This window comes from Medicago sativa, chromosome 7, assembly GCF_051527215.1.
Source record: "Medicago sativa cultivar Bolivia chromosome 7, Bolivia_mono, whole genome shotgun sequence".
NCBI classification, from domain to species: domain Eukaryota; kingdom Viridiplantae; phylum Streptophyta; class Magnoliopsida; order Fabales; family Fabaceae; genus Medicago; species Medicago sativa.
This window is the reverse complement of record NC_140755.1, coordinates 11,229,635-11,501,120: the sequence shown is the minus strand read 5'-3', so window position 1 is coordinate 11,501,120 and position 271,486 is coordinate 11,229,635. Positions and strand designations below refer to the sequence as shown.

Below are 271,486 nucleotides of genomic sequence, written 5' to 3'. Positions count from 1 at the left end.
GAGAATGAATTTGAATGATGTGACTAAATAGTTTTTCTTTAAATTTATTACATTTGTGTGTGTGTGACCAAATAAATTTGATTTGGGTTTGTGACCATGTAAGAATTGCTCGGGTAATTAAAGAAGGACTTCCTTCTTGCTCCCAATTCACAATATGTTATTGGCTAAAGTGCAACTTTGGCCCCTATCTTTCAAAAAGTTGCGATTTTGGCCCCTTAAGTTTGAAAACTACAATTTTGGTCCCCTATGTTTTAGCCCCTTTGCATATTTGGTCCTTTTGGTCAATTTTGACCGGTCAACGCCCATGTGGCATGCCACGTGGGTAATTATTAAATTAAAAATAAATAAAAAATCATTTTTTAATTAAATAAATGAAAAATCTAATTATAAACATTTAAAAAATCAGGAAAATTGAAAAATTAATAAAAAAATTAAAAAAATTCTGAAAATATTTAAAAATTCTGGAAAAATGGAAAATTAATAAAAAAATTGAAAAAAATTCTGGAAAATTGAAAATTAATAAAAATGAAAAAATAAGGAAAAAATTTAAAAATTCTAGAAAAATAAAAAAAATCTGAAAAAATACGAAAAAAATTTAAAAATTCTCGAAAAATTAATAAAAATAAAAAATGATTAAAAAATAAAATAATCTAATAAAATGAAAAATAATGAAAAATTCCGAAAAAAATAAAAAAGATTAAAAAATTCTGGAAAAATGAAAAATTAATAAAAAATATTAAAAAATTTCAAAATTTTCTAAAAAATTAAAAAGATTAATCATGTGTATTTATAAACCGAGCTTAGGTTTTTTCAGTGTATTTATTTCCAAAAAATTTTCAGTGTATTTTTATGTATTTATAAACCGAGAATAAGGGAAAAAATATGTGTATTTATAAACCGAGCTTAGGTTTTTTGTGTATTTATTTCCAAAAAAATTTCAGTGTATTTTTGTGTATTTATAAACCGAGAATAAGGGAAAAAATATGTGTATTTATAAACCGAGCTTAGGTTTTTTGTGTATTTTTCGAAATTTCGAAATTTTCATTAGTATTTTTTCCGGGAACTTTTGTGTATTTATTTTCAGAATTCTAGTATTTTTTTAATATTTTCAGAATTTTTTTCAATTTTTTTATTAATTTTTTAATTTTCCTGATTTTTTAAATGATTTTAATTAGATTTTTCATTTATTTAATTAAAAAATGATTTTTATTTATTTTTAATTTAATAATTACCCACGTGGCATGCCACATGGGCGTTAACCGGTCAAAATTGGTCAAAAGGACCAAATATGCAAAGGGGCTAAATCTTAGGGGACCAAAATTGTAGTTTTCATACTTAGGGGGCCAAAATCGCAACTTTTTGAAAGATAGGGGGCCAAAGTTGCACTTTAGCCTATGTTATTATGTCAATACTTAAATTTTATTTATTTTTTTTTATAAAATTTTGATTGTCTAAAAAATTATCATATAAATAGATAACTCTTATGAATGATGAGTAAATAGGCAATTATTTCCCTGAAATTGTAAGTTTCGTCAATTATTCCCCTGAAATTAACAAAACTTCAATTACCCCACTGAAATTGCACAACGTTAATCAATTTACCCTCCCCGTCAAATTCTTCTGTTAGTCAACACAACGTTTTGCAAATACCCCCAGAAGTTTTGCACTTATGTGCAAAATACCCCCCGAACTTGAAAACTTATATATTTTTTTCTTATCTTTGACTTAAAAGATACTAAAGGCAAACCATTTATGTATTTTTTATATGGATTAAAAATATATTTCACTCTAAATATTCAACCTAATTTTACGATAGTTAATAAGTGGGAAAATATGCAAAATGTTCCTTGAACTTGAAAATTTATATTTTTTTCTTTCTTATACTTGACTCAAAAGATATTAAAGACAAACAATTAACAGTTATTCCATAAAGTCACTTATAACGTAATAATATTAACAAAATTTTCAATGTAACAGTATTTCAAATTTCAATAGTTGAAATTAGATTAAAAAGTCTTCTAGGTACAACTTAGAAAGCAAAACACTGTAAAGATATTTAATATCATTGGGGCCTTTTTTCTAGATTAATGTAATACGAAAGCATAATTGCACTACTTTATATTAGAAAAAAAAGTTTGCACTCTGTATGAGAAAATATTTGGCTAGATTTTAAAACGGGACAGAAGCTTACTAGTAGAAACTAAGTGGGTGAGAGGCGTTCTAAACTGAGTTCAAGCAACTCTATGCAATGGTTGCTGGCAAGATTTTGAGTCCTCTAAAGCCATTTCTCTGCATAGGAAACAAATAATATCAATTTTTTCTGGTATCTTTAAAAAAAAAAAAAATTAATTTTACAAACTACAAAGTGACTTTGATTTCATTTGAGAGTGAGTACCGTTTAAAAATAAAACATAACTCCCTTCAAAAAAACAAAACATATATATTTATGAATATTTTCTAAATAACATTATTAACTATCGTAAAATTAGATTGAATGTTTAGAGTGAAATATATTTTTAATCCATATAAAAAATATATAAATTGTTTGCCTTTAATATCTTTTAAGTCAAGGATAAGAAAAAAATATTAATTTTCAAGTTCGGAGGCATTTTGCACATAAGTTTTGACGGAGAATTTGACGGAGAGGGTAAATTGATTAAGGTTTTGCAATTTCAGCGGGGTAATTGAAGTTTTGTTAATTTAAAGGGGATAATTGACGAAACTTACAATTTCAGGGAGTAATTGTCTATTTACTTTAATAATACAAAGGAACACAAGAGAGCTAGCAACAAAAGACGTGTCAATAGCACAAAAGAACATATCCCCTAGCCATTTCCACAGCAGATATTCAGGTGTTTTAAAATTCAACAAGCAAAGGACACAAATAGAAACTACTGTGCAACCCTTCTTAGATTCTCATATGTAGAATTTGTGTTGTCCAGGAGCCTCCAAAAAATAATTGAGAGGGTGGATGGCTGTTGCGCCTTTAATTACTATTGTTATTATAACTATTTTTCTATCTTAGCGAGACGGCGAGACCCACGAGGCAGTGAAGACATGTCATTTTTGTGAGACTTGTTATGGTTAGTATGTCAGGGTAATCAATGAGTGGAGTGGGTGACTTCCTTAAAGCGCACAAGGGATAACCTTCTGCGTCGTGGTGTTATTGATGACACTGCTCAGCTGTGTCTCGGAGGGTGTGGTTCGGTGGAAATATCTGATCATTTATTTTTATACCGTAATAGTTTTGGGTTCGTTTGGCATTTCATTTATAGGTGGTTGGACATTTCTACCGTCATTCCTTTTGCTGTTGCGGATCATTTTAATCAATTCAGCTTTGGTGGCGGTTACTTTAAGGCGCAGTGTTCAATTTTACAGGCTATTTGGTTTGCAACCGTATGGAAAATTTGAAAAGAAAAAAATAATAGGTTATTTAATGGTAAAGAATGGCAGAGGTGGTAGACAAAATTAAGTCTATAGCTTTCATGTGGTTGAAGGTGAAATATGCTTATCTTCCCTTCAATTACCAGGGTTAGTGGCTTAGTCCGTTTACTATCCTTGGCATCCACTCTTAGTTATTTCTTCTCTTGTTTGGTTTTTCGCTCTGTTTAGAGCGTGTAAATATTTGTTTGAACGTTGTTTTTGTCTCTGTTGTGTCTTCTCTGGTACACCTTGTATCAGGAAGGACTTTTTGATTTGGTAATAATATTGGAATTTGCTCACCTATAAATAAAGAGGTCATTCCTCACTTGAAATAATGCTTCGACAAGGAGAAACAAGTGAAATCTTGATTTAGGAAGGTACCAGCAATCAGAGGCATCCCGAATGTGAGGAATCGACCCACATTGATCCTAATTCATGTATTTTCTTGCATTTTCTTTTGTTTCTATTTAGAAATCATGAGTAGCTAATTTCTTAGGTTAGGTCATGTATATGATTCTATTTGTAACTAACAGAACCATGTAATATGTTGAGTTTCCACCGAATACAATTGAATCTATTTTTTTATTGGATTACGATTTATTCTTTATACTTTTTATGCGTTTTCAGATGTCCATTGACTATTAACCCTAGATTATGGAGTTGACCCAATTTTAATCTCCAATTCGTAATAGCTTTAGACATATTATATTATCGTCTTTATGACAACAACTTGACGCTCATTCAAACCTTCAAAGGTTACAAACTCACCTAAAACATTAGGGGCTTGTAACTAGTGAAAACTGCTAATCACCATGACGTTGACCTAACTATTTTGTTCAACCGTCGTGAAATCAAATATACACTTATGAAAGAGAGGGAAATCCAACATGACCTATCGTTGTTTTATTTGTTTTCTCTCATTTAAGTAAATTAGCCTTTGCCAAGTGAAACCCCCCAAGTTACGTTAACCTAATCACACTCGTAGTAGTTAAGTTGAAAGTTCACAATCCTTGTGGTGACGAACTTCTAAATATTATTACTTGAACTAGACGTCTACCCGTGCTACCGCACGGGTCAGATAAAGTTAAAAATGTATTTTGAATCAATGTAAAATTGGCAATGTGGTGATTGTTTGATTTTGCTAACATATTGTTGAATTAGCGTGGTTAATTCGATGATTAAATGTTAGCACAAACGGGTAATATTTGGTTGACAACGCCACGGTCTTTATAACGTAACTTACTGTGGAAGAATCGTAAATAAATATAATATCCTCGATAACCTCGAACGGCAATTAATAATCGTAAATATGTGCATGTGACAATAAAGCATAAGAACTCAGAAGCACAATTTAATTCCATATAGTTGCAATACCATTATAAATCAGTTTGGAAGAAATAGAATTGATATGAAAGCAAGGTGAATTAGCATTCAAGATAATTGACATCAGTTATTGTTGTCATTTTTTACTCGCGAAATAACAAAGGCTGAATCATCAAATAATGCAGCAATAGTGCTATCCACCAAGGAAGTTCATCAGTATAGATAAAAGCAACTCAAAGCTTGCCACCAAAAAGACAAAATCCTGGACAATTGTGAAGACGCAACGGCCGACGACATACGTAAAAAACATGGAAAAGATAGCAAAAACTTGAACAGGGGGGATAGTGTTGCAATTGGAATGGCAATTCGAATGACATGGAAAAACCAGCATTACGTTATCACCAAAAAGTACCTTCCAAAAGTATGAAAAATATGAAAGCAAGTTTTACCTGCAATACAGACAAATGATTTATATGTGATTAGTGTTTATGGTGTGTACAGGAAGATAACTAAATAATCATTTAGATGCTTTATTATAATATTGTAGTATTTACCTTTCACGCAACAGCAACTTGTGTGACATTAAAATGCATTCTATTGCCTTAAACGTTATTTGTACGATCTCATATTTGTCAGCCAAGAAATAGCAGGCTCTATATCGTCATTCATAGTAATAATGTCCTGGACAAACACACAAATAACTTAATATATCAGCTGCAACCACTGCGAGATAAAATAATGAACAATGTTAATTTCTATTAATTATTAGTTCAGCAGCTACCTGTTTATGCGTACAATTATCGTAAGACACCAATAGCGTTGATGCATCCTTACAAATTGCGGAAGACTTCTTTATAAACCACATTTGATGTAGTGCTCATGCAATTGCCATCTTCATCCAACAATAATATCTTCAATCCTTTTCTTGATGTAACTCTCGACACCGCAACATATAGTTGACCGTGGGAAAAAACCGGTTGAGGAAGATATATTCCAACTTGTTTCAACGATTGACCTTGACTTTTGTTGATCGTCATTGCAAATGACACCGATATAGGGAACTGTCGACGCTGAAACTTGAATGGAATTCTTGTATCCGATGGACTCAACGACAATCTCGGTATATAAACTATATCTCCAATGTTGCTGCCTGTTATTACTTTGCCTTCAAGCACATATCTGCTCATCTTCGTTATTATTAATCTAGTACCGTTGCAAAGACCAGCCGTAGCATCTAAATTGCGTAGAAGCATGACAGGAACGCCAACCTTCAACTTTATCTTGTGGTTAGGGATACCTGATGCGTTAATTGTGTTCAAAAACTCAGATGTGTGTATGTCATCCGGCCTGGTAGCTGATGAATTTTTACCAAGGGGACTATCGCAACTTAGATAGGTTTTTTCTTCTCCAGGTATAAGAGACATTACATACTCATTGATTTCTTCAACCGTGATATTTTTCGGAGTTAGTATAGCTCTATCTTGGAAAAACGAATGATCATACATGTTATCTAGCAACGATGGATAAATGTGATCAACAATGGCAGCAATATGATCTCCTGAGCTATGTATAAGTAGGTCGTCCGGAATTTCTATCTGAATATTTTCGTCGTTCTCTTCTCCAATAGTACCGTCTCCGATGCCCAAGACCCACTCACTACACTCTTTCCTCTCTTGAATATCAGAACTTGAAGAACCATGTAAAAGGCGCATGTTGGTTGACAATGTTAACACCTCACAAAAACGCCACAAATATGAAGAATTGATTGATGAGTTACACACCTCTTGTCTATTGGCTTTCGGTATCACTGGAAGAACTTGTCTGAAATCACCGCCGAGCACGAACTCTTTACCACCGAACGGGATATCCTTCCTTCCATCATTTTGAACACGAAGAATATCCCTCAAACTTCAGTCAAGTGCCTCAAAACAGTGTTTATGCATCATTGGCGCTTCATCCCAAATAATTAGGCTTGCCTTACATATCAACTCAGCCAACGGGCTTTTAGGATGTATGCCGCAAGTTGAAATTTCATCAACGATTATAGGAATACCAACCCTATTAGAATTGTAAGATTAATTTCATCTTACAATTAATATGCCTTACATATTAATTGTAAGATTAATTTTAGATATTGACATGCATCAGAATTTGGAAAAAATAAAAAAGCTTCCATAAAACATGGTCATCAATTCATTCCCCACGCCAATTTCTTTTGAAGAATAATATCTGATTTTGTTTCCTATTATTTGGCCTACGAAAACTGATTTACCACAGCAAGCATATCAATTGATCTCATTTCCTATTTTTTTTCAAGGGTAGACTAACGAAATTTTTTTTTAATATAATTAATAATAATTAACTTTTTCTTTGATTTATAAAGGTTTATTTGCTAGGATCGCTCAACAGATCTACAACAGACATACAAACTCCACACTAACCATGTATATTTTGATGGTTTTAAGCTACTTCTCTCTAATTATTACTTAAAATTTTGATTAAATACAAACTACACTAACCATGTATCTTTTTTGATTTATAAAGGATCATTTGGTAGGATCACTCAGCTGGGATTCCATGTATAACATCATTTGAAAATTTTAGACCACTCACAAACCCATATTTTTTTTTGAGAAGTTGCCAATTACATATTATTATTAATTATATTACAGTACATAAAAGATATGCCATTCATGCCATTTAAACTTTGATATCCAAATTAAAGTGGTTGATTTGCCACTGAGGATGATAGTGAAAATGGATTATCTAACTACTTCATAAATCTTTACCTTGGTATGAAGAATACACAGATTGAAGTTTCAATTTTGGAAGCAAGGCATACATAATAGTATCTCGACGACATGGTTTGATTTAAGTACCTTAACATATAAGTTGTGTGTCATTTGCATCACTCATTAAAAACCAAAGTGCTAAAAAATTCCCTTAAAACAGAAACAGAAGCTAAATGACAATAACAAAGAACATATATAATTTAAACCAAATACTTTAAAAGATCCATGACAAACCAAATTCAACAAACAGAACGATAAAAGGCCATATATGGCAGCAGTACTTGAAATAGTCAAAGATCATGAGTCTGGCAAAAAGGGAAATGAGCATAAAAAAACTAAATAAACTAAATTGATCCAGAATCAAGACAAAATCTGGAATCAATTAAACAGAACTTAATCACTTAAACTCCCACGGTCCTCATCAAGCTGTTTTCTCAATCTTAACACTTTTGAGCTTATGTGGTTTGTTGATCGACGTTTCTCCAAGACCATCAATTCCCAACTCTGCAGATACATCTGCATCAGCAGATCTTTTTTCTCCAGACTTGCTACATGGGGTTTTCTCACTTTCTTTCTGGTCCAGCTCAGTCTTGCTTGAGTCACCTCCTTCAATCATCTTAACCTGTTTATTCAAAACATTAAGCGTTTCATTAATAAGCTAATCGGTACTGTCTAGTAATGAAGGACCATCATAGACGACGCAACATGGGTTAAGAGTGTATACATTTTCGGACAAAACAGCAGCCTGGGTTAATGCAACATCATCACCGCAATCTTCCTCCTCATCAAAGGCTATCTGCACTTCAACAATATAATGAGAAATACATATTTACTAATAAATCAATTAACAGGGATATGTCTTTTTAATATAAAGAAAGAATACCTTCAGATTATGACGCTTAACAAACTGGCTTATTAGATCAGAATCATCTGATGTCCTCTTCACACCATAATTACGCCAGCTGTGATGCAAATTTCCTTCTGTGACTCCCAAGCAACCGTCTTGACTGCAACACTAATAGCGAATAACCCTAAAATAGAATGTCTGGTTCATCGCATCAGTAGGTGCACCAAGCATAACATTGCAGCCTCTCTCAAGTCCACGTGCATCCACCATCCGCTTCCATCCACCACCTATCTTAAAGTGTTTATAAGGCTTGGTACCATAGACAACCGTGCCCATCCATTTGTTCCCACACTCATCCACCAAATTGATTGAAGTAGTACCCCTGCACAATGTTAGCTTGCAAAACCCGAAATGAGCAAGAACCTAAAAAAAAATATAAAAAATGTTAGTTTCCACCATATAACCAAAGAGGCTAATTAACATTAGATATAAAGGAAGGTTACTGCACTCACCATCCAGCCAGAATTAATCTCATTTCCAGACAACTTCTTCTGATACGAATACGCAAAACTCATATCAGAATGAACATAAGCAGTTGGAACAGCATCCATCATTTGGAAAGGAAGCCAAGAACGATCAATAACGAAGTTCACTGGTGGAGTAAACATGGGAACTCTTATCTTCCCCCTAACCCTATCCTCCAAGCTTATCTCAAACCTGCCCTTTCCAACAAATACCATTGTTACCCAAGCACCGAGGGAGAGTTTGTAGAAATCACGCAGTGCACGCCATCCCCTTGTAAGGTATATGCCACTGGTGTGCTTCTCGACATAAACCTCAAACTGATTATGTTCACTATCAACCAATGTCGCAATAAAATCTATCTGGTCACCAAAGTCATGCATGAACATATTTGGAAGATGAACAGCACCCTAAACATCAATGCAAAAATGAACGTGTAAGAAATACAAACAGTGGCATACATATTAAACTACATAAAAATATAATCATATTACATGCTCCACATCAAACTCAACGACGTAGGTTCGATATCTCCGACGGAGATCATTCACCAGCTTATCAACGTCAGTAACGGGGTTCGGAATCAATGGCTCTGCAAGAACATGAAAAATCAACGTCAGAAAACGATTTCCAAACAGAAACATAAGCACGGTTCATTTGAATTTGATAGCCTCACCAGTCAAAGAAAGGTATGATAGGAATGTTTCCATGTTAATGTTGGCCATGGTTTAGATGATACGAACAAATGCCAATTGAAGGTGTACGGTTCATTGATGTAGAGCATCCATATATATAGGAACAGAATCAAGGGAAGTTGTTAAGTTAAAAACTGCATGGAAAACACAATAAAATTAAATGCACCTAGTTTTTGGAATATTAACAGTAAACCAAGGTAATTTCCTCAAAAAAAAATTAGTTAACCGAGGTAATTTAATTAAAACAGTTAGGGAGGGAATGTGGATTTCAAAATTTTTCAATTGTGGAGCCAAAAAATCAAATTTAATGCCGAAAATTTTCAAATGTTGGAGCCAAAAAATTTAGGTTTAGGGTTGGCAATTAGGGTAAGCATGTTTGCAAACATTAGATATAAAGGATTGACTTAATCACCCTCACACAGTACAGAAATTGACTTAAGTAATTTTAGTAGCGAATTCCTAATTTAGATAGTTCTGTGTTACAAGTCTACATTATAGGTGATGGGCCATGCAACTCATAGGTGTAGGTATAAATAACAATTTTGTTATTATTTTTCATTTGTTTAATAGATAAGCTTTCATATTCAATCTTTGATTGAAGATGAGAGGTAGTTTTGCCCATCTAGGTTCTCGGATGAACAATATATATATCTTAATCAATTAAGAACATCCTTGTACTTAACCCACTTGGGTTGGCCTGGTGGTATTGGCTTGGGTCTTGGGAGTGTGCTCATCCGCAAGGTCTCAGGTTCAATTCTCTCCAGTGCCAATTTAGGTGGGCTATTTAGCTTCTTCAAAATTAGGTGGGCTATTTAGCTTCTTCAAAATATAATTAGGTGGGCTATTTTTCTTCAAAAAAAGAGAACGCTTCTTCAAAAAAAAGAACATACATCCTTGTACTTAGATCCATTAGCTTCTTCAAAAAAAAAGAACGCTTCTTCAAAAAAAGAACATCCTTGTACTTAGATCCATATTAGACTTAATCATTTCAAAGATCTTTACTATTATCTTTACTATTGAGTACTTTTTTTTTGTTTTACTATTGAGTACTTTTTTTCTTAGATCCATATTAGACTTAGTGCCCGTTTGGTTCAGCTTTGAATATAATTGATTCTGGGAGAATTGATTCTGATAGAATTGATTCTGACAGAATTGATTCTGAGAGAATTGATTTATGTTTGGATACAATTATGTAGAATTGATTAAACAAAATGATTTATGTTTGGATGCAATTATGTAGAATTGCTTTTGAATGTATAATTACTAAAATAGACATAGCTAAAGGAGAATTGATAAAGAATGAGAATTGATAAAGGGCAATAAAGTAAAATAACATGTTGTAATAATAAAATATACAAACCTATACACGTTGTTCAAGGAGAATTGATTCTAGAAAAGCTAGAAGCTAGGATTTGTAGCTTCATGGAGAATTGCTTTTGGAGGATAAAAGCAATTCTGAAAAGCTGAACCAAACACGTTGTTTTTGGCTAGAATTGCTTTTGGCACTGTAGAGAATTGATTTTGGGCTAGAATTGCTTCTCAGAAGCCAAACCAAACAGGCCCTTAATCATTTCAAAGATCTTTACTATTGAGTACTTTTTTTCTTCAAAAAAAAGAACATCCTTGTACTTAGATCCATATTAGACTTAATCATTTCAAAGATCTTTACTATTGAGTACTTTTTTTTTTGTTTTACTCGAGTACTTTTTTTCTTAGATCTTTACTATTGAGTACTTTTTTTTTGTTTTACTATTGAGTACTTTTTTTCTTAGATCCATATTAGACTTAATCATTTCAAAGATCTTTACTATTGAGTACTTTTTTTTTTGTTTTACTATTGAGTACTTTTTTTTTGTTTTATTTGTTGTTTTTGTTTTTATTTTCTAAAAACATCTAACTGTTTCTTCTTAAATTCGTTGAAGAAAAATATGAATCTTTAAATTCTTTTTTTGAACAAAATGAATCTTTAAATTCTCTAAGAGAAATAAATCAATAAAAAAAAAGATAATTAGAACACTAATATGTTCTCCAAGAGAATGTAATTGAATTCTCTTCGTGAAATCTTCAATTCGAAGATCAATATTAATTTGTTCTCCATGATCACTAACCATACTTTTTATTCAACTTTCAATAATGCTATGCATACAGACAAATAGTTCAAGAATGGATCACGAGAAATGTATTTCAGTTTACTTAAGATATTGGCCACATGATTTCCCACTAATCAAGGAGTTATGCCATCAAGCCATTTTCACTATAACACATCACATGCATCGTGATTGTTTCGCTATGTTTTCCGTTACGATGAATAGCATCACTGTTCAACTTTTTATTAAGTAAATGGGACACTGAAGTATATGTGACACCTTAAGTAGATTAGAATAAAAATAAACTTGCAGATATCTAATAGGTCTGGTACCAAAGAGTGAATGAAAGGTTCAATCCCCAACCACGAACTAGATCCAAGATCCATGACAACAAAAAACAAATCTTAAAAACAAAAATTCAACATTCGAAATCACAAAATCACCACCATGATCCTTGCAGTGACATCGAACAAAAGAGAATGAAGATAGAGGAGGATTAATCATGCTATCTGAAACAACAAACAATCTCGCCCTTGTGAACATCGATGTCACAAAAATTAGGATAGCGACGAAGGGGAAAATATTTGTCCATGATTATCGGAGAAAAAGAGGTTGACAGTGACCCTAAAACAATATCGAAAGAACATTTCAGAGAGAACCTCCTCATAGATTTAGAGTGCGACGAAAGCAACAACACCCATCTCATAAGTAACCAAACACCACGACGACGACATGAGGCACATATAGTCGTGGAGGAGTTAGCGACTGTCTCTTGGGGGTTGCAAGCATGAAGGCAAACCACACAACCACCGAGTCCGGATGTTTACATTGAACCTTCAAGATTCGAATTTGCGAAGGAGAAGGGTCGTTGTGTTGGTGGAGGAAAGGTGTATGGGTTAGAGGGTATTCAACTAATTTAACTAATTATACCTTATTTAACTTCCTAATCAACTTTTTTTTTTATACAAACATAATGATATTTATTCATTCAAATTGATAAAAGTTACATTGGTCGAGAAAAATAAAAATCTCAAAGTCGCTAAGACCGGAAAGGATGAATTTTTGAACATATTCACACCACCCATGTTTATAGCAAAAACAAAAAAAAGAATGCATAAAACTATGATAAAATAAAAGTGTCTGGAGCACCCATGTGTCTGGATATGTAGCGTTGAAGATGCCAAAGTCATTCTTGTATTTGTAATAAAAACTAAATGAAGAAAATCCATCAATCTGAACCGAACAAACACCACATTAGGATATGAAATCAAATTAAACAATACTGTTGCAGCTAGCTAGGTTATGAATTTATGGATAAAACACAAAAGAAAAACTAAAACTTTATCAAAACTACATATTTTGATAGAAAGAGAAAAAACCAATTGAAAGGGATAATTTTGGACTAAAAATTTCCCTAAATCACCCGACTCTTGAGAGGATGAAGGAGAAGAGAGATGTGGGTGGTGGCTACATATGATGTGGGTGATAAATATTTTATCTTAATATATAATACGAAGGTTCACAATGCATGCCTAATATGAAAATCCTAAACCTAATTTAGGTCTCACAATTACCTTTGTGTCCTCCTGCCTTTTTTGAGGGTTTTGAAAAATATTTATGAAAAAAATTCTCTCCAACGAGGGTTTTGAAAAATATTTATGAAAAAAATTCTCTCCAACAAAGATTCGAACCCATTTATTACCTTTGTGTCCTCCTGCCTTTTTTGAGGGTTTTGAAAAATATTTATGAAAAAAATTCTCTCCAACGAGGGTTTTGAAAAATATTTATGAAAAAAATTCTCTCCAACAAAGATTCAAACCCATGACAAATTGGTTACTTCAAAGCATTGCATTTTGACCACCAAGCCACTTACTGTTTTTGTGATATCATTTGGCTTCAACTACATGATATCCAACATTAAACTCCCTTTTCTAAAAACCAATTAATTCTTTTTCCTTTCTTTATAAACGGTTTTGAACCCTTTTTTCTCCTTCGCAATCTAAACCCAAAAGTTTGTGATTTTCAACCATTTTTTCCCTTCATACAGTAACTTTTTTCCAAAAATTTGTTCATACCAATGCCTCTTCTGCTGCTATCATCTATATTTAAGTTTTTTTTTTTTAGCTTTTATTTGTTACAACTATTGTTTTGTCTGTGATTCTTTATCTTTTATGGTATTAGATGATTTGCTGTGAAATTGAGAGTAACTGAATCATTGAGGAATTAAATAACTTCGAATTATGTTGTCCGTAGGAAAGAAACTAATAGAAGGTATGTATGTTCTCTCTAATCTGTTTCTCTAATCATGGTTGTGTGGTATCCGATGTTCATTCTTTAAATTTCCTGTAGCATCTGATTCAGTTAACTATCTATTTTGATTGTGTCTTCTTTGGTTTTTTCAATTTTCAAACTTCCTTGAGATGGACTAGACATGAGAATGTTGTGATTGTTAATCTTTTATTGTTTATTTGATAAAATTTTGTCTACATATTTTGCAGATGGGGAACAATTGTTTTATTGTGCTTATAAAAAAGTTGTTTCATTGTGATTATAGTAGAACGTGCAAAAACTACTATTACTTAATTCATATATTCCATTTACCCATGTCTGTTGGCATGTCCAGTTGTCATACCCCAATTTTTGACCTAAGGTCCCACTGACACGCATCACGTGACCCTGATCAGTCCCCGACATTTCGGTGAAAATTTCGGCAGAGAGGTATTTTAAGATACCTCATATTTTTGTTCCGAGTTGGGCCCACTTCTCTTTCTTTTTTAATTATTATTTCCATCTTTTAACTTGTTTTTTAATTAATTAATTATAACTTTAGTTTTTTTAATTAGTCATCATTTCTTTTTAATTAATCACTTTTTTTTAGATAAGTCCAAAAGGTCCAATTGGAAGTCTGCATAGTCATCCTTTTATTTCAATTTGTATTATTCCCATTTATTTTTTTTTATTTTTGTAATTTTCATATGATAAAATCCAAAAACACATGTCACGCCTCTTTTGAGGCAATCCCATAACAGTTTGTCATCAATCATCCGCGTTTCCTTTGTTCACATCCCAATCCAAGCCAGCTAATGTTGCTACTTATCACAATCTGCCCAGAATTTTTGTTCTTGACTAACAAACCCTAACATCCAAACTAAACACTATAAAAGGAACCTGTATCTGCACAAGAAAGGGGCGAAAAAAAATCCACACAGAAAAACGCACAACTCATTGGCATCCATACATCAAAATTCGTTAACCTATAGCAACACAGGAAGTCTGCAAACAAACAGATTGAAACACGCAGAACGAAAAGAACAAAAGAATATCCAGAAACAAAACAATCGACACAACCACACCAATCCCAATCAATTTCACTCTCATCAAAGCAATCCAACACTGTCACTATAAACCAAAAACGAATTCAAATACCCAAATCCCAATCGGCCAACATCAAACATTACCCAAATTCGTCCAAACGATCGACCCACACCAAAATCACACCAACACCTTCATCGAACCATAACCAGAGGTCCATACCACAAATCTTCGGACTGATTCACGAAGCCGCCGCAACCTTCAAAGGAAGAACTGAATCAGGGAACCTGCAAAGGAACGTTTGCGACCGCAAGGCATTTCACGGACCTAGTCACGAGTGCAAGAAGGAGGCCAGAGAGGAATCCAACTTTGTAACATCATCATCACCACAATCATCAATCAAGGCGGATCTAAGAAAAGGGGTATAATTCTTTTTTTCTTTCTCTTTCTCCATTTTTGTAGATATAGGTGTAGTTGTGAATTTTTTTGGAATTTAGGGTATAAAAAAAAAATCAAAAAAAGAAAAGAAGAAGAAAGGATTTAGGAAAGAAATCGTAAAAAAATGGGAAAAGAATGAAGGGAAGAACAACAAGAGAGAGAGAGAGAACACGTTAGGGAGAAAATAGATAGAGAAGAAAAAACGTGAAAATGAAAGGAATGGGGGGATTAGACATATATATATGGCCCTGGAATCAGGTGTGCAAGGGTGCATGGCTTACCATGCACCCACGCACTCTCATCCATTGCTTTTCAATCCAACGGTCCCTGTTGCCTTGTTTATTGATCAAATCGGGGCTGTTGATCACATCAACGGCCTGGGTTATTCCCCTGATCCCAACATGCGCCCCTGTACTGTTTATGGCCCGGTTTTCCTCTTTCAATTCTTGCACCGCCTAGTCCTTGCCTGCACCCCACTTTTCATCATTTTTTTTTCATGCATTTTAAATTCTCGTATTTTCTATTATTTCTTTAGCATGTTATTGTTTCTATATTTACTAGTTACAAACCCGTGCTTCGCACGGGGGTTCAGTAACGTATTTGACAAAATATTATATTGGAAGGATAGATTGTGAAATGACAGATAATTATAAACCATAATACAATATTTAGAGTACTCTTGCATTACGGATTACAAAATTAAATCTTTAAAATTGTTTGTAACAAATGAAAACATATTTTGTCAGCGGTAGAAACACTTTTCCAGTAATAATTGATATCTATCTATAAACCAATGAAAACCCTATTACCAAAGTTGCCTGATTTATATCATTTTGACTTTCAGCTTCAACATATATAAATCATTTCACATGATCTACAGCAAAGACAGTAATTGCAATTTAGTATCCAGTTCTTTCAGGCGAACAAACTTCTGCATCAGATAGATAGCTGAAAGCCTCTCTACCTAATTTATATCATTTTGTGTTTTAGCTTCAACGTATATAAATCTTTTCACATTATCTACAGCAAAGGCTAGGGATGTCAATGGATACCCATGGGTACGGATAATATGATACCCGTCCCCGCCCTGTTGGATAAGTATGATACCCGTGCCCGCCCCGTATCCTCGTGGGTACTCACTATACCGGTACCCGTGGGTATTGAGGTATCCATGGAGTTTTGAATTTATTTATTTTTTGGTACAAATAATAACTTTTTTTAATTACCAAAAAACTTCAACTGTTAAACATCCATACATAATCCACTCAAATTTCATTAATCATACATAATTCATAGAAAATTCATGATTCTTATATAATCTATATGTTTTATGATGTGAATGAAGTAGAAATGGTGAACTTAATAAGATGAATTAAAAAAATTTAAAATAAAAATAGGTTATTATTGAGGATTTTTAGGTGGGGGGTAAAATTTTCTTCAATAAGGTACCAACTTTAAGTAATAAGATATGATATATAAAGATATATTAGTAATTTACTTAATTTATTATCGGGTATTGGTACCCATAGGTATGGATACAATCCAATTCGTGTCTATGTCCATATAATAATGGGTAGTCAAATACCCGTTTATTATACCCGTGGATACCAGTTTAGCTACCCGCTCCATACCCGTGACGGATTTTACCCACGGGTACCCATGGGCATGGGTATTTTTGCCACCCCTAGCAAAGGCAGATATTAACTGCAATTTAGTACCACGTATATAAATCCTTTCACATGATCTACAACAAAGGTAGATAGTAACTGCAATTTAGTATCCATTCCTTTCAGGTGAACAAACTTCTGAATCAGACAGATAGTTGAATGTCTCTCTACTTGATTTATATCATTTTGCCTTTCAGTTTCAACGTATATAAATCATTTCACATGATCTACAGCAAAGGCAGATATTAACTGCAATTTAGTATCGAGTCCTTTCATGTGAATTATACGCACTTTTAAAAACTTGTTTTAAAGGAGAGATGTTCAAATTACGGAATATTACCATTCTTAGTAAATTTGAGAATGAAGTTCGCATAATCCAAATATTTGTGATGCATGGTTTAAGGCATGTGGTTCAGTAACGTATTTTGTAAAAAAATTGTTCCGAAGGAAAAATGAACAAATTAATGAATATTGCACAAAAATTAAAAAACTTTATCAAAATATTTATGAAAGCTTTATCAAGAGCAGGAAAACAACATAAATTACATAATAGTTAAAATTATAAAAGTGAGCGCTACTGTCATAGAGTTACCAAAAAGGGATTAACACCAATATTTACATGACACAAAATGAACGAAAGAAACACATTAAACTCTTTAGCGTCTTGTGTAGGAACTTGGTTATTAATATTTTGACCGTTAAAAAATAGAAAATCTCTTTGACATCAAAAAAGTAATATCAACTGAGCAATATTCAGTCTCTTCACATATGCTTAGTAATATTCAGTCTGAAAGATTACATTGAAAGGATAGATGGTAAAATGACGGATAATTGTGAATCATTATAATATGTCAAAATATAAACCTTAAAAACCATGAACCATCAACTTAGTTTTAAATAGTTAAAAATAAAAATTTGTAAAATAGTTAAAAGTTTTTAAAAATATAAAAATTGGAAAATAGTTAAAAAAAATTGGTGAGGTAGCACTCAACCAAGCAACACTAAAAAAATTACATGCATTAGCGTAACAAAAAAGCAGACAGACGGACATAAAATATTACTCTAAACGTTAATGTGTGTATATATTCGCGAGGTTGAAGAAAGGAGATAAAAATATTTGGGATCATTAAATGACATCGTGAATAAAAATATTTGTGAGATTGTGATGATTAAACGATATTGAAATTAAATATATAAGTGATAAAAAGATAATAAAATTCCTTTGAAAAAAAGGTAATAAAATTAAATGGAATCTCCTTAAAAAATTAATGGAACGGTTAAAAAAAAAAGTTAAATGGAAGAAAAAAACATATTGAAATATAATATTAAAAAATAAAGAAAAAGTTCCCGGCGTGAGTTGAAAAGAGGTGCTTGTGAAATAAATTGTCGAGAAGTAGTTTTTTAAAGTAACATTCAACAGCTTCTGGTCAAAGCTCATTCCATTCAATTTTATGCGTTCAAAAAAAGTACTTTTTTTAGTAAGTAATTAATTGATATTGTATTCGGCATAACTTCTCCTTAAAAATGTAGAGAAGTTTGAAAAAAGTCGGGTCAAACGATACCTTAATCTCCAACAACGGCAATGTAGAAGCAATTGAATTTGGGAGGAAAAATTGAAAAATAGTTAAAAATATAAAAATTGGAAAATAATTAAATGTTATTAAAAATATAAAAATAAGAAAATAATTAAAAAAATTGGTTAGGGGCAAAAATGGAAATTCATAGGCCAAACCTTAAAAAAAAAAAAAACTTGTCGAGAAGTAGTATTTTAAAGTAACATTCAACAGCTTCTGGTCAAAGCTCATTCCATTCAATTTTATGCGTTCAAAAAAAGTACTTTTTTTGGTAAGTACTTAATTGATATTGTATTCGGCCTAACTTCTCCTTAAAAATGTAGAGAAGTTTGAGAAAAGTCGGGTCAAACGATACCTTAATCTCCCACAACGGCAATGTAGAAGCAATTGAATTTGGGAGGAAAAATTGAAAAATAGTTAAAAATATAAAAATTGGAAAATAATTAAATGTTATTAAAAATATAAAAATAAGAAAATAATTAAAAAAATTGGTTAGGGGCAAAAATGGAAATTCATAGGCCAAACCTTTAAAAAAAAAACCACTTCCAATAATTGAATTACCAAAATGCCCCTCATAGGGGCAAATTGGTAATTTCAACGGGCATTAAGTAATAAGATATGATATATATAAAGATATATTAGTAATTTACTTAATTTATTATCGGGTATGGGTACCCATAGGTATGGATACAATCCAATTCGTGTCTATGTCCATATAATAATGGGTAGTCAAATACCCGTTTATTATACCCGTGGATACCAGTTTAGCTACCCGCTCCATACCCGTGACGGATTTTACCCACGGGTACCCATGGGCATGGGTATTTTTGCCACCCCTAGCAAAGGCAGATATTAACTGCAATTTAGTACCACGTATATAAATCCTTTCACATGATCTACAAGAATGGTAGATAGTAACTGCAATTTAGTATCCATTCCTTTCAGGTGAACAAACTTCTGAATCAGACAGATAGTTGAATGTCTCTCTACTTGATTTATATCATTTTGCCTTTCAGTTTCAACGTATATAAATCATTTCACATGATCTACAGCAAAGGCAGATATTAACTGCAATTTAGTATCGAGTCCTTTCATGTGAATTATACGCACTTTTAAAAACTTGTTTTAAAGGAGAGATGTTCAAATTACGGAATATTACCATTCTTAGTAAATTTGAGAATGAAGTTCGCATAATCCAAATATTTGTGATGCATGGTTTAAGGCATGGGGTTCAGTAACGTATTTTGTAAAAAAATTGTTCCGAAGGAAAAATGAACAAATTAATGAATATTGCACAAAAATTAAAAAACTTTATCAAAATATTTATGAAAGCTTTATCAAGAGCAGGAAAACAACATAAATTACATAATAGTTAAAATTATAAAAGTGAGCGCTACTGTCATAGAGTTACCAAAAAGGGATTAACACCAATATTTACATGACACAAAATGAACGAAAGAAACACATTAAACTCTTTAGCGTCTTGTGTAGGAACTTGGTTATTAATATTTTGACCGTTAAAAAATAGAAAATCTCTTTGACATCAAAAAAGTAATATCAACTGAGCAATATTCAGTCTCTTCACATATGCTTAGTAATATTCAGTCAGAAAGATTACATTGAAAGGATAGATGGTAAATTGACGGATAATTGTGAATCATTATAATATGTCAAAATATAAACCTTAAAAACCATGAACCATCAACTTAGTTTTAAATAGTTAAAAATAAAAATTTGTAAAATAGTTAAAAGTTTTTAAAAATATAAAAATTGGAAAATAGTTAAAAAAATTGGTGAGGTAGCACTCAACCAAGCAACACTAAAAAAATTACATGCATTAGCGTAACAAAAAAGCAGACAGACGGACATAAAATATTACTCTAAACGTTAATGTGTGTATATATTCGCGAGGTTGAAGAAAGGAGATAAAAATATTTGGGATCATTAAATGACATCGTGAATAAAAATATTTGTGAGATTGTGATGATTAAACGATATTGAAATTAAATATATAAGTGATAAAAAGATAATAAAATTCCTTTGAAAAAAAGGTAATAAAATTAAATGGAATCTCCTTAAAAAATTAATGGAACGGTTAAAAAAAAAAGTTAAATGGAAGAAAAAAACATATTGAAATATAATATTAAAAAATAAAGAAAAAGTTCCCGGCGTGAGTTGAAAAGAGGTGCTTGTGAAATAAATTGTCGAGAAGTAGTTTTTTAAAGTAACATTCAACAGCTTCTGGTCAAAGCTCATTCCATTCAATTTTATGCGTTCAAAAAAAGTACTTTTTTTAGTAAGTAATTAATTGATATTGTATTCGGCATAACTTCTCCTTAAAAATGTAGAGAAGTTTGAAAAAAGTCGGGTCAAACGATACCTTAATCTCCAACAACGGCAATGTAGAAGCAATTGAATTTGGGAGGAAAAATTGAAAAATAGTTAAAAATATAAAAATTGGAAAATAATTAAATGTTATTAAAAATATAAAAATAAGAAAATAATTAAAAAAATTGGTTAGGGGCAAAAATGGAAATTCATAGGCCAAACCTTAAAAAAAAAAAAACTTGTCGAGAAGTAGTATTTTAAAGTAACATTCAACAGCTTCTGGTCAAAGCTCATTCCATTCAATTTTATGCGTTCAAAAAAAGTACTTTTTTTAGTAAGTACTTAATTGATATTGTATTCGGCCTAACTTCTCCTTAAAAATGTAGAGAAGTTTGAAAAAAGTCGGGTCAAACGATACCTTAATCTCCCACAACGGCAATGTAGAAGCAATTGAATTTGGGAGGAAAAATTGAAAAAATAGTTAAAAATATAAAAATTGGAAAATAATTAAATGTTATTAAAAATATAAAAATAAGAAAATAATTAAAAAAATTGGTTAGGGGCAAAAATGGAAATTCATAGGCCAAACCTTTAAAAAAAAAAAACCACTTCCAATAATTGAATTACCAAAATGCCCCTCATAGGGGCAAATTGGTAATTTCAACGGGCATTTCCTTTCTTATATATATAAGTAGACTAGATTAGGATGCATATTTATCATTCATTGGTTCATTGAATATATATATTTTTTTTTACCATCATTTATTTTATTGCATAGCCTTTAGCTTGTACATTAGGCTTGAATGTAGATACTTCATGCATATTTTATTTTTAGCATTTCACATTTCAATTTAGTTTGTACATCTAGGTTTAATGTAAATGCATATTTATTTTATCGCAGACCCTAGAATGTATTAATAGGTTTTTTTTTTTGTAATAGCTTAGGTGCATGTGTGCGTGTGTGTGTGTATGCTTTACTTTCATGCTTCTAGTTTAGGTTAAAGGCTTTTTGTGGTGATCCAACGTCACCACGAAATCCCTACGCTTTTATTCCTTTATGCTCCGTTAGTTTAATTTTATTCCAATTATTCAAAAAAACAACAAAAACATGCAAATAATCAAAACCACAAAAATATTTTTCTTAAATAAACCTTGATCCTAAATCAAGTGACGTCTTTTTTATTTTCTTTCCTTAATCAAACGTCAATCAATTTAATCATATTTCAAGTCATTTTTCTTTAATATAAAAAATACAAACAAATTCATTTTGCCATTTGGCTTTTTCTTTTAAAACCTTTTTCAAAACTAATAAAAAACACACCACCAATCAAACGTCAATTTTTACCCCGAACTACGAGGTTTTGATCCCTCACGGGTACGTAGGCAGAGGACACTTGTCCTTCCAAATCAATAAAATATAGATAATTAGGTCTTCCTTTTTTTTAATCATTTCAAATTCTTTTTTCAAAAATAAGCAAGTTATAGCACATTATTTAAATAAAACCAAGAGGTTCCCGTAGAGTACTACGGACATAAAGGGTGCTAACACCTTCCCTTTATGTAACTAACCCCCGAACCCTAAATCTTTTCAAAATGGGGTGTTTGAACTTTTTTTCCCCTTTTTATAAAAAATTAAATGTTCGGTCGTGAAATAAATTAGTGAGTCAAAAGCTAATCAAATAGCCTTGATCTCCGAAAAATGACGCGACACCAGTAGAAAGAATGGAGTTTATCCTGTTAGGTTAGTTTGTTTATTTTTTCATTACTTCTAATACTACTGAATTGAACATTTATAATTTTGTTATCTAATGACATAAACCTTTTGATTGTTCTGAACTTTTTTTTTTTTTTAATTCTTACCTTTTGATGTTCTAAACTTTTTTTTTTTAATTTGTAGGTTCTAATGAAGGTGCACACAGTTATAGTTACTTGAATCTGAAGAGAAAAAGAGCACGAGTATTGAAAGGTCCACATTTAGTTACACTGGTATCACCACTTCGTATCCGTTAAGTATAACTAATTTCCTAAATCTCTGTGAAGCGATGACTGACAATATATTTTCTCTGCAACATACTCTATTATACTATTGGAAAAAAGCATCAGATTAAAACCTTACACTGCAACTCATTGTATCTACAAAATGCATGCGATCAGTTCAGCTTATGTTTTAAAGTATGGTGACTGTTAAACCATAGTAGTTACAGTACACATAATATTTTCTGCTAAACTTTGTCACTTAATGCTGAACAGGACGCTATTTGACATCTTAGTATAGTAAATTGCTGACTGATCTCTATTATGTTATCATTCCGAGCAACCTTCTATAAACAACGTACCTTATTATAATCTCATTGCTTATGAAATTATTACCATCGATCATAACTTCATATCTATTACGTATAACTAATATTCTAATTTTTCAAGAAGCAAGAACTGATGCAATTATTCACTGCAAGTTAATCTAAGAAACCATGTTATCTTATCCATCAGTGCATCTAATATCTTAAATTGCGGTGACTGTTAAACCAAGATTGCAGTTACAAGGCACAAAATGCATTCAAATAAACTTTGCCTTTTTTCTCCTGGAAAGGAAATTTTTCGACATCTACCCATAGTCAATTCATAACTGATCTCAAGTTAGTTATTATTCAAATCATAATTATATGTTTTCCTATGTAGCGGCGAGTATCCAAAATGATTAAGATATTCGTTTCGAACAACTATTCGAAAACTAATCTTTGTGGACAAACTACCATATATTTAATGTCAGTTTCAACAAATGAAACACCTGTATTTGTTAGTATATGGTAGAGATGGTTCTCATATTTTAGATTGCGGCGAATTTTTGAATCATTCAAATCATCCTAAATACAATGTTGTTTACAAGGAAATTTTTCGTAATCTACCAGCATGATTTGTTCCCTTTTTTTAAGTTGTATTATTATTTTTAACATTGTATTTGCACAAATAGATTATGAATTAACAATATAATTGAATATTTTGTTTGCTATCAATATGACCCGTGCAGCAGCACGGGTGCAAGGTCTAGTATTAATAACACTTTCTACTCAACTTTAATATTAGAAAGATAGTGCAATTTAGGGTTAAGAAAATAGCATGCAACATACAAAGGCCGATGAACGGTTGTCTCATTTTTATCAATGATCTTCTTTATAGGAAAATAAGTAAAATATACAATAAATTAAAGAGAAATGACATTTGTACAATCATTTTATGACAACTTTTGAACAACTTTCTCTCTCATACTTACATGATGTTGTTATCTTCTCTCTTACTTTTTCTCTATCCATTGTTTTTAACCAATAAGAAGAGAGAAAAACAAGGTTATCACCAAAGTTGTCATTAAATAGATGTAGAAATATCATTGCTCAAAATTAAAAGTGTAATAGTCATTTTAATCTCTAAATATGTACTCCCTCCGTTTCAAAATATAAGCAAAATTCACTTTTTAGGTTCATTCATTTAATAATGTATGTAGTTCAATATTGTTCAAAAATGAGACAACATTGATGAATTATTAAATGAGACAACATTGATGAATTATTATGGTTAACTTTCCAGTGCACTAGAGCTACCGCATATGCAGGGTTCGGGAAGGGGTCTCACCATTTGTTGGGGTTCGGGAAGGGGTCTCACCTTTAGGTTCATTCATTTAATAATGTATGTAGTTCAATGTTGTTCAAAAATGAGACAACATTGATGAATTATTAAACGAGACAACATTGATGAATTATTATGGTTAACTTTCCAGTGCACTAGAGCTCCCGCATATGCAGGGTTCGGGAAGGGGTCTCACCATTTGTTGTATTGTACGCAACATTACCCTGTTTTACACAATATGTGGTTTCCAGGACTTGAACCCGTGACCTTTCAGTCACATGCAACAACTTTACCAGTTGCGCCAAGATTACCCCTCGGAATAAAATCATGTGTAAGTTGAAGTTATTATTTTCCTAGAAATTTTTATTTCCTGGAGTTAATTTTTTTAACTTTGTAACAAATATATGAATCTATAATTACAATCTCCACATTTTTTGGAATAATTTTTTAAACCAGGAAACAAACACCCTCAAATATTACAATTTTTCTAGATACAATAAATAAATAAGAATGAACATTCATCTTATTTTAAGAGTAACTCTACATAGAGTTACTCGCTTGATAACTCATTATAAACATCAACTTTCACCAAATCCAACCGTTGAAGCAAATTTTTTTATTTAGTAGATCAATTCCATATGTTTTTACAAGAGTAAAATTTCCAATTTTTTAGATATATTAGTACTGATCAAAGAAGATATACATTGTTACATATGGTACAATTGTTACTGTTGGGATATATGAAGACCCAATAATATGATAATATGTAAATTATTCGAGAGTTCATGCTAAGACAATCTCCTATATTCCTCCACCATATTTTTCATGAAGGAAATGCTTGCATGGAGTGTTGGAAATGAGTCGAGTAGGATCAAACTTGTATGAGCTCGACTCTATTCAATAAAAATTTAATCGGTTCGAAACTCGACTTGAGTTCGACACAAACTCTTTTTTCAACTCGAATTTAACTTGTTCAAAGTTCACGAATAGTTCAATTCGACTCGTAAGATTCAGTTTGTTTGCTCAAATCACATCGACTTGAGTCAAATTCATTAACAACTCGGTTAAACTCGATAGCTCGAATCAAATAAATCAAAAAAGAGAAAAGGAGCAACTATGATTTAAATGAACGAAAAATAACTCATAAACCTCTCAATTGGTCTAAAAACCAATTATGAAAATATCTAATTAATAACACTTTTTTTTAGGGAACTAATGAATAACACTATATAATCCGATTACCGTAGTAAATAAGGAATGAGGCGCTGTTGTTTTATAATATAAGTTGCGTTGCTCAACAATACCCTTATGTAAACTTCCCTAAAAAAAATACCCTTATGTTTGAAGAAGTTAAATTAGCTCACCTAAATTGGCACCAGAGAGAATCGAACCTGAGACCTCAAGGAGAAGCACACTCCCAGATTTCAAGTCAATACCTCTAGACCAACCCAAATAAGTTCCCTTATGTAAACTTAATGTGGGACTTGTGAACTGCAAGCTTAATAGTTGCTAAGTTCTTGAATAACCTTATTTTGATGTCAACATTTTCAAGTGGCCGGGCATTACCATCATACATTATCATTTTATTTTCTTTTGACTCAAGTGGCTATTTCTTTCTCTATTGGATTTAATTCTTTCTCTAGTGTAATTGATTTAACAATAAATTATGTATATATATCGAGCTGACTCATGAATCAAACGAGTTAAACTATACTTAGCTCAAATTCAATTCATTTGTTTGACGAACTTAATTTTAAACTCAAGTTCGACTCGTTTAGTTCATTGTCGGCACTACTTGCATAAATATTCTAAAAAAGATCGAAACTAATTGATCAAATTCTTTAATTATGGTCAATCAATTGTTACTTAGTTTCTCTTCAACCTTATTAGTTGATGCTTTAAGAATGTTCTTTTATGGACTGAGTTGTTTTCCTTCCTTTTCTTTTTTTTCTTTCTAATGTAACAAAAAGAAAATACCACAAATTGAAATTTTAATAAAGTTTTCTCCACCTTAAAATAAGAACAATGTTACAAATCAGATATCTTTCGTTCTCGTGAGCTTAGCTCAGCTGGTTGGGACAATGCATAATAAAATATGCAAGGTCCGGAAAAGATCAGATGTCTTTCTCTCACTTACCGTTCTTTGATCTAATATCATTATTTTATTTGTCAGCTGACTTACTAACTAAAGACAAACATCAGTTGACTTTATCTTTGCTTATATCGTCACACATTATTTTATTTTGTTCTTGAAATAAATATTTGGCAGGCTATGCTACTTATAGTAATTAAAATTAGATTTCAATTGATATATTTTTTTGAAGGAATTTCAATTGATATTTTGGCATCTATTTTGAAAATTTATTCGTTTCATGCAGATTTTATCTACAAAAATATTGGTGGGGAGGCATAAATGACGTATGCATGAACTATTCTTATCGCAAACCACGCGTTTTTGTAGACTTTGGTAATGCCATTTAATTTTTTTTGGGTCTTTTATTTAATCTGATTGGTATCTTTTATTTAATTTGAAGTGTAAAACAAATTTTTTTTTTTGAACAAACTAAAATGATATATATTATAAACAATGTCAATTTACCGAGCATAAGACATGCTAAAGGTAAATCAACCAGCAATTACACAAAGAAATGGTGCCAATGGTAAGAAAGGACCACCAAAAGTTAAAGGGAATTACACCTGGACACCCATACAAGGAAGTGAATTTTTCCACCAATCATGATAACTATATCTAAAAGATGTCTGAGATGCTTTCAGTCATAAGAAAGAATTTAGTTTAACTATTTCTGCCAGAGGAAGAATCGGAAGCCACGTTTTGGAACACGCGGTTATTCCTTTCCTTCCAAACCCACACAGTAGCAAACCAAATTATTTTCAAGAAAGAGTGAGTGGCCTTAGGTAAACCAGCCATATTAGTAAATACAAAATTAGCAGTTGAACAAGCTGTAAATACAAAATGACATAAAAATAGATATTTAAAGTTTTAATTAAGATATTGAGGGTGAAATTTAGAGAGAAAATAAAGTTCAAATGCTATTTGCATTAATATCTCAAAATATGTTATAAATCCATAAAAATCTTATAAACTATCGATTTGACCATAGTTGAAAATCAAATGTCAATTGTATTTTCTAAAATAATTTTTTTTAAAGGCAAACAAAAAATATAAAAATTATCAAAGATTTAAAATGGAGATACAAATGTTAAAAATGTGTGTTTTAGTGTTTCCGAGTGATTCCTTGAAGTCAAGTAAAGCAATATATTCATCGAGTTTCATACGATATGAGTTAAAAGATGTATTAAAAAGTGCAAGTAAGTTAAGTTAACGTAGTATATTTACTTTCGAAACGGTAACAAGTGTATTCTAGATTGATTGGTTCACCTTTTATTATTGAACAAGTCACATTTTATGTTCAATCTTGCATTTGAGTGTATTGAGAGTGACACACAATACTTAATTAGGATTATATAATAACTAGGATTTCGTTGAAATAATTTAATTAGTATACCGTTATTAACGTTCTAATTATAGAATTGTTAGGTTTCACATCAAAAGGAGATAGTGACAGAAATTAACAAGAAATTGAATGTTTAGTGCCAAATCTGGCTATAAAAAGAGAACTTGAAATAAGTAAATACACAACCATCACAATTTGCATAGACTCACCCAACAAAGAAAGAAAAAAAAAACATGGGTTCCTATACCAATGAGAAAGAGAACCATGTAGTGGAAACTCTAACCCCACAAATAGATGATAGTGATACGCTCTTAGCCATGATTATAGCTTCCAATATGGTGTTTCCTGCAGTTTTTAAAGCTGCAATTGAACTCAACTTGTTTGATATCATTGCTAAGGAAATATCACATGAAAACAATGTTGGATTTGTGCCGGCTTTCGAAATTGCTTAAAAGTTACCAATAACTCAATACTCCGACTTACCAAATAGGCTTGACCGTATGCTGCGCTTGCTTGCTAGCCACGGTCTCCTGTCCGTTTCCACTCGGACCAATGATGATGGTACCAGAGAGAATCGAACCTGAGACCTCAAGGAGGAGCACACTCCCAGATTCGAAGTCAATACCACTAGACCAACCCAAATGAGTTCCCTTATGTAAACTTAATGTGGGACTTGTGAACTGCAAGCTTAATAGTTGCTAAGTTCTTGAATAACCTTATTTTGATGTCAACATTTTCAAGTGGCCGGGCATTACCATCATACATTATCATTTTATTTTCTTTTGACTCAAATGGCTATTTCTTTCTCTATTGGATTTAATTCTTTCTCTAGTGTAATTGATTTAACAATAAATTATGTATATATATCGAGCTGACTCATGAATCAAACGAGTTAAACTATACTTAGCTTAAATTCAATTCATTTGTTTGACGAACTTAATTTTAAACTCAAGTTCGACTCGTTTAGTTCATTGTCGGCACTACTTGCATAAATATTCTAAAAAAGATCGAAACTAATTGATCAAATTCTTTAATTATGGTCAATCAATTGTTACTTAGTTTCTCTTCAACCTTATTAGTTGATGCTTTAAGAATGTTCTTTTATGGACCGAGTTGTTTTCCTTCCTTTTCTTTTTTTTTTTCTTTCTAATGTAACAAAAAGAAAATACCACAAATTGAAATTTTAATAAAGTTTTCACCACCTTAAAATAAGAACAATGTTACAAATTAGATGTCTTTCGTCCTCGTGAGCTTAGCTCATCTGTTTGGGACAATGCATAAAATATGCAAGGTCCGGGGTTCAAACCCCGGCCACTACCAAAAAAGATCAGATGTCTTTCTCTCACCGTTCTTTGATCTAATATCATTATTTTAACAATAAACATCAGCTGACTTACTAACTAAAGACAAACATCAGTTGACTTTATCTTTGCTTATATCGTCACACATAATTTTATTTTGTTCTTGAAATAAATATTTGGCAGGCTATGCTACTTATAGTAATTAAAATTAGATTTCAATTGATATTTTTTTTTTGAAGGAATTTCAATTGATATTTTGGCATCTATTTTGAAAATTTATTCGTTTCATGCAGATTTTATCTACAAAAATATTGGCGGGGAGGCATAAATTACGTATGCAGGAACTCTTCTTATCGCAAACCACGCGTTTTTTGTAGACTTTAGTAATGCCATTTAACTTTTTGGGTCTTTTATTTAATCTGTTTGGTATCTTTTATTTAATTTGAAGTGTAAAACAAAATTAGCGGTTGAACAAGCTGTAAATACAAAATGACATAAAAATTGATATTTAAAGTTTTAATTAAGATATTGAGGGTGAAATTTAGAGAGAAAATAAAGTTCAAATGCTATTTGCATTAATATCTCAAAATATGTTATAAATCCATAAAAATCTTATAAACTATCGATTTGACCATAGTTGAAAATCAAATGTCAATTGTATTTTCTAAAATAATTTTTTTTAAAGGCAAACAAAAAATATAAAAATTATCAAAGATTTAAAATGGAGATACAAATGTTAAAAATGTGTGTTTTAGTGTTTCCGAGTGATTCCTTGAAGTCAAGTAAAGCAATATATTCATCGAGTTTCATACGATATGAGTTAAAAGATGTATTAAAAAGTGCAAGTAAGTTAAGTTAACGTAGTATATTTACTTTCGAAACGGTAACAAGTGTATTCTAGATTGATTGGTTCACCTTTTATTATTGAACAAGTCACATTTTATGTTCAATCTTGCATTTGAGTGTATTGAGAGTGACACACAATACTTAATTAGGATTATATAATAACTAGGATTTCGTTGAAATAATTTAATTAGTATACCGTTATTAACGTTCTAATTATAGAATTGTTAGGTTTCACATCAAAAGGAGATAGTGACAGAAATTAACAAGAAATTGAATGTTTAGTGCCAAATCTGGCTATAAAAAGAGAACTTGAAATAAGTAAATACACAACCATCACAATTTGCATAGACTCACCCAACAAAGAAAGAAAAAAAAAACATGGGTTCCTATACCAATGAGAAAGAGAACCATGTAGTGGAAACTCTAACCCCACAAATAGATGATAGTGATACGCTCTTAGCCATGATTATAGCTTCCAATATGGTGTTTCCTGCAGTTTTTAAAGCTGCAATTGAACTCAACTTGTTTGATATCATTGCTAAGGAAATATCACATGAAAACAATGTTGGATTTGTGTCGGCTTTCGAAATTGCTTCAAAGTTACCAATAACTCAATACCCCGACTTACCAAATAGGCTTGACCGTATGCTGCGCTTGCTTGCTAGCCACGGTCTCCTGTCCGTTTCCACTCGGACCAATGATGATGGTAGCATGGTGAGAGTTTATGCAATCACACCTCCTGGTAAATACTTTGTCCATCATGAAAACGAGGATAATTATATGGACGCATTCACATCATATTTGAATCACCCAGCTTTCTTAGGAGTGTGGTAAGAGTTTCTCCATAACTTAATATAGTTATTTACAAAAATAAGATTAAATAGTATGCTGGTTCAAACTCGCAGTTCTCCACTTATATCTACACGTGATTAACGTGAGTGTGTTATTTGACCGAAAATAAACGATCAAATAGCCCTAAATGTTTAACTTGGACACTTGCATCAAATAATAACTCCATATATGATGTGAAATTGAAGAATCTAAATAATGAATTCAAATGATAATATAGGCCAAACTTATAAAATTGTACTCGAATCAAACTCAGTTTATATTTCATCGTTTTACCTTTATTATGACCGATAATATGTAATTTATTCGATAGCTAAAAATGACCACTATAAGATTATTTGAAATTCGAAATACATAGTCACAAAAAATAATGTCACATAATTGTTTGTATTGTTATGAACAAAAATCATTTTTGTGATATAGGTCGAATTTGAAGGAAGCAATTATAGAACCAGAGATAAACGTATTCGAGAAAGTTCATGGAATACCTATCTATGAATACTTTGAGAAAGATCAACAAATAAACAACTTATTTAACAAAGCAATGACTCAAACATGTACAATTCACATGAAAATAATCCTTGAAATATACAAAGGATATGAGGGAATATCAACACTGGTTGATGTAGGAGGTGGAAATGGACAAAGTCTTAAAATGATTATATCCAAATATCCATCAATAAAAGCAATCAATTTTGATCTCCCACAAGTGATTGAACATGCACCACCCTCTCCAGGTTATTGTTTGATCATCTCAAATTTTATATTTAGTGACCACTTTTCCAAGATTATTTGTTTTGAATGTTATGAAATATTGAAATATTGTCAAATTTTATTTAGGGATCGAACATGTTGGAGGAAATATGTTTGAATGTGTTCTAGAAGGAGATGCTATAATGCTCAAGATTGGTATACATAAATAAATATAAAAAAAAAATGATCATCTTCTTTTGATGGTGTGTGTGTATATATGGGAGTCGCTAACTTCGACCAACCTGAAAACATAACAATCCTCCGCCATTTTGCTAACTTGAGGTCTAAGTTAGACCAACCTTTATATATAAATGCCATTAAAAAAATTCATAAATATAAACATTTATTTTATCTAATTAATTATAAAATATTGCTAACTTTGTACACATGACTTATATTGTTGTAGCTTGTGTTCCATAATTGGTCGGATGAAAAATGCTTAGAAACTTTAAGCAATTGTCACAAAGCTTTGCCTTCAAATGGTAAAGTCATTATTGTGGATTTCATATCTCCAGAAGATCTTGAATCAACAAATGCATCTAAGATGATTTCAACTGTTGATAACATGATGTTTATCACAGCTGGTGGTAAGGAAAGAACTTCTAAAGAATTTGAGAGTTTGGGTAAACAATCTGGATTTCCTAAATTCCAAGTTGTTTGTCGTGCTTTCTCCATCCTTTACAAATAACTAAGTCACAAATCGATTGTAATATGTCATATAAATGTGGCCATGTCCTTTAAATTTTCTAGATTTCAAGTTTCTTGTTGAACTTTATTATATTGTGATGGAGCTTTACTGATAAATAAATCGCTTTAATTCCGTTTAGCACTTCTTTTGTTGGGCATTATTTCAATATATCATGTTGATTAAAAAGAGTTAATTGCTTCAAGTGATTGTTATTGGAAATATGACATGCACTTTTCTTTTGAGATTTTTGTTACTTATATTCTCCTTGACCTTTAAGATTATCGAAGGGATGACTATAATCTTTAAGAACACTTTTAATCCAAAAGGAACATAGTAAAAGGGAATCAATGAGTTGGAAATTAAATGCATTGAGTAGAAAGAGGGAGAAGTGAGAAAAAGTTATCGAGAACTCGATAATACTCTTTAGTGTGATTTATGATTTGAGTTGAGTCATTTATTTATGGACATCATAACTGAATTTAGCTAAAATTCCAAGAGCAATTTGATCGGTTTAATGACTCTTTCAAATAAGGTCAAAAAGAATCTAATACTATGTAAAAGTGGAGAAAATAACCCGTTTGGATATGAATGAATGAAAGATAGTAAAATATGTTGGAGACTCGATCTTATCACGAATAACGTGAGTTAAAATTGTGGGAAAAGATTTGCACGAATTTAAAAAGTAATCAACATTTTATTTCATTACTGGGTATTAAAAAAATAAATACCATAATAAAAACTGTAACGTCCCAGATTTTTGATACAAGACATTACGTCTAATTCTTTCTTTTTAGAAAAATATACTTTTTTTTTAACAATAGTCAAGCATATTAAATTCCTAACTAGAACTTAACAAAAATAGTCAAAAATGATTTAATCACAAACCTAACACTTCAAGTCGAGTTAACTACGAAACTAATAAACTTCAAAAACTATTTTAAATTACAATTCAGAAAAACCCAAATTTGTTTCCCCGCGAACGCGCTTCAAACAAAACATCAAGCACACAACATATATTCTTTGGTACCTAAAATGTTGGTTATAAGGGTTAGTCTTCAACACCCATGAAATAAAATCAATAATAACTTAAGACATCAAATAAGAATATACAACCATTGTCAAGGAATCATGATAAACAATTTGTTTTTCATTTTGAATAGTATTCGCTCCAAAATATAATAAAAATAAACACAAACTCGATGTTTTTTTATTTTATTTTGACAAAGAGACAAGACTCAATGTTAATGCAGATGCATGAAATGCAAGTAGACCATGATCCGGATATCACCCCAATTAGCATAATAATTTTAATCGCCCCACTTGGTATTTGATAATAATCGTCCCATTTGACACTTAATATAATCCCCTGAATCACCTCATTTGGCACTTAATAATCCATTGATTCCCCCCATTTGGAATTTGATAATAATCGTCCCATTTGACACTTAATAATCCATCATATGCAATGACATGCATGTTATGCAATCTTATCAAATTTTTAGTCACTCTTGAACGAACAACACACAATCTATCAATTCCACATATCCACTAAAACTAATACACTTTCACACAACCCTTAAATCACATACATAACGAAAAATCACTTTAACTCAGAAACATTTCTCATTTCACAAATCAAATCAAATCAGCAATCACCAAGATTCACATATTTATCAAATCGCATATTTTAACAAAACTGCAAATTCGGATTATGAAATCCTAATACACCCTATATATAACTTGAAATCATAAAATTTTCCCATTTGTACAGTTTCTAAATTTGCCTTAAAACTTCTCACTCCCCACCCCAAAATCCGAAAAACACACATTGCGTGAGTCTTACTGGTTTTTTTCTCAAAACCATCACATTTCAAGTTTCATCAAACATCAAACTCAAGGTTAGGTCTCATTCCCTCAAATTGTAATTGTTTGGGTTCGATTTTCTTCTTCTTATGAATCACTAAAGTTATTGGGATTATAAAATTCGAACTAGGTTGTTGTTGTTTGGATTTTATAATTGAAAGTGTAACAGTACCAGTTTCTGCCCTAATTTTTTTGGTAGTTTCGTGGATTGTTGTTATTTGTGTGTATATCTGATGTTGTGTGTTACAGATAGGGGTGGGAATGAGCCGGGCCGAGTCAGGCTTTGCTTAAATAGGCTAGGCCTAGTTGAAAAAACTGAGGCCTAAGCCTTGGCCTTTTACTTGTCAAAGACTTTATTTTATGTTTGGCCTGGCCTTTTTAAAAGTCTGATCTGGCCTATTAGCCTGTTTAAAAGCCTAGTTTGTGTTACAAATTTCAAACAAAGTTTGTTCATCGATTTTTTTTCCTTTCAATTTGTGCAACTTTCTTAATATAGAGATAAACATTAATTAGATACAAATTAAACTAATAAAACACAATTGTAAAATTTATAGATGGATAGAAACTCAAGAATAATCATGTCTGATAACAACAAGGATTTCAAACTTAATCTAATAACCAGACTTGAGCTTAGGCATATCAGTAGCAAGCCTTAGGATTGTGTTGGGAAATACCAAGAGTTGTGTTGTATCTCAAATAGAAAATAAAAAAAAAACTGAAATAATAATAATTGTGGAATGAGAATTTGAAGGATCAATAATTCTTTTTTATATATATAAATATAAACAATAAATATGGTAAAATATAATATACTTATATACGGTCTAGCTTAATAGGCTTGATAGGCTTTTTTATAAGCCTAAGTCCGACCTATGTAAACTGATTGGCTTTTTAAAAAGCTCAAGCTTGACCCATTTATTAAACAGGTTAGGCCGAACCAGGCTTTTAGTAGGCCGAGCCATAGGCCCCTAACGGGCGGCCTGTCCTATTCCCACCCCTAGAACTTACAGATATGGATAGCATCAGAAATCAAATACAAGCGATGCATGCTTCTGTTAGACAAGAGCGGATGGAGAGGAATGAAGCAGATGGGAGAGTGGGTTGGCGTGGTGGCAGGGGTAGGAGACGTCGTGCTGATGGTGAGGAGCAGGTGGAACAACAAGTGGAGGGTGATGATGAGCAGGTGAAGGCAGAGACACTAGATGAATATCTTAATGGCCTACACGACTTGTCTGTGTTGACCATGTATGATGTTCACGTGGCCAAGAGAATGTCTGATGGAGTGGTAAGACTCTACACCTTTTCTTTATTATGTTGTGTTTTTAATATAAATTGAATTCCAATATTGTTAATTGATCTTAACTTTTGCATGTATTATTTTGATTTACGTGAAGCTGGTGTTAATTTTCTGTTTTTAATTTTTTTGATGTATTATTCTGATTTTTGGGAAGATGATGTTGAATTTTTGTTTTTCATTTTTGCAGTGGCGTGGTAATTTAAAGTGCATAAACAACGGAAAAAAGATAGTGACTTTAGAAGATAATGAAAACAATGGTTAGAGCAAGCACGATGGTTTAGAGATTCCCTAAGAGTCACCGGTCTTCAATGGGTACTTGATACCAACTATAGTATTTTTTATCACAGGCTTCTTTCTGCCTTTGTTAGGAGATGACACGAGAGACCTCTAACTAACATCTTTTGATGGGGGAGATGACAGTGACACTTGATGATGTGTCCTATCTGTTGCATCTCCCCGTCGAGGGCATACTCAAATTAATTTAAAAACATAGCCGTTCAAAAAAAAATATTACTAATAACATAGAGTCCTCTAAAAAAAAGTATGAAGTAAATTTGCAAGCAATTTAAGGACCAAATATTCAATTCAATCTAAATCAAACCATATAAAAATATAACCGAGATAAAAGTACCACTTATTTGATGGTAATCAAGAACTGATGAGATTAAATAATACTGTTTCCCTCATTAATAATGTGAATATGACGTACATGCACTATTTGCTATTCTCTATGATGAATTTTCTTATGACCATCATTTTCAATGTCTAGTTTTTTCAACGAAAAACATGATATAAATTTAATATGATGTAACTAATTTTTTTCCAGAAGGTGATGTAACTAATCCGACATGTGGACTTTTCCAATTTTGATTGTGGAACACAACATTTATTTAAACTACTAATAGATTACGTTTCGATCACCCTAAGACCATCGCTGTTCTGAGTTCCACATTGATTTAAAGAAACTTAAAATTAACTATAATATGGCACTTTTTTAAAGTAGAAATTGGAGTGCAAAGACATTACATGATAGAATTGACATCCCAACTACTTCCTCCGTCTCTAGATAATAGTCATTTAAGGTTTATGCACGGTTATTAAGGAAATGATTAATTGTGTTGATTTTGATGGTAAAATTAGTACTCCCTCCATTTCAAAATACATGTCCATTTTGAAGAAATTTTTTGTTTCAAAATACATGTCCATTTGATAGTTTAAGGATACATTTTGTCGATTTTACCCTTGTCTATCAATTAATTGGATTTTAGATTTTTTCCACAATAATTATTTTCCACTAATAAATGTTGACCAATTTTAAGTGGATTTACTCATGTACTCTCCCAAGAAATGGCTACTGACTCTCTATTCCATCATACTCCCAAGAAATGAACCAACCAACCAATTAAAAACTAAAAAAAAAAAATGGAAAAAAAGGAAAGTCTGTGAACCAAAGCATGCCATTTACTCCATTGAATTCCAATACTGAAACTTTTTAGTATTGGCAGTATGTATTTTGATAACCGAAGCAAAAAAAATAAATAATGCCATTTACTCCATTGAATTCCAATACTGAAACTTGTTAGTATTTTTTTTTGGTTACAAAACTTGTTAGTATTGCTAGTATGTATTTTGATAACGGAAGAAAAAAAAAATGCCATTTACTCCATTGAATTCCAATACTAAAACTTTTTTTAATGAATTTAGTATTGGAGGGGTAAAGATCCTCTCCATTATTGGAGTACTAGTATTGGTATTGCCATTTGATTGACTTTAATTAATTTTGGTATTGTGATTGGGAGTAATTATGAGATGAGGGTAAATAAATGTAAAATGGAGGAAATCAAAGACAAGGGTATAATAGGAATTTTTGTGTCAAACTAGCTTGTCCTTGGTTACTGCAATTTCTCCAAAATGGACATGTATTTTGAAACGGAGGGAGTATTATTTAATAAAACACCCTTATTAATTGTAGTTAGTGGAGTAGTTACGTTTAATGAAATTCAATAGATAAGGGTATAATAATGGAAAATAATAATAAATGCTGCATTGGTATTCTAAAAATAAAAAATGGTAAAGAGACAATTATTGTGAGACGGAGGGAGTATGTTGGAGTAGTAGTCAAAAACAACCACAAATCATTTGCAAAACCCTAATATTTTTATCATAATAAATGAAAATGATGAGACACCAAATTGGGGGGACTATATCAAAACAGAAGAAAATGATTATGCAACACCCTATATTCCTATCCTATTAAAAACATCTCTGAAAACTAAGAGCATCAATCCTATCAGCATAGTGATTACCTTCACGATAAATACTCCCTCCGTTTCAAAATGAGTGTCGTTTTAGGTGTTTACACACATATTAAGAAATGCAATGATTAAGAGAAAGAGAATGGTTATTTTACCAAATTATCCTTATTAACTATTGGTTAGTTTTAAAAGTAATACTTTGGAAGTAGTGTGCAGAGTATTAATTGGAGGGTACAATTGAAAAGAAAAAATTATTATTGCATTGGAAACTGAAAGCGACACTCATTTTGAAACAATTTTTTTTGGCTAAAGCGACACTCATTTTGAAACGGATGGAGTATGTGATATCATGAAACGCGTATTCTTAATCATATCCAAACAATTTAACCATCTGTTAGGTTAGCTAACTTGCAAGAATGATGCTAGGAGATTTAAAAAATCAAAGTCACCAATTAGTGTTACATTTAACCCAATTAATAAGAGATAGATGTTGTAAATACGTTTTTGATACAAGGCGCTTTATGAGCGTGAAATTGAACAAAATAGCTTCCAGAATTTGAAACTCTTGCATATTAGAGGAGGAGGTGGCATGAAAGGTACCTTATCAAAGAAACACTGAATAATAATGTTAGTCGCAGAACTCCACTGAACATGTTTACAATCAAACCTAATTTTGCTCCTGCAATGCTAATAACATTTATAATGTTGATTACAACAACTAGTATCACCAGCTTGCATTGGTTGGACCACCCTCTGTTACATATATTAAGGACAGTGAGAATGGAATTGGGATCAAAATGAAGCTAAATGACTTGACCAAGCCGAATCCATAGTTTCTTTGCGAAAGGAGATTCCGGAAAAATTTGATTACTAGAAACAATATCTAGTTACTTAGGAGACTAGTTTGTCAGGTTCGACTATCCTCGTTGTTGGACAACGTTTTTCATATTATGTTGTGCTAGGCTATGGAAGTTTTTCAATTTTTCCACTACAGCTCACAACTGTTGTTGTTTAGGAAAGGATAACGTTTTTCACCAGTTATTTTAAGCAACTTGAAATGGTGGTATAATTTTAAAGGGAAATGATGAATGGTGCGAAGCCTGTCCAACGAAATTCCATAAATGTGCTAAACTACTTGCCATTTTTTTTTTCTCTTGGTATTACACTACTTTTTCATTTTTGGTTTTCATGGCTTTACTTGGAAACTCAAGGATTTCATATCGAGGAAATATATACTTGTTCTTATAACATATATAAAAAAAAAAAAAAAAAAACAGTGGATACACCGTTTTGAGACTACTACAATAATGACATTTAGTAACAATATCATTGCAACATGTGAAAAATTGTTACATAACATGATACAATTTTTTTTTTTTTTCATTTTCGTTCACGTGTCACACTTTTGGGTGAAAGATATTTTTTTAATATATGAAGTGTTACCAATTCTTTTCTCCAATTTCTCACCATCGAGCTTCAACATCTTCATCGTGAACTCTCACTTCACCATTGATCTTCACCATCTTGTTTTGACTCTCTTCTTTGCTTTAATTCCTAAAATTCCCAAAAACCACTACTTACAGGATCTAACCATAATTGAGCTCAAAGTAGCCAAAAAATAAACAGCCTAATCCGAGAACAAATTGAAATAAAAAATTAACCTTGTATTTAAACCTAAAATAAAAAAAAGTACATTCCTAAAAAAAAAAGTACTAAACAATTAAGATTTACGACATAACATTCGCGAATAAGTTTTCAACAACAAATTTAAACCTAAAATAAAAAAAAGTACATTTCTAAAAAAAAAAAGTACTAAACAATTAAGATTTACGACATAACATTCGCGAATAAGTTTTCAACAACAAAATGCGTGAATATAGTAAAAATGAAAAACATATATATACTTTTTTGGATGGTGGCCAGAGTTTAAACCCGGACCTAGCATATATTATGCATTGTCCATATTAACTGATCTATGCTCACGAGAACGTATAATATAAGCTAAACGATATCATATAATAAGTGATTTTCATATATATAATATTTTTCTTTCGTGATTTTGTTATTTAGTACAAACGTTGTTTTATTCGTTGACTTTGTGTGACACTGTTTGTCTTTCCTATTTTATTTCGATCTTTGCTTGGTTTGAATTAACTTCAAATTTGATCAAATGCACATTCAATCAATAACTTCAATGTCATCAACGTTACAGATTCAAAAACATGTATATTCTGGACACTTGAATATAATCATAGTTCTAAATTTACATACTTTATCATTTTATATATTTATTTGAGTAAATATCATTTTATATTATTAACATGAATGTTTTTGAAAGAATGAATATCGATATTTTTTTATAAAAGATAAATAAAGATAGCTTATAATATCTAAGTAAAGGCCCGCTAAAAATAATTAAATTTAAGTAACGGTCAGAGTATCCCTAAAAAAAAGATACGGGTCAGAGTAAAACCCTACCAATTGAAACAGTGACACACAAATAGCAATCAAATCTGGCTATAAAAAACAAACAACCCTTGATGAAAGCAAACACACACAATCAAAGTATCACAAAATCAAAACAAACAAAATGTCCTATACCAATGAGAAAGAGAATCATGTGGTAGAATCTCACACCCCACAAATAGATGACAATGATACACTCTCAGCTATGGTACTTGGTGCAAATTTGGTGTTTCCTGCAGTTCTTAACGCTGCAATTGAACTCAATTTATTTGATATCATTGCTAAGGAAAGTAATGGTAGATTCTTGTCATCCTTTGAAATTGCTTCAAAGTTACCAACTCAGCACTCTGACTTGCCAAATAGGCTTGATCGTATGCTGCGCTTGCTTGCAAGCTACTCTCTTCTGTCTATTTCTACTCGGACCAATGATGCTGGTAAGATGGTGAGAATTTATGGTATCACACCATCTGGCAAATATTTTGTTAGTAATGAAAATGACCGTGGCTATTTGGGGTCAATGACTTCATATTTGTGTCACCCTGCTTTCTTAGGGGTGTGGTAAGTGTTTTTCCCTTATTAAAATGGTTATTATATTTTCTGTTTGACTTAATTAATATGTTTATTTCAAAATTGTTTGACTTAATTAATATGTTTATTTCAAAATATATATACATGGTGTCAATTGCATTATTCTAGGGTTAAAGTTTTAACCTCAATCTTCACTTATTCTTTTTTTTGGTGGTGGTCAGGATTTGAACCCCAGACCTTACATATATAATACATTGTCCTTACCCTTACCAATTGAGCTAAGCTCACGAGGACAATCTTCACTTATTCACTTTAAAGAGTAAATTTTTAATCAGTATCTTACTTAAACAAAAATAAATAAAATACACATGTTTAAACTTGGAAAGTTGATTCAATATTTAATAACACTTTATATACTATATAAAATTAACAAATATGATCGTTGTTCTTCTTCTTAAGATACTAACAATGCATACGCATTAATGGTGTGTTTGATTTGCCGAAAAAACAGAGAATTGTACTGTATAACTCTTTTGTACTATATTTGATTTAGAAACTGACCATGGGACTGGACAAAACAAGTAACAAATGACGGAAGTAAAAAAGGATTTTTCGTCCCTCACAAAATCATGAGACAATTTTTTATCCAAGAGTACAAACTATAAAAAAATATTTAAATAACCTTTTTATTTTCCAACATAAAAAAAGGTATTGCTTTAACCATAGTTGTAAAAATCGGACCGGCCACCGACCTGGTAGGGTGCTCGTATCAAAGATCAAACCATTGAGTTATTGGTCAAACCTCATGAAAGAATCGAATTATATCAGTTGACTCGATTGTGTCACTCGATCTCTATAAAAACTTCTCTCATTAAATTTGATGATTCGTTCTTTAAAAAAATACTTTCACTTATAAAAAGTCAAAAAAATTAACATAATTTCACAAATTCATTTTTTGAATTTAATTCATTGACTATGATATACTTACCTAATGAAATACAAAAGTTAATTTTAATCACAAAATTAATTTTCACAAAAGGAAATTACGCATTTTGAGTTTTGGCAAAGTAAAATATGCTATTAATCCCACAATATTTACTAAAAAGTGTATATTTTTGGTGTTAAAAATATTTATTAATTATAAAAAAATAAATTAAATTATAAATATTTTTAGCTTAATTTGCAATATATTATTAAGCTAAAATGAAAAAAAAATTCGAAACATTAAAAGTTGAAATGTGAATTACATTTGAAAATGTTTTTCTAAGTCAAGTGTTGACCCGACTCGTTTGAGAAAACCTCTGAGTCACCGGTTTATTTTGGTTCTCGTTGGTTTAACCTTGTTTGCAACTATTCAATAACATAATAGATTCAATAAATAGACTGAGCCGGTTCGTCCTCCTGCTCCCGGTTAGATCGATTTGATCGGGAGCTAATACGACGGATGTGGACTTTTTTTTTTTGGTGGTGGTCAGGGTTTGAACCCCGGACCTTGCATATTTTATGCATTGTCCATACCAACTGATCTAAGCTCACGAGGACATCTAATATGGACTTTTTAAAAATGGTATAAGGGTTGAACTTTACTTTTTATTTAGTAAAAACTTAATTTTATAATAATAAAAGTAAAAAAAAAAAATTTATTAAAATTTACCTAAAATAGAAAGATCTATTGTCGGATCATATCCAATTTAGAGAACCCCTTAATCGACATTCCATTGGTCAACTTTTTTTTTTTTTTTAAGCTGGTTAACAACCAGGTCATTTCCTTCAACAAAAAAAAACCAGGTCATTGGTCAACTTTGTTTTAACGAGTATATTTTGAATTTGATAATTGATATATATATATATATATATATATATATATATATATATATATATATATATATATATGAGTTTGCTAGGATACACCCACTTATTTTTTAAAAGGTGTGTTTTAGCAGGTTATAACTAAAAAGTAGTTAAATACACCTTAAGGTGTAGCTTGCTAAAACACTCCCACATAAAAACTAGTGGGTGTGTTCTAGCAAATCCCATATATATATATATATAGAAAGTGTTTATATAACCCTTTAACATTGATGTGAAATTTCTAAACAAGTGTTTATAACATCAAATTAAATATGATTGCTTATATAATTTTTTTCTTTATTGTTTCCTAATTCAATCCTAATTTTATAGATAAATATTTAATTTCATCAACAATAATATAATCAATTAATTGATCGATATTGTTTCAAACAAATACTAAATAATACACACATGAATCCTAATTTTGAATTGAGTGAATTTGGACTTACTAACTTAACAATAAACATCTATTTAAACACTTTTTTAACTAAGTTTGACAATATTGAATCTATATTATGACTTAAATGACTATGTGCTGTGCACAATGTTACTAACATAAATGACCAATTTTAAAGTGTAGGCTAAAGTAAATTTAATATTGATGTATTGGTTCTCCAATATATGTATTTATCATTACTTGCTAATACAGCTTGTTTCTACATACAAAAATTGTTTTTGTAATATAGGTTGAATTTCAAGGATGCAGTTATGGATCCACAGATTGACCTATTCAAGAAAGTTCATGGAATAACTATCTTTGAGTACTTTAAGAAAGATCCAAAAATAAACCACATATTTAACAAATCAATGACTGATACATGTACACTACACATGAAAAGAATCCTTGAAATATACAAAGGATATGAGGGAATATCAACACTAGTTGATGCAGGAGGTGGAAATGGACAAAGTCTCAAAGCCATTATATCCAAATATCCATCAATAAAGGCAATCAACTTTGACCTCCCACAAGTGATTGAACATGCACCACCCTATCAAGGTAATCGTTTGATAGCATCTTAAATTTTGTATTTAGTAACCACTTTCTCAAGAATTATTTAATATTGAAAAATTTTCAAAACAAAATTTAGGGATTGAACATTTTGGAGGAAATATGTTTGAATGTGTTCCACAAGGAGATGCTATAATGCTTAAGGTTGGTATATATACACATTTATATCTAATTAACTATAAATTATTAATTCTTTCTAATATCATATTGATTCTAATTTTGTACACATGGCTTATATTGTTGTAGCTTGTGTGCCATAATTGGCCGGATGAAAAATGCTTAGAAATTTTAAGCAGTTGTCACAAAGCTTTGCCTCCAAATGGTAAGGTCATTATTGTGGAGTTCTTATCACCAGAAGGTCTAGGATCAAAGAATGCATCTAAAATGGTTTCAATTGTGGACAACATCATGTTTATCACAGCTGGTGGTAAGGAAAGAACTCCAAAGGAATATGAGAGTTTAGGTAAACAATGTGGATTTTCTAAACTTCAAGTTGTTTGTCGTGCTTTCTCCATCCTCGGAGTGATGGAACTCTACAAATAACCAAGTCACATCTAGGATCAATAAGTCACACATCGTTTGTAATATATCATATAAATCTGGCCATGTACTTTAAATTTTCTAGATTTCAAGTTGCTTGTTGCACTATATTTTATATTGTCGTAGTTTTACAAATAAGTGAATCGCTTTAATTGATCGTTAATTGGGAATATGACATGCAGTTTTTTATTTTTATTTTTTCATATGAAGAGACGTGCAATTTTCTCTATGATTTTTGTTACCCACACATTATCTGCGAGTGATTTTGAAAAGAATGAAATTATCTTCAATTAATTGGAAGATCCAAGGCTAATACATGATGAATAACATAAGAAAAACTTTTAGAGCACAATGTTGGGCGCCATAAAAAGCAAACCAAGCGCTCGCTCTCTATGACTGGGCACCAAAGGCTGGGCGATAGGCGCCCTTGATAGCTTCGTTCCGGGCGCTAGGCTCTTGTATGGGCATCACATGCGATTTTGGGCTACCAGAATCCTCTGTTTTATGCGTTTTCATAGTGAGAAAACAAAGACAAGCATTAAAACCTAAAAAAAAATAAAAAAATCAATAGTGTATTAAAACCTAAAAAAAAAAAAAAACAAAGACAAGCATTAAACGATTAAGATTTATGGCATAACATTCATGATTAAGTTCCATTCAAGTATCTAACAACAATATTGTTGATTCTCATTTTCATTTTTCTCTCTCCCCTTCCTAACTCTCTATCTCTCTTCCTCTATTTTTTTGTTTGTTTTCGATAACAGTATTTGGATTTTGATGCCTAACAATTTATATCCTCTTTCGCTGACAGAATAAGGTTCCATTACCAATCTTTCTGAGTCGTAATTAGGTAACTTTCAATGTTCTCAATCTATAGTTTTTAATACCAATGTCATCAATTTGTTCGGTTTTGTCAATTTTCCATATATGCCTCTAAACTGTTCGATGAATTGTCTCTTTGAAGTTTCCTCATTTTCCATATATGCCTCTAAACTGTTCGATGAATTGTCTTCTTTGAAGTTTCCTCATTTTCAATTTTGTTTGTCAGTTTATCTATAATATTGAGTTCTCTCCTAAGGTCCCTTCCTAATTCTGTCCTTTAGTGGGAGTCAGGTTGTTTCGATTGATTGTCCTCAATCTAATCGATTTTGTTTCAGTGACTGTAAATTGGTTTTTCAATTGGCTTTGTTGTGCTTTGTGCAATTGAACCTTATTCCGTTGATACTAGTACAAGATTTGCTTGAGTATATTTATTGTCATGTCTGTTAAGAATAATCTTGTGTTTGAGGAAAATGATGCAACACCGGGACCTAAACTTCAGCCCATCCATAAGTCATGAAAATTATCAGTTGGAATTGTAGGGGTGTAGGCAGCCCGCATACAGTTCCTAGGTTGAAGTACATAGTACGAGTTTATAAACCAGATATCCTCTACTTATGTGAGACTATCACAACTTCTAATAAAACAGAGGAATTAAGATATGCTCTCGGGTTTGATTTTTGTTTTACTGTTAACCGACAAGGTCGTAGTGGAGGTCTTGTGTTATTTTGGAAATCTACAGTTAATTGTTCCATTACAAGTTACTCAAATAATCATATAGATGCTGAAGTGGTGGATATCATTAAAGGAAAATGGCGTTTAACTGGTTATTATGGTTTTCCAGAAAATAGTAGAAGGAAAGATGCTTGGCAATTTTTACGACAACTGTCAAATACCTCTAGCTTGCCTTGGTGCATTTTGGGTGATTTTAATGACATTCTTTCGCCAAATGAAAAGAAAGGAAGGAATGAGAGGGCTAACTGGTTAATAAGTGGTTTTCGTAGAGCCGTGCAAGATGCGGGCCTTGTAGATGTTCATATGGAAGGGTATGCTTATACTTGGTTCAAAAGCCTTGGTACGGTTAGAGCAGTTGAAGAAAGACTTGATCGTGCTTTGGCTACTGATGCTTGGAGCAATCTCTTCCCAAATGCAATTTTAGAAAACCTGCCTGCGCCATCTTCAGATCACTATCCCATTATGTTGCTTTGCGAACCAGGTATAAGAGGCAGAAGAATGCAATCACGATTCAAATTCGAGAATGCTTGGCTCCTTGATCCTGATTTCAGCAATTATGTTAAAGAAAAATGGAGTGGTTATGGTGCTCAACCAATTGGTGATAAGTTGGATATGTGTGCAATGGATCTCTTGAGCTGGAATAGAAATCATTTTCAACAATTCCGACGAGACATTGATGATTGTCGTAAGAAACTTGATGTCATGCGGGGTCAAGTGGATTGTGACAATATCAATTCTTTTAATTCTCTCAGGAATCGAATGAATCAACTTCTTGTGCAAGAAGATGCTTTTTGGCGTCAACGCGCTAAAACACATTGGCTACGAGACGGAGACCTCAATACTAAATTCTTTCATGCTGCAGCCTCCTCAAGGAGGAAAGTGAACCGTATTACTTCTCTCATTGATGTCAACAATAATCGCGTCTCTGATGAAGACAAACTTTGTGAGGTTGCACGTGATTACTTTGTTGATCTATTTCAAGCTCAAAACAGCGACATTCAACCGGTTATTGATGTCATTCATGAATCTATATCTTTGGAAGACAACACTTTGTTGACATCACCTTTTGTGATAGATGAATTCAAAGAGGCCATTTTTTCTATGAAGCCGGATAAATGTCCAGGACCAGATGGATTCAATCCTGGTTTTTTTCAGAAATTTTGGGGAAGTTGTGGAGAAGAAATTTTTTCTCAATGTTGTGAGTGGCTTTCGACAGGTACCTTTCCCTCTAACCTGAATATGACTAATATTGTTCTTATCCCAAAAGGAGACTCCCAAGTCTCAATGAAGGATTGGAGGCCTATTGCTTTGTGTAATGTGATTTATAAGATTGTTGCTAAAGTTTTAGCAAACAGGTTGAAATTAGTATTGGATAAATGCATCTCAGATAGTCAATCAGCCTTTGTGCCTGGGAGGTCTATCTTAGATAATGCCATGGCTGCTATTGAAATAATTCACTACATGAAATCAAAGGTTAAAGGTAAGAAAGGGGATGTTGCTTTAAAACTTGATATTAGCAAAGCTTATGACAGGATTGATTGGAGTTACCTTCGAGGGGTTATGACAAAAATGGGGTTTTCTGATCAATGGGTTAAATGGATTATGATGTGTGTTGAAACAGTGGATTACTCTGTGCTTGTTAATGGTAATGCCACAAGTCAAATCATCCCAGGAAGAGGTTTGAGACAAGGAGACCCATTATCCCCATATTTGTTTATTATTTGTGCTGAAGGTCTTTCTGCTCTTATTCGAAAAGCTGAAGCGAGGGGTGAAATCAATGGTGTCAAAATTTGTAATAATGCTCCAATTATATCTCACCTCTTATTTGCTGATGATTGTTTCCTCTTTTTTAGAGCCAATGTGGACCAAGCAAGTAAAATGCGAGCCATTTTATCTACCTATGAGAGAGCTTCTGGTCAGGCAGTGAACCTCCAAAAATCAGAGATTTTTTGTAGTAGAAATGTTCTAACTACAGATCATAATAATATTGCAAACATTTTGGGTGTACAGGCTGTTTTAGGTACTGGCAAATATTTGGGGCTCCCTTCAATGATAGGCAGGAGCAAAAAATCCACTTTCAGCTTTATTAAAGATAGAATCTGGAAGAAGATAAATTCATGGAGTAGTAAAAGTCTTTCAAAAGCCGGCCGTGAAGTTCTCATCAAATCCGTGCTTCAATCTATCCCTACCTACTTTATGAGTTTGTTCACTCTCCTTGTCTCTCTTTGTGATGAAATTGAAAGAATGATGAATTCCTTTTGGTGGGGCCATTCGGGAGGTCAAAGTAGAGGTATTAACTGGCTTTCTTGGGATAAATTGTCTATGCACAAGAATGATGGAGGTATGAGTTTCAAAAATCTACCTACCTTTAATCTAGCTATGTTAGGAAAACAGGGCTGGAGACTTATGACAAATCCTGATTCTTTGGTAGCTAGACTTTACAAGGCAAAATATTATCCCAGGTGCAATTTCTTTGAGTCGACTTTAGGACATAAGCCTAGCTTTGTATGGCGAAGCATATGTAACTCTAAATTTATTCTCAAAGCTGGAAGCAGATGGAGGATAGGCGATGGTGATGATATCTCAGTTTGGTATAACAAGTGGATTGCAAATGATATTACACTTATCCCACATGCTGATGGAGATTTCCCTCTAGCTGATCTAAGAGTCTCAGATTGCATGCTACATGACCGCAAGGAATGGAATTTACCTTTCCTGCAGTCAATTTTCGATCACCAGGTGGTTGAACATATAGTGAAGACACCGCTCTACCCATCAGTGACAGAAGATCGACTCATCTGGAAAAAAGAAAATCATGGCGAATACTCTGTTCGTAGTGCATACCGTTTTTGTGTGCAAGAATTACTTGATACATCCCATTTCAAGGTACAAGGCTCTTGGAATCTAATTTGGAAGCTCAAGATTCCTCCAAAGGTAAAAAATTTTATTTGGAGAATTTGTAGGAATTGCTTACCAACTCGTGTACGTCTAAATGATAAAGGAGTCACATGCCCTATGAATTGTACACTGTGTACGGTGAGCAATGAGGATACACTTCATTTATTTTTTCAATGTCCAAGCAGCTTAAATGTTTGGAGTATGCTTCCTTTCTTTTCATCTATTTCTATTTTGCTACAACAAGATCTGGATAGCAAGAATATTATCTTCAAAGCATTACAGGATTTATCTAAGGATGATGCAGATTTATTTTGTTGTGTGTTGTGGAGTATATGGAAACAAAGAAACAATAGAGTGTGGAATGAGGTAATTGATGCTCCAGTTTATGTTGTCGAGAGAGCAAAAGTTATGCTTCATGATTGGCAAGATGCACGTAGGATTTGTAATACATCTTGTTCACATCTACGACAAGAAGGAACTGTGAAATGGATCAAACCAGCTGAAGGAAGATTTAAGTGCAATATTGATGCTTCTTTCTCCCAACTTTCTAATAGAGTGGGAATAGGAGTTTGTATAAGGGATGATACAGGCACTTTTGTTTTGGCAAAAACTGAATGGTTTACTCCAGTCTGTGAGGTACACGTCGGCGAAGCTCTTGGACTATTATCAGCTTTAGAATGGGTTCATCACTTACAATTAGGACCTATCGATTTTGAGCTTGATGCTAAAAAAGTGGTGGATAGTTTTTCATCTGCACATCAGGATGTTACAGAATTTGGGATGATTATTCACAATTGTAAAACTATCTTTGAACAGTACTATGTCAACTCTAGTGTTGAGTTTGTGAGGAGACAAGCAAATGAGGCAGCCCATAGATTAGCTAAGGCGGCCACATCCTCAGCTAGTTTCCAAATTTTGGTAGAAATACCAGATTGTATTGAACACATTTTAAGTAATGAAATGATATAAGTTTCTTTCCTTAAAAAAAAAAAGTTTTCAACAACAAAAATGCATGTGTATAGTAAAAAGGAAAAACATATATCTAATAGAGTAATGATATTTGAACAACTATTTGAGATAACTTATGTGACAACTTTTTTCTCTCTTTTGATTGGTAAAAAATAATAGTGAGAAAACCAATAGACAATTATGTGTATATCTTAGGGGTGGCAAAAATACCCATGCCCATGGGTACCCGCGGGTAAAATCCATCACGGGCACGGGGCGGGTAGGTAAACGGGTATCCAAGGGTATAATTAACGGGTATTTGACTACCCATTATTATATGGACACTGACACGAATTTGATGGTACCCATACCCACGGGTACCCATATCCAATAATAAATTAAGTTAATTACTAAAATATCCTTATATATCTTATTATTAACCTATTTTTAATTTTTAATTTATATTATTAAGTTGACCGATTCAACTTTTCAAGTCATAAAACAATTCTTTCCCCAATAACCATGCCTTTATTTTTCTTCAATTCCCATTGAAACCATTATTTTTCTTCAATTCCCATTGCAGCCATCCTTCTTCTTCTTTAAAACATAAATCATCAGTCACTCACATCTCCCTCTTATCTTCTCGTTTGCTTCTTATATGCTAGCTAGGTCACTGAACCACTCCCTCTTATTTTTCTATGGATTATGTATGATTTATGAAATTTTAAATGGATTATGTATGGATGTTTAAAAGTAGTTGAAGTTTTTTGTTAATTAAAAAAAGTTATTATTTGTTCCCAAAACTAAATAAATTCAAAAATCCATGGGTACCAATGAATACCCATGGATACTTCAATATCCACGGGTACCCACATAATGGGTACCCATGAGGGTACGGGGCGGGCATGGGTATCATATTTATCCAACGGGACGGGCACGGGTATCATACTATCCATGTCCATGGGTACCTATTGACATCCCTAGTATATCTCTATATTTAAGAATATCATTATTGTCAATTGATTAGTCAAAAAATTGTCAAGTATGAAATAAGAACATAATGCAAGTATGAAAAAAATTTGTCAAAAAATTATCACAAAATAGTTGTACAAATATCATTTCTCTATATAATATAGGCTAAAAGAAAGTTTATCCTTTATCCTTTATTATAAAAGCTAGAGTTGCCAAGCTATCATGTTTGCCCTAATCACTAGCTTTTTTCCCTCCTAAGCATGTATCTGATCTCAACCGTTGATTTAAATTCATTGCTAATCTAATCTCAGCCGTTGATTCAAATTCTATGTTTCAAACTACTCATTCCCTCTCTCATACAGATACGTCATAATGTCCATTAAAAACGTAGTTAATGCTAATCAAATCACCATAACTCCCAACGATTACCATCTCCTACCATTGCCATCTCCCGCTAATCAAATCACCATAACCCCTAACGATTACCATTTTCTACCATTATCATCTCCCACCATTATCGTATCCTACCATCATTTTTATCTAAAGAAACTCTTAACGATTGCTAAAGCTAGAGTTGCCAAGCTATCATGTTTGCCCTAATCACTAGCTTTTTTCCCTCCTAAGCATGTATCTGATCTTAGCCGTTGATTTAAATTCATTGCTAATCTAATCTCAACCGTTGATTCAAAAGCTATGTTTCAAACTACTCATTTCCTCGCTCATACAGATATGTCATAATGTCCATTAAAAACGTAGTTAATGCTAATCAAATCACCATAACTCCCAACGATTACCATCTCCTACCATTGTTATCTCCCGCTAATCAAATCACCATAACCCCTAACGATTACCATCTTCTACCATTATCATTTCCCACCATTATCGTCTCCTACCATCATTTTTATCTACAGAAACTCTTAACGACTGCTAAAGGTGAAGTTTCCCCCAAATGTTACCACTAAAGTTATAGGAAGATATGCGTTTATCAAATTTTATCGTCTTTTAAATCTTAATGCTATCCGAAATAGAGTGATAGGAAGATATGCGTTTTAAGGTGAAATTTCCCCCAAATTTTACCATTAAAGTTAAATTTTCATTCTTCACAGTGCATGTACAAAATCAGGTTTGTTTCACTTGATGATTTAATCTTTTTCTATTTAAATAAGATGAATGGATTCCGTAAACTTATTCCATAAACTTTTTCTGCCTAACTTCTACGATGTCGGAGAACTGCAACCATTCTTCATTGCTGAATATTTCTACGAGCTACCGGAGAAATGACACTTGCTAGATTGTGATGGTAATACTCATAACGTCATGTTCAACAAATCAGTTTGTTGGCCGTTGTTGACAGATGGTTGGAGTGCATTGCGATTATTCTACGAGTTTAGTGGAAGTAAGATTATTGCTTTCCAGTACCTTGGTGGAAGTAGATTTCAAATCTTTGTTTTTGCTCATAACATTACACTAGCTGATTATCCACCATATCATTCCATGAGTGTGGCAGCATCATGTTATTGTACCTTTGAAGTTCCTATCGTTGGATATGGATCGACGAAATCACCGAAGGTTGTTTATTGTTTTTTTGTTGCTATTCAACTAGATATATGCTATAATAAACGATTTTTGTCTGTCATTAACAGTTTTTTTTTCTTTTTTCTTTTAGGAACTACGTGATACTTTTGGCAAATTCCTTAGAGTGAAACATCAAGATTACGTCATGTTATGCTGACCTTATGACAATATAATTCATGTGAGACTCAAATATACAGACGACCCCATACCAAATGTGATGTTCGGAAAAGGTTGGACGAGTTTTTGTGCTGCCAATGGTATTGAGGGCGGAGACGTGTTGATTTTCAAGTGCAAGTGCGTCATGGACAAAAAATATGTTATCGTATCCAAGCGTTGATAAACACATGACTGGAGTTTTTTATTAGTAATAGTTTAAGTTTTTCTTTGAAAGAAAGAATAATTTAGTTTTTATTTTCAAATATTATCAGCTTTGCATAGGTAAAAAAAGGCAAAAAAAGTATGTAATGCGGTTTATGTTATTGTCTTTCCAGTTTAGTTTGCTCTCTTTTTCGTGCCGTAGCAACTTTAATTTTATGTTTAGTGGCAAAAAATATATTGCATCACAAAAAAATTGATGAAATCGTAGTTGATTGCAATTGAAAACTTTTATGCAGTATGCACTAATTGCTCTGTCAATTACTACGTATTGAAAGCATTCATGACTGCAATGGTGATATTAACAAAAAACTTTCTTAGAAAAATACATTTAATTTGCACTAATTGCTTTTATGTCTGCAATAAATATGAATTACTACCAATAGAATACTATAGTCATTCACATTAAAAGCAGGCGAGTGAATATACCTAGCTATAATTCCTTTACAAAAAACTTTCTTAGAAAAATACATTTAATTTGCACTAATTGCTTTTATGACTGCAATAAATAGGTAGGAATTGCTATTATTTTTAATAGAAAAACTTTCTTCGAATAAGAATTGTTTTTAATTGCTTTTATGCAGTATGCACTAATTCCTCTGCCAATTACTACGTATTGAAAGCATTCATAACTGCAATGATGATATTAACAAAAAACTTTCTTAAAAAAATACATTTAATTTGCATTAATTGCTTTTATGGCTGCAATAAATAGGTAGTAATTGTTTTAATAAGAATTATTTTTAATAGAAAAACTTAGAAATGGTTGCAATCACTTAAAAATGTTGGAATTTATTTGCCGAGTCCTGTGTTCTAGCATGGTCAGTTGTACGTTGCAATTTCCATGGTCACTTCAAGATAGGGTTTGAAAATACTAATCGTTGATGGAGATGGAGAGAGCATTGATACGTCCTCAAATGTTGTTTATGGCGAAGTCTTTCGTAATGTATCTTGATGGTTAATGTTCAAAACTTTTTGTAATGTATGTTACCAGTTGATTTTTTGTCTGTATGATATAAAACTTCTATCGCCAATGTATGATTACATTATTTTCATTGATTCGATTAACTTCTATGTGGTACGACCCGTGCGGTAGCACGGGTCATTGGTCTAGTATTATATATTTAAGTAACGGGTCAGAGTAATTGAATTGTTAAAGAATTTATAAAACCCCACCAAATGAAATAGTGACACACAAGCACCAAACAAAACAAATCAAATCAAATCTGGCTATAAAAAACAACACTTGATGAAAGCAAGCACACACCATCAAAGGATCACGAAAACAAAAAAACATGTCCTATACCAATGATAAAGAGAATCATGTGTTGAAATCTCACACCCCACAAATAGATGACAATGATACACTCTCTGCTATGGTACTTGGTGCCAATATGGTGTTTCCTGCGGTTCTTAACGCTGCAATTGAACTCAATTTATTTGATATCATTGCTAAGGAAAGTTCACATAATGATGGATTCATGTCATCCTTTGAAATTGCTTCAAAGTTACCAACTCAACACTCTGATTTGCCGAATAGGCTCGATCGTATGTTTCGATTGCTTGCAAGCTACTCTCTTCTGTCTGTTTCTACTCGGACCAATGATGATGGTAGCATAGTGAGAGTTTATGGGATCACACCATCTGGTAAATATTTTGTCAAGTATGAAAATGGTGATTCTTATTTGGGCTCATTCACATCATTTTTGTCTCACCCTGCTTTGTCAATGGTGTGGTAAGTATTTCTAATTTCTATACCTTGATTGATGTAGTCAATTTACGATATATAGTAGTTAATAATAAGCCCATGTATGAAAGCATAATTCTTCAAAACAAAAAGAAAAAAAGATACAGCTCATGTAAGAAATCTTTAAAAAATAATTCTGACCTTGAACTATTATTTTTGTGAGAAATATTTTAAAAAATTGAATATTTGTAGGTATGTTATAGATATAATGAGAAATATTTACTTATTTAAATACTGGCGACATAAATCTCTTAGAAATCGTGAATATAAATTGTAGGCGACCCGATAGCAGAAACCTAATATTAGATGGTCCAACGGATTTTAGAAATCATGGTTGTTCTAACACAACCCCACGAAACCGACTTGTGAGGTGAGGATTACCTCCACTTATAAACTCATGTCCGAGCCATCTTTGATCCGATGCGAGACTCTTTAACAAAATCATTACAATGGAGTGTCAAATAATTTGTGACCTACTCCATGAAATTTTATAAGTTTGATATGCTTTATAAAAGTTTTGAATTCAACAGACAGGATGATTATTTTGTATATATCTCACCTAATGATATTAGTTATTGTAGCCGCTAAGTTTGAATATGGGTGATTTGATCCCATAATTTATTATACACAACATGACACCATGACCTTGTTTTTTAGCCTTGAATTCTTGACGACATGTTTTTCTTTTAAAGAAAAAAATATTACCTGCTAATAGCTTGTTGATATATGTAAAAAAATATTTTTATAATGTGTAGGTTGAATTTTAAAGAAGCAATTATTGATCCAGAAGGGGACCTGTTCAAAAAAGTTCATGGAATAACAATGTTTGAATACTTTAAGAAAGATCCACAGATAAATGAAATATTTAACAAATCAATGACGGATACATGCACAACTCACATGAAAAGAATCCTTGAAAAATACCAAGGATTTGAGGGAATATCAACTTTGGTTGATGTAGGGGGTGGAACTGGACAAAGTCTCAAAATGATTATCTCTAAATACCCATCAATAAAGGCAATTAATTTTGACCTTCCACAAGTAATTGAAAATACACCACCTTGTCCAGGTAATCCATTTCTCATGTGATAATTTTTGTATATACAATAACCAGTTTAATTTACAATATTATTAATTGAAAATTTCCAAATTTCATTTAGGCATTGAATATGTTGGAGGAAATATGTTTGAAAGTGTTCCACAAGGAGATGTCATAATGATCAAGGTATGTGTGTGTATGGGATTTGCTGATCTATACCCACTAGTTTTAGTTTTTACATATAAGTGTTTTAGCGAGTTATAACTAAATCGTGTGGATAAAAAAAACTAAGTTGTGGTTAAATACAGTGTGCGTTGTTAAAACATTCTAAAAAATAAATAGGTGTAATCTAACAGCTTCTAATGATATTTGTTAGAATACACCCTCTAATATTTTAAAAGGAATATGTTAAGAGATACCTAAAAATTTGTTATATGTATCATTAGATATATGTTGTTAAAATACTCATTTATTAAAACTAATATGGATGTATTAATTCTTAGGTTATAATTTATGATTTTTTTTAAACAAAAAGACCAAAAATTAAAAACTGAAGAATTTGTGATTACATCATTGATTATCTATATGATAGTTCTTAACATTATTTTTGTATCCTTGGATTATATTTTATTGCTCTAGGCTGTCAGCCATAATTGGTCAGATGAAAAGTGCATAAAAATGTTTAGCAATTGTTACAAAGCTTTGCCACCAAATGGAAAGCTCATTCTTATGGAGCCCTTGCAACCAGAAGATCTAGAACCAACAAATGTATCTAGATGGCTTTCAATTGCTGATAACATGATGTTTGTCACAGCTGGTGGAATGGAAAGAAGTGTGAAGGAATATGAGAGTTTGGGAAAACGATCTGGATTTTCTAAGATTCAAGTTGTTTGTCTTGCTTTCTCTATCATTGGAGTGATGGAACTTTACAAATAATTAAATCATATTTGTAGCAATTTCTATTTTAATATGGGGGATTGATATATACATGTTTGGAAACAATTATTGGAACATGTTTGCAAACTCAATTAATAAGTGTTTGTCAATTCCTCTTAATTTATCAATTTATGAAATTGATCTTTTTTTCTCAATGAGCTACTCTAGATCATCTTTGTTGTGAATAAGAGAATCAATCAATCAAATAAACATAATTGCAAAAATAAAAATCATTTTTTTAATTTTTTTTTAATTAGAGCGAGTACAAGGATACTCGAAACCTTTTATAAAGTATCACGAATTAAATACATTCAAAATAAACAAGTGGATTCATCCATCAATTTGAAAAGACTATTTTTGTTACCACCATCCTTACATATGAACCATTTCTAGATAAGGTGTTTAATTTGATCAACGACCACCAAAACACCAACATTAGTTACTTTTTTTTTTTTGTTAAAAAGAACTTCAATCATTCCACTCCAACCATAAGCACCAACATGTTGTCAACCACATGAGATGAGATACCTTTTTTTTTTTTTTTTTTTTTTTTTTTTTTTTTCCGTTCAGACCTTTATGCACATTGTTGAAAAGAAGGAAATTACTCGCCATGTCGGAGCTCCGCCCAACGAGCTCAACATCCATCGATTTGAAAATCAAATCCCACGCCTCGAAGTCTTTGAACAAGATGCAAATAAATGACTAGTGGATTCAATATAAGAAAAACACCACACAACATTGTTGATACCGTCTCTGGTTACTCCTCTTCTCCATAATTCTACTCTTTTTGAGAGTCTATCTTATAGGAAACACCATCTAAATGCATCGATTTTTTACGGTACAACTGTGATCCACAATTGCTTGACAGCTACCACAAAACCTTCATCAAAATCTGTAGTGAAACACATGGTAGACAACACAATATAGCAAGATTTAACGGAGAAAACTGCCCCAAAATCTAGCAGCCTACTGCACCTATCCTGCACAGGAGGCTGCACACTGAACATGGTTGTTCCTAAGATTTAGTGTCATGGGCCAATCAATAAATGTTTCTCCTTTTAATTATTCGAATGTTTTTCTCTTCTTTCTTTTTTTTCTTGCAAAAGAACCATTCGTAATCGGTGTTCACTAAAAATGTATTTTCAATAGAATTAATTAAAGCAAGTTAAAAAAATATATATAAGTATACAGACTACAGTGGTAACGGTTAAGTAAAATAATAATTTTGGTGCCTCTGATAAATAATGTCATGGGCGTCTGCCCCTCGTGTCCTTGCTCAGAGCCACCTCTAAATGATGATAGCAACCGCTACAACTCTATTACAAAATTTTATTCTGCAGAATCTAAATTTTGCTCAAGCTCCAACTCCAAGACCAGCCTAAAACATTATCCTCTCGCTATTAATTTCCGGAATCAAGCCTTTGTATATTGATTATCCAAATTCAAAATGGAGCACAAGTCTCACCACCATAAGGAATCAAGCCTTTCACAATTTATTGCATCTGGACAAAGAATGTTTTTTACTCCAAACCATATCAATGAACTAATAACTCCTTCCAAACGGCCTTGAGTCCGTAAGAATCGCCACAATCATTTACTTATAAATGTCAAATTGAACAACCGTAATTTTTTTTTACCCCAAACCCTTCATCCTCCTTAGCAAGGCAAACATTCTCCCGCCTCTCCAAAGAAACATTCTTTGAATTTGCATCAATTCATATACAATAATGTTATGTATCACGACAACTGTTGTCCCGATAATTTCACGAGCAAATATTCACTCAATATCTGCCAAAATTATGCCCCACCACCTCCCTTGATTTGTAGACAGGAAGAAATTTGATTGGAGAATGAATTTTCGCTAGCAATTTGGGACGTATCATATCGAGAGAAACAACATTGCTCTTAAAAAAAATAAGTTTTACCGAATAAATTTGGAAGATTCTTTCTTGGAGGCAACCTCTTATTTTTCTATCATGTACCACAGATAGCTTACTTGTCCTTATTCTAGGTATTTTCTGTGGGAGCCAATCCTAGGCATTATTGGTAGAGACTCTTTTAAGAAGAGATTGCCTTAGTACTTACTAACTAGGTTAGAGACCCGGCGTTACCCGGGTTAGACATATTAAGGCATTATTGGTAGAGACTCTTTTAAGAAGAGATTGCCTTAGTACTTACTAACTAGGTTAGAGACCCGGCGTTACCCGGGTTAGACATATTAAATAAGGTCGTTTGTACATACACATATATAAGCATATTTGATTTAGAATGATTCAAATTTACAAATAAAAATCATTAACAGACATACCATATTATTGTTTGAAATCTTTTAACCAAGAAAACACGGTTTAGGGTTTGCTATATATAGCCGAGTTTGCATGGAGATTAGGGTAGCCGAGTTTACATGGAAATTTGGGTAATATGTTTGTAAACATATTAAATAGTGTACAACAACTTGTCAAAAAAAAAAGTCTACAGAAACAATAGATATATACAAACGATGACACAACAGGATATGAATGAAAAACTCATCAGTGAGGAGAAATATTAGGGATTGCTGCATTTTAGAGGAAATTTGTTTGGTTAAATTGGTGCGCTGCATTTTAGATGGAATTTGTTAGGTTAAATTGCTGCTAACCTAATGCAGCATTTTAGCGGGAAATTATTAGGTTAAATTGGTGCAAACCTAATAAAATTAATAAATAAGGATAAGTGTACAAAATATTGTCAAAAAAAAAGCAATAGGATAGGAATGAAATTGGTGCGATGCATTTTTTTAGTATTAAATAAGTGTACAAAATAATGTAAAAAAAAAGGAATGAAATTGGTGCGATGAATTTTTTTAAGTATTAAATAAGAGTACAAAATATTGTCAAAAAAATAAAGGCATGAAATTGTGCGATGCATTTTTTTAGTATTAAATAAGTGTACAAAATATTGACCAAAAAAAAAAGGCAAGAGGATAGGAATGAAATTGGTGCGATGTATTTTTTAGATGGAATTTGTTAGGTTAAATTACTGCTAACCTAATATATCAAATTGGAGGAAAAATATTAGGTTAAGTTGCTGCAGACATAATAAAATTAATAAGGGTTTTTCTATCATGTGCAAATTTGCATATGTTAAGAAATTTAAAATGGTAAGTTTGTTTTGGAACTTGTGTATTCTATATTAAATAGACAACTTTTTAATAATAATTTGTGTTTTTCAATGAAAAGTTACTACATTTAGTTTTCTTAACATGTGCAATATTGCACATGTTAGACAAACCCAATTAATAAATAAGGATAAATAAGGATTCAGTGTTGAGTAGTTATCACGACTTCACATTTTTTATTTCAAAGCTCCGAAAAAGGGGGAAAATACTTCAGTGCCATAGCAATGGTGCCATTTGTGCCATAGAACCAATCCTGGTCGTTGATGTGTGTGGATGTGTGTGGGGATGTGTGTGTGATGTGTGTGTGTGTGGTGGAGATGCAATGATTTGGTGCCATTGGTGCCATTAATGGCACCAAAGTGGAGTCCGAAAAAGAGTAATATATGTATGAATAATGCTAAATCTCTCCACAAAAGTTATAGCGAAATTTTCCCGAATGACGTGTGCATAGCTTCTTTCCACTTATACCTTCCTAAAGGAAAATGCTTATTCTCCCGAAAATTAAACTCACCACAATATCACGATGTCACAAAAGGTAACTATATCAGCACTTATTCCTCCCCAATTGCCCATGTATTCTGAGAAGTCCTTGATTTAACGGTTGCTATTATTTCGGGAAACGCTCGTGATGTATTTTGTCGCTCGTGCTATACTCCCAAAAATTATAAATAAAACATGAAAAATCATAAAGGTCTTCTCTTTCCAAAGCCAATTAAGAAGAGTTTGTTTCTATGTCTTCTTTTTCAAACCCAATTAAGAATTTATTTCTTAAAGATTAAAATAAAAGTAATTTTGAAAAGGCGTATGATTCTATTGAATGGGGGTATCTTGATGAGGTTATGAGTAGCATGTCTTTTCCGACTTTATGGAGAAAATGGATCAAAGAGTGTGTATGTACCGCTACTGCTTCAGTGTTAGTGAATGGCAGTCCTACTGATGAGTTTCATCTTGAACGGGGTCTTCGTCAAGGTGACCCTCTTTCTCCTTTTTTGTTTTTATTAGCAATAGAAGGCTTGAATGTAGTGATGAAAGCCTTGGTTGAAACAGATACCTTCACAGAGTACAAGGTGGGTGGCGCAAATTCAGTGGTGGTGTCACACTTACAGTTTGTTGATCTCTTAATTGGAAACAAAAGTTGGGCTAATGTTCGTGCAATGAGGGCTGGCCTTGTTTTGTTTGAGGCTCTGTCAGGCCTGAAAGTAAATTTCCATAAAAGCTCGCTGGTTGGGGTCAATATCAATGCTTCTTGGTTGTCTAAAGCGGCTTCTGTGTTAGGTGGCAAAGTGGTTAAAGCGTCGTTTCTCTATTTGGGTCTTCCGATAGGAGGCGATCCACGCCGGTTCTTATTTTGGGAGCCTGTTGTTAATCGAATTAAAACTAGATTGTCTGGTTGGCATAGTCGGTTCCTTTCTTTTGGTGGCCGTTTGATCCTTCACAAATCTGTCCTGACTGCACTTCCTGTCTATGCACTTTCCTTTTTCAAAGCTCTGTCAGGTATAATCTCTTCCATTGAATCTTTGTTAAATAAATTTTTTTGGGGGGCAGTGAGGACAAAAGAAAAATATCTTGGATAGGTTGGAATAAAATATGTTTGAGGAAGGAGTACGGTGGGATGGGTGTTCGGAGGTTGAGGGATTTTGACACTACTTTGTTGGGAAAATGGTGTTGGAGGTTGTTAGTAGAGAGATGAGTTGTGGCGGAAGGTGTTTGTGGCTAGGTATGGAGTGGAGAACGGAGGTTTGGCGGATGGGGGCCAAAGTTGTTCTTCTTGGTGGCGGGAGATAGTGAGGATTAGAGATGGGATACGCGAGGGTGGGGAAGGGTGGTTTGCGTCGTGTGTTAGGAGACAGGTGGGGGACGGAGCTGATACTGATTTTTGGCGTGATTGTTGGTGTGGTAATGTCCCGTTGTGTGAGCGTTTTAGACGGCTATATGATTTAGCTGTCAACAAAGTGGTCACAGTTAGGAATATGTTTTTGATGAGTTTGGAGGTTGGAGGAGGGGACGTGGCAGTGGCGTCGCCGTTTGTGGGCTTGGGAGGAAGAGTTGGTAGAGGGGTGTAGGGATCTATTACTCACAGTTACATTGCAAGATTCTTCTTCTGACAGGTGGCTTTGGTTACTGGTGGGTACACGGTCCATGGTGTGTACGACTTGTTGACATCGCAGGAACAACCCCTTTTACATCAAAATTTGGAGTTAATCTGGCATAAACATGTACCTCTAAAAGTCTCTATCTTCGCTTGGCGACTGCTGAGGGACCGGTTACCTACTAAGGAAAATTTGGCAAGCCGTGGGATTAACTCTATGGAGGCACGATTTTGTATAGCTGGGTGTGGGCATGTTGAGGATTTGAATCATCTGTTTCTGTCTTATCCATATTTTGGTGCGCTGTGGCCTTTGGTGCGGGCATGGCTCTGTGTTGTAGGGGCCGAATCTCTGGTTATTTCAGACCATTTCTTGCATTTTATTCATTATGCTGGTGGTTTGAAATCACGACGCTCATTTTTTCACCTTCTATGGCTCCTGTATGTTTGGGTTTTGTGGAATAATAGGAATGACAGGTTATTCAGGAATAAACAGAGCTCTCTACCGCATATGTTAGATAAAGTAAAATCATATTCTTTGTGGTGGTTGAAAGCTTGTAATGTTGTCTTTAGTTTCGGTACTCATAATTGGTGGTCAAACCCGCTCTTATGTCTGGGTATTGGCTGATTGTTTTATAACTCTAACTAGATCGTGTTCTTTTCCGTGATTGTTATGGCACACCTTGTGCTGCAACAATTACGGTGATGGTGTTAATATAATTCATTTTTGCTTGTTCAAAAAAAAAGTAATTTTGTATAAATAAAAAATGGGTTTGATGCAAACATTGAACAATATTTTGCATATAAAATAAAAAGTTATTTAACAGAAACACTACATTAATGTTTATATTTTTAAAATAGTCATGAGTTTCCAATATTTTATCATATCTATTTTCTCATATATGAATATAAAATTTGTTTTTATTGATATAAACACGTAAAATCAGCAACGAGTGAGCTAAAAACATTGAACAATGTTTTGCATATAAAATAAAAAGTTATTTAATAGAAGCACTACATTAATTTTGATATTTTAAAAATAGTCATGAGTTTTCAAAATTTTATCACATCGAGTTTCTTATATATGTACATAAAATTTTGTTTTCGCATATATAAATAAAAAAAATCTACAATTGACACAATTCAACTATTTCACAAATTTTTGTATATATAAGATAAAAATAATTAATAAAAACATTACATTAATATTGATATTTTTTTTGTTTTGGGTTTTTGGATCAAGTAGCCTAGTGGCTAGAGCTCACATTTTAAATGTGAGAAGTGGGGTGTCCGGGGTTCGAACCCCGGCCCCTGCATAAAATATGCAATATCCCTACCAACTGAGATAAGCTCACGGGGATTAATATTGATAATATAAATTTAATATCTTTAGACATTCGACAATATTAATGATTTAATTCTATTTTATCAGGTGCAGCTGAATTTTTTAATTCTTTTTTCTCTTCCACTATGCCATGGGAAAAAGATAGTGTTAAATTTGAGCGTGGTGCATGGATTCGCCTGTATGGAATTCCGTTGCAAGCTTGGAATGATAATTTTTTTAGACTTTGTGTTTTTGATTTTGGCCGTGTCATGAGGGTGGATTTAAGCACGGTCGATAGAGATAGATTGGATTATGCTCGGATTTTAATAGCTACATCTTCTTTGGATATTATTCATTCCGCGACAGATGTGTTGATTGATGAGGAATTGGTGAATATTAAAATAGTGGAGGAATGGGGTTTTTCTATCGGTGAGGATGTTTGTTTATTTGAAGAAGAATCCGTTATTGACGCAAATGATAATGTGGAGAAAAATGTCAATTTAATAGAGAACAATGACGGGAGGGATGGTGATTTGGTGGAAAATTTGGTGAATGATATTTCAAAGGAATTCATGGAGAAGGAGCGGTCTTCATGTCAAAGTGATGAGCAAATTGTTGTTCCTAAAGCTACTATGGGTGTGCAGCAGCATTTTCAAGCCATGGACAAAGATGAGGATCTAAATGTTACACCACCATTATGTCATGTTTCACGTGATGTTGATGATAACAATTTGATGGCAGCTACTATTCCTTTTCAATGTGATGAGATAAACAAAACTGCTGAAGCCGGAAATGGAAATTCTATTATTAATGATGACGGTTCGGTGCCTAGTGGGAAGGTAAACTTTATTGGGCAGAGAGGAGATGATGGGGCTGTTGTTAAAAGAAAGCCAAGTATACGTACTACTTCTTGTCCGCCTAGTCGTGAGCGGCCTATGGTCGCGGGTCCGTGGAGTTTGGAGTGGTTAGGGGATGTTAATCATGGTGAAGCCATTTTTGCATCAAGGAAGAAGTCCAAGAAAAAACCATCTATCAGTCAAGGCCAGCAGAGTAAAAATAAAGATGGTCAGATAACTAAGAAGAAATTAGATGGTGTGTTACGACATCCAGGGGGTGTCTAAAAAAGGTTGCTAGGTTGCCTGTTATGGATAGAAAGGCAGCTCTTCATGAGTTGAAACATCAGGTTCGAAAGCATCGAATTGCAGATAATGATGTGAATAGTTTGGTGCAGGAAGATAGTAATGAGACCAACACTTCTGAGGCTTCAGTTACTAATGAATGGAAAAATTATGTAGTGTTGCATGGTAACGAACAGGTTGCGGTGGATGATGTTTGGGGTATCGGTAAGTCGATCGGTATTAAATTTAATGGTGATAAAGCTAATATGTTTAATGTTTTATCTCACCGAGGGAGGAGGAGTGTGTGCGGAGGAGGAGGGTCAGTTGGTGAGGGTGTTGTGAAGGACGATAAGGGCGTGGGGCGGGAGTAGGTGACGGTGGTGTGAGGGGTTGGGGTGTTGGATGTTGGTGGTTATCGATGAAGATCATATCGTGGAATATTAGGGGGTTGGGAGGTCATGAAAAAAGGAGGGAGGTCAGAAAATTGGTGGGAGAAAAAAATCCATTTATTTTATGCCTTCAAGAAACTAAAATGGAAAATGTTGATGCTTTCTTGTGTTCCTCGGTGTGGGGGAGCTCTTCTTATGGTTACTCTTATCGACCTTCGGTAGGAGCTTCTGGGGGGTTACTCATTTTGTGGAACTGTGAGGAGGTTGATATTATTTTTTCGTCGTCTTTTGATCATGTGTTGGTGGTGAGTGGTAGATTTTTGAAGTCGAATGAAAATTTTGTTCTCTTTAATGTGTATGCTCCTTGTGATGCGGGGAGCCAGCATGTGTTGTGGGGGAACTTATCTAACAGGTTGGCTCATTTTGCTGGTTGTAATATTTGTGTTTGTGGGGACTTTAATGTTGTGCGGAAGGAAGAGGAACGAAAAAACATATCCTTAGTGTCTCGATTGCAGGGTACTTCCTTTTTTAATAGTTTTATTGATGATAATGTCTTTGTTGATCTTCCCCTCATTCGGTGTCGGTTTACTTGGTATCGGGGAGATGGTCGGTCCATGAGTCGCATTGATAGATTTTTGTTATCTGAAAAGTGGTGTTTGACTTGGCCGAATAATCTTCAACTGGCTCAGTTACGTGGGCTATCAGATCATTGTGCTTTGGTTTTATCCGTTGATGAACAAAACTGGGGTCCGAAACGTTTCGTATGCTGAAGTGTTGGAAGGATGTTCCGGGTTACAAAAATTTTGTTAGCTCAAAATGGAGGTCGTTCCAAGTGGAGGGATGGGGAGGTTATGTGATGAAGGAAAAAATTAAGATGATTAAGGTGGCTCTTCGGGAGTGGCATCAGGAACATACTCATAATATTCCGGGCAAAATTTTAAAGATAAAAAATCGCATTTCTGCTTTAGATGAAAAAGGGGAGCTTTACTCTTTGACGGAGGAGGAAGTAAAGGATTTACATGGTCTTTCTTCCGAGTTGCATTCTTTATCTTGGATGCATTCTAGTATTTGTTGGCAACAGTCTCGGCTGAATTGGATTCGGGAAGGGGATGCTAATTCTAAATTCTTTCATGGTACCATGTCAAGTAGACGGCGTGCTAATAATATTTCTATCCTTGATGTGGATGGGGTCTCAGTGGAAGGTGTTTATAATGTTAGGACAGCGGTGTTTAATCATTTTCGAACCACTTCAAAGCCACTACCATTGTACGCCCCCGGCCTATGGATCTTTCTTTTCGTCAGTTATCTTATAGGGAGGGGGCAGATCTCATTCGTCCTTTCAGTGTGGAGGAAGTGAAAGCTGCGGTTTGGGATTGTGATGGTTACAAGTGCCCAGGTCCGGATGGTGTCAATTTTGGTTTTATCAAGGACTTCTGGGTTGATATGAAGGATGATCTCATGCGTTTTCTGTTAGATTTTCATCGTAATGGGAAGTTGTTGAAAGGGATTAATAGTACTTTTATCACTCTTATTCCGAAGAAAGATTGTCCGCAACGGTTAAATGATTATCGCCCTATTTCACTGGTGGGAAGCTTGTATAAGGTGCTCGCTAAACTGCTAGCTAACCGTTTGAAAGGTGTTATTGGTAGTGTTGTATCGGATTCTCAGTCTGCTTTTGTGAAAGGCAGACAAATTCTTGACGGTATTTTAGTTGCCAATGAGGTGGTTGATGAAGCCAAAAAATTAAATAGAGATCTCTTGCTTTTTAAGGTTAATTTTGAGAAGGCCTACGACTCGGTGGAATGGATTTATTTAGATGATGTTCTCTGTAAAATGTCTTTTCCAGTCCTGTAGAGAAAGTGGATGAAAGAATGTGTCACAACTGCAACGGCGGCGGTTCTTGTTAATGGTTCTCCTACAGAAGAGTTCTCTTTGGCTCGTGGGTTACGTCAAGGAGATCCCCTATCGCCTTTTTTATTCCTGGTGGCGGAGAGGGTTTTCATATGATGATGGAGTCTTTGGTGGATCATAATCTTTTTACTGGTTACAAGGTGGGGCGTGAGAGAGTCTTCACTGTCTCTCATCTTCAGTTTGCTGATGACACTTTAATTGTGGGGAATAAAAGTTGGGCGAATGTCAGAGCTATGCGGGTTGTTTTGTATTTATTTGAGGCTATGTCGGGTTTGAAAGTAAATTTTCAGAAGAGTGAGCTGGTTGGTGTTAATGTTAGTCGTTCTTGGTTACTTGAAGCGGCGACTGTTTTAAATTGTCGGGTGTCAGCCCTGTCTTTAATGTATCTTGGCCTTCCTGTGGGCGGTGACTCTCGTCGGTTGAATTTTTGGGAACCGGTTGTGAACCATATCAAATCTCGTCTGTCAAGTTGGAAGAGTAAGTACGTATCTTTTGGTGGTCGTGTGGTCCTCCTAAAGTCTGTCCTGACTTCGCTCCCTTTCTACGCTCTTTCCTTCTTCAAAGCTCCCTCAGGTATCATCTCCTTTATCAATTCTCTTTTTATTCGTTTTTTTTGGGGGGAAAGTGAGGATAATAGGAAAATTTCGTGGATTGATTGGGACACTATTTGTTTGCATAAGGAGGTTGGTGGTTTGGGGGTAAGGAGACTTAGGGAGTTTAATTTAGCTTTGTTGGGGAAGTGGTGTTGGCGGCAGGTGAGAGATAAAGAGGGGTTGTGGTTCCATCTTCTAGCCGCTAGATACGGTATAGAGGGAGGGCGCGTGCCAGGTGGTTGCGATGGATCAGTGTGGTGGAGGGAGATAATAAATATCCGTGACGGTTTAGGGTCGGTGTTGGACAATTGGTATGCTGACAATGTCCAGCTAAAAGTTGGAAATGGATTATGTAACACCCTACTTCTATTAAGCGGTAAAACGCGCGAATATACAAATATATTCTAGAAATAGATGCTACGTCTTCCAAATTAAACCATACATGCAAAAAGATCATGTTACATCACATAGCAGCGGAACACATATATAATCCAAATCTCATGATAATAAATACATGATCTCAAATTTCAACATAATAATGTCTCAACACAAAAACTACATAATCAAATAGAAATCCAACGTGCAAGAACTACCCTAGATCAGAGCCCTAATCTAGACACTTGCACATAAAAAGAGGAACTCCGCTCCTCGGCAACATCAACACAAGGTTTAAGCATCCTGCACTCCATCTTGTAAGTTCAGATTGTAACCTAAGAGGGGGGGTGAATTAGGTTTCTAGGAATATTGGTCAATTTTTAAGAGTTTCGCGTTGTTGATTATTTTTCCGGTAAATAATGATGAAGGTATGAATGCGGAAAAATAAAAGAGTAAGGGAAGAAGAAAAGACACAAAAGAATTTATAGTGGTTCCCCTCTAAACCTTAGGGTCAGTCCACTCCCTTCACACCCCGCGAAGGAATTCACTATGTTAGAATCTTTGTTACAAGCAATCTCACCCCAAGACCCCCTAACAATCTTTCTAACATAAACACAAGAAAGAAACTCTCTCTCTTGATTACAACACAAACACCAAACACTTTTGGTGGACTTTGAATCTTCCCGAATCAAAGAACCTTTTACAACAATCACAAGATAGCATCCCACTATCTTAAAGAATAATTCTCACCAACAATGGCAAGAAACTTTACAACAAAATGATTGAAGAATAACAATGTATGGCTGTATATCTTTATCAATATCACTCTAACAAATGGACTTGGTGCTCAGAAAACTTTTGAATAAATGTTAAAGTGTATGCAAAGTTTTCCAAACAATTTAAATGAAAGTTTGAAAGCAAGTGATATTGAAAATGTCAATTGAGATAATGAAAGTTGTTGTGTTGTCAATTACGTTGATTCTCAATTGAATTTATAGAGACTAAAATGATGTTTATGAAGCAATACTATTTTTGAAAAAGAGTTACCAATGAATAGACACATATTTAAAATTGCAACTATTCATAAAAAATAGTTTGAAATGCAATTTAAAAATAAACTAGCCGTTTCTCAATTTTACCATGCCATTATGAAATCACGTAATGCATAGAAATCAATTGTGCAATGTCATATAAAATTGAGATATTCAGCCACTCAAAATAAATATAGTCGTTGCACATAATTTCAAAAAATCAAATCAATGGTCATTTGATTTACAATAATTTAAACCATGCTCAAATATATTTTTATAAGATATTTAGGCATTGCTTCATATTCGACTTAGAAAAATATTCGAAATTATTTTCTGAGCATTCTAAGTTGTTCCATAAGTTCAGAATGATAAATCAAAAGACAAGTCATACTTACAAAGTATATAACAATGAAGCTTAAGTTCCATTATCTTTATTCTTCAACTTGAGCCTTCATGGTTTTTCTTCTTTTGTGATATGTGTTTGTTATCATCAAAACCCAACCAAGTCTAAGAAGGAAATCTTCTTCACACATCTACCCGTCCATACGGAAAGGTAGGTGGTAAACCACTGAGGGTTAGCATTACATCATCATAATCCATATGAAAACATAGCATTCAAGGAATCATACATATCACATATACAAACCATCCCTCCTAGAATACTAGCATCACATGATTATTATCCTCCATCACTTACATTTCAAGCTATCACATTATTAACATGGCATAGCAAGTATATCCAATTTCTAAACAAATCATCGACATAAGTTCATCAATTATCAATCAATGGAAGGATTACTCTCCTTATTCTCCACTTAGCATACTTAATTCAAAAGTACAATTCATCATTTCAAAGTCATAAGCAAGTAATCATCATCATCAAGGAAATCACCACATCATATGCATATACATATACAACTCTCACTTCATCATTATTATCAAATTAATTATCATCAAATAGATTCACCAAGTGTATAAGCACAAACAAATAAGACATGCAATTAGAGTATAATTCAATTATTCACAATCATCAACAAATTCCACCAATGTACATATACACCAATCCACACAATCACAACATTCACCAATCCACAAATTCACCAAGTCATATATTCAATTATGACACAACTCATCAATTATTCAAATGCATATAATGCTCTAGACTCTTCTAGATGCATGTGGTACCAAATCACCTCAAGGTCGTCACCTTCGATGCAACAAAAACATCGCAATCACCTCAATTAGATATAAAATCCACCACCATCAGTCATGAATGCATGAACATATGACTCGACTCAATGCATATGTTCACACAAACAATAATCACCTCAACGTCACCAATACTTGTACACATGCAATCAACAACAATTCACCACCACTTAACATATGTACAATCACCAACAACATCCATAATTCAAGCAACATACAATTGTCATATATATTCACCACCAACAATCAACATTTCACATGTTCAACAAATAACATAACATAAACATGTTCATCACCATTCAATTAGTATATATACATCGACAACAATTCACCACCACTTGACATATACATACATCATTAATCATCTCCACATAAATCAACATATAGTTGTCACATTTCCACATAATTCCTTACAATCCAAATAGAGGAACAAATAGAACATATGATCACAAACATCATATTCATCACTCAACAACCATTCATACATCATCTCATAATCATATTAATCTATTCATAAAGGGTTCATAAGCAATTGGCTCTCAAAAATCATTTTATACCAAGTTTGTCTCCAAAAATCACAACATTGAAAATAATTGAGCACCTAAGCCAAAACCAAGTAAACGAGCTCAATTGTCTATGCCATGTATCCTCACAAGTCACACATATGTGCAGTAGAGGTTACATAAGCATTTCATCGACCAAATACGATGAATTCATGAAAAACTCGAAGTTCGTCTCACTTAATCACTTTTCACAAAAATTCTCATTTTCCAAAACAAACAAGTTACGACTTGATTAAGACATTGCACCAACTTTACAAGCCTTGCCTAAGCCTATATGATTTGTAGACTAAGCTTGCAATCCTTTATGTTCACAAAAAGTCACTTTTCAACATTTCCCGAAAAGCCGAAACGACACAAATCCAAGTTTCAAACCATTTGAAAACTCAAACATTCAACAAAGCCAAATATGTTCCAGTTGAAAAGTAAGTGAAAACAGTACAAGAACACCTTCAAACGGTCGCTACAAACCCCTACACGACTGCCCCCGACCCCCCGAACACGGAACAACGGGCACGTTGCCCTGTGCAGGGTGCCTGGCGCCAGGAGTGTAGCGCCTAGCGCTAGCTCTCTAAGTGTGGGCGCCTAGCGCCCTAGCTCAGGCGCAGCGCTCCGCAACGTGCGTTTTCGCGCGTTTCGGCCGCGGGTTTATGCCGTTTTTGCCCCAAAATCGGATGTTTAAAACCCTTCAATGTCAAAAGTGATCCGAGGCATAACCCGAGGCTCCAACACATCAAACTCACACGTTTCGTGGCGTTTGAATAAGTTATACAAACCTTTGAAAATTCATTTTCTCAAAACAACAAGTTTTCTTCTCTAATCAAAACCAATTTTCACCACAACAAATCTCATCACCAATTCATAATTAATGATACCCAATGTATCAATTCAACAATAACATGATTCAAATCATCAACAACAACAATTGAACATGAATCCATTCATAATTCAACAACCACAACTTCACAATTCATCAATTTCATACCAAAAACACACTATGTTCATACATACCCATTTTGACATACAAATCCAACAACAACAACACAATTATCAATCAATTCATGTACATAATCATATCATTATAATTAAGCATGAAATTCTACAACAAAATCTCAATTAACAACTTAAGCAAGAATTAGGGATGAACTACAACTATTGATTATGTTTGAATTCTAATCCTCTTACCTTAATTCTCCACAATCTCTAGCTAGTACTTCACTTTAGCTCCAACCCTTGATTCTCTAGCCTCTTCTAGCTCCCTCTAGATCCTTCTCTTCAAAACTCTTTTTCTCCTCTTGTGCTTTCTCTCTCTATCTCTCTCTAATTGTGAAAATGAAATGAAATAATGGTAAAACCCCAATTTCACTACCAACTAGTGTTTATATAAACTCTACTCAATTGGGCTCAACTCACAATGTTTTAATGGGCCTAACCCATTTCTATTCTAACCCAAAATGTTACTACTCACTTAACGGTAAAATACAACACTAACGGTCACTTAACGGTAAACTAAATAATTACCCCACTCTCCAACACTTAGTAAAATAATAACTCTCACTAAGCAGTAAAACTAACCTACAACAAAAATTAGAAAATTACCCCTGCCCTCAAAATGGCCAAAATACCCCTGAGTCCAAAATGACTAAAATACCCTTCTAACACCGAATTCTACAATTCCTGACCAAAAATACACACAGAGACAAATAATCACATAAGAGCACATATAACACACAAAAATAAATAATAAAATAAATCTAGCGAAAAATCAGGCTGTTACAGATTAAATACTTGTTTTGTTTGGATAGGTGGGTGGGTGATGTGCCTCTTCGAGATCGTTATCGTCGTTTGTTTGATTTATATGATAATAAAGAGGTAACAGTGGCTCAAATGTTTGCTTTAGGGTGGGCCGAGGGAGGGGGGCGTGGAGATGGCGAAGACGGCTTTGGGTGTGGGAGGAGGAGTTAGTAAAGAAGTGTAGGACTTTACTACTAACTGTTTCGTTGCAGGTTGAAAATGATGATGTCTGGACTTGGATTCCGGATCCCTTGGCAGGTTACACAGTTAGAGGGGCTTACCGGGTTCTCACGGACGGCACACACCTCAACCGTGATTTGCCTTTGATTTCTGATGATCTTCTTTGGAGGAAGGACATCCCTCTTAAGGTCTTGATTTTTGCTTGGAGGCTTTTTCGAAATAGGTTGCCTACAAAGGTTAATTTATTTCGTCGGGGTATAATACAACATGAGGATCAATTGTGTGTCAGTGGGTGTGGTGAGCAGGAGACTAATGATCATTTATTCTTAAATTGAGGTGTTTTTGCGCAGCTTTGGCAATTGGTTCGGAATTGGTTACACGTTTATACAGCTTTGCCGTCAAACACAGAGGATCACTTCCTTCAGTTTGGCTCAGCTTCTGGTCATGCAAGATCGCGGTGCTCTTTGATGTTTATGATTTGGTTTGCAACTTCTTGGGTTATCTGGAAGGAAAGAAACAACAGAATATTCCAGGGCCAAGAGAACACAACTCTTAAGCTTTTGGAAAATATAAAACTTCTCTCCTTTTGGTGGCGTGAAGCAAATTGCGTTTATTTCCCTTATCAATTTCATGATTCGTGCCAAAACCCATTATTATGCTTGGGTGGTACTTAATTATTTTTATTATGTTATTTGAACTCTTGTTGTAACTTTGGTATGTCCTCTCTAGCACTCCTTGTGCTGGTGGGATGGTCTGTTGGTGTTAATATATTCCATTTTGATTTCTTCAAAAAAAATTAATGGTTTAATTATTTTCTTATAGAATTACGGCAATATTACGTAACCCGTGCGAAAGAATACACGGGTTTTTTACCGGTTACTAAAAAACTACTATAAATTTCTTCCTTAAAAAAAAAAAATATAAATTTCTAACGGAATTTCAAAATCACATTAAACTTAAAAAGTGCTAACAACACTCATATTAACATTCTATTTTCACCCTTCACTTTATTATTGTGTGAAATTCTTCCATGTAAGTCTCATCAAACTCTGAAACCCATTTTTAAATAGTGAAATCGATATGAATTTCATTTAATGAAAGAGAATATGATGATTGGCCAATAAATTATCTGAAATGATTCCGGGAATATTAAAGTCGAACTTTACTAGGGTTGAAAGCTTATATAAAAGTTTATTTTTCTATAAGTTTTTGTATTTTTTATTCTACGGGAAAATATAGAAAAAATATGTGTATTTCTCCCCTGAAAAAGTATATTTCTAGAACTACTAAAACAATCCCTCAAAAAAAAAAAAAAAAAGAACTACTAAATAAAATGTATAATTCTAGAAGTTCATTTAAAAAATGTTAATCAGAAGTGTGGATAACATTAAGCTTAATATATTAAACAGAGAATATGTATATTTCTAGAAGTTCATTTAACTATGTATGTTTCTTTAAACCAAAAATATCATGCAAATAGGTATGTTTCTTTAAACCAAAAATAGTATGCGGTTTGAATATTAAGATTAATATATTCAGCAGAGAATATGTATATTTCTAGAAGTTCATTTAACTATGTATGTTTCTTTAAACCAAAAATATCATGCAAATAGGTATGTTTCTTTAAACCAAAAATAGTATGCGGTTTGAACATTAAGATTAATATATTAAGAGGAATGCTATATCTCTAGAAAAATAACATCAAGAATTCTTCAAGAATAAAGAATAGCCAATCACAATGCACTATTTGCCACAATTCAAGGAGGTGTGGCTGAAAAATAGGAAGTGGACAAATAAATCATCCAATTAAAATTTGCCAACTATTTCTTGAAAAATTCTTGAAGCTATTTTTCTTGAGAAGTAGCATTTTCCATATATTAAACAGGGAATATGTATATTTCTAGAAGTTCATTTAACTATGTATGTTTCTTTAAACCAAAAATAGCATGCAAATAGGTACGATTCGATGTGATTTGACTATTTAAACAATATAAATATTGATACATTGGACTAAAAACAAAATTAATATACTAATACTAATATAATACAAAATCTGACCGTATACGTGAATTTCGTGTTTGTTCTTTATTATTAATAAGCAAAAGGTTCATTATAATTACAAAATGATGACATACTAATTTCTCAATTATAGATTTTTTTATTAGAAAGAAAGACCAAAATAATATATATTAATAATTATTCAAGAACGAAGGCGTGCCATAATATATATTCTTTAAAATACTAGCCATGTGAGTTGAAAACTATTAGTGAAGTTACATTTCGACGTGTGGCACGGTTTGAATAATTTTTTTTGAGAGTTGAATAATATAAATATTAGTATATTGTGGATGAAAATTATAGAGAAATAAAATTATAATATAGTAGTACAATACAAAATTTGACCGTAGTCGTGAATTTCGTGGATTGTTTTCTATTGTTTATTTTATGAATATGCCACCGATTCTATTTTGATCTCTGAATTGGAGATTTTTCTTAGAAGGATCTCAAAATTGGAGATAAAGTTATAGTTTAAAGATTAACTGAATATTTATTTATTCTAAGAAGAAAAAAATCAACTTCACATAAAATTAACCTTGTTAATAATTTATCTGTTCACTATGAGGGTTTGTTTCACACAATCAAAAATTAATCTTAAGAACAACGGTGGCTAATTTGTTTTCGCTTGGTCTCGACCAGGGGAAGCATGGAGGTGGAGACGTAGGTTGTGGGCGTGGGAGGAGTGTAGGGCTTTACTTCTTGATGTTTTTTTTGCATTCTAATGTTTCAGATAAGTGGGTGTGCTTCCAGACTCGTCAGATGGTTATTCAGTTCGTGGTGTATATGACTTATTAATAACACAAGATATTCATATTGCGGATTCATCAGTGGAGTTAATACGGCATAACCAGGTTCCCTTGAAAGTATCAGTTTTTGCTTGGAGGCTCATTTGTGATCGCTTACCAACGAAATCAAATTTAGCGGGCTCTTTAACATTTATAAGAAAGTTGAAAGTTATTTTTTTTTAAAAGAAAAAGTATATAATTTTTTTTAGAGGAATCTACTTTCTCACCTTTTTTTTAACATCAAAATTTATTAAAGACCAGAACTCTGCTCAAGATGAACCGAGATCGGTAAATCAAAGACTACAAAGACGTCGTATATAGGTGAAACACCAAAAAAAAAAACACCAATAAAGATACGAAAACAATCACCATCTTACTAATGTATGAACCTTCAACACCCAAAAGACCCACCACCACCAAAATCAACTTCACCACCTAAATTAAACTTCAATGCAAGCAACCAACGTATACAAAATTCATACACACCCATCGCCATTGGTCACACAAAAACTCCAAATCAAACAACATCTTCACCTCCCCATTGCTTGAGGGAAGAAACAAAAGGGGTTTATTCTAGAAAGAAGGCAAAGAAAAAAAATTTAGAGAGAGAGAGGCTTTTTTTTGTTACTTTCTCACCTTTTAACTTGAGAATAATTTTACAAGAATATTATTGAACGTTAATGGAAGTTATTTCATTTTGAAATAATGATTTCTCATTCTTGTATCAAGCATGAGTATACTCATTCCTACCCATGTATTTAAACTTCAAACAAACACTGCCATATAATCAAGTAATCATAAATATAAGTGTTAATCAAATAAACAGATATAATCAAATAATCATAAATTGTGGGCATGCTACATAAATATATCGAGTAATGAACAGATACACTCATTAACAAATCAAATAAACTCACTTTGCTTACCATATCAATATCATACGTACCTGTTAAACCACTCTATAAACAAAATTTATGAATAAGTTCTATTATCCTTAAATTTATCATAATCATTTATTTCAAACAGTTACTAATATATGTGTGGAAAACATCGAGGAGCTACACTTTTATTACATATCAAGAAACGGAAGCAGACGATGACACACATATTACATTGTATTTTCATACCAGCATGGTGACCATATATATATATATATATATATATATATATATATCACACTATAATACCAACGGTTAATTCTTTCGAGGTATTATGCCACCAATTGGATTCTCTACGTCGTAAAGGACATTGATAGTCGTCTAATCTTGATTTGATAAGCTAAACAAGGCGGTCTTTAATTTTTTTTATATATTTTAAAATTACCGAGCTTAAATCTAAGCCATACAATCTTGATCAAACTAACCCAACGGACCGACTGCGTGAGTGCAGTTAAGTTTATGACCGCAGGCTGCCGCGAAGAGAAGGCCATGAGTCAAGAGTGCGCCTCACACCATCCATAATGTAGTCATATGTTGTGCCTGGGGTAAAAGTTACACGTGCATAGTACTCTCCTTTGAAAAAGTAAGCTTCATTTGTTTTGTGAGAAGCAAAAGCTGCATCAATTCCATTCTCAAAGATCGTGCCGCGGAAACACATAAACCCGTCGGTAATGTTCTTGATACCTTGAACCAGACGGTTGGTTCCATAGTCTATACGAGCATACTTGTATCCTTTGAATAAGTAAACTTCTTTGCCCTTAGTTGACCTAAATGCAGTGTCTATTCCGTTTTCAAACACGGTTCCTTTGAAAAAAGGAAACATGTCAGCGATTTTCTTAGGGCCTGAGATTATTTTGTCGTTGCCCGAGTATGGTGCATAGTCTATGAGAGCACAAAAGTTTTCATAAAAGATGAATGCTTGGTTGTTATCGGTGTCAAAGGAACAATCTATTCCATAGCTTCCAAATATGGTATGAGAAAGTGATCTAAACCCATCGCGAACAAGACTCGGCCCATACAAAATCTTATCGTTGCAAGTTCCTGGAGCATAATCCAATAGGACATACTTATCATTCATGAAAAAGTAAGCTTCATTGTTCCTAGATGAACGAAATGCAGCATCTATGTAACCAGATTTTGTCATCTTAGGTTTAGTGAAGTTACTAGGGTCTAGACGAGGAAGAATTATTTTTTTTCAACAAGGAAGGATATTGTGTGAGCAAATAAAGGAAAAAGGAGGATATATATAGACACAAAATGTTGAGATAAAGTCAAGAACAAATTCATAATGTCTTCCTCCAACATTAGAAGTGCGATGTTGATAAGAATGTATGCCAATGTGACCTTTGCATATATATTCGTCCTTCCAAAATCGTATGCCAATGTGACCTTTGCATATATTCCTCCTTCCACAAACTTCAGGTCCTCTTCATCTTTTATTATTCCTTTATTTTTACAAAATTTTATGATTTATATTCGAGGAAAATTCCTTAGAAATTTGACATATATTGCTGGAAATCTTTTGTAGGTAAATATAAAAAAGTTGACATCTAGTAATTGAACACCATATCTCTTTCTTTTAATTTCTCTTATCTTTTTACTTTTCTTTCTTCTCTCTCTTTTTCTATCTTTCTTCCGTTTCTTTATTTTTGTTTGTTTATTTTCCTTTTCATTCTTTTCTATTTCTTTTTATTTTCTCTCTTTTTATCTTTTCATTGGTTTAAGGGGGATTGAGTAGCTCAGCTGGTTTGAGTTAAGGGATTAAAGGAGTTGGGATGCTAAAAGTGTAGGTTCGAGTCCTGGCAAGGATGAAAATGCACCAAATGAACAAAAAAAACAAGATAGAATGGATCAAGCCTACTCCACCAAAGAGATGAGACATACCGAAAAGGAAACTGATCCAAAAAACCCACTCAAATGCACCCAAACACCCCACACACAACACGACTATCGTCTCCAGGAAAGAACTCGTTCCACCACCCACTCATTCCTCCACATCTAGTGTCATACGAGAAAACACAAGATCATTATGCATTGTTCAAATTGTCCATGCAACAGTATGCCATAATAATAAGAGACCTCTCCTAATCTTATTTATCCAAGCTAAACCCAAAAAAACCCTAAAAAAGACAAACCCCACTCACAACCTAACCACCTAATAATCATATACCAGGCCATAAAGGCCAGCCTGTAAGTAATAAAGAGATGTTTAAGAAACTCGATAGAAACCCCACAAAGCACACAAACAGAGCCAATCGGCATGGTAAGAACTCCACGCCTACTAAAATTATATGTAGTAGGGATTCTATCCAGGAGAAGCAACCAAGAGAACATTTGAACTTTGGACGGAGCCCTACTCAATAGCAAATGGATAACTCTGCCACCTATCATATCACCTGAGTGAAAGTCTAATGCAACCTGAATTGAGTACACCCTATCTGAAGAGTTCTAACAATGATCTTGTGTGTGTGTGTGTGTGTGCGCGCCCCTTTCATTTATCCTCTTATTATTAATCCTTATTAGGTTAAGGTTTCTTAAGTTTCACCGATGAAATGTTTAGGTAAGAAAATCATTGATGTCAGTAGAAAAAAAAATATGTGTTACTCAATAGCAAAATCTAGCTGGGAAAAAGTGTTTTTAAATGATTTTTTAACCAACAGGACATGTCATGCCAATCCCCCTGTTTTTTTGGCAAGATAAGTGGTAACAAAATACTAGCAAGTGTACTAGTGTATCGATAAGTAGTAATATTTATAAAAGATTCGTCTCCACATGTATTATCTAATTTAAACTTCGCTACTATGATTATGATTAATATATTTATTACTTGATTTTTATACTTTGATTTGAACAAAACATCTAGGCCAATGTCTTGGTCACTAACTCTCTTATATAGTTATTGTTCCATAATCTCTTAGGTGAACCCATAACCTTTGAAGTTTCAAGATCGTCAGAGTACAAAACAATTATCACTAGTTTATGTCTCTACTCTAATCAATAATTGACCGGTTAAAATAGGTCGCATCAACAAAGATAGGGTTAATAATCATGGTGACCTAAATCGATTTATGGACATTCACAAACGCATAAAAAGCATTAAGAACAATATTAACTGAATAAAATAGGAAAGTAATCAAATGAAATTCATAGAATCATTTAAAGTTACATAATCAAATAATTACAGGGAAGTTCTTTTTTCATTACCTAACCTAGAGAGGATTAGTTACTCATAGTTTCTAAAAATATACAAATAGATGTGAATAAAAAAAAAATCAGAAAAGACCACCACTCGCTCAAATCATTCTGAAATCTTGTTGATGCTTTCGTCTTCTCATCACAAGGTAGTTTTCCAGTGTCCTAGGCTATTGGTATTTATAGGCGAGCTTTTCCTCAAAATTTTAGGGAAAGTTGGCTCGCAATGCGAACCCAAATCTCAATGTGAGATAGACAATAAGCTCCTATTTTGTATGTCAGTGAGAACTCGCGATGTGCGGCTCATACCCTGTGATGTGAGAGAGCCAATAACAAACACCTTTCTATATGGTCCTATCTCGCAATGCGAGGCTCTAATGGCAGATCATCTTATGTTATTTTTAATATACTTTTCAGTCATTTTATCGGTCATTTAAGTCATAATAGATGAGATTTAGAGAAGTTGCTCATGTTTTAAGGGGAATTTTGTAATGGTTTAAATTAAGTCACGTAATTATGTTTCTTCCATAAAACAGACAATTTCATAGATGTTTTGAGTCTTTTATTGAGAAATCATTTAATATGGCAAGCAAGGCACCATATGGAATCGCCAAGTTCTAAATAATGTTCCTTAAACTTCCCATCCTCTTGAATCGCCAAATTCAAAATAATGTTAATGTGTGGAAGGAGCTCAGTCAGTAGACATATTTCCTGCTAGGTTTATGTTGGAATTATAGGCTTTTCCCTAACCCGCATGGAAAATAAAACAAAAATCTGTATTTTTTAAAAAACAATACGCACAGGGTTCTTGAGACCATGCACGAGGCACATGGTAACTTGATAGAGAGCAATTACTCTATGTCTCATGCTCCCGGGGCTCGTGAGGTGCGTGTCTTTAGAATCTAGTGTAGAAATTGCTTTTTTTCAATCTTTGGGCGTTTTTCTTCTCTAACTCGTCCTTGGGATTAGGGCAGTAGAAGAAGGAGTTTGGTTGTGGTATAGGTGGCTGGCTGAAGGCGGTGGATGGGGTAGAGATAGAGGCGAGAAGCCTAATTTATGTTGCACTTATTATTAGAGCATGTGGGGGAAAAAACCAGGTGTGAAATGGTTAGTATATGACATAATTGTATTTTTGCTAGCAATTAAGTTTCATAATTAAATAATAGATTATTTGTTTTTATTGGAGATTGTTTTTACTCTAAATATTTAGAAGTGGAAAGTGAGTTATTATGGTAAATTTTGTTTAGAAAGTGAGCTATTGTAGTGAAATTTGTTTTGATTAAGAATAAGTTTGCTTTAATTGGCTGAATATTTTTTTAGTTTGTTTTATTTGGCCCTCATTAAAGAGATAAATAATAGGAGATGAAATAAAAGACACAAAAAGATATGAATTTGTTGAGGTATTAAATAATTAAAATGAGATAAGATTGTATTTTTGATAGTTATTAATTTTTTTAAAGAGGTAGTTATTAATTTTTTTAATTAGAGAATTGATTGATGTGTGTCCCAAAAAAAAAATAGAGAATAGATTGACATTAGTAAATATTTTAATAGATTTGTATAATATCATGCTTAGCATGGTCTATTACAATTTGGTTCAAATATTATACATTTTTTAAAGGGGAAATAACGTCACTATCAGACGGCTCTGGATACACATTTTAATTAATCAAAATTTTGAATGAACATAAAAAAAAAATATATTTTTTCTGTCAAAATATAAATAAATTTTAAGTATTTTCAATACATATTGCAAGTATCACGGCACTGTGTCGGTCAATGTTTTGATTGATGAGCTTTGAGTTTTATAACAAGGTTTGAAATTTTCAATTGATCGAATAAATTAATTTCGATTACTGTTGAACGATTACAAATCATATAAGGAAAAAAAATTATATAGATAGATATATGAAATGTGGAAGGAAAGGAAGCCTTTTCTGTTTATAACAAATGCTCCTGGTTATAATAAAGGCTTGTTGTAAGTTTAACTCAATTGGTATGCATGCACATTGTATTACATGTAAATGGGTTTTTGTAAAAAAAAAAAAATGTATATGGGTTGGACTTTCAATATTGAACTCTACTCTTTACTTAGGGTGTGTTTGATTCAAGTTTACAAGATATTTAGAAAAAAGATGTTTGATTAATATTATAATATTCTAAGGAACCTTGAAAGTGGGGATTATAATAGGCAATTACACATGAATATATTCCAATCTTCATGGGAACTTTATTCTCACTTCTTTTCTTTGGGATTTTTTTTTTCTATTCCCAAGAATATGTTATACCCGGGAATAAAGTTTAGTAAACTTATAACAAACGTTGGCATATACATATTTATATCATTTTATTCCAAGAAATCTACAAATATAACTTGAACGAAACACACCCTAATAAATTTCTAGCCACTAGATAATTTGTTGTTAAAAAAAAAGTCCCTAGATAACTTAAAAAAAAAATGTCGTTGATGCTCTTCGGATTAAAGATATAAGGCACCTTCCTCTTATTTTTTTGGATTAAAAAATGGTTAGAATATATCTCTTTGGTTAAAAACAGATTCTCAAATCTCAATTGATTAGTCTTGCTTTCAAGAGTTCTTGTCTTGTTCCTTAGAGGTTAAGAAACATGTGGCTAATTTGTGTTGAGTTAGTTAACAATTCATTATTTCGGCAAAAGTTATGGTGCATAAGAAAATCCTTATGCACCGTGCATAAATCATTCACAACCATCAGATCTAGTGTACATGTGTAATAATCCTAGGCTTCTCCTCCCAAACTACACCAAATCAAGGAATAAAGAAAGAGGTATAAGTGAAACATAAGTTAAAATACTTCTCTCTCTAAATTATTTTAGAGAGAGAAGCTCTGCAACAAAGGTTATCTTCTCCGATCAACATTAAAACGTCGGCGCGGTGGTGGCCGGCCCAACAGGGCGGCGCCACCGCGCCAGAAAATTCAACTTCATTTTTTTTTTTAAAACTGAAGACACTTTCCGACATCCTTTTTCGCGCTGGTTATGAATATGGCCTTGATACTTGGAGGACTGTGCACCCAGGACCTGAAAACCTTGACTTCCTGCAGACTACTATCAATACCCTTCAGCCAATCTTGAAGCTTCTGCTAAGCTTGAGCTTGAGAATCTTTGCAAGTTGATTGGAGTGCAGACAAAACATTGTTAACTCTTTCCTTAAGTCTGCTCCATCTCTTCTCATAGCTCTCTGTATGCACCAGATCCTTTCTTGATTGGATAAGCTAAACCAATTCATGTCCAATATTCTCACAAACATTCTGTAATAATGTAAAATCAAGAAATATGGTTGTAGGTGAGGATAGCTTTGTAGGTTTAGGTTTAGCTACTGGTACAATGGCTAGAATTGATGATGATTGGCCATTTGTAGTTTGAAAGTTGCTGGTTGAGGGTTGATCAGAGACAGTCTCGGTAACTTTAGTGGATAAAGAGTGATCAATCTCCATATCAGTTGCCTCTGATGTGGTTATGTTTTCAGGTAAGTTTGATGAAGATGGTTGATCAGGGTTAGGTTGTGGATTGATGTGATCATCTTTAGAGTCAGAATCCATAGATGTGGCTATAGAAACTGTTTTATCAATGCATGTTGGCTTAATGAAGGTTGGTTTGATGAAGATTTTATGTAAATGAGTGGTTTGCTCAGGTAAGATTTGAACAGAGTTAGTTGAAGAGGCCATTTGTAGGTTAGGTGCTTGTTGTTGGGGGCTTTCTAAAGTGACTTCTTCATTAGCAACTGCTTCAGAAGCAACTTCAGAGGCTCTTTGTGAGCTTGGGCTAACCTCTGGTTGAGATGTTGAGGCTTCAGCAGTAACCTCATCAGGCACAACCATGTTGAGTGGTTGAATAACCTGAGGTTGGAAAGGATGGTGAAGGGGTAGTCTCTCACAGACTTTGTTTCTTATCTCAGACATTTCACCTATCCTTTCATTAATAGTAGGATACATAGGTTCAAAAGGAATTGTCTGAGGGGGCTTTTTGTAAGTCTTGGTTGATGTTGATTGGCTTTTTAAGAGTTTTGGGTAACGTTGTCCTAAGGGTTGATCATCAGAATCAGTTGATGATGATGATGATGTGGATGAAGATGAGGTGGATTGGGAGGATGAAGGTGAATCTGATTCTACATTAACAACAGGAATAAAGTGTGAGAGATCAGGATTACCTTCTTCATAAGCTACTTCTTTTGGCTCAGCAACAGTATCCTCTTGAACATCTTCAGTAGCACTCACTACCATCAATAAGTTACCAGCTTCTGAGGTCACTTGCTGTTGAAGATCCTCAGTAGCTTGAATAGCTTCTTTAGCAACAACAGCCGCATCTTCTCTGACAATGCTAGATGCAGGAACCTCAATCTTCTTTGAAAGCTCCAAGGCCTTCTAAAGAACTCCAGCAGCAGCATCTTCAGCCTTCTTCTTGTTCATCTCCCTTATAACCACGTCTGTTGAGGCTTCAACACCTTCCACTTCCTTAACAACATAAGGAGACTCTTTAATCTTCCTTAAAGCAGGCTTCCATTTCTTCTTAGGTACTGTAGATTGATCACGAGCAATCACATTTGAAGAAGCAGCAACCTTCCCACTTCTAGTTTTCATGTTCAGGACCACATCAGTGTCCAGGTCCTTAACTTCTTCCTCAATTGATGGCATTGCAGAGCTACCAATCTTTAATTTGTCAGAAGCAACTTTCCCTTTCTTTGCCTTCTTTGTAGGTTGTTCAGCTTCTAGGTACTTTTCCTTAGTGGTTGCCTTCCTCTTGGACTTTCTGCCTTTTGCAAGTGGCAGAGCACCACCATACATTTCTTCAGGTACATCCTCCAACCTGATGACCTTGTTATATATCTCGTAGTAATCCTTGATGAAATGTATCTGCACATCAATAGGATCCTTCTTGCAGATGGGTGGAAAGTCTCTCATCAGATCAGACTTAGCTCTGGATTCGCTCAAGTCAGATTTGAGCTTGGTGACAGTGCTGATCAGCTTCATATGCTTGAGTGTATGAGCATTTATGAACTTCCCAGTCTTAGTGTCAAGCAGCTCGTCTGAGAAGGCTTCAACACTACTGAGTAAGTCCAAAATCCCTCCTTGATGAAGGATTTCTGATATGAGCCTTCCATAAGGCACCCATCATCTTTTCTCCGTTTGACTCTTCCTCAGCTTATCAATCATATACTTGAAAAGGTACTTAGGCACATTCACCTTTTCCTTCTTAATAAAGTGATGAAGGAAAACTTTCTGCCCTAGTGAAGGTTGATCACTACCTCCACCTTTTGGAAGCAGATTCTCATTATGAATATTCAGAAGCAGCTTCTTTTCTATGCTCAGGTCAGCATACTTTCCTGGCAACATGGAGTTGTACATAGTCATGTTTACTCTTTCGTTCCAGGGGATGTTCCTAGCATCTGGAATATCCACTCATGAGTATTTACAGAAGCATCTAATATGAGTACAGATGCTATCTGCCATTTAGCAATAAAAACTAAAATTCCACAGATGCTTGACCTAATTTCCATGCCAGTGTATGGTTCAAGTCCCATTTCATCTCTTGATTTCCCAGCCAGAGTAGGGTCAAGAAGGATCTTCTACTTCTCTTCAGCTTCAGAAGCAGATTTATCATAAATTGATGCTCTTACCCAGAAGTGCCTTACCAAAGCTTCGTATGTTGGTCCATTCAACATATTGAAGTACGGCATGAGTCCTTGTCCTTCGTAGTAACCTTTAATATCACACCCATGGTATTTTAAAGACTCAAAATCTACAGGATTCTCTGTTGGAATCCTTAAATCCCATTCTTCTAATTCCATGGTTCTTCCCTTAATTTCGTAGGCAGGAGCTTCTTGAGAAGTAGATTCAGAAGCACCTTGATGTTGCATGCTGGATGTTGATTCTGGAATGTTCTTACGCGAGCTTGATGATGCCATAGATGAAGATAATGATTTTAGGGTTCTAAGATTTGAAGATGCAGAGAGATTGCGCTTACTTCGCAAGAATGGTTGAAAGAAGAAAATGTTTGTTGTGAAGTGAGTAGTGTGTGAATTGACTAAGTGTTTTGAGTAAAAACGTTTGCAATTCAGAAAGCGACAAACAAACACAACATTAATGATAAGGGGGCGCGTGTTTAGTACATTCAAAGCTTATAATCATCATTGCCCTTTTAGGTTATACACCAATACAAATAAGCCACGTCAGAAGTTCTTAGAGTAACTGCCAAGTTAGTGGGCCAGATGTTACCAAAAAGTAACTTCCAACGTTTCCACTAACTCTGATATTCAGAAACACAAAATCCAGCTTCTGGACTTCAGATGCTGACGTCATCATCAGAAGCACATTTTCCTCAGAACCTCAATAAAGAGCTTCTGATGGACCACAACTTCTGAACAGACTGCAGAACCTAAAATCCTATCCAGGAGCAAGCAAGCTTTTAATCAGACACAAAGTGCATGTTGAAATTTTTCTTTATAAAATCAAATCTTTCAACAGTTAGAGGCTTAGTAAATATATCTGCCCATTGATTCTCAGTATCAATGAATTGTATATCTAAAATTCCTTTTTGAACATAATCTCTGATAAAATGGTGTTTGATTTCAATATGTTTAGCTCTTGAATGCAAAATTGGATTTTTAGACAAACAAATAGTAGCAATATTATCACAATAAATGGGAATACTGTTAGCAATAATCTGATAATCTTCCAACTGATGTTTCATCCAAAATAGTTGTGTACAACAACTTGCAGCTGAAATGTATTCTGCTTTTGCTTTAGACATAGCAATAGTTGCTTGTCTCTTGCTAGCCCAGGATATAAGATTATCACGAAGAAATTGACAATTGCCACTGGTTGACTTTCTTTCAATCCTATCACCAGCATAGTCAGCATCATAGAATCCAATCAACTTATAATCTGAGGATTTCCTAAAGAGGAGTCCAAGATTAGTTGTTCCTTTCAGATATCTGAAGATTCTCTTAACAGCTGTTAGATGAGATTCTCTAGGATCTGATTGGAATCTTGCAGACAAACATACACTGAATAAAATATCTGGCCTAGATGCAGTGAGGTATAACAGAGAACCAATCATACCTCTGTACAGCTTCTGGTCTACCTTTGTTCCAGTATCTTCTTTGCTTAAAGTGCAGGTTGGATGCATTGGAGTGTTCATCACTTTACAATCCTCAAGTTTGAACTTCTTCAGAAGCTACTTAGTATACTTTGTTTGATGAACATAGACTCCATCCTTGCTTTGATTAATTTGAATTCCAAGGAAGAACTTCAGCTCTCCCATCATGCTCATTTCAAATTCATCCTGCATTAACTTAGAAAATTCCTTGCAAAGAGATGCATTAGTAGAACTAAATATTATATCATCAACATATATCTGCACAACAAGAATGTCTTTCCCAAGGGACTTTCTGAAGAGTGTTGTGTCAACCTGACCTCTTTTAAAATCATTTTTGATTAGGAAATTACTTAGTCTATCATACCAAGCTCTTGGAGCTTGTTTCAAGCCATATAGTGATTTCTTAAGTTTGTAAACATGGTCAGGATACTTAAGATCCTCAAAACCAGGAGGTTGCTTGACAAACACTTCTTCTTCAATGACTCCATTTAGAAATGCACTCTTGACATCCATTCGATATAACATTATGCCATGATTAACTGCATAGGAAAGAAGTAACCTGATTGCTTCCAATCTTGCAACTGGAGCAAATGTTTCAGTATAATTAATGCATTCTTGTTGAATGTAACCCTGTGCAACAAGTCTTACTTTGTTTCTAGTTACTTCTCCTTGCTCATTCAACTTGTTTCCGAATACTCATTTTGTTCCAATAATGTTCTTCTGAGAAGGTTTGGGTACGAGATCCCACACATCATTTCTTTGAAATTGATTCAACTCTTCTTACATAGCTAAGATCCATCCATCATCTGAAAGTACTTCATCAACTGTTGTAGGTTCAATCATTGATATCAGTCCAATCATTGAATCTTTTTGTCTGAAGTATGATCTTGTTCTTCTAGGACTATCTTTGTTTACAATGATTAGATCCTCAGGATGTGAAGACTTGTGCTTGAAAGTGTTCCTGAATTGAATAGCTTGCTGAGAGCCATCTTGAGCTTCATCAGAAGCAACTTCATCATGTGCTTCTGAGGTGGGTTCAGCTTCTGGACTATCTTTAGATTCAGCTATCTGATCAGGTTCAGGAGTATCTTCAGGAACCTGTATCTTTGCAAAACTTTCATCTTGCTTTGGAGTTTTATCCCCAAGCTCTTTGTCATCAAATTTAACGTGCATGGATTCTTCAACACAGAGTGTGTAACGCCCATACTAAACTTATCTAGAATATTTAGAATGTGCGCTAAATTTAGTTCTGGATACATTAAAATTACAATAATAAAAATTGCGACTGAATAAATATATATATCACTACAGGATCGTACATTTGCTGTATGAATACATGTCTGGAACCATAATAAATAATCTGAACTAGTACGACACGAGCATGTGAAAATATGACATTCAGCCTCCTGTATTGTCTCCTTGCGACGTACAACCTGCTGATCTGAAACAAAATAAAAGGGATTGGGGTGAGACGGGATGTCTCAGTGAGTTCCACCTATCCTAAGCTGTAGGCAATCTCATGGAACCTAGGATCGCCATCTGTCTCTAAGCTCAACCCTTTTTGGGTTTATACAGTTTTGTCATGCTTAACTGAGCGATCGGGGGATAACTAGGATCGCTATCTGAAATACTGATTCAATCCTGATACTAATGCTGAAATCATACTAACTATTATAGTCATAATGTCTGTCATATTATGTTAGGAATGTTAGCGTTGAACAAACAATATTATCTGAGTTGATTTTACGGAATAAACCCAGGTGGAGTAACCCCGGAATTTATTCCACTCTGACCGGTAATAATTCCAACTGGCGGGAACCCAACTGACGGGGATACCGGACTCCTCTGATTATCGTGGGGTCATCCTCACGGATAGTGCCCGTTCCAACTGGCGGGAACCTTTTGTATCCTAACTGGCGAGGATAGCAAAAGCCACGGTTTAAACATATTTTAATATTATAACTGAAATGATTTCTGATAATTGAAATAATTCTCAACTCCACTACTAACGGGGAGCAAAAGAGAGGAATACATTAACTTAATTGATTTCTTATAATAATAACATCCTGAAACTGATAATAAAGACGTAGTGATTCCGTCTTTATTCTGAAATTAATTCTGATACTAACCTATTCAGGTTCTAGGCATGTCGTTGTCATATGCCATTCCTAAAAGGTCATAAGATTTCCCCCATATTCTGATAAACTAAATTCGACTAATTAAGCCGAACTTCCATAACTAGGATTCTTTACTTCCAATGATTGGAAATCCACCCATGAATTGTTTACATGACATGCTTGTTCTAAATACATCTCTTATGTCAATGTGCAATAATTATGTAATGGCACCTAAGTTGGAGGATTGCTAAATATTCTTTGTCACATAGTAAGAAAATATGCATTAATGTCAATTCGAACATGTTTATGTTACTATGCATGTTGGAGCATCTTAAAACATTCCTGGTTACATAATTGAATAAAATGAATGTTTCAAATTCTAGCCGAACAATGGCTATATTTATGCATGATAAACTTTCTTATAAAATTATTTAAGAAAATGTAACCATTTCTAGTAACCAAGGCAAATGTTAAACTCCAATATTTTTCTCAATCATTTACATAAGTAAATTCATCATTGGCCTTGTTTAAACAATTTCCTCCAACATCAACACTATCATAAACATATTCATAACATAAAAGAGAATTTAGAGTAAACTAGTAACCAAAACATGTGACAATTCAATTTTCCAAATTATATGTATATCAATCTTCTATTCAAATTCTATCCTCCAACATTAGGACTAAAGTAGTATTGCACAACAACATAAGAAATTTTAGAACAAAATAATGGGAATCTAGCATTGATACAATTATGCCAACACGTTCTAATAATTCTTAATCATATATTAGCATTCTAATGATATAATTTACTACCCAAAGGTGGGTTTACTAACTAAAGGAACTCACCTCGAATCACTCTTGGAAAAATTGCAAAGCATCTTATCAACAACTTGTAGCTTCTGCTATCTTCAAAACTCCATAATCAATTTTCCAAAATAGCTTATGCCTTGACTTATAGGTCTTGACTTTTCCGAAACAGTCCAACCCACTTGTGACATACTCCTAACTCATCAACCAGCATATAGAAAAATTACCATTTCAGTCCCTGCACCAGAAGTTTGCCGTTTGGCTATTTAAGCACTTCCAAAACAGCTTAATTACTATTCAAGCACTTTTATCATCACTAAAACAGCTTATGATTTTACCATTACTCATATACCAGTTAAACATATCTCTCATAAACTGGTCATTACAAAAAAAATACTTGAAACAACTCAAATTCCAATTTAAGCTATTTTCCAAACGGCTTAACTAGAAACTCATGACTTCTAGCATATCAATTTCAATTCAAACTTTCACACATAATTCCAACATGAATAAACAGTCCTATGAACCACTTATACAACAGTTGGAATTCACAACTTAGTCGTTTAAGGCATTTTGCTCAAAACAGCTTATATGACAACTTATTCCCTCTAAACAATTCAACTTATGTTCAAATTTTCCAGAATACAACCAAACATGATTACACTTCAGCAAAACTACTTGCATCAAAAGTCTAACTTGTTTCATCCAATAATCATTTATGATAATTTCCTTGAAAACAACTTATACCTCAATTTAGGCACTTTTAGTTCAACATAACATCCCAACAGCAACAACACTAAAACTGATACTACTAGCAGTCAAAAATACAGGGTCATCACTGAATCCAAAAGCAATAACAGGTTATTTGTGATTACCTTCTAATGCTCCAAGTAGAAATCCAAAATCATAAGCTAAAGCTTTCAAATTTCTTGTACTCAAGCTTCAGCTCTCTTTTCATGTCTTCTGTCCAAGGCTTGGTTCACCAACATAAGGTCTCAAAACTTGCTAACAAGGTCACAATATGATAAGGATCAAAGTTGTTTGCTTGTATGTTGATTTTAGCTTAAATTTGGAAAGAATGATGAGAATTAGGTGGGAGAAGAAAAAGGGCCGAGAGAGAGAGAGTTAGAAGAGGGGAGGAGATATTTTTTATGAGGGAGAAAAGAATGGGAAAAAAAATGAATATATTTTGTATGCTTGACCTTTTATAGTCCTTAAATGAGTAATGACCAAAATGCCCTTTTCTACACTCTTCCTCAACTAAAATATCCGATAAAATGCCGTGAAAGTTTTAAGCGAAATATTACATTCACCGTGATCCGTTGGAATAATTTGATTCGGTCCGGAAAGTCTTATGTGCAATTACCATTTTGCCTTTCCCTAAAAAAAACCCTAAGATAAATAACTGATACTGAATTTTTACATGCGGGGTATTACAGAGTGTCTCTGAATCATACACTATGTATGCCTTTGACCTTTCAGAGTAACCTAAGAAGATTCCTCTTTGGGCCTTGACATCAAATTTCTTTAGGTAGAGCTTGTTATTCAGAATGTAACATGTACATCTAAATTGATGAAAGTAAGAGATAATAGGTTTTCTTCCTTTAAGTAGTTCATATGCTGATTTCTCCAAGATTGGTCTGATATAGATCCTATTCTGGACATAACATGCTGTATTCATTGCTTCTGCCCAAAAATGTTTTGCTAAATTATTTTCATGAATCATGGTTCTGGCCATTTCTTGTAAAGTTATATTCTTTCTTTCTACAACCCCATTTTGTTGTGGAGTTCTATGAGAAGAGAATTCATGGACAATTCCATGTTTTTCACAAAAAGCTTCAAATGGCTCATTTTCAAACTCTCCACCATGATCACTTCTGATTTTCAAAATCTTTGATTCTTTTTTAGATTGAATTTGTGTGCAGAAGTTACTGAATACATCATATGCATGATCTTTACTTCTCAGGAATTTTACCCAAGTCCATCTGCTATAATCATCAACAATGACTAATCCATATTTACTTCCATATAAGGATGCAGTACTGACTGATCCAAATAAATCAATATGGAGTAGTTATAAGGGTCTGGAGGTTGAAACAATGTCTTTAGTTTTAAAAGATGATTTCACAATCTTTCCTTTCTGGCATGCACCACAGAGTGCATCTGAATGATAATCTATATCAGGAAGGCCTTTGACAAGTTTAACTTACTAAGCTTAGAGATTAATCTCTAGTTAGCATGTCCCAACCTTCTGTGCCACATCCATTTCTTATCATTCATTGACAGAAGGCAAATGACCTTCTGGTCAACCAGTTCAGAAAAGTTGATTTTATAGACATTTTCCACTCTCTTTCCCTTGAACACAATGGATTTGTCTTCCTTGTTGATTACAGTACAATTGGCTTTTTCAAATAACACATCATAACCATTGTCACAAAATTGAATGATGCTCAATACGTTATGTTCAAGCCCATCTACCAACCATACATTATTAATTGAGGTAGAGGAATTACCAATAGTTCATGTACCAATGATCTTTCCAGATTGGTTGCCTCCAAACTTCACATTTCCTCCTTCTTTCTTTGTTAAGTTGAGGAACATGGACTTCTCTCCTGTCATGTGTCTTGAGCAACCGCTGTCTAGGTACCATGATTTCTGCTTTGGCATTGCTCTTAGACATATCTGCATTTTTCACGAGTTTGGATTTAGGTACCCACTGTGCTATGGGTCCTGGAAGGTTAGTATTTGATGTTCTACTCTTCAGTTCTTATTCTTTAGGATGTGATTTAGGTTGCTTCTGATTAACCATCACCTTAGGTTTAACACCTTTTGGTTTTCGTACTTTAGAAGCAGATACTGTTTTGTCCTTCTGAACTCCAGACTTCAGGATCTTGAATTCTGGTTTCAACAGACTCTGAGGAACAGATTCTGATCTCTTCAGAATCCTGATCTTTGATGTCTTAGATCCAAAATTAGTCATAACCTTAGACTTAAGGTTCTTTGGCTTTGATGCAATCTCAGCTTTAGAGCCAGAAGCTTCAGGTTCTGACTGAACCACAACTTTACCTTTCACACCTTCAGGTACAAAAACTGTTTTCAATCCTTCCTTGATACATTCACAACAATCTTTGAGATTGGTTTCATTAGCTTTCACTTCTGAAAAACCAATTCATCTACCATTGTTCTTGTAAATGCTATAAATCATAGAAGCAACTCTGCTTCTGCTAATGCCAGACATGATAAAATCTTCAAGAGCAATCTCATGGTTGCTTAAAGGTTTTCCATTACACTTTTCTTGTAGCTTCTGACACAAGAACCTGAGCTTGTCTTCATAAGTTTTACAAATGAAGTCAAAACCTCTAAGTCCTTCTTCAGAAGCCTTCAGATCCAATAAAGTTGATTCTTGTTGTTTCATTAAATCAACATATTTTTCTTTTAAATCCTTCAACTCATTGGTTCTTACTTCAAAATGTGTAAGGAGTTCTTTAAGAGACTCAATCAACTCTTCTTTGGGAATTTTAGAATATACCTCATTTTCTTCTTATGTATCTGATTCTAATCCAGCTTCTGAAGTTACTGTAGCTACTAACCCAACAGCTATCTTTGCACCTTCATCAGCTTCCTCTTTATCAGATGCAGGTTCACTTTCTAAATCATCCCAGGTGGCCATCAAACTCTATTTAATCTGCTTCTTGAATTTGCTTGGTTTGAAAGTTGACTTCTTTGACTTGTCCTTTGACTTATCTTTCTGAAGATCAGGGCAATCAGCAATGAAATGTCCAGGCTTCTTGCAGTTGAAGCATCCCTTCTGATCTTCTTTCTTTGAGCTTCTGAAGTTACTCCTTCTGGTCAGAAACTTCCTATTCTTCTTAGCCAGATACTGCAGTCTGTTGGAGAGCATAGCCATCTCAGTAGCATCTTCTTCAGATTCAACTACTTTGAGAGCTTTTGATGACTTGCCTTTGGATGGAAGAGCTATTAATTTACTCTTCTTTGTAAACTCATGTTCATTAAGACTTAACTCATGAACTTTGAGAGAACTAACAAGATCTTCAACACTTAAAGTGTTTAAATCTTTAGCTTCCTCAATGGCAGTCACCTTTGGTCTCCATCTAGCAGGCAAACTTCTGAGTATCTTGCTCACATGATCAGAGGCAACATAGCTCTTCTTCAGTATTTGTAGTCCAGAGACTAGGGTTTGAAAGCTTGAGTACATCTCCTCAATAGTCTCATCATCCTTCATCTTGAACAACTCATACTGATGAACCAACATAAGGGCCTTTGCTTCTCTGACTTGCTTGTTGCCTTCATAGTTAGCACAAAGAGAAGCAAACATTGCTTTAGCAGTTGACTTGTCACTCATCTTCATGTACTCTGCTTAAGGAATAGCAGTGACAAGTGCTCCTCTGATAATATGATGCTTATTGTAGGTCTTCTTCTGAGCAGAAGTATGTTTCTTTCTTTCAACACCAGCTCTTTCTTCATCGACTAAGTCACCAACACCTTCTTCAAGTATGTCCCATAGTTCTTCATATAAACTCATGACATAGCTGTAGAAGTTGGTTTTCCACCAAGAAAATTCTTCAGGATCTCCATTGAACTTAGGAATCTTTCCTACACTGGATTTCTTGTTGTCACCATAATCATATAAAACAGTAGTATGATTATGACCAGATCCAGTGACAGAAGTATCACTAGACATGTTTTTCTTAGATCTTGGACTGTTACACTGTTAGATGTTATCAACAGAACCAAGGCTCTCATACCAATTGAAGGGGAGAAAAACACAAGAAGGGGGGTTGAATTGTGTTGGACGTTTCTTCGTTTTCTCTAAAACTCAGAACACTTAAGTTCAGAAACTGAAGGACAACCTCTCAAAAGGGTGATCAGGAGCGTATGCAGTGGAATAAAAACATAGAGAAAGGAAAGAAGAAGGACAAAAGCAATTATACATGTTCCTTCCACAAACCGGAACTAGTCTTGTCCCCCTTGCACTTCCAAGGAGAGTTCACTAAAATGTAATGTCAAATTACAACTGCTCACTGCTACAACTAGCAAGAGACTTCAAACTGCTCAAGCACACAAGCAAGAGACTTCTAATCAAACAAAATTACACAGAAAAATGTTTGAGGTTGAACACTTGATATACAATCAGAGGTGCTCACAATACAAAACAGATACATACTCTTAAGACTTTTGAAGTATTAAATCTTGAATCTTCAGCTTCTGGTAATTTTCAGCTTCTGATGAAGTCACTTCTGAACATGCTTCTGATGAACTTCAGCTTCTGATGATGTCATCACTTTAGGAGCGCTTTGTCTTCAGGAGCACTTCTTCAGGAGCACTTTTTCACTTCAGGAGCACTTCTCTTCAGATGCTTTAAGCTTCCTTTTTGTTGATTTCTAAGCTCACTTTTGTTCTTCAGAACCCATATATGATGTAAAAAATTTAACTATGGTCCTGTACACTTGAACAAATATTAGCTAGTCCAATTGACAATTTTTAATACCTTGTTATCATCAAAACTCTTAAGGTTTATTGTTAAACACATTTTGTTCCAACAACTATATGTCTATATTTTAACAATTTATACCAAAAACAATTATGAGCTCAATCTAACCCTAATTTCATTTACAATAGATTCTCATTCCAAATCATAATTTTTTTTTATATAATTTTAAAACTTATAATTTTTATGTCAAAATTATATTTTTTATTATAGATGCATAACCTGTGAACTCAGCCTGATCCAACCCGTTAACAACCAAATTGGTTCGATTCGAGTTTGATAGTGAAAATGGGGGTTGGTTTACAAACATGACCGTTGAAATTTGAATGGGTTTGGCCTAACGCAACCTATGTGCATCCCTACCAAGAAGGGATAAAATCTACTCATAGGTTTGCTAAGAGACGAGAAAGAAAGACAAAAGATTTGGATCAAGTAAAGTGTACTAAAGATGAAGAGGGTAAAGTTTTGCTTTAGCAAAGAGATATAAAGGAAAAATAGACGAATTATTTCCACAAATTATTTAATGAAGGTAATGAGATCTTACCAAACTCTGACGGGTTAGATATTAGAGAGGATGATCGAAGCTATAACTATTATCGTAAGATTCAAGAACACGAGGTAAAAGAATAATTGAAAAGAATGAGAAATGACAAGACGATTGGGCATGTGAACATGCTTACTGAAGAGTGGAAAAGTATTAGAGATAGAAGAATTTAGTGGCTCACCAAACTTGTTAACTAAATTATGAAATCAATGAAAATACCAGAAGAATGAAGAAAAAAACACTTTAATTTCGATCTATAAGAATATGGGGGATATACAAAAATTTGCATATTATAGGGGAATTAAACTTATGAGTTATATCATAATGTTATAGTAGAAAGCAATTGAACTAAGACAAAGTAAGGAGACTCGAGTTACTTAAAACCAGTTTGGTTTTATGCATGAGAGGTTGACCATGGAAGTGATCTACTTACTACGACATTTGATATAACGATATCAGATGAATAAAAACGAACTGATCTTAATTTTAATTAATTTTTATTAGGTGTATGATAGGGTGCCTGGATAGATTTTGTGGGAAGCACCAGAGAAGAAAGGAGTCAGTAATTCTTATTCGAGCTATCAAAGATATGTAAGAGGAAGCTTTGACTAGTGTGAAAACATATGATGTGGCGACCGACGATTTTCCCATAAGAATGGTATTGCACCAAGGGTCAACTCTAAGACCTTATTTTTTTACTTTGGTTTTGGATCTTCTTAAGAAATCTTATAAGAGTTAGTACTAAGATGTATACTTTTTGCAAATGATGTAGTCCTGTTTGAAGAGTAGTGGGATGAGTTTAATTTTAGGTTAGAGGCAAGCCTTAGAAGATTATACCTTAGTAGAATTGAGACAAACTATATGACATGTAATTTCAACAAAAGACAAAGTATTTCTTATTTAGAGGTGGAAGTTTGAGATCATATCATACCAAAGTTACCTAGTTAAAATATTTCAGGTCCATAGTACAAAATGATAAAGAAATAGAAGTAGATATAAATCATCAAATTCATGATGAATGGTTGAAATGGATAAGAGCATTATGTGTTTTATGTGATACGAAAGTACCACTCAAGTTGAAGGGAAAATTTTATCGGATAGCTGTAAGACGGGTGATGTTGTAGGAACATAGTGTTCGGTAGTGAGAAACCAACTTGAAAATAAAATAATTGTAGAGGAAATTATGATGTTGTGTTGGATGTGTGGTAATTTCAGATATGATAGGATTAAAAATGACAATCATACTTATATCTAATCTTTGTTAACAATGCTAAATACCTTGCAAACCCTAAACCTAAGCATTTTGGGCGCCAATCAAGCAGGACCGTTTGATCAAATCAGCAAGCTAAGCATTAATCTCATCCTTTGATCTAATCTGATTGCATTTTACGTTAAATTCCCCATGCCTTTTACGTTCAACGCTTTTGGTTGTTGCTTTCCCCATTCCATGATTGCATTTAATGTTGTTATTGATTCCAAAGCCTTTGATATGATACCAATGTATAGGTATCATTTCCATGATACATGATGAATGAATCTGAACGTGTATATATACCATACCATGGAATCACATGAATCACATCTCATTCTTTTTCAAATTCAATCGAATCCCATGGCAAATAATGGAATCCAGGCGCTGCTTGCCTACCATGATTTGATAGGTATAAGTCTTCCATCCTTTGATATTGTTGTTTCCAGTTTTGTACAAATCACTTATGTTGCTTTTTTGTTGTTTTTTTTAACAGCACCTCTGATAGATGTCATACTTCTTGACTATAAACAAAACCGTTTGAGTCTTTCAAAATCTTCCTTCTTACTTTTCCAAAATCATCCTTCTTGACATTTTTATCTAATCTCTCTAAGGTGAGAGAGAGAGTAAGACGAGAGAGAGAGAGAGACTCAGAAGATGTCATCGCATGGGATAGATCCACGTCAGCCATCATCGGCGAAGCCGTACGTACCACCAGTGATAGCTCCACAAGATCTTCCGATCGATTACGCCAGTTTCATCGCTGTCTTATTCGGCGTTATGTTCAGGTATAAGCTGGGTTCGTGGTTGGCTCTCATATTTTGTGCTCAATCCATTGTTAATATGAGGAATGTTGAAAATGATCTTAAACAAGTTATGATGGCTATGATGTTTTCTTTAATGGGATTGATGACAAACTACTTTGGGCCTCTAAGACGGCAAGAAAAGTTGAGATCTCAAGTTCTTGAGATGAAAAATTACCTTTTTTTGAGCCTTTTCAGGATTAGATCAACAAGCGCAAGATGGAATTTAGAGTAACTCAGTGTCTGTGATTTCTAATTCGTTGTATTAAATATGCTTCTAAAACTGCATATCTGTCAATTTGGACAATTTGTTTGATGTTATAAACTTTGAAATTTAGAGTAACTCGGTGTCTGTGATTTATAACATTTTGTTTGATGTTATAAACTTTGAAAGTATGTTATAAACTTTTCACAATGGTGTTTTGGATGATTTCAATTCTGTTTTGTCTGTTTTTATTTTGAGTTTGCGGACCGGCAAGTTTTTGTTTAAGAGATATGCCAGATTTTGTATTGATTGATATGTATGCACTTGATTATCTAAGTACCTCTCCCTTTATTTTCAATGAAATTTCTTTTTTGTGTCCCATTATTGTGTACAAGTATCCTTTATGATATATAATTCATCTGCGATAGTGTTTAAGGAGGTAGTGTTTGGGCTTCTTTGGGTTGGTTGTGGCTGCTGCTACTGTCGGCAGCTGCTGATGTTACCTGCTGGTGCTGTGTTTCGGCTGCTGGTGCCGTGCCTGTTTGAGGAGTAGCTGAGTTTTGGATGCTGTTTTGGGCTAGCAGCTGTAGTTGTTATGCTGGCTTCATGTTTTTCTCTTTTCTGTTTGCTGTCATGCCTTTATCAAAACCAGCTAACATAACTATTACTTTTTTATTACTACTATATTCGAAAATGTAGTTTATTGGTTTATTACGCTTCAAATGTATCAGCACCACTTCAAATGTAGTTTATAAGGAGATATTCGAAAATGTGTGACCCAATATTTGTACGCCCTTAAATACTTTTTATGTTTATTTATTTTATTTTTTATGTAATGAATAATATCAGAACTTTTTTAGCTTCTCCATTTTTAATGTCCCGGGCGGTAGCACGGGGAAAAGATCTAGTAATATATATATATATATATATATATATATATATATATATATATAGGGTTATGATAGAAGACACCTTTTATGAAGGTGTCTTTTATCAAGTTACTCTATGAGCATTTGCGAAAAGACACCAACTTACTTTTATGAAGGTGTCTTTTAGCAAAGTTATAACTAAAAAGTGAAAATCACACCTTAAGGTGTGACTTGTTAAAAGACACCACCAAAGGGTGGCTTGTAACAAAACCCATATATATATTTTAATAAATGTTTTACCAAATCAGAAGAATTGTTAAGTTACCCGACCAAAATTTAAGAATCAATAGTAAACAAGACAGTGACATACAGAATTAAACAAATCTTCTCTCTAGAGCATGGTAGTGCCAAATTTGTCTATAAAAAACACAACAATTAACTTGAGGGAATCAAACACTCACAAACACCATCAAAGAATCACAAAAAGTGTAAGCCAAAAAAACAAACATGAGTTCCTATTCCAATGACAAAGTGAACCATGTTGTGGAAACTCACATCCCACAAATAGATGACAATGAGACACTCTCTGCCATGGTACTAGGTGCCAATTTGGTTTTCCCTGCAGTTCTTAATGCTGCAATTCAACTCAACTTGTTTGAAATCATTGGTGATGGATTCATGTCAGCCATTGAAATTGCTTCAAAGTTACCAACTCAACACTCTGATTTGCCAAATCGGCTTGACCGTATGTTACGCTTGCTAGCAAGCTACTCTCTTCTGTCTATTTCTACTCGGACCAATGATGATGGCAGCATTGTGAGAGTTTTTGCAATCACACCTTCTGGTAAATACTTTTGCTATGATGAAAATAGTGATCATGGTTATCTTGGCTCGTTCACGTCATTTATGTGTCACCCTGCTTTGATAGGGTTGTGGTAAGTGATTCTACCTTAGCCTTACCTTGCTTAATTAACAATTTCATTTACAATCCAATGATTTTAGAATTTTGTAAAAGTTACATGAATGATTTATAAGATTTAAACTTGCAATTCATGGTCAAATTTCTAAAAAAATTATGAGTAAAACGATATTAAACAATGTAACGTTGATATAATATTACATCGGTATAATAATTTGATATCTCTCATATACCCACACATACATACACACAAAAATAATACATACAATTTCTTCAATTTTGTATAGGTAAGTCTTACTGGCTAATTGATTATTAGGAATAGTGGATGCTTGCTTGAGCACTCATTATTTAAATATATCTCTTCTAGAAAACATCAAATCAATATTGAGACCAAGCAAATTGTTATCAAACTATATCCTCCATCCGTTTTAAAATACATGTCGCATTTTTACAATGTTCATTATTCACATGACTTACTTTAACTTTACTTTTTAACTAACATATAAATACAAATGTTAATTAGCATGTAAGATGTTGTTTGATTTGTTTCGATAAATATTTTTAAAATATTAAATTTTTCTAATTTTTTTAAATAATTAAAATCTTAACGGTCAAAGTTGTGCATTGACATGTGTGAAGTGGTTGATTGAGATATGTATTTTGAAACGGATAAAATATATTATTGTAAATTTGAATATAACGCTTTCAGCGTTGTTTGACTACTTTTAATTATTTAATACATTCTATAACGTCTAATTAAACGGACAATATCATTAATGTTAGATACTTAAACTTAGCATCTTCATCTGGATTTAAACTTGAGACTTCACGTTTGTTTGTTAGAATCTACGATGGAGTTACAAAATATCAATTTCGCTAGTGTTAGTCAAGTATAATTTTTTTTAAGAAGTCAAATTAACACACCGAAATTGAAGTTAAAAAAAATCAAACCACATGAGTTTTTTTTGTTGATATTAAAGATAAATTCATTAATGAAAGTCTGGCAATAAATCACAAGCCAAGACTGCTGAAATACAAAGCGGAGTTTCTTCGATCCATATACAATCTAAATTCTTAAGAGCATATTTAGCTAAATAACGAGCAGCTTGGTTGGCTTCACGCCTAACATGCAAAAAATTTAAACTACGAAAACTACCCTTCAAACTAATACATTCTCAAATAATAGAGCCAACATAGTTTGGAGATTGTTTCTTTCAAAAAAAAAAATAGTTTGGAGATTGTTAGTGAGCGTTCAACGCTAAAACCACATTAGAAGCATCTGATTCTGCTATAAGATTCAGAAAAGACATGTTTTTCGCAAATTCTAAACCCTCCCGCATAGCTAAAGCTTCTGCAACCTCTGAATTTGGTAATGAAAAGACTTGTCAGGAACTAGCACCAATGACAACACCTTCGTTATCTCTCACAACAACCCCAATACCCCACTTATCACCTTCTATCTGACATGCTGCATCAACATTAAGCTTATACAAACCACTAAAAGGAGGTGTCCAATGAACATCAGATATTGCCAAAATTGGACCTTCTCTTAGTGTCTCCATCAACACCATACTTGCACTCTTAAAATTCACAATAGATTTTTGTATCTTCTGAACAGTGGTAGCTACATCAACATCAGTCCCCTCAAAACATTTCTTATTTCTAGCACACCATATCTCTTAACACAAGGCCAAAACATGGTCTATAATATCCTCGTCGGCATCAATAATATTTTCCTCCAACCACTTATGAAAAGGTACGTACCTAGAATCATGCGAATCAAATACCACATCTAAAGAGGAAGCAAACCATATATGCTTTGACCATTGACACTTCATAAAGAGGTGTGAAATTGTTTCATTATGTTGCCCACAAAGAACACACAATGAATCACTGTTTATTCCTTTTTTAAAAAGTTCATTTTGTACTGGTAGTTTTTCATGTAGAATCCTCCAAGAAAAATCAAACCAGAGGAGTTAATTACTCAATTAGTCGATACAGTTAAGTTCTATAATTAGGACTAGTGTATACACATTTAAACTATCTTTTATTGATCAATATATACTTTCTACCTCTCTTATCAGTATGATAGTTGACCCTCTTGTCCATGATTTTTCATCGTATAATGATTAAATTTGTTTAGCATAATTTACATATAATTATGCATTCTAGAATATCACTCTTAAATTTTAGACCAAAATTAACTTTCTATCACGGCAAATAAAAAATAAAAAATCAACTAATAGGATTTCCATTAATAGTTAAATTATTACTTGAGGTGTAAACTAATTAAATTCAATTTTATAATTTGTTTATAGGTTAAATTTCAAGGAAGCAGTAGTTGACCCAGAGATTGACCTATTCAAGAGAGTTAATGGAATAACTAAGTATGAGTACATGGGGAAAGATCCACAAGTAAACCAAATATTCAACAAATCAATGACTAATGGAACCAAAATTCACATGAAAAAAATCCTTGAAATATACAAAGGATACGAGGGAGTATCAACTTTGGTTGATGTTGGAGGTGGAAATGGACAAACTCTCAAAATGATTATTGAAAAATATCCATCAATTAAGGGAATCAATTTTGACCTTCCTCAAGTGATTGCAAATGCATCACCCATTCCAGGTACTCTATTTCTTGAAATTACTTGGTTTTATGTGAAGCAATTAATTAATTTGATATCATCTAAAAGGCTAATTTATGTGAGTAAAAAAAATAGTTTAAATTTATAAAATTGAGAAAATCCAATATTGATTTTTTTTTCGTGTTTAGATTAACAAAAAGAGTTTATTTTAGTATTTCTCTGACGCTGAAGATAAAGTACATAATGTGTGTGAGTGGTAACAATTCGAGAAAGTAACTTTACTATTTGGTATTGTAGGTAAAAGGTAGACAACCAGTTTTACAATTCTTGTTTAAGTAACTTTACTATTTGGTATTGTAGGTAAAAGGTAGACAACCAGTTTTACAATTCTTGTTTGATTGCTCAAAATTCAATGTGATGATTCCCAAATATTTTAGGGCTCCCTTCATGACTAATATATTGTACCAATTTTTCTCTAAGATATCAAAGAATCATCCTTATTATATGACCAAGAAACTAACTAAAATGAGTAAATATTTCGTAAGAACTAAAATTAAATTTTACAAATTTTTTAATATGAATCTAAAAAAGTGTGTCCAAATTTTATAATATGAATCTAAAAAGGAAAAGAGATGTGATATATATTTTACTAAAATTAGTGAGGGTTTACCATTGAAGCTTCTTTTGTGGTCAATACATATTAGAACAACATTCAAACTGATAACCCTAGTTCAACGATTATTTTAACACTCCCAAGATTATTATTAATTGAAAATTGACAAATTTCATTTAGGGATTGAGCATGTTGGAGGAAGCATGTTTGAAAGTATTCCACTAGGAGATGCCATAATGCTTAAGGTTGGTATCTACTCCCTCTGTTCCAAATTATATGTCATTCTAGTATAATTTGTCAATAAATATCATCGATTCTCATTAAAATAGTGCTTACTGGAGTATTTTGTATCCCTATTTCCTTGTTCTATAGGCTGTATGTCATAATTGGTCGGATGAAAAATGCATAGAAATTTTTAGCAATTGTCACAAAGCTTTGCCTCAAAATGGAAAGGTCATTCTTGTGGAACTTGCACTATCAGAATGTCCAGAAGCAACAAATGCATCTCGAATCATTTCAATTGTGGATAATATCATGTTCATTAATGCTGGTGGAAAAGAAAGAACTGCTAAAGAATATGAAATTTTGGCTCAACAATCTGGATTTTCAAGACTTGAAGTTGTTTGTTGTGCTTTCTCCGTTATTGGAGTGATGGAAATTTATAAATAAATAGGTTATATCATCAGTTTCCTTGTTTTTTCTGGATGAATAAGTCATGATATCTATATAGTGATATGACATTTTAATATTGATGTTTTGATCCTTTTCAATAAAATGTTGATGTTTGTTATTTAACTTTCATGTTTCTTGAATCACTGTTGTACACCACTTTTTTAAATATGATGTCTTGATATTTAAATATGATATTTCTAGAAGAATATGTCATATCTATATTTGCTAAAAAAAAAAAAAAGTCATATCTATATAATGGTCAGTAGGTTTTTTTTTTTTGAAGAAAGTAGGTTTTTTTTTTGTTAAAAATAAATGGGAGTAGATTGCTAAGTTATTTCTTAATATTTTTAGGTAAGTGTAAATTAACATCACACATATACCATGCAATGCGCGAGTTTGCAATTACCCTTGTAACATAAATACATAACCATTTATCAAAAAAATAGAAGAAAAAGATTAATTGTTAAGCTATCCAACTGAAATCAAAGAATTAATATTTAAACAAACAGTGACATAATGAATTAAACAAATTTTCTCTTTTGCCAAATTTGCCTATAAAAAATATAAAAACTTGATTGAAGTAAACACACACACCATCAAAGGATCAAAAAACTATAAGCCAAAGAAACAAACATGAGTTCCTATTCCAATGAGAAAGAAAACCATTTGATTGAATCTCACACCCCACTAATAGATGATAGTGATACCCTCTCAGATATGGTGCTAGGTGCCAATTTGGTGTTTCTTGCAGTTCTTAATGCTGCAATTCAACTCAACTTGTTTGAAATGATTGGTGATAGAGTCATGTCATCTTTTGAAATCGCTTCAAAGTTACCAACTCAACACTCTGATTTGCCAAATCGGCGAACGTATGTTGCGTTTGCTTGCAAGCTACTGTTGGAACATTGCTGTGAAGTTGGAAAGAAATTGGAAGGTTGGAAGATTAAACACTAAGTAATTAAACTTTGATCTAGTGTTGTGTGAATTAAAAAAATAGAATGTGGGGGTCCCAGATAAATTAGAACACACACATTAGTAGTGTTTAAATTGCGGTATTTAATTTTAAATACCCGATAATGATGAAAATAATAGTAATTATTATTTTTAATTCATGGATATCACTCCCCATAATTTTAGTTTATGTTGGTTGTGATAAGATTGAGAATCCAACTGAATTTCCTATTTTTCCTTCGTTAGTGGATTTGTTTCTTTTTGAACTTATCCGATTAGTTTATTACTTGAGCTGATATGTGAGTTGCTTAATTTTTAAGTTTACTTAATTCTTAAGTTTCTCCAAATTAGTTACAAACTCTCCCTATAAAAGGAGAGCTCACCTAGTTCAAAAATCACACCAAAGAGTTTCATTGAGTTGTCGGGAACTCTTTCTCTCTTCTCCCTTTCTTGACTTGTGTTGACGAGTCTTTCTTCTCTTCATCGCCTTTTTCTGTCCCTTCGGATTTAAGAGTGTTCTTAAGACCATAGTCCCTTTTCGGTTTAATGTCCCTTCGGAATTAAGAATGGTCTTAAAAACATAGTCCCTTCGATAATATAAGTCCCTTCGAAATAAAGAGTACTATTAAGATCATAGTCCCTTTTTGGAATAATAATGTCCCGTCGGAATTAAGGATGAATGATCTTAACGGTATATAAAATATTTCAATATTTTTCTATTTGAGGAGAAATGGTGGTATCACCATATTTGAGTGGTCGTAGTGCCATATTGATGTTTTGGAGAAATTAAAGTTAGAATGGTGGTAACACCATATTTGAGTGGTCTCAGCACCATAACAGAGTGGTAACAATACCATATTAAAGTGGTTTCAGTATTAAAAGTGGTCTTAGTACCATATTTGAGGGTGTAATTCTCGAACGGTTTTCTACAGTGCAGTAGTTAACCGCACAGTTGTAGTTGGGCTTGTTTTATCCTGGAGGCGGCGTGGTTGATAGTCTACCTTGCACAATTTTGGGTAGTGCCACGAAACGTCTTAAAGAGAGCGATCTGGTCGTGACTCAACCTAGTAATAACTTCGGTAGATAATAGAATTTGGAAATTCAAATACAACAATTTGGAAATCCAAAAACAACAGCTACTCTCTTATGTCTATTTCTACACGGACCAATGACGATGGTAGAATAGTGAGTGTTTATGGGATCACACCTTCCGGTAACTATTTATGTTATGATGAAAATAGTGATCATGGTTATCTTAGCTCGTTCACATCATTTGTGTCACCCTGCTTGATAGGGTTGTCGTAAGTGATTCACTCGGGTTCCTCTTATGCTCGAAAGAGCTTTTATGCTTGTTGCTGAGTTCTGGGAGCTGGCACTTGGATTTTCATTCTGTGTTGGCGGTCAATCTATTCGCCAATTTTAAACCTTAATGTTATTTGCAAATGCTCCCTTATTACTCTTTTTTGTAACTTTGTTTCGCGGCAGTACGCGGATTCGTTAGGTTGCGCCTTATGATGAGTGATTTTTTGTTATGATAGGTTAGGGTTGGTCCTATTGGTTATCAGGATGTATTCTGATTTATACCTGGGTCAGGTCTAATGTCATCTAGTCTCTGTACTTCTTTATTTTAATTAATCTAATTTTCATTTTGCTTAAAAAAATATTCATTTTTAATTAACGGATATAAACAATGTTTTTATATGGAACTATTGTAATTGTAACATATTTTAACCTCTACATTTTCATGAATATCAATTTATGATAAACTACAAATTTATCATTGGTTTTCTTAAAAAAAAATAAAAATTATTAGTTATGTTTTAATTCTTTTTTTTTTTTTTAAAGAAGTTGTGTTTTAATTCTCATATCGTTTTTACCTTAGTACTCGTAAACTTTCTTTTTACAAACTTAGACATATATGTTCTAGATTTTAAATATTTAAATGACATTTTTTTTAGAGGAAAAGATATTATTAGGGTTTTGTTTGCCCTTAAATTAATTCCTTTATTTGTTACTTTTTTTTGGTGGAAGTGGATTAAAGAATGTATTGGGATGGTTACAACATCGGTGTTGGTTAATGGATCACCGACAAATGAGTTCCCTTTGGGGAGGGGATTGAGACAAGGAGATTCTCTCTCGCCTTTCTTGTTTCTTTTGGCTGTTTGAGGGCTTTAATGTTTTGATGGAAGCTTTATCTATTAATAATATTTTTAATGGTTATAAGTTGGGCAGTCATGTTACGACGGTGGTATCACATCTACAATTTGCTGATGACACCTTAATATTATGTGAAAAATCATGGGCTAATATTAGAGCAATGCGAGCCATTTTATTGCTTTTTGAAGAGTTGTCTGGCTTAAAGGTGAATTGTTCAAAGAGTTCACTGGTTGGTGTGAATGTGCTTGGGTCGTGGTTGTCAGAAGTTGCTCTGGTTCTAAATTGTAAGGTTGGTGTTATGCCTTTTATGTACCTGTTACCTATTGGTGGGGATGCTCGCCGATTGGCTTTTTGGGAGCCTCTCATTAATCGAATTAACTCTAGACTGTCGGGTTGGAGATCGAGAAACTTTTTTTTGGGTGGTCATCTAGTTTTGCTGAAGTATTTCCTGTCGTCTCTGCCTCATTATGCTCTTTTTTTTGTGTGTGTGTGTGCGTGTGGGTGGGGGGGGGGGGGGGGTGCAGACCATAGGAAAATCATTTGGGTTGATTGGCATTCTATTTGTCGGAGTCAGGAGGTTGGAGGGTTGGGGGTAAGGAGAATTAAAGAATTTAATTTAGCTTTATTGCGAAAGTGGTGTTGGCGGTTGTTGGAGGATAGGCATAGTTTGTGGTCTAGGGTGTTGTCGGCGAGGTACGAAGTGGTTGGTGGCCGTTTGGGTGATGGGGGGACGTGATGTCTCTGCTTGGTGGAGGGACATCTCTCCTCTGCGTTCAGCTGGGTGGTTTCATAGTCATGTTAGTCGCCCTTTGGGTGACGGTAAAAATACGCTTTTTTGGATGGACATTTGGGTAGGCGAAGTGTCGTTACAGGACAGATTTAACAGGTTGTATGAACTGTCTATGTTGAAGGGGGGGTCAGTGTTTGACATGAGTACTTTAGGGTGGGGGTTAGGAGGGGAGGCGTGGGTTTGAAGGCGTAGGTTGTTTGCATGGGATGAAAAGGAGTTAAGGGATCTTAGGCTTTTACTCCAAGATGTAACTTTGCAGGTGTTCAGGGAAAATAGATGGAATTGGAGTTTGGAACCCATTATTATTTATTCTGTCTGTAGTGCATATAATTTCTTGAACGTACAGGTTTCTGTTGATCATGCGATGCCCGTGTCTTCTCTTTGGCATAAAGATGTTACTTTGAAGGTGGTGTTGTTCGCTTGACGCTTGTTTCGTGATCGCCTTCCTACCAAGAATAATTTACATCGTCGTAGAGTCATATATAATGATGCTCAAATTTGTGTTGGAGGGTGCGGTTTGAATGAAACATCAGCTCATTTAATTTTACATTGTAATTTTTACATTGTAATTTTTTTGGTTTGGTGTGGAACCACATTTTGCGGTGGATAGGTGTTGTCGCGGTATTGCCTCTCGAGGTAGCAGGTCGTTTTAATCAATTCAGTTTTTTAGGTGGTGCTGCTAAGTCGAGGCGTTCAATATTACTGGTTATCTGGTTTGCAACAGTGTGAAAAATATGGAAAGAAAGAAATAACAGAATTTTCAACGCAAAAGAATGCTTAGTTATGCAGGTAGTGGACAAGATTAAGTCGGTAACTTACATGTGGTTGAAGTTGAAATTTACCTCTCTTGCCTTTAGTTATCATGGTTGGTGGCTTAATATGTTCACTATTATAGGCATAGGCTAATTCTGGTGATCGTTGGTTTGGTTTTATGGGTTCAAGCAATAGCCTTGTAATTATTGTAATTATTGTTTATACCTTGTATTGACTTTGGTGTTTCTTCCTCGGCGCATCTTGCGCTAGGAAGGCCTTTCATTGTGGTAATATATCTCATTTTAGCTTCTTCGGAAAAAAAAAAGTTTCGAAAGTTTCAATTAGGTTTTTTTAGTTAGAAAGAATTCTCAAGTTAGTCCTTTAAGTTTCAGAAGTTTCAAATAGGTCTTTTTAGTTGATAAGCTATTTCACCGTTACCCCTGCTGTCAGTTAATAATTAATTGATGCTGATGTAGCCGTTAAGTTGTTGACTTGGATCAAAATGATGTCTTTTAAAAACTCAAGGGTGTCAAAACGTTACGTTTAATTATCACAAATGATCATTCTAGCACTATAAATGCCGTTTATAGTGCTAGAAAGACATTTGTTGTTGTAAATAGTTGTCTTTCTTGCACTATAAGTGATCGTTTGTGACCATGAAACATAGCGTTTTGACACCCTCGAGCTTTTAAAAGGCATCATTTTGGTCCAAGTCAACAACTTAACAGCTACATCAACATCAGTTAAACGGAGACTGACGGCAGGGGTAACAGTCAAATAGTTTATCAACTAAAAGTATCTATTTGAAACTTTTGAAACTTAAAGGACTAACATGAGAATTCTGTCAAACTAAAAGAACTTAATTGAAACTTTCGAAAAAGGACTAACATGATAATTCTGTCAAACGACCAAATAAAAGTGATATTTGACCAATTTTTTAATATTGGCTTAAACTTTAGTGCATTTAGTATTTTTCATATTTGTATAACACTCGCATCATTATAATTAATAGATTATAACCAGCAATGCGTGGGTTATCCGTTACTATCTTAATAAATGTTTTACCAAATCAGAAGAATTATTAAGCTACCCTACCAAAATTAAAGAATCAATAGTCAACAAGACAGTGACATACAGAATTAAACAAATCTTCTCTATGTAGCATCGTAGTGCCAAATTTGTCTATAAAAAACACAACAATTAACTTCATGGAAGCAAACACACACAAACACAATCAAAGAATCACAAAAAGTATAAGCCAAAAAAACAAACATGAGTTCCTATTCCAATGACAAAGTGAGCCATGTTGTTGAAACTCACACACCACAAATAGATGACAATGAGACACTCTCAGCTATGGTACTAGGTGCCAATTTGGTGTTTCCAGCAGTTCTTAATGCTGCAATTCAACTCAACTTGTTTGAAATCATTGGTGATGGATTCATGTCAGCCATTGAAATTGCTTCAAAGTTACCAACTCAACACTCTGATTTGCCGAATCGGCTAGACCGTATGTTACGCTTGCTTGCAAGCTACTCTCTTCTGTCTATTTCTACTCGGACCAACAATGATGGTAGCATTGTTAGAGTTTTTGGGATCACACCTTCTGGTAAATACTTTTGCTATGATGAAAATAGTGATCATGGTTATGTTGGTTCGTTCACATCATTTATGTGTCACCCTGCTTTGATAGGGTTGTGGTAAGTGATTTTACCTTGCCTAATTTTGTTTACCTTGTTTAATTATTTATTTCATTTACAATCCAATGATTTTAGATTTTTGTAAAAAGTTACATGAATGATTTATAAAAATATAAACTTACAATTCAATGGTCAAATTTATAAAATATATATCGAGTAAAATGATATAAAATAAGTAACATTGATATAATATTACATCGATATAATTTAATATTTTTTTTTGGTAGTGTCGATATAATTTAATATATATATAGATAAATATATATATATATATATATATATATATATATATATATATATATATATATATATATTAGTGGGAAATGTGTTGCAGGAATTTCTTTAGCAATCATTATTTAAATATATCTCTTCTAGAAAAACGTCAAGTCAATATTGAGACCAAGCAAAATGTTATCAAACTATATATGCTATTATTTAAAAAAAAAATTGTCAGTTACCCGACTCGTGCATGTATTATGCATTATCATTTATCAAGTGAGCTAAGCTCATGAGAACACTATTATTTTACACTTAAATATAACATTTTTAGTATTGTTTGACTACTTTTAATTACTTAATACAATTTATAACATCTAATTACTTTAAGTTAAACTAACACACCGAAATTGACAGCGGAAAAAATAAAACCAGAGGAGAGTTAATTACTCAATTAGTCGATACAATTATGTTCTATAATTAAAACTAGTGAGCTTAGTGAGCATAGCTCAGTTGATATGGACAATGCATAAAAATATGCAAGGTCTGGGGTTCAAAACCCAGCCAACAAAAAAAAAAAAAAAGACTGGTGTATACACATTTAAACTTTCTAGTTGAGTTTTTGCCTCGTGAATATAGCTATACTTTATACCTTTCTTATCCTTATTTATTAATTTTGTTACGTCTGCAGCAATTTAACCTAATTTTTTTCCGCTCATTTGCTTTATTAGGTTTGCAATTATTTAACCTAACAAATTTCATCTAAAAAAATGCATTGCACCAATTTCATTCTAAGAAAATATTTTCTACACATATTTGATGCTGCATGTTTGTTCTAGAAATATGAGCATATCAATGATCACGTTTGATGCCTTCTATTTTATACTTTTTTTTTGCTACCATAATTCTATTGTCACCTCTTAAAAAAATTGTATTTTTCCTGATAAAAATTAGTATTACAGCGTCACTCAAGTCATTTATTTTATTTTATAAAATCAATGTATTTGTGTAGTGGACATGTACAATGTATAAACTTCCCTCGAAAAAATGTAGAATGTATCCTTATTTATTAATTTTGTTACGTCTGCAGCAATTTAACCTAATTTTTTCCTGCTCATTTGCTTTATTAAATTTGCAATTATTTAACCTAACAAATTCCATCTAAAAAATGCATCGCACCAATTTCATTCCTATCCTCTTGCCTTTTTTTTTGAAGAAAATATTTTCTACACTTATTTGATGTTGCACGTTTGTTCTAGAAACTATGAGCATATCAATGATCACGTTTGATGCCTTTTATTTTATACTTTTTTTTCGGCCACCCTAATTTCCATGTAAACTTGGTCATATATACCTAAATTATTGATAGGATTACCGAATTTTCTTTTATAATATTTTCAGATTTCATACATTTTATGAAGTGTTTTATTTTGTCTACTATGGATTATCACGTGTTATTTTTTCATCGTCACCTATTATATATTGCATTTTATTATTCGTATGTCAATCCCTTTACAATAAACCCGAGCGGAGCACGGGTGAAAAATCTAGTTAGTATTACATTTGACACTCTCATCCATGATTCTTCATCGTATGCTTGAGGGCTCGTTTGTTACGGATTAAAATAAAAGTGATTTTGAAATAAAATAATTTAGAGATTATATTTTAGAGATTTTATGAAAATTCTGAATCAGTTTTGTGTTTGTTTGCGGTAATAAAAATTATTTTTTTAAAACAAATCATTTAGTTTGTTTGGATACAACTATATAAAAGAGATTTTTTGTTACAAAATTAGTTCAATCTTTTAAACCATATTTTCTCTCTCATTTGAAGTTGTTTTTAGATTCTGATTATTTTAAAAAGCTGTAACAAACGGATGCAAAACTCTTAAAAGTGATTATTTAAGAAAAATGATTTTTTCCTTAAAAAAACTATAACAAACGGGCTCTAATTTTGTTTAGCGTAATCTCGATTATCTACATATAATTATGTAGTCAAGAATATTACTCTCAAATTTTCTACCAAAATTAACTAATAGGCTTTCCATTAATAGTTAAATTATCTTTCAAAAAAAATTAATAGTTAAATTATTACTTGAGATACACACTAATTAAAATCATTTTAATAATATATTTATAGGTTGAATTTCAAGGATGCAGTACTTGATCCAGAGATTGACCTATTCAAGAAAGTTAATGGAATAACTAAGTATGAGTACTTTGGGAAAGATCCACAAGTAAACCAAATATTCAACAAATCAATGACTAATATGACCAAAATTCACATGAAAAAAATCCTTGAAATATACAAAGGATATGAGGGAGTATCAACTTTGGTTGATATTGGAGGTGGAAATGGACAAACTCTCAAAATGATTATTGCAAAATATCCATCAATTAAGGGAATCAATTTTGACCTTCCTCAAGTGATTGAAAATGCATCACCCATTCCAGGTACTCTTTTTCTTGAAATTACTTGGTTTTATGGGAAGCAATTGATTAATTAATTTGATATCATCTAAAAGGCTAATTTATGTGAGTAAAAAAAATAGTTTCAATTTGTAAAAGTTGAGAAAATCCAATATTGATTTTTTTTTCTTCGGGAAATTTGAAAAAATAGGCAAATAGATAAATTTGCAAGTACTATCCACAAATTAATTTAATTTTTATGTAGTCAGATGAGGAAATTTTTTTTTTTTTACTCAAGATGAATAAATTTATAAGTAGAGTAAAATTTAGTTCGTGGATATCACTTGCAAATTTACTTATATAACTAATTTTATTGGTTTTTGGTCAATTATCCACAATTATTCAAAGGTAACCTAGGTCTTACCTTAATTAATTTTTAAGTGAATTTGAAAAATTGGGCTAACTTTACCTTATAGATAGTTTTGGTACATCAAGTGTGATTAATAGTCCCGTATTAGTAAGGAAATTGAATATTGAACGCCATTTAAGTGAAATGACTTAACACATATATAATGTCTAAATATTTTTGGTTTAAATGTGATGTTCAACTTACGTGTATGATTGTGTCCAAAAAAAAAAAAACTCACATGTATGATTGCTGAAAACTCAGTGTGACGATTCCCGAATATTTTAGGGCTCCCTTGATGACTAATATACTGTACCCATTTTTCATCTAGGATATCAAAGAACTCTCCTTATTATATGTGCTTGAAACTAGCTAAAATGATTAAATATTTAAATATTTCGTGTGAACTAAAATTAAATTTTACAAATTTTATAATATGAATCTGAAAAGGAAAGGGATGTGATATTTATTTTACTAAAATTAGTGAGGGTTTACCTTTGAAGCTTCTTTTGTGGTCCATACATATTAGAATGACATTCAAATCAAAGTTCAAACAACCCTTTGTATTAATGACCAGTTCAACAATTATTTTAACATTCCCAAGATTATTAATTGAAAATAGACAAATTTCATTTAGGGATTGAGCATGTTGGAGGAAGCATGTTTGAAAGTATTCCACAAGGAGATACCATAATGCTTAAGGTTGGTATCTACTCTCTGCGTTCCAAATTATATGTCATTCTAACAAAATTTGTTGATAAATATTATTGATTCTCAATAAAATAGTGCTTACTGGAGTATTTTGTATCCCTATTTCGTTGTTCTAGGCTGTATGTCATAATTGGTCGGATGAAAAATGCTTAGAAATTTTTAGCAATTGTTACAAAGCTTTGCCTCAAAATGGAAAGGTGATTCTTGTGGAGCTTGCACTACCAGAATGTCCAGAACCAACAAATGCATCCAGATTTGCTTCAATTATTGATAATATCATGTTCATTAATGCTGGTGGAAAAGAAAGAACTGCTAAAGAATATGAAATTTTGGCTCAACAATCTGGATTTTCAAGACTTGAAGTTGTTTGTTGTGCTTTCTCCATTATTGGAGTGATGGAAATTTATAAATAAATCAAATAGGTTATATCATCAGTTTCCTTGTTTTTTTTATTGGTTGAATAAGTCATATCTATATAGTGATATGAAGTTTTAATATTGACGTTTTGGTCCTTTTCAATAAAATGTTGATGTTTGTTATTTAACTTTCATGTTTCTTGAATCATTGTACACCACTTTTTTAAATATGATGTCTTGATATTTAAATATGATGTTTCTTGAAGAATAAGTCATATCTATATACTAGTAAAAGTAGGTTTTTTTGTTAAAAATACCTGGGGTGTAAATTGCTAAATTATTTTCTAATATTTTTAAGTAGGTGTAAATTAACATCACATGTACAATGCAATGCGCGGATTTGCAATTACTATTGTGACATAAGTACATGACCGTTTACCAAAAAATAGATGAAAAAGATGAATTGTTAAGCTATCCAACCGAAATAAAAGAGTTAATATTTAAACAAATAGTGACATAATGAATTAAACAAATTTTCTCTTATGCCAAATTTGCCTATAAAAAATAAAACAACTTGAGGGAAGTAAACACACACACTATCAAAGGATCAAAAAACTATAAGCCAAAGAAAAAAACATGAGTTCTTGCGATGAGAAAGAAAGCCATGTGATTGAATCTCACACCCCACAAATAGATGATAGTGATACACTCTCAGCTATGGTATTAGGTGCCAATTTAGTGTTTCCTGCAGTTCTTAATGCTGCAATTCAACTCAACTTGTTTGAAATCATTGGTGATGGATTCATGTCATCTTTTGAAATTGCTTCAAAGTTACCAACTCAACACTCTGATTTGCCAAATCGGCTAGATCGTATGTTACGCTTGCTTGCTAGCTACTCTCTTCTGTCTATTTCTACTCGGACCAATGATGATGGTAGCATAATGAGTGTTTATGGGATCACACCTTCTGGTAAATATTTTTGTTATGATGAAAATAGTGATCATGGTTATCTTGGCTCGTTCACATCATTTATGTGTCATCCTGCTTTGATAGGGTTGTGGTAAGTGATTTTACCTTGCTTAATAATTAAAATTTTCCATTTATATGTAGGAATGACTACGGTTCGGTTCCATTATGTTTTTCTTAAAGAAAAACACTTAAAAATCGTAGTTTTTGAACAACTTTTTGAAAAACACTGGTGTAAATGATAGATATCTGGCAAGTGTACCAAAAACTATCGAAGTAGTAATAAATATCGATCCACAAGGACTGTGTTAGTTTCAATTATAACAAGTACGTTATACGTTAGGATGTGTAAAAATTATATTTGGTTGCCCTAGGCAGTAAAGATTGGTTTTAATCAGAGTTGATTAAAGTAGAAAGAGTTTGAAAGAAAATTATATTGAGATGAATGGTTAAGCCGGTGAATCCACTATTGCTTTATATGAAAAAGTCTACCTATCTCTACTCTCAATTACTACTCAGTTTTTACGATAAATTAACTAAGTGACTTTGATCAATCTCTCGCATCAAAGCCCTTTCCTAAGTCATAACCCTATTAATCTCTTAACGTGATTGAATAACCGCGGAAGCAATATTGGAACGTTAATTCATGTATCATAACCCTCAATTTCCTATCTCTAGGCTCCTAGTGTTGAGTTAAACAAAATTACTATTTCAGGATTAAAAGCTAGGGCTAGTAGTCATTTAATTCCTAAGATCGATTCATGTGATTGCAAGAAGCTAGGGCTAGTAGTCATACAAAACAATAATCATGAAAAGCAATAAACACAAGTAATTCTGAATAAAAACTGAATAGCATTGATTATAGAGAGAGTTCAACTACAAAATCATATATTACAAAGGTTTCATCATGGCTTAACCAAACTAAAGGTTTAGCTACTCATAGCTAAACAATCATAAGTAATAACAAGAGAAAACATACATAAATCTAACCAACGGGGTGTTGGTATGAGATTCAGGGCTCGTTCCTTGGTCTCCTGTCGTCCTTAGTGCTCAAAATCGCAATAATAATCAGTACCAAAACCCTTGCTAGCAGCTGGATATTTATAGAAAGAAATTAGGGTTTCAGAAAAGCCCATCATCGTCCCACGTTGCGGGTTGGTCGTGGCACGATGCTTCATTAATCCTACGTGGCAGCAGACAAAATCAACCATCGTGGCACGTTGCATGTTGCTTCGTGCCACGAAATTTCCAGAGATGAATCTTTGTCCCACGCTTCCTTCAACGTGCCACGAACATAACCAAACGTGGCACGATGCTTTGAGTTTTAGGCAATTTTCCTTGGTTTCTTGAAGTTTCTTCTCTTGAGCTCTTGTTCCTGTTTTGGCTTGATTTCACCATGAATCATTGCAGTTGACTCTCTAAATGCTATAATAAAGACCTAAATATGACTAAATAACTAGTGTTGATGCACTGTCATCACAACCCCAAACTTAAACCATTCCTTGTCCTCAAGGAATCAATTTGCAAATGGAAAAATCGCAGTGAGATAACAACTTACCAACCAATGATATGCTTAAAAAGTTCACTCCTTTCCGGTGTAATGATGTACCGGATGCCCAGCTCTTTCCTCCAAATCCACAACTCCACGCAATTGTTTGAATAGGGTCACACAATCATCATGCAGGTCTGCTGTATTACCATAAGCTTGAAAAATTTCTAAACTGTCAATCAAAGTCAGAGTCAAGTACACACTTTTAAGGTCTTTCAGGGTTATAACGGGGCTTAGGTGAAAGGTGGATATAATTTGGGAAGTAGTGTTATAAAACAATGAAGTTAAGCTCATACTACTTGGGTATCCTTGATAACACACAGAAAACCAATCCTTCCTTTCAAATTTAACACAAAGAGTACTAGAGAACTTATTATTTTTTTTCTGAGACATATAAACATTGTTGGTCTCATACACAAGATTCTTTTCTTTTCATTTTTTTTTCTGCACATTTCAAGTGCTTTTTATTTTTTATTTTCAAGAGATAACATATAAAATTGAATCATTTCTCTTTTCTTAGTTCTCTAGTACCCCCACCCCAAACTTAGTAAGTTGCTAATTCCAAAAGCAACCCCAAACTTGAACATTTCACAACCTAAAGAGCTTCAAACAAATAATTGGGACATTCATTCCTAAGGTCTTCTAGGTTTGTAATGTGGCTAGTCACCGAACAAAAGTGATCTATACCTAATGGCTCAAATTGGCTTTACAAAGGATAAATAATTCATAAATCAAGGTAGGCTCAAAAAGGCTCAAGGTACCAAGCACTTTGCCTTAGTGTGTACAAAACAAGACCAATCAACAAATAGAGAAATATCGCAAGTTCTAGAAACAGCAGTTGCATGGAACACTCATATATGTAAAATTGGAAAAATAAAAATTTGGCTATGGACCTTACAAGTTGAGATATCTGGGAGTTGTGGCTACCTACTTCATTTGCCGTACACTTCCCTTTGAATCAATTAGGCATCATCCTCCTTGAACTCTTTGGCATATCATTGGTATAGCATTGTTATGAGACTGATAAATTTCCACAGGCAAACAGATTCATTAATAATAAACAAAGGAAAGCATCACAAACGGTGGGGATTAAAGTCAAACAACGACACACCAACATAATGTTCAAACGGAATAAAAAGTACATCAAAATAAAAGAAACAAAGATAGAAAGCTGAACATAAAATTGGACTCTAAGTCCATCACTGCTCATCCTCATCAGTGGCCTCCGGATCACCCTGCAAGTCAGCATAAAACTCATTCACGCGCTGATCGCTAACTGCCTTCCTTCGAGCGAAGTCGGATCGAAGACGACCCTCTCTCTCACCAGCACGTCTCCTCTGCTCCATAATGCAGTCCTCCATGTTGGCCTCAGTGCCAAACCTATCAAAAGTATTGCTCTGAAGGGACCTCTGACGGTGCTGATCAGCAGCAAGAGAAAGCTCCGCTCCAAAGTAAGGACCGTCCACATACAGCTGTGATGATGTATCCTGGGCCCAGCAAGCCATACCTCCTAAGTAATCAAGCATCATCGGGTGTAGTGGTGGGTATTGAGGCGCATCCTCCTGCATGGGCTGTGCCTGAGATGGTCCTCCACGCTCTCGCTGAACCGGTGGTCCTTCACGACCTTTCTTCTTCTCAAACTTCACCATAGCAGTATCATCAATAGCTCCCTTTGACTTAAGCATGATGTCTCCAAGCTCCTCCGGGACACTTTCCTTCTTACACAAAGCATTAATCAAACAAACGTGCCCCAAATGCACCGAAGTCCCGCAATTTGCCATTTCCTTAAGACTCAAGTTGATCAGTCGCCCCACATTTATCCCATAGCCAAAAATAATGGCCTCCAGAATATACAGCCTCTCCATAGGCAACTCAGATGTAGCAGAAACACTTTCCAAGGTAGAATGAATGAATGAAGCCCAAGCTTTGTATTGTGGCTTGAGGTCCACCACATCCATCCTAGTAGGAAGCCCAGTAGCTTTGGACCTAACATAATCAACACCCTCTTCGCCAATTTCCTGCAAAATCTGCTGAAGCACATCATCGGAAGGAAAATTATTCGAGCTCCTTGACCTCCTCATTTCTACGTGACATTGTCTTGGAGGCTTTAGCCCTAGAAATGCATTGATGGCTCTAGGGCTATAATCTATCTGCTTTCCACGGACATAAACCACATTATCCTTATCTCCAAAGGCATTAGCAAAGAACTCAAGAGCAATGGTGCGATTGCTTTCTTTTTCAACCATGTCGTTCAATCTCTTCCACCCAAGCGTTCTTATAGTTGTTTCAAATTGAGGATACCTCTGAAGGTTGATGAAATCAAACCTCCTTTCACCAGAAAACTTAAACCCCTTGATCTTTTCAAACCTCTCGGCATGTTCGTCATCCTGAAATTTCTCATAGTCGGGTTGTTGTGGTGGTTGGGTTGATTGGGTGCTGCGGGTTGTTCTGGAGCGTTTGTTGGATGCTGAGGCCATTTGTGGAGTTAGGTTAGATTGTTTGGATGTTTTGGGATTGCGGAAGATGAAGATTGGGTGGTTAGGGTTTGTGCAATAAGGGTTAGGTCAAATTTGTGGGAGAAAATTGATGTGTTTGATGAAGTAATGGGGGGAAATGTTTGTGAGAATGATGAAGATGTATGAATGGTGGTTAGGTGCGATTTTTAGAGGTAGAGAATGGGTGATTCGAAATTTGGGCAGAGTTTTGTTAAGGGAAAATGAAATGGTGAGAAATTTGTGAGAGAAGTTTATATAGACAAAGGTCTTTCGTGCCACGTTGGGTCAGGGTCGTGCCACGAAGCGATCTGTAACGGTCAAATTATTTCAAAACTCCCCACTCACGTGCCACGATGCAGGAAAACGTGGCACGATCATCGTTCTGGGTAGCAACGTGCCACGATCATAGAACCATCGTGCCACGTTCATAGTTCTTCCAGCAAACGTGCCACGTTTTGAGAGTGTTCGTGCCACGAAATTTCCAGTGGCGAACAATGTTGGAGTCATTCTCAAAACGTGCCACGATGAAGAACCATCGTGCCACGTTGGTCTAGGTTTTCAAATAAAAATTTCTTTTCAACTTTCTAAAAATATTTTTGCTGTTTTTGTTTTTATAAAAAAAATGCAATAAATAAATAAATAGATAAATACAATACCTGAGTGGATTTAAATCCGATGGGTTGCCTCCCATCCAGCGCTTCTTTACCGTCACTAGCTTGACTTATGATGACCCCTAAGGATCATTCAACACCACTCCCGCTCTATTCTTTGGGAGTTCACCTCCAAGGTATGGTTTCAGCCTTTGTGCGTTTACCTTGAAAGTTTCTTGCTCACCAGGCTTACTAAGCTCCACTGCTCCATAAGGAGACATATCTACAATCACGAATGGTCCGGACCACTTGGATTTTAACTTCCCGGGGAATAACTTCAACCTGGAATTAAACAGCAAAACAAGTTGTCCAATATAAAATTCTCTCCTCACCAACCCCTTGTCATGATACCTCTTAGTTCTCTCTTTGTAAATTACGGCGTTCTCATACGCACGCAATCTCATCTCCTCTAGCTCATTAAGTTTTAATAACCTTTTCTTTCCAGCTAAAGTTTGATCAAAATTTAGGGCTTTGATAGCCCAGTAAGCTTTATGTTCCAATTCAACCGGGAGATGACAAGCCTTTCCGTAAACCAACTGATAAGGGGACATCCCAAGGTGCGTTTTAAACGCAGTTCTATATGCCCAAAGAGCGTCATCTAACTTCCTAGACCAATCTTTCCTAGAAGACGCTACAGTTTTCTCCAAAATTTGTTTCAACTGACGGTTTGAAACCTCCGCTTGACCACTAGTTTGAGGATGATAGGGAGTTGCAACTTTATGTTTGATATTAAACTTTTTAAGCACAGTTTCAAGAAGATTGTTGCAAAAGTGCTTCCCCCCATCACTGATCAAAACTCTAGGGGTTCCAAACCTAGTGAAAATATTTTTCTTCAAGAAATTAACCACAGTTTTAGCATCATTAGCAACACATGGTATCGCTTCAACCCACTTGGGAACATAGTCAACACACACAAGTATATGGAGATAAGAGTAAGAGGAGGGAAATGGTCCCATAAAATCTATGCCCCAACAATCAAAAGGTTCAACTTCAATGATTCCAGTTAGGGGCATTTCATTCCTCTTTGAGATACTACCTGTTCTTTGGCATTCATCACACCTCTTTACGAACTCTTGGCAATCCTTGAAGAGAGTGGGCCACCAGAAACCACTTTGCAAGATTTTCGCAGCGGTTCTTTCCCCACTATGGTGGCCTCCATAAGCTGAGCTATGGCAGTGCCACATGATACTGTTAGCTTCCGTACCTGCAACACAACGTCTAATCAAACTGTCAGCACTTACCTTAAATAAATAAGGATCATCCCACAGATAGTGGTTTGCATCCTTGAAAAACTTTTTCCTTCGGTGCTGTTCCATGTCATCCGGAATTATATTACCGGCCTTAAAATTCGCCATGTCGGCAAACCAAGGCCTTTCTTCAATCGACATCAGCTTTTCATCCGGGAATTCTGCTGTGATAGCCTTTTCTTTCTTCGTCACCTCCTCATTTTCCAACCTTGAAAGGTGATCAGCTACTACATTCTCCACTCCTTTCTTGTCACGAATCTCGAGATCAAATTCTTGCAATAAAAGGATCCACCTCAACAACCGAGGCTTTGAATCACCTTTTGTCAAGAGATATTTAAGAGCTGCATGATCTGAAAAAATAATGACTTTGGAGCCTATTAGATAAGAACGAAATTTCTCCAATGCAAATATTACTGCAAGCAACTCCTTTTCAGTAGTGGAATAGTTAACTTGATTTTCATTTAAAACCTTGCTTGCATAGTAAATTGCATGGAAAAATCTGTTCTTTCGTTGGCCTAAGACTGCACCAACAACATAATCACTTGCATCGCACATAAGTTCAAAAGGTAAATCCCAATCGGGTGCAATGATTATTGGTGCAGTCACCAACTTGGTTTTAATCAAAGAAAAAGCATTTAAACACTCAGAATCAAAATCAAAATCATTTTCTTTGACCAAGAGGTTACAAAGGGGCTTAGAAATTTTTGAAAAATCTTTTATAAAACGCCGATAGAAACCGGCATGCCCCAAGAAACTCCTAACTCCCTTAACATTAACAGGTGGTGGAAGTTTCTCTATAACCTCTATCTTTGCTTGATCCACTTCTATGCCTTTAGCACTTATTTTATGTCCCAAAACTATACCTTCGGTAACCATAAAATGACATTTTTCCCAATTTAAAACAAGGTTAGTTTCGGTGCATCTTTTTAGTACTTCATTTAAGTGGAATAAGCATTGGTCGAAAGACTTACCAAACACAGAAAAGTCGTCCATGAATACCTCGATGTTCTTCTCTATCATGTCAGATAAGATGGAGAGCATACACCTTTGGAAGGTCGCCGGCGCATTACACAGCCCAAAGGGCATTCTCCTATAAGCAAATATACCAAACGGACAGGTGAAAGCAGTCTTTTCTTGATCTTCCAGAGCCACTGCAATCTAATTATACCCTGAGTACCCATCCAAGAAGCAGTAAAAGGCTTGACCAGCCAATCTCTCTAGCATTTGATCCATGAATGGTAATGGAAAGTGATCTTTCCTTGTTGCAGAATTCAGCCTCCGGTAGTCTATGCACATTCTCCAACCGGTGACGGTACGTGTGGGTATCAATTCATTCTTTTCATTAGCCACCACCGTCATTCCTCCCTTCTTAGGCACCACATGAACAGGACTTACCCAAGAGCTATCAGAAATAGGGTAAATCATACCTGCATCGAGCAATTTTAATACTTCCTTCTTGACAACTTCCTTCATTGTTGGGTTTAGTCTTCTTTGAGGTTGAACCACAGGTTTGTATTCAGCCTCCATATGTATTTTGTGCATGCAATAGGCTGGACTAATACCCTTTAGATCAGAAATGCTCCATCCCAATGCGCCTTGATTACTTTTCAACACCCTCATTAGTTTCTCTTCCTCTAAAGGTGTCAATGTATTACTGATGATTGGTGGTTTGGAAAAATCTTCACTAAGAAAGACATACTTCAAGTGTGGAGGGAGTTCTTTCAATTCTGGATTTTTTTCTTTTTCATTGTTCAATGTTTCCGATCCCCCATATTTTTCACCAAGTATGTTTTCAAGTGGCGGGTGGTGCATTTGTTGCTTGCTTGCCTCAAGCTGCTTGACACAATCCTTTACCTCAATATCTTCAGTATCTTCATCATTCTCTATAGAATTAACTAATGTTCTCTCTAAAGGTTGTGTTGGTTGAGGCTTACGAGAGTCATCTTCAATTATCTCATCAACAACATCAATTCGGTAGCACTTAGGATTTTCAGCTTGATGTTTCATGGCTTCAAAAATATTAAACACAACTTGCTCGTTGTGGAATCTCAACATAAGCTGGCCCATTTCAACATCAATCAAAGCTCGACCGGTTGCAAGGAAAGGTCTTCCAAGAATGAGTGGCATGTCTTCATCTTCAGCCATGTCTAGGATTACAAAATCAGCAGGAAATACTAGCTCATTGACCTTAACTAGCACATCTTCAAGTATACCAAAAGGGTAAGAGATTGACCGATCAGCTAGAGTAATGGTCATTCTTGTTGGCTTTGGCTCCCCACATCCAAGCTTCTTCATCATTGAAAGAGGCATCAAGTTGATACTTGCCCCTAAATCACACAACGCTCTACCAATGTCTACCGGTCCAATAGAACAAGGAATAGTGAAAGCACCTGGATCTTTTAATTTGGGTGGAAGTTTCTTTTGAAGAATTGCACTACAATTTTCTGAAAGTGCAATGTTTGCATCATCTTTTGGTTTCCTTCTTCGAGTCAGCAAGTCTTTCATAAACTTAGCATACATGGGCATTTGATCAAGAGCTTCACCAAAGGGAATGTTCACCTGAAGTTGTGAGAAAAGCTCCATGAACTTCTTGAATTGACCTTCCTCCTTCTTCTTCTTTTTGGCTAAGTGAGGGTATGGAAGCTTCACATATGATGGAACAACTTGTGGCTGATCTCCATCCTTCAATATTTGACTCTTAGACTTCCTCAAGATTGAATCTTCATCAATCAATTTCTCACTTTTTTCTCCCTCTATTTTTTTCTTCCTTTCATTTTCAACTACTCCTTGATCATTAACTTTTTCAACTACAACCTCATTATTCTTTTCAACTTCACCTTCTTCTTCTTCCTCCACTACTACTTCATCAGCCTTTTTTGGAACTTTTGGAACTAGAGGTGTCAAGACCTTCTTGCTCCTCAACTCAATAGCATTGCAAGACTCATTTTTAGGGTTGTCTTGTGTGTTACCTGAGAATCCGCCTTTGTTTTGTTCAGCCAATTGTTTAGCTAATTGCCCAAGTTGAGTTTCAAGCATCTTCCTGGAGGCTTCATTGTTCTTTCTCTCAGCCTCTTGACTCTTCTTCATCTCTTCAAAGTTGCCTTGAGTCATCTTCATAAAGTTCATCATAGTTTCTTCAAGAGCTGAAGGCTTCCTTTGTTGTTGTGGAGGATTAAGCATCTGAGAGTTCAAAGTGTTGTTATTTGAGTAACTGAGATTTGGATGCTTGTTGATACCTGAGTTGTAGTATTGATTTTGCCTTTGATAACCTCCCATGAAATTAGCTTCCTCACTTGATCCTTCTGGAACACGTTCACCATTGGGATGTTCTTCACCGCATAAGTCACATTTGATTGCAGCCACCTGTTGTTGCTTATGTGCCAAAGTAAACCCTTGAAACTCCTTAGTAAGAGCCTCTATTTGTTTGTTCATGGCTGCTTGGTTAGCTAGGATTGCTGTTTGTTCACTTACCCCAAACACTCCTCTTTCTTTCTTCTTAGCTTCAGCACGATATTCATTACTCGCCATATTTTCAATTAAGGCTTGAACTTCATGATCAGTCTTGCTCTTAAGACTTCCTCCCGCGGAAGCATCTAAGAACATTCTAGTGTTTGGTGTCACCCCCTCAGTGAAGATTTGGAGGTATTGTTTCTCGGTGAACTCATGATTAGGGCATCTCTTCAGAAGCAAATTGAATCGCTCCCAAGCATCATACAATGATTCACCTTCTCCTTGCTTGAAGTTAGAGATTTCCATCTTCTTTTCCCAATATTTAGACATAGGGAAATATTTCTCCAAGAACTTCAGCTCTAACTCTTCCCATGTTTGGACAGTCCCGTTTGGAATTGTTAGCAACCAATCTTTTGCTCTTCCCGTCAAGGTGAAAGGGAACAGCCTTAGTTTCTTTTGTGCTTCAGTCACGGTGGCTGGTTGCACACAAAACTCGCAAGTCTCAGCAAAGCGGCTCAAGTGTTCATGAGGACTCATAGCTTCAGTCCCATCGAATTGCTTGTCCCTCAAACCGTTGAGGACAGTTGTCTTGATGTCGAAAGCAACGGGGTTAGCTGGTTGAAAAGTGTGGGTCAGTTGACCGCGATGAGTTGCTAACCCGTAGTCCCCTAACTTTGGTCTTGGTGCAGGTTCTCCCATGATAACAGATTGAGGAGAAGCAGATGTTTCAGATTCAAGTGAGAGTGGCTCAGGTATTTGTTCTCGAACACCCGGTGGAACGGAATGAGACAACCTTTTCAACCGGGCAGCTTTCCGGAGTGCTCTAGCAGTCCTTTCTATTTCCGGATTGAATTCGAGATCTTTGGAGCTCACTTTACCTCGCATAAACAGCAAATACCTTAGTAGCACTGCACAATACAAAGTAATCAAATGAATATTGAAACTAAAAACAGAAAAATAAAATTGCAGAAATCCTAAATTATAACGTAATTGCCTTGTTGAAACAAATCAACAGTCCCCGGCAACGGCGCCAAAAACTTGATAGATATCTGGCAAGTGTACCAAAAACTATCGAAGTAGTAATAAATATCGATCCACAAGGACTGTGTTAGTTTCAATTATAACAAGTACGTTATACGTTAGGATGTGTAAAAATTATATTTGGTTGCCCTAGGCAGTAAAGATTGGTTTTAATCAGAGTTGATTAAAGTAGAAAGAGTTTGAAAGAAAATTATATTGAGATGAATGGTTAAGCCGGTGAATCCACTATTGCTTTATATGAAAAAGTCTACCTATCTCCACTCTCAATTACTACTCAGTTTTTACGATAAATTAACTAAGTGACTTTGATCAATCTCTCGCATCAAAGCCCTTTCCTAAGTCATAACCCTATTAATCTCTTAACGTGATTGAATAACCGCGGAAGCAATATTGGAACGTTAATTCATGTATCATAACCCTCAATTTCCTATCTCTAGGCTCCTAGTGTTGAGTTAAACAAAATTACTATTTCAGGATTAAAAGCTAGGGCTAGTAGTCATTTAATTCCTAAGATCGATTCATGTGATTGCAAGAAGCTAGGGCTAGTAGTCATACAAAACAATAATCATGAAAAGCAATAAACACAAGTAATTCTGAATAAAAACTGAATAGCATTGATTATAGAGAGAGTTCAACTACAAAATCATATATTACAAAGGTTTCATCATGGCTTAACCAAACTAAAGGTTTAGCTACTCATAGCTAAACAATCATAAGTAATAACAAGAGAAAACATACATAAATCTAACCAACGGGGTGTTGGTATGAGATTCAGGGCTCGTTCCTTGGTCTCCTGTCGTCCTTAGTGCTCAAAATCGCAATAATAATCAGTACCAAAACCCTTGCTAGCAGCTGGATATTTATAGAAAGAAATTAGGGTTTCAGAAAAGCCCATCATCGTCCCACGTTGCGGGTTGGTCGTGGCACGATGCTTCATTAATCCTACGTGGCAGCAGACAAAATCAACCATCGTGGCACGTTGCATGTTGCTTCGTGCCACGAAATTTCCAGAGATGAATCTTTGTCCCACGCTTCCTTCAACGTGCCACGAACATAACCAAACGTGGCACGATGCTTTGAGTTTTAGGCAATTTTCCTTGGTTTCTTGAAGTTTCTTCTCTTGAGCTCTTGTTCCTGTTTTGGCTTGATTTCACCATGAATCATTGCAGTTGACTCTCTAAATGCTATAATAAAGACCTAAATATGACTAAATAACTAGTGTTGATGCACTGTCATCAGTAAATATTAAAATACATATAATGGCTTATTTGGGCTCTAGAAATCGCTTTTATTTTTTGTGGTGTCCAAGGTTAGAACCCTGGACATTGCATATATTATGCATTGTGTTTACCAACTGAGTTAAGATCGTGGGAACTTTTTTTTTTTTTTGATGAAAGTAAACGATATTCATTCATTCAAATTGATAGAGTACACCGATATAATACAAATCCTAATTCGCTAAAAACAAAAAGGATGAATCTGTGAACAAACTCACAACATCCATGTTAATAACATAAAACAACAAAGTATCTATGCCTACAAATATGACTAATATGACTATATTCAAGTCTCCGGAATACTCGTGTCTCCGGATCTACAACGTTGACGACACCAAAGTCATTGTCATTGATCGGATCTGCACTTGCTCAAAGCTAATCTTTCAACCTGAATCAAATAAACACCGCACTAAGACGGGAAATCAAAAACACACCGCACAAAGACGTGAGAACAAAACAAACAGAGTCGTTCAGAGACGACGAAATCACAAAAACAAACGAAAGAAAACAGAAAATATGTGAAATCACTTATTTAATTAGGATAGAAGGAAAAACAACTCGGAGGGGTGATTTTTGGGTCAAAATTGATCATAAATCACCCCTCTGACAAGAAGAAGAAGGAAAAAAAAATGGGTGACAGCTAGGGTTTGAGAAGGAGAGAAGAGAGATAGGAAGAAGGGGGAGTATATGTAGATTGATCATGGGGACTCTTGAAATCGCTTTTAAATATTTATTTTGAATTTTTTGAAAAAATAAAATAAACTCAATTTAAAATGATTCACCTTAAAGTCGAAAAGAAATATGAAAACGTGATTTCAAGAAGAAAAATGTGCATTTTTAATAATTATTTTTCAAGAAGAAAAAGAAATATTTTGTTTGAATATTAATTATAATTATTTTCATTTGAGAAAAGCTAACTTGTGTCACTTGTGTCAAGGTTAGTGAACCAAGACTTGTCAAAATAATGATTGTATCACTTTTTATGTAAAAATTATTTTATTTAATTCTTTAAACAATACCTTAAAATATTATTTTAGCATTTTCTTTACAAGAATATAGTTTGGTTTTGATTATATCCTATCACATTCCCATTGTTTGGAATTCGGCGCTAAGTTGACTTGTTATTTGTTAATTTATTTTAAGAGGCAAAAAAAGAAACTATCACAAAAGATAGGATCGAAGAGATGAAGATGAAGTTCATATGAGAAGTAGGCATGAGAGGTTGAAACAAAGGAATAATCCTTGTAATTCATATTGAATTAGATTGAAAAAGATGATTAGAGAGTACAATAGTGAGAGTTATTTATAGGGTGAGTTAGTCTAACTAAATCTTAACTACCTAATCAAACAACTAACCATAGTTTACATCTGACCAAATACCTCCCCAGGTCCTTTAAGTTTCATGTTTGTTTCAGATAGATCATTTAAGTTTCTAAAGTTTCAGATAGGTCCTTTAAGTTTCGAGTTTGTTTCGGATAGGTCCTTTAAGTGTCTAAGGTTTCAGATAGGTCCTTTAAGTGTCAAGTTTGTTTCAGATAGGTCCTTTCTATCAACCTCCGTTAAGCTAAAGTTGATCTATCCGTTAAGCCAAACTCGAAACTTAAAGGACCTATCTGAAACCTTAGAAACTTAAAGGACCTATCCGAAACAAACTCGAAACTTAAAGGACCTATCTGAAACCTTAGAAACTTAAAGAACCTATCTAAAATAAACGTGAAACTTAAAGGACCCAAAGATGTATTTGGCCTTTACATCTGAACTAACTATGATTTATTCTCTTTACTCTAATAGAAACTATTAAATTTAAAGGCACGGAAGATGCCTACCACAAGAGTACAAGAATACATCATGCATGCTCATGCAACTTGTTATTTGTTAATTGTTATCAGTATCAACTTCCTACCCCAATTTGACAAGTGGACCAAATTATTTATTAGAAAATTAATTCTTGATGTAGTTCCAAATTGGACGGCAACAAAGATAAGTCAACAATACCAAGTCAAAATTCTTGGAACGTTATAAAAAAATAAGTAGTCTTGGAGTTTATAGTCTAAAAAAATAAGAGTACCGCGTCATCATAAAGACTTTTTTGTGAAATTTTCCGATGGCATACATGTTTCGTTTCTTTTTTTTTGTGGTGGCCGGGGTTTGAACTCCGGACATACATGTTTCGTTTCTATATATTGAGAAAGAGCTTTGTTATTTATCTAGAGAGTTTTTATCAAGAATTCATCAAAAAAAAAGTATCAACTAATTAAATTTGTTGTTTGTTGGAAATCAAGGATGATAATGGTGTGTAATTGCTTACTCTAAAAAAAAATACTTGATTATGGATACATTAGAAAGTATTTTATTTTTTAAATTGGGTTCCACGATTAAGATATAATTAACTTTTCATTACACATAATTATTCTAAGAAATTTTCTTAGAATACAGCATCTTCTCCTCAATGTATATTTATTGTATATTCTAAAATTATCAGTTATATGATAAATATAGGATTAACTTTAAGGATGCAGTACTTGATCCGGAGGTTGACTTATTCAAAAAAATTAATGGAATATCTAAGTACGAGTACATGGGAAAGGATCCTCAAGTAAACCAATTATTCAACAAATCAATGACTAATATGACCAAAATTCACATGAAAAGAATCCTTGAAATATACAAAGGATATGAGGGAGTCTCAAGTTTGGTTGATGTTGGAGGTGGAAATGGACAAGCTCTCAAGATGATTATTGCAAAATATCCATCAATTAAGGCAATCAACTTTGACCTTCCTCAAGTGATTGAAAATGCACCACCCATTCCAGGTATATTGTTCTTTAAAATGGTTGAATAAATATCATTTCTCTATAATATAATGACCACTTCAATAATTATTTAAACTTTCTCAAGATTATTAATTGAAAATTGTAAAATTTCATTTAGGGATTGAGCATGTTGGAGGAAGTATGTTTGAAAACATTCCACAAGGAGATGCCATAATGCTTAAGGTTGGGTTATATAAATATAAACACTTTTTTTTTTTTTTTTATCTAAAGCTTCAATTACAATTTATTCATAATATCATAGATTTTCAATAAGTTAGTGCTTACTAAAATATTATATATCCATCTTTTTCAATGTTCTAGGCTGTATGTCATAATTGGTCGGATGAAAAGTGCATAGAAATTTTAAGCAATTGTCACAAAGCTTTGCCTCAAAATGGAAAGGTCATTCTTGTGGCACATGTACTATTGGAATATCCAGAAGCAACAAATGCATCTCGAATCATTTCAATTGTTGATAATATCATGTTCATTAATGCTGGTGGAAAAGAAAGAACTGCAAAAGAATATGAGAGTTTGGCTCAACGTTCTGGATTTTCAAGACTAGCAGTTGTTTGTTCTGCTTTCTCTATTATTGGAGTGATGGAACTTCACAAATAAATAAGTCATATAATTAGTTTTTTATTGGAAAAATAACTCATATTGATATAGTAATATGACATTTTAATGCGGTTGTTTTGATAATTAAATATGGCTTCTCTTGAATCATATATTGTATTGTAACAAAAAAAATAGTGTACACTACTTTTTGAAATATTAAAATAAAATGTATGTTTGAGAGATTTTTGTTTTCGGTTTAATTGTCTTTTTGGTCCACAAACTTTCTCAATTGCGTGATTTTCATGTTGCTAGTTTTTTCTTTTAACAAATTTACCTTTGACACTTGCCCCTTTTCTAATTTTATAGTCCCTTCCTAGTTTTTTCTCAACTTTATGTTGAGTTAGCAATTTTTTATGAGGTAACATCCATGTCACTTGGCCAAAGTGGATACTATTTAAATAAAAAAGAAAAAAATAATCTTATGATAGAGAAAGTGGCCAATTTCCCCTTTAATTTTAGATTATCAAAAATAAATATAAATCATAAATATATGAAAGGGAGAACATTTTCCTTTGAGATCAATTTAAGCCTATAATTAGTTTTACTATTTTTTATCATCTACGAAATGTGCAACATCTAAAAGGCTAAAACCCCTCAATCTTTTACCATATTGTTGTTGAGTATGCTCATATATAAATGAGTATCGTCTCTGTCTATGTTGAGGAAGAATAAGATGAGAGAATTTCAATAGATAAATGTTTATGGACTTCTCTCCAAGTGGTCTAGAATATTGGGAAAAACCCCAGTCCCACATCGGATAGATAAGACTCTTGAGAAGAGTTTATAAGGAGGAGGCAATTCTCACCTTACAAGCCGGTTTTGTAACGATGAGTTAGGCCCCAAATTTCAACATGGTATCAGAGCTTGTCGAATTCAAGGGCCGCCTAAACCTATTTACGCACCAATCCCAAAGAGTGTTGGGAGTGAGGGGGATGTATTGGGAAAAACCCAAGTCCCACATCGGATAGAATAGACTCTTGAGAAGTGTATATAAAGATGAGGCAATCCACACCTTACAAGTCGGTTTTGTAAGGATGAGTTAGGCCCCAAATTTCAACATGGTATCAGAGCTTGTCAAATTCAAGGGCCGCCTAAACCTATTTACGCACCAAGCCCAAAGAGTGTTGGGATAGTGATGGGATTGAGGGGGATGTATTGGGAAAAACCCAAGTCCCACATCAGATCCCAAACCCAAGTCCCACATCGGATAGATTAGACAAGATCAAGGGCCGCCTAAACCTATTTACGCACCAAGCCCAAAGAGTGCTGAGATAGTGCTGGCAGTGTGAGTTAGGCCCCGCACCAAGCCCAAAGAGTTCTGGGATAGTGATGGGAGTGAGTGCTGGGAGTGCTGAGATAGTGCTGGGAGTGTGAGTTAGGCCCCGCACCAAGCCCAAAGAGTTCTGGGATAGTGATGGGAGTGAGTGCTGGGATAGTGATGGGAGTGAGGGGGATGTATTGGGAAAAACCCAAGTCCCACATCGGATCCCAAACCCAAGTCCCACATCGGATAGATTAGACAAGATCAAGGGCCGCCTAAACCTATTTACGCACCAAGCCCAAAGAGTGCTGGGATAGTGCTGGGAGTGTGAGTTAGGCCCCAAATTTCAACATGGTATCAGAGCTTGTCGAATTCAAGGGCCGCTTAAACCTATTTACGCACCAAGCCCAAAGAGTGTAGGGAGTGAGGGGGATGTATTGGGAAAAACCCAAGTCCCACATCGGATAGATTAGACTCTTGAGAAGAGTATTTAAAGATGAGGCAATCCACGCCTTCCAAGCCGGTTTTGTAAGGATGAGTTAGGCCCCAAATTTCAACATGGTATCAGAGCTTGTCTAATTCAAGGGCCGCCTAAACCTATTTACGCACCAAGCCCAAAGCCACCTAAACCTATTTACGCACCAAGCCCAAAAGGAAACGCACCAAGCCCAAAGAGTGCTGGGATAGTGCTGGGAGTGAGGGGGATGTATTGGGAAAAACCCAAGTCCCACATCGGATCCCAAACCCAAGTCCCACATCGGACAGATTAGACTCTTGAGAAGAGTATATATTGAGAAGAGTATATAAAGATGAGGCAATCCTCACCTTACAATAGAATAGATTATTCTACTCCTTTTTCCTTAAATTGATTCCTTGAATTGAGTGTTTATGCACTCGAGTAGGGATGGACATAGAAAATGTACCCGCCCGAACCCGAAAAAACCGAGTGAACAAATGGGATGTTGGGTGGGTTGTATTGGGTTGTCGGGTCTTCTGGTCAGCCATTTTGGTTTAGTATGGACAGGTTCAATCGAGTTCGAAAATTGAAATTAAAATTGAAATTCAGTCCATTGTAAACCAAAAACCGATCGAATACACATATTTGAATTCTCATAATTCACCTTTTATTAAATAAGCATGTGATAGTGTAGGTCGCAAGACACACATTATCATGGAAAGGTGTGGTTAAATATTTTTTATTGCTCTTATATTACTAAATTTGAAAGTAACTTTTTTTCCTTCTCATAATAACAACAAATGCCCTTCAAAAGTGGAAACCAGGTCATTGTTTCTCTCTCTTTGAAACTGGTGTTAATAATTTTCACTTCTAGAACTTGCTCTCATCTCTTCATCTCCTATACAATTTGTCCATCTCAATCTTTCTTCTCCTATACTACGGCACTCATCTCTCATGTCAAGATAGCAGCTTCATCTTCTAGTTCACTCTATTTTCCATGATTCTCTTGTTTCATGTTTCATTTACTCACCTTCAGTTGATAGCAGAACGTATGGTCTGTTCATTTAAGACTTCAATGTGTAACATATATAAGATCCTGAGAAAAACACGTTTGATTCCACTTTCACTTCCAATCATGTTGTTCCTCTTCCTGATAGTAATGATTATTCTACTTCTGATTCAAATTCCAAAACTTTCTACTTAGCTATACCTCAATCTTTTAGTGGAGATACTGAGCAGTTTTCTTGGTAGAAAATAAAAAATAGTCAAATTATTGTCATCGATAAAGAACTTTAGTATATCATTGAAGATGGTATTCATTTTCCTGTGAACTCTAATGGAATTTCTAATGATCGAAATAGCTTAAAAGATGCACAGAAAAAGATACACAAGAATCATCACTCAACTCGTGACATTTTGGTGGAAACTCTTGATTGTTACATAATTTTCCTGTGAACTCTAATGGAATTTCTAATAAATAGCTTAAAAGAACCACAGAAAAAGATACACAAGAATCATCACTGAACTCGTGACATTTTGGTGGAAACTCTTGATTGTTACATAATACACCAAAATTGTTGACAAATATACTAGTAAGAGTATATTTGACACTCTCTCTCTCTCTCTCTCTCTCTCTCTATATATATATATATATATATAGAAGCCACCTATGAAGGTGTCTTTTAGCAACCCACACCTCAAGGTGTGATTTCCACTTTTTAGTTATAACTTTGCTAAAAAACACCTTCATAAAAATTAGTTGGTGTCTTTTAACAAATGCTCATAGAATAACTTGCTAAAAGACACCTTCATAAAAGGTGTCTTCTAGCAAAACCCTATATATATATATTCATGTCCAAAAATATGAAATGTTCAAGATGAAGGATGATGAAGATATTGAAAACATGTTCTCAAGGTTTCAAATTCTTGTCTTTGGTCTACAAGTTCAGAATAAGAATTATTCTACAACAGGTCATGTCAAGAAGATTTAGAGGAGTCTTCTTGTCAGATGGAGACCCAAGGAAAATGTCATTTAAGAAGCCAAGGACTTAAAAAACTTGGTTTTGAGACTCTAATAATCTCTCTGGAGAGTCATTAGATGGAGTTATTAAGGGATGGTCTTTCTAAGAAGAGTAAATACATTGCTCTCAAGTCAAAGGGAAAATATGTCAAGGCTCTTCAAGTTGTAGAGTCAGAAGAAGACAATCCTGCATAAGGTTCAAATGAAGATGAAATGGCATTCTTGTCCTAAAGACTTTAGTACTAGAACAAGAAGAAAAAGTTTCCTGGAAGAAACAGTGATGCCAAAGGATCCAACTCCAGAGATAAGGAGGATGAACCAACGGTTTGCTTCAGTACTTTGTTGCTAATTGTTCTTACCTTCAGAAGGACAAGCCTAAGAAGGAAATTTCTATGAATGAAGCATTCAAGAACAAAGTCAAGAAAAGGCTCATCACATATGGGAGTCTAGGTGATGATTCTGATGAAGGAGAAGCAAATCTAGCTCTGATCGCATTCACATTCTCTAATGCAGACTCTGATGCTGATGTAGATAATTATGATGAGATATTTTATGAACTTACTAGTGAAGAGTTAACCACTGTTGTTAAAGACCTAATTAGAAATTAAGCTTAAATGCACAATCCACATTCCTTCTTATAAGTCCATATATTTCACGCGAAGGAGGAAGGACAATGATTACAAAACAATTTTTTTAACTGACTGATCAAAAGATAGTTTATCTTCGATCACTAAATGATGAAATTGGTATGCGATTTTCTTTCGGTTAACAATCACATTTGAAGTGTACATTTGAGTTTCTATTTTTATGGTTAAAATGTTATTCTCTACATGATTTCATTTTTATTGGTTGATGATGCTTTTTTGTAGAGATTTCTCCTTTATCAATGGCTGGAGGATAGCTTTGAAGGTGAGAAAAACACAAGAAGGGGGGGTTGAATTGTGTTTTGGAAAATTCTTCGTTTCTCCTAAAAACTGAACACACTGATCAGAAGCTAAGTGAGACAGCTTCTGAAGTGGTAATCAGAGTCTAAATGCAGCGGAATAAAACAGAGAGAGAGAAGAAGAACGACACAAAGCAATTATACTGGTTCCTTCCACAATCCCTTGCACTTCCAAGGAGATTTCACTAAGAGTAATATCTGATTACAATTGCTCAAGCACACAAGCAAGAGACTTCCTTTGCTCAAGCACACAAGCAAGAGACTTCCTTTGCTCAAGAACACAATCAAGAGACTTCCTGCTCAAGCACAACTGCAAGAGACTTCTAACTAAACAAAATTACACAGAAAATTGTTTAAGGTTGAACACTTGATATACAATCAGAGGTGCTCACAATACAAATCAGATACAGACTCAATGACTTAGGAATTTCTAAAATGAAACTTTGAGACACAGAAATTCTAAGTGAATGCAGAACAATTTCAGCAGAGGTTTGGCAGTTGTAAAAATGTTGTGAGTCTTTCGTTCAGCATTACCAAAACTCTAAGTCTTCACTCCTTTATATAGAGGTGTGAAAGAGACGTTGTGAAATTGCCAGCACATCAAAGAGTCGTTTTTGAAGCTTGATCTTTCACCAATGATCTTTTGCCTGATTTGGTTGTTGTCCTATGAAGAACCAATTTGAAATCCATTCCTTATCCAAAGGAACATCTATGCAGGCGAAGCCGTATTCTGGAGCTGTTTTCTTGTCTTGTAGTGTGGACACAAAACAGAGTAGTGGAGAAGGTGGTTGTACAGTTCGTATAATAGTACAACTTTCGTCCAAATTGCAAGCACATGCCTTCAAACACCTTTGAAATGACCGTTGCAATGTTCCACTAATTTTCTGCTATGTTTTCGAATCCAATAGACAGCTTTTGCAGTGTTGATTCTTCAATCTTTGAATCTTTGCAAATCCAGTTGATCTTCAGCTTCTGGTGAAATGACTTCTGATGAGGCAGCTTCTGATAACGCAGCTTCTGATGATGTGGCTTCTGGACCTCTTGTCTTCAGAAGCAGTAATCTTTAGGAGCACCATTTCTTCAGGAGCGCTTTACTCTCTTCAGGAGCAGCTTGACTTCAGGAGCGCTTTACTCTCTTCAGGAGCAGCTTGACTTCAGGAGCGCTTTCCGTCTTCAGGAGCGTATTGCCTTCAGAAGCGTCTAAGCTTCATTTTCTTTTGCTCTTTATTTGCTCATTCAGAACCAATTAATGATGTAACTTTTTAACTGTGGTCCTGTACACTTGAACAAATATTAGCTAGTCCAATTTACAATTTTTTAATACCTTGTTATCATCAAAACTCTTTAAGGTTCATTGTTAAACACATTTTGTTCCAACAATCTCCCCCTTTTTGATGATGACAAACAATAGTATTTAAAATTGGTCAATTGTTGTTAATCTAATTAAGGAGTTGACTTTGGGGTTTCTGAGGTTTGTAAGCTCAGAGTCTGAGGTTTGTAAGCTCTAACTCCCCCTGAGTCTGATAGTCTTTAAGGTGAGGTTTGTAAGCTCCCCCTAAGTTCTATCCAGGTTAATTAAATTCATTTTTCGCACAATAATATCAGAGCTTAAAAAAATTGAAAGAATTGACTTATAGATAAGAAGAATGGTTCAATTAATTTTATTTGAAATTTGATACTCCCCCTTTTTGATACACCGTTTTAAGGTAAAACAAAAAGGATAGAAATTTTCAAAATTTTCAAATATTATTAATGGGGCTCAGAGCCTTTAAATACTATCACATATACTCCCCCTTTTGTCATTATCAAAAAAAAAATAAACATAAAGACAAAAAGATTTGAGAAAAACTCAAACAATAAGAGAGTATAAAAAAAATTAGAACCTATAATCTCATCAAAGAACATAATCAGAGCATGAATAACTGAGTAAATCAAACAATGAGAATATATAAGAACAAGACAAAATATATAGATATTGAAGAAACAGAAGCATTAAGAATTCAGAAGCAGAAGAAACTTAAGACAAGAAGTATTCAAAAGCAGGAAATAGAAAAGGATTAAAACAAACATCAAACAAAAAATAAACACAAAGGTGTGCAACTAAAGTTTGGTTTGAAGTTGTTTCCTCATCATCTCCATTTCTTCAGCTTGCTTCTTCAACTGATCTTCAAGAAGTTGTTGCTTCTGAAGAAGCTCTAATTCCCTTGCCTTAGCTTCTTGCTGTTGTTATGCCATCTTCTGCCTCAGAAGCTTGAACATCCTTGCGTCTCTGGTTAAGTAGTCCATTTCTGAGAAGAAAGGCTTGTTTGCCAGAAGCAGTCTAGGACTTCTAACACTGAGTCTTTGCTTCAGATTTTCCATTAACCTTCTGACAGAAGCTCCCTTGATTCTGATGCACTTGTCTTTTACAGCTTCTATTAACTCTGCAGCTCTGTTCTGAAGTGATGCCCATGCTTCTTCATATGCATTGGTGAGATCAATTGTCCTTCTTTGATCCACCAGATCATGCATTTCAGAAAGGATCTTGAGTAGCTCATTGTCAATATGTTCAGATTCCAGGATGTCCAGGGGTGGTTGTTCAAGGGTTTCCAGGTCAGAATAACTAAGAATAGTATCTTGAACATGGTTGGATTCTGGAATGGTGATTTGTTGGGATGGAGTTGAGAGTGAGGGCTGGTCAGAAGCAGTTTGTGAAGTTGAGGTTGAGGCTTGGACATTGACTTGAGAATTGTCAATATCCATGGGAGTTGGTTTGGGTAAAGTTTGCTCTGGTTGTTGGTTAAGTGGGGAGTTGGTTTCAGTGTTGACTGTTGGTTGATGTGGTGAAGTAGGTGTTTGTATGTTGAGTTGGGGGTCAATGTCAACAATTGGTGATTGTGGTTGTGGAGGTGATGTGGGTTTGGGTGGTTGTTGATAGGAACTTTCTGAAACAACATTTTCAGAAGCAACTGCTTCTGGGGTTGTCTCAGAGGCTTTCTCTGAGTTGAGTTTGTCTAGAGGTAATTCACCTGAATAGTGGAGAGCAAGATTTTCTAAGACAGAAGTGTCTTCTTCTTGCTCAGATGCTTGTGGTGAAAAGGGTGAGATGGGGGTAGAGGTGACTGGAATCTGACATACCTTGACTGTAATTCCAGCTTCTGAAGTGGTAGCACCAGGTGCTTGCAGAATCGCTTCTGAAGCTTTAACAGCCACTTCCTTGACTTGTTTTCATGGGAATAGAAGCAGTCCCAATTCTCTTATTCTCCTTTATATCTGCTAACTTAAAAGCATCAATTTCCTTAACCATTTTGGCCTTGGCAGGAGTCAGCTCAACCATAGAGATTTTCATATCAACAGGTGCCTTTTTCTTCTTTAGCTTGGGCTCAGCTTCTTCTTTTTCCAACTCATCCATAGCTTCATTCAGTTTTTCCTTGTGATAAACTGTTTCAGCTTTCCCCCTCTTTCTTTTAGCATCCTTCTTTTGCTTGCCTTTATCAGTAGCTGCTTCTGATGCAGTAGCTCCCTTAACCTTCTTCACTTTAATAGGAGCAGTTTCTTCCTGAGTGCTTGCATCTTCCTTCAAGACATACTCAGCTACTGATTTAGCCAAGATATCAGGATTACTTTTCTCAAAGATTGAAGGAAAGTCCCTGATAATCTCAGTTTCTGCAGTAGTCATCTCTATCCACTTCTCATCTTTAGGAGTTTCTTTGATAAACCTCATAGAACATAAGCTCCTGCTACTGATAGTCCTTTCAGCAGTAGAAACTTCGAAGCATCTATCAGAAGCACCCCTTGTCTTTTTCAAGAAATCCAGCACCCTTCCTTGATAAAAGATCTCAGATAGCAATCTTCCATAGGGCACTTGTTTCCTTCCTCTAACAGTGCCTTCGTTTATAGCCCAACAGAGATGATCCATGACATATCTTGGGAAATTTATCTTATCCAAAATAGCCATGAAGTAAATTGCTAGCTTCTGTTGGTTGTTAGGTTGATCAGACCCTCCTGCTCTTTGAAAGAAGCAATCATTATTGAATTTCACTAACATCCTGTTGTGAATCTTCATTTCAGAAGGCTTAGCATCTTTGTTCCCACCCAGAAGAGTGTTGTAGTAGCCTTTTAGGAGGACATCTTCCTTCTTGACTATTTCTTGAAATCTTCCCTCTGCATCCACTCTACAAGCTTTGGCTATAACATCCTCAGTGATGGTTATAGGAATGCCCATCACTTCAGACCTTATTTCTAAGCTATCAAAAGAGGTAGGATTCATATCCATGGTCATTTTCCCTTTCTTTGACCCAGCTTGTTTACCTACGACCTTTGCAGGCTTTCCATTGTACACCTCAGCCCGTAACCAAAAATCCTTGACCAAGTTCACATAAGTTGGCCCATTCAGCATCTTGAAGTACTCAGATAGCTTCTGAGTTTCTACCAAACCTTCCATGTCCACTTCGTACTTCTTAAGTGAAGCGAAGTCCACTGGTGATTCTATTTGAACTATTAAGGATTTCCATGGAATATCCATAGTCTTCTCTTTGTACACGAACCCAGATTCTGATGCGTCTTGCATGCTTGAAGTAGATTCTGAAATTTTTGAGCTTGATGATGCCATTTGATGATTGAAGAAGATTTGAAGAAGATGATGATTTTAGGGTTCTAGGGTTGAGAGAATGCGCTTACTTCGCAAAAGGTTTGAGAGCAAATGTGTTTGTTGTGAGTGAGTAGTGTGTGAATTGACAAAGTGTTAAAAGTAAAACGATTGCAATTCAAAAGAGACAAACAAACATACATTAATGACAAAATTGGGGGCGCGTGAAAAGTACTTTCAAAGCTATTAAATCATCATTGCCCTTTTTAGTTGTACACCAATACAGACAGGCCACGTCAGAAGTTCACAGAGTAACTACCAAGTTAGTGGGCCAGAAGTTACCACAAAAAGTAACTCCCAACGTTTCCACTAACTCTACTATTCAGAAGCATAAAATCCAGCTTCTGGACTTCAGATGCTGACGTCATCATCAGAAGCGAGTTTTCCTCAGAACCTCATTAAAGAGCTTCTGATGGACTACTGCTTCTGAACTAACTTCAGAACCTAAAATCCTATTCAAGAGCAAGCAATCATTTAATCAGACACAAAGTGCATGTTCAAATTTTTCTTTATAAAATCAAATCTTTCAACAGTTAAAGGCTTAGTAAATATATCAGCCCATTGATTTTCAGTATCAATGAATTGTATATCTAAAATTCCTTTTTGAACATAGTCTCTGATAAAATGGTGTTTGATTTCAATGTGCTTAGCTCTTGAATGCAAAATTGGATTTTTAGACAAAAAAATAGCAGCAGTATTATCACAATAAATGGGAATACTGTTAGCAATTATCTGATAGTCTTCCAACTGATGTTTCATCCAAAGTAGTTGTGTAAAACAACTTGCAGCTGAAATGTATTCTTCTTCTGCTGTAGACATAGCAATAGTTGTTTGTCTTTTGCTAGCCCAGGATATAAGATTATCACCCAGAAATTGACAATTGCCACTGGTTGACTTTCTTTCAATCCTATCACCAGCATAATCAGCATCACAAAATCCAATTAGCTTATAATCTAAGGATTTCCTATAAAGGAGTCCAAGATTAGTTGTTCCTTTCAAATACCTGAAGATTCTCTTGACAGGAGTCATATGAGATTCTCTAGAATCTGATTGGAATCTTGCACACAAGCATACACTGAATAAGATATCTGGCCTAGATGCAGTGAGGTATAACAAAGAACCAATCATACATCTGTACAGCTTCTGATCAACTTTAGCTCCTTCATCTTCTTTGCTTAAGTTGCACGTAGGATGCATTGGAGTGTTCATCACTTTACAATCTTCAAGCCTGAACTTCTTCAGAAGCTCCTTTGTATACTTTGATTGATGAACATAGACTCCATCTTTGCATTGATTAATTTGAATGCCCAGGAAGAACTTCAGCTCTCCCATCATGCTCATTTCAAATTCATCCTGCATTAACTTAGAGAACTCCTTGCAAAGAGATGCATTAGTAGAACCAAATATTATATCATCAACATATATTTGCACAACAAGAATATCTTTCCCAAGGGTCCTTCTGAAGAGTGTTGTATCAACCTGTCCTCTTTTAAAATCATTTTTGATTAAGAAATTACTTAGTTTATCATACCAAGCTCTGGGAGCTTGTTTCAAGCCATATAGTGATTTCTTCAGTTTAAAAACATGGTCAGGATATTTAATATCCTCAAATCCAGGAGGTTGCTTGACATACACTTCTTCTTCTATGACACCATTAAGAAATGCACTCTTGACATCCATTTGATATAATATTATGCCATGATTAACTGCATAGGAAAGAAGTAACCTGATTGCTTCCAATCTTGCAACTGGAGCAAATGTTTCAGTGTAATGAATGCCTTCTTGTTGACTATACCCTTGTGCAACAAGTCTGGCTTTGTTTCTTGTTACTTCTCCTTGCTCATTCAGCTTGTTTCTGAATACCCATTTTGTTCCAATAATGTTCTTGTGCTTTGGGTACCAGATCCCACACATCATTTCTTTGGAATTGATTCAACTCTTCTTGCATAGCTAAGATCCATCCATCATCTGAAAGTGCTTCATCAACTGTTGTAGGTTCAATCATTGAGATCAGTCTAATCATTGACTCTTCTTGTCTGAAGTATGATCTTGTTCTTCTTGGACTATCTTTGTTTCCAATGATTAGCTCCTCGGGATGTGAAGACTTGTGCTTGAAAGTGTTTCTGGGAGGATCTTCTTGATGTGAGCCATCTTGTGCTTCATCAGAAGCAGTTTCATCTTGCGCTTCTGATGTGGGTTTAGCTTCTGGACTATCTTCAGATTTAGCTATCTGATCAGGTTCTGGAGTTACCTCAGGAACCTGTATCTCTGCAAAACTTTCACCTTGCTTTGAAGTTTTATCTTCAAGCTCTTTGTCATCAAATTTAACGTGCATAGATTCTTCAACACAAAGTGTTTCTGAATTATACACTCTGTATGCCTTTGACCTTTCAGAGTAACCTAAGAAGATTCCTCTTTGGGCCTTGGCATCAAATTTCTTTAGGTAGAGCTTGTTATTCAGAATGTAACATGTACATCCAAATTGATGAAAGTAAGAGATATTGGGTTTCCTTCCTTTAAAGAGTTCATATGTTGTTTTCTCCAAAATAGGTCTGATATAGATCCTGTTCTGGACATAACACGCTGTATTCACTGCTTCTGCCCAAAAATGTTTTGGTAAATTGTTTTCATGGATCATGGTCCTGGCCATTTCTTGTAAAGTTCTATTCTTTCTCTCTACAACCCCGTTTTGTTGTGGAGTTCTAGGAGATGAGAATTCATGGACAATTCCATGTTTTTCACAAAAAGCTTCAAATGGCTCATTTTCAAATTCTCCACCATGATCACTTCTGACTTTCAAAATCTTAGATTCTTTTTCAGATTGAATTTGAGTGCAGAAACTACTGAATACATCACAAGCAACATCTTTACTCTTTATGAATTTCACTCAAGTCCATCTGCTGTAGTCATCAACAATGACTAATCCATATCTACTTCCATATAAGGATGCAGTACTAACTGGTCCAAATAAATCAATATGGAGTAGTTCTAAGGGTTTGGAGGTTGAGACAATGTCTTTTGTTTTAAAAGATAATTTCACAATTTTCCCTCTCTGACATGCACCACATAGTGCATCTGAATGATAGTCAATGTCTGGTAGCCCTTTGACAAGTTGTAACTTACTAAGCTTAGAGATTAACCTCCAGTTAGCATGTCCCAACCTTCTAAGCCACATCCACTTTTTATCATTCACTGACAGAAGGCAAATCACCTTCTGATCAGCCAATTCAGAAAAATTAATTTTGTAGACATTGTCAACTCTCTTTCCCTTGAACACAATGGATTTGTCTTCCTTGTTGATTACAGTACAATTGGTTTTCTCAAAAAGCACATCATAACCATTATCACAAAATTGACTAATGCTCAAAAGGTTATGTTCAAGACCATCTACCAACCATACATTATTTATTGAGGTAGAGGAATTACCAATAGTTCCTGTACCTATGATCTTGCCAGATTGGTTGCCTCCAAACTTCACACTTCCTCCTTCCTTCATTGTTAGGATGAGGAAGCTGGACTTTTCTCCTGTCATGTGTCTTGAGCAACCGCTGTCTAGGTACCATGATTTTTGCTTTGGTGCTGCTCTTAGACATACCTGCATCATTGACATTTTCAGATTTAGGTACCCATTGTCCTATGGGTACTGAAAGATTAGTACTTAAGGCTTTACTCTTCACTTCCTGTACCTTGTGCTGCGAGTTGGATTGCTTCTGATTAACCATCACCTTTGGCTTTGGTACTTCAGAAGCAGCAACTGTTTTCTTCTGAATCTTAGACTTCAGAACCTCAGATTTTGGTTTCACCAGACTCTGAGGAATAGGTTCTGATCTTTTCAGGATCCTAACCTTTGAAGTCTTGGAATCAGATTTGATCATAGCCTTTGACTTAGGGTTCTTTGGCTTTGAAGTAATCTTAGCCTTAGAGCCAGAAGCTTCAGGTTCTGATTGAACAGCAGTTTCCAACTCAGCACCTTCAGGTACAAAGAAGGTTTTCAGACCTTCCTTGATGCATTCACAACAAGATTTAAGATTGGTTTTCTCAAGTTTCACTTCTGGAAAACCAATTCCTCTGTCATTGTTCATGTAAATGCTATAAATCATAGAAGCCACTCTGCTTCTGTCAATGCCAGATATGATAAAATCTTCAAGAGCAATTTCATGGTTGCTTAAAGGTCTTTCATTACACTTTTCTTGTAGCTTCTGACATAAGAACCTGAGCTGATCTTCATAAGTTTTACACATGAAGTCAAAGCCCCTAAGTCCTTGTTCAGAAGCTTTCAGATCCAATAGAGTTGATTTTTGTTGTTTCATTAAATCAACATATTTTTCTTTTAAATCCTTCAACTCATTGGTTCTTACTTCAAAATGTGTAAGAAGTTCTTTAAGTGACTCAACAAGTTCATTTCTGGAAATTTTGGAATATACCTCGTTTTCATCTTCTGAGTCTGAATCTGATCCAGCTTCTGAAGTTGCTGTTGCTACCAACCCAACAGCTATCTTTGCATCTTCATTAGCTTCCTCTTTATCAGATCCAGATTCACTTCCCAAATCATCCCAGGTTGCCATTAAACTCTGCTTGATCTGCTTCTTGAATTTGCTTGGTTTGAACGTTGACTTCTTTGACTTGTCCTTTGACTTCTCCTTCTGTAGATCAGGACATTCAGCAATAAAGTGTCCAGGCTTCTTACAGTTGAAGCATCCCTTCTGATCTTCTTTCCTTGAGCTTCTGGAGTTACACCTCTTGGTTAGAAACTTTCTGTTCTTCTTGGCCAGATATTGAAGTCTGTTTGAGAGCATGGCCATTTCAGCAGCATCTGGTTCAGAATCTGAACTTGATTGTTCTTCCTCTTCAGATTCTACCACTTTGAGAGCTTTTGATGACTTGCCTTTGGATGGAAGAGCTATTGATTTACTCTTCTTAGTAGACTCATGTTCATTAAGACTTAACTCATGGACTTTGAGAGAACTAACAAGATCTTCGACACTTAAAGTGTTTAAATCTTTAGCTTCCTCAATGGTAGTCACCTTTGGTCTCCATCTTGCAGGCAAGCTTCTGAGTATCTTGCTCACATGGTCAGAAGCAACATAGCTCTTCTTCAGAATTTGTAGCCCAGAGACTAAGGTTTGAAACCTTGAGTACATCTCCTCAATAGTTTCATCATCCTTCATCTTGAATAACTCGTACTGATGTACAAGCATGAGAGCTTTAGCTTCTTTGACCTTCTTGCTGCCTTCGTAATTTGAACAGAGAGAAGCAAACATAGCTTTAGCAGTGGATTTGTCACTCATCTTCATGTACTCTGCTTTGGGTATAGCAGTGACAAGAGCTCCTCTGATAATATGATGCTTCTTGTAGAGTTTCTTCAGTTCTGGAGTATGTTTCTTTCTATCCACAGCAGCTCCTTCTTCATCAAGGACTAAATCACCAACACCATCTTCTAGAATATCTCATAGTTCTTCATCTAGGCTCATGATATAACTATAAAAGTTGGTTTTCCACCAAGAAAATTCTTCAGCATCTCCATTGAATTTTGGAATCTTTCCAACACTGGATTTCATACTATCACTATAATCATGTGAGACATTTTTATAGCTAGTATCACCAGATCCAGTAGGAGGAGGAGTAGACATGTTTTTCTCAGATCTTTGACTGTTGCACGGTTAAGTGTTACACAACAGACCAAGGCTCTAGATACCAATTGAAGGTGAGAAAAACACAAGAAGGGGGGTTGAATTGTGTTTTGGAAAATTCTTCGTTTCTCCTAAAAACTGAACACACTGATCAGAAGCTAAGTGAGACAGCTTCTGAAGTGGTAATCAGAGTCTAAATGCAGCGGAATAAAATAGAGAGAGAGAGAGAGAGAGAAGAAGAACGACACAAAGCAATTATACTGGTTCCTTCCACAATCCGGAAGTAGTCCAGTCCCCCTTGCACTTCCAAGGAGATTTCACTAAGAGTAATATCTGATTACAATTGCTCAAGCACACAAGCAAGAGACTTCCTTTGCTCAAGAACACAATCAAGAGACTTCCTGCTCAAGCACAACTGCAAGAGACTTCTAACTAAACAAAATTACACAGAAAATTGTTTAAGGTTGAACACTTGATATACAATCAGAGGTGCTCACAATACAAATCAGATACAGACTCAATGACTTAGGAATTTCTAAAATGAAACTTTGAGACACAGAAATTCTAAGTGAATGCAGAACAATTTCAGCAGAGGTTTGGCACTTGTAAAAATGTTGTGAGTCTTTCGTTCAGCATTACCAAAACTCTAAGTCTTCACTCCTTTATATAGAGGTGTGAAAGAGACGTTGTGAAATTGCCAGCACATCAAAGAGTCGTTGTTGAAGCTTGATCTTTCACCAATGATCTTTTGCCTGATTTGGTTGTTGTCCTATGAAGAACCAATTTGAAATCCATTCCTTATCCAAAGGAACATCTATGGAGGCGAAGCCGTATTCTGGAGCTGTTTTCTTGTCTTGTAGTGTGGACACAAAACAGAGTAGTGGAGAAGGTGGTTGTACAGTTCGTACAATAGTACAATGTCAACGCTTTCGTCCAAATTGCAAGCACATGCCTTCAAACACCTTTGAAATGACCGTTGCAATGTTCCACTAATTTTCTGCTATGTTTTCGAATCCAATAGACAGCTTTTGCAGTGTTGATTCTTCAATCTTTGAATCTTTGCAAATCCAGTTGATCTTCAGCTTCTGGTGAAATGACTTCTGATGAGGCAGCTTCTGATGATGCAGCTTCTGATAACGCTGCCACTACAAGAAATGTTGCATTTTGCCAGGGGCAGAAGCCCTGGTAAAATGCTAAAAGCCTTGGCAATTGGACGTTTGCCAGGGGTTTTGCCAGGAGCAGAATCACTAGCAAATCTGCTCATCGCAAATTGTCCTGCCAGGGGTTTAGCTCCTGGCAAAATGCGCTCCTGGCATAGGCCCTGGCACAACCCCTGGCAAATTGTGTCTGCATGATTGCAGGCTTTTATGACTGGTCAATGCAGGCTTTTGCAGACATCACATCAGTCATCTTCAAAACATGCCAGGGACATTGCGAGGGGTTAACCCCTGGCAAATTGTGTACGAATTTTTTTTAAAAAAATGTTTTTTATTTGTTTAAAAAATTAAAATATTAAAATTTAATAATTAAAATAATTTTAAAAAACATTTTAATTTTTTTTTCGAAAAATAATTAAACAGTTGGCCAAATGCTATGTTTTAGAGAGAGATTTGTGCAACAGAATGCTATGTTTTAGAAAATCATTTGTGCATCCAAGAATCAATTTTAACCCATTAGGTGAAAATTTCAAGCAAAAGTATAGCATGAAAAGTGTGGAGAAAGGGGTGAAAATTTAATGTTGAGTTCAAGTAAAACTCAAAAAAAATTAGAACTGCAAATATTATTAATCAGTGGTGTAGAATCCTGAATCTTGATAGTACTGAAACAATTAACCTCAATATTAATGTAGACAAATCCCTATCAGTTTCTTGCATGTGTTTCACATTGGCAAGAAATCAGTTTCCTACATGTATAAACTGATAAATTAAGAAGTAAGAACGATAACCAAATACCGTCTTCAGCACTTGAGTCAGAGCTTGCACAATGATGAAAGTTGTATCTCTTTTAGTGTCATTAAAATATAATGGCAAACCTATCATCATTGGTCTCCTCGCCTGTTAAGTCAAGAAGCGGCTGAGCGCATGCAATCAACATTGGCATAATTTTATCTATAAATTTGTCAACACTCACTTTTGGGCATTGACAGATTTGATCCAAAGCCTGCACAATATTCATTCAGTCAGCAATGTTAAGTTTCAACTAGCGTTATAATGGTAAATGGCCTATCATTGATTTCAAAATATACCTTTAAAATGATACATTTTGTCAAGTATTCTGTATTGCTCAATTTTCCATCAAGTGATATTAGAGATTCCACCACCTTCAAATGTTACAAGAAAAATTAGCACAATAAGAAATCATTGCATAATTATTTGGCAATCATTAAGATATATTACAAATCACAAATCACACTATATAATTTGAGTCAATTCAAAAAAGAATTAGAAGAAATACTCACCTGAACAGCGTCCTGCTCTTTGAAATCATCTGGCCCAACTTTCCTGACAAGATAAACCATGCATTCTTGACATTTGGCACAGAGCAACAAATTGGGTAATCTATACGTATTGGACAAAATAGCTTTCAATGCTTCCTATGTCATTCCTAGACTTCAGATATTAACAAGTACCTGCATTGAAACTGCAAACGATTTCACGGCATCAATAGCTTCGACCTGCAATGATTTTTCAAAACTTCAACACTCAAGAATGACGTACAAAGTTGTGCCACATTGTAAACAATCCACACACAAGCAGTAACAATTGGTCATACCTTTGGGACAACAAGGTCAAATGCCGCACCAGTTTTATCATCATTAACGCGAACAAACTTCATATCTTCAGAACAGTTTTCCAAAGAACTTGATAATTGAACAAGTCATTTGCACAGTTCAAGGAGTCCTATAATTATCACAATGTACATAGAACATGTATCAACTCAATACAATTCATATACATGAAGAACAAGATGATATATTGCTGCAATTAGAAAGCATCCAATATTGTTTCCTAAATTTACTCTAAATCTTACCAATTATCAAAATCTAAACACATAATCATAAATTGATATTAAAATCAAAAAACACGATTTAGTATTTATATAAAAAAAATTCCAATGAAACAGATCCAAATTACTCGCAGCATCAAGCATTGATTTCCATTATTTTCCACTAGCTTTGCCAAACCTAATTGAAATTCACAGAAAATCACATAAGAAAACTCAAACAACGTTCAAATTTCACAAAAATACTCAAGAACAATAACATTAGATAACAAAACACACCACAATAACAGATTTATTGCTAGGATTATCCTTCTTGAACATTTCTTTGAACTCAGACCTAAAAATCAACAAAAAAACGTAACTCCAATCAGAATCAAATCGAACTTCACCGCATCAAATCCGTTACGCTAAATGAGAAATGATAACGCATAGAACAGATTCAAACAATTTTGATCAGCGAAACTTACATGAAAGGAGGAGGAAGAAGACAACACATAACAGAATACACAGGAAGGTTAAAAATGCAATCAAACTGAATTTAAACAATTATAACATTTATGTCAACACTACTACAAAAATCACACTTCAACAGAGAAATAGTTTAGAGTTTTCTTTCGAAAATGTGGCTTAGAACTTTCTACAAGAAAAACATAATTAAAACCACTGAAACAATATTTATGATCAATATCAACACAATTTAATGCAAAAATTCGTATTTGAAAGAAGGAGGAAAATTAGGGTTCAATACAAATTCAGGCTTTTTGCTTTTAAGTGTACAAATTGAGCATGAAGATGAAATTAACAACAAGGTAGTTCAATCTATATCAAAATAAAAGATTTCTCAACTTAAACAAGGAGAATAAAGTTTGACCTTCAATCAACAAAAAAGATAAATTAAAGAATTAAGTGAGTATGTTAAAGAAGAGGTGGCTTACCATGAACAAAGAGAATACAACAATGAAGCTGCAACTCCGGCGCGGTGGCTGTTGATGACAGCACGGCGGCGGGAGAAAAATGGGTGACGCGAAAAGTTTCTCTTTTGGTGAAACTAATTGGACCAATAGAAAGCTCTCGTCGAGGAGATGAAGAAAATGGTATTACTTTGTTCGATTGGTGAAAACGGCAGCCGAAACAGCACCGGAAAGATGAGGGTGGTGGTGGTTTAATGGAGGAGGCTTTGTTCTTATTTCAATAGAGGAGAGAGAGAGAGTAAAAATGAAAAATGAATTAGAAGGGGGAAGGGGAGTCTGACGAGAGAGAGAGAGACAAGGGAAAGGTTATGTGGTCCATGTGACCACTAGAAAAATGAGAGAAAAGAATCATTATGTGTGGGCCCTTTCAATTTCCCAGGGGTTATGACAAGTTGCTCCTGGCAAATGTAGCCAGGGTTTATGCGAGGGTCATGCTCCTGGCAAATTTACCAGGGCTTCCTGCTCCTGGCATAATTCCCTGGCTAATTGCAACATTTCTAGTAGTGTGCTTCTGATAACGCAGCTTCTGATGATGTGGCTTCTGGACCTCTTGTCTTCAGAAGCAGTAATCTTCAGGAGCACCATTTCTTCAGGAGCGCTTTACTCTCTTCAGAAGCGCTTTACTCTCTTCAGGAGCAGCTTGACTTCAGGAGCGCTTTCCGTCTTCAGGAGCGTATTGCCTTCAGAAGCGTCTAAGCTTCATTTTCTTTTGCTCTTTATTTGCTCATTCAGAACCAATTAATGATGTAACTTTTTAACTGTGGTCCTGTACACTTGAACAAATATTAGCTAGTCCAATTTACAATTTTTTAATACCTTGTTATCATCAAAACTCTTTAAGGTTCATTGTTAAACACATTTTGTTCTAACAAGCTTGAAATCAGGGGAGAAACTATCAAAGGATCTTTATAAAGTAGATTTGACTTGTATTTTATTTACGCATATTTAATTTATATTTTGAGTTCAATTAATAATTTTTATTTTAATATTATTTCGACCAAATTATTTTTAATAAATAATTTAGAAATTAAATTATTATTTAAGTTTATATTAATTATTTATAAATTTTGGAAATAAATTATAATAGTATATAGTATCGAAATATAAAACTTATTTATTTGGAAATTATCAAAATAAAGTATGAAATTAAAATAATTATTTATTTTCAAATTATGAAAATAAGAAAATTGATCTATAAAGAAAATCTATAAATATTACTTTAATATTTTATTGACCATATTTATTTTATTGATAATCGTTTTATTGAAATAAAAACACGTATTTAATTTTTATTGGATATTGGATGCCTTTGTAAAAATATTGGATATTGGATGTCATAGTTTATCTATATAAACTCTCCCTCTTATCTTGTCTTTCCATCAATTCACCTCTAGTAAAAAAACAAACCATCATTCATTTCCCTCCGCAACCATCATTTATTATTAGTTGTGTCAGCGTGTGTCTGTGTTGTGTCCGATATCCGTGTCCGTATCCGTGCTTCATCTTCACCCTTCCTTTTTGTAACCGTCTCCCTCCACCACCACCACTCTTCTTCAATTCTACTTCCAGGTTCTCTCTCTATCTCTCTCTCAAACAATAATTTATTTTTGATTTTTTACTATTTTCACTGACCTTGCATACTTCTTGCAGTTCTAGCTTGCAGTACAACTCTCGCAAAGCTTCATCCTCTGCCCGCTTGATTTCTCCAATCTGCATCAGGTTTGTTCTTCAAATTCATTTGCTTCAACTTTCATTACGTTACAATTCTAAAGTTTCAAATGTTTTTGTTTTGGTGAAATTGAAATGCTTATTTTTTTTTATTTTTTTTTGTGTGAAATTGAAATGCTTCTTTGTTTTGTTTGTGAAATTGAATGCTTCTTGTTATGTTATGCATTTTTGTTATTTGTTTATTTCACAACGTTGTTTTCACTCATGAAGTTAATTCGTAACAACGTATGTAATCTGGATTATTCTCGTCGTTTATTAATTTTATAATCTAACTATAAATTTGCATGAATGTATTATCATATTGAACTTAAATTTTGGAAAATTTGTTGTTTGGTGGAATCAGCTTATAATTATTATTATGGGTGTTCCACAGATGTTTTTGTAAAATCAGTTTTTTTATACATGGTATTGTAAAATTGGGAATTAAATGAGATTTTATTGATTTATTAACTTGTATTCATAACTATGAGATCCAATTGAATTTCATAAAAAAAAAATATTAAGAGTCGTTTTTGGTGCAAACAAATATTGATGAAGGGAGGATCTGCAGTTTTTAATGCCTAGGGCAAACCATTAATCATATCAACAATGATCACTAGATTCATTGGTGATGGAATTTTTTTTTGTTACATGTGGTGGATTTGTTTTCTAAAAAAAATGTTGGGTTAAATGCTCATTTGATCTCTATTTTTAAAAGTACGAAGCTTTGATCACCCTATTTTAGAGTTTGTTTTTTGGTCTCCTATTTACTTTTTTTTTTCTTTTTGAATTTTGGTTCATTATCTCATTTTTGTGTTACTGCAATGAACTAAGATAGATCAGTAGAATAGAATAGACTTAAATAATGAGTCATGGTTTTCTAGAAGGATCTATAGAGATCCATTATCATGAGTAATTGAATACCATTGTTATTTATAAATAAGTGATTGATGATTCTAATTATTCATTTTGTATGATAATGATTGCAACCACTAATCACTTGTTTATAAACAATGGTATTCTAAAACCTTACTTAATGACTCAACATAATTGATCACTCTAGATCCTCCCAGAAAACCATGACAGATCATCTAATGTAACTTGGGCTTATTCTATTCTATCTTAGTTCAATACAATCATTTTTTATGATGTGGCTTATTCATTGATGACATAACAATGCTCATCAGGCGGCATTATGTATCTTTGTCAGCAAAAATATGTCTAATAAACGTTATGTCATATAAATGAATACGTCAAATCATCAAAAAAAATGATGCAAAAAGGGATAGGACACCATAATTTTGAAAACAGTTAAATAGGGGTCCAAAAATTTGATTTTTTAAAATAGGGAGACGAAAACTTCATATTTTAGAAAATAGAGGGACCACGAGTGCATTTAAGCAAAAAATGTTTATTAAATAACACAATTAATCAAGTTTATTTACAATATTTGAATCTAATTCTTTTCATCAAGTTGCTTCATAAGATGACCTATAAATGACCATTACCATAATAACATTCTTCATAAGATGACCTATAAATGACCATTACCATAATAACATTCGAAATGCATAGACGTGTTGGGATGTATAAATGTATTTGAGCATTCTCATCCTTTGATATAGCTTTTCGGATGAGATCCAAACTTATTTAATATGTTATTGTAGTTTATTCTGTTAACAAAAATGCTATTAGAGTTTATTGAATTTGGTCACCCGCCATTTATATCCACGCTTAAATCTAGAGTCCAAATTTCCTAATTAGTTTGTATTGAGCCTACCAGACACAATTGTTCTTAGCCTCAGTTGGTGTGCTTATGGATTTCAAGGGTTTAGGACAAGTGGAAAAACCTTTTGTTCCACTACTAGAGGAAGCATGCTCTCGTCATCCTTCACTTGTTGAGTAAAATATTCAACAAGCTTGTTGACCAAAAATTTTGATCAACAAGTGAAGCATGCTTCCTCTAGTGGTGAAACAAAAGTTTTTTCCACTTGTCTTAAACCCTTGAAATCTATAAGCACACCAATCGAGGCTAGGAACAATTCCACATGAGTGTGTCTGGAAGGCTCAATACAAACTAAGTAAGAAATTTGGATTCTAGATTTAGGTGTGGATATATATGGTGGATGGCCAAACTCAATAAACTCTAATATCATTTTTTTAACAGAATAATTAAACTCTAATAACATAGTAAATGAGGTTGGATCTCATCCCAAAAGCTGTCTCAAAGGATAAGAGTGTACAAACACATTTATACATCCAACAACCTTGAAACTTGAGCAATATGTGACTCCAATACAACTTCAACACCTGCCATTATGTTTAGCGTGGGTCCAATTCATATATTGCAATCCTTAACCCGACTCTAATACTATATTAAATTGTTAAACTACCTTATGAATTCTTAGTCTATTTTTACTGGGATCATTAACTGGAATACTGTATTCTGGCATTGATGGTATGAACCCGTAGCACATTCGATGATAATGGATACATAGGTCTTGGGTCATATTGATTTATATGGCTCAACATTTAAGACACTTCTTTCCTTGATAGGATTACTTGCTCAAAATGAATTAACGAGTATTAGAAGCGTTTTCTCTTGGAACATGGAACGTGAAATGTGGATATGGTTTGCTTAAGACATTATTTTTATACTATTTTTGTTGTTTAATTTTTTATGCTTCAATACTTTACATATCGGAGAAAAATCTTGAATTCTGATTAGTAGGGCACATACATAATGCCTTCTAGAAGAAAATTAAAACAGACACGACATATTAATAATAATTAAAAAAGTATACATAAAGTATACATAAATCAAACTTCAATTCACTACCATTAGGTTTCTAAACTTGATCACTTGAAGGATTGTGGTGCTGAAATTTGGTAGAATACTTTCTTGCCTGTCGCAGATAATTTAACAATAGGTCTTGCTAGCCAGTGCCTTCAGGGTAATGGTTAAGGAACTACAAATAGAAATTTTGTCTTGAAAATATAAGTTTTGACTTTTGATTAAGTAATAATTACACCATTTTTTATAAAAAGTTACTTATTTTGATTGATTAACCAATACCCTAAGGGCACTGTTTAGCATTCTCCTTTCGCGTCGTGTCAGCTACAGAAGCTTGGTGAGAAATAGTCTTTCCTTGCTGCAAATTCCATGTTCACTTTCCATGGCTGATCTTCCTTTCCATTCCATCAGAGCTTGCTATCACATGAGTTATAGCTGGCATATGAATTGTTGTTCCAGTGGATTTTTCTGACCTTAAACAAAGGCGGAATTAATTGATGTAACAGGTTCTGAATGAACCCTTAGAATTGGGCTCATTAATCCTTGGTTTATCTATCACAATGTTCGAAGATTTCTCATTATTTTCCTCACATAGATTGAATTCGCGATTTCACTTGCAAATCAAAAGGTGGTTGAAGGAGTGATGGGCATTAGAAGTGCTTGCAGAGGTGTACCTTCTCCTTTCTAACAAAAAACATAAAATCAATATCAGTTAGCACAACATAAATCAAATATTATACAATAAATCTAAACTAGGCCTAAATAAACACAAAGGTAGAAAGACAGAAGGAGTGTCTCGGTCTCGGACAACGAAAGGAAACTAGAGATTAAACATTCGGCCACCTAAATGCTAGAATCTGTACTTATTGTTATTAGAAGATGATGAAGAACCAAGTTGGAAAATAGAAACAAGAACATCATAAAATAACAGTCAGAGTTTTGATGGTGGAAACAAATTTTTACTCACATTGTTTGTATCTCAATCCCTTGGTGGTCGAAGGCTTGTCTTCCCTCAAAAAGGAATCATGCTTCAGAACCCTGGAAAACAAAAGGAAAACACAAAGTTAAATATAAAATAAAATAGCATGAAATATAAAGCAACAACCAACAAACACATTACCTCCGATAGGGATGAACAAAGAAATGACAAATGCAAGAAGGGAAATCAAATCCAAATCTGTGGTCCTTCAAAATAAAAACCTCCTGCGAAGAAAAAAAAAGAGCGAAAAAACATTGTAACCAAGAGTCATAACAATAGAAAGCGCACAATTACAACAAATAGCATTGAGAGTGGGTGAGAGATTTAAAAACAAACCTATAACCCTGCGTTCCCTAATTTCAATATCGTGAATGTGAGATATTTTTGACCATTGCTCTCCAGGCTCTCCTATTTCCATTTCACATCGTTTCTCCAACTCATGACATTGATAAATCATTAAAGATTTCAAACTAGTGAGGCTTTGAATGCTCGTTGGAAGAGAAATCAACTTCGGACAATGTATAATATCTAGTTTTTGAAGCAAGATAAGGTTTCCTAAAGAGTCTGGTAAGGATGTCAGGTTTGGAAGAACCCCAAATGTCAATGATTGAAGGGAAGTCATGTGATTTAGAGCCTCATTCCAACCTTCTACTTCTGAGCATCCCGAAATGTTCAATTTGGGTGTGTTTGGATTGAAGGTTTAGGAGGGGAAGAGAGGGGAGGGCTCACTTTTATTTTTTAAATTACGAACAATGTAAAATGTTTTTTAAAATAAATTAAGTGTTTTTGAAGTATTATATGACCATTTATCATGTTGTTAATTCAATTTTCTAAAAATTATTTTATAAAGTCCGTAATTTAAAAATGAAAAGTAAGCCCACCCATCCTTCCCCTCCTAAACCCTATCCAAACAGACCCTCAGAGAAGGTAGTTTCCCCAATTTTGGGAGGTGTTGTAAACAGCTTTTGCAATTTATGAGACTTAATGGCTGTAAATGTATTAAAGTAGGACTAGACATCCATTCTAGGAAATGGGAACCTGCATATCCTACCACACATAATTCTTGAAGTTGTTGGGTAAAAGGTTGAAGTACTTCAAGAAGCTGCTCCACATTTTCCTGCAACTGGGACTCTTCATCCCATGACAACCGCAAATTGTTCACGTTCTTACTCGACATGTTGGCTTCTTTAGCATCTTCTACACTTTTCACTCTCTCAAGGTGCTTGATGTGAAACTTATCTATTTTGAAATTTAACTGTCCTAATTCTGCCAAAAGGAACCCTCTTCCTTTGTCAACTACATACATGCTCAAAGTCCTCATGGAAGTCAACTTCCCTATTTGAGGAGGTAAACTTGATAGACTCACGCAGTTATTCAAGGATAGATGTTGTAGAGCTTTCAAGCGTATCAAATTATTAGGCAATTTTTGGAGCTTTCTACAACTGTCTAATTTCAAAATTTGTAAATTCCACAACTTACATATGGATTCTGGTAGAGTTCAAATCGACCGTGAGAAAGATCCAATTACCTTAAAAACACTTCAAATGACCGATTGAAGATGTCACTTCAAATAAAGTGACCTGAAGCACATGTAAAGAAAGAAAATTGAATACATTGGATGGTGAACATACACCGATACGATATGATCTTTTGTAGATCCTCAGTGATTTGATGCTACACATCTCGATTGAATCTACCTTAGGTGAAATCGTCTTTTCATATGAGATATGGTGGACTCTTTCTAATGTACTAGGCATGTCATCGTCTGATGAAATGCAACGCACCTCTTCTGAAATTGATTGAGCAAGATCGTGAACAAGATCGTGCATCTTGAAACTTGTAATTTTGCCAAATACATCTGTCTCAATATCTTGAAAAAATGATCTCCAATATAATTCGTTCCACGTCTCGTTGCCAATATCTTCCTCGTCCAACATTTTATTGGATGAAATAAAGCCATTAGCCATCCAAAGCTCAATTAGAAACTGCTTGTTTATTATTTCATCTTTGGGAAATAGCGCACATAAGGCAAAACATTGTCTCATTTTAACTGGCAAATTCAAGTAACTTAATCTCAACACATGCATGACATAATCTTCATCTTGTAAACTCCATAGTTTGCTTTCCTTGACAGAGGGCCACTCCTTTTCCTCTCTTTTAAAGCGCATGAGACTTCCTAGTGTTATTGCTGTAAGAAGCACTCCCCTGCACTTCTTTAGTATCTCCTTTCCTATGGCCACAAGCTCTTTACGTTCTACCTCATTTGGTCCAAAAGCTCTTTCTTTAAACAATTCCCAACAATATTTGTTAGATAGCTTTGATATATCATGCGAAGGTATTGTTCGCATGATTTCTGCTACCTTCACAAGACGAGTAGTGACCAAAATTGATCAAGCACCCTTTCCTCCACAAGCCAATACAGATCTTAACTTCTGCCAATTCTCTTGTTTATCATCCCAAACATCATCCAATACTAGTAAAAATCTTTTTCCTTGAAGCAGTTCTTGAAGTCTTCTTTGTAGTGGCTCTAGATCCAAATCATCACAAGATTTCTTAGTTGCCGCTTCGATGATGGCTCTAGTCATTCTTTTAAGACTAAAATCATCTGAAACACACACCCACATCTTCATATCAAAGTGTTGGACCACCCTTTCATGGTTGAAGATAAGTTGGGCAAGTGTTGTTTTTCCAAGTCCGCCTAGACCCACAATTGGATAGATGGACCACCCTTTCTTGATGTGGTTTAGCGCCAGTCAAGGACTACGCTTCTCTTCTCTCTAACTATCTCAGTCAATTCAAACTTGGCCTTTTCTTCAGATATTTCATCTAGTCTCTTGAATGCTCTTCATTTTCCTCGCCATTTTGTACCGAAAAGCACCTTGTTTTGGATGAAGAGAGGATAAGCAAGAGCTTTGTAGCTTACCATGTAGTCCACCCTTGTATCCTTTGTACTCCAACTCCAGTACATTGGTGGCACACTCGTCCAAGATGTCGACGTAAGCAGCATCTTTAAGTTTAAGCAGCCAATCCTTGATAGCTTTCTCAGTGAATTGTTTCTCCTCGGTATCTTCAAGAATAGCCTTGATTCTAGCGAACAAGCTTTGAAGACTTTTGAAATCTTTTTCGAAACCAAGAAATAGGCCCATCTCTTTCTGAATGAGTGAGCTCAAATTGTCAAGGACAAGTTCAAGCACAGCTTCAGCCATTCTTCCAAGTTGTAACTTGATCGCAAAATGTAAGTAAGGTTTGTTTGTATGTTAGAATATAAGTTTTGCTTCAAGTTGCTCAAGTTTTTGGAAACAATCAAATGAAAATGGCAGGTGATATAATAAAACACTGCAATAAACGGTTGAATTATTTAAAGCTCTTAATTGTAAAATGAATATGACAGTGAGGTTGTACTGTATTGTATGATCATGCGTGAGTTATTATTACAAAAATATTAGGTGAGAAAATAAAAATCTTCACTGCAGTAGGTTATAACCACTTGAATTATTTTGTAAGAGTTATTATTATATTGACATTTGAGTAAAGTAATCTTCTATTCATTTGTGCCGTAAATATATACAGCTCAGTTGATAAAGAAAGTATATTGTAGTTTCAGAGAACGTTTGAGCTCAGATTTTCACTTATGTGAAAATCTAACTACTACGTTATTTGACAAAAAAAAAAGTAACTTTTAAATCCAGTAAAAAAAAATAGTAACATGTAATCTTTATTATAAACATTTCCCTTGCATCAAATAAAAAGTACACATGGCACATTCACATTGTCCATTGCATTCAATGTTTTTCTATCAACCAATTAGAATGAATCATGACTCATAATTTTTTTATTAACCAATCAAAATAGATCATGACTCATTTATTTTTTATCAACCAATAAAAATTGATCATGACATGATTTTTTCCTATATATAAACAATTTGTTTTTCATTATTTTCATCTACCTCTTCCTCCCATAAAAAAGAAAAGAAAAAAGAAGACCTTTTGTGTTATAAAATCATGAAAGTTTAATCACTTGATGATAGAAATGTTATTTTCTTTTGGTATCCTAAAGGTTACATACAATTGTTTCGGCTCTGGTTCGAGGAGGCAGTGAGTGCATGCAGATTTTGGTTGCAGTTTTCTTTTGTGTGCATCCTTTGGGTTTTGAGTGTACTTTTTGTGATTGTTTTATCAATGTGGTTGTATTTATGTAATTTTTGAGTGTAATTTTTGTTCTAGCATGTACTCCCTCTGGTCACTATTATAAGCAAAAGTTCATTTTTTAGATTCATTCAATAAATGATGTATGTAGTCTATATATAGACCACATACATCATTTATTGAATGAACCTCAAAAGTCAATTTTTGCTTATAATAGTGACCGGAGGGAGTAGGTGTGAAACCGTTTTTCTTTGGCATTTGTATTTTGGAGCCTTGCCTTTCCTATGTATTTCTTATATTGTTAGCCTTTAAAATATATAATATGTTGTTTAAAGAAACCATACAATTGGTTCGCATCATGTAATTTAAGCAAGATTTATGCATTTGAAACACATATTAGCACCTGCATTATCCTTTGCAGCAGCTCTTGCGGGGACGACGGTAATTGACGACAGACCTTTTCCTTCTCCATGCATTAAAGGCGATGTGTTAAGCATCAAAATCTGTCAAAAGGAATACAGTAAGGGGGTAGAAGATTGTAGGAAGGCGTTAAGGGCACACTTGACTCTTAACAAAGGGGACAAACCTTACTCTACACGTGATCTCAGTATTAAAATTGGAAAAATTTGGAAGACAACGGAGGGTTGGAAAATGGTGCCTCTTGGTAAGGGGTATTATGACTTTCATTTCGAATCAGCGGAGGATTTAAAGAAAATATGGGCAGTAGGAACAGTTAATCTAAAGCCTGGTTTGTTGAGATTTTCACAATGGACCAAAGATTTTAAATTTCAAGCGCAGAAACAGACTCATGTCTCGCTCTGGATACGTTTGGTGGAGTTACCGCAATAGTATTGGCGAGAGAGAACCTTGAAGGAAATTGCAAGTGCAGTTGGAACACCTATTGATATTGATGGACCAACTAGAAATCGTACCTTTGGTCATTATGCTCGCATTTTGGTGGACATTGATTTATCGAAGAAAGCATATGATGAGGTTCTTGTGGAACGTGATGGTTTTGCGTTCATGGTGGAAATACAATACGAGCGGAGACCTTTGTTTTGCCACCATTGCTACTCCATTGGACATAGTATCACTACTTGTAGATGGTTAAATCCGCAAGCCGCCAAAGAGAAGGTGAATCATGGGAAACAACCGGAAAAAGAAATTGTTGCTGCGCCCCCTAAAGCACCACAACACAAGGATGGGGGTGCATCTACCTCGGCCATTGGAGGTAATGGCTCATGGATTCCAATTTCTGTCAACTCCACAGTTACTACCACTTCCAGGACGACGGTCCCAGCTCCTCAGACAACACAGGCTGCATCAATTCTGGTCAACACACTCACTCAATCAATTCCGGTTTCTTTACCTGCAGTGCCAGTTTTAGACATATCATCAAACTCGTTCAGTTTGCCGCTTCATAATGTTTTTGACTGTATTGATCGTATTTCGACTGATGAATTAGCTATGACTATACCTGTGTTGGAGAAGGTTGTTTCCCCTGTAGCGCACGATGACGTGCAACCCGTAGAAGTGGGGAGGTCTCATCAGACATCGTGGGAGGTGTTGGAGAACCTCACGGTGACTGCTGTTACTAACTCACTTCTAGATAGTGTGAAACACAATCAATTGAGCCTGAGGGAGCTGGTGGAGAGTCCTAAAGGTTCTATTGAGTGTGTCACACACTCATCCCCTCTTGGGCGTGAGGACATACGACCTGTCGGAGTGGAACAGACAACTCAGATATCGCGGGAGGAGTTGGAGATCCCCACGGTCGATGATGTTTCTGAACCGCTTCAGAATGGTGTGGAACATGATCATGTGATCCCACGGGAGCTGGTGGAGAGTCCCAAGGGTGCTCGTGAGAGTGTTGCAAGACCATCCCCTTTTGAGCATGATGACATGCATGAGGTGTCTGCTGACTTCCAAGACCATCACGATATTTCTCTCATTGATCCTCCGATTGTTACACTTGAGAATTCTGATGGGTCTCTGGATGGTATAGATGATGGTCTTGCTGGTTCACAAGCATTGAAAACGCCTATGGTTACCGAAGCATCAAAGGAACAGAATGTGGTTACTTTGCAAAGACAAGGGGTTCATCCTAGCAAGAATATCCAGCATGGTTTAGATTTATGGGAAAGAGTCCGTGAATATGATGCAAGATCAGCAGCTGAAGCAGCTGATAGTTTCATGCCTGTTCTTAAACGAAATCAGAAACAGAAACTTAAGGTACAACATGTCTTATCAAAGCAGACATCAAAATCCCGTGCACGGGGTGACACTCAACCACCGGCTCAATGAATCTTCTCCATTGGAATATTAGAGAATATTGTTGCGCAGACAAGTTGGCTGCTTTGGGTCATTCCATAGTTGGTGAGATTTGGCTTGACACTCTTCCAGATGAGGTGAAGATTGATTTTTTTTAGGGACAGATGTGGGTTACCGAATTATAGATTCCCTTAATCTATTTTTGGGCTGTTTTGTTGTTTTTTCTGTTTCTTTTTCTGTATTTTGCTGTTTTTTTTTTTGTGGGTTTTGGTATAATCCCCTCACATTTTGTAAATATCTTTTCCCCCTTTTTTTAATAAATTTTCGAGTTTGGCGGAATAGGATGGAGGTATCTCGGGGTGCCAACCTAGTTGGGATGTCGATGATGCCTCCTGATGCCTGTCCTCTCTCCTTGCTTATCAAAAAAAAAAAAACACATATTAACATCATTTTTCTTTACTATGAAGGTGTGTCACTTATGACTCAATCGTATGTATCGAATGCTTCAATAAACCAGTATGCAATAATCACGGTTTCTCATTGCACATAATCTCAGTTTCTAGCCCTATAAGAAATGTGTCATAAAGTTATGGTTTTAAGGAAATGTTATTACATTATCTTCAATACAATCTTGATCAAATCAAAACATATACTCATGATTTTGTATCATTCACTTAAGTTTATCTTTTTTACTACGAGTCAGCCATTTAAGTACAAAAAAAAATTCACTTAATTCAATTAAATTTAATTTTAATAATTTAATTTATAGTGTAAATATTTGTTTAGAAAAGTTTCTTGCGTTTTAGAAAAGTTGTACTTTATTTATTTGTTTATTTTTTGAATGAAGTTGAATTATAATTTTATTTTTATGGGAAGGTTGAATTATACTTATAATTTTTAGAAAGTAAATGATAATTATTTTTTCATGTGATTTGAAAAATTAATTGGCGAAATTTAAGTTTTTTCTATCTATAAAATCAAAAAATAAAAATAATTATTTTTATAGCATCTAAACTAGGCACAAGATGTTCAAATAAGAGATAAAAAAAAACATGTTCAAATAAGAGATAAAAAAAAAAAAAACAAATACATCATGTAGCTATTGCAATTTAATAAGGAAGCAAAGTTATTAAAAAAAATAAGGAAGCAAAGTTAGTAGAATCAATTTTTATATTCCAGAAAGAAAACATCATTTAAGGGTCAAAGGAAAACATTTTTTTTTTATAGGGATAGATTTGGTGGTGTATAAAAAATTAAAAAGTATTGATTGAGTTCATATTATTTCTTTCCAAAAAAATAGTTCATACTATTTGTAGAAGAAAAAAATTAAAAACAATGGTGATAAGAAGGGTCAAAGAAAAACGTTTTTTTTTTACTTATATAAGGAATGATTGAATTAATAGTACTCAAAAAATATTATTTAAGATCAAATTATTTATAGAAAAAATAAAAACAATTGTGATAAGTATGAAATAAATTACTCATAACGTCAAAAAAAAAAATTACTCATACATTTTTTTATTTACTCATGTTTTTAAAAATAATTTTATACCTTTTTTTCTTTTCGTTTTTCACATGTTGTCCATAGAATTCAAAATTCTTTCCATTTATATTGTATTTTTGGGTTTTCAACAATGCTCACTATTTATCAAAAATAAATGCTCACTACTCATTTTTTCAGTGGGTTCAAAACCATCTTGGAGTTTGGTTGTTCGTCTTTCGTGTGTTATTGATGTATCAAACTGGATCATCTATTGTCATTAGACATGGTGATGATGGATGCATTTTTCTGCATTTGTACTAATTATTATTAGGGAAATGTTAACTTGTGTTCTTGGGGCATAAGTTAAGAAACTAAATATATAAGGTTTTTCTTGGAACTTGTGCATTCAATATCTTAAAAGTTGCAAAAATTATACTTTCAATATGAAATTTATTTTTAATTTCTATTTTAAGAATTTTAACATGTGCCCTTAGGGCACAAGTTAACATGACCCTTATTATTATTATAATTAATTTATCCTATTCAATGAGTACACATGTTTTTGTCTTCACTTTCGGTTATTGAAGTGTAAACAAGTACATAATAAGAAAGTACAAAAAATTCTTTCAAAAAAAAAAAAAAAGAAAGCACAAAAAATATTGAGAAGAAGAATATAACAAATACTACCCAAAAAATTATGTGGAAGAGAGGAAATTAAATTAGGTGTTAAATGAGTGTTTGAGAATAATTGGTTTTCAAATATAAGCGTTGTTCAAGATATAATCTAATTCATTAAATCAAGATAAAATGAAGGGCGTGGATGTGGAGTAACTTTTTGTTTTTATGTGAACCTTCTGATTCTCATCGAAAGAGATTTGTTAACCATATAGAGTATTAACTAAAAAACATTTCATCCTCAATTAGCTCACATTCGTACTGTTAATAGATTCTACTACCAAATTTATTTATTTTTTAAGCAAAAAGGATGGCAGCAAAGAGCTGGCCACCAACAAAATATATAAAAAAGAGAAAGACTTTACAAGAGGGAGGGGACGAGGCCAAAACTCCCTGGGTTAAGAGAATCTAAAATTAGATCTTCCTTCCTTATCTCTAAAAAAACTTGATCTAATGAAGGAAGGGACATCATTCCAAAAAGATATATCATTTAGAGAGAGACCAAAATTGGCCAAAGCATCAGCCACCTGATTCCTCTCTCTAAAAGCATGAGTGACTATACAGTTGAACTTCTTGAGCAAATTCTTTACATTGTTCCAGCGGTTTCGGAGATGCCAAGGAACCTGATTAGAACTTTTGGAAGCAAGAACGACTAAGGTGGAATTGGTTTCTATCCAAACATTCTGCCAATGATTTTGATGAATGATCTCCACAGCTCTCATAAATGCACAAAGCTCAGCATGATAAGATGAACAATGACCTAGAGGTTCAGCAAAACAAAGAATGAAATCTGCATTATGATCTCTCAGAATTCCTCCACAAGCAGCAATTCCAGGATTGCCATTGGAAGCACCATCAATATTAAACTTGAACCAATTCGAGTGAGGAGGACACCAAATAACTTCTCTAATTTGAGGGGCCTTAGGGTGATGAATCCTACAGTTGAATGCTTTCAAAAATAGAAAAATCTACTAGAGTTATTGGAAGCCCTAGCAGTATAATTACCAGATAAAGAGGTGGAAGCACAAATCATTGATATTGCAGTTTTCCAGTTAATGCATTTGAGATTAAACCTGGACTGATTTCTAGCATACCAGATTGTATTAATGAGGTTTACAAGAGCAGCTATAATGACAATTCTGCACTGAGGGGACCAAGCTCTATCACACAGCTTCCAAATGTCTTCTTTTGAGGAAAAGTTAAAAGCTAGATTAAAGATGCCTGCCAACCAGTTCCAAAGCTTGGAGGCCAAAGAACACTCAAAAAACAGATGAAAAGAAGTTTCTGAATTTTTAAAACAAATATTGCACATTGAGGGAAGATGACAACCTCTAGACATCAAGTTATCATCTGTGGGGATTTTGTTGTGCATGAATCTCCAAACAAACATAGATTTAGCTGGAGGAATGTCTTTACACCAAATGAAGCTGGCCCAATGTAAGTCCTGGAATTGTTGGTATTTGAATTCATAGGCTTCCTTCAGAGACAAATCACCAGATATTGAGTGCTTCCACATGATCTGGTCTTCATGAGAGTCAATGGGAATAGGATTGTTGTAAATGAGTTGGGCAATAGTAGGGTACATCTGAGTGAGCTAAGCTGGAAGTTGCCACTGATCATGGTGAATATAATCCTTAACAGTTGATTTGAGAAGAGTTCTTGTGGTGACTGGAACATTGAAAATATCAGAGAGGGGAGGGCCACACCAAGAATCATTCCAAAAGCTAATATTCTTACCATCCCCTAACAACCAGATGGTGTTATCTTGAATGGTTGTGTATTCATCTTTAATACCACTCCAAAGAGAGGAAAAAATGTGATGTTTAATGGTTTGCTTGTTTTTGATGACCCTATCTTTCAAAAGCATAGCCCAAGATTGTTTTGAATTTACCAAATTCCAGTAGAATTTTAGATTGGTAGCATGATTCAAATTGACCAAAGATCTAATATTTAAACCACCCTGAGAGTAGGGTCTACATACCTTCTTCCAATCTCTTATCTTTGTCTCCACTCCAAATGAAATTTCTAATGTCTTTTTCTATATCTTTGAGAAGGGAGGTTGGCCAAGCATAAATAGAGATACTGTAAATAAGCATGCTTTGAATGACAGATTGCACTAATTGAACTCTTCCTGCCATTGATAAAAGACTAGCTTTCCAGGATGACAGCTTTAACTTGATCCTATCTGCAATTGGTTGCAGATGACAAGCTTTTGGTTTACCTTTGAAAATTGGAACTCCCAAGTAATTGAATGGAATAGATCCAGTGTTAAAGTTAATCAAAGAAACAATGTGGTTTAGTCTGCCTTGACCGATAGAGCTGGAGAAAATGGTGTATTTTCCATTGTTTATAACCTGACCAGAAGCAAGAGCATACCTTGAGAAAAGCTGCTTGAGAGATTGCAGATCTGACATGTTGCCTTTACAGTAAATCATCAAGTCATCTGCATAGAAAGAGTGAGAAGGGACATTAAAATTTCTGGTTCCTTTGATGAGATTCAACTTCCCAGTTTCCACCAACTTGGTTATACTTCTACTAAGCACATCTTCAGTAATGCAGAACAAGAGGGGAGATAGGGGGTCCCCCTGCCTGACCCCCCTGGAGCAATTAATGTAACCATGAGATTCCCCATTAATTGATATGGAAAGAAATGCAGATTTGAGAATGACATCAATCCATGTGCAGAAGGTGTCTTTAAAACCAAATTTCTTCAAAACTTGCAGAAGAAAAGGCCACTCCAAAGTGTCAAATGCCTTTGTGATGTCAATTTTTAAGGCAAGATTTCCACCAAAGGCTTTGTTATGTAAAAGGTTTGCAGCTTCTGAAGCAGTGCAGATGCAGTCTTATATGTGCCTGCCATGTATAAAACCCATCTGTTCTTTAGAAATGATTGAAGGCATGATCTGCGCTAGCCTATCAGCAATGATTTTGGATATAACTTTGAACTTGAAATTAGACATAGAGATTGGTCTGTACTGATCAACAGAGACTGCATTATGTATTTTAGGAATCAGGGCAATTATATTAGAATTATAACCGGGCAAGATCCAACTAGTAGCAAAAAATTGAAGAACAGCAGCAATCAAATCATGTTTTATGACTTCCCAATAATGTTGAAAGAAGAAAGCTCCAAAACCATCAGGTCCTGGAGCACTATCTTTGTTGAGAGCAAAAGTGGCAGCTTTAATCTCCTGATGGGAAGGAAGCAAAGTCAGCATCTTGTTCACCTCATCTGATATCAAATTAGGAATGATTTCTTCAGCCAGCAAATGATCCTGTAAAACAAAGTTAGTGCAAAAAAGGTTTTTATAATAAGAAATGACATGATTAGCTATCTGTGATTTTTCTGTGAGCACATTATCACCATCATGAAAGGATGTTATGAGTTTGGTTGAGGCTTTGATTTTGGCTACTCTATGGAAAAACTTTGCGTTCCTATCTCCATGGAGATGCCAATTCAGTCTGGCTTTCTCTTTCCAAAACAACTCTTCTCTGGACAAGGCATCTTCAAACTGCTTGTGAGCTTTTTTTTCAGCATTAAAAAGATCATCAGTATGGCCATTTGTTTGAATCTGGTCTTGAATGTTCTGCAGATGAGCTTCAGCCTGGTTTACATTGTCATGAACATTACCAAAGCAGGCTTTGTTCTAGCTCTTGAGATTATCTTTTAGGTGTTTTAGTTTTTTGTTGAGAACAAGCATAGGGCAACCAACAACAGCAGTAGCCCAACAATCTTTCACAATTTTATCACAATCATCATGAGTTGTCCACATTCTCATAAATTTGAAGCTAGGGGCAAAAGTGAAGGTATTAAGTTGTAGATCAATCAAAAGAGGGAAGTGGTCAGATTTGTGTTTGACAAGAGTAGTGACAGATACAGAAGTAAAAAAATCAATGCAAGCTTGATTGCAAAGAGCCCTGTCCAATCTTCTTTCAGTATATCTCTGACCATCTCTACCATTGGCCCATGTGAATTCAGCACCTCTGGTGGGAATGTGAAGCAGATTGGAGGTGTCTGACCAGTTTCTGAATTCATCCATAGGTAATCTAGAAGGAGGAACTCTCCCTCTATGTTCATGAGTACCAATAATGGAGTTGAAGTCACCTACAAAGCACCAGGGAAAGGGATGTTGGGATTGGAGCAGGTTTAAAGACCTCCAAAGGTTCCTTCTGACAATATAGTTGGTGGAGGCATAAATAATAGAAAAGGCTAGAGTTTGGTTATTATGAGGGATGGTAAAAGTGATGTGTTGGTCTTCTAAGGCTAAAATGGTGGGATCAAGATGAAGTTTGCAAAAACATCAAATGTTGGGAAGAAGATTATTTCTAGAATTCAAAGCAAAAAGTTTAAGATGCAAGTTATGCATCCAGATGGTTGGAAAATCATTAAAGTTCATCCAAGGTTCAGAAATAAAGACAAAATCAGGATTGCGTTGAGATATAAGGTTTTGTAAGGCTAACCTTGTTAGGTTGTTAGCAAGCCCCCTAGCATTCCAATATATGCACTTCATTTGAAAGGTTTTGGGGGAACCTTTGATCTGGTTTTGTATGAGTCACTGGCTAGGTTGGTTTTCTTCTTTGGAACTTTTTTCTTGCTCTTTGATACTATCATCTGGAAGCCATCTTTATCAATAAAAGGTTGGGCATCTGCTGCTTGAAGTTGGGCAGGATCTGTTGTGTTAACAGCTTCCTCTTCATCTACTTGATTCATGTTTGCCCAGGATTTCTAAAGAAATTCCATATCCTTCAGCACTCTGACAGGAGATGGTATTGTATTGATTTCTGGATCTTCACAAACTGGTTCTTGATCTTGTGTTGCATCAACAAAAGAACCTTGAGTATCTGATGAGGAGTCATCAGATTCAGACTCTTGGTTGTTGGGGTCAGAGTCCTCCTTTTCAAAATTCAAATTCAATTCAGCTTCAAGTTGTAAGTCTTGATCTCTGAGGGTTGCAACATGGTTCAAATTATGTTCAGGTGCTTTACCTTTCTCTGCATATCTTCTAGCATAAGCTTCAGCATCTTCCTCTGGTTGAGAATTGTCATCCTTATCCTCCTCATTGATGATTTCCTTATCTAGATCAGTGGCTTCATTAGTTTTACTATTGTTAGTTCTACCATCCTTAGATTGGACAAAAACTTTCTTGTTTGCAGCAACTTGGTTTCTCTTCATTACAGGTGGTTTAACCACTCTTTGTTCTCGTTCAGGGTACCACTTCTTACAAATATCAATGTGATGACCAACTTTTCTACAGTGCGTGCAGAAATCTGGTAGATTTTCATACTCCAAATCAACATAAAAGGCTAAACGAACCCTTTCAACTAACAGGGTGTATCTAAGGGTTTAAGATAAATCCATATCAACCAAAACCCTAGCGTAATGGCCAAAAGTACGTTCAATCATAGGTTTGCCAGTAGCAGTATTAGTGCAAATAGGTGAACCAATTCCACTAACGATTGAAAACAAGATGTTTTTTCTCCAGTATTCCTGCGAAAGACCGTAAATCCTCACCCAAACCTGAGCGTTAGTGTTATGTTGGTATCTAGGGCTAAAGTCACTGGACCAAGCAAAAAGCTTGAGAAAACCAGGATTAAGATTCCATGAAGCTACCGATCTTACCCTTCTAACGTCCTCTAGTCTGGTAAAAGTAAATTCAAAATAACCTTTTCCTAGAGTTTGAATCCCCCATCTAGCTAAGCCTTTCCAGATTAAAGATAACTTAGCTTTCAAGGAACCAACAGTTAAGGGTGTGGAACCCTTTTGCCATAGAACTCTCCCATGTAAATTAAACTTACAAGTATCCATACCTGATGTGTATTCATGCTCTGGAATCTGAATAGCCAGTTCATCGCCTTTGATCACAGCTTGAGGGAGTTGCGATTGTGGGATATCACATATATTAGAGTTTTTGTTAGAAACGGCTTGCGCAAAAGTTTTGGGTGGATTGGGGTTAATGGATGAAGAGGGATTTGGGTCAAGGTCAGCATCTAGACATTTCCAAGGGATGGAGAATTTGGACATGGTGAATGGTGAAGGAAGGTGAAGATGGTTTGAGGCGGTTTAGAAGTTAGGTTGATGATGAACAGTGCACAGAAAAATCGCCAGACTTTCTCTCACTAGAAACATTTCTCTCTCCATTCTACTACCAAATTAGATCATCAAAATAATTAAAGAGAAGATTATGTCTTGACAATAATAAAAAAATTATGATTATGTCAATGAAAATAATAAGTAAAAACTCATACAATTATATCTCTATTAAAAACAATAATTTGACACCCTCACAAAAAATATTTAGAAGTATAATGAGATAGAGACTAAATTTTCAAATTTAATTTTTGGAACTAAAATGTGCTTTTATTTTTTCTTAGCAACTAAATCGGGTCTTAATTTTTATACGAAACTAAATTTTGTCTTCACTCAAAATTCAATTGTGTTTTAATTCACTATGTTAACCTATAAATGTAAATTTTACAATATCAAATTTCTAATCAAACATTTTTAAAAAATATATAATACCAATTAACCTCTCATTATTTTATTTATAGCAATATCAATGACAATCAAATGGTTTCAATGCAAAGGTGTCTATGGAAACATGTGTTTTAAAGTAAATAATGATGCGGATTTTCTTACCTTTTAAATTTGAAACTTTGACCATTATGGAATAGAATTAATCACTAATAAATACTTTTATAAATAATGGCTATCAATTAAATTTTAAAAAATTTGAATATGATTGATTAATAAATAATAATGGCTTTCTTTAATATTATAAGATCATGAATGCATATGCAAGTTTGTCAAAAAAACGTCACATCATTTTTAAAAATTTAATAACCATTTGATTTGTCAAACTAGCAAATGCATATGCAAGTTTTCGTTGTCAAATCCTACCAAAGACCAAAGTGAAGGAATTTAAAATAATAGATGTTGAATAAAAGATATAGAATGAAAGCAAATGACACCCAATAATTAAAATTTAAGATAAAAACTCAAATTGACACCACATCTTCATCCAAATTCTTAACGCATTTGGTATGTGAGTCATCTCACTTATATACCATCTCACAATCTACTCTTGCATCAAATGTGGAGCTATAACTCGCATATGACATATTAACATCTCTTTCTTAAGTGTTAGATCATCTACATCTGTAATCTGGCAACATATACAAATAAGATCAAAGAAGACATAACTTGGTAAAAAAGTGGGTTGGTGGTGATTTAATGGATGAAGGTTTTTGTTCCTTTCTTTCATGAGAAGAAAGAAAATAAATTAAAAAGTAAAGAAGACAAAAAAGGAAATTGAACATGAGAGAGACGATAAGGAGAAAAAAAATGAATGTTTGTGCTTTGTCTGTGATGGTATATAGAATAGAGTGAATTCCTAATAATTTACGGGTTTGTTGAAGGATTTAAAGATTTTTTAGTATATGTTTTACCAAAAAATTAAAATAAATAAAAAATGTCACATTATTTTAAAAAATTTAACAACCATTTATTTGTCAAATTAGCAAAACACATATGTGATTTTCCATTGTCACAACCCACGAAAGACCAAATGTAAAGTAATTTTAATTGATAAAGGTTGAATAAAAAAATGATATAAAAGTAAATGACATCCAAAAACTATATTTAAGATAAAAAAATGGCATCCAAACAATAACAAAATAGTTCATCATAATTTTGGGGCGACATAGGGAGCCTCCATTGAGTTTGATCATCATATTATGCAATGAACAATCACAGAATGGAGATTGACATCACATACCTGCTTAAAATATCTTATGAGCATGTATTTTTTCAACTCAAAATAACACATCTATATTTTTCAATTCTTAGATCCCACCAAAGGTTAAAAGTAAAATGATTTAAAATAATAGATGTTGAATAAAAAATAGCATCAAAGAGAATGATTTATAAACAAAATAGTTCATCATAATATTATGACTTATGAGAGTGCCTAAACGAGGTTGTATACTTTTATGTACATAAGTTATCTCACTTATATTTTTCTTACCATCTACCATTGAATTCAATGTGAAACTTAACTCGCATATGAAACATTAACATCTCTCTTAAATGTGAGACTCTTTGCGTGTGTAACATGGCGACATAGCCAAATAAGGACTTACTAAGATCTAACATGGTAAAAAAAAAGTGGGTAGGTGGTGGTTTCATGGAGAGAGATTTCTGTTCATTTATTTCATGATAACAAAGAAAATAAATTAAAGAAGATGAAAAGGTAATTTTTGACATGAGATAGATGACAAGGAAAACAAATAAGGGGTGTGTGATTTAACCTTGAAAGTATAAGGAATGTAGTAAATTGCTTTCAATTTTGCAGGTTTGTTGAAAATGGAGACATTTTTTACATGAGATAGATGGTAAGAAAAACAAATAAGGGGAGTGTGATTTAACCTTGAAAGTATAGAGAATAAATTGAGTTTCTTGCGATTTTGCAGGTTTGTTGAAAGATTAGAAGATTATGGGGTAATTATTTTACGGAAACATGACATAATTTTAAAATTTCTAATAAGTATATATTTTTTGTCAATTCAAAATAATACATCAATCTTTTTCCATTGTCATATTTCACAAAAGACCAAAGTCAAGGAATTTGAAATAATGGCGGTTGAAGAAAAAGAGCATGAACGTGAATGACAAGATTATAGGGTAATTATTTTACGAAAAAATATACTAAATTAAAAAATGACATCATTTTAAAATTTCTAATAAGTATATATTTTTGTCAATTCAAAATAATACATCAATCTTTTTCCATTGTCATATTTCACAAAAGACCAAAGTCAAGGAATTTGAAATAATGGAGGTTGAATAAAAAGAGCATGAACGTGAATGACATCCAATAACTAAAATTTAAGATAAAAAATTAAACAAATGACATATAAAAGCTAACAAAATCGTTGAGTTTGATCACCATCTTAGATTAAGAAAAACCACACAAGTGTGATTGATATCATATCTTCATCCAAAACCTTTAGGCATCAGGAGTCGTATCACTTATATGATGTTCAAAATCTATTCTTCCATCCAATATAGAACTTAACACACACAACATATTAACATCTCATAGTCAAGTGGGCAACTATCCATGTATGTAATTACATGAGATATTTAAATAAGGTCAAATGAAGGCATAAAATGTTCAAAAAATTTGGTTCGTGGTGGTTTCATGGAGAGAAGTTTATGTTTCTTTCTTCCATGAGAATAAATAAAGAAAATTAAGAGCAAAAGAAAAAAAGAATTCGAAAAAGGAATTGAAACATGAGAGAATATAGGAAAAAGAAAATAAGTATTGTGCCTTTTGAGTGTGAAAGTATAGAGAATAACGTGAGTGCCGGTTATTTTATAGGTTGGTTGAAGGAGTCGGATATTTTTGGGTAATTATTTTACCAAAAAATCAGATTCAATTAAACAAAGGCCACATGATATTTTTTTTTTAAGGAAAACATCACATGATTTTAAATTGTCTAATAAGCATATATTTTTGTCAACTCAACATAACACATATTCGACAATTTATATGTAAGGGAATGACATTTAAAAACTAAACTTTAAGATAAAAATTAAACAAATGTCATCCAAAAACTAATAAAATGGTTCATAACAATATTGTGACCGCATATTCCTACATCGTGTTTGATCATCTCAACAGACAAAGAGAATCTTCACAAGCGAGTCTGACACCACATCTTAACTTAAACATTAAGAAATTAGGTATATGGATCATATCACTTATATGTTGCTCAACACATACTTTTGCATCCAATGTGGAACTTTAGCTTACACTCAACACATTAACATATCTCACTTAAGTATAAGACTCTCCACATCCGAGATCTACCACCAGGAATCACTCCGGATTCATCTCCAAAGTTGAATCGGGTTAGGATACCATTGTTGGACCTCATGGAGGGAGCCAACACTTATGTAGCTCTACTCATTGAACATAGAGAAACCACATAAACGAGAATAATACCACATCTCATCCAGTGTTTTAATTACGACGAAATTCTAGCTCGTGCTTGGCACGGGTGTCCATACTAGTTTAAGTTATTAGTCATTTTTAGTGGAAATTAGTTATTACTGTCTTTGTTCCTAAATATATATCGTATTTTGACTATGTGCAATATTCATATAATATATTTTGACTATATTTTTTAATTAATATAAAGACAAATGTTAGTATATAAAATGTTATTAAATTTGTTTTAATGAATATTTTTATAATATCAATTTTTATAGTTTTTATTTTAAATAATTAGCATTATTAATAGTCAAAATTGTGCATTGACATGTGTCAAGTGATTAACTGCGACATATATTAAAGAACGGAAGAAGTAAGTTAATAGGTGTGAAATCTCGGACGGAAAATATAGAGAAAAATTAAAAAATCTTTCACTTTTTTTAAAAAAATATTTTTGTAGAGAATGATAAATCGATATTTATGATTTATTTACTCCTCTCGCAATATCCTCTATTTATTCCACTTACTTTATTACTTTCTTCATAAATCCTTCAGTCCCTTCACATTCAAACTCGCAAAGAAAACCTATGAGAGTGCGATTCCTCATTAATATCCGTTCAAAATTAACTAACCAATATTAAAAATATTACCGAAGTTTTTTAATTTTAGGGAAAAAAATTACCGAAGTGTTTGCATTTTCATCTTTATCGATGTTTCGTGGAAACAACCAGATGCAAATGTTAGGTGAGAAAATAAAACACTTCACACAGTAGATCATTTCAATTGTCACGTAAGCGTTATTATATTTACATTTGGGTAAAGTAATTTTTCTATTTGGTAAAAAATAGTATTTTTTTTTATAAAGCTATAAAATTGTAATAAAAACCATCAGGAGCAGCCTGAACCGATTACAACAACTAGTTTATATCAATCCTCATATAAGGGAGAGCTAATGAATCTCTATACAAAAACGGAGTAACAAAAAGAGGTGCTGTATTCCACCACTGAGCAGCAAACATCGCAAGGTTTTGCCCGTGCTTGGCCATAGCGTCAGCAGCTAAATTCCCTTCTCTGAGGACATGAGTGCAAATACAGCGAATGCTAGAGCTAAAAATCAAACAATTCTGCCAGCGAACAGCCATTTTCCAAGGCACTCCTTCATGATTAGTGAAGGCTTTTATAACAGCAAGAGAGTCAGTTTCCAGCCAGATTTTGTCCAGCTTCAATCTTTTAGCTCGTTCAAAAGCAAACATACACGTGTAAGTTCAGATTGTAACCTAAGAGGGGGGTGAATTAGGTTTCTAGGAATATTGGTTAATTTTTCAGAGTTTAGCGTTCTTGATAATTTTTCCGGTAAATAATGATGAAGGTATAAATGCGGAAAAATAAAAGAGCAAGGGAAGAAGAAAAGACACAAGAGAGTTTATAGTGGTTCCCCTCTAAACCTTAGGGTCAGTCCACTCCCTTCACACCCCGCGAAGGAATTCACTATGTTAGAATCTTTGTTACAAGCAATCTCACCCCAAGACCCCCTAACAATCTTTCTAACATAAACACAAGAAAGAAACCCTCTCTCTTGATTACAACACAAACACCAAACACTTTGGTGGACTTTGAATCTTCCCGAATCAAAGAACCTTTTACAACAATCACAAGATAGCACCCCCACTATCTTAAACAATAATTCTCACCAACAATGGCAAGAAACTTTACAACAAAGTAATTGAAGAATAACAAATGTATGGCTGTATATCTTTATCAATATCACTCTAACAAATGGACTTAGTGCTCAGAAAACTTTTTAATAAATGTTAAAGTGTAAGCAAAGTTTTCCAAACAATTTGAATGAAAGTTTGAAAGCAAGTGATATTGAAAATGTCAATTGAGATAATGAAAGTTGTTGTGTGTAAATTGTTTTAATTCTCAATTGAATTTATAGAGGCTAAAAAGATGTTTATGAAGCAATACTATCTTTCAAAAAGGGTTACCAAAATATATTTGAATTATATAAAAAAAAAATTAAACAAATTAAAATGGCCGTTGGAAAATTTCAAGAAAAGTTGGCCGTTGGAAAATATAAATTCTGGCCGTTGGAAATTTTCTAAAACTAGCCGTTTTCAAACTAGTACAAAATCAACCCATTAATTGAATAAAATGCTGTTATGTATAAATGGAGATCAATTATGCCATATCTAAATTATGCCTCTTTTAGAAACATAACAAGCAATGCCAACGTGAGTAAGAAACATAATTTCTTTCTATCTTAATTGATTATGCCTAAGAGAAATATGCAAGTTTAATGATCAAAATCGCATAATCAATTATGTCTGAAACATGCTCAAAGATATGCTAATGTCAAAATCAATTAAGCAATTACCAAAATCAAATCTTGTTTTTCATATAAAAAATACTTTAATGCAAAATCACATTCAAATGAAAATCATTGTGAGTGTGTGATTTATTTTCAAGAGATTTTTAGGCATTGCTTCATATGAGGATTTAGAAAAATGTTTGTAATTATTTTCTGAGCATTCTAAGTTGTTCCATAAGTTAAGAATGATAAATCAAAGATAAGGACCATACTTACAAAAATATAACTATGAAGCCTAAGTCCCATTGTCTTCATTCTTCAACTTGAGCCTCCATGGTTTTTCTTCTTTTGTGATGTGTGTTTGTTATCATCAAAACCCAGCCAAGTCTAAGAAGGAAATCTTCTTCACAACACGCACTAAACTCAGCTTCCAAGGCAGTGGCATTTCCAATGTTTTAAGCATAGGTCCCTAGAAAATCAGAGGAAGAGTTTCTAAACACAACACCGATAGCTCCACAAGGAGGGTTACCAAATGAAGACCCGTCACAATTGATTTTGATGCAGTCATGGGGAGGAGGAATCCAATGAACTTCCTGAATCGGAGTGATTCTTCTGGCTTGCATCTGAATCCCAAAAAGCCTAGCAATTTTAAATTCAGTCATGGCAGACGAGCTATAAGTAAGTTTAAGGTCAAAACTGAGTTTGACTTCAACCAGCATAGTATGAAAAAGAGTGCTCATGGAGCTGGCCTTGCTGTTGAAGTATCTGGAGTTCCTCTCCAGCCAAATGCACCAAAGAGTATGGATAATGGCAGATATCAGAATTTGGTGCACCAACCTATTATTTACAGCAGAAGTACACATAATCGGATTGTGCATAGAGGAGAGGTCAAGAAAGTGATCAGTTCCTTTTATCAGCCAAGCCCAGAGTTGATGGGTAACCGAACACCGTAAAAAAATGTGCTGGGAGGATTCATAATCTTTGTGGCAGAAGCAGCAAATGGAGACTATGGTGCATCCCCGTTTTCCTAAGTTCTCGTCAGTTGGCATTTTATTTTGCAACAAATGCCATGAGATGAAGCCTCTAGAAGGAGGTATATAGGCATTCCAAAGAAGTTTATGCCAAGGAACCAGCTGACCACGAGGGGCCATGAAATCATAAGCAAGCTTATTGGTAAGCAAGCCATCAGCAGCATGGTGCCAATTGAGCTTATCAGCTAGAGGAGCCAGCGAAAGCGGGAGCCTGAGAATCTTATCTGTTAAGTTACCATCTCTATCAGTGAAAAAATCTGGGAGGCTCCAAGAGCCATCCACAATATAATCTGCAACTTTCATATTCAGAGTGCTATGCAAACATTCCGGAATCATCCAGTGGTCCACAATTGTAGAATCTAGCCATTTATCAGTCCAGAAGTGTATTATCTCACCAGTTCCAACACTCCAAGTAGCATGTTGTTGGATCAAGTTCACGTAAGGTTTCATTCCCAACGAAACTAAAGAAGTGTAGTGGTAATTTTTAGCCTTCCCTTGTTTTAGAAATCTAACCCGGCAAAGCTTTGCCCATTGTTCCTCTGAAACAATAAGCTTCCAACACAAATGCAACATAGCAGCTTTGTTGACAATTATAGGGTCCTTTATGGCTAAACCACCTTCCCTAAGAGGTCTGCAAACATTGTGCCACGAAACAGTGCAAATCTTCCTCTGATGAACATCCCCACTCCAAAGAAAATTTCTAATATGTTTGGACAACCCAACCAGAAGACTCTGGGGCCACTTGTAAACCTGAAAAGAGTAGACCAGCATACTACCAATGACCGCATTAATAAGCTGGGCCCGCCCCATTATGGATAACAGCCTGTCTTTCCAGGTCGACATTTTTGCAACAATTTTGTCTAAAATGGGCTTGAGGTGACGAGCCTTAGGTTTTCCTTTGAAAAGAGGGAGGCCCAGATAAGAAAAGGGAAAGCTACCTTGAGTAAATCCAGTTATATCAGTGATTGCTCTTCTTCGAGCTAGAGACATATGGACAGTGTAGAACTTGCTTTTGGATACATTTATCCTTTGACCTGAGAAGATGCCATAGGAATCAAACAACTGCATTATTTTCCTAATGTTAGATAGAGTTCCCTTACAGAAGACAAGCACGTCATATGCATACAAACAATGACTAGGCACCATGATACCCCTACAAGCTTTAACTTGAGAGATTTGGCCTCTCAAAACCAAGTCAGCCAACCCTCTGCTGAGCACTTCTTCAGCCAGACAAAATAAGAGTGGTGAGAGTGGGTCACCCTGTCTCACTCCCCTAGTGCAGTTGAAGAAACCAACGGCCTTACTGTTAACATTAAGGGACAACTTTGCAGATTGGAGTATAGTGGCTATCCATTGACAGAAACATTGGTTAAAACTAAAGCATTTCAGGACCTGTAGTAGGAATTCCCAATTTATGGTATCAAAAGCCTTTTTGATATCAATTTTGAGAGCTATCCCGTCTTTGGAAGACTTCTTATGTAAAATGTTAACAGCTTCTGATGCAACAACAGTGCAATCCTGTATATGCCGCCCAGGTATGAAGCCTCTTTGATGCTCATAGACAATTCTAGCTGCAATGGGGCCCAATCTATCAGCCAGTATTTTAGTAATAATCTTGAATTGAAAGTTGGCCAAGGCGATAGGTCTGAAATTGTCCAAACTGTCAGCACCCGAGACTTTAGGAAGCAAAATAAGCAAGTTGGAGTTAAGATTGGGCATGATAAAATTGTTGGTAAAGAAAAATTGTGTGGCCTGAGTTACATCCTCTTTAATGATTTTCCAGTAAGTTTGGTAAAAGTGTCCGGAGTACCCATCTGGACCAGGGGCAGCATCACCGCTTAAATTGAAGACTGCAGATTTAATTTCATCAGCTAGAGGGATTGAGGTGAGCTTCTGATTATCCTCAAAAGAAACTAAGCAAGGGATTAAAGTGGCAGGGAGATCATTCACAGTATAAGAGCAGGAGGCAGAGAAGATATTTGTGAAGTATTTAAGAACATGATCCTCAATTTGACTGATGGAAGTGAAAGCTTCACCCCCACATTTCAGGTAGCTGATGGTACTCTGGGCTTCTCTGATTTTCACAATTCTATGAAAAAACGTTGTATTCCTGTCCCCAGCTATGAATTGGTTAGACTTCGCTTTGTTTCTCCATAAATGGTTGACAAGATGCAAAGCTTTACTGTAACTGCTGATACAATCAAACTCTTCAGCTGCATTTGGTAAAAAATAGTAACATGCAATTTAAGTTACTTTTTTTTTATCAAAGCAATAAAATATAAAAGACATGACAGGCATGAACCAATACAACAGAGATGAATAGAGTAAAACCTATGAAAAGAGAAATCGGATCAATCCCAAGAAAGGAAATGACCAAAAGAGGAAAACTAGTCAAATTCTACCATACTTGGCCAAACAACAGCTAAAAGACTGCCCTCACTATGAAAATTTGAACAAAAGAGTTGACATTCCCAGATATTCTAGTGCAATTGGACCAAATATTCTGTATCTGTCAAGGCGGCTTTGGAGGTACCCTTTTGGGTACGGGTCCTCATTCCGGCTGAGTTAAAGCTAGAAGGCATCACTTTACTCACCTGCTTCTTCTTCTTTCTCTCTGTCTTAGTGCTCTCAGATAGTCTTGGATAGTCTTCCATCTCAAGCCTCTTGTTATGGCTAATAGTGTCCTCTTAAGTTACTTATTACTCCCTTCATCTCATTTTTTTTTTCTCAATCAAATGCATAATGATATCAAAGAGATAATAAGACATCCAACTAGATTGACACCCCTTAGAACCCCTAATCTTATATCAAGTGTTTTATTTCTGTCAGGATGTTTTTATGATTTTGTTATTAGGAACTGAAACATGTTTGATGCTCATTGTTGAATAGACCAATACGTTGTTCTTTAGGGGGCTATATGCTAATTTATTTCTGTCAGGATGTTTTTATGATTTTGTTATTAGGAACTGAAACATGTTTGATGCTCATTGTTGAATAGACCAGTACGTTGTTCTTTAGGGGGCTATATGCTAATATGCACACAGTTAAAATATTTAAGAGCATAACTCACCATTTCAAAGGAAAGGAAACAAAATTAAATATTGCTTGTTTTGAATATAAAAATATCATCTTATTTTAATTTTTGTTTCAAGTATGCTGCTAACACTACAGCATAATTATGATTTAGTAACACTTGAAAATTGTAACTAAATCAAGAAAAATGTTATTAATTAAATTTAGTAACATTTGAACAATTGTTAGGTAAAGCCCCTGTTACTAAAGAGTTTTAGTTACATTTTATAGTATTATATGTAACTTTTAAAAAGTGTCGCAAAATGGAAAGAAAAAAAAAAGTACAAATGAAGCAAACTTCAAATCATTATCAATACATTTCTCAGCTTGATCAATTGAACAAATTCAGTGCTGAAATTTGGAAGAAAATAATGTGGATCATGAGCTTAAATCCTTCGATCTTCTTAAAATTACATGCCTTCTATTGCTGAGGACTTTCGTGCCTTCCTTGCCGAGAAGCTCTTTCATATCTTCCACATTCACTTCCTTCCTCTACAACAGTCCTTTATCACAAAAGGCGTAGCTTGCATACAAATCGCTGTTATAGTGAATTTCATGACCTCTGACAACGGCTACATTCTTTGAAGAATTTCTATTAATAGATGTGATAGGTTGTGAATAATTCCTTAGCATTGGACATGTTTAAATTCATTTTTGACAACGGCTACATTCATTTTTTTCTTTAAAATATTATTATGCTTTAAAAAGTCAATGTTAAAATTCAAACCTAAAATATCTTTATGAAAGAAATTAATACATATTAGACTTTTCTCTTTGAATTATATATACATAGAGACTAATGAGTTTAAAAAATGATGTATTTAATTGGTTCATAATATATATCAAATACAATAACTTTTGTTGCCTCATTTATCTTTTATAAAGATGATGAGAGAGTTGAAATTAAGGTTAGTGAAATTTCATAGGTTGAGTTTAAATGACCAATAGTCTCACAATGTTGTGGATCAAAGTTCAAATTCCAAATAGAGAATTGGTCATAATTTATGGGTCAGAGTTGATAGTTCTCAAACAATGTCTTAAAGTCCCAAGCTTTTTCTAAAGAAATAGAGGGTTATATATATATATATATATATATATATATATATATATATATATATATATATATAGGGGGCTGTTAACTTGCACCCACCTAAAAACACTAAGGTGCAAGTTAACAAGCTGCACCTACTAGTTATTTACCAAAACACCCATGTTTTTCTATTATAAACAAATATTATTTATGCAATTTACAAAAATGTCCTTTTAATTAAAATAAAGTTTAATAGAGACAAAAGGGTGTTTTAGTAAAGTACAAGTAGGTGCAGCTTGTTAACTTGCACCTTAGTGTTTTTAGGTGGGTGCAAGTTAACAGCCCCCATATATATATATATATATATATATATATATATATATATATATATATATATATATATGAGGGAATATATATACACACACAAAATAGATTGTGGTTTAACCATCAATTACTTTTTTTTCAATTTTTTATGTTCATCTCCCTATAAATGGATTAACAAAGATTCGGGTATCTAATAAGCTACTTAGGCTTATTAGATAAACAATCTATTTAAATAAAGACTATTACTTTTTCCACCCTGTCCGTTTCTCGCGCGCCATTTTTTTACGAAAATGCCCTTCAGATTATGTAATCTGAATTTGAGTTTTTCCCACCCTAGAGTGAAAAATGAGATTTTCACCAATTCGGATTTCATAATCCGAAAACCTCAAAAAAAAAATAGGGCGCGCTATTTGATTTTTTCGGATTATAGAATCCGGACACGCCCTAAACACCCTTTTTTCATGGTGCATATGCAGTTCAGACTACGTAATCCTAACTGCACCAGCACCAATTCTGCACATGTTTGTAACATGTATAGTCATTTTAAGGATAGTATTAATCTTCATAACTCGCATCCTTGTGTTTTTGGATCAAGACTCCCTTAGAAGGGACTTCTTACGGGACTCCGCCCCGCAAAATTCAAAATTCCATCGTTTAGACCCTTTTTTTTCATGGTGCAGATGCAGTTCAGATTACGTAATCCTGCCTGCACCAGCACCCACTACAAGAATTTTCCTTATTACTGGTGGAAATAATCCCCCAGTAATGCAAAAAATCCCTCAGTAATACGCATTACTGGCGGATTCGAGTCCCTCAGTAATATGAGCGTCAGAAATGTTACTGGCGGAATTTTCCCTCAGTAATGGGGAGTTAGTTTTGACAAAGCATTACTGAGGGATTATTCCGCCAGTAATTACTGACGGATTATTCCGCCAGTAATTACTGACGGATTGCAATCCGTCAGTAATTACTGGCGGAATAATCCCTCAGTAATGCTTTGTCAAAACTACCTCTCCATTGCTGAGGGAAAATTCCGCCAGTAATGTTTATACAGATTTGCATTAGTGACGAAAAATTCCGCCAGTAATGTAATGGACCTTTTTTTTGTGATCCCTTCCTACTTTTTAATTCTAATTAAAGAAATAAAATTAATTCAACACAAATAAATAAAAGAAATAAAATTTTAATTTAATAAGACGCAAATTAATTAATCAATATATCATAATATTTGTACAATCCTTAAATAGTTTTCGTAAAAAATCATAAATATCTAAATAATATTCATACAACCTATAAAACTAACATAATAAGCTAATGATCATAATATTCAAACAAATTTGTTCCTGGTTTTGCTGAGATACAATCTGCTACCACCAGAGCATCAGTTTGGATTTCCAATTTTTGAAGACCTTGATCACACGCCAATTGAAGACACCACCTAACACCAAGCGCTTCTGCCATACAAGGATCAGTCACAATAGTTTCTTTCTTGCACACAGCCTTCGAAATGTCACCAAAATTGTTTTTAAACACACAACCCCCAAGTAGTGTAGCCATCCGAAAAACATCCAGCATCCACTTGAGCAATACACACATCAGTATCAGCAATGCTTTTGTCCTGGTTTTGCTGCAATCTTCTTGTGCTTTCTCTCTTTGGATTGGCCTGGTTGAATTCAAAAAGGGGAAAATACAAATCTCTTTGTTAATTATATCTAAAAGGGGTAAATCAAAACCATAAGCATTTATATATTAGCATCAAAACAGAGACAAACTATATTTATACATAAGCATTTATCATGTTTATCCAAATATGTCAAACTGTAATTGAGATAGTATAATTGAACAAAAGGCTATGAATAACATAAGCATAAGTCAAATAACACTTTAAATCCAGGTTGAGTTGACAATAGCTCAAGCTAGAACTTTTAATTTTGAGAGGTACTCATGCCAGAACTTCTACAATCATGATATATTATTTATTTATTTAAAACACTGCATATGGATTATGATTTTCAGAATTACCTGTATAGAGAAAATGCACCATTAGGACGATGGGATCAACCAAACAAACCAATAGACTAGCAGGATCATCTAACATAGACCAATAGACTAACAATAAAAATTTTAACTTTAAACCTTAAGCAGGATCACCTATTGAAACTCTAAAACTCTAAGAATTTTTTTTTTTGAAACAACCAATATTATTAAATCTAGTCGGCGTAAGACACACCGAACAAGAAGGGGAACAATTACAAGGTGCCGAATATATGCGAAATACCAACCCAAAGACAGCCCCGTATATAATTGGATCCTAAACCCAAAAAAGAAAGAGAGGGTGAGCTGCTCACAACCAAAACCGACAGCGCAAAAGCAGGACAACAGGCTACCAAAAAAATAGAAAGTGATGAGGGACACAGCTGCTAAATGAACATAGCACAGCTGCTAAATGAACATAGCAGAAAATAACAAGACCTGCGCCCCTGTGCATCACCGAACAGCAGAAAACCTTTTAGATGCAAAGGTTCAAAGCACCCCTTCCCATTCCTCATCGCTACTGACATCATAATCAACGCTTGGATCCTTGCTTAATGGATGACGTACAATTTTAGCACATTAGCAATCTCAACTAGATATACTAGAACCAGTTATCACACCATACAATAAAACTCATACCGAGATAGGAAAAAAGATAGTGATGTGCTGCATACGATGCTATGTCCGTTGTGTCCTCAACTTTCTTTCGTGGTCTTCTCATTTTCGCCTTACTTCTGTACTGGTGACTTGAAAATGGCAAGGATTTCGAACCAGACTCTTTTAAGGTAAAATGATCACGTGCTGCCGTATGCTTTACCTTGTCATACTCTGCAAGTTCTCTACTGTACTTTAACTCTTGTGACTCAATTTGCTTGAGTCTTATTTCGGTCCATTTTAGACGCCACATCAGAGGTCGGATGAAGTTCCTCCAATGATCTGTCAACTTCCTCTTCCTACAATTATACAAGAAATACATATATCAAAAATATAAAAAAAAAACACTAGTGATAACAATCATACTGTAACAAACATACAACATCCAAGAATTTTGCTTCACCATAAAGCACAATCTAACTAGATATAGTGGTATACCACCATCAATTGACGATTAGCACAAGGAAACTCAAATTAATTGACTCTAAAAAGGACACAGATAATGAATGAACAAACAAAGAGTGATGGTAGATTATCCAATAACAATCTTTACTTGATGCAGAAACAAATTATTATGGCAAGAGTTACAACATCACCCTTGTTCGTCCAACTCACAATATCAACATCTGTGTCTTCAAATACTTTAGAACTTGTAGAGCCAATTTGTTCATCAAGAACAGACTCCACCTTAACGACGGGATTGGCCATGTCTCTTAAACCTTTCTCTTCCGCCTTCTCCTTAATTAACGCAAACTTTGGCCCCCTTTTAGTTTACCTGTTCAAGATCAAAATGCATAAATAAAATCAACAAATTAAAAATCAGCTTTTTATATATAAAATTCTTAAACAATATATCGAAAATTCTACACACACAACACAAGTATATGTATGAAAATTAAACATTTCATAGGCATCATATACCTGTCCAAAATTGAATATTAAACATTTTTATCTGACAAAACTAATAAAGTACCATTGCAAAAGCAGAACAGATTAACAAGCCCAATTATGTAAAACTCTAAAACCATAAAACCATAAAAAAATCCCAATTCAAAACCCTAAAATAAGAAATTGGAGAATGAATGAGAAATTAGAGAATCGGTTGGCTTACCATGGCTTAAGGAGATTGAGAACTAAGAGAAAGAATCAGAGGCGGCGAACTGAGGAGAAGCTTCAACGGCGGCGAACTGAGCGATTTGTTTGTGAGAGGGGAGAGAACAGAGAAACACGATTTGTTTGTGAGAGAGGAGAGAACTGAGCGATTTGGTTTTTTTAATAAGTGTTATGTCAATACTGGCGGATTTGGTTACAATACTGGCGGATTTTTAATCAGAGGATTACTGGCGGATAAGGGGGACTACTGGCGGATTGTATGCTTTAATTACTGGCGGATTTTATTCGTTACTAACGGAATATTAAATGACAGTATTACTGGCGAATACTTTGCATTACTGGCGGACTATTTAATCCGTTATAAAATTACTGACGGATATATATCCCTCAGTAAAACAAAGTCATGTTGTTTACATTATTGGCAGAACATTTCCGCCAGTAATAATTCGATGGTTCTTTATTGACGGATTTATCCGTCAGTAATGTAAGTCATGGAATTATTGAGGGTTTTTTCCGTCAGTAACTTTACTGAGGGTTTTTTTGATGTTATTGGTGGTTTATTCCGCCAGTAATTACTGAGGGTCTGAATCCCCCAGTAATGCAATTTTGAATTGGCTAGTATATTGAGGAATTCTTGTAGTGACCAATTATGAACATGTTTGTAACATGGATAATCATTTTAATCTTCCTAACTCTCATCCTTGTGTTTTTATGATTTTATTTGACAGGTTTTTATCATTTTTTATTTGGTATTTTGGTTGTTTTTAAAAAGCAAAATTCAAAATTGCAATGGGAGAGATTATGATTGTTGATTATACATAAGCATAGTTAGGATTACGTAATCCGAACTCAGTTCGGATTACGTAATCCAAACTAGAAGGGGCATTGTTGGAAATTTTACAAGGTTCGTGAGAGTGCCACATGGTGGGAAAAGTAATAGTCTTAAATAAATGTCAATTTTTGTTTAAGTTACTTAAACTTTGAACAGTAAAAATAGCGGATATCTAATAAGCTAGATGATAGCTTATAACATATGACTTATAACTAATGACTTATATTTAATGGTTGATAACTAATAGTTTTTTTTTTTTGGTTAAGTAGCCTAGTGGCTAGAGTTCACACAATTAAATTGTGGAGAAGTGGAGTATTCGGGGTTCGAACCCCGGCCCCTGCATATAGTATGCGATATCCCTACCAACTGAGCTAAGCTCACGGGGACACTAATAGTTAATAAGTTAATTAAAGTGTTTGATAAAATTAATGGCTCAAACAATTGATAAATGTAAAAGACATATAAGATATGTGGTAAAGTTAGCAATTCAAATTAACGGCTAATTTTATTTTCTTTTAGAAGTACTTAATCTTTTTTTAGAGAAGGGATACTTAATTTAATCTTGTCAGGCCTAGCAATTAGGTGTAAAATATGCATTTAAGTGCTTGCCCATGATCACTTGAAGTCAAGCAATATACCCCGTCAACTTCTTTTTATATAGTAGTAGTCGAATTTTTGGAGAAAAAAATAATAAAATATATATTTATGTCGTTTCCAAATTCTAAGGCTGTATTAAATGGGTATAATTTTTATAAATAAAAAGTACGAATATATTTAAAATTTGTTTGTGAATTTAATTATATAACGGTTTGTATAACTAATTTTACAAAACTAATCAATTATAATCGTCAAATCATTAAAAATATTTGACTTTGATTAGAGCATCTTTACTTGAGGAAAACTCTTAAAATAAATTTTTAAGTGAGAGTCATGCATACACATCACTCATCTATAATTTGTATGCATCAATACATAATAAGCATTTAACCTCTCCAATGTCGCACTTCATAAAATTTACTAAATAGATTCCATCAATAACTAAATATCATTTTACATTTCAACAAGCGTTTATTTTTTTCTACACATAACTCTTAACTTAAAGAGTATTAAATCTTGTTTTAGCCAAAAACATATGGGACTGCACATCGAAAGGAGAAACAGTATGCTTGTATAATGATTCTCTCTCACTTCACTCCAAATAAGCATGCTTTCATATTATTCTTCAATAGGGGTAGTTATTAAGCATGGCTGGCTAATAGGCAAAGAAGTCACATTAGAGATGTTCTAATCTCTAGAGTCACATATATAATTTGTTGTTAAAAAAAATTAATTAATTAATTTGTTGTAATCTATTGTCAATATTAAACTTTCAATATTGATTGTATATGAAAATTAAACTTTGTTCATTAATAGAAGTCATTTTTATTTGGGCCTTTGACCCTCTTTTGTACCAAAAAAAAAAAGAGTCATTCTTATTTACGTATTTGAAATATGAAACCAAATTCGGGTAGATTATTTAATTCAGATTATTAGAGTTGTTAAAGTTACCTGGCGAAAAACAAGGAATTGATTTTAAAAACAAGTTAATATTTGGTCCTTAGATGCCCAAGGCAGAGTCACAATAGTCACGAGATGTATAACAATTGCAAAATCTTCAATGAGCGTATCTTTTGCTATTAAATTGATGGACCAATCTCTCCAATGAAATACACATTCGAGGACCAAATTAACTAAAGAAATACAATCCGATGATCAAATTGTCTAACGAGAGACACATTCAAAGATGTTTATGTAATTTTGGTTAAATCCAGGACTATAGTGATAGCACTTAGTGTCAACAAGTAAAAGATAGTACAATGAGTATTCAAACCCATTACATAAGAAGGCAAGAAATTCGTACTTACACTTTTTTTCTTTTTGAAAGAATTTGATATGTTCAACAAAAAAAGTCCTAGTTCTAGATGGATATACGCGACACCTAAGAATACCAAAAGCCAATGTTTTAAAATATTATTATGCTTTAAAAAGTCAATGTTTAAATTCAAACCTAAAATATCTTTATGAAAGAAATTAATACATATTAGACTTTTCTCTTTGAATTATATATACATAGAGACTAATGAGTTTAAAAAATGATGTATTTAATTGGTTCATAATATATATCAAATACAATAACTTTTGTTGCCTCATTTATCTTTTATAAAGATGATGACAGAGTTGAAATTAAGGTTAGTGAAATTTCATAGGTTGAGTTTAAATGACCAATAGTCTCACAATGTTGTGGATCAAAGTTCAAATTCCAAATAGAGAATTGGTCATAATTTATGGGTCAGAGTTGATAGTTCTCAAACAATGTCTTAAAGTCCCAAGCTTTTTCTAAAGAAATAGAGGGTTATATATATATATATATATATATATATATATATATATATATATATATATATATATATATATATATATATATATATATATATATATATGACATATCCTATGAGAATGCATTTCTTATATGAGAATGGTGAGAATAATTTGGACCCTTTGGATCAAAAACAGATGACTGAGATTAAAAGCCTCATATGTGCCTCTCCTTATTCTATTCCTTCTCATAAACCCATTCAACTTCATCTTCTCCAACCCACCATAGTCTATGTTATTCTCCTACTGATTTTATAGCAACACCTTCAAATTAAAAACAACTGCTCTCCAGAAAGAAAGAAATAAAATGCAGATGTCTCGTTAATTTCATGGAATTTCAGTTTTTTTTTTTTGTATCTGAATAGTCGATAACAAAAATTAAAAAAACCCCATAATAATTCAGGAGATTTATTTTCTTGATATAGCCAAATTAAGAATTACACTACAGAGAGAGATCATAGTCAATTGGAATAAAAAAAGCTAGCAGTTTGGGAAATTTGGGGAAAATAAGATTTGAGAAATATCCACGTGAATGGAACGGATTTATTTACAATTCAATAAAGAAAAAGAGGATTGTTGCTGGATTACTATCAATGATAGTATGATACTGTTCGGTTCTCATTTCCAAAAACGGAACGTTGCAATTGAAATTTTTTTGAGGGTTGGAGAAGATGAAGTTGAATGGGTTTATGAAAAGGAATAGAATAAGGAGAGGCCCATTTGAGGCTTTTAATCTCAGTCATCTGTTTTTGATCCAAGGGTCCATAATTATTCTCATCATTCTCATATAAGAAATGCATTCTCATAGGATATGTCCTCTATATATATATATATGAGGGAATATATATGCACACACAAAATAGATTGTGGTTTAACCATCAATTACTTTTTTTTCAATTTTTTATGTTCATCTCCCTATAAATGGATTAACAAAGATTCGGATATCTAATAAGCTACTTAGGCTTATTAGATAATCAATCTATTTAAATAAAGACTATTACTTTTTCCACCCTGTCCGTTTCTCGCGCGCCATTTTTTTTACGAAAATGCCCTTCGGATTATGTAATCTGAATTTGAGTTTTTCCCACCCTAGAGTGAAAAATGAGATTTTCACCAATTCGGATTTCATAATCCGAAAACCTCAAAAAAAATAGCGCGCGCTATTTGATTTTTTTGGATTATAGAATCCAGACACGCCCTAAACACCCTTTTTTCATGGTGCAGATGCAGTTCGGACTACGTAATCCTAACTGCACCAGCACCAATTCTGCACATGTTTGTAACATGTATAGTCATTTTAAGGATAGTATTAATCTTCATAACTCTCATCCTTGTGTTTTTGGATCAAGACTCCCTTAGAAGGGACTTCTTACGGGACTCCGCCCCACAAAATCCAAAATTCCATCGTTTAGACCCTTTTTTTTCATGGTGCAGATGTAGTTCAGATTACGTAATCCTGACTGCACCTGCACCAATTATGAACATGTTTGTAACATGGATAATCATTTTAATCTTCCTAACTCTCATCCTTGTGTTTTTATGATTTTATTTGACAGGTTTTTATCATTTTTTATTTGGTATTTTGGTTGTTTTTAAAAAGCAAAATTCAAAATTGCAATGGGAGAGATTATGATTGTTGATTATACATAAGCATAGTTAGGATTACGTAATCCGAACTCAGTTCGGATTACGTAATCCAAACTAGAAGGGGCATTGTTGGAAATTTTACAAGGTTCGTGAGAGTGTCACATGGTGGGAAAAGTAATAGTCTTAAATAAATGTCAATTTTTGTTTAAGTTACTTAAACTTTGAACAGTAAAAATAGCGGATATCTAATAAGCTAGATGATAGCTTATAACATATGACTTATAACTAATGACTTATATTTAATGGTTGATAACTAATAGTTTTTTTTTTTTTTGGTTAAGTAGCCTAGTGGCTAGAGCTCACACAATTAAATTGTGGAGAAGTGGAGTATTCGGGGTTCGAACCCCGGCCCCTACATATAATATGTGATATCCCTACCAACTGAGTTAAGCTCACGGGGACACTAATAGTTAATAAGTTAATTAAAGTGTTTGATAAAATTAATGGCTCAAACAATTGATAAATGTAAAAGACATATAAGATATGTGGTAAAGTTAGCAATTCAAATTAACGGCTAATTTTATTTTCTTTTAGAAGTACTTGATCTTTTTTTAGAGAAGGGATACTTAATTTAATCTTGTCAGGCCTAGCAATTAGGTGTAAAATATGCATTTAAGTGCTTGCCCATGATCTCTTGAAGTCAAGCAATATACCCCGTCAACTTCTTTTTATATAGTAGTAGTCGAATTTTTGGAGAAAAAAATAATAAAATATATATTTATGTCGTTTCCAAATTCTAAGGCTGTATTAAATGAGTATTATTTTTATAAATAAAAAGTACGGATATATTTAAGATTTGTTTGTGAATTTAATTATATAACGGTTTGAATAACTAATTTTACAAAACTAATCAATTATAATCGTCAAATCATTAAAAATATTTGACTTTGATTAGAGTATCTTTACTTGAGGAAAACTCTTAAAATAAATTTTTAAGTGAGAGTCATGCATACACATCACTCATCTATAATTTGTATGCATCAATACATAATAAGCATTTAACCTCTCCAATGTCGCACTTCATAAAATTTACTAAATAGATTCCATCAATAACTAAATATCATTTTACATTTCAACAAGCGTTTATTTTTTTCTACACATAACTCTTAACTTAAAGAGTATTAAATCTTGTTTTAGCCAAAAACATATGGGACTGCACATCGAAAGGAGAAACAGTATGCTTGTATAATGATTCTCTCTCACTTCACTCCAAATAAGCATGCTTTCTTATTAGAGATGTTCTAATCTCTAGAGTCACATATATAATTTGTTGTTAAAAAAAATTAATTAATTAATTTGTTGTAATCTATTGACAATATTAAACTTTCAATATTGATTGTATATGAAAATTAAACTTTGTTCATTAATAGAAGTCATTTTTATTTGGGCCTTTGGCCCTCTTTTGTACCAATAAAAAAAAGAGTCATTCTTATTTACGTATTTGAAATATGACACCAAATTCGGGTAGATTATTTAATTCAGATTATTAGAGTTGTTAAAGTTACCCGGCGAAAAACAATTGATGTTAAAAACAAGTTAATATTTGGTCCTTGGATGTGCAAGGCAGAGTCACAATAGTCACGAGATGTATAACAATTGCAAAATCTTCAATGAGCGTATATTTTGCTATTAAATTGATGGACCAATCTCTCCAATGAAATACACATTCGAGGACCAAATTAACTAAAGAAATACAATCCGATGATCAAATTGTCTAACGAGAGACACATTCAAAGATGTTTATGTAATTTTGGTTAAATCCAGGACTATAGTGATGGCACTTAGTGTCAACAAATTAATAAAAGATAGTACAATGAATATTCAAACCCATTACATAAGAAGGCAAGAGATCAAAATTACCGTTTGCTCTGCTAAAAAACCACCAAACGAGATTGTGACATATTTAAGCAAGAAAGTTGAATTTTATCTATAGTACAAAATCTGGCTTATAAATAGCAACACTTGAGTGAAGCAAACACACACCCATCACATTTCACAAAGAATATTAGCCAAAGAAAACAAACATGGGTTCCTATTCAAATGAGAAAGAGAACAATGTAGTGGAAACTTTCACTCCACAAATAGATGATAGTGATACCCTCTTAGCCATGGTGCTAGGTGCCAATATGGTGTTTCCTGCAGTTCTTAATGCTGCAATTGAACTCAACTTGTTTGAAATCATTGCTAAGGAAAGTAACGGTGATTTCATGTCAGCCTCTGAAATTGCTTCAAAGTTACCAACTCAACACTCTGACTTGCCAAATAGGCTCGATCGTATGTTGCGCATGCTTGCTAGCTACTCTCTTCTTTCTGTGTCCACTCGCACCAACGACGATGATAGCACAGTGAGAGTTTATGGAGTCACAACTTCTGGCAAATACTTTGTAAATGATGAAAATGATGGTGGTTATTTGGGCTCATTCACATCATTTATGTGTCACCGTGCTTTGTTAGGGGTGTGGTAAGTTCTTTTACCTTGCTTAAGAATATTTATTCTCACATTTGTTGCTCTCATACATAATGCAGTACATATATTTACAAAAAAATCATATTGGTAATGCAGGTTGAATTTTAAGGAAGCAGTAATTGATCCAGAGATTGATCTATTCAAGAAAGTTAATGGAATATCAAAGTATGAGTACTTTGGGAAAGATCCACAAATAAACCAGTTATTTAACAAATCAATGACTGATACATGCAATGTTCACATTAAAAGAATCCTTGACATATACAATGGCTTTGAGGGTGTATCAACTTTGGTTGATGTAGGAGGTGGCAATGGACAAACTCTCAAATTGATTATTGCCAAATACCCATCAATAAAGGCAATCAATTTTGACCTTCCACAAGTGATTGACAATGCATCACCCTTTTCTGGTAACCTATTTTCACTTGTGATAACATTTCTAGGGTTTTGGATAATTTGATCATACTAAATTTTATTTTGAATGGCCATGACTATTAATTGAAAATTGCCAAATTTTATTTAGGGATTGAACATGTTGGAGGAAGTATGTTTGAGAGTATTCCACAAGGAGATGCCATAATACTTAAGGTTGGTATATACTCCCTTCAATCTCGAATATAAGACAAAATAAAAAAATACTCATATTTGATGATATTTAATAGAAGCAAACTTAACTACTTTGACTCTAATTTTATTTTATAAGCCTTTGACTCTATTTAATGATTTAATCATAAAACACCCTTAGAAAATGCACATTTTGAGATTAAAAGAAGTAATTACACTTAACTAAAACTCTCAGTAAGTGTGATAACTGATACTACCTCCGTCCCTAATTATAGGGCCCTTTTGAAAAAATAACGGGAATTAAGATAGTGGATATTTGTATTAAATATGTTTGTAATTACTATTGTTTTTACAATTTTATCCTTTAAAAAGAGGGTTGGTTTATGTTTTCAACATGCTATTTATTGCTGATTGAAGAAAAAGATGTATAATAAATAGGGGCATGTATGTAAAGAAATAATTAATGTAGTTGGAAATAACAAAGGGGTCTTATAAAAAGGGACAAAAAAAATTCTCAAAAGGGTCTTATAATTAGGGACGGAGGTAGTAATAGTTACCTTATAATCAAAACTAGAGGGGAGTATAATATATAAACACTTGTTTGCTTTAATTATTAATTCTTGATAGCATCATTTATTCTCTATAAAGTATATAGTATATGGTGCTTACCAGAATTTTGTATCCCTGAATTTTATTGTTCTAGGCTGTATGCCATAACTGGTCGGATGAAAAATGCATAGAAATTTTAAGCAATTGTTACAAAGCTTTACCTCCAAATGGAAAGGTCATTCTCATAGAGCTCACACAACCAGAAGATCCAGAACCAACAAATGCATCTCGAATGATTTCAATTCTCGATAACATCATGTTTATCACAGCTGGTGGAAAAGAAAGAACTCCAAAAGAGTATGAAAATTTGGGTATAAGGTCTGGATTTTCTAGGCTTCAAGTTGCATGTTGTGCTTTCTCCATCTACGGAGTGATGGAACTTTACAAATAACTAAGTCACACATTGATTGCAACTCGACGTATAAATGTGGATCTGAACTTCCTCGTGTTCCTCTAATTTATTGTGTCTAAACTCTAAAGTTGTCACTTGCAATTGAGCTTGTTCCTTTCCATCATTCCATTTCCTTTTCATTTTCGCATTGTTGAATTTTCCTTTCTTTTGATTTATTGTGTTTTACATTTCCTTTCATGTATCATGATTTCATGTAATATTTAAAACCTTTGTGTGAATGTTGCTATTATTCCATATGGAAATTGTTATTAACTTCTTGTTTTGGCTATTAATCATTGACTGTTGCCAACATGTAGATAGTTTAAAGTAAGGGAACATTACTACCTCTGCCTAAATATAAACCCTTTCTAAAAAAACTGTTCATTACTATAAGTCTCATTTGAAATTACTACTAGATTATTATTTTTCAAAATGCACCCTTATCATTACGACTAATTTGTCTTAGAAATGAAAAGGTCAGACTTGGACACATCTAGACACAAAAGGGTGTTTTAGGAAGAACCATATGCAAAATGAGCACATTAGATACATCATCTATTTTTCTTAAATAAAGATATAACAAAAGATGCTTATAATAAAGACGGAGATACCGAGATTGTATATTACTATAAAAACACGGTCACACAAAACAAATAAAAGTCTCTCCCTACTTGGTTGGTATACTTCTCTCCTTATTAAATTGTAAACGAGGAAGAAACTTACAAGCTCAAGAAGAAATGGTGCTTTTTGAGATGACGTCAAAGGATATTCCATTTTGTTGAAGTCTCTGCTGGAGGTCAGTATGACCGAATACGATCCCAGGAGGGTAAACTCCTCCTTTAGGTAGGTTTTTGCGCTGGCTGAGGAGAATGAGAGCACACTGAACAAGAATTATTGGAGTTGTTACATATCCAATTTCAGGACCTGTTATTCTTGTTATAATTTCCATGTCAGATTTTGTGTTTCCTTGTGAAGCAAGACTCTCGTTACTAAAACCGCGTCCGACAAACCACATCTTGAACGAAGCGCATTCTACCTCCTCTTCTGTAGGGCCGTTCTTCTTGAACCAACCGAGACTAAATAACGAAGGAAATTTCAAAAGAAGCCACCATCCGAAGCTGGTGTTTCCAAAAAGCCCAATGAAAATTCCAACCATAATGATTCTTAAAATTCCCAACAAAGATTTTGAGCCAATTTTTACACCGAAATGAGCTGGCTTCACAGATGACCAGAAGGCTTCCCTTTTTGCAACCATCTCGGAACTTTCGTCCGACCCAGGGAGACCATGGGGGTTTTCTGTTAAAGTTGAAAGTGTTCTTCGAACAACACTTGCATCTGCTGAAGGTAGCACTACTGCCCAAAGTCCAATTTTCTTCTGGTGTTCTATAGTATCTCCTTTAGTAGGAGAGGGTCCGGGAATCTATAACCATGAAAACAGAAATCGATAAAATTATACAACATTAAAATATTAAAAAACAAAAACAAAATAGAGGAAAAGTGCAATACGAATTCAATGGACACACCACACCAGTCCAAAATCGATGGACAAATTGACAAATCACAAGGTTCAAAGGACATTTCCATCCAACAGGTCCAACCAATTGATGGAGCACCATAACAAGAACTAGTATAAGAGTAATACGAAAACAGGAAGACGAACCAAAGCTTTTACAACAGAAAAACCAAAGCGCCAGCTCCTCAAGAAAAGGTATTTCTTTGTTTAAAATAGAGTTGTCAATTGCATATCACAAAAAATAACCGTTCGTTCATATTCTACTACGTTGCAGTACTATAGTGCCCCTATAGCTGCTATTAAATAGCATTTTGTATTGAATACTGTATTACATAACAATAGTGACTTGTTCATGTTCCGCGGCGCTATAAAGCTACAGCGCCACTATTTGACAACATTGGTCTAAAACAACCCAAATTTGCTGACTCCTCACTCTACTACTCCCCCAATAACTGCACTGCATCATCTAACCAACTTGTCAACTCAGTATGTAACTAATTACCTCCGCCTACGTCTTTCTTTTAGAGTACATAGACCATCCAAATCTGAGGTGACTAGGCTTACTATTGTTCAAGTCCAATAGCTAGTCCATGCTTGTTCTATCTCACTATTCATTTTCTTGTTCTCTATATATGACACCTAAAACACCTATCTACAATCTTTTACCCCCGAATTCAACATGCACGTTACGTGCGTGCATGTGCAAACACAAAAACACACAAAGTCATCTGCCAAGTGGCAGATTTATCTTGCTTCCCAAGGTAGTGCTCGTACAAACAGAACTAAATTTCTCAGTGCAGCCTCTAGCCATTACTGAGGCAGTAGCCAGCACCAGAGTGTCAACAATTAAGAACAGACATTTTTGCCCCATCAAAGAATTCGTTAAACTTCATCACACCTAATCTATCACAAACAGCAAAATTCTAAATTGCCAACTTGGTAAAAACCATTACACTTTTAAAGTTGATTTCTACTCTCAGCTGAGTAATTGACCAACGATTGCATGCACAATAACAGATGACGGAACTAGACTCTAAAAATGCAATATTGGTTTTGTTCCGACCCTTACAGATGCATTAAATTCTATTACCTATTTACCTCCATCCACCCTCCTACAAATTCAGCTATCAACTATCAGCTATCAACTAAATTATACTCTATAAGATCGTCTGCTATCAACTAGCTAATCATTTATTCATTACTTTTTACGAAACAGATTCTAAACAACAAATTCTAAACTTTCATTACCTGAGGCCTAGGCCTTCTTGGTCTAGACCTTCTAAACTTCTGCAAGTTACTCGCATTAGCAACACCAAGAATCGCGGATTCATACGTAGCAAAATTCCCCACCATTCTCTTCTCACTCTCCAACCCAACATACGCCTCAACCCTATTCACCACCGCCTCCCCCACCCACTGAACCGAATTGAACAACAGCCCTAACTCCGCCGGAACCGAATCAAACCCACAAGCCGAAACTACCAACGAGCCAGTCTCAACCGCCCGTTGATGATAACTAGCCTCCGTCTTCTCCATAAACTCCGGCTCACCACATATATCAAGATAATCGCAACCTGCATTCAAACACAAACGAACAGAGAGTAAATATTAATCTAACAACTAATTACTAATATTTGTCATTCAAAAAATTCAACAAAAAATAAAAATTCATTTTTGTCCCTCACAATTTTTTGACAGCCCAATTCAATCCAAACAGACATAAAATTCAAATAAATCTCGACTTATGCAGCACCGATACGGACACAAACACTGGACACAAACACTGACACCCCGACACTGCTGATAATTTGACAAAATCACATAATTCAGTGTAATTATATGTGTCGCGTCAGTGTTGAACACAACACATGTCCGACACCGAAACACGCCTAATCCGAAGAGTGCTCGTGCTTCATAGATCCCGACATGTGTACGTGCTTCAAAATATAAAAATTCATTTTTGTCTCTCACAATTTTCTAACAGCCCGATTCAATCCAAACAAAAATAAAATTCAAATAAATAAATCCCAACTTATGACGCACAGACACGGACACTGGTCACGAACACTGACATGCCGACACTGCTAATAATTTGACAAAATCACATAATTCAGTATAATTATATGTATCCATGTCAGTGTCGCGCCAGTGCTGGACACGACATGTGTCCGACACTTGCACACGCCTAATCCGAAGAGCGTTCGTGCTTCATAGATCCCGACATTTTCGTATAACTCCTATTATAAAAAATCAGGAACCAACCTGTGTCTGTGCAGGCTGCCACCACGGGATCACCATGGTGGCGAAATGGGCCGACACAGTTGAGAATGAGGTGGGTTTGTGAGCAGAGAGAGCGGAGGGAGGATGGATCAGTTGTGTCAGCGTGGAGGATGGGGAGAGACGTTGGTGGGTTGGGCTTTGAAGCCCATTGAAGAGTTTGGGCTAGTTTTGTTGGGCTTCGGCCCGCGATAGCTATGGAAGTGAGAGGAGAGGATGGTGTGTTGAGGAATTTGAGAGCTTCTTTGAGAACGTATTTGCCTGTGAAACCTGATGCTCCTAGGATTATTAGGTCGAATTTTGTGGCATTTGGTTCCATTTTGTTTTGGAGTTGTTTGAGAAGAGAAAAGTGGTTTTCAGAAACACTCAAAGAAGGTGATATAGTGGTTTTGGTTGGAAGGTTTGAGGAAGTGATTGTGTGTGTTCTGTTAGAAATTGGTTGCAAAGTTAAAAGCTTGTAGGTGGTCTAATGAAAATGGTGTTAAATTTCAACAGGTCCATCTTCTAGGTGGTCTAGTTAATATTTGTTGTATTAGTCATCGATATATTTCTCTTTAGGAATAATTACACTCACCTCCCTTGAGTTTTAACCAAATGACACTGACACCCCCCTCTAGTTTTAAAACCAACGCTAACCTCCCTTAAGTTTTCATTAATTAGACAAACAACTCCCTTCTATACTAACAATGTTAATTGTGTTAATATTATGTTAGTTTTTACAAGCCGATATGTCTTTTAACTTGATTGTGTGTAAAAGGGCATACTTTGTTAATTCTAAAGAGAGTCAAGGGAATGACAATGGGAGAGACTTTGCTAATTCCAGAGAAAGAGTCGCAATTGCAACAATGAAATGTATATTTATTTATAGATAGATGACTGAGAGAGGGAGATTGAATAAAATCAATCCAATTGGTGCTAAAGAATGAATAGTATACATGTGAGAATATCTTAGATGGCTCCAATTTTAGTTTTGAAGGAGGGAGGATTCAGAGGTTCTAATCAGGGGCGGTTTCACCCCCAGCTAGGCTGGGCTAGTGCCCAGGCTCTACTTCTGCTTTACTTGCAACAAGCCCAACCCATTAGTCGCGACTCCATGCTTCTGCTTCTGCTTTACTTGCTTTTGTCCAGGCTCTTCTTTTCTCTCTATACAAACATTCACTGTGAAATATAAGCTTAGATTCATGATCAGCGTGAAAATCCAAGCAAAATGGTATTTTAGTTTGTGAGATTTGATGAATATTTGAGGTTTTAAAAAATTTGAAGCTTTGATGGTTTTTGTGTTGTTCATTCACGTGGCTAGAGGAAGAAGAAAGAGTGGACTCTCTTTCTCTTCCATTGACTCACGCGGGTCCCACAGCTTTTTTGTCCTATTTGCTGAATGTTCACACGCACGCCTGCCCATCGTATACTGTGCACCCTTGTTTTTTTTAACTCTTTGATTTAGATCTTGTGGATGTGATGAGCCCTTTAGTGATTAAGTTTGGACCCCTTAATGCATCAAGTGGTCCAGATTTAATCCAGCTGAGCCAATTTTGTTTTTATTTATTTCTTCACCATTTTTATTATTTTTTACACCATTTTTGGCACTTTAATGCCTCTTTTTTATTCATAAAAATTTATGATGTGAACTAAATGTAGTTAATTGATCATGAACTTTGTTTAAAGATATGCTATGAGTAGTTATTTATTAGTTAATTTCATTTTAATCTGTCAAACATTCTATCTTTACTAAATGTAGTCTATTTTTATTTTTATTATTCTATTTACTTTAAACATGTTATAATTATGGAAAAAAGTATTGATCTAAGTTATTATACATTATATGATAATATAAATAGTTCTAATACGTTTTGTGAAACGTTTTGATTAATTCACACCGCGAAGACCGTTTTGTTGAAGTACAAGAATTTTGTGTTGCTAAAGGTATTCCGGTGCTAAATATGGATGAAGAAATACCGGTTCGGGGTCGTTCAAGACTAGAAGAGGTAGCGGAAAGGGCATTTACCTCCTAATTTTATTTAGCACGCCATTGTTAGGTTATATTTCTTCTCTCTTATTTCAAATTGTACTTTTGTTGAAAAAATAATGAACCTCTTTTATTTCTATTTATGACTCTATATATATTATGTCATATATGAATTCGGGATAAAAATTTCGCCCAGGCTCTAGAAAAATCCTGGCTCCGCCACTGGTTCTAATTGAAATTGAGCGTATCTTCAAATGTGGGAAAATGATTAAAAGACCATCTTTACGGGTTAGTATGCGGCCTGCAATTTATGGAGTCACCAACTGCACTAAAACTTGAGACAAATGAAGGAAGATGTATGGTTTATAATTCAATAAAGAGACAAATTAATGAATTATTCAATTTTTGTAATATATATTTTGTGATGCTTGTATTGTGTATCGCTGGATTATGAGAGATTGTTGAGCATCATCATCTCTCGTTTTTTCTTCGGAGAGGTTGGATATGTATCATGGATAATGTATCAATTTGTTAAAAGTTAACAGAAATTTAACGGTGTTAACAAGGAAGGGAGGTGTTTGTTTTTGATGAAAATTTAAGGGAAGTTAATGGAAGTTTTAAAACTAGAGGGGGTGTCTTTGTTATTTTGATAGAACTCGGGGGAGGTGAGTGTAATTTTCCCTTCTCTTTACTTTCTATTTTTCGACAAACTCCCTATAAGAGCTTATTTAGTGTCATTTCAGTCATATATAACAAGATTTAATGTTAACATTGAAGTATAAGTTTAATATCAAAAACTATTTTGATTAATGAAGTGCGCAGTCAATGAATATTTTGAAATTTTGATACATTAAAGAGTTATTGTGACTATTCATTCCACATTCAGGAACAAAAATAATTATTATCCCAACTAAAATTATGTTTCTTATTGTAATATAAGACAATAATCAAACATCTTCTTAGACCCTATTTAGATAAACTGCTTAATTTCTAGCTTATACCATAGTAAGTACTTATCATGTACAAGCGCTTCTTATAATAAACTATTTCCACAACAAATGATAAAACAAAGACATTGTTTTTGTGTATGCTAGAAGTTGTTTCATTAACTTTTTTTTGAATAAAAAAATTCGGTTTCATTAACTTACGAGCGTATCATTAGATTTTTTTTTTTTTTTTAAGGAATGAGCGTATCATTAAATGTTTTCATTAGTTCTTTAAAACAATCTCACAAGGAAAATAAATAAAAATAGTGATTTATTTCGAATCTAATTCTTTTTTTTTTCTTTCGCACTGGTTTCCGATCCATCAAAGGAGGGCGACTAATCCGGCTCATGTGTAGAGGCATGCGCACTGGCCAAGCGTTGTTCCCACTGGAAATCAAACCCGGTATTCCCCGGTTACGTCCTTGGAATGAGTTTCTTGCCACTGGAGCCCAAACAACTAGGTTTATTTCGAATCTAATTCTGAGAATGTATGAACATTGAAAAATTGTACAGCGAGTTGTGTTCATTAATGTGGCCTTACTTGCCTCAAGCGGTTAATCTATGTACATTTTTTAAGTATGGAAAAAGAATGGCTTAATTAATGATTTGGTCCCTTAAGTTATTTGTTGGTTACATTTTGGTCCCATAAGTTATTAACGTTACAATTTGGTCCCTTAAGTTATTTGTTGGTTATATCTTGGTCCCATAAGTTATTAACGTTACAATTTGGTCCCTTAACTTATTTTTTGGTTTCGTTTTGGTACCTTAACTCTTCCTCCGTCAACCACTCTGGTCCTTTATGTTATTAGAGTTAAGGTACAAAAACGAAACCAAAAAATAAGTTAAGTGACCAAAACGAAACCAAAAATTAAGTTAAGGGATCAAATTGTAACGTTAATAACTTATGGGACCAAAATGTAACCAACAAATAACTTAAGGGACCAAATTGTAACGTTAATAACTTATGGGACCAAAATGTAACCAACAAATAACTTAAGGGACCAAAATAGTAATTAGGCCAAAAAGAATTATGCAGTTACATATGGAAAACACTTGATTCGCAAAAAAACAAAAAAAAAGTTGAAGATTTTATTTTTTTTAAGAAACTAAAATGGGATATATATATATATATATATATATATATATATATATATATATATTAACAACGGTGGTAAACGTTCCTCAGCACAAGGTGTACCAGGGAACAAAAAAAAAAGTTGAAGATTAATTAAAGAATTATGCAGTTACACATGGAAAACACTTTTTTATTTTTATTTTGATTAAAAAATTACACACGTGGCATCCAATTCATTTAAGTGAGGAGCCACATGGACGTTGAACCAGTCAAAATTAAGGGGGCTTGAATATTACAAAAGATGAAAACTTAAGGGGTTGGAAAGTGGTTTTTTTTAATAGAAGGCCAAAATCGTAACTATGACAAAGTTAAGGGGTCAAAAGTGCGTTTAAACCTAAAAAGTGTTACCTTCAATTAAATAACTTTTACACTTTGGGAATTCAATTTTTTTTAAATTGCTTATTAGGTAGGGCCCAAATTTTAGTTTTGTCTCACGGCACCAAAATCTCATAAACAGGTTTGAGTACATATGATCAACAGACATTTCAACATAAACCACTACAAGTTCCAGAATCAAACATGTGCTACAGTTCCAGATCAAAACTGAAAATTAGATGATAAAATGAAATTACAAAAAATCTCCTAGAAGAAAACAATATCACAACTTTATGTTGACAATAGATAACTCGAAGTGAAAGATCTCTGCCTCCTCGCTTTAAAGTCTCAATCTTGCTTAACGTTTGAGCCATTTGATCCACCACCTGGTGGTCTCTGCAAGAAGCCAACTAAACATTAGGAGGCATAATAAAATTGTAAGGGATAGATCATATGATTACCCAATGCAAAAGTTAAGCATAACATATGTAGCTACAACTTCAAGTGATTTTAATGGGTAGAGACGAGACAATATCAAAACATATATAGTACTTCAAACCAAATAAACTTCTAGTAAATTAAATAAATTTAGTACCTTGGATACAACATTTTTTATTGCAGATTTCAGTACATTGTTTCCAACAACCGACCTCAACTTGAACACAAAATCAGCACAAGTAATCTTCCTTGTCTGCACAAGCACGACGCCTTACATTAGTGATATTTTACTATTTAAGACATAGGCATAAATTGGACATCATTTACATACCATCAACAACGCGTATTGGGCGTCAATAAGAAACATAGTATGAGAAGGAACAATGTTTCTCATGGAAGATAAAAGCACGGAAAAAGGCATGGGAGGTCGCTGAGCGAAACTTGGAGTTCTTATGATGTTAGGAGGAACACTAGTAGCTTTTACCTGAGGCATCCCATAAACCAAAATTGTTTGGATAAAAGTAATAAAGCAAAATAGTATAGGATTAAAAACCAGAAAATGAATCTCAAAAGATGAATGCCACAAAATGTTGCACATGAATGTGTTAAAATCGGAAGATAAAAGAAATATTAGAATGGAAAGCTGTAAACTAAAGAAATCATTGTTAGATTTTAAAAACAGTTAAAAAAAATTGGTGATAACATTGCCTTTTACATAGAAAACTATAAAAACATAAGAAGCAAAACTCATGAAAAAACTTACAGTGCCCACTGTAGAATGTCGGTAGCTTTTTTCCTTACACTCATTTGAACAAAAATTTCCTGTTAAAAAACGAAAAAAAACATCAAGTGTCATGATCAAGAGGAATTTTCAGTTGTTGAAAGAAATATCAATCATACAACTTAGCAACATATACAAATGGTTGTTTTGTCGAATAAGAGTAAAGCACATAATGAGTTGAAAAGTGTTACGTATTAATTGGTTTGTCAATGATTAACTCCTTCACGCTTCAATGATAATTAGGTAATGCCAAAAGGTAAAGCATGTTTGCATACAAAAACATATATCTAACACTGACACACAACATAATTTTTTTCTAAATGAACATTACATTACATTACCTTCAAAAACCAAAGGGGGCTTGAAGCTAACAACAAATTCTGGATAGATATGTGTGTTCATATTCATGTTCCACACCACGTAGCACTTTGGCCGTTGAACATCATCCACCCCATTATCGTATTCGTAACCACTTGGACGAAGTTGCTTAGTGCCAGGACGAAGAAGCTCCACGTTCCCCATTATGACACGACATAGGAACATATGCTTAATTCCCTTTTCGTCGACATCACAATAAAGTGAACTGTGAACATGGGAAAACAAAATCCTCTGAGAAATCCAACAGAATAATCTTTGATAAAATAATAATAATAATGATAATATTAATAATGATAATAATAATAATAATAATAATAATAATAATAATAATAATAATAATAATAATAATAATAATGATAATAATAATAATAATAATGATAATAATGTATGAAGTTCAATGTTGATCATATGATAACTAACCAGAGAGAAGGGTAGGTAACAGCTGCAAGATGAACACCAAAGCCATATATGCATTTGGACTGAGATAGTTCATAATGACTAAGTCCATATTCCATTATTATTGACAATTCCTCTTTGGAACAAGCAAGCCACGCATATCGAACATTAGCGTCTCCTCGAACTCCTTTTATGATATCAACTTGCTTTTGGAATAACTGCAGCCGTGTTTGTATTGACCTTCCCGAGCTGCGATAAATCTCAACTATATCTAACTCTCTAATCCCCGAAGAACCCATTCCTTTAAGAAACATCTTCTGTGCAGAATCCACATCCAATTTTCCATATAAAGATTCAGTATAATAATCTAAATCTATGTCTGGGTCTTGCTTATTAGATATAGAAGCATTTCCAACTCTCATTTTGGTAGTGATAGCATGACCGTCAGCTTTTACATTCTTAGTTGTAGCAATAGATTCTCGACTATACTTCCTCAACCTGGATCCGTCTTCTCGTGGATCTTTCGTATCATGACTTTCTTCAACGTCCCGCTCCCTTATATTATTGGGTTCTTCGGTAGAACCAGCAAAAACATTAGGGAAAAAGTAATTCCCTTCCTCATCAATCCATGAAATGGGTTGTTGCAAACATGTTTTTAGATCCACATGATACATATGCAAAAAATCTAGCACAACCTCTTGGCCATCTAACTCTACCTCTACAACTGCCTTCTTAATTTTGAAATCTTTCTTAACCAAGTCAACAACATCCTCTGGATAGTCAACCCATTTACCATTCTTATAGAACATCAAACGTTTTGGTATCCCACTTTTCTTATAGTTGAAATAATAACTAACCAATGACTTGGAAATATCAGGACAAGAATCATCTGGTTTGCATACATCTCTAGACAACGTCATTTGTTTAACAGCCACACTTGTTGGTGCCGAAACTCCAGTCCGACGTGCAACATATTGGGCATCCCTCTTTCGCTTTTGATTGAGTGAAACTCCACCTGGTGCCTTTGAGGGTTTCTCTTCCATTTTTACTACTAGACCTTGAGCAATGAGAATATTTGGCAGTCCCATGATAGGATTAGACATACCAACAAAACTGATATTTACTAATTGTTGAAGTTAAAGAATAAAAGCATAAAAATCACGGATAAAACATGATTAAAACAAAAAAGATGAATCGCAATAAAGAAATTACGCTAAATTGACAATAGTAACAGAAAAACAAAATGATGCCTATCCAACAAGGTCTTGCATCCACCATTCACCAATCCCAACAAAAAAATATGGTATCAATATTTTTCTCAAATTTAAATAAATAATTATAGAAAAACACACCCCTTTGTGAATTTTTTAAGCAAACACTTAAAGTTTATATGCATCATTAAGAATTACTGACATCCCAACATTGTTGGCACCCAAGTAATCCAGCAATCATTTACAACACCTCGAAAAAAATTATTCAAAATCATCTGCAAGTTTTAATATCTCTTCAAACACTAAAATCATCCTTAAAAAATGATCGAAAATAAAATCTCAATTCAAACATAAAGAAAAAAAAACTAATTTGATCCCCTTAAACCAACCTATCCATTACACGTTCTTTAAAAAAAACAAAAACAAAGTAAATTACAGTCGTTAAAACTCAAAATTAAAAAACAACTAATATAAATAATAAATAAATAAAATAAGTAAAAAAGACTAGGCTTTGAAATTATACCTGAATGAAGAAACACAGACAATAGTAGAAAACCAAAAAATTTCAAAATTAATTGGTTTGAACTTTGAAATTGTGCATCCAATTAGGGGAGTAAAGGGTCCTTTTTATACTGATTCTAACCCAAAAAGATAAACTCTAAATTAATCTATTAGGCGATTGGGTATGTCACAAAAACCCTGAAAAGGTAAACATTAAAGATGGAGTTTTTCCGTCTATGGAAATGCTATGATTTTTTCCTATCATAGATAGTTACTTCTAATTGGAAAACAGTTTTTACTGAGTAAGCATCTAGTCATTGTTCATTGTATTAGTTATCTTTTTCAACAATTCACAAATCTGTTTGATCTTTCTAGAAATAGTTTTTTTCTATTATCAATTTGATTTTCATAGGTTTGTTAAATCATAAAAAAAATCTTTTAATGTGAAATCCAAGTATGGATATTTCTTAAAAATTCAGATTTCTTTCTTTAAAATAATATTGATGTTATGGTAGTAGATTTGTTAATAATATTGAAGGTGACATTGACAATTATCGTGTTCACGATTTTATTATACTACTTGTTTTAACTGTGTATACTTGCCTCCATCTTTTTTGTAGAATGGTGTAAATTATTTTTACACTAAGATCAATTAAAATACATTTTCAAATCCTTTTAAAATTTACTACCATAAAAATTTATCATTATTTTAAAGTAAGATTAATCTGAAAATTTTAACAAATAACCACAGATGAATTTTTTAATGAAATAAAATAATTTATGAATTTACTAACAATTTAAATATCAAATTAAAATAGAAAAAACTGTATTCTACAAAGATAAAAGAGATATGAAGATAGGGGAAGAAGAAAACTAATACTCTCTCCGTTATTAAATTTATGTTGTTGTCTCATCGATTATGAATGAATAAATTATTGATATAGAAAAGAGATGATTCATATTCTCGGTAACTTAATATTTTATTACTATTATTTATTACTCCTTCTTTTGCAAGTTTATTTTATTCTTGAAAATATTCAATCATGAAAAAGGGAGAAAAATAGTAAGGCAAAAGACCTACTACATTATAGTTTGATTTTTTTTTTTTTAAGGATACATTATAGTTTGATGATAACAAACTTTTTTTCAAGTGATAAACTTGTGATATTTTTTGTGCTATTGATTATTACTATAATGTGTTTGAACATATGCTAGAAAGAATGTTGACTATTATTATCAAGTGAGTAACAATATAATAAAATAGTTTAGTATTTTTTTTTTAGATAAAAATGTTACATTTTTCATCTTTATCAGATTTTTTTATTTTCCTCCCAAACTGATAGTTAGTACCTTATCCAAAATTATAAATTTTATGTATCATAATCAAAAAATATTATTTTTTGTGGGTATTGAACAAAATCCAATACTTGTTACAATGAAACATAATAAGTTTGTGGTATTTATTTCCATTTTTTGCCTCACTAACACGGACACATGCATACGCACATTCGCGCTCACACACACACATATTAGCATTATGTAGATAAATCAATTCAAGTACTTCACCATATCAAACTTTTTTGAAATCTTCTCAAGCGTTGAAAATCGTTCAAAATATACACTAATCAAACACTGATCATATTACACCTATATGCCTAGTACTTTATTAAGTATCATTATTTAAAATACGTCATTGCTTACATACTTATATCTGTTGTGTAGCAAGTGTTAATTAGAAGTCCAATACCTTGAGGTTTTGGGTTAAAGTATGGTGTCCAACTCACTTGTGAGGTTCCTCTAAGCCTACTGTGGGTGATCCCCAAGGCTCCCATCATGACCTAACAGCGGTATCAGAGTAATGGATTGACAAAGGGTTTGATAAACTTTGTGTCGAAAGTCTTCCCAACTAAGGGTGTCCAGGCGCCGAGTCCCATTGATGCGGAACGTGTCAACAACGGTACAAGTGAAAGGGTTTGTGGATGAAATGATTTTTTTCTTGAGGGATAGGCATGATGAAGTGGTAGACTACACTTGAGGTGGGAGATCGTTGTGTAAAAATTTCCAGCTAGAAGTCATGCACTGTTTAGAAAATTGAAGGTTGAGTACTTTATAAGTGAGAGGACCTATAAACCTAATACTTTAAGTTTTTGGTTAAATTGTGGTTTCCAACACACTTATGTGGCTGCTATTAACCCAATTTTGGTGATATCCCGGGCTCACCCTGTGACCTAACAATATCTTATTAATTATAATTTTGTTGATATCAAAATATGTAAACATCTTTGACAGTTATATATAAATATATATATAAAGTTTTAGTAAATTAATGTAAATATGATTATTTAAAAGATCATTACCCTGATTATCTTCAAAAAAGATTTGTAATTTTGTATATCATAAGATATTACATTATATCGTCTTAATTGCCATAAAGTTAATCTTTGGAATAACCTTATATATGTCAATCTTTCTCAATTTTCAACACGAATCCTTTCTGTCAAAACAAAACAAAGCATCAAATGTTACATTATCATACATTATAACTTGATTCACAAATTATTTGTGACAAAAAACATAAATTGTAACATCTTAATGTACAAAAAAACAAAAAATACTTGAAAAGTCATCGTAGTGAGATGAATTTACTGATAACTTATAGATCAATACATCATAGGTAAACATGTACGATTTCATATTCATGATCATTGAGGTGCATCAATTTTTTTAAAATCTAGACAACATATCTGACTATGTTTTTCTTTGAAGTTAATCATCAATATATAAATTGCAAGAAATATCTCTATGAAGAAAGTGTCTCATCTATACCTAATTTCTTACCATTGTCGTGCTCCTAGAGTTTTGGTGTTAAGAAATTGCAAATGGAGTCATTGTCATGTGTGCTGCATCGAGATTCCAAAGGTTGATTTTCCTCCCCTTGGAATATTTCTTTGCTTTCACACTCTAGCATTCAACAACAAACTCAATTTCATAAAACAATAGAAAAAACATGAAATTGGTGATTTAAAACAGACCTGAAATATAGATGATGAAACGATCTCATGCCTAATTTCTTATCATCTCCGAGCTCCTAGGGTTTTAGGGTAAGGAAATTGCAAATGGTGTATTTGTGTGATACAACGAGATTTCGGATTCCAAAGGTTCATAAACCAATATAAAAACATGCAATTGGCGATTTAAAACACATATTTGAGATATAAATGAAGATATTATCTCATACCTAATATATTACCATCTCTGCGCTCCTATGATTTTGACGTTAAGGAATTGCAAATGGTAAGTTACTATATGGTTGAGAAAAATCTATGAAATTTAATAGTTCATTTTCAATTTCTTGGATGTGAAGCGTTTTGATAGGAAGGATGTACACAAGAAATAAAAAATAAAAATAAAGTGAAAGTATTTTAGAATGATTGGCCCCCTTTCGCTCATATGGTGTTGGATTAAATGATTTTGTATTATTTAATAATTTTTTTATATATTTCTATATTTATTGATATTAATTTATCACATTCACAAGAATCATATGACTCCTTTATTTCGAATATGAAAGTAAATCAAATTAAAACGATTGATATACAACAAAATATGTTAAAACCATAAATTGTAATAGAAAAGTAAAAAAACGTGCCAATATTTTATCTATCATATATAAAATACTTGTGGAGTTAGTTACTATTTAACCATGTTACTAATAAATTATCTTATATATCTAGGGAGCAATTTCAAATTAAAATTTTAACATGTGCGAGTGTGTACAATCTCTAATGTAATTATTTCTTTTATAATCAAATATTGCATCATTTCATTTAGCTAGGGCCACGTTGTTGGAGTAAGCTTTAGAGGTCAATGTTTTTATGTTTAAACTTAGAAATTGTATCATGATTATTTAATTATAATGTAAGATATTTCTTTATTAGGTCATTATTATGAAAGTATTTGTTTTATTGTTTTACTTGGAAGCGAGAAAATAGTAATGCATAGAGACTGCAATGTGATTAGACTGATGATCACATTTCATAGGTTAATGAATATGAGATATCAAGTCTTCACATATGTAGAATTATTATGTTAATATTTATATTCGATTGACCTGTCATAAGAATACTACATAGTGTGGTATCTAAGTTTCATAAGTTATTATCATAGTGATAGTGGTGTGTGCTGCCCTTCGTTATGAAACCTTCATGATCCCTAAATGTGAAGTTAGATGCTCTGTTGTCATTCAAACGTTGTTTGTAACATGATCATCATAATTTCAATTGATGAGTACTCCATGAGCCAGTAAGAGGGACATGAGTGACCAAGATTGAATTTTCACCTCCTAGGCAATAGAAGTATTTTTTATTGGCCCCTTAATAGAGTGGTTATGGTAGAAATGCGTGGTTATCCTGAAATAATTCTATATGAGATGTTGGTCTTTTTATTGTTACTAAGTGAACTCAGGTATCAAGGAATGTATTATCAAACCATACAACAACAAAAATATCTTGTGTTCGATATAGACATAAGATCAAAATGGTAATTGTACACATGATCGTTATCAAGGAAATGTTACATCCGATCACCGTGCTTTGATGGCAAGCCATAATCTTACAGTTAACCAATTTGAAGCAATGACTAAGAAGTTGATGGCGGTGATGACAGGTTATCTTGCGTTATTCTTAGCATGTTTTTCAGTTATTTTTTGTAGGATTTAGCAGCAAAAAGGAGGAGTATTAGAACGATTGCCTATGATTTCTGGACTTTTGTAATGTTTTCTATATTTGAGTCTGTAATTTTAGTTTTTCCGAAACATAACAATTTTAGGGGGTTTTTGAAGTAATTCACGAAGAAATCATGCAAATCGGCAAATCAAGAACATTTGAAGAATTGTGAAGATTCAAGAAACAAGAATAAAGATTCGAGAGACCTAAAAATACTTACAAATGGGAGGAATTCTATTCCCAATGTTCCAAGGAAAGTTATTTGAAGACGAAGACGTAAAAACGACGGAAAATCGGAGATTGGGCCCAAGAAACAGACACCATGCACCTAGGGCATGGATTTCACATACCATCCTCCTAGGGCATGCATTGGGGTGCACGCTCATGCACCCCGTCCATCTGTCATGTGCCCCGTGCAAACAAAAATGTGGGGCGCAAGTGTCTTTTCTTGTCTCAAGAAGATGATAACTTTTTTTGGTTTAGTTTAAGACATTAAGGTAATCGGTGTTAGGTTGGTACAACTATATTTTTTTTTTGGAGATTAGTCTTTTTAATTTTTAATTATTTCTTTCCTTGATTAAAAACTACATTCTTAATATTTTTCTCATTTTATGTTACGAAGAAAATTTGTACTACAAAAATTATATTTCAAAACTCATTTTTAATAAACCATCAATATAATAATTACTATGTTAAATAATCTAACACCACAAAAGAAAAAATATGCTAGTGTGGAGGAATGAATGTCAGAGGTGAGTTAACCTTCAACCTGTAAATTTTAATGCAAGGGTCGCGCAAAATTGCACGCTCCTTTTGTAACGTATGAAGATGACGAAAATAAAGAGTGATCGCTGATGTACAAGGAATATCATTGAGTGATTCTTGGCAACTCAAAATGACCGAATTCACATAGGAATTAGAGAAATCTTGAGATCGTGCAGCCGGGTATGGATTGCATGGTTGAAAGAATGTTTACAAGAATATAGTTTTTAACGAGGGCCATTAATATAATTTTAATACATAGGAATTAAGAATATAGTTCTTACTATAGAGTCGAGCTCTTCAGTTATAATTGCCCTCATAAACTTGTTCATACAACCTTTTGATGTTTTCATTTAAATTTGATTAAAAAACGAGTAATGCCGATATGGCTAAAAGAATAATTTTACACTCCAAATGTATAAAAACTAAAATAGTTGAAATACTTGCAAGTTTCAAATGAACTTCCAAGGGAGATTACTTATGTTAAATTGGTGCACTCAATTTTGAGTTATAAATGAAACTTAACTACTTTTCAATTTTCTTAACTTTTTTAGTTCTATCAATTATCCTTAACACAACTCTAAAAAATTTAATCTCTATAGTTACACACGGAAGATATCCAAATTACACTAAAATTGAATCGCCAATATGCGATGCAATTTCAAAATAATTACAGTAGATACATCCATCCTTCAGGATTAGACATTTTGAACTTGGAAAAAACCAAAACTCTCATAGTTAAAATCATCAAACAGTTAAACACAACAATTAGAAACAGAACATTATAATTTACAACGTTTACCAACTTGTCAGAATCTATCTAAATCAGACAATTTTGTTTCTCCTGTCTGCCAATTGAGAAGCTTCCAAACAAGTTGTTTTCAAGTTACTACTAAAATTAGGGCACTAGTATTAACCCTTAGGGTCTTGCTACTACACCTAGATCTTCTACAAGCTTATTTTCAAATGTGCATTTGTTTATTCTATTTCACTTCATTTCGCCATATGCCATCAATTCAAACATAGCCGAAAAGTCTAGATGTAGTCGCGAGAACATGAGTGTCAATACCGGTACCCTTTCAATTAGAGCCCAACTTTTCCCATCCCCACAAGCACTCTTCATGTGTATTTCCAAACATAAACATTGTTTTATCTCCGTCAGTCGAAATCTGTGTGATTTTTCGAGGAAACGTGAGGGTGGGTAAAATCGGGCCCTAAAATATTGCTCCTCACTTGACCTTCCTTTTGCCCATAAGCCCGAGAACTTCGTCCCAGAGCCCAACAATTCCAACATTCCCCAAATCAACAACACTTGGACTACAAGCAGCAACAGTCCAATAACCATCCCTAATTTCATCTCTCAATTGTTCTTTCTCCCACCCACAATACCCATCAAAGAATCTAAAATCACCAACCTCAACCACATTCCTCTTCACCATTTCAGCAGCCAGACCCACACTTTCTTTAGTACCATAATACAAACCCTTCATCACTTCATCAAAAACACCACTTTTTCCCACCACATCATCTTTTGGACTTGCCAAAAACAACCCTTCTTCTAAAGGTCCCCCAAAATACAAAGGACTATTAGAAAAAGTACCCATTACATCAAATGCAGTTGATCTTGTTTCTTTGATAGACATCAAAGATGGTCTATTGAGTATGATCCCTGACGGGCCTATTGGGCCGTTTGATAAAAGAAGGATCACCGTTCGTTCGAAAATGTGAACCCCATCAAGCTTTTCTGTTGCTATTAATAAACAACCTCTTTCAGGCTCATGGATTACGTGAGCCCATTTGTCACCAATTGTGATTAGTGGTGGATGATCCACAACCATGTCTGGATTAGTCGCTGAAGAAAGGAATTCGGGTTTAAGTAATTGTTCTCCGGCCACCAGTTTTGCACGAAAAGATCGCCAATCGGTGTTAAGGGTTGGTTTGTCATCATCCGACGGTGATGATGATGACATGTTGCAACCTGTGGTTTGATCACAAAAGATTTCAAGATTAAGAATAGTAGTAATAATGCTTTTATATGTCATAGAAGTAATAATACTTCTATACATTAGAAAATGAATATACAGCTAGTTTTGTTCTATGATGCACACGTGAGTGAGATAAATGTTTTACTATGCGCAAGTTTGTTTTTCACCATCTATAAGTCTCGGCATTGATCAACTGAGATATGATGATACTTATTGATCCAATGGTAAAAAACCGAATTTCTACATGGTACAACAATATCTTACTTGTGTATGAGACTTAGCCTAAATGTACAATCAATATAATCCCTAAAGTATCATTATCAATATAAATACTCTTCAAAGTCTTCTAAATATTTAGTCCAAATTCACATATTTTATATATTTTAGTACTACTTACTATATATATAATTTAGAAGCTAAGTTGGGGGCAAGAAATTAACATATCTTAGTTAAAAATGTCTTGCAACAACTACAATGTGACTGTAATTGAGATCATATTAGTTGTATCTAACTACAATATTTTACAACATAAAAAAAATCATAAATAAGATCTTGTCAGTAGTGTATCTAATAATCTAACTACCATCTTGAGAACATATCAGCATCATCTAATTACAATTCTTTACAATATCAAGATCATAATTGAGATCATATCACCTCAATTTCACTACAATTGTTTGCTATATCAAAAATCATGATTGAGATCATATATCAACTCTATCTTACTACAACTTTTTACAATATCAAAAATCTTGATCATAGTGTAAGTAGGAGAAAGAAGAACTTACATGATACATGAAACGGAATTCCAACTTTTCTTGAATTGAATTGTTGATGAGAAATTTTTTTGGAGTAAGCTAGAGATCCACCTCTGATCTTGGTGAAAGAACTATGGGAGAGAAAACAAGCATCCATATTATTTGAGTAACTTTGTTTTTAGATGAGAGTGAGGTGATGATATGATGAGAGATCAAGTTTGGTGGAATATGTATATGGTATAAATTGAAAATGTGATTTAATAAGCACCACATAGAAGTGTTTTGTATGTACTATATCTTCATCTCATCCAAAGTTTGGTGTGTATTAAAATGTATGGGCAAATGGATATGCTTTGACAAATGGCACATAGGACAATCAACACATAGTGTTACAAGGAACTTTATCTATGGGTGTTGAATGGATCATATGACCTTTTTAGATGAAGTGTCAAGTTCTACATCACTTGATATACTTTTGGTGCCAAGTATTTTTTATATATTTAATTCAAACTTTTTTTTACCATCGTATTTTACATTATCAATCAATCATAATTATTATATCATTGAAAATATTTGGCTTCAATCATAAATGGTTTTGAAGTCATTCACAGAGCAGATATTTTATCAATTGTATTTGATTTAGTTGACAGTGTAAATTATTTAACATACCTAACACTTAATCTTCTACCATATAGACATTGGGGAAAATTATATTTTGCCCTTAATAAATTTTAGATAAATTCATGTTTGCTTTTAAAAAAAAAAAGATAAATTCATGTTTTTTTTCACTAAACTCTTAAATTTGCCATATTTTGAAGAAAATCATAATGAGTTTTCAGAATTCAATATTTGTACCAAATTTTGAGTCATCCTTGCATCAGAAATCTATAAATATTCACTTTTTATTCCGGCAAAGTAGGTTAAGAGTTTGAATTTTGAGTTTTAATTGTGTTCTAAGTTGGTGTTTGAAAACGTTATCTCTTTAGCCACTATGCATATCATGTGCTAGTGTGCTATTAATAAAAAAAATTGCTTATAAAAAAAAAAAAAAAACTTGTACGAGATAGATGTAAAATGATCACTGGTGTCACCATTATTAATAATAGTTTCTCTTTCTCAATTTTTACTAACAAATAATTGAAAAATAAATTTAAAAATTAAGGAAAATATTGTGTAAAATGAGAATTTATGTGGAGATGGAGAGACCACGTGAAGGCCCTTCACTGAAGGGTATATAAAATACATTACTTTTGCAGTTACTTCAAATATTAAAAAGGTTTGCAATTTGTGGATGTATTCAACATTATTACATAGGACACATGGCATTCAAAATTACTTTAACTCAGAAAAAATAAATAAAAAAAAACAATGAGGAGCATCAAACTTTGGAGTGGACTATCATCTGGAACTATAAAGAGTTTCCCATACATAAACTATGTAATATATCCAGTCACTATTATAAGAAAAACTTCACATTTTAGATACATTTAATAATTAATGTATCTAAAGTTTTGCTTATAATAGTGACTGGAGGGAGTAAATGAATATCAAACTTGAACCTGAAAATCTAGAAAATATTTATTGTAATCCTTGCAATGCTATTATGTTATTGTCAGAATAAGTGATCCACTAATTACAATATCAGATTTTTAATCACACTCACCAGTAGCAAGAAGTGAATAGAGGAAAATATCAAAATGGTGGTGGTATGATAAGATATTGATGGCAGACATGACTGATAAAAATTGGAACAAATTACAGCTTCAAAGGCAATGCTAGCAATATCATTTCAAAATCTTGCCTTTGATTTGTCAAAAGATTGATAAGGTAGTAGATTCCAGTACTATAGATGAAGGAACAAAGTTCAACATTTAATATTACAGAAACATTGCTATTGAGTAATGGGAACTACTTTACAAATGTAATACAGCATTAAAATTCCAAGAAGGCACAGAAATCCATCAATTGGTTTTGTTCATGAAAGCTTCAAAGTCCAGCAAAATACAATTTGATTTGTGATTAACTAGCTTCAAACTTCAGTAGACCTTTATTGATGGAAAACTAAAATATGTAAGAACACATTAAATTGGAATATGGTAAAATTAGTTCTGGTGATATTGATGAAAATGAAGAGGAAATCGATATCAGTGTCACAAAAGTTGATTCCAAATCAAACAGTTCCTAAGGCTGACATCAATGCAAGATATCAAAGTCACAAGGAAGGCAATAACCAAAGCCTGAAGAAATACCTGAAATATGCTTCAGCACTTAAATCGGACCGTTCTCAACAGAAGAAACGAAGATGGTGATGATTGTGAAGGCACTGCAAGGATATTATAGGTTGAAGTTGTTGCTGGAAGAGGAGAGAAATGCCACACCGTTCTTCGCTTCAAGTAAAAAGCACACAAACAATCTATATAAGCAAGCAGCAAACAGCGAAGGAAAATATATAAATGTAATGAGCTCTAGTTCATTTCTGATATCAAGCACATCAAAACCAGTGGGGGCTAGCATAGCTGAACTCAAAATCTCAATAACAGTTGCATGTGAAGGTCTAAGAACCTTGAAAGCTTAAAATATCTCAGCAAGACAAAAGTTCTATTGGGATAAACAGTTTAATTAAGCGCTTATAGCATAAATACTTATCATATATTTGCTTATGAATAAGTTATTTCTATAACAGAAGCTCAAATAAATTCAAACCGTTTATATAAGTAATAAGTTAAAATAAATTCATCAAATTTAAATGCATAGGACAACAAACCATTTCACAAATCACAAACATGTAAAATAAAAATGCATGAGATTATGTGTAGAACAATTTACAAATCTAAGATATCAAACCATCTATTGATCATTAGTAATCATAAACTAAGAGTTTCAAAAAGACTAACTAGAAATCGGCATATGGAAGGCTGTTTCTGGGTTCAGTAAGTCACGAGAAGGATGCAAATGTCATCTTGACTGTGAATCTTCATATAGTTCTCTCCTAGAAGACACTTGGAGGATAACCTCTCTGACCTCCACTAAGGCATCTGCATAGCTCCAAACTCATCGTCGCCTACTCCCTCTCCAACCAAACCTCCTCTGCCTTCAACATCTTCAAACTAATCTCAAACCCTAATGTTCACCTCTACAACAATCTAGTCTCAAAAAAAGGCTCCCAGAGAGTCTAAATTTGTAGAATCAGTCATAAGAACACTAAACATCTCCCAACTATCAAAAGAAAAATCAACAATGATACAAACAAAAAACTGAGGCTTAAAGAATTTAACAATCATAGAAACACATATGTCAGATGTAGAGTGAGAGAACTGCAGATTAGACATAACTAGCAGGTGCAGAGGCAGAATTTAATGAATGGGGGGCAAAGTATACTAAAATTTAAAACTCAAGTACTCACTGCTTTTATGCTTACGCGCAACAACAACAAAAAAGTAACGTGGTACAATATTCATTTTATAATGACAAGTCATGAGCGAGTAAAATGAGTTGGAACCACACCCTGTAACTTCACAAGATGTTAAGAAGATTAAAATCAATAACAAAAGTAGATTCCCACTGTTCCCTTTTTTGTCAACCACACCGTTTCATATGATTGATTCTTATTAACTGTTCTACGCTAATACCTCTACTCTTTTTTTAAGTGACATTTTTTTAGAGTTCTTTGTTATATTTATTTGTCATTTTTTAAGTTCATAGTATTCACTACTGTTTTGTCAAAATTATCACTAAATATTTATTGCAAAGAGAGAAGTAGGTGAATTGAAAATGAGATAATGAACCTATAAGACTGATAGGATCCAGTATGAGAGGGTGTTTTGAGTAATTAGTAGGTAGTTAGTTAAGTTTAAGTAGATTATTAGTAAGTTGCCCATTAGGATTAGGATTAAATAATAAGAGGCCCATTAAGGTTAAATACTAGAATGTTCTCTTTATTTGTATATAAAGGGGAATTCTTAGGAGTTTTGGGGTATGACAGATTGAGTTTTCTGTTCAGGGCCAGAGTAGGATTCCTCTCTGAGTTGTGTCGGAGCTTTGCTCTGGGAGTAGTTAGAGAATCTCTCTGCTACTATTTTACTATTTTCGTTCCTATTAATAAAGCACCCTATTTTCTTTAATCACCATTGTTTCTCCTTGGTTACCTTACTGTTAATTCATTGGTAGGATCCTTTGGTTCCTATCAAATTGGTCCGACCTACCGGATCTTAAGTATCACCACCTCCCGTTTTGTCACCCATTAATCAAAACCAGTCAGAAACCTAAGCCAACACACAAACCCTTTTCCTTTCACTATTGAGCCATATCCAGAAAACTGCATACCTATTTTATTTTTATTTTTTTTCTCAAACCGCAGCTGAATCCTCGCCGTCCTCAAACAACAAAACTGAATTCCTATATTTTCTCGACCTAACTATTTATTCATAACAACATCAGCCATATCCAGAAACTTCAAATAACCTAATCCTTATATTTTCTCAAAACAGCAACCAAATCCCTGTTTTTATTTCTTATTTTTGTTTATCACCAAAAGTTTCTCCAAAGTAACAAACCCTATTATATCTCTCCAAATTAACAACCCTATTATCTTTCCCCCAACATAACAACCCTCCTTTCTTTCTCCAAAATAACAAACTTATTATTATTATTTTTCCCCTACATATACTCCCAGAAACAACACAAAACCTAAACCAGAAAACAACACTACACAACCTAGAAAACAACAACACACTTTACAGAGAAACCTAAACTTTCTATGCCACCCAAAAAAGAATACGACCACAGACACCATGGAAGCTCGCATCAGCGCGTTGGAAGAACAATTCGCTAACCTAGAGGTTAGTCTAAATGAAGCTCAGACAAAGGTAGAAGAGCACGCGGCTGAAACTAAGGATGCTATTAAAAATTTGTCTGCTGAATTGAAAGAGCAATCCGCAAAAGCTGAAGCAGAATGGAAAGACAATTTTAATAAGTTGCTTTCAATGATGAAAGAATTGCAAAAATCAGACAACGGACATGGAAAATCGGTCATCCATAAGGATGACAGGACGGGGCCTTCCAACCATGATGATTTGGACGAATTTCGTCTCTTGGTCAAGAAAGTTGAGCTTCCCATGTTTTCAGGTGAGGATCCAGCCGGATGGATTGCTAGGGCAGAAGTATACTTTCGAGTTCAAGGTACTAGTCCAGAAATTAAGGTTGATTTGGCACAGCTTTGTACGGATGGTTCAACCATTCACTTTTTCAAGGCTTTGATTGAAGAGAATGAAGGGCTCACCTGGGAGGAGTTAAAAAATGCACTGTTGGAACGTTATGGTGTAGTGAGTGAGGGAAATGTGTATGAACAACTAGCCTCTCTTCAGCAAGAGGGTGAAGTGGAGGAATTTATAGAAGACTTTGAGGGCCTTATTTCCCAAGTGCCACGATTGTCTGACGAACAATTTGTCGGGTACTTTATCCATGGACTGAAAGAAGGAATTAGAGGACGTGTCCGAAGCCTTATCACATTAGGTCCGGTCTCACGACATCGCTTAATGAATGTGGCAAAGGCGGTCGAACGCGAAATTGATGGGAAGACAAGCTATAGAACCTCAAAGAAACCACATTATGGCGAGAGCAGACATAATCGCGGGGGTTTCCACAACCCTGGAAGTTCACATTACAATGGACGCTCATTTAACAATGATCCAGCCTATGTTCGAAGTGATAAGGATCACCATGAGCACGGTGGAGTGCCTTCTGGTGTCAAAACAGCCATAGCAAATGACAAGGGAGAGCAAGGCAGGCGCGACAAAGGAATTCGACATCTCTCTTCCCAAGAAATAGCTGAAAGGCGACATAAGGGTCTGTGTTTCAAGTGTGGAGGCCCCTTTCACCCTAGACACCAATGCCCAGATAGACAACTCAGAGTGATGGTGACTGATGAGGATGATACGATGGAAGAAGAAACTGATGAAAATGAGAGAGTTTACTGCGCTCAGACTTGAGGACAAGTCTGTTTTTCAAGAAGGTGGCAGTGATAGGATCCAGTATGAGAGGGTGTTTTGAGTAATTAGTAGGTAGTTAGTTAAGTTTAAGTAGATTATTAGTAAGTTGCCCATTAGGATTAGGATTAAATAATAAGAGGCCCATTAAGGTTAAATACTAGAATGTTCTCTTTATTTGTATATAAAGGGGAATTCTTAGGAGTTTTGGGGTATGACAGATTGAGTTTTCTGTTCAGGGCCAGAGTAGGATTCCTCTCTGAGTTGTGTCGGAGCTTTGCTCTGGGAGTAGTTAGAGAATCTCTCTGCTACTATTTTACTATTTTCGTTCCTATTAATAAAGCACCCTATTTTCTTTAATCACCATTGTTTCTCCTTGGTTACCTTACTGTTAATTCATTGGTAGGATCCTTTGGTTCCTATCAAAGACTGCTATAGAAAAAAGACAACATTCCATCCAGCATAACAAAAGTTATAGGTTTTCTTAGTATGTGTACATAACCTTATAACGACAAATAAAAAGCAACGAAAGTAGTTCTACGTATGTATAAAATATTACCAAAAACACAGTAGGGTATCAAGCCCCTGTTAGTAATTGCAGAAATAACCTTATTCTCAAGTAAATGTCAGAGTTTAACAAATAGGTTGGCTATGTGCCAACAACCACCTATATACATATCTACAGCAGTGCTTCTTTTCAAAACAAGTAGCACACAAAAATCATCTTTCTCTTTGCAAAATATTCCCTATCTTTGGCTTTATAAATTCGCTCCTGCCAGCATTCCTGGGATAATAGGATGCTTGTATTGATACCATAGGTTCTGGCATTCAGCCATAGCCCCTGAATACAAAATTTGTTTTACTAAACTAATGATAGTGATGAATACATCGATTTCTTCACATTTAGTAAACCAGCATTGTGCATGACTAAATAATGATGGCATTCCTTTCTTGGACTAAAAGTATCATTTCAGCTGTGTGTAGCGACATAATCAAGTCATGTCCATCTATAATAACCTAGGAACATATCCAACCTGCCTTAGGTCCTGTACCAATCTATCAATCATATTATATATATCACCTGATTTAGGGTGTGACCAGTCACGTACAGTAAATTCGTGTACTTCTTCCTCAACCTCTACGGAACTAACCCCAGAAGGCTTTTGACCTCCTTCGTTATTCATCTGCTTCCTCACTTTGGCAACATTAATCCAATCACCAGATTGAGCATAAATATTTGACAGAAGCGAGAAATTTCCAGGATCAGATGGCACCAATTTAAACAGATATTTAGACACAGTTGTAGCGAGTTCAACATCATTATGCATCCGACAAGCGCCCAAAAGAGTGCCCAATATAATGGCATTTGGTTCAAAAGGCATGCTGCGCACAAGCCAAAAAGCTTCTTTCAGATGTCCACCACGGCCGAGAAGGTCAACCATGCAACCATAATGCTCGATTTGAGGAACAATCCCGTATACTCTCTGCATTGAATAAAAGTAACCACGCCCTTCGTTAACAAGGCCTGCATGCGTGCAAGCGCATAAAAGGCCAATGAATGTATATCTATCAGGCTTGAAACCTTCGTGCACCATTGTATTGAAAAGCTCAATCGATTTCTTGCCATGTCCGTGTATACCAAACCCATGTATCATGGAATTCCAAGATACCAAATCCTTCTCCGTCTTCATTCCATTAAACACACCAAAGGCATCATCGACACAACCACACTTTGCATACATATCAATGAAGGAATTCAATACCTTAGTGCTACATCTAAATCTAGACCTTAATAACAAATCATGAATTTTCTTCCCCAACCCAAGCATTCCAGACTCAGCACACGCAGCCAAAATACTAATAAAATACCCATCATCAAGCCTCAACCCAGACTTCTCCATTTCATCACACAACTTCATCGCCTGCTTCACCTGTCCCTTCTCAGCATACCCAGATATTATCGTCGTCCACAACACCAAATTCTTAACCGGACACCTATCAAACAACATCCTCGCCATATCCATATCACCGCTTTTACAATAACCACAAACCATAGTAGACCAAGAAACAATATCTCTCTCACCCATTCTCTCAAACAATTTAAACGCCTTCTCCATCTCACCCGCTTTCGTAAACCCATCCAACATCGTATTCCAACTAACCCTATCTCTCTCCGGCATTTCATCAAACACCTTCAACGCACCATCTAAATCACCATTTTTAACCAACCCACCAACCATACTATTCCAACTCACAACATCCCTCTCCTCCATCCCCGAAAACACCTTCATTGCCATCTCAACACCACCGCACCTACAATAACAATCGATCAACGAATTCGGCACAAAAATATCCCAATAAAAACCCAATTTTTCCACATGGGCATGCACCATTTTCACCAAACTCAACCAAGAGCTACCATTACACCCTTTTAAAAGAAAAGGGTAAGTAAAATTATCCGCCAAAACACCATCCACTTGCATTTTCAATAAAACACCAAACGCACACAAACTGTTTGATTCATTGCCTGAAAGAGAATAAGCTCTAATAAGACAATTATAAAGATGAACATTTGGGTCAGGAACTTGGTTAAAAACATTAACAGCAGAAGATAAATTATTTGTGAGTGAATATGAAGCAATGAGTTTTGGAGCAATGTAAGGGTCTTGATGAAGATGACATTTGATGAGTTGTGCATGGATTTGTTTGATGTGATTAAGGTTTGTGCATTTGTGTAGGTCGGTTATGTTTTCTTCTAAGTGTCTTCGAAGTGAGAACCATGTGAAAGCACGAATACTAGATGTTACTTGCATCATTCTCATGCCTATGATTATGTTTTTCTATGATGTTTGGTTGGTTTTTAGAGACAAGGTTTCATAGGTTTGTGTTTGGTTTTGGAATAGGGTTTTTGGGAGTTTTGGTTTTGTTGTGGATACGGGTTGGAGGCAGAGTAGAAGAATAAGGAAGCTTTGCTTGAGGGAAGGGAAAATAAGTTATCTTTTATGAGTCGAAAAAATAAATAAATAAATAATTACTTAGTCAAAAATAATCATATCAATCGACCTAGGGCGGGGAGGAGACAGGTTTTAATTTCCCGTCACCGTACCCGATTCTTATATATTTACTAACTATTACTCCCTCCGTTTCAAAATAAGTGTCGTTTTAGGCTTTGGCACACAGATTAAGAAATAGAATGAAATAATCATTGGATATAACGCCCTTACTAAACTGCCCTTACTTTATAATAAAAAGACAAAATTAAAATTGCATTGAAAATTGTGTGAGAGAAAAGTTGGAGAGGGTAAAGTTGGAAGAAAAAAATTAAAGTTGTATTGGAAATGTAAAGCGACACTCATTTTGAAACAAATTTTTTTGGCTAAAGCGACACTCATTTTGAAACGGAAGGAGTAAGTTTTTGGAAAGTAGTGAAAAACATGTTGTCAAATAGCTGAGTGGATCATTCACACTTAGGAGTGAAATGATCACTTCAACTTTCTGAACATGTGAAATGATTCACATAGTCATGTGAAACAATTCATACAAAAAAAAAATAGTAAAAATGCACTTATGAAAAGAGTGAATTGATTTAGTTCAAGAATGAAACGATTCACTTGATGTCTCTGATTTAGTGAAACGATTCATATCATAGTTAGAACTGATTCGCTTTTTGAAAACATGCAAATTTCAAAAATCAACATCTAATGAATGAATGCAAGGTTTAAAACAATAAAACCTTGATAAGATCATGTGAGTTACCTAGATGCACATATTCTAAACATAAATTTTGGCATCTAATCAAAACCATTAATAAGTCCAATTACATAATCAAACCAATAGTCAAATGCACTCTAACACTGCCTCTTTTTTATGTTGAAAAAACTTTGAATAATACAAAGTTAAACTTCTTAGAGTTCATGAAGAGTTCCCTCTTAACGTGTTTATTCAACTTCAATAAAACTTGGTCGAATCTTCTCCCCCTTTGATATTATCAAAATTGAGACAAGAAAAAAAACTACTGACAATACCAAGCTCGACTAGAGTCAAATCATATATTATATCTCACTTTGAAAGTAACCACATAATAAAACGGGTCAACTCGCCCTGGGCTCGCCATGTGCTCGCCAGGCGAGCTGCACCAGAACAGGTTGCCCTGTTTTGGTTGTTCTCTCTCGGGAACTCCCAATTTTTCACACCAAAACCCCAATTTTGATCCCCTTGACCCCAAATTCGACCTCAAAACTTATACACATGATTACAAACATAAAAAGGCATTCAAAACAACAGTAAACATCGGATTATAACACCAATTCATCTCAAAAATCATCATCTAGTTCATTTTCACCAACAACCACCATTTTTCTCATTTTTCATTCAAACTTCAAAACAACCACACCAATTCAAACCCCATCAACACATAGGTATAAATAAACATTAATGAAGTGAATTCAAACATGTTTCAACATTAATCATACACCAATCCATGAATTTCACTCAAATAGTTAAAAATCATGAAAACAACTCAACAACAACAACTATGAAGTTTAAGCTATTAACACAACAAATTCATGAAGTTTATCATACCCAGAATTTCACATGAAAAAGGAGCACGAATTTTATCATTTAAAACCACAAAAAATCACAACTATAACAAAAGCACTTAAACCCACAAGTAGAAAAAGTGATTATAGCTTACCTCATAAGACTAATGTTTATATAGTCACTAAACAAATGGGCTCAAACCCTAGTTGTCTTAATGGGCTCAATATTCTTACTAACTAATTCACTGAGTTACTACTCACTTAACCGTCAAATAACGAATAATTACCGTCTCTTATTCATTACCACAATTTACTAGTAACTTAGAAAAAATAATTATTCCCACTTAAAATACTAAAAATAATTCTCGTAACCAAAATACTATTTTACCCTTGCTCACCAAATGACCAAAATATCATTCTTAAGCCAAAATTTACTAATCCCGAATAAAATACACACAGAGACAAATAATCACATACAAGCACATATAAACACACATGATAATTAATTAAAATAATTCTAGCAAAAATTGGGTTGTTACATTAACTAGTCGGTTAAAGAATGGGAGAAAATAATTTTAGGAAGAAAATAATGTTTTTAGCAAGAATAAGAAATTAAAGTGCAAACAGAGGTGCATTGGCAAAATTGGATAGAAAAAAGGTGTAAGTAGTAAGTTGTGTAGCATTTTAATGGTTTAGACAGAGGGAGATGTAAACAACAAGATTGTGTAGTTACAAAAAGAATAGTAATCAAGCTAGGGGTGCATATACCAAGTCTGTCTAAGAATCATGTGAGAAAAACTATGCCTAAATAGTGGTTATAAACAGATATGAGCATTAGAGAATTAGGGTTACGGAAAACAGAGAAAAGAAATAAATTGGGAAGAGCAAAGGAAGAATTAAGGTTAAGGAGGCAAATGAGGCATAGAGAGTACATGAAACCTAGGAGAAAGAGGAGACAAAGATGGGAGAGCACTAGCTAAGGAATCAAGCATAAAGCTGCAATCTTATGTGAATTCGAGGTAAGGGGGAGAAATTATTCATCTTTGGGTTTTAATTTTGAAAAAGGGAGAAGAGGATTCTAAAACCTTCATCTTGTTGTGCCTATTGATTTCTAAATTTATGGATGATATATCATTCTTAAATCAATGTAAATTATAACTTCTTGTTATTTTGTTGCGGGGGACAATAAACGGTTTAAGTTTGAGGTTGTCATGACCAAGCTTCATATGATACTTTAGGCTATGTTTTTTTTTTTGGATTTAAAGGAAAATAGGAGGTTATTTAGAGGAGTTGTCAATGGCTTAAGTAACATTTTGTATTGTTTCGTTTGAGTCGCTGTAATTCACTTTTATCCTAAATCATGCAACTCTGTAGGTGTTTTAAGTCTTTTTAGTGAGAAATCATGTAAATCGGCAAAACAAGATATCACATGAAGGATCAAGTATATGAAGAATGAAAATTAATGATTCTTAGAAGGTTTTTATAAACAATACAAGTTAGGGGAAATTCATCCAAAGTTCCAAGGCATTTCAAGATGGAAGACCACTCGAAAAATGGATGAAAACTGCAAAAATTGCACAAGAGACACTGCTTCATGCGCTGCTAGTGTGGGCCACGCTCCCCTACGCATAAGACGACCTCCATGGCTTCCTCATGCGCCCCTGCATGTCACTCCATGCGCCCCGCGCATGGCTGATGCCATAAATGTTGTTTTGCTTGTTTTCCAAGCTGGATCGGTGGAAAAAACCCAACTTCCATCTCTTAATCCCTAAGCAATGATGTACTATAAATATAGACTCTTGCACACACTTTTATTCATTCAGAAAGCTAGCAATACAAGGCAATGGTTAAGCATCAGAGCTTCAAGGCAAATGATGTTTTCCCTTCCTCTTATTCTTTCTAGGGTATACTTTTATATTGTTTTGTAATGATATCGGTTACCATGAGCAACTAAGCATATATTCATTAGGGTTTCAAGATGAATCTCTTCTTATTTGTTGGATTCAATTAATAAGGTTTTTTATTCAGTTTATGATTCAAATGTCTGATTTAATTTGCATATGTTCATTTTTAATGCTTTTCAACCAACGGTTGGCATGATCTCTAGGTGGAGGTATAAGACTGGGAATCCTCGATATATATATATATATATATATATATATATATATATATATATATATAGAGAGAGAGAGAGAGAGAGAGAGAGAGAGAGGGAGCAAACACAAGAAAACTATAATGGTTCCTCCCACAACACATGAGTAGTCAAGTCCCCTTGCCATTCCAAGGGATTTCATTATAATATCACTAGATTAAAATTGCTCAAGGACTCTTCTAAGAGACTTCCAAATGCCCAGTCACATTGGCAAGAGACTTCCAAATGCTCAAGGTCACTACCAAGAGACTTCTATTTCTCAATCACTACTGAAAGAGATATCCACTACTCAAGGACAACTCCAAGAGACTTCCAATGCTCAAGGGAAACTCCAAGAGACTTCTATTGCTCAAGCACGTAGGCAAGATACTTTCAATGCTCAATCACAACTGAAAGAGGCTTCTGATGCTCAATAATGAATAGACTATTAAGACTTTAAGATTTCTAAGATATAAAGTTTGGTAAGAAATTCCTAAGTGTTTTTGCGCTATTTGATTTTGACAGAGTAATGGCACAATAATATAGCAGAGTCTTGTTAATTTCTTCAGGTTTTTAACTCATTTTACAGGCAGGGATTTGAGAGACGTTGGAGAAAAGTGACAACGCATTTATAGTCGGTTAGAAGCTTTAAATCCAGGACGTTAGACCATTGCCTAATATGGATAATTCTATTGAATAGTCATTTGATATTCCTTTGCTGAAACTGGAATTATCCATTCATTCTTTTCATCCTTTGTTTGTTTCTACATGTGGGTAGAAGAAGACAAAATTGTACTCAGATCCTTGATAGAGACAACTGCAGAAGATGACAAATTCGACGTGGAGTATGGGTCCCTCTTGGTCTTATGAATTTGGGGGGTCTTCCAAGTCTAATGGAGATCTTCCAAGTCTGATGGGGATCTTCCAAGTCTGATGAAGTCTTCCGAGTCTGAAGGTCTCCACATAGTCTGATGAGGTTAATCTTCACCTTATGAGTAGCATCCTTTCTTCTGATCCAAGATGTTGACTTCTGGTTAATCTTCTACCATAGTCTTTTAAGCTTCTTTAGTGCTTCTGATGCTCTTATACATGTTCAAATCATTGATAGACATATTCTATGATCCTGCACACTTGAATAAATATTAGCATATTCAATTGTTCTTCAATACTTTGTTATTATCAAAACCTTAGAGGAATTGTACAAATCAATTTTGCATCAACACCTTCGTCTGAACACGGCTGTAGTAAATTGATTATTTTTTAAATTAATTTCTTTTAATTGAATCTACGTATGATTGTTAGGGTTTTGACTGATCTTGAGGAGCCGCCGCAATTATAACCAGTTAAATTGTGGCGGTTGTTTTATCTTGGTTTTTCGGGTGTCAAACATTGATTAAGTTTGAACCTTTTGAACCTTTGATATCTCATTTTTTCTAGGGAAGGGAAAAATAAGAAAAACCCTTGAGAATCGAGGTCCGGGAGTTGGTTTTGTTATAGGAAGGTGTTAGGCACCTATAGCAACTATAGTAATCTATAGGAACCGTCTTTACTTTCTACGTGCGCGCTTTATTTTTAAATGCTATTTGAAAAATGATATTTACACCTAAGGGTTTACTAAGTGAAGAATTGGAGGGAGAAGAAGATGTTTGAATTTTGTTTTATTGGACTTGGAGAGGTTTTGGCCTCTTGCCTACATACCCTTTTAAGGGATCAAACTCCATGTAGTTCTCTTCCAAAAAATGTTTTTGTTTTTGTTGATTGATTTTAAGTTTGAAAATGGAATTTTGAAGAATAGAAAGAGAGGCCTCAAGGGCATAAGATTGGAAAAGAGTGAAGTGGAATTAGTTATTTTGCAAAAGAAGTCTAAGTATGATTAAAATTCGTTAAGGTTTTTGTTTAAGAAAATAAAGGGAAAATCATTGGGATTTTGATCCCAAAGTTTATTTAGAAAATGATTTGAGTGAGGTTGTTCATATTTTTGGAAAAGATAATTTTTCTAAGTATCGCGATTCCTAAGCATACACCTAAACATGCATTCCCTAAGCATACATCTAAAGTATCCATGTGATGTGTGTGCATGTGTCGGTGCTTGTGTCGGTGTACATCGTTAGAGTCCATTGTCCTTTACATATGCCCTAGTTTACATTCTATGGTCTTGCAAGAATTTAAAAGCATAAGGTAAAGTACAAGAATTCCTAGGTTTTACATTCTAACTTTTGGATGAATTTTAAGGTGCAAGAAAATAAAAACAAAGAGTATAAGATGGAGGATGAGATGCTTGTGTAATGTATGAAACATGAAGTAAAGTGGTCAGTAGTATAAGGCATAATAGAATGGAAATTATGAGCAAAAGAAACACTAAAAAAACTTGACAAAAAATAATGAAACCCTTAACCTAAAAGTGGCAAGATATACCTAACACTTATCATGACATTAAATCAAGTATATGACCAATAATCCTCACATCATGACAACTTTCTAAAGGTTTTATTATATCAATTATGTGAGAATTATGATAACACATTCAAGTCAAGAATTATGATGTGTCTTAGGCATATTTGGCACTTTATTTTCACTAACAAACATTTAAGTTGCCTTGTAAGGCAAGTAATTAACCACACATATTCACATACAGCAAGAAACACATCCAAATAGTGACAAATCAATCCCCAAGCCACACATCCCAACTCACAAGCATACACTAAAAATTGGAGTCAAAATTGTGCATATTTTCCCAAGTTTTTAATATAAAACATCACAAGATAGCAAGAAAAGCATCACATTATTTTTTTTCAACTTTTAATATGCAAAATCATTACAAAAACATCACAAAACTAACAAGAAATATACATGAATTTTTTAGAATTTTAAAGGATTTTTTTTAGACTCAAGAACATGCAAAACTTCACAAATTTTAACAAAAAATAGTGAACAATTAGCAAGAAATACCACATGTATTTTCCCTCAGGTTTTAACACATCACAATATCACAAAAAATGTCAAGAAAATTGTCAAGAACATGTAGGAAATTTTTATGGGATTTTTACAAGAATTTTTGGCAAGGCGGTGGTGTAAAAATTAAAACACAGTATTGAAATAGCAAGAAATAGAGGTGAAACGAAATCCACAGCAAAAACCAAACCCAGGCCCAAAGATTGAAATGGATCTGGATCATCCAAACGCATCAGGGGCGTTGGATTGATCCAGATCAAGCCTAACCTAGATCTAACGGTGGCAACTCAAGGTTCAAGGACGAACCAGACTGGTTCAGGTGAACCGGTCTGGTTCACTCCCCTTTATAAACACAAGAGGCCGGTTCAGCCTCATTTGTTCCCTTCATTTCTCTCTCTAAACCTAAACGCTCTTCCCTCTCTCTAAGATTTCCGTCGTCTTCTCCGGCGGGTTTGACCACCGCCGGCGAAGATGACGGTGACGGAACCCTAACTTCTCCGATCTACACATCTTTTTACTCGTTTTTTCACAACGAACACAAATTTCAAACTGTAAATCACAAAAATTCTACGAATCAGTGTAGATCGGACCTAAACCTTTACTGTTTCAAAACGTTTTGAATCTTGATACTTTTTTGAAGAAAACAGTTTAAAGTGCTTCGATCTACACTGATTTAAGCATGAAAGGCACTGGTAAATGGCAGAGCATGGAATTTTGAAAGAAGAAGAAGGATCTGAGGGTTTACCTGCTGGAAATCGGAGATTCGAGCAAAAGGAACGGTAAGAAAATGTTCTGATGCTTTCTTCTTGCCTCTGGTGAACTCCTTGATTCAAACTTCGAAAATAAATCAAAGTTTCTTCGTCTTCTCACTCTTCGTTTCTGTGAATTTGTCGAACTGGTTTTTTCTTCGATTCATCTTCTTCTCACCTCTTCGTCTCTGTGATCACACTGATTCGTCCTTTGGATGATCCGGTGTTGGAATTGCAGAGCTTGTGGTTCGATTATGAAGATTCACTTTGAATCTCTGAGAACTGCGAAACAAATTGCTTTTAATTCGAACTGATTTTGTTACGTAGCTGTTGGATTGAGTTTTGTGTGATGAAATTGATAAGAATTTGTGATGAATTGGTGTGGATTTGTGTTCTGGAAAATTAGGGTTCATGGTTTGGGGATGAAGTTCTTCATGAACTTCATCGTGTTCTTGAGAAACGGTTACGGTTTTGATCTTTGGGAGAAGAGAGAGAAATGATGAAGGTGTTTGTTGAGTTGGCGAATTGTGATTGATGATCGGTACTGTTGCATTGATTAGGTGGCCTATTTATAGCTGACATGTGTACTTGTAGGCCAATGGGGGCTTGCCACGTATCCTGGACTTGCTTTGGACTAAACCTGACTCAAGGACCTTCCTGCAATTTCGAAAGTATAAGGACCAAACTGCAATTTTGACAAACTAGACTAATATGTAATTTTTAAGACTTAAAGGGCTAAAATTGAAACTGAAAAAGATTTTATGGACTGAAATGAAGGAAAGGAAAAAAAGGAATTAGAAATGCAAACTTTAAAGATTTTAAAAAAGGGACCAAAGTGCAATTTTAGAAATTTGAGGACTAAAATGAAAATTAAAAATAAAATTGGATTAAAATTGGTAAATGGAAAATAACGTAAAGTGAAACAAATAAAAAACAGAAAATGGACTAAAACGAACCAACTACTAAATGAGGTACTTTAAAGTAACCTCTCTCTGTCAAAATTTCGTGTGAAATGACCAAAATGCCCCTAGGGACTAAAATGACTCAAACTCAATTTTAAAGTGGTTTTTTAACAGGGAATTAAAGCAAGAGTTTATACAAGCAAATTAAAAGTCTCAGAGACAATTTTTTTAGGGATTAAAAGAAGTTTTAATCATGAGAAATGACTAAAATGCCCCTTAGGGGCTGAACTGACTCAAAATGACTCAGATGCAATCTTTGAAATGGATCTTATCATGAGATTGAAACAAAGACTTACACAAACCAATTGAAAAGACTCAAACAATTTTCAAGGACCAAAATGAGTTTGAATGCAGGAAATGACTAAAATACCCTTTTTATGAGTTTTGCAAATAATATTGAAATGAAGTGCAGAGAAACATGCAATTGATCAGAGACAACTTCAAAATGACTTGATATGCAAGAAAAACATTTGGATGGTTTTAAATGCAAGAAAACATAGACAAATACACAGTTGAAAAGATTTTTAAAGCTAAATTGGGAGATAAAGCAGGGTAGAATATCAGTGTAAAACAATAGCAAATTGGCAATCTTTCAAGAGTAATAGACATATATCAAAGATGGAAAAGCATTCTGAGCAAGTATTTTTAGGTCCAAAATTAGGGTATAACAGCGGTATGAATTAAAACTTCCCATTGTTATATCACGGGGTCAGTTGTAGGAAGGGGTTCCACGCCATTGGTGACTTGTTCATACACATTACGAACTAGTAGAAAAATCACCTTCATCTTCTTGAACCATAACTTTTCCAGTTTTTGCCATCAAGAACCGGAAGATTCACGTGAAAAGTACCGTTTTCAAGTCATCTTCTTGATCTTTGTAACTTTCTCACTATGAAAGATTCACTTTCTTGGATTGTATAAGCTCTTATACAACTATATATATTTGACTGAAAAACTACTCGTTGATGTGAGGTGAATTGCAACTAAGAAGAAGAATGAGAGAGTATGAATTAAAACTATGTAAACTTTATTGAATGGAGAAATTGTGAGAAACACGTGATGAAATATACAGTGCAATAACCCCTTTATATATAGTGGGTTATATTAACTAACTATGATCACTTAACTACCAAGTAAACCATATGATCAAGTTAATCTCTAACTAACTAACGTCCAACTAGTAACTAACTTCTGACAAACTTGTGCTAATCTATAATATATACATCATTACAACTATACACTTAGACTGCATCCTCTGTGGTGATCCTCTCAGGTGGTGACCCTCTGAGGTGATCTTCTGTGCCGACCCTCTGGGGTGGTGACCTTTTGGGGTGATCCTATGTGGTGACCCTCTTGACCTATAGTTTGAATTATACTACCAATATATTAGTGAAAATGAATAATAAATGTTGTAATTAGTATTATAAATGAGACAAACAATTTGTGGCAAAGAAAAATAATAAAAAAAACACCTACTTTAAGAGGAAATTAACACTATTGCGCAATTATTTGTTATCTTTTTCTTTTTTTTGGCTTTCGCACCAGTTTTCGATCCACCAATGGTGGGCGACTAATCTGACTCGTGCGTAGAGGCATGCGCATTGGCCAAACGTTGTTACCTCTGAGAATCGAACCTGATATTCCCCAGATATATCCTTGAAAGGAGCTCCTTGCACCTGAGCCCAAACAACTTATTATCATTTTGCATACATTAAGATTGTGGGCTCAAATTTAATGCGATTTTATTTTATTTTTTAGGCCACTTGTTGTTTTAATAAGGACCGGTTGGTCACCTTAGCTAGTGGCATACTCCATGTATTTATTCCTATACCACTGCTATAATTAGACGGGTTTCTGCATTGGTGGTTATTTCTGTCTATGAAGCAAGGTGTCAATTAACATGAACTGATAGTTTGATTTGTCCTTAATGATTATGTTAGACTTGTCAATTATATTTCCTCGATCTTACAACTCATTTTGTGTTACAATGTGGATTAGACTCCATTGAAGAGAACAATTTATTTTATAAGAAAAATTAGTTGATTCACAAATCAAAATTTAATATTACTCCCTCCGTCCCATAATAAGTGAACCATTTGCAAAAAAATATTGTTTCAAAAAAATTGACTCATTTCACTTTTCAATACAACATTAATTTTTTTTTTCAAATATAACTTTAATTAATACTATTTTCATCACTCCAATTCAATATATTCTACTTTGCGATTGTTCAAAAAAAAATATTCTACTTTTTTTTTTGGTCAGGAAAATATATTCTGCTTTACATCTATGATAAGGAGGAATGCATCAATAAGTGACAATATACTCAAAACTATTTTTCTCTCTCTTTCACTTGTTCACTTTTTCTTAATATGTGCGAAATGAACAAAATACTGAGTTATAATGGAATAGAGGGAGTATATACACATGCGTAACAAATCACGAGTGATTAAATATCAAACTTTATTTATTTTTTCTCATTCACTTTATTAATCACTCACTTTAGATGAGTCAAACCTTACAGTATGTTCAATTTTTCTGTCATCGATAAGATATGACATAAAATCTTCAAATTTACTTTTTGGTTGAAACAATTTTTTGTCAAAATTTATTAATGTCCTAATCGAATTATTGATTGCCACATTCTTTTTCCTCAAGAAACGAAATGTTAACACAAATAAAAATATGAACATAAGCTCCACATTCTTTTTCCTCAAGAAACGAAATGTTAACACAAATAAAAATATGAACACGCACACAAATGTGATCTTTTTCTTTTCATAAATTCTCTTAATACATGCGAGTTATATTTGTGACATGTTAGACACTAAATATGTGAAGTTTTCTCGATTAGAATTCAAACTTTAATTAACTAGACTTTTGACCCGTGCGTCGCACAGGTTTTCCTGAATATAATAGAGACCAATAAATAATCTTTAACCCGTAAGATCATTAATATGGTAGAAAATATTTTCTTCAAAAAAAAAGGCAAGCGGATAGGAATGAAATTGGTGTGCAATGCATTTTTTTAGATGGAATTTGTTAGGTTAAATAATTGCAAACCTAATAAAGCAAATGAGTGGGAAAAAATTAGGTTAAGTTGCTGCAAACGTAACAAAATTAATAAATAAGGATGTCAAAAAAAAGGCATGAAATTAAAAAAAAATCCAAAAAAAAAGTGTAAAATTCTTGACAAAAAAAATATATAAAATAGAAGGATCGAAATCATTGATATGGTAGAAAATATTTTCTTCAAAAAAAAAGGCAAGCGGATAGGAATGAAATTGGTGTGCAATGCATTTTTTTAGATGAAATTTGTTAGGTTAAATAATTGCAAACCTAATAAAGCAAATGAGCGGGAAAAAATTAGATTAAGTTACTGCAGACATAACAAAATTAATAAATAAGGATGTCAAAAAAAAAAAGGCATGAAATTAAAAAAAAAAATCCAAAAAAAAAAGTGTAAAATTCTTGACCAAAAAAAAAGTATATAATAGAAGGATCATACGTGATCATTGATATGGTAGAAAATATTTTCTTCAAAAAAAAGGCAAGCGGATAGGAATGAAATTGGTGTGCAATGCATTTTTTTAGATGAAATTTGTTAGGTTAAATAATTGCAAACCTAATAAAGCAAATGAGCGGGAAAAAAATTAGGTTAAGTTGCTGCAGACGTAACAAAATTAATAAATAATAAGGATAAGGATGTAAAAAAAAAAGGCATGAAATTAAAAAAAATCCAAAAAAAAAGTGTAAAATTCTTGACAAAAAAAAGTATAAAATAGAAGGATCGTGATCATTGATATGGTAGAAAATATTTTCTTCAAAAAAAAAAAAAGGCAAGCGGATATGAATGAAATTGGTGTGCAATGCATTTTTTTAGATGAAATTTGTTAGGTTAAATAATTGCAAACCTAATAAAGCAAATGAGCGGGAAAAAATTAGGTTAAGTTGTTGCAGACGTAACAAAATTAATAAATAAGGATTTGTGACCTTGTGAGAGTCTAGTTACTTCCGCTTGATTCAACCTTCTTGATAGAATAGACTATCATTCCACTCACATACATTTCATATTTTTAAACCATGTAATACGCGCAAATTAAAGTATGGGAAATGTTAACTTGTGCCCTTAAGGCACAAGTTAAAAAGTTAAAGATAGAAACATTTTCTTGGAACTTGTGTATTCATTGTTGTAAAAGTTAAACAATTTATATTTCCAATACAAAATTGATTTATCATTTCCTTTTTTTAGTTCCTTAACTTGTGCCTTAAGGGCACAAGTTAGCATGACCCTTAAAGTATTTACTGATTTCCAGACCACTCTATAAAATTTTACCTTTAATTTTAAAGGGGGTGTAATTCAGTTTGATGCACGATTGAATATGAGATATCAACACCTCTAAGCCAAAATTCCAACCTTAATTTATACACTACCATGCGCACATAAGTTGGTCAACCACTCTCTAATTATGATACTATACATACACTTTTCAATGTGCTCAAAACAATTTCAATATTACTATTAAATCCAACTTCATGACATAAACCACACCATAAATGTGGACGATAATTGTACCCAAAAAAGCAAATACATTTTGAGAAATGTTCCCAAAATTTATTCATTTTATTTTACCTAAAATCGGTAAAATAAAGTTTAACTCATATATTATTAATCATAAAAAGTATTTTTAAATTACACAATTGTGATGAAGTTTATTTTAAAATAATAGTTGGAATTTTATTCAAACAAGAAAAACAATTGTTCTTTATATCATCACTCTTTTTTATTTTTTAATCTTTTGCTTTATAATAGTTACACGAAAAGTTCATATACACGCACATAAATGTGTTTTTTTTTTTTGGTTACAGCACATCAAATGTGTTTGTTCAAAAGTTCTCCTACCGGAGACAATCATATTTAAACTAAAAGATAAGAAATTGGATGTTGTAGGTTCAAATTTAGACCGAAAAAAACTAATATAACAACTAATTATTTATATTTGTCTTTAAAAAAATATTATATTCAAAACATGTTAAGCACTAAAATGTGGATATACCTTCTAATTGATATCCATAACTTGGTTCCTTGAGCCTTTGTTTGGTGTAGTGGTCCAAAGGGTTAGACGCACGTCTGAAGTGCATTGGGACGTGGTTTTTCAGCTGTCATGAATTTAAAACTCTAAACCAAACATACATTGAGTCTATCTTTTTTAGTTAGGCTCAATCCCATTAGTAATGTATTTAAAATAATCATACAAAGGATCTCTTAGAGCTTTTCATGTAAGATGATACAAATTTTTTGAGTAAATAGTCACGTTCGTCCCTGAATAGGAAAGTAGTCGTCACTTTAGTCCCTGAATGCAGATAAATTGCAAAATAGTCCTTGAATGTATACTTTGTTAGTCAATTTAGTTCCTGAATGCAGACTCAGTTAGTCAATTTAGTCCCTGAATGTAGACTCCGTTAGTCACTTTAGTCCCGGAAATTGACCAACAGACTCTACATTCAGGGACTGTTTTGTAATTTCTCTGCATTTAAGGACTAAAGTGACTACTCATTTCCCATTCAGGGACTAAAGTGACTAATTCCCCAAATTTTTTTGTTCTTTGGAGCTTGGATTACTAGATTTAGGAATCCATACACATTAAATTTTTTAAGGAGAACTTTATCATCTTTAAGTAGTTGTTTTAACTAAAGAAAAATATATTTATTCATTTAATTGGTAGAAAAAATTGTAAACATTACCAATCCAACATTGTTAAAACTGAAAAAATTGAATAAAGGAAGAAATTCATATTATCCAATTTAATAACATAAAAGAACAAAAATAACTACAAATGCGTGATAAAATCACAGTGATCACAATATCTCGTCTCGAAATCTTTAACAGGGTGATATTGTTTCTTTTTTTTGGGTCAAACATTGGCTATAATTCACATTGTAAGGTAAATAAGTGGATAAAATATTTTTAGAAATATCTGATGCATAAAGGAATACACCAATTATCTTTAAACAAAGATTATAAAGGATTGAAGAATTTATTTTTATTACAGGTGAGTTGAAAGATTTTCTTTTGATTGAAATTGAAGAAAGATATTTTGTGGATTTTTGAGATTTGAGATGTGAGATTGAGTGGTTTGCCATTCATTTGCTTTAATTGCCGGTCTCCCGGCATTAACTGAATTGCACTTGGCAATTGGGTAAGGTCAATGCAAGTTGCAAAAAGAAACAAATTATAAGCATATAAATATCTAAAAATCTAAGTCCTATTTTTGTACGATAACATGTGTCTTAAAATGCATATAAAAATTAATTTTCAAGTCTTTAAGAAATAAATTCATAAAATTTGTAATGCATAAGTTCTACTTTTGATATACTAATGTGTCTTAAAAGACATGTTAGCATTTTCATTTATAAGTACAAGAATTATAAATGTCATATGAGTGTTAGCTCAATTGATAAAGATATTGTATAATATATGCAGAGACCGAAGTTCAAATCCCGAACACCTCACTTGTTCTTCTTAAAGAGAGAATTTCTAGTCACTAAACTACTTGACCAAAAAAAATTATAAATGAATGATTTTTTTTTCTACAAAAATTTATTTTTTAAAAAAGTCTTCTATTGAAGAAAAAACACTCCAAAATTTGACTATGAAAAGGATGAATATCCTTGTAATAAAGGTTGAGGAATGAAAATCGGAAAACAGTCAAACAATAAGGACAACAAAAGCTTTTTATAAAATGAAGGGCAGCGAAAGCTATCTTTAAAAAACAAGGACAACAAAAGCTTATATTTATTTCTTAAAAAAAAAAAACCTTATATTCATTTTGTCTTTAAATTACTTCACCCGTTTTTTCTAACAAAATAAATTATTTCACCCGTTTCAAAATAAAATAAATGTTATTTATTTAATAAAAATATTTAAATTAACTTGACCAAAAAAAATATTTAAATTAATGACAATTTATTTATCCATATCTATGTTAAAGAAAATATAAATTTTGGCATGACTTTTATCAATTTCATTTTTTATTTACTAAAAAACTCAATATTCGACTCAAAAACCGACTAACTCAGAGACCAATTTCACGATCGAATAACGGAGGTCCAATTGAAATAAGAATAAAACATTATATAAACCAACCTAACACAAGTATCGTTAGTATATCGAGAAATTCATACCTAAAAACTAGAGATAAACACACTCATAGATCCAAATCAACTCCATAGTGTTTATCTTATCTCTTCCAATTTCATATCACAAATAAGAAAAAAAAAATTAACAAATGAAGAAAGTTACCAAAAATTTGCTTTCCATTGAAAAATCAAAATTCATTGCTTTCCATTTGTACTTATTTTCCTATTAACTCAAATAAAAAATGTAATGAAAATAGTATTTATAAAACTGAAACAAATTGATTAAATTAAAATAAATAATAAAAATATACATACTGAAATATAATATAATAAAAAGATAGAAATAGACAGATACGTTATTGTTCTACTTACTATTATACTTTAAGAAAATGCTAATTTGTGTCTTAAAAACACTCTTTAAAGGTCTAAAATAATAAGTTAACGATCTTAGAACTTTGAAACTTGTGACAATCGTTAACAAGACCCGTTTTATGTCCATAATAACCAATTCCTCTAAAAAAACAAAAGAGTGAAGAGACCAATTCGGTGTCTAACAAAATATAAATTAGTCTTTAACATTTTCATACTTCAGACAAATTAGTTGTTTTGAAATAATGAGTTATAGATTACGAATTTGTCCTCAGTCTCACGAAAAGATAAATTTACAAAACTATTAGAATTTAATTTATATACATTATCAACGTAACACAATTTTACACATACATTCAACGATGTTTTGCCACATTAATTAACGAGGTTTAACAAATCATATAATTTAGAGCACTATTTAAGAACCTTAAGATTTCATCAACAAGTGATTTTTAAGCACTATTTAAGAACCTTAAGATTTCATCAACAAGTGATTTTTAAGCACTTCTTGTACTAGTTGACACTTTTTGTGGTAATATATTTCATTTTAATCTCTTCAAAAAATATGTTTTACTAACGAGTAACTTTTTTAATAAATAGTTTCTTAATTTTCTTCAAAAAAAAAAAAATAGTTTCTTAATTTAAAATTCTCAAAAATACTCTTAGGTCACTCGTTAGCGAAACCTTAATTTTAATTCTTTATATCATATTAAATGCATATGTGTTAATCTTTTTACACCATGAAACATATCATCAAAACTTGTAATTATTAGTGGAGCAACAAAATAGAGTTTTTCAACAAAGAAGTGGACTTTGCGCTGAGTTTCAAGATAACACAAAAACTCACGGCTCTGGCTACGGTAGGCGAGCTGCATGGGTCATGTACCATGCATGATCTTTGTTTTATTTTTTTGTTTGTTGCAAAATGAATTTGATCCATTTAGATATACTATTAATTTAATGAATGGATGTGATCTATTTGAATTGTGACCTGCTAGTATTTTATTTTTAAACATATATAGTGATTTTAAAAATGCAATTGAATTTATAATCAGATTTAATAAAAGGATGTTTTCGGTATAGTTGGAAAAATTGTGAAAATGGTTATTTTGATACAATTAATAAAAACATTAAAATGAAATTTTTAATAATTTTCATTACACCTTTCAAGGATTAACTATCATTCTATGAAAATATTTCGAAGACTAACTTCCATTATATGAGAATTTTCTAAAGACTAACTTTCGTTCTATCAGAATCATTTAAAGGCTAACTACCGTTTTATGAGAATCTTCTAAAGATTAACATACCGTTCTATGAGAATCTTTCAAAGACTAACTATATCATTCCATGAGAATCTTTCAAAGATTAACTTCCGTTTTATAAAAATATTTCAAAGACTAACTTCCGTTCTATGAGAATCTTCTAAAGACTAACTTCCGTTCTATGAGAATTATTCAAAGGCTAACTTCCATTCTATGAGAATATTCTAAAGGCTAACCTCTCATTCTATGAGAATCTTTCAAAGACTAACTATCATTTTATGAGAATCTTTCAAGGACTAACTTTCGTTTTATGAAAATCTTTCAAAGACTAAATTTCATTCTATGAGAATTTTCTAAAGACTTCTGTTTTATAAGAATCATTCAAATGTTAACTTCCGTTCCATGAGAATCTTCTAAAGACTAACCTCTCATTTTATGAGAATGTTTCAAAGGTTGACTATCATTATATGAGAATATTTCAAGGACTAACTTTCGTTTTATGAAAATTTTTCAAATACTAACTTCCACTCAATGAGATTTTTCTAAAGACTAACTTCCCTTCTATAAGAATCATTCAAAGACTAACTTCCGTTCTATGAGAATCTTCTAAAGACTAACATCCCGTTCTATGAGAATCTTTCAAAGACTGACTATCATTATATGAGAATCTTCTAAAGATTAACTTTCGGTCTATGAATTTTTTTAAAAGACTAATGATATATGTGGTACATATTATGAACCACATACTTCATTATTTGAATAAACCTAAAAAGTAAAATTTGCTTATAATTAGAAACAGAGGGTGTATCATATAAGATGTTGTTTGATTCGTCTCGATGAATATTTTCAAAATATTAAATTTTCATATTTTTTTTAAATAGGTAATTAAAGATAAAAATATGCATTGGTATGTCTGTCAGAGTCAACTAGATTATCTAATAAGGGACGGAGTGAGTAGATTTTTAGTTATAATCCAAATCAAAATTTCATAAAAGAAAAACGGTTAATAATTTTCAAATGTTATCGCAATAAAAATAGCGGAAAGACGAGCATGTGAGTATTCGTTTTTTCGCTAGTATTTATAAAGACGAAAAATATATTTAACCTTTAATTTTACATGAAAAAGAGATATTATGAATTAATTTAAAACGGGAGGAGTGTATTTTTATTCTTTTCTTGGTGCATTTTGAATGAATTAATATGTTCAAAGCAGTGAACAGAACAATTAATAAAAAAGTGGCTTTTATTATAATTGTTTAATAGCTATCGACCGGCTCATGCCTTTTTTTTACATCCTTATTTATTAATTTTGTTACACCTGCAATAACTTAACCTAATTTTTTCCCTCTCATTTGCTTTATTATGTTTGCAATTATTTAACCTAACAAATTCCATCTAAAAAAATGCATCACACCAATTTCATTCCTATCCTCTTGCCTTTTTTTTTTTGACAATATTTTGTACACTTATTTAAAACTAAAAAAAATGCATTGTTCTTATCCTCTTGCCTTAATTTTTTGACAATATTTTGTACACTTATTTAAAACTAAAAAAATGCATCTTTCCTATCCTCTTGCCTTTTTTTTTGACAATATTTTGTACACTTCATAAAATTTCATAAAATGCATCGTTCTTATTTACCGAATTATTGATAGGATTACCGAATTTTCTCTTATAATATTTTCAGATTTCATACATTTTATGAAGTGTTTTATTTTGTCTACTACGGATTATCACGCGTTATTTTTTTCACTGTAACCAATTATATATTGCATTTTATTATTTGTATGTCAATCACTCATGTGTTATAAAATTGACAATTGTTTGTTATGAAAGTGACTGAGTGTGCAAAAAAATAGAAATATGTTGGAATAGATTGTAGAATGTCCCTACCACCTGAACTATGCTCACTGAACTATGAATAGATGATTTATATAATTATTATAATAATTTTTTTAAGGATAATTATTATAATACTTTTTTTAAGGAATTATTATAATACTTATTACCTACTGCTATGTGTAAGACATAGTACATGAACCGACAATTACAGGTAAGATCACTTTTCAAAAAAAAAAAAGAAGGTAAAATCACGTCTTGCACCGTGCATGACCTACTAGCCTTGCGCACGCTAAACGGCGCCAAAACTCACACACACGACACCACTTTCTTAGTTTCTTACATTATTGTCTTTTTTTTTTCTTTTGATTTTCTTTTTCATTTTCTTTTTGTCTTCATTCTTTACAACACCACCAACCACCAAAACCCGCCGCAAAAACATGTCAACAACCACTCCTTCCTCCGCCGACACCTCACCACCACCACCACGTCCCACCATCACCCTCCCACCCCGTCCCTCCGTTGAAGCATTCTTCACTTCCAACGCCGTTAGCCCTGGTCCTATGACACTTGTTTCAAGCTTCTTTGCAACTGAATCCGCCACCTTCTCTCAGCTTCTTGCTGGTGCTATGGCTTCACCTCTTGCTTTTTCTTCATCTTCTTCCCTTGCTGGTGAATATAGTTATGGTAAAGAAGATGATGGTGGGTCCCTTAATGGTGGGTTTAAACAGAGTAGACCTATGAATTTGGTTATTGCTCGTTCTCCTGTTTTTACTGTTCCACCTGGTTTGAGTCCTTCTGGTTTTCTTAACTCTCCTGGCTTTTTTTCTCCTCAGGTAATTGACCCTTTTGACCCAATTGACTAAATTTTGTTTCTTTGTATTCAATTTTCAAAAGGGTTTTCATTTTATCTATAAAGTTTTGATTTTTATCTTCAATTGTTATAAAAAAAGTTAGATTTGATATGGGGAATTGTAGTTTGAAGATTGTGAAATTTGTCTGTGTTTTTGTGTGAAAGTGGTTGGAATTGTTTCAATGATTGAAATTTGATGTGAATTTTGTTATTGTGATGTGTTTAAGATTTAGTAGTATGATTATGTTTTGTTGAGCTGTGTATATTGGATTGATGTTGTAACTTGTAATGTTATTTTGATTTTGGGATGGGAAGTTGTGGTTTGAAGATTGGGAAATTTGTCTGTGTTTTTGTAGGAAATTAGTTGGAATTGTCTAAATGATTGAATTTTGATCTAAATTTTGTTAGTGTTGTGTTGTCTCTAGTGGATTAATGATGCTTTAGGGTTCTTTTGATTTGGTGTGTTTTTGAAGGGATTGATGAAGGTGTAGTGTTTGGATCTCATTTTTACAAAGTTTGTGTGGAATGACCTTTTGTGTGGATGATTTTCTTTTGTGATAGTTTTGATGCGGTGGTTTAGTAACAATGTAAAATGAAAAGTTTTATGTGGATGACTTTTTGGAATACCGTTTTTGTAAGACACTCCATAATGAAAAGTTTTTGAGTTTATATTATTGATAGTGACACAATGACAGGACATACGAGTTAACATTGTACTTGTTCATGAGCTATGAGGCATGCATGACAGTAACACCGGACACGAAACTGACACTCAGACTGATAATAATTTGAGAAAGTGAAATATTTGAATGCAACCACATGTGTTAGTGTCGTGTCCGCGCTTTCAATGTGAAGTGTCATTGACTTGGTTCTACATAATTCATGAGTCATGCCGTTAATATATTATTCATAGAGTAAAGTGAAACGACTTTTGTGTGGATGATTTTCTTTTGTGGTAGTTTTGGTGGGGTGGTTTAGTAACTTTGTAAAATGACGATAAAGTTTGTGGCTTTTATTTGTTTTTGGAATACTGTCTTTACAATACACTTCAGTTTACAAGTCTTTTTCCTGTCAATTCTTTATAATGGCACCGTGTAATTTTTCCACTGGGCTGCTTATTAATTAACCAATCAAAAGTCAAATCTGTGTGATGGCTTTTACGACAGTCATTGTGTGATGGGTTTTTGATTGGGGTTTAAATTTTGTTATATTGTTTCTGAGTTTCCGTCTTAGTTCGCATGTATTTAAACACAAGTTTTTGTGAATCAATTTTCACTTTTGGTTTTTGTTTGGTTCAGTTTCTGATAGTTACATGATTGGATAATGGTGTATGATGTTACGTAGATTAAGCATTACTTTTGTGTGGATGGTTTTCTTCTGTATTAGTTTTGATGGGGTGATTAAGTAACAATGAAAAACGAAGATAAAGTTTGTGGCTTTAATTTGTTTTTGGAATAGTCTTTGCACTGCCCTTCATAATCAAAAGTTTTTCGGAGTATATATTATCGACTAAGCAACTAGATGACTGATTTACGCCTTAGCATTCTACTTGTTCATGAGGCATGATTATATAGAACCGACATTTCAGATTAAAGGTGTGTTTGGTGTCCGACACATGTTAGTTTCAGATATCAACACATGTAGTTACTTTCGATTTCTTCTATTTAGCAAATTATTATAAATGTCAATGTGTCAGTGTCGTGTCTGTAATCGTGAAGGGTTGTGCATTATATTACATCATTTGCTGGTTTTGCTGCTGAGCATTTTTCTCATTATTATGTATCAATGTCATCATTTTCCCTTGAGGTGGATATACTCGCGCAAGGTATTAACTATCTCTTCATTTCAATGTATACAGAGCCCCTTTGGGATGTCACACCAACAGGCTTTAGCTCAGGTTACAGCTCAAGCTGTCCTAGCACAATCTCATAATATGCACATGCAACCTGAATACCAGCCGGTCTCATACGAAGCCCCCACTGAACGATTGGTAGAGCAGCCGTCTTATGCTCAAAATGAAGCTCCGGAGCAGCAAGTGGCAGCACCTGTATCAGAAGCTAGAAATGCTCAAATGGAAACGTCAGAGATTGCACATTCTGATAAGAAATACCAACCATCTTCCTTACCTATTGACAAACCTGCAGATGACGGCTACAACTGGCGTAAGTATGGACAGAAGCAGGTTAAAGGGAGCGAGTATCCACGGAGCTACTACAAATGCACACATCTGAATTGTCCCGTGAAGAAAAAAGTTGAGCGTGCACCTGACGGTCACATAACTGAAATTATCTATAAAGGCCAGCATAATCATGAGAAGCCTCAGGCGAATAGGCGGGTCAAAGAAAACAACAGTGACTTGAATGGAAATGCAAACGTTCAGCCTAAGTCTGACTCAAACTCACAAGGCTGGTTTGGAAATTCAAACAAAATTAGTGAGAGCGTGCCTGATTCTTCGCCACCAGAGCCTGAGAGTGACCTGACATCCAATCAAGGGGCTATCAGACCACGACCTGGATCAAGTGAGAGTGAGGAAGTCGGTAATGCAGAGAATAAGGAAGAGGGAGTTGACTGTGAGCCAAACCCTAAGAGAAGGCAAGTTTTTCTTTTGAGTAAATCGTCATTTTAGTCCTTGAATAGTCAAACGTGTCAGGCACTGAGGCGCTCTCACGATAGTCTTTGAATGTATCGAAATTCCTAAAACATACCTAAATGTGTCTTTTGTTTGTCATTCAGTCCTCGAATGTGTATTCCATTAGTTAGTTTAGTCCTCAAATTCATCTTTATTCAATTTGGTCCGTAACATTACTAGCTAAAGCGACACTGGGGAATGTGTTTGTAATTTCGATACATTCAGGGGCTAGAGACACCGTCTCACACATTTAGGGACTAAAACAATTATTTACTCTTTTTCTTTGTTAATCCATATTCATTCCGCTGCGCTTATGTATAACTATTCATCATATATGTTAAATCTCTCTGTCTTTCAGGAGCATTGAACCGGCGGTTCCTGAAGTACCTCCATCTCAGAAGACTGTCACAGAACCCAAAATTATTGTGCAAACAAGAAGTGAAGTTGATCTTTTGGATGATGGCTACAGATGGAGAAAGTATGGTCAGAAAGTGGTGAAGGGAAATCCTCATCCAAGGTGATTGCTTTAACTATTCTTCTTTGCTATCGTATTTCTTTTTAAGAAAGTTTCTTATGTTCATATTTCTTTAAAATTCAAAAATGTTCGAACCTTAAACAAATTTCTGCTATAGAATCATATGAATAGTTGCATAGAGTTTGATTTCCTTATAGTTATGAAGTTTATCAGAACATTGAAGACAAATTAATTAGCAAAAAATGCACTTTTATAATATTTGGTGAATCAACGTGACTGCGTCATAATTTATTTTACGATATGAACTACGAAGTCCAATCTTTGTATTTTTAAATATAATATATGTACTAATTTGTAATATGTTTTCTTCCTCTCCAGTTTCATATTACACATGCACTTGTAATTGATTTTAATTGTGTACTATATACTGAAACAAATTTAGACAATGGTATGTGACGAGAACTTCTAAATTATAAGCAAGGGTTATTTGTCTAAGATAGAAATAGAAAGAGCTGTCAGTTTAATTTCCGAATCCTTTTCTCTCCCTCACACACACACACACACACAAATTGTGCCGATTGATACTAGTTTGATCTTGAAATATCATTTTAAGGTTTTGCATAACACCTTAGAAAGTCGTTACGTACTCTTAAGTTCATTTGACTATATTTCCCTCTTATTCCATACTGTTGCTCTTTCATTGCACTCGGTGAAGATATCAAGAGAGTGTACAATGTAGTTGGCGTATTTTTTGTTTTCTCAAGTGACATGTAAGATGAAGTAAAATGTTTTCCCTGAACTGATTTATATTTTGAGACGGGTATTATTTCTCAGTATTTACTCGCAATAAGTAAATACTCCCTAAAATGAAGTATTATTTTTCACCCATCCTTGCTTTGTGATTTTGAATTCTCTATTTAAAGTATTATATGTGTATCAGCTTGAAGGTTTCATGGACCAATATAGGATGTCAGTTGTCACTTAGTATAAGAAACAAGATTCTTCCATTTGAGAACAACAAACTTAAATTTTATGACTCACAAATTGCAAATGAAAACAAGAAGAAACTCATTATTTTAACTTGGCAAGGTCCACTTGCATGCTTTCTACATGAAACTTCTTTTTAACCATTAATTTTCTACATGTGGTACGTGTGATTCATGCAGTTTCTCGTTGTGGGTGCTCTCTTGAGTTTGAAATGTTTATTCACTTTTCTTTCTGGGTTCTATGCTATTAGTATTCTCACCTGTGAGAATCTTCTGTGTGCCACCCCATACATTGATGTCCTAAACATATGTTTTTGTTTCTGGTTGCACTAGTTAGTATTTTGAGATTGTTCTTATTAGCACTAGTTAGTGTCCAAGGCATCATTTGTCATGTAACTTTGGGCGTGTTTGAAGTGACTTATTTGAGCTCATCTACTGATATAAAATATGCGAGACTGTATCCAGCTTATTTTCATAAGCTCTCCAGGATTGCTTATGAAAACAGCTTATAGCTTATGAGAATAGTTTATACATAAGTACTTGTATGATAAGAGCTGATGTTATATGTGCTTAATTTAACTGTTAATCCAAGCAATTCCTTTGTCGATGTGTATGGTTGAGAACACATCAAACTCCTTTCAATCTTGCAACAAATTGATAACAAATTTAGTTTATGACTTTTCATGTACTTTGTTTTCAAATTTTTTGAACTAGTCTGAGGCTGAATTTCCGTGAACAGGAGTTATTACAAGTGCACTAGTGCAGGGTGCAACGTGCGTAAACATGTCGAGAGAGCATCAACGGACCCAAAAGCTGTCATAACTACGTATGAGGGAAAACATAATCATGATGTCCCTGCTGCTAGAAACAGCAGCCACAACACAGCTAGTAGCAATTCAATGCCATCAAAACCACAGGCTTTGGTACCAGAGAAGCACCCTTTGCTTAAAGATATGGAGTTCGGAAACAATGACCAAAGACCTGTACATTTGCGCTTGAAAGAAGAGCAAATCATTGTATAAAAAGTCTGGTGCCAGAATCAGTTTGCGTTTCGAGTTAATGGTCAATGAAGTGAATACAATACACTTGTTACAGAATGAATTTATCTAGATCATTTTGGTAGTAAGAATTGGCAATGGTGTCAATGCATGTTTTATTTGTTTTATTATTTGTTAGTTTTCTTTTGTATGTAACACCTTTTGTACATTGAAAATATGGAATTGCTTTTGTATAAGATGTTCACAGGTATGAAGATCATTTCAACCGATCTATGGACAATATTATTTTTATAAATTTATAAACCATGATGCTCTTGGTACTGTCAAATGTATTCCTTGTAGGGACAGTTCTAGCGTATGAATAAAATTGAAAAGCTGGCATGACATGCTTGAACTTTTTTGTATGTTATGGAAGTTGAATGAAGTATTTTTTGCCAATGTTTTTATCTTGAATGGATTTATTTGTGTGGCTATTCCCACATGATTGAATAAGATTAAGGCTTGATTGTTATATTTGTATTGAAATCTTGTAAACATGAATTGATGGAATCTGAGTATAATAAGGTACTGATGAGTTATGTTTGCTTCAAGTATTTTGAGCCGGCTCAAAACGGGTTGGTGATTGTTGAAAATAGGGAAGATCGAAGAAAAGACGACGTTGGTGATGATGGTAGTGATCAGTCAGAGAGGTTACGACGCTGGTGGCTAAAGAGAGAAACTGGCAAGAGATGGTGTTGAGCAGAGAGAACGATAAAAATAAAAAAAAATAAAAAAAAGATGGATAAAGATACAGTGACGTATGGTGTCTCTACTGTGTTTGGATTTTTGTGTTTAGTTATCATTTCTTTAAAATTAGTAGTATTTATTTTAGAATAAAGATAGGTTGACCCCCTTAATGTGTGCACTCTTTTATACCATTCTGAAAAATTTTAGTTAATCAAATACATGGTCTGTTTGACCACATTTTTTTTAATTGCGTGACCACTATTTTTCCAAAAAAAAAATATGGTCACGCAACTAAAATGCGTGTGACCACTATTTTTCCACTTAGTTAACCAAATAAATTTTGGAAAACTAGTGGTCATGCAACTAAAAAAATATGGTCACACAAACTATATATTTAGTTAACTTAAAATTTTTAGAGTGGTACAAAGGGGTATACACCTTAAGAGTGTCAACCAATCATTGTTGTTTATTTTATAAGAAATGATATTTGTACAACTATTTTTTTTACAACGTTTGCCTGAATTTTTTTTTATTTTTATACTTGTTATATTTTTAATTTCTCTTTCTGTTGCTTTGATTTTCGTGTTAATATCTATAATCAAAATAGTTATCCTAAAAAAAGTCATAAATAATTGTTCAAATAACATATCTCTTATTTTATAATCAAAATTAGAGGAATTGTACCATGTGTGTTTGTGAGCTGTATGAAAGGTGTTTGATAGCTCCATGCCAACTCTTAAGTCTAACCACTCCACTCAGAATGTGACACTTCCTGCAGTTGCCACTTGGGACCTTTTGTCACTTGCCAGGGGCACCTCACCAATTTAATACATATGTTCGAAACAAATATCTTCTTGTTTTTTTTTTTTTGAAGAAAGGGAAAACAAATATCTATACACTATACAGTATATCGTAACAATATATGGTGGTATGATATGGATATCAAATGGAGTTTCTCTTAGATTTGTGCCTCATGAATGTTATACCAACGATATAAAGGTTGACTAATTATAATACAGCTCATGAGCTAATTAAACAGCTACTATCAAGGGAGATATATCAATTCCCATTCAATTCTGATATGCCTCAAAGTGTTACCTATAATCTAATACCCTCCCTCAAGTTGGAGCATGAAGATTTTGAATGCCCAACTTGTCATGGAAGGACTGAAAGTGCATTTTTCCCAAAGCCTTTCTAAATATATCTACAAGTTGAGTTGTAGTAGAGACATAAGTGGGACATATATTGTTTTTGAGAACATTTTTCCGTACAAATACGTTCATGGAACACAAGATTTTTTGGCAATGTGTAAGGCTGCCATGACTATCATAGTGAATAGTCATGGGTTTATCATGAACAACTCATAGGTTGGAGAGGATCCCCTTTAACCATTTTAATAACTCGAATGTAGTAGTTGGCATAAAGCTCTATTCCGTCTCAGTAGAGGACCGAGAGACAGTCAGTGACGGATCTAGAATTGTTGATTTGTGGGGGCAAGATTTTATATGATAAATATTTATAGAAAATTTTTAACAACGCAAAAGTGTTAAAATAATAACATCATTATAATTGAGCAAGATACTTGAAATTATAAACACTATCATGTTATATATTAGATGTTATATATTAGAAAAATTAAGGATTTATTAGCATCTCCGAATTAAAATTGTTCTTTACGTGTATTTATATTTAAAAAGTATGGTAGAAATCTTTCAAAATTTCATCTCAAATGCATTTTCGAATTTGATTTTCTTAAATTCATGAGAGAAACTCTTTTTTATGGTTTAAATTTCCATTTAATAGGGGCAATTTATTATTTTAAGAGGGGACAATCATTAAAATATAAAAAATTTAACAAATATAACTGAAACAATAGCGGGGGCAGTTGCCCCCAATCTACTGCAAGTGGATCCGTGACTGGAGACATTATGTTGTTGTTGTAATATTTGGACATAAAATTATCTCTATATAATAATCAATATATATAAATAAAAGAATCAATCAAATATAAACAAAAGAGAGATTAATAAACTTATCTTGTTGAATTCGATCACCGACCACAACTCTATCAACACAGTTAGATAAACCTGCTACCGAATCAACTATCATGATCTGTAGAACAAACAAACAGTGAGGTAGTCTGAGACGTGCTGATCGCACTGTCCTTAAGGATTTTCCGCGTAATTATACGTTAACCCCCAGGATTTAACAGACCCTTCTCGGTAAGAACCGAGGATACAGAACTGACAAGAAAGATATAATTTCAGGAAGATGTAACCCAAGAAACAATTGGAGGAGAGAAAATGATTTTAGAGGAATATGTGTATTTCAAGGTATGTTCTATACTGATTGCAAAAAGATTATATAGACATAAGGTCACCGTTTGTTAAATGGAGGAAAATCAGTATGTAACATGGTGTAGTCTCTAATAATAACCAACAAGTATCTATTCGGTCAAGTGACAAGGCATGAATATATATATAACCTATTAAGGTAACCGTTCCAATGTTTTTCCAAAGCAAAAACATGAGTCCTAATTACTAGAACTGATTAACAATAAATCCCTTAAAATAGGAGTTACAAAAACGTGTATAAGACCAAGTAAAATTGCAACCTGAATAAGTCAAAAGAAAACTAATTAATTAATACTTAATAAACATAATAATAAATTTTCTTTTATTAAAATAATTTTCTATTTTTCTCATTTATAAATATGGGACACAAAATATTTAAAACTTTTGAAATATACTCAAAATTTACAACAATCCCCCACATATTTCAAAAGTTTAAAAGAAAATAGAAAAAAGACTTTATGGGTTAAACATCCTGGATGTGATGCATCAAACTGGTGTAGCAAGCTATATGAACCAGCCCTAGAATGATAATACTTAACACACAGTGAAGTTGGTGTAGCAAGCTATATGAACCAAAATCACTTGGCGTATGTTAGCGGTATACCATTCGCATCACAACCCCACAATTCTTGCCGTTGGCGCTGTTGGTGCGCTAATAGGCCGTGCGCGTGCCTGGATTATTTCATAAGTGCTCCAGAGATTTCGCCAAGATCTCATACAAGCGGCCCCACTTGACACTCACATAGGTGATTTCATCAAGTGTATGCTGCAAATCATACACCACCCGTAAGGGATATGAAATTCATTAAAAGCTTTATACGCTTATCCTCTCAATAATGCAGTGTCTAGCACTTCTCACACACACCATAGAAAAGGGACGAAAACAAAAATTAATTAACTAATTTTTGGTGCTAGCAGAACTAATAAGTGACTTGTTCTTACCCATATGAACCTTATTCATGGGATCTCCAATCACAAAGGTTGGGTTCCCATCATTTATTAATTTCGAATGGCTTAAGTCCCAATCCCCTCGATGTACACAAATTTATTTCATCCCAGGGGCTTTGTTTAGTAGCTACTTTATACACAAATGACGAAGACAATTTTCTTTCATCATATAAGATTGACTAAGACGTCTCTAAGTCAATCAACCTCATATATATATTTATCAAAGTCTATAACAATAAACTTGATCTCTATAATTATTTTTATACATGTCTGCTTACATTATTATTAAGCGACATCACTATCAATGTAGATAAATATAAATGTATTTGTAGATTTATTATACAGGTCTGCTTGAATGACTTCAAGCGACAACACACCATAAAATAATTCTACATTTTGATTTATTCTCATTGGAGTTTTAATTTCAATTAGCATCATTGCATTATTTTGATGCAATGGTTCATCAACTCTAAACAATATTTCATATATTGTCAATCCGACTTCTTTGATATATGTCATCAGGTCTACTTAGATAAATTCGAAGCGACAAACCCCCACATTGAAAAATATAACTCCATGTGTGAATTTTATTCACGTCTACTTGAATTTCAAGTGACAACACTCCCACATTTGGAAAAAAATGTAAACTCATGTGTGGACTTTTATTCAGGTCTACTTGATTTATTTTTCAAGCGACGACACACCCACATTTGGGAAAATATATCTACCCATAGGTAAATCAAACATCATTGTATTATTTTAATACAATGGATAATCCACAAAATGTCACCAATAATTTAAGGTGAATCTCAATATATATATCGCATGAGTTTAGCAAGTGTCACACAAATATATTCAGGTCTGCTTAAATTAATTTTAAGCGACAACATCTCAATTACACTTCTTTCACTCACGTATCTCCATGAATTTCTCAATTTTACTGCCAATAATTTAAATGATAATTCACAATAAAATAATAGCTCTCAAAACATACAAGTTAAGAGCCACGGTATGTATTATAGAGGCAATACACGAGCTAAAACGGATTTGGCAGCACAATATCATTTTAATACTCTTATACAATAACAGTACTGCAACAAATGCAAAACCAATCAAGAAAGCTAGCTTAAAATGATATATCCACACAAAGTTATTTCTAAAAAACTTCTCACTTTCAACAATAAGCATTTCTTTAAAAGAATAATTCATCAACTAGAACATTATATATATAACATGCTTTATTGTAGTTCTTAATCACAAAGTAGAAGATACAAAACATGGAGAAAACATGTAATATCATGAGGACAAACTAAGTTCAGAACAATTCCACATAAAACCCCAAGCACTTCATCACATTACTCCTTAAAACTTCTAAAGAGTAAATGTGTCATGACATATAAACTTTTAATCAACATTACAATAGTAACATTCAGTTGAAGATAACCAAGGTTCTTAATCATATTCATAAGTTAAAAATAGCAAGCACGCTCAAAATCCATTCAAGTCTTACACTAAATTAATAATTATCAAGCTGAAGGAGACATATCTCAAGAATTTATGCTCACAGAATTTTCAGTTTTGAAAAGCTTATTGAAGAAAATTATATGTTAACATTTGCACAAAATATATACTCCACAAGAATATAAAAATTGTATATAAATCTAGCATGCATGTCAACCATGGTTCAACACTCATTTTCCAAATTCACTTGTTGATTAAATGTCTCAAAAGCTGCCATGTTTGTTTAATATTCCACAAAGCTCGGAAAATTCTAACTATAAAATAATTCAATAATTATTAAAATAAATCACAAACAAATTTTGTGGCATTATACAAAAGATATTTCCATAAAAGTTCAGCTCACGGTCTTTGTTTCAATCACACAGAAAACATTGCTCAACATGACATATGAAGTTTAAATATTAGAATGTGTACCTTGTCCCTTGTGGATGATTTCAAGGAATAAAAGTTTAAAACTTACAATAAAGTCGATCACACACCATGCTCTTTTAGTTTCTTTAGCAGCCAAACTAAGTTGATAATCAATGCCTTCAATTCTTTAATTTCTATCTCCTCTGAACCATCCATTTTTGGGAAGATTAAATGTGTTCAATACGGAAAGAGTGCATTCTCTTGGCCGTTAACAGAAACTGCAATATTCTCTATTGACAGATGTCACATATAGCATCTTGCATTGCAAACCCTAGCATCGACAGCCATTAAACAATTAAAAAAAAAAATCCTTAAGATTGTTGTAATATTTGGACATAAAATTATCTCTATATAATAATCAATATATATAAATAAAAGAATCAATCAAATATAAACAAAAGAGAGATTAATAAACTTATCTTGTTGAATTCGATCACCGACCACAACTCTATCAACACAGTTAGATAAACCTGCTACCGAATCAACTATCATGATCTGTAGAACAAACAAACAGTGAGGTAGTCTGAGACGTGCTGATCGCACTGTCCTTAAGGATTTTCCGCGTAATTATACGCTAACCCCCAGGATTTAACAGACCCTTCTCGGTAAGAACCGAGGATACAGAACTGACAAGAAAGATATAATTTCAGGAAGATGTAACCCAAGAAACAATTGGAGGAGAGAAAATGATTTTAGAGGAATATGTGTATTTCAAGGTATGTTCTATACTGATTGCAAAAAGATTATATAGACATAAGGTCACCGTTTGTTAAATGGAGGAAAATCAGTATGTAACATGGTGTAGTCTCTAATAATAACCAACAAGTATCTATTCGGTCAAGTGACAAGGCATGAATATATATATATAACCTATTAAGGTAACCGTTCCAATGTTTTTCCAAAGCAAAAACATGAGTCCTAATTACTAGAACTGATTAACAATAAATCCCTTAAAATAGGAGTTACAAAAACGTGTAAAAGACCAAGTAAAATTGCAACCTGAATAAGTCAAAAGAAAACTAATTAATTAATACTTAATAAACATAATAATAAATTTTCTTTTATTAAAATAATTTTCTATTTTTCTCATTTATAAATATGGGACACAAAATATTTAAAACTTTTGAAATATACTCAAAATTTACAACAGTTGTTTCTTTGTTTTCCAAGAAATAGGAGAGTTACCAAGCAACACTAGCCATCCACTGACATAACGCCGTGTCAAGGGACAACTGACCCAATCTGAGTTGCACCAACCGTGGAGTTGTAAGTCACATGCACTACCAAAAAATATTCCTTTGTCCTGGATTAGCTTTTAAGAAGCGAACTACTCGAAGTACAACTTCCTAATGTTCTGTTCTAGGTTGTTGCATGTATTGAGATAAAATGTGGACATTATATGACATCTCAAGTCGAGTGAAACATAAATAAATCAACAACCTAACCAAACTTCGATATTGCTCTGGATTGGAAAGAAATCTCCCTGTAGCAAGTGACAAGAGATGGTTTTGCTTCAACAGAGATGCAGCGGGTTTAGCACCTAGATTGCAGCTGAACTTTGAACATGATGCCTTGTTTGGACTTGATCTGAAGTATTTAGACTTGTCATTCTGGTCTCACTGATATGAAAATTGAAGTGCTTCTGATATCCATTCTCTCATCTTGGTTCATGAGAATGAAGAATTTTGGTCATTCCTTAATTGACATGAGATAGTATCCAGTCTTATATTTCCTTGGTTCATCTTGTCTTCATTCTGATGTGTTGAAAGGATGCTTGTGATGTCCTTCTAAAGTACTTTTTTTTTAATGGGTAGTGTTAACTTGTGCCCTTAGGACACATGTTAAGAAACTCAAAAGAGGAAATATTCTCTAAAATTGTGTGCATTCAACTCATCAAAAAGTTAAAAATTAAATATACACATTCCAATAAACCATTTATATATTTGATTCATTAACTTGTGCCTTAAAGGCACAAGTTAACATTTCCTTTTTTTAATCAATTTGAAGTCCTTCTTAACACATCCTAATGTCCAGATTCATTGTTCTTTGAATATTTTTAATGTGTGCATTTGTAATATCCTAGTCTAAAGAACACTCAAAGAAAGTTGCTAGAAAACAAAACATATCAAAATCATTATGATCTTATATTTAATTACGTTTATTATATAAAAAAACATCAAGAAGAATTTTGTGATTTTCCTTAATAGAAGACTATCAACCCAATTATTGGAGGACATTATACCTCGCACCCCAGCATTTAATCCTTTACCCCTACAGATCATTAAAAATGCCAATTTTACCCTTTTGTCATCTGATTTCACCCAACGCAAAATTCAGCTTGCAAAAGATTTCCTAAATTGAATACTCAAATAAAAGTTTTACGGTAAATTAGTTTGTAAATCGGACAATTTGACTTTGAGATTGAAGGGAACAAGTAAAATGATGGAATTGGAATTTGAAGAGAGAAACATGATGCAGAGTATTCAACAATGACAGCCACATCATTGACATCCTCAAAAACAGATCCTTCTAAGAGTAATGTAAACGGTATCATTCATAATTGTTGGACACAATCAATTAGACCAAGTGAGACACAATCAACTGTTATGAATGGAATTTGCAGCAACGAAGTTTGCTTACGGCAACCACAATTTTCTTTGCGATTGTGACGATAATTGTCTTTTAGTCACGGAACAACGAAAGAGTTACGAATTGCAATAGATTAAACCCAGCAAAACACAATTCTTACTGTGCCGGAAACCTGGAATTGGCCTGTTCTGTTAATTTGTTTTTGGAGTCATCTGTTATGTTAATTTAGTGAGTGCAATAATGATTTGAAAGTTAGTAGATTGATTTTCACATAAGGTATACGCTATAAATCTATTAGCAAAATATTGTTGTTGGGTTGAGGGGAAACAAAGGGTACACTATGAAGAAGAGGAATGATGGTATGAGATAACAAACTCTTGGAGTTGGTGATGAAGAATGAATATGGAAACTTGTTTTTCCGGAAAATGTTATGTGGGGTGAAGTTAAATGAGAAAAGGGTAAATTTGACATTTTCAATGATTTGTTGGGGTAAAGGATTAATTGTAGGGTGCATGGTATAATTTCCATTATTTATTGGATACTTGTCATTTCCTCAACCCAATTAAGGGAGTTGACAATCGACCCAATTAAGGGAACCATGCAGGTGAGAAAAACACAAGAAGGGGGGTTGAATTGTGTTTTGAAAAATTCTTCGTTTCTCCTAAAACTGAACACACTGAACAGAAGCTAAGTGAAACAGCTTCTGAAGTGATAATCAGAATCTGAACGCAGCGGAATAAAACAAAGAGAGAGAAGAAGAACGACAAAGCAATTATACTGGTTCCTTCCACAATCCGGAAGTAGTCCAGTCCCCCTTGCACTTCCAAGGAGATTTCACTAAGAGTAATATCTGATTACAATTGCTCAAGCATACCTGCAAGAGACTTCCTTTGCTCAAGCACACTTTGCAAGAGTCTTCCTATGCTCAAGAACACAATCAAGAGACTTCCCTGCTCAAGCACAACTGCAAGAGACTTCTAATTAAACAAAATTGCACAGAAAATTGTTTAAGGTTGAACACTTGATATACAATCAGAGGTGCTCACAATACAAATCAGATACAGACTCAATGACTTAAGAATTTCTAAGATATGACTTTAAGACACAGAAATTCTAAGTGAATGCAGAACAATTTCAGCAGAGGTTTGACACTTGTAAAAATGTTGTGAGTCTTTCGTTCAGCATTACCAAATCTCTAAGTCTTCACTCCTTTATATAGAGGTGTGAAAGAGACGTTGTGAAATTGCCAGCACATCAAAGAGTTGTTGTTGAAGCTTGATCTTTCACCAATGATCTTTTGCCTGATTTGGTTGTTGTCCTATGAAGAACCAATTTGAAATCCATTCCTTATCCAAAGGAACATCTATGCAGGCGAAGCCGTATTCTGGAGCTGTTTTCTTGTCTTGTAGCGTGGACACAAAACAGAGTAGTGGAGAAGGTGGTTGTACAGTTCGTACAAAGTACAATGTCAACGCTTTCATCCAAAATTGCAAGCACATGTCTTCAAACACCTTTGAAATGACCGTTGCAAAATTCCACTAATCTTTTGTTGTCCTTTGATGAATTTCGATCCATGACACAGCTCTTGAATCCTTGAATTTCTCAAATTCAGCTGATCTTCAGCTTCTGGTGAAATGGCTTCTGATGAGGCAGCTTCTGATAACGCAACTTCTAATGATGCAACTTCTGATAACGCAGCTTCTGATGATGCAGCTTCTGGACCTCTTGTCTTCAGGAGCACTATTCTTCAGGAGCACTTTACTAACTTCAGGAGCGGCTTTACTTCAGGAGCGCTTATTCTCTTCAGGAGCAAATTGCCTTCAGGAGCGTCTAAGCTTCAATTTTGTTGATCCTTTTTGCTCTTTATTTGCTCATTCAGAACCAATAAATGATGTAACTTTTTAATTATGGTCCTGTACACTTGAACGAATATTAGCTAGTCCAATTTACAATTTTTAATACCTTGTTATCATCAAAACTCTTTAAGGTTCATTGTTAAACACATTTTGTTCCAACAAACCCAATTAGGGGAATACTGATAATTTTCCTCAACCCAATTATGAGAGGATCAATCATTTTCCTCAACCCAATTAGGGGAGAAGACAATGGAGCCAATTAGGGAGTACTGATTATTTTTCTCAACCCAATTTAGAAGAGATTATTGTTGATCAAATTCGAGGAGTATTGGTAATTTTCCTTAACCCAAGTTAGAGGAGAAGACAATAGATCCAATCAGAGGATTATTGATCTTTTTTCTCAACCCAATTTAAGAGGGGTGACATTTGATCCAATTAGAGTAGTACCAATTATTTTTCTCAATCCAATTAGAGAGATGATAGTTCACCTAATTAACTTCCACCTTTCTTTTTGACATAAAAAAGGGTGGAAGTTAATTGGGTCAACTATCATCTCAACATGTACACTTCCGGTAAATTCCTAATAATTGAAATTGGCCATGTGGCAATGTCATGCCAGCTCAAGTTAACAGCAATGACCAAAATTGTAGACCGAAAAGTTTATAAAGTCTTTAACCGAAGGAATTTTTTAAAAAATAAAAAAATGAATGTCGAGATATTTATAGAATCTAAAAACATATTTAACCATTTCTTAATCAATGTTTTGGTAACATTTGTTAAAAGATAAAAAATAAAATAGATCTTTAATGAAATAAAAAATGTAAACAAGAAGAGTCTTTTGGACATGGACAGCAGTAGTAAGTAACCATCTGATGATTCCGATCTCTTTATGGAAAGAACAACCACCAAATGAGAAAGAAAACAATATCACAGCCTTTTCCAACGGTTACATTAAAACTCTCTCTTTTTTCTTTCTCTTTCTCTTAAAACATCAAAAGACACAACACAACAACAATGCAGACATCATCATGTCCCACAAATTCCTCTCATCCTCCAAAATCCTCCGTAGATCTCGCAACTCTCTCTCTCCAGTTCCAAGACAGAGAGAGAAAGACAAAAAAAGGGTTGGATTGTATTGCACTTTGCATTTCAAGAAGAGAGAGAAAGAAAAAAAACATAAAACAAAAACAACCATTTCTTGTTTCTTTTACCATGTTTCTGTTTCTAGATATTATTCTTCTTTTTCCTCTCTGACTTTGCCATTTTTTATCTCGGAAGCGGAAACAACCCGCTTCCGAGTTAATCTAAATGGGTTGTGTAAACTCCAAGAAAGCTCTGACCGGAGAAAACAATACGCTTTCTCCGGTTGGACCTTACGTTCATTCGAGTTCTTCTCGAAAAAGGAGCAACGGTTCAGGTAGAAGCATGGTGGTGGAGGCTTCTGCTCATTCTTCTAGAGGACAACATTCTAGACAACATTCTGGTGTTGTGACACAACAACCGGTTGAAACGAAACCCGAGGAGTGGAAAAAAGGTGATTTGAATGTGAGGATTGGTTCACATAGGTTTGTTGAAGGTGAACAGATTGCTGCTGGTTGGCCTTCTTGGCTTACTTCTGTTGCTGGTGAAGCCATTCATGGTTTGGTCCCTCTCAAAACTGACGCTTTTGAGAAATTAGATAAGGTATTTTGTTTTGCTTAACACACCCCTCCCCATTTTCGACCTTCATGCATGAATTCCCTAGGTTTGAAATAGTTGTGTAACGGTCATGGCCGTGGTCGCGGTCATCGATGAGGAGAATCACATTCCGATGCGGCCTCTATCGCAGTCACATTGCGATTTTGACATTATAAAAGACCATTATGTCGCGATTGGATTCCTATTTCTTATTTAAGGAAAAAAATTTAGGATGAGAGGGTTTGTAGATCACGAGATCGAGCTAGAGAAAACCTTGATATTAATGAGAATTATGGTCAAATGCGGCTGCATTGGGATTTCGACAACAACATAAACTGTAATGTTGACCCCAGATCGCGGCTGCATAAAGAAACAAAAGTCATACAAATATTGAATCATGAAAGTGATCACACTAATCCCTAACAGACAATGCGACTTCATAATACGGTCTGAATGAGTTCCATAACATAAGAGATACAACCTCATACATAAACACAGAAGCAACCTAGAAATTATCCAACACTCCGGTACCAATTACATGCACATTTATTTAAAACCCTAGATTCCTATGTTTTAATATAGAAAACAATCAAGGATGAGGGGGTAGCAAATTGTAGACAAATGCAGGTACTTGTGGTTGCGATGCCATTGCAGAGACCTCAAAATATTTACAATTCTGGTTGTATTTAACGAAATTTAAGGCAGAGAAAACCTTTAGATTCTTATAGCATAGAAATTACCGGCATTATTGCTACCAAGTTTCATCTCTTAGTAGATTTCTATGTTTATTATATCGCGCCCGCAATTGCAGTTGCAGACTAAAATTTAGAATTATGGTTGTACTTACCGAAGTTTAAGGCAGAGAAACCCTTTAGACCCTTTATAGCATAGAAGTTATGTGCACCATTGCTACAATGTTTCATCTCTTTGTTCACCATGATAAATTTCACATTCTGTAAGCTAGGATTTCTTGGCCTTATTGTCATTATTTGGTACTCCCTCCGGTCACATTTATAATCAAAAAATGACTTTTTAGTTACATTGAATAATTAATTTATCCGGTCAAATTTATGGGTTAAATACATTAATTATTGAATGTACCTAAAAAGTTGTTTTTTGCTTATAAATGTGACCGGAGGATGTATACATTAATCAATTTACCATCTTTATATTTTGTTTCAATGTGTATTTATGTCTCTGTAGGTTGGACAAGGTACATATAGCAGTGTTTTCCAAGCACGTGAAGTCGAGACAGGGAGGATGGTTGCCTTAAAGAAGGTGCGGTTGGACACACTTCAACACGAGAGCATTAGGTTCATGGCGCGGGAGATAATAATCCTTCGCACACTTGATCACCCGAATGTCATGAAATTAGACGGTATAATCACTTCACAACTGTCAAACAGTATATACCTTGTATTTGAATACATGGAGCATGATCTTGCTGGCTTATTATCTAACCCTGATGTCAAGTTCACAGACTCACAGGTTTGTCAACATTTACTGATATCATAATTCTCTCTTAAAATGACATATATGATTGATTGTGATATATTGAAGATGTAAAACTTTTTACACTGATAGTGTATCAAAATTAAACTCTTACATTAATTGTTGTGTCATAACAGATTAAGTGTTACATGAGACAGCTATTGAGTGGACTCGAGCACTTTCACCTACGAGGTATCATGCATCGAGACATCAAAGTATCAAATATATTAGTTAACAATGAAGGCATTCTCAAGATAGGGGACTTTGGATTAGCAAATACTGTTAGCCCAAATAGCAAGCACCCTTTAACAAGTCGCGTAGTGACTCTATGGTATCGTCCTCCCGAGCTTTTGATGGGATCAACGAACTATGGAGTTACAGTGGATCTGTGGAGCGTAGGGTGTGTGTTTGCTGAACTTTTTATGGGGAAGCCCATCCTTAAGGGGAGAACTGAGGTATTACATTACTCATCCTAACATTCATTGAACTTAATCCTTTTAAGATAACTAATAATTGAGAAACACTAATAATAAGGGTTGTTAAATAGCCGGCTATAGCGGTGTTTTAACTCAATAGGGTAGCAGAAATTGAACAAATCACTATGTTCCGCTGTACGCTATTTGGTACAAAATGTTACAATATAGCGGCGTTATAGTATTTTGTGTAGCAGAATTTGATAGAAACCACAATTTTCCACTATTTACAATTGACAACACTGCAAATGATGCGTTTATCTACAGGTGGAACAATTGCACAAAATATTTAAGCTTTGCGGATCTCCACCTGATGAGTTTTGGAAAAAGAATAAGCTTCCGCTTGCAACAATGTTTAAGCCTCAGATTAGTTACGAAAGCTCCCTTGAGGAGAGGTGTCAAGGTTTTCTTTCTGGAACTGCTGTGAGCCTACTTCAGACCTTACTCTCCGTTGATCCTTCCAAACGTGGTACTGCCTCCTCTGCACTTATGTCCGAGGTAAATTCGTTATGCATTCTACTTTTTTCCCAATTTCAATAGGATATTCAGATGAGTTTAAACACTGTCTGTGTGAAACATTTACACCATCAAAGATATTTATATTGACTGTTCATAATGATTAAATTTTATTTGAATGCCAATCTTACTGGTGTTTGCATGATTTAATTTTGTGCATGAACTGTATGGCGTTGCTTGTGTGCTTTTCATGATTGTTTTTCTGAATTAGTTATTTTTTTATGATGCTTGCTCACTGTTGATTCTGATTTTATGTTTCATGCTGTGCCTTTTATAGTATTTCAACACTGCGCCATATGCTTGTAACCCGTCACTCCTTCCAAAGTATGTACCAAGCAAAGAAATGGATGCTAAAAATCGGGATGACGCGAACAGGTAAATTGTTAAAATCGGGACTTGAGCCTTATTCATGAATCTAGTTATTATTATATGCTGTTCGTATCAAAGGAAACTTAAAGGATGTACTATATTATCTTCAAGGACCACGACCTAATTACTAGACCACATTCATATATATATTATACAATTGTGTTATATGAACATCTAAAATATAGACACCATATATATTTATCTCTATCTCTCACTTACTTTTTATCTTATACGACTTAAACACATTTCTAAAATACACAAAAACCAAAGTACACCATATTTGACGTCAAAATTCTGATATCCAAAAATCATTTCTCGTATTATAACACTTCTTACGCTGGAGAACTTGCAAGAACCTTTGAAGTGATAAAAGTTCGTATCTTATGGTTTTGGATATTCGTTTAAGACATTAATCACTTTGAAAGTTTTGTATTTGTAGTAAATCAAATTATCGAAAACAGAATATAGTCTACCTTATGATGGTTTTCTAGTGAAACTATGTACTTTATTTCCAATTTTTGTGACTAAAGTGTCTATATGTCACCCTCAGGAAAAAGAATGGAGGTAAAGTGCGAGAGCGCGAGGCTGTAACATCAGGAAGGCAAAGACGGGTCCATAAAGTTCTTCAGGATCCTAACAGTGCCGGCAAACCAGCTTTGAAAGAGGTATTCTTTACTCAGTGTTGTCAAATAACGGCTATATTGGCGCTATATCAAGGTAGCATAGCGGAATTTGAATGAACTGCTATTGTTTCGTGATATCAAATACAGGCTATAGCGGTGCTATAGAATTGTAGTGTAGCAGAATTTGAACAAACCCCTATTTTCTGCGATCCGTGATTGAAGAAAATAACTGATTTTTATTTACTTGTTTTTCTTCTTTGTGAAGGAAATGCAGAATATCTCTCAAAACGCTCGTAAATGCGATGATGGTAAAGCACATCATACAAAAGGAAAAGTAGGACCTGTGCACAAAGAGCAACAAAAACATTTGTTTGATTCAAAATCAGATCAGGCTGCACAAAAGTCAAATGGTTACAATGACTATAGCGGATACTCGGGACCGGCACCAGTCTCAGGATCTAGTGGCTTTAAATGGGCGAAAAGTAGAAAACCAGATGCTTCGTCCATTTTATCAGATGGATCAAGAAGCAAAATCAGTGCAATGGATCCAACTTTTGCAAAAGGCACATATGATTTAACAAAACACGGGATGGAAGTTTCGGAAAGAAGACATAATTACAACACAAGCCATGACAATGAGCCTTCCAAGTGTGTAGTAAAAAAGCAGCAGGGTCGTAATGTAGAATCGTTTGATGTATCTGATATATACCATTCCAATTACTTCATGGATTTTGATCTCACAGACAAACCAGATGCTCAAATGAATCCACAGGTAAGTTTGATATCCCAATTGCATCGTATCCATTTTCGTATCTTGCAGTCACAAGATGACAATGATTAGGCCTTTGTGAATCATAACTTTCAGACTATTTTTACGTCAAAATTTCATAGGTGGCCTTTGTGGATTGTATGATATATTGATCAAGATAGGTATCGGCTTGCATCTTATTTTCTTTACCAATTTTTTTACAGGACCACGAAAATCATGGTGAGCCTGTGGAACAATCAGTACCAACTACGATCCAAACAAATAAAAACGATGAGTTGTTAGGTTGGAACGAAAACAAAGTGCGGCGGCAATCTGGTCGTAAATCAAGGCTGGGAATAGGTAAGTAAACTATTTTTATCTATAAGCGATGTTACATGCATTAAATTGTTTATCTAAACAGTGCCAATGTGTTTTACAGACAAATGACACAGGCATAATTGGAATAGAGTAAACTTGTCGACATTGTCGCGAATGATGGACTCCATTATAGGCGACATTCGACACATATTAACTTCTGACTTCATCTCTTCTGACATCTTTTGCGATACTATCCCTCCTTTTGTTCATAAGAAAGTGTTCATACAGTTTTATCATGCATAGGAGTAACATTAAAATATACAGGATCACAGTAACAGTGACAAAATGGAAGATATGATTAAAGAAAGATTAACTATTATGATAAAATTTTGTTCTTAGCTTAGTACATAAGTCTTTATTCATTTAATTTTCTTCTCAGTTCTTTTGTAGTGTATATATTGAAAGAGAGAGAGATCTCAAAGTAGTATTCTGGTTTATCTCAATGTTTTTACTCTTGCAAAACCTCAATATATCTATCTAATTAGGAAAATTTAAAGAATTTAGATCAAAGAAACTTTTTTGCATTAATTTGTAACATGATAAATAGTTTGATTATCTCATATATGGCTCAATATCTGTCTTTGACATTCTATTGCAATTCAGGGAAGAGTAAACCATCAAATTGGTCTCTGTTTTTATAACTCAATCTCAAGCTAGTATTTGATTCTACTAATATGTAAAAATGGTCTCTCTCTTTGTCAAACGTTTCTCAATTTGATCCCTCCGTTACTAGAGTTAGGGACCAAATTTAGAAATATTTGATAAAGACAAACTATTTTGAGATATTAATAAAGCCAGACTAATTTCAGAGCATGTTACAAAGACATAGACTAATTTGATGATTTACTAATTCAGTAAAAATCTAGACTAAACAATCGGTTTGTATAACCATTGACATCATATATCTAGTAAGAAAAAATCAATATTTGGTCCAATTATTCTGTATAGTCTTCGTAAATTTTATTGGATTTTCAATCAAGTTACTATGAAGTGTAATTTTTTTTTTCTTTTAGCAAAGATTTTGTTTTAAAAAGTTTTTGACACTACAAGAAAAAACCACTTTAGGTATTAAATTAATGCCGATATTGCTATGTTGGACATCTTCATTTATATTCGAACTTAAACTACCACGGTTTTGTCACTTGTGTGTCAATTTTAGACGGTATTTGTCTCTTCATATACAAACAAAAAAGTGAAATGGAATAAAGGTAAAATATTTTGTAGGCATTTAAATTATTTTATAAATTAATTTACTTATCCGCCCTCTTATTTTTTATCAGCATATTTATTGAGAGGTTTCTTTTAAAAAATATACATTTAAAAGCAAATAAAAAAGAAAAAAAATTGATATAAGTGGGTCCACTTTGATGTCATTTCTTGGTGTTTCTTCTCAAATTGGTTGGATTTATTTTTAAACTATGTATTCTCTGAATTCAACTGTATAGCTAATCTTTTGATTTATGTAAAACCGTAATAAGTGACAAAATAAACAATTAATGTCTTCTAGTCAGGAGAAAATAAATATTTTACTATCTCATCATCCAAGTGCTCTTGGTGGATATATTTGCTTTTGTGTATGGGACCCACCAAAAGACATTATTTCCTTCTCATTTTGCAGAAAATCCAAACAATAGAAATTAACTTTGGTTTTGCCTTTCATTGAAAGCAGGATCACTCCTTTAACTTTCACTCGTTCCAAATAGGCTAAGTTTCATTAAGCATCAGCCATCATAACAACTTAACAGTTTTTAGAACACACAAACTTATTTTTTTGTTTTGTTTTGAAAAGACCTAAATTATCTAATGATATATGAACTTACTTTATCAATTAAAAATAAAATCGCAAGCATTAGGCTTAATGATGATCTAATCAACTCATAATTAATAGTCCACAAAAATGAACAACTATAACCCATGGCTGCTTCATTTATCATATGAATTGGATTCTTCAAATGGTTGTTTTGGTGCGGTCTCTAATTCACGTTTTCTTTTGTTGATAAAACATCTAATTTATTATGTGAAGCTTGCTTCATTCCAGGGTCTTTTTGGAAATGAAGGAGCAGAGGAGAGACTTTTGAAAAAGGAGGGAGTGAAGGGGTAGAAGGTGTTAGAACAATTAGTAATAGAAGAATCCAAGAAACACAAATTGCAAGATAATGAGACACCATATTTATTCATGCAGTTCGCCCAATGATGTATACATCTACGACTACATAGCAGCTATAGTTTCGTATATTTCTTTGATTAATCAGAGTGTATAGTGTTACAATCATTTCTTTGTTGTACTATTTTATGAAATTTTAAAATGCGAAAATGGGGACCAATTTAAAAATTTGGAAAATTTTAGGGTCCTACTTACAATTTTATTGAAAATTTCTTGGGACTAATTTTAGATTTTTGAAAAATATAGGGGCTAATTTATAATTTTTAAATAATTGAATTGCAAAATTAGAAAACTGTAGCGACCGATTTGCAAAATTTGTTAAGATCATCCAAACCAATTTGAGATTTGCATTGTATAAAGTAATGAAGGATTTTAAAATTTTTTCCTTACAAGTAGTATATAATTTATAAAATTCTCTTAATTTAACTTCGACAAAAATACGTCACAAAATTTTTTTACTTTGAAAATCTTCAATTCTCATCCAAACAATCAAATTTACATCAAAAAATTATATTTCCTCATTAGAATCTCTCTTCCGATATAACAAGTCCCTTCCAAAGAAAACTTTAGAAGTCTTATTTCAAGATTTATTTCAACTACTTTTTTTTTGAGAGGCTTTTTTAACTACTTACCACGTACGTAAGTTGTGTGAAATATATGCATTATTTAAATAAACCATACATAATTATATTTTGAATTTAATATGAGAACATTCTCCCAGAATTCATTTTTTTTTGACAAGAAGAAACTTATTGCATTTCTTTCATAATAATAGTAGAGATACAAGATGGAATCCTAATATGAATATGGAAACTAGCATGACGCAAAGGCACTCTAGCAAAGCTATGAGCGACTTCGTTGACTTGTCTCCGAATGAACCTAACATCAGAGGTTACTAAATCAGGAGCTAACAAACGTCTACAATCATTAATTACTGCGCTAAAATTAGAGACTCCACCTTTACTACCATAAAGACTGTCTACCACAGTCTTGGAGTCAGGCTCAAAGTCCACAATACCCAATTGCAGATCGCGAACCCAGTACATTGTTGATAATAAACCCAAAGCCTCGCCCAAATCCACATCAAGGAGCGGAGTCATCCATTCAGTCTTGGCTAAAACAAAGCGATCTTCATCATCTTGAATGCAAACACCAATGCGGACCCGATTCCGAGCTTGAGAGAAGGACGCATCAACATTACAAGTAAACTTGCCGGGACTTGGTTTAATCCACTTCAAATCATTCGGGGTATCAGGATTCTGAGGGATAGGATGCCGAATAGTCTGAGCATTCCTCCAGCTAGTAAGAAAAGAACCTGCACGAGCACAAATAGCTTGTGCTCTTTCAGTAATGTTGTTCCATACCTTATTGTTTCGATGCTTCCATATACTCCAGAGGGTCACATTGAAAAATTGCTTTTGTTGTTGATCCAGGTGTTGTAGGATAGCAAACACATTGGATGAAAAGCTGGCATCAATATCAAAAACAACCATCAAAGTTCTCCATAAGCCAATACGTTGCCAACAAAGCATACTTTTACTACACAGAAAGAACAGATGAGTACTATCCTCACCAAAATCATCACACACTGCACACCTATCAGCACATTGAAATCCTTTTGATTTCAACCGGATTCCCGTGGGCAAACAATTACGGCAAGCTCTCCAAAGGAAATTCTTAACTTTCGGGGGCAATTTTAAATTCCAGTTACCCGGCACACGGTGTTGTACAACTGCCACATCATGATTCATAATATCCTTATAAGCACTTTTAATTGAATAAGTACCATCCCTCTCAAACTTCCAAACAGGCACATCACGAGTTACCGAAGGAAGTAGCGGAGTATTAAAAATATTTCTAGCAGTAACATTGTCAAAAAGAGCATTAATTAGCTCCATATTCCAATGTTTTTGGGGTGTAACCAACAAGTCAGAAACAGTGATAGATGGCCACTCCAAATGATGATTAGTTGATGGTAAAATTCGTGCACCATTACTGATCCAAGGGTGATCCCAAACTGGTATGTGTTCGCCTGTACCTATACTCCACTAAAAACCGCGCCGAATGACATCTTTAGCACTCCAAATACTACGCCAAACATAACTAGGATTATGGCCTATACTAGCTCGAAAATAGTCACTTCGAGGAAAATATTTAGCTCTGAGTAAACGAGTGATTAGAGACTCTGGAGAAGAAACCAACTTCCAAGCCTGCTTACCAACCATAGCCATATTAAACGCCTTAAGGCCCTTAACTCCCATACCTCCAAACACCTTTGGAACTGAAAATGTTGATAGAAACCTGGGTTAAAGTGTCCCAAAAATGTTGTTAGAAACCTGGGTTAAAGCCATCCGGCCCTGGACATTTATCTGCTTGCATGGAGAAAGCTGCCATTGTGAACTCCTCTAAAGTGAAATTTGCAGTCAACAGATCATTATCATCTCTAGTGATTGAAGTTGGAACCAAATTAATGACACTTGCAGGCGAGCTCGGTGATTTTTGAATGAGATGCATGAAGTAATCACTCGCAATATGCTTCAGACCATCTCCAAACTGACATTCAAAACCATGCTCATCTTTAAGATGCTCAATTCTATTCAACTTTCTTCTGGTGCTGGCTTCCGCATGGAAAAACTTCGTATTAAGGTCCCCATCATGATAACAACATGTCTTAGCACGTTGTTTCCAAAACACTTCATCTTTGATCAACAATTTATCCAACCTCTGCCTAAACATGTTGAAATAACTCACATTAGAGGCATCCACATGTGAACGGATAGCTTCAAGCTTACGTTGAGTCTTTCGAATCTCTTGTCTAGTGTTTTGGTTAGTATTCATGCTTCATTTAGATAGATCCACAACACATTGTTTGAGTTTATTCACAAGAGGACGATCACCATAACCTTGTCATCTTTGAGAAACAAGAGGCCCAAACTCAGGTTCAACAAGCCACACATTCTTAAAGCGAAAGCGACGTTGACCAGAACTAAGTGCAGGCTGCAGAGCACCATCTAGCAAAAGCGGATAGTGATCTGAGGATGTGCTAGTAAGACACTCAAGCTTTGCATTTTGAAATTTATCAAACCAACTATCATTTGCCATAGCTCTATCCAATTTCTCCTCCACAGCGCGAACGGTTCCAAGACTTTTGAACCAAGTGAAAGCATAACCATCCATATGAATATCAGCAAGTCTAGCATCCAAAACAGCTTGCTGGAATCCTTGAATAAGCCACGGTTGGTGATCAGACCTTCCCTTATTTTCATCAGCTGATAGAATATCATTAAAATCACCAATAATACACCAAGGAAGTTGAGAAAGATTAGATAAATGCCGAAGTAAATTCCAAGACTCTCTTCTCCTTCCTCCTTCTGGCATACCATAGAATCCAGTTAGTCTCCATCTTCCCCTCAAAGAGTCATTAACCTCCATATCAATATGATTTTGGGAGAAATTCGTGATAGTACAATTAAAGTTCTTTTTCCATAAACATGCCAAACCACATCCTCTACCAATACGATCAACAGAAAAACAGTAATCAAAAGCCAACATATATTTCAATAAAATATATTCTCCTAGAATTCATGTTTCATCTCTTTTTTGTAAATACATTATGTATTCACAAAAACCGCTTATAAAAAGGGACAATAATCGATTAGATTATTGTTTAGGGTTTAGGGTAAGAGGTATGTTTCATCTCTTTTTTGTAAACACATTATGTATTCAGAGTCCTGATGGGAGATAAGTAAAGTTTGATCGATTATTGTTTTAATCAAGGTTCAAACTCAAGTAAAGTTTGATCGATTATTGTTTTAATCAAGGTTCAAACTCAATTCTTTTAAATGACTTGATCTTAACTAAAGTTCATTAATCAATTGAACTTAACGATTTGGTTATGCATAAACCCTTCTAAAAACACAAGAGGCCATCCACTTTAGAAAACAAAAATGATAATTTGACATTGTTAAAAAAATTAAATAGTAACATTCACTTTAGTTCCCCAATGTATAAAAGATAAACATTGACTTCAATCATAGCCAACATAATATAAAAAAGTCATAATATTGCAGTGCAAGATACAACTTTTTTTTTTCTTTCTTTTTTTATTTTTTTATTTTTAAGGAACGTTACTAATAAATGATCTCTTATATATCTAGCGAGGAATTTCAAATTAACTTTCCAATCCTTCACTTTTTATATGCGTGAGTATGTACGATCTCCAATGTAATTTATTCCTTTTATAATTAAAAATCGTATCATTTCATTTAGCTAGGGCAACGTTGTTGGTGTAAGATCTAGAGGTCAATGTTTGTATGTTTAAACTTAGAAATTGTATTATGATTATTTATTTATAATGTAAGATTCTTTATTATGTTTGTTTTAGATTAATAATTTCTCTATAGTAACCACCCTTGAAACCCACAATTTATATTTAATACAAATACAACAATTAATTCATATCAAGATCAAGATGCTACGTCAATAAATTCAAAACATGCATATTACATTTTTCATCAAAGTTTCGGAACGGAATAAACAACATCTCCAAATTAATCTCAAGGTCTCATCATCATAATTCAAGCTTAGGAATACATCAAATAAATCAACAAGATTCTCCACATAAATCCAACAGAAAATATAAACAAGATAACTTTCGATAAGGTCCTAATCAGAGCCTAGACTCGACTACAAAATCTCATAAACAGGTTTGAGTACATATGATCAGTAGATGTAACACCCTCCTTTTATTTAATTATTTTTATTAAGTTAGAATCTATTTATGTGATTTATTTATATATATGAGGTGTTAGTATTTTATTATGTGGCATTATTCTATTATTTATTAGAATATGAGAATTATTAGTGTAAGTAGAATTGGAGGTTAGAATAGAAAGAAGAATAAGTTATTGGGCCTAAATAGATTTAGGAAGAGTGATTAGTATTATAAATAGAGAAGCTTAGAAAGAGTTTTTACCTTAAACCTCTTTTTGGAGAAAGAGGAGAACTCAGAGAGAGAGAGAGAACCCTGGAACGAAGAACGCTGCTTTTGATTTCAGAAAAACAATCTAAGGTAAGGGTGATACTATATTTCACTAATATTAAGTCTGTAGATTATTAGATTGCATCTAACATGTTTTAGGATGAGTTGTGAGATTATGAGAAATTAGGGTTTGAGTGAGAATTGATGATTAGATGATGGAAAACTGCTGAATTGATGTAAGGGGGAGTTTTATTCATCATAAGGGTTGTGTACTCATAAGGGGTAGTGAAAGGTTGTTAATTTTCATTGTTTTCTTATTCTTTTGATCAATCTATGAATAAATTTGTGTCCATTTGTGTTGCTGTGATTCTAAGTTTAATTGCCGATTTTTTTTAATTGTGATGTTTCATATTGATTTCGTGATTTATATATGATTACGATGTGGTTTGAAATATATGAGTAAAAGTGAATCTTCATACCTTTTAACCTTCCTGTGACATATTAATTTTTGGGTTTTAT

The 271,486-nt window shown here is 33.9% G+C and overlaps 23 protein-coding genes, 3 long non-coding RNA genes and 4 pseudogenes across 36 annotated transcripts; 12 read left to right on the top strand and 18 right to left on the bottom strand.

The window, feature by feature from the left end:
* Positions 1 to 5,540: 5,540 nt before the first annotated feature.
* On the bottom strand, positions 5,541 to 7,609 carry LOC146904239 (uncharacterized; annotated as a pseudogene).
* A 350-nt stretch (positions 7,610 to 7,959) lies between these two features.
* Positions 7,960 to 8,544, bottom strand: LOC146904238 (uncharacterized; the record flags this gene model as incomplete). Its single annotated transcript, XM_085728253.1, has 3 exons — positions 7,960 to 8,160; positions 8,263 to 8,334; positions 8,422 to 8,544. Coding segments are annotated over 3 exons (396 nt in total), but the record flags the coding sequence as incomplete, so codon positions are not given.
* LOC146904237 (uncharacterized) lies at positions 8,534 to 10,002 on the bottom strand. Its single transcript, XM_085727399.1, has 4 exons — positions 9,584 to 10,002; positions 9,402 to 9,499; positions 8,898 to 9,317; positions 8,534 to 8,808 (listed from the first exon to the last, which is right to left on the bottom strand). The coding sequence occupies exons 1-4, from the start codon at positions 9,630 to 9,632 to the stop codon at positions 8,554 to 8,556; spliced, it is 822 nt and encodes a 273-aa protein (XP_085583525.1). The 5' UTR covers positions 9,633 to 10,002; the 3' UTR covers positions 8,534 to 8,553.
* A 20,576-nt stretch (positions 10,003 to 30,578) lies between these two features.
* On the top strand, positions 30,579 to 32,680 carry LOC146904236 (isoliquiritigenin 2'-O-methyltransferase-like). The gene is made up of 4 exons (XM_085728057.1): positions 30,579 to 31,082; positions 31,525 to 31,838; positions 31,942 to 32,010; positions 32,261 to 32,680. Exons 1-4 carry the CDS (start codon positions 30,631 to 30,633, stop codon positions 32,272 to 32,274), a joined length of 849 nt encoding a protein of 282 aa, XP_085584183.1. The 5' UTR covers positions 30,579 to 30,630; the 3' UTR covers positions 32,275 to 32,680.
* Positions 32,681 to 40,511: 7,831 nt separating this feature from the next.
* On the top strand, positions 40,512 to 44,517 carry LOC146904235 (isoliquiritigenin 2'-O-methyltransferase-like). The gene is made up of 4 exons (XM_085728056.1): positions 40,512 to 40,981; positions 43,489 to 43,802; positions 43,894 to 43,958; positions 44,061 to 44,517. The coding sequence occupies exons 1-4, from the start codon at positions 40,548 to 40,550 to the stop codon at positions 44,355 to 44,357; spliced, it is 1,110 nt and encodes a 369-aa protein (XP_085584182.1). The 5' UTR covers positions 40,512 to 40,547; the 3' UTR covers positions 44,358 to 44,517.
* A 9,420-nt stretch (positions 44,518 to 53,937) lies between these two features.
* On the top strand, positions 53,938 to 56,553 carry LOC146904234 (isoliquiritigenin 2'-O-methyltransferase-like). Its single transcript, XM_085728055.1, has 4 exons — positions 53,938 to 54,411; positions 55,179 to 55,492; positions 55,584 to 55,648; positions 56,102 to 56,553. The coding sequence occupies exons 1-4, from the start codon at positions 53,972 to 53,974 to the stop codon at positions 56,396 to 56,398; spliced, it is 1,116 nt and encodes a 371-aa protein (XP_085584181.1). The 5' UTR covers positions 53,938 to 53,971; the 3' UTR covers positions 56,399 to 56,553.
* A 10,866-nt stretch (positions 56,554 to 67,419) lies between these two features.
* Positions 67,420 to 72,794, bottom strand: LOC146904233 (uncharacterized). Its single transcript, XR_015018481.1, has 2 exons — positions 71,337 to 72,794; positions 67,420 to 67,665 (listed from the first exon to the last, which is right to left on the bottom strand). It is a non-coding gene; the product is annotated as an uncharacterized LOC146904233 (long non-coding RNA).
* Positions 72,795 to 75,951: 3,157 nt separating this feature from the next.
* Positions 75,952 to 77,123, bottom strand: LOC146904232 (albumin-2-like). Its single transcript, XM_085728054.1, has one exon. The coding sequence runs from the start codon at positions 77,048 to 77,050 to the stop codon at positions 76,364 to 76,366; it is 687 nt and encodes a 228-aa protein (XP_085584180.1). The 5' UTR covers positions 77,051 to 77,123; the 3' UTR covers positions 75,952 to 76,363.
* A 10,302-nt stretch (positions 77,124 to 87,425) lies between these two features.
* Positions 87,426 to 90,568, bottom strand: LOC146904231 (uncharacterized). Of its 2 annotated transcripts, XR_015019453.1 has the most exons (3): positions 90,035 to 90,540; positions 89,199 to 89,397; positions 87,426 to 87,673 (listed from the first exon to the last, which is right to left on the bottom strand). It is a non-coding gene; the product is annotated as an uncharacterized LOC146904231 (long non-coding RNA). The 2 variants fall into 2 exon arrangements; XR_015019452.1 differs by lacking the exon at positions 87,426 to 87,673 and having other exon boundaries at positions 88,962 to 89,397; positions 90,035 to 90,568.
* Positions 90,569 to 92,835: 2,267 nt separating this feature from the next.
* LOC146904230 (uncharacterized) lies at positions 92,836 to 93,702 on the bottom strand (annotated as a pseudogene).
* A 2,778-nt stretch (positions 93,703 to 96,480) lies between these two features.
* On the top strand, positions 96,481 to 97,700 carry LOC146904229 (protein Asterix pseudogene; annotated as a pseudogene). The gene is made up of 2 exons (XR_015018248.1): positions 96,481 to 96,873; positions 96,958 to 97,700. The product of XR_015018248.1 is annotated as a protein Asterix pseudogene (transcript).
* A 1,089-nt stretch (positions 97,701 to 98,789) lies between these two features.
* LOC146904228 (isoliquiritigenin 2'-O-methyltransferase-like) lies at positions 98,790 to 103,256 on the top strand. Its single transcript, XM_085728053.1, has 4 exons — positions 98,790 to 99,273; positions 101,576 to 101,889; positions 102,642 to 102,706; positions 102,834 to 103,256. The coding sequence occupies exons 1-4, from the start codon at positions 98,846 to 98,848 to the stop codon at positions 103,128 to 103,130; spliced, it is 1,104 nt and encodes a 367-aa protein (XP_085584179.1). The 5' UTR covers positions 98,790 to 98,845; the 3' UTR covers positions 103,131 to 103,256.
* Positions 103,257 to 109,000: 5,744 nt separating this feature from the next.
* On the top strand, positions 109,001 to 113,846 carry LOC146904227 (isoliquiritigenin 2'-O-methyltransferase-like). Of its 2 annotated transcripts, none has more exons than XM_085728050.1 (4): positions 109,001 to 109,484; positions 111,840 to 112,153; positions 113,152 to 113,216; positions 113,342 to 113,846. In XM_085728050.1, exons 1-4 carry the CDS (start codon positions 109,057 to 109,059, stop codon positions 113,636 to 113,638), a joined length of 1,104 nt encoding a protein of 367 aa, XP_085584176.1. In that variant the 5' UTR covers positions 109,001 to 109,056; the 3' UTR covers positions 113,639 to 113,846. The 2 variants fall into 2 exon arrangements, with proteins under 2 accessions (XP_085584176.1, XP_085584175.1); XM_085728049.1 differs by having other exon boundaries at positions 113,137 to 113,216.
* Positions 113,847 to 114,166: 320 nt separating this feature from the next.
* On the top strand, positions 114,167 to 129,868 carry LOC146904226 (isoliquiritigenin 2'-O-methyltransferase-like). The gene is made up of 4 exons (XM_085728051.1): positions 114,167 to 114,642; positions 128,757 to 129,070; positions 129,189 to 129,253; positions 129,392 to 129,868. The coding sequence occupies exons 1-4, from the start codon at positions 114,218 to 114,220 to the stop codon at positions 129,686 to 129,688; spliced, it is 1,101 nt and encodes a 366-aa protein (XP_085584177.1). The 5' UTR covers positions 114,167 to 114,217; the 3' UTR covers positions 129,689 to 129,868.
* Positions 129,869 to 146,357: 16,489 nt separating this feature from the next.
* Positions 146,358 to 149,107, bottom strand: LOC146904225 (uncharacterized). Of its 3 annotated transcripts, XM_085728151.1 has the most exons (9): positions 148,565 to 149,107; positions 147,909 to 147,966; positions 147,761 to 147,810; positions 147,399 to 147,526; positions 147,256 to 147,266; positions 147,085 to 147,127; positions 146,872 to 146,946; positions 146,757 to 146,786; positions 146,358 to 146,680 (listed from the first exon to the last, which is right to left on the bottom strand). In XM_085728151.1, the coding sequence occupies exons 4-9, from the start codon at positions 147,459 to 147,461 to the stop codon at positions 146,522 to 146,524; spliced, it is 381 nt and encodes a 126-aa protein (XP_085584277.1). In that variant the 5' UTR covers positions 147,462 to 147,526; positions 147,761 to 147,810; positions 147,909 to 147,966; positions 148,565 to 149,107; the 3' UTR covers positions 146,358 to 146,521. The 3 variants fall into 3 exon arrangements, with proteins under 3 accessions (XP_085584277.1, XP_085584278.1, XP_085584276.1); XM_085728152.1 differs by lacking the exon at positions 147,909 to 147,966 and having other exon boundaries at positions 148,565 to 149,101; XM_085728150.1 differs by lacking the exons at positions 147,761 to 147,810; positions 147,909 to 147,966; positions 148,565 to 149,107 and having other exon boundaries at positions 147,399 to 147,741.
* A 3,830-nt stretch (positions 149,108 to 152,937) lies between these two features.
* Positions 152,938 to 157,392, bottom strand: LOC146904224 (putative disease resistance protein RGA3; annotated as a pseudogene).
* Positions 157,393 to 158,606: 1,214 nt separating this feature from the next.
* Positions 158,607 to 160,532, top strand: LOC146904223 (uncharacterized). The gene is made up of 2 exons (XM_085728251.1): positions 158,607 to 158,976; positions 159,118 to 160,532. Exons 1-2 carry the CDS (start codon positions 158,607 to 158,609, stop codon positions 160,530 to 160,532), a joined length of 1,785 nt encoding a protein of 594 aa, XP_085584377.1.
* Positions 160,533 to 163,055: 2,523 nt separating this feature from the next.
* Positions 163,056 to 164,242, bottom strand: LOC146904222 (uncharacterized). The gene is made up of 3 exons (XM_085728250.1): positions 163,987 to 164,242; positions 163,752 to 163,878; positions 163,056 to 163,593 (listed from the first exon to the last, which is right to left on the bottom strand). The coding sequence occupies exons 1-3, from the start codon at positions 164,240 to 164,242 to the stop codon at positions 163,056 to 163,058; spliced, it is 921 nt and encodes a 306-aa protein (XP_085584376.1).
* Positions 164,243 to 173,569: 9,327 nt separating this feature from the next.
* On the bottom strand, positions 173,570 to 173,905 carry LOC146904221 (uncharacterized). Its single transcript, XM_085728249.1, has one exon. It carries the CDS (start codon positions 173,903 to 173,905, stop codon positions 173,570 to 173,572), a length of 336 nt encoding a protein of 111 aa, XP_085584375.1.
* Positions 173,906 to 181,623: 7,718 nt separating this feature from the next.
* On the bottom strand, positions 181,624 to 184,479 carry LOC146904220 (uncharacterized). 2 transcript variants are annotated; one of them, XM_085728148.1, is made up of 5 exons: positions 184,220 to 184,479; positions 183,662 to 183,883; positions 183,094 to 183,407; positions 182,893 to 183,004; positions 181,624 to 182,083 (listed from the first exon to the last, which is right to left on the bottom strand). In XM_085728148.1, the coding sequence occupies exons 2-5, from the start codon at positions 183,814 to 183,816 to the stop codon at positions 181,732 to 181,734; spliced, it is 933 nt and encodes a 310-aa protein (XP_085584274.1). In that variant the 5' UTR covers positions 183,817 to 183,883; positions 184,220 to 184,479; the 3' UTR covers positions 181,624 to 181,731. The 2 variants fall into 2 exon arrangements, with proteins under 2 accessions (XP_085584274.1, XP_085584275.1); XM_085728149.1 differs by having other exon boundaries at positions 183,724 to 183,883; positions 184,220 to 184,478.
* A 6,615-nt stretch (positions 184,480 to 191,094) lies between these two features.
* On the top strand, positions 191,095 to 193,441 carry LOC146904219 (isoliquiritigenin 2'-O-methyltransferase-like). The gene is made up of 4 exons (XM_085728146.1): positions 191,095 to 191,576; positions 191,679 to 191,992; positions 192,106 to 192,170; positions 192,850 to 193,441. The coding sequence occupies exons 1-4, from the start codon at positions 191,140 to 191,142 to the stop codon at positions 193,144 to 193,146; spliced, it is 1,113 nt and encodes a 370-aa protein (XP_085584272.1). The 5' UTR covers positions 191,095 to 191,139; the 3' UTR covers positions 193,147 to 193,441.
* Positions 193,442 to 193,656: 215 nt separating this feature from the next.
* Positions 193,657 to 197,378, bottom strand: LOC146904218 (putative mitochondrial saccharopine dehydrogenase-like oxidoreductase At5g39410). Its single transcript, XM_085728145.1, has 3 exons — positions 196,922 to 197,378; positions 195,908 to 196,233; positions 193,657 to 194,566 (listed from the first exon to the last, which is right to left on the bottom strand). Exons 1-3 carry the CDS (start codon positions 197,253 to 197,255, stop codon positions 193,874 to 193,876), a joined length of 1,353 nt encoding a protein of 450 aa, XP_085584271.1. The 5' UTR covers positions 197,256 to 197,378; the 3' UTR covers positions 193,657 to 193,873.
* A 4,308-nt stretch (positions 197,379 to 201,686) lies between these two features.
* Positions 201,687 to 204,374, bottom strand: LOC146904217 (inactive poly [ADP-ribose] polymerase RCD1-like). Its single transcript, XM_085728144.1, has 6 exons — positions 203,356 to 204,374; positions 202,899 to 203,140; positions 202,540 to 202,598; positions 202,108 to 202,260; positions 201,934 to 202,029; positions 201,687 to 201,734 (listed from the first exon to the last, which is right to left on the bottom strand). The coding sequence occupies exons 1-6, from the start codon at positions 204,372 to 204,374 to the stop codon at positions 201,687 to 201,689; spliced, it is 1,617 nt and encodes a 538-aa protein (XP_085584270.1).
* Positions 204,375 to 211,131: 6,757 nt separating this feature from the next.
* Positions 211,132 to 213,526, bottom strand: LOC146904216 (PPR containing protein (DUF179)). The gene is made up of 2 exons (XM_085728143.1): positions 213,303 to 213,526; positions 211,132 to 212,507 (listed from the first exon to the last, which is right to left on the bottom strand). The coding sequence occupies exons 1-2, from the start codon at positions 213,427 to 213,429 to the stop codon at positions 211,759 to 211,761; spliced, it is 876 nt and encodes a 291-aa protein (XP_085584269.1). The 5' UTR covers positions 213,430 to 213,526; the 3' UTR covers positions 211,132 to 211,758.
* A 1,533-nt stretch (positions 213,527 to 215,059) lies between these two features.
* On the bottom strand, positions 215,060 to 217,065 carry LOC146904215 (uncharacterized). Its single transcript, XR_015020044.1, has 3 exons — positions 216,167 to 217,065; positions 215,522 to 215,654; positions 215,060 to 215,317 (listed from the first exon to the last, which is right to left on the bottom strand). It is a non-coding gene; the product is annotated as an uncharacterized LOC146904215 (long non-coding RNA).
* A 997-nt stretch (positions 217,066 to 218,062) lies between these two features.
* On the top strand, positions 218,063 to 219,259 carry LOC146904214 (uncharacterized). Its single transcript, XM_085728248.1, has one exon. It carries the CDS (start codon positions 218,063 to 218,065, stop codon positions 219,257 to 219,259), a length of 1,197 nt encoding a protein of 398 aa, XP_085584374.1.
* A 552-nt stretch (positions 219,260 to 219,811) lies between these two features.
* On the bottom strand, positions 219,812 to 222,245 carry LOC146904213 (Tetratricopeptide repeat (TPR)-like superfamily protein). The gene has a single exon (XM_085728142.1). It carries the CDS (start codon positions 222,076 to 222,078, stop codon positions 220,264 to 220,266), a length of 1,815 nt encoding a protein of 604 aa, XP_085584268.1. The 5' UTR covers positions 222,079 to 222,245; the 3' UTR covers positions 219,812 to 220,263.
* A 19,281-nt stretch (positions 222,246 to 241,526) lies between these two features.
* Positions 241,527 to 247,411, top strand: LOC146904212 (putative WRKY transcription factor 3). Its single transcript, XM_085728141.1, has 4 exons — positions 241,527 to 242,037; positions 243,913 to 244,646; positions 245,042 to 245,200; positions 246,884 to 247,411. The coding sequence occupies exons 1-4, from the start codon at positions 241,642 to 241,644 to the stop codon at positions 247,164 to 247,166; spliced, it is 1,572 nt and encodes a 523-aa protein (XP_085584267.1). The 5' UTR covers positions 241,527 to 241,641; the 3' UTR covers positions 247,167 to 247,411.
* Positions 247,412 to 258,756: 11,345 nt separating this feature from the next.
* LOC146904211 (cyclin-dependent kinase C-2 C-like) lies at positions 258,757 to 266,094 on the top strand. 5 transcript variants are annotated; one of them, XM_085724292.1, is made up of 9 exons: positions 258,757 to 259,230; positions 260,428 to 260,712; positions 260,853 to 261,170; positions 261,456 to 261,686; positions 261,982 to 262,079; positions 262,624 to 262,738; positions 262,971 to 263,468; positions 263,669 to 263,804; positions 265,861 to 266,094. In XM_085724292.1, the coding sequence occupies exons 1-9, from the start codon at positions 258,856 to 258,858 to the stop codon at positions 265,875 to 265,877; spliced, it is 2,073 nt and encodes a 690-aa protein (XP_085580418.1). In that variant the 5' UTR covers positions 258,757 to 258,855; the 3' UTR covers positions 265,878 to 266,094. The 5 variants fall into 5 exon arrangements, with proteins under 5 accessions (XP_085580418.1, XP_085580415.1, XP_085580419.1 ...); XM_085724289.1 differs by having other exon boundaries at positions 262,962 to 263,468; positions 265,861 to 265,964; XM_085724293.1 differs by lacking the exon at positions 265,861 to 266,094 and adding an exon at positions 263,884 to 264,149.
* Positions 266,095 to 268,893: 2,799 nt separating this feature from the next.
* LOC146904210 (uncharacterized) lies at positions 268,894 to 269,538 on the bottom strand. The gene has a single exon (XM_085728247.1). It carries the CDS (start codon positions 269,536 to 269,538, stop codon positions 268,894 to 268,896), a length of 645 nt encoding a protein of 214 aa, XP_085584373.1.
* Between the last annotated feature and the right edge of the window lie 1,948 nt (positions 269,539 to 271,486).

What these genes read in the sequence shown, in the direction of transcription:
- LOC146904237 (XM_085727399.1), bottom strand. Translation starts at nt 9,632, where the DNA reads ATGGCCAACATTAACATGGAAACATTCCTATCATACCTTTCTTTGACT. An exon ending in TTGAGTTTGATGTGGAGCAT is followed by an intron (nt 9,318 to 9,401) that starts GTAATATGATTA and finishes ATTGATGTTTAG; the next exon opens with GGTGCTGTTCATCTTCCAAA. An exon ending in AGATTAATTCTGGCTGGATG is followed by an intron (nt 8,809 to 8,897) that starts GTGAGTGCAGTA and finishes ATTTTTTTTTAG; the next exon opens with GTTCTTGCTCATTTCGGGTT.
- LOC146904236 (XM_085728057.1), top strand. Translation starts at nt 30,631, where the DNA reads ATGGGTTCCTATACCAATGAGAAAGAGAACCATGTAGTGGAAACTCTA. An exon ending in CCAGCTTTCTTAGGAGTGTG is followed by an intron (nt 31,083 to 31,524) that starts GTAAGAGTTTCT and finishes TTTGTGATATAG; the next exon opens with GTCGAATTTGAAGGAAGCAA. An exon ending in ACATGCACCACCCTCTCCAG is followed by an intron (nt 31,839 to 31,941) that starts GTTATTGTTTGA and finishes AATTTTATTTAG; the next exon opens with GGATCGAACATGTTGGAGGA.
- LOC146904235 (XM_085728056.1), top strand. Translation starts at nt 40,548, where the DNA reads ATGTCCTATACCAATGAGAAAGAGAATCATGTGGTAGAATCTCACACC. An exon ending in ACATGCACCACCCTATCAAG is followed by an intron (nt 43,803 to 43,893) that starts GTAATCGTTTGA and finishes AACAAAATTTAG; the next exon opens with GGATTGAACATTTTGGAGGA. An exon ending in GAGATGCTATAATGCTTAAG is followed by an intron (nt 43,959 to 44,060) that starts GTTGGTATATAT and finishes ATATTGTTGTAG; the next exon opens with CTTGTGTGCCATAATTGGCC.
- LOC146904234 (XM_085728055.1), top strand. Translation starts at nt 53,972, where the DNA reads ATGTCCTATACCAATGATAAAGAGAATCATGTGTTGAAATCTCACACC. An exon ending in CCTGCTTTGTCAATGGTGTG is followed by an intron (nt 54,412 to 55,178) that starts GTAAGTATTTCT and finishes TATAATGTGTAG; the next exon opens with GTTGAATTTTAAAGAAGCAA. An exon ending in AAATACACCACCTTGTCCAG is followed by an intron (nt 55,493 to 55,583) that starts GTAATCCATTTC and finishes AATTTCATTTAG; the next exon opens with GCATTGAATATGTTGGAGGA.
- LOC146904232 (XM_085728054.1), bottom strand. Translation starts at nt 77,050, where the DNA reads ATGACAAAATCTGGTTACATAGATGCTGCATTTCGTTCATCTAGGAAC.
- LOC146904228 (XM_085728053.1), top strand. Translation starts at nt 98,846, where the DNA reads ATGAGTTCCTATTCCAATGACAAAGTGAACCATGTTGTGGAAACTCAC. An exon ending in CCTGCTTTGATAGGGTTGTG is followed by an intron (nt 99,274 to 101,575) that starts GTAAGTGATTCT and finishes ATTTGTTTATAG; the next exon opens with GTTAAATTTCAAGGAAGCAG. An exon ending in GAGATGCCATAATGCTTAAG is followed by an intron (nt 102,707 to 102,833) that starts GTTGGTATCTAC and finishes CTTGTTCTATAG; the next exon opens with GCTGTATGTCATAATTGGTC.
- LOC146904227 (XM_085728049.1), top strand. Translation starts at nt 109,057, where the DNA reads ATGAGTTCCTATTCCAATGACAAAGTGAGCCATGTTGTTGAAACTCAC. An exon ending in AAATGCATCACCCATTCCAG is followed by an intron (nt 112,154 to 113,136) that starts GTACTCTTTTTC and finishes AATTGAAAATAG; the next exon opens with ACAAATTTCATTTAGGGATT. An exon ending in GAGATACCATAATGCTTAAG is followed by an intron (nt 113,217 to 113,341) that starts GTTGGTATCTAC and finishes TCGTTGTTCTAG; the next exon opens with GCTGTATGTCATAATTGGTC.
- LOC146904226 (XM_085728051.1), top strand. Translation starts at nt 114,218, where the DNA reads ATGAGTTCTTGCGATGAGAAAGAAAGCCATGTGATTGAATCTCACACC. An exon ending in AAATGCACCACCCATTCCAG is followed by an intron (nt 129,071 to 129,188) that starts GTATATTGTTCT and finishes AATTTCATTTAG; the next exon opens with GGATTGAGCATGTTGGAGGA. An exon ending in GAGATGCCATAATGCTTAAG is followed by an intron (nt 129,254 to 129,391) that starts GTTGGGTTATAT and finishes TCAATGTTCTAG; the next exon opens with GCTGTATGTCATAATTGGTC.
- LOC146904225 (XM_085728151.1), bottom strand. Translation starts at nt 147,461, where the DNA reads ATGAAGTTTGTTCGCGTTAATGATGATAAAACTGGTGCGGCATTTGAC. An exon ending in CAAAATGTATCATTTTAAAG is followed by an intron (nt 146,787 to 146,871) that starts GTATATTTTGAA and finishes AATATTGTGCAG; the next exon opens with GCTTTGGATCAAATCTGTCA. An exon ending in AAATCTGTCAATGCCCAAAA is followed by an intron (nt 146,681 to 146,756) that starts GTGAGTGTTGAC and finishes TTGACTTAACAG; the next exon opens with GCGAGGAGACCAATGATGAT.
- LOC146904223 (XM_085728251.1), top strand. Translation starts at nt 158,607, where the DNA reads ATGCATTTGAAACACATATTAGCACCTGCATTATCCTTTGCAGCAGCT. An exon ending in AACAGTTAATCTAAAGCCTG is followed by an intron (nt 158,977 to 159,117) that starts GTTTGTTGAGAT and finishes TTGCAAGTGCAG; the next exon opens with TTGGAACACCTATTGATATT.
- LOC146904222 (XM_085728250.1), bottom strand. Translation starts at nt 164,242, where the DNA reads ATGTACCCTACTATTGCCCAACTCATTTACAACAATCCTATTCCCATT. An exon ending in TGATAACTTGATGTCTAGAG is followed by an intron (nt 163,879 to 163,986) that starts GTTGTCATCTTC and finishes ACTGGTTGGCAG; the next exon opens with GCATCTTTAATCTAGCTTTT. An exon ending in AACCTCATTAATACAATCTG is followed by an intron (nt 163,594 to 163,751) that starts GTATGCTAGAAA and finishes ATTCAACTGTAG; the next exon opens with GATTCATCACCCTAAGGCCC.
- LOC146904221 (XM_085728249.1), bottom strand. Translation starts at nt 173,905, where the DNA reads ATGTTTGCTTTTGAACGAGCTAAAAGATTGAAGCTGGACAAAATCTGG.
- LOC146904220 (XM_085728148.1), bottom strand. Translation starts at nt 183,816, where the DNA reads ATGGCCAATCCCGTCGTTAAGGTGGAGTCTGTTCTTGATGAACAAATT. An exon ending in CTATCTTTTTTCCTATCTCG is followed by an intron (nt 183,005 to 183,093) that starts GTATGAGTTTTA and finishes TCATCCATTAAG; the next exon opens with CAAGGATCCAAGCGTTGATT. An exon ending in GGTGATGCACAGGGGCGCAG is followed by an intron (nt 182,084 to 182,892) that starts GTCTTGTTATTT and finishes GAATTCAACCAG; the next exon opens with GCCAATCCAAAGAGAGAAAG.
- LOC146904219 (XM_085728146.1), top strand. Translation starts at nt 191,140, where the DNA reads ATGGGTTCCTATTCAAATGAGAAAGAGAACAATGTAGTGGAAACTTTC. An exon ending in CGTGCTTTGTTAGGGGTGTG is followed by an intron (nt 191,577 to 191,678) that starts GTAAGTTCTTTT and finishes TTGGTAATGCAG; the next exon opens with GTTGAATTTTAAGGAAGCAG. An exon ending in GAGATGCCATAATACTTAAG is followed by an intron (nt 192,171 to 192,849) that starts GTTGGTATATAC and finishes TTATTGTTCTAG; the next exon opens with GCTGTATGCCATAACTGGTC.
- LOC146904218 (XM_085728145.1), bottom strand. Translation starts at nt 197,255, where the DNA reads ATGGAACCAAATGCCACAAAATTCGACCTAATAATCCTAGGAGCATCA. An exon ending in GGCAGCCTGCACAGACACAG is followed by an intron (nt 196,234 to 196,921) that starts GTTGGTTCCTGA and finishes GTTTGAATGCAG; the next exon opens with GTTGCGATTATCTTGATATA. An exon ending in CAAGAAGGCCTAGGCCTCAG is followed by an intron (nt 194,567 to 195,907) that starts GTAATGAAAGTT and finishes TCATGGTTATAG; the next exon opens with ATTCCCGGACCCTCTCCTAC.
- LOC146904217 (XM_085728144.1), bottom strand. Translation starts at nt 204,374, where the DNA reads ATGGAAGAGAAACCCTCAAAGGCACCAGGTGGAGTTTCACTCAATCAA. An exon ending in GCCCCCTTTGGTTTTTGAAG is followed by an intron (nt 202,599 to 202,898) that starts GTAATGTAATGT and finishes GTTTTTTAACAG; the next exon opens with GAAATTTTTGTTCAAATGAG. An exon ending in TAAAAAATGTTGTATCCAAG is followed by an intron (nt 201,735 to 201,933) that starts GTACTAAATTTA and finishes GGCTTCTTGCAG; the next exon opens with AGACCACCAGGTGGTGGATC.
- LOC146904216 (XM_085728143.1), bottom strand. Translation starts at nt 213,429, where the DNA reads ATGGATGCTTGTTTTCTCTCCCATAGTTCTTTCACCAAGATCAGAGGT. An exon ending in AATTCCGTTTCATGTATCAT is followed by an intron (nt 212,508 to 213,302) that starts GTAAGTTCTTCT and finishes ATCAAACCACAG; the next exon opens with GTTGCAACATGTCATCATCA.
- LOC146904214 (XM_085728248.1), top strand. Translation starts at nt 218,063, where the DNA reads ATGGAAGCTCGCATCAGCGCGTTGGAAGAACAATTCGCTAACCTAGAG.
- LOC146904213 (XM_085728142.1), bottom strand. Translation starts at nt 222,078, where the DNA reads ATGAGAATGATGCAAGTAACATCTAGTATTCGTGCTTTCACATGGTTC.
- LOC146904212 (XM_085728141.1), top strand. Translation starts at nt 241,642, where the DNA reads ATGTCAACAACCACTCCTTCCTCCGCCGACACCTCACCACCACCACCA. An exon ending in CTGGCTTTTTTTCTCCTCAG is followed by an intron (nt 242,038 to 243,912) that starts GTAATTGACCCT and finishes CAATGTATACAG; the next exon opens with AGCCCCTTTGGGATGTCACA. An exon ending in GAGCCAAACCCTAAGAGAAG is followed by an intron (nt 244,647 to 245,041) that starts GCAAGTTTTTCT and finishes TCTGTCTTTCAG; the next exon opens with GAGCATTGAACCGGCGGTTC.
- LOC146904211 (XM_085724289.1), top strand. Translation starts at nt 258,856, where the DNA reads ATGGGTTGTGTAAACTCCAAGAAAGCTCTGACCGGAGAAAACAATACG. An exon ending in TCAAGTTCACAGACTCACAG is followed by an intron (nt 260,713 to 260,852) that starts GTTTGTCAACAT and finishes GTGTCATAACAG; the next exon opens with ATTAAGTGTTACATGAGACA. An exon ending in CCTCTGCACTTATGTCCGAG is followed by an intron (nt 261,687 to 261,981) that starts GTAAATTCGTTA and finishes TGCCTTTTATAG; the next exon opens with TATTTCAACACTGCGCCATA.
- LOC146904210 (XM_085728247.1), bottom strand. Translation starts at nt 269,538, where the DNA reads ATGTTGGCTTTTGATTACTGTTTTTCTGTTGATCGTATTGGTAGAGGA.